This window comes from Gopherus evgoodei, chromosome 20, assembly GCF_007399415.2.
Source record: "Gopherus evgoodei ecotype Sinaloan lineage chromosome 20, rGopEvg1_v1.p, whole genome shotgun sequence".
Lineage (NCBI taxonomy): Eukaryota > Metazoa > Chordata > Testudines > Testudinidae > Gopherus > Gopherus evgoodei.
The window spans coordinates 3,946,344-4,227,253 of NC_044341.1; the positions used below are offsets into that span (position 1 = coordinate 3,946,344).

At 52.6% G+C, this 280,910-nt stretch overlaps 8 protein-coding genes across 21 annotated transcripts; 5 read left to right on the forward strand and 3 right to left on the reverse strand.

Moving 5' to 3' along the window:
- The first annotated feature begins 866 nt into the window (after positions 1 to 866).
- Positions 867 to 17,348, forward strand: SFPQ (splicing factor proline and glutamine rich). Of its 9 annotated transcripts, none has more exons than XM_030539417.1 (13): positions 867 to 1,583; positions 2,036 to 2,224; positions 2,322 to 2,623; positions 2,787 to 2,882; positions 4,219 to 4,415; positions 4,993 to 5,077; positions 5,491 to 5,608; positions 5,835 to 5,883; positions 5,958 to 6,088; positions 8,961 to 15,671; positions 16,178 to 16,253; positions 16,422 to 16,697; positions 17,244 to 17,348. In XM_030539417.1, exons 1-10 carry the CDS (start codon positions 951 to 953, stop codon positions 9,096 to 9,098), a joined length of 1,938 nt encoding a protein of 645 aa, XP_030395277.1. In that variant the 5' UTR covers positions 867 to 950; the 3' UTR covers positions 9,099 to 15,671; positions 16,178 to 16,253; positions 16,422 to 16,697; positions 17,244 to 17,348. The 9 variants fall into 9 exon arrangements, with proteins under 9 accessions (XP_030395277.1, XP_030395276.1, XP_030395279.1 ...); XM_030539416.1 differs by having other exon boundaries at positions 8,961 to 12,361; positions 15,624 to 15,671; positions 16,422 to 17,348; XM_030539419.1 differs by having other exon boundaries at positions 8,961 to 12,361; positions 15,624 to 15,671; positions 16,181 to 16,253; positions 16,422 to 17,348.
- A 9,915-nt stretch (positions 17,349 to 27,263) lies between these two features.
- On the forward strand, positions 27,264 to 35,551 carry TMEM35B (transmembrane protein 35B). The gene is made up of 3 exons (XM_030539139.1): positions 27,264 to 27,418; positions 31,297 to 31,477; positions 33,891 to 35,551. The coding sequence occupies exons 1-3, from the start codon at positions 27,311 to 27,313 to the stop codon at positions 34,019 to 34,021; spliced, it is 420 nt and encodes a 139-aa protein (XP_030394999.1). The 5' UTR covers positions 27,264 to 27,310; the 3' UTR covers positions 34,022 to 35,551.
- A 6,586-nt stretch (positions 35,552 to 42,137) lies between these two features.
- Positions 42,138 to 51,923, forward strand: LOC115637773 (G-protein coupled receptor 183-like). The gene is made up of 2 exons (XM_030539367.1): positions 42,138 to 42,271; positions 50,903 to 51,923. Exon 2 carries the CDS (start codon positions 50,913 to 50,915, stop codon positions 51,921 to 51,923), a length of 1,011 nt encoding a protein of 336 aa, XP_030395227.1. The 5' UTR covers positions 42,138 to 42,271; positions 50,903 to 50,912.
- A 24,526-nt stretch (positions 51,924 to 76,449) lies between these two features.
- On the forward strand, positions 76,450 to 204,788 carry DLGAP3 (DLG associated protein 3). Of its 3 annotated transcripts, XR_003997338.1 has the most exons (12): positions 76,450 to 76,513; positions 177,089 to 178,160; positions 189,686 to 189,891; positions 191,826 to 191,940; positions 194,141 to 194,375; positions 195,434 to 195,774; positions 196,375 to 196,460; positions 198,571 to 198,998; positions 199,362 to 199,453; positions 199,807 to 199,950; positions 202,929 to 204,076; positions 204,601 to 204,788. XR_003997338.1 is itself a non-coding variant. In XM_030539283.1 (11 exons), the coding sequence occupies exons 2-11, from the start codon at positions 177,147 to 177,149 to the stop codon at positions 203,145 to 203,147; spliced, it is 2,880 nt and encodes a 959-aa protein (XP_030395143.1). In that variant the 5' UTR covers positions 76,450 to 76,513; positions 177,089 to 177,146; the 3' UTR covers positions 203,148 to 204,788. The 3 variants fall into 3 exon arrangements, 2 of the variants coding, with proteins under 2 accessions (XP_030395143.1, XP_030395144.1); XM_030539283.1 differs by having other exon boundaries at positions 202,929 to 204,788; XM_030539284.1 differs by having other exon boundaries at positions 191,874 to 191,940; positions 202,929 to 204,788.
- A 4,423-nt stretch (positions 204,789 to 209,211) lies between these two features.
- On the forward strand, positions 209,212 to 212,207 carry SMIM12 (small integral membrane protein 12). 4 transcript variants are annotated; one of them, XR_003997329.1, is made up of 3 exons: positions 209,337 to 209,478; positions 210,912 to 211,774; positions 211,809 to 212,207. XR_003997329.1 is itself a non-coding variant. In XM_030539198.1 (2 exons), exon 2 carries the CDS (start codon positions 210,943 to 210,945, stop codon positions 211,219 to 211,221), a length of 279 nt encoding a protein of 92 aa, XP_030395058.1. In that variant the 5' UTR covers positions 209,212 to 209,285; positions 210,912 to 210,942; the 3' UTR covers positions 211,222 to 212,207. The 4 variants fall into 4 exon arrangements, 3 of the variants coding, with proteins under 3 accessions (XP_030395058.1, XP_030395057.1, XP_030395059.1); XM_030539198.1 differs by lacking the exon at positions 209,337 to 209,478 and adding an exon at positions 209,212 to 209,285 and having other exon boundaries at positions 210,912 to 212,207; XM_030539197.1 differs by having other exon boundaries at positions 210,912 to 212,207.
- A 19,158-nt stretch (positions 212,208 to 231,365) lies between these two features.
- Positions 231,366 to 237,210, reverse strand: GJA4 (gap junction protein alpha 4). Its single transcript, XM_030539357.1, has 2 exons — positions 237,089 to 237,210; positions 231,366 to 234,562 (listed from the first exon to the last, which is right to left on the reverse strand). The coding sequence occupies exon 2, from the start codon at positions 234,542 to 234,544 to the stop codon at positions 233,540 to 233,542; it is 1,005 nt and encodes a 334-aa protein (XP_030395217.1). The 5' UTR covers positions 234,545 to 234,562; positions 237,089 to 237,210; the 3' UTR covers positions 231,366 to 233,539.
- A 5,871-nt stretch (positions 237,211 to 243,081) lies between these two features.
- On the reverse strand, positions 243,082 to 257,199 carry GJB3 (gap junction protein beta 3). The gene is made up of 2 exons (XM_030539351.1): positions 257,025 to 257,199; positions 243,082 to 247,417 (listed from the first exon to the last, which is right to left on the reverse strand). The coding sequence occupies exon 2, from the start codon at positions 247,384 to 247,386 to the stop codon at positions 246,577 to 246,579; it is 810 nt and encodes a 269-aa protein (XP_030395211.1). The 5' UTR covers positions 247,387 to 247,417; positions 257,025 to 257,199; the 3' UTR covers positions 243,082 to 246,576.
- Positions 257,200 to 278,259: 21,060 nt separating this feature from the next.
- LOC115637774 (gap junction beta-4 protein-like) lies at positions 278,260 to 279,163 on the reverse strand. The gene is given in 2 exon segments (XM_030539369.1): positions 278,260 to 278,995; positions 278,997 to 279,163. Coding segments are annotated over 2 exon segments (900 nt in total). The 5' UTR covers positions 279,161 to 279,163.
- Positions 279,164 to 280,910: the final 1,747 nt, after the last annotated feature.

Sequence of the window (280,910 nt, forward strand, 5' to 3'; positions counted from 1 at the left end):
TTAAATTAAAATGCAGAGCCCTCCCCCCCGACCGGTGGCCAGCACCCGGGCAGTGTGAGTGCCACTGAAAATCAGCTTGCATGCCGAAGCGTAGGTTGCCTACCCCGATCTAGTTTAACATATTCAATAGTGGCTTCTGATTTTGTGGTACACAGACACCACTGACTTCAGCTGGAGCTGGGGATATTCAGCCTCTCTGAAAATCAGTCTAAAGTGGGGACCAAGAAATGGACGAATCCCAATGATAAGTTGCTTTCGAAGGCAGCAGTGACTCTGTCACAGAATAAAGAGAATCCCACTATTCTGAGTGCCAGACCAGTGCTTTATAACCACAAGAACAGTCTTCCTCTTGTAGCAATCACGGGCCTCCTTTCTGTTTTGTGTGTGTGTGTTAATTAGCCATTGACACAGCCAGAAAGCAGCCCTGCTCCTCCAGACCACACGGTCTGCGAGCCTGGCAGCCCAGGGTCATGCGCACCACGTGGCGCAGCCTGCATGGCGGACAGCTGAGCCATTGGTTACATTGTGGCAGTTGACAAACTCGTCGTCTTCCCTGCAGAGCCAGTAGTAGAGTGACTCCGCTGCCATCCAATCGTTATACGCATTGGCTAATAACCGACCAGCCTGCCCGTCAAATTGTCCAATCAGCACACAACAGTATAACGGATCATACCGTCGGGTAGTCGGAGGTCAAACGGACCAATCAGCAAAGAATAGATTTCCTACCAACGGGAGAAAAGATGTGGCACAAGAGGTGCGGCCTATTGGCTATTAGAGCTATCAGTCTTTGCAAACTCGGCTCTCTATTGGTTACTCGAAGATGGAGGGTGGCTTCCGGGGGAGGAGAAGGTATATAAGGGGCGGACAAAGGCGCCGGCGAGGCCGTTTGACGTAGCCGCCATTTTGTGCGCAGGGCTCTGAGCCTGAGGAGAAGAGAGCAGAGCCGCACCATGTCCCGGGATCGGTTCCGTAGCCGAGGCGGTGGCGGTTTCCACCGGCGCGGAGGCGGTGGCGGAGGCCGGGGAGGCCCCAACCATGATTTCCGGTCTCCACCGCCCGGCATGGGTCTTGGCCAGAACCGCGGCCCCTTGGGGGGCGGCCCGCCTGGCGGGGGCCCTAAGCCCGAACCCCCGAAGCCGCCCGTCTCGACCGCCACGCCGCCCGCTTCGTCCGCTTCCGCCACTGCCACTACCTCGGGCCCCTCCGGCAGCCAGGCCGGCTCCGGGCCCCCCGCGGGGCCTCCACCGGCTGCGGGACAGCAACAGCCGCAGGCCCAGGCTGCCACCGCTGCCGCTCCCCCTTCCACCCCGCCCGTCCCTGGGGGACAGGCGCAGCCGAAGCCGAGCCCCACCCCTGCCGTCGGCCCCAAGAAAGGTCAGGGCCAGTCTCCGGGCGGGGGGCCCAAGGGCCCGGGCGGCCCCCAGCAGGGCCCCGGCGGCCCGCACCCCAAGGGGGGGCAGGGACACCGCGGCGGCCCGGGCGGCGAGCAGCGCGGGCGCGGTCAGGGCCAACAGCACCAAGGGCAGGGCCTCAACGTGCAGCAGGGCCCGGCCGGAGGCAGCGGCGAGAAGACCACGGACGAGGTGAGTCCCTTCCCCTCCCCCGCAGCTACAAGATGGCGGCGGCCGCGCTCGGACTGCCCGCGCGCCCGACGCCATCTTGAAGCGCGGCGGGGATGTGCGGAGGGGCCTGTCGGGGGTGGCCGTACGGCCTGGGGCCGCGAGGAGGGGAGAGGAGACCCCCCTGCAGGGAGGGGAGCGGCTGTGGGCCCAACTGAACGGGGCTTTTCCCTACCCAGACGGCCCGCCCTTGCCTAAACCGGGAGGTGGCCTCCTGACAGACCGCGTCGGTCCAAGTTGGTCACTAACCCCAGTCCCAGCAACAGGGCGAGCTGAGGTACCCGTGGTCGTGTGATTGGCGGGCGGAGCATGCACCCTGATGAAGAGGGTGGCGTCTATTTAAGCGGCTCTGATTGAAGGCTTGTGACTGGTATAAAAGCATCGCCTCATTGACCTGGTCTCTGTTTTTTTGGTAGGGCTTTAAAGCAAATCTGTCTCTTCTGAGGCGACCTGGAGAGAAGACTTACACCCAGCGTTGCCGTCTGTTTGTGGGGAACTTGCCTGCTGATATTACAGATGAAGAGTTCAAAAGATTATTTGCTAAATATGGGGAGCCCGGAGAGGTTTTTATCAACAAGGGGAAGGGATTTGGATTCATTAAATTGGTGGGTTCTCATACTGTAGCCATTTAAATCTGTTGTTCAGCTAAATTATAGCAACACAGTTGTTTTGTTGAAACTGGGTCTCATTAAATTTTTCCAGGAATCCAGAGCACTGGCTGAAATTGCAAAGGCAGAACTTGATGATATTCCTATGAGAGGCCGACAGCTTCGAGTTCGTTTTGCCACACATGCTGCCGCTCTTTCTGTGCGTAACCTTTCACCCTATGTGTCCAATGAGTTATTGGAGGAAGCTTTTTCACAGTTTGGTCCGGTTGAAAGAGCTGTTGTGATTGTAGATGATCGTGGCAGATCAACAGGAAAAGGCATTGTTGAATTTGCATCTAAGCCAGCTGCAAGGAAAGCGTTTGAACGGTGCACGGAAGGAGTATTCTTGTTGACAACGTAAGCTGTTTGACTATATAGAAATGTATTTTATTTAAACATGGCAGTTGGAGATAAACATTTAGTCTCTTACTGTCATTTAAGTGATAATTGTTATAAACAGATTTTCTTCTAAAAGCTAAAATTAGCATTCATATTGAAAAAAAAATCATTTTTTGTTTAGTACTCCTAGACCAGTTATTGTGGAACCACTTGAACAACTGGATGATGAAGATGGTCTTCCAGAAAAGCTTGCTCAGAAGAATCCAATGTATCAAAAGTAGGGGCACTCTTTTTTTTTCCTCCATGTAGAGATAAGGCATATTGTTCTCAAATATACTACAGTACATGTTATTTACAATATATGATAGTTTAGCATATGTATTTTATGATAAAACAAACTTTGTATTTATGGATAGTCTAAGCACTATACCCAGATGTACAGGCACTTTTTTCTTAACCTGTGTATTATATAACTTTTTTAAACATTAGTTTTAATAAAATTTTTGCTGTGAAGCCAGCATTGAATTTGACAGCCTCTCATAGGTTTTTTCTTTCTATCCACTAAAAGGATGTCAACTTAAAAATCACCCTTCTGTATTAAAATTACTTACTGTACTATTTTTACAAGGAAAACAACAAATATTTTTCTTTGCTTGCTTTGTGCACTTCATAACACTTTGGCAGTTTTCACACAGCAACAGGGAAGAAGGAAATTAAAAAATTGCAAAACCACAAACATTGGAGGGGCAGTTATAGTATTTGGTGCTGGGTAAAATGTTCAGATGTACCCAAATCATCATTGAAAATGGGACTTCTAAACTACTTCGGAATTTTTTTGTTAATTTAAAAAAGAAAAATTCAGGTTGATGCAACTTTAGTGAAATGTTTTAATAATAATAGTTTGAAGCCAAAACACTTTCAGAAAAGTATAAAGAAAAATGGTCTTTCAGAAAATTGCAGCGATGGCGTGGATATCATTTGATTTTTCAGTGAGCTGTGGGTGTAAACACCCTTTCTCAGTCCAGCTACGAAGTTACTTTTCCTCATGGGCAGAGACCTTGGTTTAACTGTTAGGCATAATTTTTTCTAATTCTAATATAAAAAACATGTTTTGGACCTAGCTGACAATGTGTTCCTCCTTTGGTCATTGATTCCTTGAAAGAAATTAGTACTGCTGTTGTTGGGGGTATGTCTATACTACCTGCCGGATCGGAAGGCAGCGATCAGTCCAGTGGGGATCCATTTATCGCGTTTAGTTTAGATGTGATAAATCGAATCCCGAGCACTCTCCTGTCAACTCCGTACTCCACTGCTGCGAGAGGCGCAGGCAGTGTCCGCAGAGGGAGCAGTTGGCTCACTGCAGTGAAGACTCCATGGAATTCTCTAGATTCTTCTGAACATCTGGCCTGTAGCAGAATATATAGTGTCAGCAGCAGCAGCAGTGTTTTAAGTCTTTAAAACTCTTATTGTTAAGCATAATTCAAACATTTATTGAAAATATTGCGACTTAAGAAGAAACTAGTTAATTTTGAACTGAGTATTCAAATGAACCTGTTACACAACTCCTGTCTTTTAAATTCATTATTAGCGAATATTTTCTATTCCATTTGTAGGGAAAGAGAAACTCCACCCCGCTTTGCTCAGCATGGCAGTTTTGAATTTGAATATTCCCAGAGGTGGAAATCCTTAGATGAAATGGAAAAACAGCAAAGAGATCAGGTGGAGAAAAACATGAAAGATGCCAAAGACAAACTTGAAAGTGAAATGGAAGATGCCTATCATGAACATCAGGCAAACCTCTTGCGTCAAGGTGATTGGCACTAATTCTTCTGTTGCCATTTGTTTTCTAGTTGTGTGTGCTATCTATACAAATAGTCCTATTATATGGATGTTTGTGTTTTAGGTTTTCATGAACTGATTCATAGTAAACAGCCAGGTGGAGCTTGAGAATTGTTTTTAAAAAGTAGCTTGCAACTTAAATTACATCTTGCTTCCTGCTTGCTGTAAATTTTATTTTGCATAAAAATAAGGGAGCCTAAAAACTGGTTTTGTGTATTTGATTTACATAGTTATTGTGGCTCTGCGAGACTGGGAATTCTGGTTGCTCAGTAGGAAGCTGTGAGGAGAAAAAGCTTCCCACAAAGTTTTGTGTTTTTCACGTTTTTTTCTGAGCATAACTCAAATTCTGTTTGAAACCGTTCCCTTTTAAATTAGTTGGCCAATGACCTGTAATTGATGAGAAAAGCAGTTATGTTTCAGTATCAGTTGTATGCTGTGTAGAGCTTAAATGGGACTAGGGCAAGTGGTTGAAGTGAGGTAACACTTTGTGAGAATAAAAACTGGGAAAAAGTATGCACAAAGGGGATATTGACAGACTATTTTTTCAGATCTTATGAGGCGTCAAGAAGAATTGAGGCGTATGGAGGAACTTCATAATCAAGAAATGCAGAAACGCAAGGAAATTCAGCTAAGGTAGGTCTGGGTTTGATAAACAAGATTGTCACTAAACTAAATTACAGCAACAATGTTCTTTGTGCAAATGACAGTTGTACATGTGCGAATACAATTTCAAGTTGAGGTTTGCATGTTAAAGCTAGCTTAGCATTTTTACAAAGGTATCAGTTTTTACTTGAACATCTTGAAATTTGATTCATGTAATATTTCTCAGTGGTTTCCTTTAGCAACTACTGTTAGCATCACATGGTTAATCTTTTGTAGCTCTCTGAAGTTGAATTCACTTAACCTTTTCATCCACCAATCAATCACCCAACACATGCTGTAAGATGCTAACTCTTCTTGTTGCTCATGTTGGTTATTACATATTAATTACATATTAAAGGTGTAAATATTGTGCTTTTGAGGTACAATAACACACAAATTATCAGGCAGGAGGAAGAACGTCGTAGACGGGAAGAAGAAATGATGATTCGCCAGCGTGAGATGGAAGAACAGATGAGAAGACAAAGGGAAGAGAATTACAGTAGAATGGGTTACATGGATCCGGTAAGTATAAACAAAATAAAACCTCGTGTTTTTATGAATAATTAAAATGATTTGAGGTGCTGCTGGGATTTTCTTAGTTTCAAAAAGTAGTTCAAAATAACTAATGCTCATATAGTTCTGGTAGGTGAATGGATATTGTTAAATGGCACACCTGCTTCATGAAATGCAGGCCTTCAAAGGGGGGACAGAATTGATTACTCATTCTGATCTATTTTTGCCTTTGCAGAGAGAGAGAGACATGAGAATGGGTGGTGCCAGCACAATGAACATGGGAGGTAAAGGATTGTTAAATATCTTTACATGGTTAACATATAACTTGTCAGAACATGATTATATTTTTCTTTCTTAGATCCCTATGGTGCAGCAGCTCAGAAATTCCCACCTATGGGTGGCGGTGGCAGTGGCAGCGGCATAGGTTATGAAGCCAGTCCTGGTGTTGGCCAACCAGCCATGAGTGGTTCTATGATGGGAAGTGACATGGTAATGTATCCTGTGGTGGCTTTACTTTAGTATGGGGGAAATTAAGGCAGGAAATTCTGAACTCTACCGATTTTTGAATGGTAGATGGTTTAAATCTTGGGTACTGACTGCTTTTTTTCAGTCAGTGTATGTAATAGCAATATTAAGGACTAGTCTGGCAGTATGTACAATAATAGCTCAGATCTTATGAGTATGGTCATTTAGACAGAAGTTGTCTGTAAACACATTCAAATGTGCTATTAAGCATATTTGCTGTTAACCCTGTTAGTGGCTGGGTTTTGAGTACCTGCATTATATTTAGGCTTGGAAGGATTTTTCATGAATTTTGATGTTTCAAAATACTGGATTGATTTCCAACAGCTTTTGCTCTAACATGAAACAAGTTTAAGCCTTAATCACATCTTGATAAGTATCTCAGAAATTAATTTACAACAAATTGACACAGGAGAGCTTGCACCTTGTCAATTCTATCTAAAAACTGTTTCATAATTGTATCAAGTGTCTGCAAGTGTTACTGTGGTTCTACTCTTGATCTCCAAAGCGTAATTACTGAGGCCAGTTAAAATCTGGTCCTTCCAAGCCTAATTACAAAATCAGTGCACCCTCGCATTGATACAGTGCAAAATGCAAATTTGTGCTCACATGTATGTTTATGCAACAGTTTACTTATCACTCAACTTGTGAATAATCAGATGGCAAACAGTATACCATATGCTGTGTGCTAATGTTGGCCATAATATCAAAAGAGCAGAAATGCAGTTGTTAGCTTTAGGCATGTTTAAATATTCCCAGTACTCCTTGACCTTAGTCATTTTGTGACTCCTATCTGACAAAGGAATAATGATAGCCTGTTCTAACTTCTTGTTTCCCACTTGTTGGGCATGACTGTAGATTCAGGTTCTTAATCTACTGCAAAACTCTCATTTAGAGGTATGTTTCCAAACAATACTATTTTTGGTGCACACTAAATGTGTGCATGGGGTTGGAGTCTGCTTGGTGCTATCCCACTGGAGCAATACTGACAGCAATGCTTTAATAGGATGGAAGTCTCTTCTGGGTCAAGTGGTTGATGATAGTGTGCTTCCACCCTCCCTGTTGAGGGTACACACCCTCTGGCACAAAATGCAGAGAATCTTTTTCTGGGTGGGTTTAAGGTTAGACTGTACTCAGGCCTCTGGCTTTATATGGTGTGCTACCACAGTAGCTTGCCAGGTATCTTCTTTTTATGGAAACCATATCTATGGTATCTAACTTTGCAAAGCATTGATCCAGTAGATGATGCTGCCGGCATTAATGCATCTATAATCTACTGATAACATTTTTAAGCAATTCATAAGCATCTAGTGAACAGTTAGGTAGTCTGTGGTGAACATTGTGTACATTTTTTTCTTCATTCTAAAAGTCTTGGTACGGGTGCATGTTGAACTTGTATAATATTTAAACAACTTGATACCATCAAAACATGTTGCTCTTAAGGTGATTTAACTGCCTAAAGTTCCCTAGGACATGGCTCTGTTTATGCCACTGCTGTCCCTGTTATTAAACTTAAGAGTTGCAATTAGATTTTAGCTGGTGTATAAACTTTATAAAGAAGACATGAATTATGGAGAAGCTAGAAACTCCTTATTTTCTGAAAATCCTTCCTCAGAAAGACTGAAGCTAACTTTCAAATAATTCTATGCCAGTAACTCGAGAAAAGTCTGAATTTAACCCATGGTCTATATTTACAGACTTAGTTTAGTAAACTGAAATTATTATTCTTTTAGGGGGTAGTGAAACTTTTGTTTGAAATGGAAGTTGAAAGCTATCTTTGACTTCACAGTATTGATGTAACTTTTAGAGATCTGCTGCCAGCCACACCTACTTATCTGGTAGCTTGGTAGAAATATGTGCAGCTACATGCATTAGTAAAGATATTTGAAGTCTCTGCTTTATTGCAGTCTAATTCAGCGCTTACAACTCTGATGGGAGACAGTCCATGAAGTCTTTCAATAATCGTAAAGTCTTAGTGGACTTTCCAAAAGCTTGTGGTGAAGCTGGGAAGGGAGGGGGGCTTTAATGGGTGCACCTAGTGAAATGCACAAAGGGGAAACCTGAAACGCTATGATTAAAATGTAGTTCTGTGAACCCATTTTTACATTTGGTTATATAGCAGTAGACCTGAAAATGTGAGAATAAATGAAGGTCTTTTCATCAAGCAATTGTGTTGGTTAGGTAAATCACTGCTTATTAGTCTTTCACATTTTTCGTTCTTGTAATCCAGTAGCATTGTATTACAGTTGTTTGTTTTACTACTTAAGGCTTCTGCAGTTTAGTCAGCAGATGTAGTCTTAAACCCATCTTGAAAAGCACATGGTCTCTAATGCAGCACATGCCATTAACTGGTGAGTAGGCATCCTCCTTACAATGACATTTTATTAATGTCAACTCATACTTCAGTGAACTGAATCTGCCTTTTTTGGCTAGGCTTATTTGGAAATAACTTATTGACATAAACAAAACTTGTACTGAACTAAAGGTGAGAGTTTGCAAGCTATGTGTGTAAACTTGGTTGAAAATTGCCAGAGCTCATTTTGGAAAGGGTGTAAATTCACATCTGCACTAATGCTTACATTTCTAGCACTGCAGGGAGTATCTGTTCTTGTAACAGATATATGAGAATGCATCAAGTTGGGAACATACCTCAAGGCATGTATTACAATAAACTAATTTTTAAATTACCCTTTTTTCCTTTCTATGTTCCCGGTACCTGTGGATCGGCTCAATGGTGATTGTATCGACGAACCTTGACTACGGAACCTTCTAAAAATATATTCTTAACACACATGGACATCAACTACATAATAATGAACTGTTAATACTGTTCCAATAGCGTGCTGAACGCTTTGGGCAGGGAGGTGCGGGGCCTGTGGGTGGCCAGGGTCCTAGAGGAATGGGGCCTGGAACACCAGCAGGATATGGTAGAGGGAGAGAAGAATATGAAGGCCCAAACAAAAAGCCCCGATTTTAGATGTGACCAGTAGTTTCATTCCAGTTTGTTTTTGTCTGCCTTGTTTAGACACCAACTTTTAAATTCTTGCATTTTAGTAAGAAAGCTACATTTTTATGGATGTTAGAAACTAGTGACCTAATATTTGTAAGTGGTCTGTTTGGACGAGTAAAATTTAATTATGTAATGCAGTGTTTCAAAAAAAAATTTAGCTGTTTTTTTTATGTATAACATCCCTAGCTTGATGGCAGTGTACCAATTTTTTTTACTGTGCTTCAAATAAATAGAATACTAAATGTAGTAACTATTCTGATCATAAACTCGCCATTCGTGATTCTAAATGAGGCTAAATGCCATATCTTTCAACATAAAACAAATGAGTCTTGGATTTAGAGGTCTGATTTAGACCAGGATGCGGAAAAGTAGCTTAAGGGTGAGGCTTCCTCCCATTATGCCACAAGCTTTACGTTTGGGTCAAATAGTTGTAGACCGATACTTGATCTTCCAATGGGTACAGATTTTCAGAGCATTCCTTATACTGCAATAAGGAAATAAATGGAAATTTTGCAAGTGTTGTAAGATGCAGTAATAGAAACTAAACAGCAAATGATGCTGTCATGTAATGAGTTTTAGATTTTAACAATGGAGGGTGGGATGGTGGCAGACACTTATCTCTTTGGCATCCACTGCTTGAAATCTTCTAAAGAAGTTGAAAAGGTCACTTTTTAAAATAAAGCCACAGAATGGCTTGGATTAACTGGCTTCTCAAATAAAGGGCTGTAAACGTGACAAATGTTTGTTTTATACGTAAGCTATCTACCTGAGATGCAGGATTGGCTGGGTTCAGTATTTAATACCTAACTGAAATTGCTTGGCAAGAAGACCAGGGAGTATTACTTGAGTAAAACAAGGAGACTTTTTTTTTAATTTGTACTCTGTAACTTGCTTATGTCCTTATGCTAACTGGGTGGACTAACTCTTACAGTTCAGAAATCAACTAGGATTAATTTTCAGGGGTCTTTAAAAACTGAAATCTTCTTTCATAGACCTTGTAGTACTTAAATCCTAAAATGCATCATGTTAAATTCAGATAAATAAATAGCCTCTTGCACTGTAGCAGGGTTCTCAGCTTTTTTTGAGTCATGTCCAGTCTTAGCATTTCTTTTTACTTGGAGCTTCTGCTGTCCATGTGCCAAGTCACAGTGCCACTTAAGTTTGGCTCAGCTCACCGCACCTTCTGGTTGAGAACCCCTGTTCTGATATTGTCAGATACCTTAATGCTGATGTTTGGCAGGCAAGAGTAGGACTAAACCTGGAGTTCAGTAGCTAATGCTATATAGTACAAATAAAACTTCCTCTTAAGATTCTGACAGAGGAGATGGTTTCATGAATTTACAGTTTGCTGTCCACTTAATTAAAACCCTTAAGAATGCAAGGTATTCTGGACTCTGATATTAATGTAGTTACTTCATTACTGTGATTGTAGCTGACATGCTGGGAGCATGGCTTCCCAGTGTAAAATGCCTTGGTATTAAGACACAGGATACATCAACCTGCTTGTGCAAAGTTGGCAAACTTATTTGGTTTGGTTGTATTTTTACCTGACTCCCAAAATGTTGAGCATTCTGTGAATAGTTTTAATTGTTAGAAGGTTTTTCCACTGTTTGTGCTAAGCATTGGCTAATCCTAAATTCTGTATGGATAAAAGTTTGTGTTTAGTTTTCATTACCTTGGAATACAAACAGTCCGTCCTCAGAAGTGAGCACTGTTTAAATGCTGACTGTTAAACTTCAAATGTAATACTGGCAAGCTGTGAAATGTTGATAACCAGGTGTGTGACTAAATGTTAAGTGTCTAAATAGAGACTCAGCCAGTTTGGCAAATCTGTTCCTATTTTCCCAGAACTTTTTAAGAGGGTAGATGACACTTTACCTCTATTAATTGAAATGTAGGAAATCTTGGATCAGCAGTTCTTAAACTGAAGATCAAGTTTCTGGGATCTTTTGTATAGGATTCTTAGTTTAAAATCAGCAGTCGAATTACAACTTGTATGAATATTATAGTAGGGACTCAATGCAAATGCTTTCAAAAGGGTGTTTGTGGACACCCACAGAGGGTGAAAGTGTCTGAGATGGGAAACTCTGACAGTAAACATTAAATTAATTTTTTCAGTTTATTTTTCAGATTACATGTCATTCTTTATTAAAGAGATGCTGGCACATATCCTAAAATACTTTCTTTTGTAGTACTGTAACTCTGAAGAGTGAAGGATGCTGATGTCCTAATCATTACCTTCCAGAGGCTTTCTTTTTAGAACCCCTAATTTGTATGTAAGCTGTTGCTGGGTCTTAAAAATAGACTGTTTGCTAAACTGTGTTTAGCAAACATATACTGAATGATTCAGCAGTTTCTACAACTTCTGAAATAGTTTTATTAAACAGTGTACCCTGTGTTATAGCTGCATAAACAGACTTTTTAAAACAGAATCAAGTCCTGCTTTGAGTTGCATACAGTAGCTTCTGGCCAATTTGATTTCAGAACCTTTTAAAGTTACAATCTTAAAAGCTGACAGACAAATGTCAGAATTTTAAAATTTTATACCCAGTTATTAAGTTGGTGGGAGGTGTTAAGGAAGTTGTCATGTTCCTTTAGTTTTTCCCCATGGTTCTGTGGTTTTGGAGTATTCACAAAGTTAGGTGATTTACATAACTGAAGTAAAGGGTTTTCAAATCCATTAAGAAAAGTCCTTGGTCTGGCAGGCCCATTTCCAGATGGTCGAGACCATGTAGAACTTTTTTGTATTGGATTTGGAGAAAATACTGGCTTTTGCAATTTAGTCTGCTTTAATTAAATTGAGCCCATTTAAACTTTTAATCTCTGCAGCATATAGAAATGGGTATACTTTCGCATATTTTCACACTTCCTTAAAAATGAATACAGAGCATATCTACAGTACTATGTAGATTCATCATACCACCTAATAGAAATACAGCTTATGAGAAACTGAAACTGCTTTTGTGAGATTCTGTGGTATTTTTATGGTAGAAAAATTCTTGGCTTCTCCTTGGCGGCAACCACTTACTGTGGCAGCAAGTTTTTGCTGGAGTTTTTGAGACTGCAATTTTACACTCTTAAAAGTAGTGGCCTGCTACATAACTGCACTTAGCCAGCATTTCTGCAGTTCATAACTGTGAGGAACGTAGTACCACAAATGGCAATGGACATTAGGACCCGGATGTAGTATTCCTGCTTGCTCCGAGATTCTCATTGCCGACTGCGTACAGGTAGGTAACAAGCAATATAATATAACTTGGTGACTTTCTGTGTAACCTTGTTCTGTGGGTATTCTGACATCACACTTCCGACTATGAAATTACAGTGCAGCACTCTTCATACTTGTATGTTTAGCTTGCATCAAAGTTGCGTGGCTTTCGGTTTTAAGCTGTATCTTTTTCAGCAGCAATAAGCAACTTATTGCGATTCTTAGATAAGTATCACAGACCCGATTCCTTTGTACATATGACTTGGCTTGTGTGGATTTTCTTAAGTACGTTGTAATGAAGATATTCTTAGGTGAGCTCTGTGGGGAAGAGGGAATGTGATTTTAGAATCTTTTAACTAGTCAACTAGGTGCAGTTTGCACCTAGAAAACCTGTCACTTGTATTAACTTTCTGTAGTTGCAAAATATCCCATCTGCAGTGCATCCCCTTGTAGAATCTTGGCTATTTAGAAAATATATTAATCTTTGCTCTAGCCTTCAATGAACTAGGTGATAAAGATGTAAAGCTCACTGTAGTGAGCTTTAAGACTTGGGTGTAAGTACTACTTAGGTCATAAATTGGGTTCAAATATCTCCATTAGCTTTCAGGGTTTATCAACTTAAGATATGTTTGTTTTAATTTTTAGGTGGCAGTGATCATGATATATGTTCAATTAAAGGCAACTGAATATGCTGGGAATCTATAGATTCCTGTCTTTAAATACTCATCTTGGTAGTGAATGTACTGATCAAAGTAGCTTAATTTTTCATCAAAATATCTTTCAAGTGTGTGCTAATTCTAAATTCTTCACTGCTAGAAATACCAGGTATGGTGTTTCAAAAGGTTACATACCTAAATGTTTCCAAACTTCCTAATGTGTTGACCTTCAGCTCCTATCTGCTTTGTTGTGCTAGTTAGCTGTAATGCCAGAGTCTGAATGTCATACATTTCCTTATTTCATCCCCTGATCTGGTTCCTGGCAATGCATAAGAAACCTTTTTCAGCGGTATTGCAAGGGTTTTTCTACTTGAGATGCAAAGTTTTACTTTGCATACTTGTTTCTGGTGTACATTTTTGTCAAATTTGGACATTATACTTCTGTATTGTATCTTCCAAGAAGGAATCTTACTCATTGATGAGCGGTTTATAAACTAGATAGGCTTGCCCTCTGCTGTTTGTATTCCTGTTCTTTAGAAAAATCAAAGTAATTTCTGCACTTCATAACTCAGACAGTAACAGCTCTTTAGTTACATTGAATGTGTAGCTGAACTTCAGCTATTCAACCTGTGACACCATTCGTCTCTAAGCCAGTTTGGCTGTTGCCATTGACTTTAGAGCTTTTCTATGAATAAAAATCAGTAATGAAATTAATGGCAGTATGTTTGCTGTGAAATAGCAAGAATTGGATTATTTGGTATCTCTAAACAGTCAGGTCTGTTCAGTTTTGCCAGTGTGCTGAGTATTTACTAGACACGTGACTTGCCTTCAGGAATATCATGGAGGGCTTATATGGACACATCTACCTTCTTCTGCATACTTGGAATGGTAATAGGCTCTTGACACTTTGGAGCAAAGCAATGGGGTTCAGACTAGCTTTGAGTTGTCTGCAGTAACGGAACTTGGTGCAGTAGGTCTCTGAAACAAGTAGGCATGTCTGTTTTAAGCAAACAACTTGTAATAAGTGGGTATGAGAAATAACAGTACACTGAAGTGCTTGCATTGTGTTTCATCTTGGTTTTATCTTTTTCTCTATGAATTATACTTTTCCCAAAAGTTTATCTGAAGCTCGGAAGTGTGGTGCCAGAATACATATGCGTACCTGTTAGATCAGATACTGGTGTTGTCAGGGGAGAGCACAGCACAGTGTAGCATATGGGGGCTTTTACTGTAACATAAAGCGTACCAAGTCTTGCTTGCAGTTTCCCCAATAGCAAAACATTAAACAGTAAATACTGAGGCCTGTGAGTAGTTTTAGGACTTGAGCGGTATTGGGGTTGCATGTCTGTTAATCATTGCCAGCTGCAGTGACATGATCAGGAAGGCCTGTGTGTTGTAACATGTTAAATGAGGCTAAGCATGTTAGAGAAATTGCATAAATAGTATGCTGGTTTGGACTGTTGGCTTCTTCCACTACTAGCAAGGTGGGAATCAACTGATCAGCTTCTGATTTCTCTCCATATCAGCTAGTGGGGTTTTTTAAATGGCTGCCTACTGGAAAAGAAAAAAATGGGAGGATTGGCCTTCTCCCCTGTCTGTCATTGCTGCTAGATAATGATTGACAAGTTAGGACTTGATTGTGCAATCCCACAGTGGGCTGTGAATACCCCATCTATAAATGTTGCTTTTGAACACCAGTACTGAAGAACTAACTGGGGAAAAAGGGGGTGGCTACAAGTGCATAATCTGGAGTGTTAAAGAGATGCACAAAGATATAGTATCCCTTATGCATGGTGTTTGGTGCTACAGCATAGAAAACAGTGTGCATACTACATTTTTTGTCGACTTATAATTCAGTCTCAACACTACCAAGAAGTGGGTTTGATATTAAATTTGGGTGTCTCATCCACTTGGCTGGCTAAGTAGCATTGTGAAGGCAGTGTGCTTTGCCTCCAATAATAGTGTGCACAGAACTTTGTACAGACTTGTCCCTAGTTGCTGAGGAGTAGATGATCTTCAGCCCCTTGCAGTTTGCCCTCAACATAGCTATAGTGAAAGGCTTAATATGCAGAGAGGGAGAAGCTGTGATGTAGAACAAAGGTAATTAAATGCATGACAAACTCTAGTGTCTTCCTTTGGATTGCAATGCACTTGTGGGATTCTTGGGCTGGGCACAGCTAATTTCAGGGACACTTTGCTTCATCCATATGGAGCATATATTACTACAGATAAGCCAAATTGGTTAAATAACCAGTATAGTTTCACAGTTACATATCTCCACATAAGGGATAGTATACCTCTGACTGCAATCAAACTTCATTGTACTCAGACTGGTGAAGCTAGCAGTTATGGCTTGGTGTTCAGAGTAGGTGCAGTTCTTCACTCAATCATCTGCATATTCTTTTACTTTCTTACAAGTGTTTAGACTAGCCTACTTTTGCCCCTTATACTACTACCACCTAGTATTTTGGAATAATTTGTAAATTCCCTCATAACTAATCAGTCCATTTATCTTGTAAACTTTTACTTTTAATTTAAAGGGTAGAATTTTGTAATGCGTTAGAACTTTGTTTTCAGAAACTTTCTAATCTGTGTATTTTTATAGTAACTTCAATTGTTATCCTTTAGGTGAAGATGATGCAAGCTGAGTGAAATCAACGTGCTCATCCATGTGAAGTAAGCATATCTGTTAATCTTTAAAAAAAAAAAAAAAAAGTTTAGACACTGGTCTAAAGGAATGTGGAGTAGTGCTGGTGGTGGTTCTTGTTTCTAGTAGCTAAATTGAGTTAAAAAGCTAAACTTTCATTTTTGTGTCAGCAGTGGCGATAGTTGCCACAGGCAGCCCATTATAACAGCGAATAGTGGAGAATGGAGGTAGTTCTCAAACAATCTTGTTATGTTTTACCCTCTGAATAAGTTTTTTGGGAATCCCTGCCATACAGTTAACATGCTTTTTACACCTCCAGATAAGTAGTTACAATTGTGCACACTGTCGTTTTTGGTTGGTCATGTTGTACTTTAAACTCCAAATTCCTCTTAATTCCATGGCCTCTACTTTGCTGAGATGCTGCACCTCATAAAAGGAATGGCCAAACTGAGAGTCACCAAATAAGTGACTTAGATTTGGGGGTATAAAATCATTTTATGGAAGACATCAACTTACGTAGTTTTTCCTCGTACAGCAGTAGAGCCTGAGCACAATCCAGAATGTGACTTGATGTCCGGTGATGTGGAGTAGTCAGACTGCGAAATGAATGGGTGAGTATTAGATTAATCTTTGGATACTGAATTTGTAAGAAGAAATTACCCCAAGTGTACTTAGCAGTTTCCACCTGAAATTTGACCTGATCTTAATTATAGATTCTTAAGATCAGAAGTCATTCTTTAATGGATTTTATATAAAACTTTTTAATCTTTCTTTTGTAGAACCAAGATAAGCATTGTTTGAGGCTTTCCGGCTCTGCAGCATCAATAAACCCTGCTCACTGAACTCTACAGATGCTCAGACACAAAACAAGGAAGCTAACATGTTAATTTCAAGCACCATAAGAAAAGCATGGTGCATTAGGAGGAGAGAGGTTTAGGGCAGATAGCGTAATACTTGATTAAAACAATTACATAAATTAAACTTGATACAAAAATATTGGTTTTGCTTTTCATCTTCAAAACATTTTACAGTTGAACTTCACAGCACCCCGTAAGGTAGGTGAATCAATATTATACCTGTTTTATATGTGGGGAAGCAAGCAGACCGGAGGTAGTATGCAGGGACTATAAGAAGGAATCTGTAGAGCTGGAATTAAACTAGATTTTTTTTCCCACCATTTGACCAGACTTCAGTCTAAAACACTTACAAAATATGATGGCAGTATTTAAAACCACAGACCTGGGGGAAACTTGCTAAATATTTTCTTTTGCACTCTTGATGGTTGTATACATCTGATCTATCCTTTTAGGCAGTTTGAACAGAATGAACACTTAGAATTTGAAACCAGTGACGTAAAGATTCCTAAGAGTTGATCCTAATACTATGTAGTCCAATTCAGAACTGCTTCTATGTCCCTTTTTCTATGCTATTCACTTAATCCCAGATGTAACCTGAAAGCGCTTATATTGCTAAAGAATGTTTGTTCCAGATGCATGATTTGTGTTCATTCAATGTTTCTTTTTTTAAAGTGACCTATGTATGATGATTACTGGTAACATCTGTAGATTTTTGGGGCTAACTTTGTGTTTTTGCATTCACAGGAAGAAGCAGTGTTTGAAGTCCAGAACCCAGTGGAGAGGAGCCAGGGACTTAAGTGGCAATGTTTTTTTCTTTCAATAAAATACTCAATTGCTGTACAAATAACATTCGTTTTCTTAAGTTTCTTACTCATTTAGTTGAACATATTTTATGTACTTTGGATATCACTGCTAAAAATGAGATGGGGATGGAGCGTAAAGATAGAATCTGTGAACCTCCCCTAAACATCCAAACATCAGTGTGTGGGGAACACTGAAGACACTTGTCTTTTGAGCTTGACTAAGCATTTGCATGGTTAGTGTCTTTCGGTACTGTGCTGCATCTACTGTGCTGAACAAGACAAACCCAAGACCCTAATGAAGCATAGAAATAGGCAGCTGCATGAGCTGGGATGGGAGCTTGCCTATCATGCTTACAAAACTAGAAGCCTGATTCTGAAAGTTCTTACTAGACAAAGCATCTTGTTCCAAAGTGTGCTTCCTTACAGAGATCAGGTTCTTAATCAGACCAACTGCTTCTCCAGCAGTAGATCTCAAAATTGCAGTTACTCATTAGCCAGAGTCAGCATCTACTACAAAGGTAAGGTTAGTTGTGTAGCAAGCACGAATTCTACAGCTGTTCAATCCTTTGTTTCCGTATGAATAGGGATTTAAGTCTAGCAAAGAAGGCCATCATTTTCTCCAAGGAAAGAGTCTAGCTAGCAGCTAAGTTTATGCTCTCATGATGACAAATCACAAAGGGATGTATGGCTTCATTGCAGATGAAGCTTCACCTGGATTGGTCTGTCTAGGTCCTTAAGGTGGTTTGGTTGGATATTCAGTTTATCACTGGTAGTCATCTTGTGCCATCAAACCTTTTTGCGCCCATGTGATTGCAGACTGTAGCAGCAGTCCTTGGTGAACACACTTGTGAATTTCCAGTCTAATATTCTATGCCAAGAAAGCTGCCACAACTAAACCAGTGCTGGATGGAAGGTGGTTGCTGTGTTTAGGTTTGAATATCCATATTTCTGATTTTGTCCTGCCACGTAATATGGAGCAGCTGAAGAAGTTGATGCTCTGCCAATAGCCATTATGTGTATATTCCAGCTTATTTTTTCCCCATGTGTAACCAACCTTCAGATAAAAGATCAATCGTGGGTTTCTACAATGCTGTAGAAAATTTCTTGAAACAGGTGGATTAGAATGGAAGGGTGGTAGCAGGAGAAACAGCCTTTTGCTTCATTGCTACATGGGTCAAACTGAACAGCAGTCTGACAAGCCATGGAAATTTGAGTAGGAAACCTGCTGTCAGCCCTGTGGAGGCCAGCCTAAGTTTTAAAAATGGAGTTAGTGTCTTAAATGTCCTGGGAACATTTTTGGCAGTCCTTGGGGTGTTACTTGTCAGGGGAAGAGAGTACTGGATTGGAGCATGTATATAATTGTGGGAAGTGTAACCATGCTGTAAGTGAACAATCAGCCATATGTACATTACAGGTGCTTCAAGTGTAATACCAATGACGTCTGTTTGGGTTTTTGGTTTCTTAACCTCACTCCCAAAAGTAGATCATCAGCAAGTGGAACAACAAGTGGTATTGCTGATTGAGCTTCCAATTGTGGGCTTAGTCATCCTTAATGAACGGCCCTGTTAAGTATGGTTAGCGGTACCTGCTCAACAGGCCCAGAGCTGGGGGCTGCAGGCCAGTAGTGAGGTATAGTGGCAAAGCAGCAGTGGGAGTCCAGCCCCACAACTCACAATGCTGAGCTTGCCATCAGGCTTTTCTGCATCGTACTGAGCTATTTCCAGTTACCCATACAATTGTTCAGATACAGGACAATCTGTCCAGGAAAGGGGGGATTTCAGTCAGATATTTGGCATCTCATAAGTCATTGCTCTTTCGTTCAAGCAACTACAAAAAAAGCATGTTTCAGCTGCAGAGGGATGTCTAAGTTGCATTTTCTGTGTGTTAACCATTTATCTGGCAAGATTGTAGGCAAGTCCTCATGTTACATACTCAAGCTAACTTCCCTTTAGGTTTGGGTGGTAATTAGGTCCCATTTTACTCATCACTTAATGAATATTACATAGTTCAACTGAATTATTCATGTTAGTTTAGACCTGAGCTAAAACAGAAGGGGGCAGGTGCTCAGGGAAAGAGGCTTAGAGAACTCTTCCAGCATGCATCTGATGAAGTGGGTATTCACCCACGAAAGCTCATGCTCCAAAACGTCTGTTAATCTATAAGGTGCTACAGGATTCTTTGCTGCTCTTCCAGCACTAGCTCTCACCACTGCCTTTGGGAAGTTACTTAGTGAAATGAATGAACGTGGCAGAACATTACACTTAGCAGTGCCAAAAATATCCTTGGGACTGAGCAGCCCACTTGTTCTGGACTTGCAAGCAAGGAAAGGTACTCCTGCTCACCACACTCTCTCTGAATCCCCCATGAATCCTGCTCTTCCAGACGCTGAGTATGTGGCTTTGTTGCCCCAGCTATCTCACAGATACTCTAGCCTTCATCAGCAGCAGAGCAGTTGGAAATTTCACTTCGAGAGCAGGTGAGTCCTCTACCAACTGTGTGTTGGTGTGTACCATTTTCTTAAATACTTGTGAGATCTCTTTACTGTGCCTGATTAAATCATAAAAATTAAAGTAGGGGGAGAATAGGTTGTACCTTGTCTGGTTGGCTAATGCAGAACTGTGGTTTTCCCACCTCCTTCAGACAAATACCCCATTCTGTAGTGATCTCTTAGCTTTGGGGGGTCATAGTGGATCACAAGCTTAATATGAGTGAAGTGAAACACTTGCGCAAAAAAAAAAAAAAGACCAATGCTAGGTTGTACTAGCAGGAGTGTGGTAAGCAAGACATGAGCAGTAATTCTTCTGCTCTACTTGGCTGATTAGGCCTCAGCTGGAGTGTTGTGTCCAGTTCTGGGCACCACATTTCAAGAAGGATGTGAACAAATTGGAGAGAGGGTAGAGAAGAGCAACAAAAATGATTAAAGGTCTAGAAAATATGACTTTTAAGGGAAGATTTTAAAAAATCGAGGTTGTTTAATCTGGAGCAGAGAAGATGGAAGGATATAACCGGTTTCAAGTACATAAAAGGTTGTTACAGGAAGGAGGGAGAAAAATTATTCTTGTTAACCTCTGAGGACAGGACAAAAAGCAATGGGCTTAAATTGCAGCAAGAGCAGTTTAGGTTGGACATTAGGGAAAACTTCCTGTCAGGGTAGTTAAGCACTGGAATAAATTGCCTAGGGAGGTTGTAGAATTTCCATCATTGGAGATTTTTAAGGACAGGTTGGACAAAAACCACAGGGTATTGGGCTCAGTGGACTATTGGTCTGACCCATATGGCCATTTTTTGTGTGTGGGGATCAGAAATGGGGTTACAAATGTGGAGGGACTGGGAGGATGCAGTGAGGTGGGAGTGGAACTGCCAAAAGCCTGAGAAAACTAGCTCAAACAGCCAGAGGAGCAGGTAATGCTGGGGGAAGATGTCGGGGGGTGGGAGTGGGGAAAGTGTGCAAAAGGATGGAAAGGGGGACAGAGCCATGAGTTGCTGCAAAGAAGTGGGCTAGGGGCTTAGGCAGTGCTTGGAAGAGAGGAGCAGTGGCTGAGGTAGATGCGAAAGGGGGGGAATAAGGCCAGGGGGTTAAGAATTAGCTGAGTTTGAATACAGTGCTGCTCCTTGCGGCAGGGCACAGCATTTCTGCAATCATGGAATAATAGCCCGAGTGTCTCCCTGCAAGGTGTAGATTCCATATCATCCGCAGCAATCCTCTCTCTGGCTGTGTGGCCAATTACGCCATATGGGCGAAGAAGCCATTACAGCTTCCCTACTTTAAAGGGAGTCCAGACTGGAGACTGTAAATATCACCCCTGCCCCCTCCACCCCAAAAGCTTTGAATGGAATGAATTGTCTTTGACTCCAGGGCACATTATTGTCCTTTTATGCAGGTGAATGAATTAACCTGCTTGTAACAAAGCCCAGCTTGCCTGCAGCAAACGCCTAGCTCCTCTGGCCTTTGTCAAAGGTATCCAAAGCAATGGGCTGTCAGCCTCAGGGTGTGTCAGAGAGCTCCCTAAGGCTCATGACATACTCCCCCTCACGCCCCGCTATATATTAGGGCAGCGTTTCTCAACCTGGGGTCTGTGGGCCCCCTGGATCAACTCTTCTCCCTCTGGTGACACAGCGGGGCTGTCTGCCCTGGTCCCACACTGCTCCTGGAAGCAGCTGGAATGTCCTGGGGGGGCAGGGGTGTCTCTGCCCACTGCCCCTGCCCCAAGCACCAACTCTGCAGCTCCCATTGGCTGAGACCCCCCCAGGTTCCCCCACCTAGCAGCCGCTGCTAGAGAGATGTCGGTCGCTTTTAGGAGCTGCCCAAGGTAAGTGCTGCCTGGCTGGAGCCCACACCTCTCATCCCCTCCTACACCTCAGCCCAGAGCCCACACCCAAACTCCCTACCAGAGCCTGCACCTCTCACCCCCTCCAGCACCCCACCTCCCTCCCAGAACCCACATCCCACACCCCTGCCTGCCTGCCCCCAAACTCCCTTCCAGAGCCCCAGACTACACTGCATTGTACCCCCAGGAGGGATGGAAGAGCTTGAGAAACCACTGCTCAAAATCACCAGTTCTCAGACTTTGGGTTCTGGTGTCCCACATCTCAGCTGCATAAGTACTTGGCATGTCACCTTCATGGTTGCAAGCAGTCTAGTCATCATGGATTCTTGTTCTGCCACCAGCCTGATTTTGGCAGCATGCCACCGCTGTCTGAGACCCACCCAGAACAGGAAGGAGCCCTCTGAATCTGGTGTGGGCAGTGAACTCACTCCCAGGGCTGCACTTGGCCCACTCTCAGGACTCCAAGGAGCCTGGATGGCTGTTCCTTGCTGGAAATGGAAATGACACCTCCCATCATTCCCTGCTGCCCCTTCCTGTCCTGGGATGATAAAGAAGAAATTCTGGTCCAATAATTCCTAGGCTCAGATTCTGGCATGATGATAATGGACCCCAGCACAGACCTGCAGACATGCTGCAATAGCAGAGCAAAGCAGTGCCTGTGTTTAAGTGCTACAACCCCAGTTACATCCTCCCCCCTGAACGGGAGCAGTAATTTGCCTAGAATTCCGTTTCCTGAATGGGCTGTTATGAGGCAGGGGACATCATGCTGTACTGGGGGGTTGGGACACCTGGGTTCCATGTCCAGCTTTGCCACTGATCTGCTGTGTCATTTCACCTCTTTGTGCCTATAGCGATGCTGACCCAACCTTTATAAATCACCTTGTTGTGGCAGAAGCAGGATAGCAGCTCCCGACTTCTCCCTTGTGCTCCTCTTGCTAGGCAGAGCATTTCTGAGAGGGGCAGCAGTGGTTGGAACCCGGCCCCTGCTGAAGGCAGCTCATGCAAGGACCCTGACATTTCAAAGGGAAGAACCCCACGCTAGCACAGCCAACCCTGGAGTGGGAGTCATCCCTGACCTGCTCACCCAAGGGCCAGCAGCAGAGAGGGCAAAGGGGTTTGCAGCTCCAGACTATGCAGACAGGGTGAAGGGAAAATGGGCTCCAGGCTTCCAAATTGGCAGGCAGCTGGGCCCTGACGGAGTCTTTCAAAGGACTTCAATGCACATTGGATTTGGGTCTTTGGCTCTGGATTTGAACTCTTGCTCTCCTGTGTCTGCTCCCTGAGCTAACCCCTGGTCTTGTATTTAAAGCAGGTGCAAAGCTTTCCTCACCAAAAGAGAACGCTCTGCTCTGCAAGGCCTCCTAAAGAACAAGTTACCCTTCCTAAGACCTCTCCCAGGGCCAATCTACTCCACAGGTAGCAGAGCGCAAGATGGTGGCATTTCCAGCCTGAGGGAGAGGACAGGAACCCATCGAGGGCTGAGGAAACAACAGGCCTACGTGCACTTCTCCAGTCCCATCCGACCAGCTGTCAAGACATCTCCCAGCAAGTCGAAGCCTAATGGGAACAAGCTCCCAGCAGGAGCAGTGGCCCAGAGGAATATGCAGCCAGCAGCACCGAAACCCTTTCCTGGTGCTACAGCGCAGAGTTTGCTGGAGTGTGGGCTCACTTGCCTGCCATTGGCCTGGGGGGATCTGCCTTTGCTGCCCCAGATCAGAAAATCCAGAGCAGAGATCCACGTCTATATACCCAGAGGGGAAGACAACACAGGCTGTGAATCGCTGGGGGAAGATATGGACAGTAAGCTGAGTTCATTGAGCTTGCAAGATGAGAAGTGAATTAGTTCACTGGGAATTTAGTGTCTGACCTTGAATGCACTAGCAACACAGTCTCAGGTGTGGTTCTGCTGCATCCCTAGCATGTAACAATGGATTCTCTTCCATTAAAAATCTGATGCTTGGTGGGGGAGAACCATCTTGTGAGATCCTTTTCTCTAGGGTGTTTAAGACAGAGGGAAGGATTCCTGGCTTGTCTTTCTTGCCCCACTGCTGTGTGTCTTTGGACAAGTCACTTAACCTCTCTGCGTCTCAGTCTCTCTACAATAGGGATAACGCTGACCTGCTGTGGGGTTTGATTCAGTAATACTTGTAAACTGCAAACAAAAGTTGCTGAAAGAAGTGTTGGAAAAAATCCCCCAGTATCCTCCAATAATGGTCCAAAATGCCACGTCAGCATCACTCCAGCGTTAATTGCTCAGTGCATCCCCCACTCTCTACTGCCACATTTCTGATCTCGTGCTATCGAAGTCATTGGATTTACAGGGGTGTGGTAACCTAAAAATTCCCAGGCTGGATCAGACCCCTGGTCTACCTAGCCCAGTGTCCTGTCTGAGAGTGGCCAACACCATGTGCTTTAGAGGAAGGTGGAAGAACCGTCCTCTCCCCCCAGACAGGTGTGGAATAATCTGCCCCTGTGAAAGCCTCATCCTGATCGCTGATAGAGAGTGGCTTAAGTCCTGATTTTTAGAGCACAACCCAAAGTCAGTGCAAACTGGGCGCACTCAGATGCTTTGAAAAGCAAGCTCTGTGCCTCCCAAGAAGAGATGGGGTATGCAGAGAGCATCTTTAAGATGTGCTGGAATGTAAAGCTGTTGGGGTAAATCATAACCTAGGAGGTTATGCCCTCTGTAATCTCCGTTTTTAAATGCCTGGGGGATGAATTCAGGCCGAGCATAACCCCACCAAGGCTGGGGCTGTTACAGCAGCAAGGTATTTGATCCTTATGGCACTTGAAATGGGCATCTTATGTTCTTGGATGAGGGGGAATTAAATGGTTCTTGCAGCATTTTAAAAATTTAAAACCAGGCCTGTTTTGCATACTAAGCAGTCCCAGCAAGACAGAATTTGAATCAAAATTACCAGGAGTTTCCAGAACACATGAAAGGATTAGGGTGAAACCTCTTCTCTATTTAAACACAAGCAGATTCTTTTTCATCTGAAGTAAAATGATTTCCTCAGGCTGGCTTCTCCTTATGCTCTCCTGCTTTAACAAGAGTCTTGAGAGGACAGTTTAATGTTTCATGCAGTGACATGCAAGGTATTAAGGACACAAAATCCCGTCCTGGAAGAAGGGAACGAGGTTGTCTGATGCAGGAATCTATTATTCAGAAAGGATTTTTAAAAAGGCTTTCACAGAAAACCCCACTTGAATTCTGCCCTTGTCTCTGCCACATTTCCAGTTGTTGATTAGTTTGCAGTCCAGAATAGTTCAGGATACTGCAGACTAGCCTGGAGGTGCCCTGTCTGATCAGCTCTCCAACATCTGAGGGGTTGGGGAAGGAAAATACGACAGACAGAACTGGGCTGTGTTTGTTCCATTCCATTCCACAGTCCCACCTGCTAAACTTTTCAAAGGAAGGACCGATGGCAAAAAACTGACTTTGGTTTGACCCAAATAAATACAGCACTAGAGCAAAGATTGCTTTAGCCTCCGGAAGGTAACTGCAAAGACTTATGCACATGCTCAACTCTACTTATGCATATAGGCCCACTGAAGCAAGTCTGTAAAGGCCACGTGCATGCCCTGAAGTGGCCCTCTTGTCTCCAGAAGCCCACTATAGTAAGATGAGGCCCTGAAACATAAATCCTTGTATCATAGGCCCGGTATGAGGCCTAAGGCCTGAACTAAAGTAATAGTCACGACTTTGCTAACATAAAGCAAAGTTAAGCTGTGAGCCAGAGGCAGGCCCTGCTCACAGAAGTTGGCAAGAAGAAGGCTGCTCATTGAATGAATATATGTGCCAGGATGGCACCAGAACATCCCGGTACGAACACATCCCACAGAGATAACGAGGAACTAGCTCACCCATCCTAAAGACAGGGTCAAAAGGACAATATGATGGATAGGCTTGTTTGTTTGAACCAACGTGCACCAGGAGAGAAGCAGCACCCTAAAACGCAGAGGGGTTCAACCTCAATGCGTCAGGACTGATGTGTAACTTGTTTGTACCTGTGTGTAAGAATGCATCCCTGGGGCAGTGGAGAGCCCTGCCGCTGACTGAGCCAATCCATTGTCAGGGGGCGCATATTCGTAGTATGTCCTGTAGAGTCTTTGGAGAACGATTACTGTGCTTCGTTTGGTAATAACCCTGGCCGGATGCCTTCGTACTTTATCGGAGTCTGTGGTTATTGGGGATTCTCTCGGGGTCTGCTGTGCCAGGGATCTGCAGAACCGGGGCAGCACACATAGGGAACACGCATACAGCCGACAGTTATCAACACTGAGCAGAGCAGAGCACCACGCCGGTGGCATCTGACGACACCCTGGTTGGTTGGTTGGTTGGTTTTTTAAATGGAAGTTCCCAGCTGTTCAGGTTGTCTTGAAAACATGGACCCACAGCTCAGCAGATGCAGTGATGCCTTTCTGCATTTACACAACAGGAAGAGGGCGTGCCCCATGCATCAAAGATAATGCTATAAATGGCCACATTGTTAACTCTTTCACTGCTTACCAGAGCATGTAGGGGGATCAGCTGGTGAGGACAGAGATGGCTTGTCTATACTTAAAAGGCTGTGCTGCTGTGTCGCGTCAGTGAAGACATTGCCTACGCCCCTGGGAGGGCGTCTCCCATCCACACTGCCTATGCCTCTGGGAGGCCTCCCCAGGAGGCCGTGCAGTAGCTGTGTTGACAGGAGAAGCTCTCCTTTGACGTAGTGTTGCTGCCTACACCAGCAGTGAGGTTGGCGTAACTGCATCGCTCAGAGCGACGTCAGCCTGACAAGTTGCCAGTGTGGGGCAATGTACATGGTAACTGTCAGGGTTGTGGGGCTCACTGCAACTATCCCCCCTTCCTGGTTTCTCAGCGTCAGGCCTTTTGCTTCTGCACATCCCAGCGGTGGACACTAGGCTCTTGGCTACTGTACCCTGAGCTCAACTGTTCTGACACCGCAGGCCTAGCTGGGTTTGAGCACCTGCCATTCTGCCTATCGGGAGTCCATGCCCAGTGCGATGCAGTGATCAGCCAGCCACCTCACCACCAACTCCAATGAGATGAATTAATTAAGATGGGGAATTAATTAGTCTCGTTAGAGTTGGTATGGCAACACCCCTTTTTTCATGTTCTCGGTGTGTATATATATTGTCCTGCTGTATTTTCCACTGCACGCATCCCATGAAGTGGGCTTCAGCCCACCAAAGCTTATGCCCAAAGACATTGGTTAGTCTCTAGGGTGCCACAAGGACTCCTCCCTCCTTCCTGCTGATACAGACTAACCCGCTGTTACCCTGAGACCTGTCTAGGGTGACCAGATGTGCCGATTTTTCAGAGACAGTCCTGATATTTGAGGCATTTTCTTATACTGGCTCCTATTACCTTCTACCCCTTGTCCTGATTTTTCACACTTGCTGTCTGGTCACCCAAGACCCGTCAGCCTGGCCAGTGGCTTAAGCTCTCCCTGTCTCATGGCCCGTCTGCCCAGCAGAGACCCCCAGCCCGGGGCTCTGACGCTACGGGGGACTGGGGGCCCTAGCCAGCCCCCGGCCGCCTGGGAAGCCCTGGCAGGGCGGAGCTTGGCTGCAGGAGACACGTGCCCGCCGGGACCAGCCGCCTTTTCCAGCCGAGCTGCGGGGCGGGGAGCAGCCGCCGGAGCCGCGCCCCAGCCCGGGCGGTGTCTGCCCGGCCATGGCGCTCGTCTTCCCCGCCGTGCGGGTGCTGCTCGGCCTCTTCTTCCTGCTCACCGGGGCGGTGAAGCTGACGGAGCGGATCTCGGCCGAGCTCTACCAGCAGCTGGTGAGTGCGGCCCCGGGCTTTGCAGCAGGCTGCGGCGGGGCGGCGGGCTCGGATCCGGGCTGTGCGCGGCGCCGGGGCGGGGGTGCGCCAGGCTCTCGCTAGCAGCGGGTCGGGGCCGGGCTGGGAGCTGGGCTCGTTGGCGGGAAGCGAGCTTGGCAAGCGGGGCTCGCCGCCCTGCAGCCTCCGAGCGGCTCCCCGGGGGTCTAACCCCGGTCCCTGGGGCGGGGCGGGGCGGGGGCGGCCGGCGAGCTCCGACCCCATGACCGCTCCCTGGCTCCGGCTGGGATCTGGGCAGCTCGCCTGGCGAGTCTCCCCCTCCCGCCGCAAGGGAGGCTCTGGGGTATTGCCACTTTCCCCTTTCTCATTGCCACCGTGCGGCCCCCCCTGCACCCCCGGACTGTGGGGCGGTCCCCCCTTTCTCATTGCCACCGTGCGGCCCCCCCTGCACCCCCGGACTGTGGGGCGGTCCCCCCTTTCTCATTGCCACCGTGCGGCCCCCCCTGCACCCCCGGACTGTGGGGCGGCCCCCCCTTTCTCATTGCCACCGTGCGGCCCCCCCTGCACCCCCGGACTGTGGGGCGGTCCCCCCCTTTCTCATTGCCACCGTGCGGCCCCCCCGCACCCCTGGATTGTGGGGCGGTCCCCCCTTTCTCATTACCACCGTGCGGCCCCCCCTGCACCCCCGGATTGTGGGGCGGCCCCCTCTTTCTCATTGCCACCGTGCAGCCCCCCCTGCACCCCGGGACTGTGGGGCGGCCCCCCCTTTCTCATTGCCACCGTGCGGCCCCCCTGCACCCCTGGATTGTGGGGCGGTCCCCCCTTTCTCATTGCCACCGTGCGGCCCCCCTGCACCCCCGGATTGTGGGGCGGCCCCCCGTTTCTCATTGCCACCGTGCGGCCCCCCCCGCACCCCTGGATTGTGGGGCGGTCCCCCTTTCTCATTGCCACCGTGCGGCCCCCCCTGCACCCCCGGACTGTGGGGCGGTCCCCCCCTTTCTCATTGCCACCGTGCGGCCCCCCTGCACCCCCGGATTGTGGGGCGGTCCCCCCTTTCTCATTGCCACCGTGCGGCCCCGCCTCCACCCCGGACTGTGGGGCGGTCCCCCCCTTTCTCATTGCCACCATGCGGCCCCCCTTGCACCCCCGGACTGTGGGGCGGTCCCCCCTTTCTCATTGCCACCGTGCGGCTCCCCTTGCACCCCCAGACTGTGGGGCGGTCCCCCCTTGCACCCCCGGACTGTGGGGCGGTTCCCCCCCTTTCCCATTGCCACCGTGTGGCTCCCCTGCACCCCCGGACTGTGGGGCAGTCCCCCCTGCACCCCTGGATTGTGGGGCGGTCCCTCCCCCCCCAGTTGTAAGTGCTGGGAGGGTGGTTGACCTCTGCAAATGAAAGTTCATCGTAGGTGCAGGCCAAGGGCTCTTCCCAGAATTGTGATTGGTGCTTTGTGTTCTGGGAGAGCAGCACCCCATTGTGCTGGGGGCTGGAGTAGGATCAGAGCCACAGGGGGAAACAAATATTTACTACCCAGCGGTGGCACAACTTACAAACATATATCAAGAGATCAAAACCTCAGCTTAACATTGCTCTGCCTGAAGGCTTGTTACCTTTCCTAGTTACACATTAACCCCGGGGTTGGCAGAACTGGCAGGGGTTGGAGAAATTATCTTTGTTTTCCCACCAGTTTGTTTCTTTGTATGTCTAACAGCATTTTGCCTGTAGTCACTTGCCGTGTCCCCTGTCTGGTCAGTGAGTTCTCCCTGTTGGTTGTGTGGCTTTCTCACAGCAGCAGGGGAAAGCGACCCCTGCCCCAAACCCAACCCAATGGTATTTACAAACCCACATCTGGTCAGGGACTCGGGCTGGAGGTGACATCTGAAAGGGCTGTAACTGGCTTGAGGTGGGGTGATCCAGTGGCTAGAACACTGGGCTGGGGGGCCTACGAACTGGGTTCCATTTCTCACCTCTGTCACTGGGGTCAGATTTTCCAAAACTGCTCAGCACCAGCAGTGAGAGTTGGGGCGGGCACACAGATGTTCAGAGGAGCTCTGATCACGGGCTACATGTTGGATGCCGAGCAATCTGGAAAATCTAGCACCGTCCATGGATTCCGGGCAACTGTGTTCAGCCCACCCAGTAGACACGGGGATCAGTTATAAACCCCAACTTGGAAAGTGCTGGGGCTACGATGAACTGATTCTGCGTTACTTTCCATGTAAACGTTGTTGAGCCCCAACCTGTGCAGTTATCGAGAGAGGAAGTGCTCTCCAGTGTCACTTAGGCATGGACTGTCCAGAGATCAGCGGGTTGGATGCTGAGCATAGAAAATCTGACCCCAGATGTGGGTGCTGAGCACTTGAAAATGGGGGGCCTGATTCTACTCTCAAATCCACCGATGTCAATGAAAACTAACTCCATGGAGTGACGCTGGTTTTGCACCTGTGCAGGGGAATGCAGGATCTGGCTCACAGCCCTTAATATCTGTTGCTAGCAGTGTGGGATTGTTATGGCAATTTTTCAGGAACTGCCAATGTTGCTCTCCAGCGCCCTGCCAAGAGGCCTTGCAGAAATTAACTGACAAGATAAGAAGTTAAATAATCTGCCTGTGAACTTTCCCTGATGTAACACACAAATAAATGAACTTCGATTTAAGCTGAGGCCAAGAGGGAATAAAGGAGCAAAGAGCAGAGGTTTCCAGTGCTCTGTGGCTCAGAAGCAATATTGCCAGCTGGCAAAAACTATCATGAGAGGAGAGTTTTAGTACTGGAATGTCACCTAGAGCTGCAGGGGAATAAACGGTCCGTGTCAGCGCAGCAAGGTGTTCTCTGCCACCTTGAAACATTCCACCTGAAACCTCACCTGAAGCCTTCACGATGATGATCTGTTAGGGTTGCGGCACTCTGGATGCACTGGCATTGCCTTCTGGCATAGTAACATTTCGTCCTTATGTAGCCCTTTCCACCCAAAGAGCAGGTAGCTGCCCACAATGGGAACGATCATTAGCCCCATTCTATAGACAGGGGTAGTAATTTGCCCAAGGTGACCCACAGATTTTGTGTCAGAGCTAGGGGGAGAACCCAGGAGTCCTGGCTGCCTAAGCCACCCACTCAGTGCAGTGTAAGAACCCATATAATTAACATGCCCTAGGGTGGGTTGTGGGAAGGATTCTTAACTACCCCCCCCGTTGCCCCCCAGAAAGAACATTGAGCCAGTCCAAAAGCAGCCTGGAGGTGCAGGTTGGAGTTGGGCACCATGGAGTTCCAAGCGTAATGCTGCTAGGCTGGGACCCTCTTTCTCAGGCACAGAGGGGACACCCCAGGGTTGAATTGGCTGTTGGATTGAAAGCTCCGGCTGCTTGTTTCACAGCTTGGCTGGGCGCTGAGCACTTCAGAGAGCCTGGCCGGAGGTATTGGGAAAAGAGGTTGGGCTGGCAGCCTGGGAAAGTGGGATCCTACGGGATGGGAAGGTGCCGGCCAGAGGGTGGGCGGAAGGGGGGATTTGAGGCAGGATGAGAATTTGCTACACTGCAGGGCAGTTTTTTGGTGCTTACCCAATAAATAACAAGTCCCTTGTAGGCTTGGGGCCTGGTTTCGGGCAGTGCTGCGCTCCTGCTGCTCCTCTGACTGCCCTTGGGGGCACCTAGCACTACTGCAGACAGGCCTTTTACTTGGGAGCCCCCCAGCTGCCTTTCTAGACATGAAAGCAAGGGGCACCCTGCACCTTTCCTAGCCCCCCGTGGGCTCCAGGCCGCCCATCTCCTCTCTGCAAAGGACCATGCACCGTGACTGAGCCCCTGCCATGCCACAGGCTCAAATGCCCCATTCCCGGGAGGGGAACCGCTGCGGCCCCAAACCCACTGACGCTCCCTTCCCCATTCCAGAAGTCCCAGTTTGTGCAGTTTGCCGATGTCTTCCCCCTGAAGGAGTTTGGCTACAAGCCGGAGCCGGGGCAGTATCTGCTGGTGGTCGGCTGGATTGAGGTGGTGGCTGGGGTGCTGCTGGCCTTTGGGCCCCAGCTCCTGCAGGAGATCAGCAACTTCGTGCTCACCATCGTCATGATCGGTAGGTGTTGGCCGCTGGGCTTGTTACTGAGAGTTCCCTGGCCCTGCTACCTTCCCTCGCACCAGGGAGTCCTGGCTTTCGCTGCAGGAGCCCCAGAATTGATCTTTTCTCCTCTGTGGTGATGCCATCCCGTCCTCCGGAGCCCCCAGCTCTCTGGGCAAGGGGCTAGCATACTCTTTGGAGCAGTCTCTCGTGATTGATGCTCCCCCCTTCCCCAGGGGCTGGATGCAGGGTCCCCACGCTATCCCCAGCCCCTGGGGCACCTCGAATGGCAGGCTCTGCCCACCTGAACCCTGCTCTGTGCCTGTGTGTGGCTAACGTAACCCGTGGAAAGATGCCCAGTGTCCTGAGACAGGAAAGGTCAGTCAGGTCTCTGCTCTCAGCAGGTGCATTGCTTCCTGCAGGAAGTTCCCCAGGGGCTTGGCCTGGCTGCAGGAACTGGGGTTCCACCAATTACTTCTGCCCCGATATTCAGCCTAGGTTTTCTACTCCCTCCTATTCACACCTGTCAGCCATCTCTCAAGCCTCCCCTGGCTCTTAATCATCACTGTCCAAGTTCAGCCAATCGAGCTCTTTATGGTCCGTCATTTAAATCCTCTCCAGCCCCCGATGGGTATAAATCCTCGCCAACTGCCTCCCTTCTCGTGCCCAGCTCCAAAGCTCCTCAGAGCGGCTCTGGAACAGTTCGGTGTTAATGGGGGTGTTGCAGTGAAAGGTGGGCAGCAGTCTGCACCATGCCAGCAACCAGAGGGTTAAAGGCAAGTGCCCTTGACGCGGGCAGCGATTCTTCAGGGTGAAAGGCTGCAATTTCCATCTCTTGTTCCCGGCAGGATTCACCTTGCCGGGGGAGCTGGCTGGTAACAATCTTCTCAAATGGCGTGTCAGTTACAGGCCAGAAAATCACTGTCTGCTGGAATCATGAGGCTGCACATGTTAAACTGGGGACCCTTGGCTTGCAACGACAGAGCTGACCTTAAGTAACCCGGCCCTGCAAGCTCCTGGGGCTAGCGGCCATTCATCAGGTTCAAATCTAGCATGCTCTGCACTGGTTAATAACTTCTCCCTGTCTGCCAGGCCCCGGGCTGTGCAGGTCAGATGGTGCCTCCTCCGTCCTGTCACAGAATGATGGACGTTGGATTCCTTTCGGGCCCCATCTAGCCCAGCCCTGTGGCCAGCACTGAGAGCTCCGTGCAGGGAATTTACTGCTGCTGCTCTGACCAGATCCGTGGCCCGGTTAATTGGAAGAGAGAGTGGAAAGCTGTTTAGAGTTGTGTGTATCCCTTTGGCCCTGACTCCATGCTGTGGTGCTCACAGGGGTGCGGTCTGGTATGGGGAGGGGCAATGGGGGCTTTACGTCCCCTCAGGGGATTCTGGGACCTGATCTGCCCCCTCCAGCATAAATTAGAGCATCCCCAGAGGCTGCTCTAAATTTACTGCCCCCTATGGACAGCTCCACCGCCCCAGAACAGCAACCCCAATTCCCTCCTCAGCATGACCCTGGGGCCTGCAGGGTGAGCCCAACAGGGACGTTGAGCAGGCACCATTCCACCCAATGGGGGGCCCCTCTCTATGCTGGGGATACTCCCCAGGGGCTGGATAAACTGGCTGTGCAGTGGCTGAGCTGCTGTTAGTCTGCAGCAGGGCACAGTGTCGGGACCGCCTAGGGGAGCGTTATCTGCACCGGCTGCGGAGTCCCCATGCTCTCTAGTCTAGCCAAGGACGTTTCCAGAGCTGCTGCAGAAGTTTGTGTGGTTGGTGATGGGGCGGGACCTGCTGGCTGCAAGCGTTTGCCATTGCTAGCTGCCATCAAGCCACTGAGCGAGGCCAGGGAGCCACAGTGTCAGAGTAGGAGCAGAGCCTGGGAACGTGTCCCCTTTCCACTCCCAGCGTCCTTGTCCTTAGGCAGCCGGGGGGAGCGTTCCATGCTGTTCTCCGTGGGGAGCTGTGGTGGCTTCTCTCATGTTTGTTTGGTGCCACGGCGGAGCTTGTGCAGAGAATGGTCTGTTGGCGTCAAAGTGAGCTGTAGGGCGGCTAATGCCGAGACCCGTAGAGATAAATCTCTGGCAGAGGAACATGAGCCCTGTGAAACCTGGGTCTGCCCAAACTCAGGGCCTGGTCAGCATCTGTGGGGTTCAAATACTATCCCCTAAAGAAAACCCTCTGCACCTGACCCGGGGTGCTGCACCCTGCCTGAGTCTGCAGAGTGCCTGAGACAATAGCTCCTAGAGGTGTGAATTGCCCCCATCCATCTCATGGGGTATGTTGACTCTGAAGTGTAATGACAACGGTTCAAAGCCATGGAGCCACCTTTTGGAGTCAGGTGCTTTGGACTGCTAGTGAAGGGGTGGATCTGACCTTTCATTGGTCCCTCTCTTGACTCTTCCCCAGCGTGTTTTCTTCTCTATCTCCCCAGGTGCCATCTACACCCTGCTGGTGCTGAAGGAGCCGTTGGCCATGTGTGCTCCGGCTACAATCTGCCTGGGCCTCCTGCTGCTGCTCAACATACGAGGAAGGGGGGGCAGGGCCAAGTCCAAGTTTGAGTGACTGGAATGAAATGGGGGGCGGGGGCACTGGATTGGCAGGAAATGATGTCCTACCCCCAACAAAGTGGTGCAATGACATGGCTTCCTGCCAATGAACTTGCCACTTACGCGCAGAACAAACTCACAAATCCTGGGGAGGGGCCAGCAGGCCCTGCTGGCAGAACTGGGCCCCAGTGCTGGCTAATCCGGGGACCTGCTGCAGTTGTGTGCAGTGTGGGGAGCAGCTGCCGGTCTGAGAGCTTTGCACAGAGGCTGGGAAGTTTCTCTTTCTGCCCTGGCTTTGAGGGCAGCTTGTCCTGACCTGCCAGGTGGGGGAGGGTAATTGGAACTGGGCTGTGGTGCGTTGTGCTGGGACCTCATGGGGTGGTGGGGGAGCTCTGGAGTGTGCCCCAAATGGGTAACAGCTGTGTGAGTTCCCACAATGGGTCACCCTCCAGTGTGACCTGGGGTGAGTCGGGGTGTGTGTGTGCGTGCGTGTGTGTCAAGCTCCCATGGTCTAGCAACCCCTTCACCTCTCTGCCAGCCAGTGCTGGGGGGACAGTCCCCCTGGGAACTGAGCTGAGACCAGAAAACTCATCTCATGTCCAGACAGTTCCTGGCTGGATTTGAACCACTGACATCCCATCACTGATCCCAATCCAGGCCTTGTGGGAATCTTTGCGGCTCCCATTCCTTGGGAGCCGCAGACAGCTTGGATTTTCAGTGGAAATAGCTGAGGTGAACACAACCTTTGTTTCCTGGGGGCCCCACCCTTCCCCGCTGGCCAGGGAGCGTGGTGTGTAAGGACTCTGTGCAGTGGGAATGAAGGAGGAACCTTCCAACTCTGCAACGTCTTTGCTGCTCAGAGCCAGTGGAGATGCAGCGTGGCCCTCCGAGGCGATGCCAGAAGGCTGCGGATCTTGCATCGGGTTCTCCAGGGTGGATGTTGTGAGGTCTCTCCACTCTGATGTATGTGATTCCAGCACAGGATCCTCCTCCATTCAGGTCAGCCCCAAAGCTGCACTGGGGTTCCGCCATTGCCAGCGAGACATCCTGCCCCCTGCGTTCTCCAGGCCTTCTGGGCCAAACCCCACAGGGCTGCTCCCCGAACTTGGACATTTGCTCTGCAGTCTCAGTTCTCCCCACATGCTCTTCTCGCCCAAGGAGCCAGCTTGCGTTGATTCCTTCAGGCTGCAAGGCTCCAGGGCTGATTCCCAGCGTCTGTCCACATTGCTTTTCCCTTCTCCTTGCTGCTCACCCAGCATCTCCAATGTGAGCCCACGTCTCCTCAGTCCTAGGACCAGCCAACCTGGCAGGCACAGGGCAGGGACCTCATGGTGTGAGCCGCCTGGCATTGCGCTGGATGTGCCACCAGCCTGGGATGCTCTGCCGGGGGTCAGGGGCTGCCCACTTTGCTCTGTCGCTAAGAATCGTATCGTGGTGCCAGGGCCCCGTGGAGCTGTCTGGCCAGACCTCAGGGAAGGAGGTGGTGCTGACTGCTCTGGACGGGGACCACGTAGCGCTGACTTTTAAATAAAACCTCTATTTCCAACGGGCTGCCTCTTGTTCTGCCCCCAATCTGGGCCTCAGCATCAGCGGCTGCTGCAAATGGGTGAGTCGCTGCCATGGGCTGCACTATCCTCGCTGCTGAGGAATTGGAAAGGGACCGGGGGCTGGGTGTGTGTGTGACAACCCGATCCTCAGCCCTTGGAGGGCAGGGCATGCGGTGGAGGAAATGGGCCTCTTGGGAGACTCCCCTGCCATGCCGTGGATGGGCGATGCCTGCCTGCTGATCCAGCTGGGGCCAGGGGAGGGTGCAGGTGGGGTGTGAGCACAGGGTGGGGCTGGGGGAAGGGGGCCGCTGGGCGGAGCTTGCCCATGGAGGGGCCATCCAATAGCTTGACCCTCCCCCCTTCCCCTAGAAGGGGGGCTGAGCTCTGAGTCACACCTGGCGGGAAGCAGCAGTGAGTCCCAGAGGTCAGAGCTGGGGAAAGCCCCAGTGTGAAGCTGTGGCCAGAATGATGGTGAAGGTTCATGAATGGTCACAGGGGCCTGTTCTATGGAACTGTTTAAGAATAGACGTTGGAAGGAGACAGGCCGCCTGGTGCCTTGAGGATGAGGTCTCCTGCAGCCCCTGCCGGGGGGCTCTCGCAGGGCAGAACGGGGCTCCTAGCCCCTAGGTTGCTTGAAAAATGCATCTGCAGCAGGGACTGGTTTGGGGACAACTGCTTCCTGCATGAGCTTGGTCTGACGTGCGAGGGCACGTGTGTGAGCTGCTGGCGTCCCCCCCCGCTGCGCTCGCAGGATCACAGGGCAGGTGCTGGCAATTTGGGGGGGAGTGAGGAGGGACAAACCCCTGCCTTGCTCCCTCCTCTGCACCCCCCACCCAGCAGCACTTAGCTTCTCCTGCCCTGACAGCCCCCTGAGCCCGGCTGCGAGGGATTCTGGCTGTGACAGGTGGAGCCATAGCTTGGGGGGTGGGGGGAAGGACAGTTCATGCTGCAGCTGCTGGGCTGGGGTGGCTCTCTGGGAGCCCAGGCCCCGGGGGGCGCCTGAGGCTCAGGGCTTCCTGCTGGCCCCCCACCCATGCCCCTCACCCCTCCATCACTTGTCACATTCCCAGCATTTTTCCCCAGCCCCTCTGACTCCTCTTACAGGAGCAGGATTCACTTTCCTTCCTCTTCTGGCGAGTCTGGTGTTTGCCAGGTGTCCAGCAGGATGGCTCCAGGGGTGCATACCCTCAGTGTGGGGCAGAGATGGGCCAGGCTTCCCATTCTGCCCTGCTTGGGGGCTCAGAGCAAGGCTTGGTCTCTCTGCTGAAGCCTTGCTGGCGGACCCAGTGGCCAAGGGCTGCGTATCCCCAAGGACCAAGCTCCCTGCTTGGCCCTATCGGGGCAGGGTAGTGGCACGTTGGCAGGTGGGTCTTGGGGGGGCAAGGGGCAGGGCCTGCTTTTGCAGGGCCCCACGTCTTCCTAGACCCAGGCAAGAGCCTTTCCATCAGCTAGCACAGCCCAGGGAGCAGTTTGCAGTGCAGACGAGATCCCCGAGGAGCAGAAGATCAGAGAGAAATCAGCCTGTGGGTGGATGGCAAGTGAGGCACGGTCACCGCGGGGGCGGGAGCCAGGCAGCAAGCTGGAGCCTCTGAGATATGTGCTGCACCAACTGTCACAGGGCCAGGGCGAGAGAGCCCCAGAGGACCCTGGGGCCTGATTCTGAGGTGAGGGATGTGTGTGTGAGAGAGAGACATGCCCACAGCCCTGTCAGACTGAGAATATGGGCCCTGGTTCTCCATTGCCCTGCTTGGGTGTGGAAAGCAAGTCAGAATAGTGGCACTCACTTTGCACTAGTGCAGGGTTACTTAAACTTCATTGCACCGCAACCTCCTGCTGACAACAACAGTTACCACACAGCCCCGGGAAGGGGGAAAAGCCCCACCTCCCTGTGGGGTGCCAGAGCTCGAGAGCGTTAGCCCTGGGCAGTGGGGCTCGGACTCTGGCTTCAGCCCCAAGCCACAGCAAGTCTAACACCAGCCCTGGTGACCCCATTAAAATGGGGTCCTGACCCACTTTGGGGTCCCAGTTTGAGAACTGCTGCACTAGTGGAAACAGCAACACCAGGAGCAGGGCAGTGGAGAATCGAGCCTAGAGGATTTACCAGGCAAGCTCAGACAGCGTATGTCTAGCTAACATCCAAGACCTCAAGAGGAGGAGGAAATCCTTGCAGTGCGCCTGATTCCCTGAATGGGATGGATTCCTTCCTGACCCCTACGGCGTACACTGTGGAGCCTGGCAGTTCATTACCACCATCATCCTACCTTGCAGAGATACAAAGATGGGCCGAATCCTGTCCACCTACTGAACACCTGAAATGCCTGCTGGAGTCAGTGGGATTGAGAGAGCTCAGGATCTGATCTTTGGTGATCCAGCCTCAGCATTTGCCTCAGAGAATTCCTGCAGCAAGGAATTCCACAGCTTGATTATGTGCAGCATGAGAAAGCGCTGGCTTCGTTTTGAAAATAAAGAAGAGCCATCTATGCGTCATCCTGATGCTAATCTGTGTGAGTTGCCAGCACATCAGAGCCCAGTGAGCTACTTGGCAAACTGCTTCGTGGTCTGATTTTTCACTGACGATCAAAAGGAATTATTTACCCCCTTCCCAAGCCTGAGACGAGTATCCGTAACGGGGGCCAGAAGGAGACCATAGGAAACAGTCTCAGGGGCATACGTGCTGGAACTAAGGCTGCGGAGGGGGCTGCCGCACCGCCTGGCTTGAAGTGGTTTCCATTATATACAGTTTGGTTCAACGGCTCTCAGCACCCTCACTATACGCATTGTTCCAGCCCCCCTGCTCGGGGGCTCAGATCAGTGCCTCTGACCCTCTTGCTTTTTGTTTCTGAGAACAGAGAATTAATTTTGGGAAAGTCGTGGGCAGGACAACCTCTGAGAACCAGGTCATCTCACCCATTGCATCCGCCCCCACCTAGTCGAAATGGAGCTGAGTGGGCTCTGAGACCGGGGGAACACATGAGGGGACACACTCGACAGGCCTGCTGAGGTATTTATTCTGGAATCCCTTGGGGTATTGCAGCCAGGCATCTGAACCCCAGAGAGCAGCACTAGGCCCCAGCTCTGGACATTTTGCTGCTGCTGAAATCCCCGGCTAACCCCAGCCTCAGAGGACAAACAGGCATTGGGAGGATGACGCATCAGTGAACAGGGAGGGCTTTTCTTGGTGTGTTTCTACTAGCAGTGATTACTCAGTTGCTGAGTGGATGGGAAGGAAGGTCCTTGTTGCACATAGTCTCCCTGACTCAGCAAAGAGACCCCCAGTGTCTGGTGCTCATCACAGAGGGGGCAGGAGTCTCCCATTGGCAGAGGTTCCATTCTCCCAACTCCCAGGGAGGGTGGCAGGGATGCTTGGAGATTGGACCATTGGAAGAAATGGAAATCCTACTGAACTAGTTCTGGCCAGTACAACATAGTGTGTGTTACGCTGTCACTTCTCCTTATGTCTGCAAAGAAACCCCCCACAAAATGTGGCCAATACAGTGCTGTGAGCCTGAGTCTGAAACTCCAAGAGGGATGTGAACATCGATCACCATGGTGTGTTGACTCTGAAACCTAATGAAATATGCTGGTGTTTGTTTACATTTGTCATTGTGGAGCCTTTTAATCAAGAAGTCTGTGACTCACTGTTTGTGGGCGGAGCTTGGTGGTGTGGGCGGAGCCTGAATAGAGACTAGCTACTTTTCCCTCTGCAGCCTGACCTCCGCTGAATTGGAGGTCCTGGGGATCAGTAAGTTGTTTACTCTTATGCTTCCCACTCACAAACGCAGAGCAGGAGCCCCGGTATTGGGTCCATGATCATACACTGGCACAGTGTCCATCTGTGTGGTTTCTGGGTGCACACATCCATAGCTGGGAAGGGGCCCACAGGTTCCAAAAGGAAACCATCTAAGAATGTATTCCTTCCCTTCCAGCCAAGGTTCTCCGAGCACATTATAAGCAGTAACTAACTAACTCGTGCAAAGCTTGTTGCTCAGATAGGAGGAAACTGAAGCACCAAGAAGGGAAAGTCACGCACCCTAGGTCACACTGCGAGTTTCGGAACAAAACCCAGGTCTCCTGAAGCCCCAGTGCTGGAGCCTGTGACGGAGCACAGACCAATCTAGTGCTGCGCACCTGTCTGGCAGCACCTCCCAGGAGTGCATGTTAATTCTGAATGTGACTTTGAAATGAACAAGGAGCAAAACCTGAAAGGAACAGAAACTCGAGCATTGTTCTCCCTTCACCACTCGTTTGGCACAGCTGGTGAGTTGTGGAAACTTGACCACATGGAGTTGTCATGCTTCCCCATCCATCTCTCGGGCTGCATTGCACCAAATACATGCTCGTTCCTGCCCCGCGGGCTCCCTCTGCAAGTCTCTGCAGGAGCCCAGGTCTCAGGGGTTCCTGCTAATGTTTCCCTTGGCTCAGAGCCCAGGGGGTTCAAACCCCTCAGGCCATGATCCTTGCTCCCCCTCATTCCCGTGGGATACGCGTAATTCAGCTAACGTGATTGTTAAAGGTGTAAATGGGTGTAGTGAGTAGAAACATAAGAACGACTGTACTGGGTCAGACCAAAGGTCCATCTAGTCCAGTATCCTGTCTTCTGACAGTGGCCAGTGCCAGGTGCCCCAGAGGGAATGAACAGAACAGGGAATCATCAAGTGATCCATCCCCTGTCGCCCATTCCCAGCTTCTGGCAAACAGAGGTCAGGGACACCATCCCTGCCCTATCTTCCATGAACTTAGAGTCTAGTTCTTTTTTGAACCCTGTTACAGTCTTGACCTTCACAACAGGAGCAGGATGGGGATTTTACCTGTGTGTACGGCATTGATGAGACCAATACTGCCTCCAGTCCTGGGCTCCATGTTTTAAAAGGGATATTGAAAAATTGGCAAAGGGGCAGAGAAGAGCCACAAAAGTTATTTGGGGGCTGTAGAAAATCCCCTGCAATGAGAGATTTAAAGAGCTCTGTCTGGTTTATCAAAAAGGAGCTCACAAGGTGACTTGATTACTGTGTACACATAACTTCCCAGGGAGAAAATACCAGCTCTGAGAGGGCTCTGATCTAGCAGAGAAGGTGAAACAAGAACTGATGGCTGGAGCCAGATGTGTGGAACAGAAGGTGCATGTTTTTAGCTGTTGGAAAGTGCTATCAGAGGAAGTGTTGACCTCTCCATCTCTTGATGGTCCAGCCTGGCTGCCTTTTGGGAAGAGGCTTTAGGCCAACACAAGTTCCTGGGCTCAGGACAGGGGTAACTGGGTGAGGGGCCATGGTCTGCTATGCGGGGGGGGGGGGGGCAGACAAGCTGATCTGAAGGTCTCTCTTGGCCTTTGTATCTAGGAATCCCCATGGGAATCACTCATTTTGTAGAATCCTAGAACGTCAGGGTTGGAAGGGACCTCAGGAGGTATCTAGTCCAACCCCTTGCTCAAAGGAGGACCAATCCCCAGACAGATTTTTACCCCAGTTCCCTAAACGGCCCCTTCAGGGATTGAACTCACAACCCTGGGTTTAGCAGGCCAATGCTCAAACCACTGAGCTATTGCTCCCCCCTCCCAAGGTGAGCGTTGTCCTGTTGGAGTCTGGGGTTGAGGTCAGGCCCAGTCCCATGCAAGCACTGCCGCAGGTCCAGCCAGAGGTGCTAACCCTAGCGCAGCTGGGCAAAGACACGATGCATGTAATTTGCAGTCATGCATCTCGCCTGAGTAGTTGGCCATCAACAGGTGTAGCCAGTACTGGTGCTGGGGGATCAAATTCTCATCTGTGGTGGTGGGTGCTGTTCTGTATCCCAGTTATGGTTAGTGAGAGAAAGGGGGCCAGGACACCTGAGTTCTGTGTTCAACTCTCCTACTGCATATGGGTGAGTCACTGCCCCACTCCGTGCCTCAGTTTCCCCACTGGTAAACGGGGCTAGTGACACCCAGCTCTTGGCAGGGGTGGGGGAGTGGCAAGTGTTAATTTCCCCAAATTCTGTCCCTCTTTTCGATCCCCGATCCTGCAGCGAGTGCTCTGTGGTTAGTCCTGAGCCCCACTGCAGTCCATGCCAGCACAGACCCTGGCTTGCGCCCTCAGCTGGCACATTGCTCAGTCAATCTGGCCCGGAGAGCAGGGAATGAAAAGGCCCATTATCCCTGCCGGTCACACAGGGCTGATTTATCCCAGCCGGCACCAGGCTTTCCTGCTGGGCTAAGCACTATGGGCTGGCGTGGGCGGGGGGGCTGGCTCAGGGGAACAGGAACCCCCTTCACCTCTGCACCGAATGACCCCTGGTGCTTTGTGCCCTGGACTCTCTGCCTTAGCTGTTAGGTCTCATTGTTCCCACCTGCAGCCCACTCGGTGCAGAGGTGCGTGACGTGGGTCAGGCGCAGATGTGGGACCATGGCTGAGCTGTCTGGGAGCCAGGGCTGTGTCCTCACAGCCTCACTTGCAGTGCTGCTGGCCTCCTCAGGCTTGGGGAAGACTTCGAAGGGTGTTGCCTCTCGGAGCCCCTTTTACAAACAAGCACAGGTGCCGTGCCCTGCCTGGCCTCCAGCTGCTGCCCCATCCCCTGCGACACCGGGCGGATTAACCCTTGACAGAGAGACGGCGCTCGGGGGCTGCGGAGATCAGACGTGCCACGCAGCCTGACTCGGCTCCTTAAAGCCTCCCAGAGAGCTGGCTCAGCCAGACAGCGAAGTGCAGCAGGGACGGGAACGCTGCCGACCCACCAGCCAGCCTCACAAGGTAAGACACCAGCTCGGAGCAGCCTTGCAACCCAGGAACCTGAGCTTCCCACTGGCAACCCCTGCAGTGCCATCTCATTGCAGGGGAGTGCTCAGAACTAGCCAGTTCTTTGGATGGGGCTCTCAGAAGAAGGGGGTGACTTGCTGGGGTAGGGCCCAGAGCCAGTTTCCCCTCCTCTTCCAAGAGGAGCGACTGGCTGGGGGTGGGGGCGTTAGCAGGGCAGGCTGCTTTCCCTTGCTTGAAAAAACATTTGGCTGCCCCTCCATAGCTGCTCTGGTTTCTACACCAGCTGTAGAGCATGGAATGGCCTGGAATGGTGGAGCCCTGTTATTCACAGCGATGGGAAAATCCTAGAGATTACTGGGCTCCTTCTGCGATGGGGGCCGGGCCTGCCATTCAGCTGTGACAAACTGCTGCAGAACCCAGCGGGGTAGCGTTGTGTAAGAGTGAGCTTTTGAATTTGTATCTTGGGTGCAGTGGGTGTGTGAAGCGTCTCTCTCTCCTTGGCCTGTTACTTTGCTGCTCTGTGCCTCAGTTTCCCCATCCATTCAAGAGGGGTATGGCTGTATCACCTTTGTAGAGAGCTTTGAGAGCTACTGCTATTGAGCACAATATAAGAGCCAGGGTGCGTTCTGAGGATCCATATTCCAAGCTAAGTGCCACTACTGCTTAGTAATAAACAGTCTAATGAGAGAGCTTACGAGGGCCAAATCTTTTTTTGTTATCGAACTCATTGCTCTGCCAGGGGGCTTGGAGAAAGAGTCTAACACAAGCTGTGTCATCGTGACATTTAAAAGCACCAGGTTTCTGCAGGCTCTCCACACACCTGTGGGGCTAGGTCCCCCTCAGCCCGTGCCGATCTGTTCCAAACTCATCCCCGCCTGTGAGTGCCGAGCTCCCAGAAATCCAGTGAAAATCAGGGCCACCCAGCAGGTCTCCTATACGAGTAACCAGGCCTGACCCTGCTTAGCTTCTGAGATGAGACAAAATTGCGCATATTCAGGGTCTGGGGGAAGATCCTCTGCTGTTGTCCGTGGAAGTTAGGAGCCTAAAAACCTCTGAGGATCAGGGCCTTGGTGAGTAAATACTGACACTTAACGGGTGTGTGCGGGGGGGGGGGGGTGATTTTCATGCTGGTCAATGTGAAAGAGTCATGGCAGCCTGAACTCTGCGGTGGCCTGAAGATCCCTTCTCTGTAGCACAGAACGTTTCTGTGGCTGGGATGAAAAGCTGAGCTCAGGTGGTTTGAGTCTCTTGAGACAATCTGCAGCCTTTTGTGGCTGTTTGTCAGCTGAGGGGGTCTGGCAGCATCTTGGCCTCCCAGCATGAGGCTGAAATGACTCACATCAAAAAAAGCCACAGGCACAAGTAACATCAGCTTCCCTGTGACAATGCCGGGGGAGGGATCGCTCTGTAGTTTGAGCACTGGCCTGCTAAACCCAAGGGTGTGAGTTCAGTCCTTGAGGGGGCCATTTAGGGAACTGGGGTAAAAATCTGTCTGAGGATTGGTCCTGCTTTGAGCAGGGGGTTGGACTAGGTGACCTCCTGAGGTCCCTTCCAACCCTGATATTCTATGATGTGACAGCCAGTCCATGGCAAGCAAGCAGGATGTGTCTGGGCTGGGGAAGCCTGCCCCTCTCCCTCCCCAACTCACACTCTTATCTGCCCTTTTGAAGGAGGGCTGCTGCAGATCAAGTCAGGCGGGCAGAGTCAGCAGGTAAGGACCAAACCAATGTTCTTACCACTCAGTCTCTGGGGGGGCTCTTCGCTGCATCTCTGGGGCCTTTCCCTGCTGCCTGTGGGCCCAGCCACAGTGTGTGTGTGTCTGTCTGCACGGCCCCCACCCTGTAGAGCCAGCTCCTGCAGGGTTTAGATGCATCGGAGATGGCGTGGCTAGGGGGGCTCTGTAGCACCCCAAAGTACCATGCCAGGCAGGGACTCGGCTGGACATGGCAATTCTATCTCCTGGTTGTCTTGGCTCTGGGGAGGAGCAGGGCGTACACACCTATTTGGTCCCTGCACATTCAGAGCTGGTAAATGTTCCAGACCAGCAGATGGAGGCCCTCTGAATAGCCGCAGAGCGGGGACAGTGTGAGCAGCAGCTTCCTGCACTACTGCCCCAGGAGGGCCTCCGCTAGCCAGTCGTTCGGTGCACTTGGCCTCTTTGCTGAGACTGCTAACGAGGGGCCCAGCTAGTGTCCAGTGAATCGGTGTTTCAAAAGTGTGCAGTGGGAGGAGACAGGAAACCTTTCTGGGTGTCAGTAAGTCCTAGAGCTGTGCAAGCTTGAGGCAGGGTCACAGGGGCAGTGATTCAACCTCAAGCTTCAGGGCTCAAACTGATCGCCTGCAGGGGTCAGGAGGGAATGTCCGACCCCCTGGTCTCAGCACTGAACAAGTGGCTGAGTGCCTTTGCTGGAAGCTGGCCCCTCTCTGGGGCAGGGCAGTAGCTGCTGATCCGATCTGAGATGCTCGTTCCTTCCCAGTGGGAATGTAGCCTGTTGTTGGTTCCCCATGTGGGAGGGGAGCGTGTGGCTAGCAGCAGTGCAGGGCCAGTGTGCACAGCCGATGAACCTGTGATTGCCAGGCAGAGAGCAGCCAGTAACCTGGCTCGGCCGAGGGGTAGCCACACTGCCAGACTGGAGCAGGACGCAGGCAGGGACATTCCAACGGGCGCACGTATGCGGCTCTGGCAGGAGTGCTAAGCCCCTGTAGCTGTGAGCTGGAGCCAGGGCAGCATCTCTGGGGGATCTTCTCTCTGTGGCTTAGACCCTGCTGCCCTGGAGGCAGCTGTGCCTCTGACTCACCACGGCTTGGTAAATCCCCCAGGAAATCCTCTCTGTGACAGCCCGGAGGGCCCTGGGGTGGGGCTCGGGATGAGGGATTCAGGAGGGGGTTTGGGGTAGGGTAGAGGATTGGGGTGTGGGAGTGAGAGTTGCGGGGTGGGGCTGGGGATGAGAGGTTCAGGAGGAGGTTCGGGGTGGGGAAGAGGGTTGAAGTGTGAGGGGATGAGGGCTCTGGCTGGGGCCAGGGATGAAGATTTTGGGGTGGGGGACTCACGGCTAGGGCAGAGGGTTGGGGTGTGGGGGGATGAGGGGTTTGGGGTGTGGGAGGGGCTCAGGGCTAGGGCAGAGGGTTGGGTGAGGGGTGTGGGGTGGGCCCAGGGATGAGGGGTTCAGGAGGGGGTGAGGGGTGGGGCAGAGGGTTGGGATGTGGGGGAGGTGAGGGCTCTGGCTGGGGGTGTGGGCTTTGGCGGGGTAGGGCCTAGGATGAGGAGTTTGAGGTGCAGGCAGGCTGCCCCAGGGCTGGGGCCAGAGAGGATGACCCCCCAGCCCCTTTTCCCTGGCAGTAGAGAGCTCCAGGGGAGAGGCCCCCCTCCCACTCGGCAGCACACTCACCCCACACCGCGGTTACTGCATGTGCTCCTAGGACCCCTCTCTGGTTCAGGGGGTTACACTTCCCCCGGAGCAAGAAATCCTCGTTCAAAGACCAGAGTGACACGAGTTCAGCGGGAAAACCAAGAACCAACAAATGTTGCCCACCCTCATCTCCGGAGAGGTACTGTGGGGGGGGGGGGACTTCATGCTGCACCCCGGGAGAAGCCCATGCGGGAGGGGCAGTGAGAAGTCCTGCTGGCCATGGGGCACTGCACCCAGGGAGGCAGAGGGGAAGCAGCTGGCTCAGTGGGACGGGGGAGGAGAAGTGGTGAAGTTGTTTGCAGCGAGGACCCAGGAAGACAGCCTGAGTTTCTCCCACAAAATGGAGATGGGGAGGAGGAAACGTGGGGGGAGGGGGTGTCGGAGTGCCCTGGCTACAGCCACACAGAAGGGAAACTGGCAAAAGAAAAGCAAAGCAGAGGAGAGGAGGGGACAGAAAAAGCCCAAAGCAGCCACCTGGAGCCATAGGAGCGACTCCATGGGTGCTCCGGGGCTGAAATACCCACTGGCAGCTCCCTGCCCTGCCCCACTCACCTCTGCTGCCGTGTCCTGTTCCCCCCGCCCCAGTGCTTGTGCCGCGAAACAGCTGTTAGGTGCTGCAAGTGCTGGGGGGGGGGGAATGCGGTGTGCTTGGGGAAGAGGCAGGGCCGTGGCAATTTGAGGAGGGATCCAATAGGGGCAGGGAGGGGGGTGGAGACAGGGTAGGGGTGGGAGGGGTGCAAGCACCCACCAGTGCCAAGGAAAGTTGGCACCTGTGCCTGGGGCTTCCTGAGCTGCTGCAGTCCCCCATTCACTCCGCTGCACCTCCACCCAAATGCCTCAGCCTGCTGCTGGCACCGCTCCCTTGGGCAGCCGCCCGCTGCCCAGGGCACAGGCAGGAGTGCTCCTGGGGAGGTGTGCGGGGCTGGGGGAGAGACCCGGCCCCAAACCCCTCGGGGTTCTCCTTTGGCCCAGGGAATGGCCGAGGCTGCTACTGAAGCTTGCTGCACAGATCTATGTGGCAGCTGGAAATACCTGCAGTGGAGCAAAGGCCCATCTGTCCTTTCCACCTCTAGCCATGCAACCAGGCCTGGTATTTCTAATTTATGGCCACTGGCCATGGCCTCTCAGCCACAAGGCCTCTCCTGGGCCAGGTCATGGGGCAGGAAAAGTACTGACATTGGCTGAGTGGCTGCCTGTTGCCTGCTCGTGGAGCAGAGAGCCATTGCTGGACAAGGCTTCTCCATTGGGCTGCTGTCCCAGAGGGTTTCCCTGGATTGAAAGGGATGGAGAAGTTGAACAGCATGGAGAATGCGCGGCCTGGCTGCTCGTGAGAACCACAGTGCTGAGCCTCCTGGCCATGCTCCTACTGAGCAAGGCACTGCGGAGTCGCCTCCTGAATGGTCCAGGCAAAGGGCTGAGGCTGGGGGGTGCTGCAGAAAGTGTGTGTGTTGGGAGCAGGGATTTCAGTCAGTGACTGATGCCCTGCCCCCTTGCAGGAGTGAAGGGGTTGGTTTGTCGGGATGGTGCTGACCTCAGTCCCAGCCCCTGTGTCCGCTTGGCCCAGACCAGCTGGCCTTTGGATCCCATGCCTGGGAAAGAAAAACTCAAAGTCCTCATTGCTGCCACTGGTGCCTTCCTCAGAATCTGCTGCCAATGAAACCTGGTGCTGATTTCCCATGGGATAATGGCTCTGGCTGGGTTGTGAAGGTGCAGAGCTTGGCCTGCTCTGTTTGGGGCCCAGATCCTATGGGGATGGGTGCATTGCATGGTGACTAGGCAGTCAGATGTGCATAGTTAGAGTGAGGGATGGCTGGATGGACAGGAGCATGGATCCAGAGAGAGACAATCCCTTCCTCCTTAACCCACACGACTTTCTGGCGCGCTGACCGTCTGCCTTCGGGCGAGCAGCAGGAAGCACTGCACTCACTTGGTTGAGATGTTAACGGCCAATCTGTCTGGCTGGCTGTCAGGTGCCGGGCTGTGGTTTGAGGTTAGGGTTCTCTGGTGATTCCCCGACTGCCGCATGGCTGCTGACAGTGCTTGATGAGCAAGAGTCACGCAGAGAATGGTGACAGGTTTCAGATTGGTAGCTGGGTTAGTCTGTATCAGCAAAAGGAACAAAGAGTCCTTGTGGCACCTTAGAGACTAACAAATGTATTTGGGTTTAAGCTTTTGTGGGCTAGAGCCCACTTCATCAGATTCATGCAGTGGAAAATACAGGAGGAAGATATATATATACACAGAGAACATGAAAAAATGAGTGTTGCCATATCAGCTATAAAGAGACTAATCAATTAAGGTGGGATATTCTCAGCAGCAGAAAAAAACCGTTTGTAGTAAAATCAGGATGGCCCATTTCAAACCCTTGACAAGGTGTCAACAGTTTGAAATGGGCCATCCTGATTATCACTGTTCTGCAGAGAGCCGCTGGGTTAAGGGCCAGGTTCTTCCTCTGGTTCAAACAGGGCTGGGCTGCCTAGTTCACATGGAGTGCTGAGCATCAGTGTCATTTAACTTCTATAATTGGGGTTTGTGCTCCAGTCAGGCCAATGAGGCCGCGCGTCTGTGTGCGGGCGAGTTCCCTGCCTGCCCATAGGGGCACCATTTCAGACTTTTCGGGGGGAGGAGGGACATAACTTTAACCATGATTCCAGGAGCTACTCAGGCAACTGAAAACACTTGTTTTTTGGCAGATAACTTATCTGACAGGAGCATTGTATCTAATTCCTATAGCAAGAAAGAAAAGGTAATAAATATTAGATCCATTCAGCTCTAATACTAATGTGTTCTGACATCTCGTAGCAAGTCACTTATCGAACACTGGTGCAGTTTCAATTGTAATGTCTAGTCGGACTCAGGTACTCTTACTGAACTCGGAAGAGACCATCATGATCATCTGCTCTGACCTCCAGCACATCACAGGCCACAGAGCCTCCCTGACCCCCTCCTGTAACAGAACTCAAACCTCTGGCTGAGTTACTGACATCCTCAGTCATGGTTTAAAGACTTCAAGTTATAGAGGATTCATCACTGACACTAGTTTAAACCTGCAAGTGACCCATGCCCCATGCTGCAGAGGAAAGCACCCCCCCCCGACCATGGTCTGCGCCAATTTGACCCAGGGGAAAATTCCTTCCTGACCCCAAATATTATGGTCAGTTAGATCCTGAGCATGTGGGCAAGACCCACCATGCAGATATCTGGGAAGAATTCTCTGTAGTAACGCAGATCCCACCCCAGTTAGGGTCCTTCTCCAGCATTGGGGATTTTTGCTCCAGGCAGTTGCCGATGGGCCACGTGCCATTGTAGGCAGTCCTGTCATACCATCCCCTCTAGAAATGTACCAAGCTCAGTCTTGAAGCCAGTTAGGGTTTTTTTCCCTCACTGCTCCCCTTGGGAGCCTGCTCCAGAACTTCACTCCTCTACTGGTTAGAGACCTTCACCTAACTTCAAGCCTAAACTTGTTGATGGCCAGTTCATATCCATTTGTTCTGGGGTCCACATTGGTACTTAATTTAAATAATTCCTCTCCCTCCCTGGTATTTATCCCTCTGATGTATTTATAGAGAGCAATCATATCTCCTCTCAGCCTTCTTTTGGTTAGGCTAAACAAGCCAAGCTCTTTGAGTCTCCTAAGGTAGGTTTTCCATTCCTCAGATCATCCTAGTAGCCCTTGAATTCATCTTTCTCAAACATGGGAGATCAGAACTGCACACAGTGTTCCAGATGAGGTCTCAACAGTGCCTTGTATAATGGTACTAACACTTCCCTGTCTCTACTGGAAATACCATGTCTGAAACACCCCAGGACTGCATTAGCCTTTTCTACAGTTTCATCAAATTGATGGTTCATATTCATCCTCTGAGTACCAAATACACCCAGGTCTTTTTCCTCCTCTGTCACTTCCAACTGATAGGTCCCCCAGCTTATAGCAAAAATTCTTGTTGTTAGTCCCTAAGTACATGACCTTGCACTTTTCCCTATTAAATATCATCCCATTTCTATTACTCCCTTTTACAAGGTCATCCAGCTCTTCTTGTACGATATTCCGATCCTCCTCGGTATTGGCAATACCTCCCAACTTTGTGTCATCTGCATATTTTATTGGCACACGCCCACTTTTTATACCAAGATCAGTAATAAAAATGTTTAATAAGATTGGTCCCAAGACTGGTCCCTGAAGAACTCAACCGGTAACTGCCCTCTAGCCTGACAGTTCACCTTGCAGTATGACCTGTTGTAATCTTCCCTTTAACCAGTTCCTTACCCACCTTTCAGTTCTCATATGAATCCCCATCCTATCCAATTTAACTAATTAATTTCTCACGTGGAACTGCATCATACGCTTTACTGAAATCCAGGTAGATTATATCTACTGCATTTCTTTTGTCTAAAAAGTCAGTTCTCTCCTCAAAGAAAGACATGAGTAACTTTTGTTACCGCCTCTTGAATACAACAATTGAAACAATTGTAGAAAAATCTACAATTATTTTCTATCATTTAGGCTACTTTTCCCATTTCCCCAAGCTTGGAACAGATCATTACACTTTAGGAAACATCCTAACAGCCCTTTCCTATCTTAATTACCTGTTAATCACCCTGTTTATAAACAAAATTCTAAGTCCCGGATCCTGCCTCAGGGTGCAAGCTGGGAGCAGCTCATCACCTGTCTCCTCTGCAGAACTCATTGCACTGCACACTCAGGATGCCTGACTGAGGCATGCAGTATGGAGGGGCAAAGCTCTCCATGACCCCCCAGACTCCACCTGTGGCTGCTGTGCTCATGTTTGCTGCAATAGGCTTTGTTCTGAGTTCAGTGCCTAGCTGCTACCTGGATGGATAGAGGAGTGTGTGTGGAGACGGCTAGATAGAGGGGCTGTATGGAGAGAGGAGAGGGTGGCTGGATGGCTGACTGGAGGGGTGTGGATGGAGAGATAGCTCGAGGGGTATTTATGGAGCTGGCTGGCTGGATAGATCAATAGAGGGGATGGATAGGTGGAGGCATGGGAATAGGGATAGATGGAACTTCTCTGGAGTTTGAGGGGGTCAGGCTGGCTCCTCCTACCCAGCAAGGGGTGCTGCGGCCAGGTTGACCACACAGCTTTACGAGGGGCTCCTAATCAGTATCATTCCCCTGCCTGGCTCAGGACTCTGACCCCCTTTTAGGCACACAGACCACACCTCCCCTCTAACCCTGCCCCCTCTTGTCTTCCAGTGGTGCCGAGATGAGCAATTGGACGGCCAGGCTGGAGGTGATGGAGGCACCCCTGGGCCCTGCCCATGGGGAGTGTGAGCCGAGTGACCCGGTGCAGTTTGTGCTGGTGCCCCTGGTGTACTGCCTGGTGCTCTGTGTGGGGCTGCCTGGCAACCTGGTGGCCCTGCTGGCCTTTCTGCAGAGTGGCCAGGTGAGGAAGGCCATCCGCATCTACCTCATCAACCTCACGCTGGCCGACATCCTCTTCAACCTCACCCTGCCCCTCTGGATTCCCTACTACCTGGCGGGGGGGCACTGGGCCCTCTCGGACGCCACCTGCCGTCTGGCCGGCACGGCCTACTACACAGCCACCTACAGCGCCATCGCCTTCATGACCCTCATCAGCTTCGATCGCTACTGCACCGTCCGGGTGGTCAGGCTGGACCTGGCTCTGAACCGGCGCCACAGGGCTGTGGCAGCTTGCGTGCTGGTCTGGCTGCTGTGCTTGGGCTGTGCCATCCCCTCTCTGGCAGCCCCGCAGACCTGGCCGGGCTCTCGGGGCACCAAGTGCTTTGAGCAGACTGCGTGGCACAGGAACTACGCGTACGCCATGGTGGGCTTCTTCGTGGCCTCCTTCCTGGTGGTGTTGGGTGCCTATGCCTCCATCATGAGGTCGCTCTCGGCCACTGCCTCCCCGGGCAGCCACCGCCGGCTGGCCCGGGCCATGGTGCTGGGCATGCTGCTGGTGTTCGTGGTCTGCATGGCCCCCTATCACCTCACCCTGGCCCCCTGGGTGGCCAGCCGGAGGCAGAGCCCTGGCTGCAGCCCACCCTCCACGCTGGATGTCCTGCACACCCTGAGCGTGGCCCTGCTGAGCCTCAACAGCTGCATCGACCCGCTGATCTACTGCTTCGCCATCAAGCGCTTCCGGGCTGATCTGTGGAGGACGGCGCGCAAGGTCGTCCGGTGCCTCCCGCTGCCCCCCTCCCCGCTGGAGAGGTCCATACCCAACGTCCGGTCCTCCTCCTTCACCTCCTCCTAGCGAGGTTGCTGGGAGAATGGCTCATGGCTTAGCTTGGCTCCCTCTCCAGGGCACTGGTCCACCCTGGCACCAGCCTCCACTGTCTTGGCTTCGTTGTGAGAATCTGAACTCTCCACCAGAGCTCTTCCAGTTGGATGTGGAAGGTCGCCTGGTAACTGCATCTCCATGGCCTGATGGGTGGGTGACCAAATGCCCGGTGTGAGCTGGAGAGCCGCTCCCTGACAGCATGCCCCGTGGCAGGAGGTTGGCAGGAATGGCTTTGCTGGCGAGTCTGAGCCAACCTGCCCAGATGCACCTGGCCCACCTGGATCTCACTTGCTGCCACCCTTAGGCGATCCAGCCCCCAGTGCTCCTCTGGGACACAGGCCTCCCAGGGCTTCGGCTGGATCTGAAGATTCAGGGGACGTGGACGGTGGCACGTCTCCCTTCTCAGCAGTGCTCGCCTTTGTTGCCTTCATGCTGCTGCCAGGGAGAGAGGCTTCTCCAGGGCTGCTCCTGCCTGTTTTGGAACTCCTTCTTTGCTCAGCACGGGTGCAGAGCTGGCCTCCATCTCTGCCTCTGCTCCTCCGGCGGGTTAAACCCTCCTTGTCCCCTACCATCGCTGCTCAGGGCATGTCACACCTGTCAGCCCCATTGCAGTGTTTCCAACCTCTGGGCTGGATCGTGGGGAATTGAGTAATAGCAGCTCCTGGCCGTCCTGATGGGGACGTGCCCCAGAGGGTTATTACAGGCTGTGAGTTGGTGGGAGGAAAGCTTGGCTTTGAACCTGGTGTAACGTCCACAGCCAGGCCCCCCCTCTAGCAGGGGCAGGACGGAGGGTCCCGCCTGCTTGGAGACAAGGCTGCTTGGAAACCGGCCACGTGAATTTGTGCATAAACTGTGTTTTCTCCTCAAAGTTCTTTACGTCTCCTTGCTTGGTGCAGCCGGAACGGAGCACTGCAGCCGGCGCCCAGCAGGGACGGGTCATCGTCAGGCTGGGGTCTGCTCTCCCCAAGGGCCTGTTGACATGGGATCTGTCATAGGGTGACACTGGCCCTTTAAGAGGGAAGAGGCCTGTGCACCTGTGACTGGTCACTTGACCCTCACTTAGGCTTAGTTAGGGCCCTAGAGGGGTGCAGACTGGGTGAGCTGGGGGGGAGCTAGAGGGTCAGGGCTGCCTGGCACAAGCAAGAGGAGGAGCAACTGAGAGGTGCTGGGAGAGTCGGGGTGCTGCAGGGAGGGATTGCCCAGGGACCAGCAGGAGCCCGGCCACTGGCCTTCCTGAGCCGTGAGCCAGTGCTGGGGGACTGGGGGGCTGTGGTCACTCTCAAGTGGCTGGCCGGGCGAGTGGGAGCCTGCACTGAGGGTGGAAAGGCACTGGGGACCGAGTGCTGATGGGCTCCCAGGCGGGTCACCTGGAAGTCATGGTTCTGGAAAGGGGAGTGGAAAACCAGCATGCACTGGTGTGTTTTACTGGGGGAACTGGGAGAGGGGTTTTCTCATGAGGGGTCCATGGACTCGTGCACGTGTACATGAATAAATTCTGCCCAGAGGTGGCATCATTTGTATCAGACAGTGAGAGAGACTGTGCTCTTTTTGGTGTGGCTGGGCTGAGGGGAAATTGAGGCACATGCACCTCAGGTTGGGTGCCTTATTACAGGGTCACTGTAAGGTCCCTTCAAAGCATCTTCCCCCAGCAGAAAGCCAAACAGCTAGTGCCGGGGCCCCGTGGGGCACCATCGTATGCAGTCCTCTGTGGTGACCAGGGCCAGCTATCTGTAGCGCACTCTCTAGTAGCAGTTCCCCACACTTACGGGAAGGAGGCACAACTGCTCCAAGGGGGCAGATCCAGAGTCGTGAGTGGGTAGTCACCCAGGAGCTTTGCTGTACTGATGGGGAGGCGCTTACCTGTGGGGGAGGCTATGGATGAATGGCTACTAACTGGCTCTGCGTCTGCACACCTGTGTCTAATAATTGCTGGGTGTTTGACCCCATCCTCTGATTATTTGATACCAAATGAGGCTATTTGGGAACTTAATTTCACTCCCCAGCCCCAATGCAGCGAGCCCCCCTGAGCAGCAGGGTCTCCCCAGCCCCAGGCTTCGGCCTGGCGCCATGTACACTGGAACCTCCCAGTGTCCCATCCCGTCTGCACCGGGTGGATGTTGAAGATCCTTGTGGCACATCTCGTCAGAGCAGGCAGGGTTGACGGGGGTTTCCCTCCCCCGGGGCCTGCAGCGTTCTTGTATGCCGGGCTGCTGCCTTCTGCCCCAGAGGTGGCCACATTGCAGTGCATGGCATGTGCACGCAGTCGGTGAGGTGCTTTGGGAGCCTTGCGGATGAAAGGGGGCTGAGGGCACTGCTTGGTGTTAGCTTGGTGAACGCATGGTGCCATCTGCAGCAGGTCCATTGCAGGGGAGCAGAGGTATGGAGCCAGGGGGCTGCACGCACCGAGACAGCACATGACGCTATCGTCTGTCACCCTGCAGCACTGCTGGCATATGCAGGGCTGGCGCTGGCTCTGGCTCAGAGCTGCATGGATAATTGTTGGTAGGACCGACAGCAACGACCGTGGGCCTCATTTCTGCAGGCTGTTTGGCGGGGCCTTGCTGCCAGGCTCTCCGGCTTCGCAGCCCAGCCCATCCTGCCAACCCCCCTCGTTTGAGTGACAACAAGCCCAGGCGAGATGCCCAGGCCTACGCCAGGCATCTCCGGAGCTGCGGTTCCCAGCTAGGTCCTTGCTTGCCTCACCTGGGAGCAGGTAGCCTCTGTGGTGTGGCTCTCTTGAGTGCCTAAGCTTGTGCCTCTGGCAAGGGAGCGCAGTGCTGCTGCCGAGAGACTGGCCAAAGTTTCTGCTGTTGCCTGTGGACAGCCATTCTCAGCCTTGGGTTCTGGGTAGGCGGGTGCTGCTTGCTGGGATGCTGGGGAGAGAGGGGCCGCCAGCCTCGAGTCTGCTGTAGCCGAACTAGGTGCATTTTGGTCACCGGCGTGTTTCAAAGCAAAACTAGTAGCCAGCCTGGCTGTGTCAGGAAGGAGGCAGCTTGTGCGAGAGGCAGGGCTGAGAGACGCTGCAGCCCCATGAGCTGGGCAGGGAGGGACCTCGAGAAGTCAGCAAGTCCAGCCCCCTGCGCTGAGGCAGCACCAAGTAAACCCAGACCGGCCCTGACAGGGGTTTGTCCAACTTGTTCTCAGAGATCTCCGGTGGGGATCCCACGACCTCCCTTGCAAGCCTGGTCCGGAGCTTAGCTACCCTGGTAATTAGGAAGCTTTTCCAAGACTTGAATCCCAAATCTCCTTTGCTGCAGATTATGCCCATTCCTTCTTGCCCTACCTGCAGTGGACAGAGAGAACAATTGATCGCTCTCCTCTATAATGGCCCTTAACATATCTGAAGACTCTGATCAGATCCCTGAGCTGTCTGGTTTTGCCAAGTCTAAATGTGCCCAGTTTTTTTAACCTTTCCTCAGAGGTCAGGTTTTTCAAACATTTTAATCATTTTTGAGGCTCTCCTCTGGACTTTCCAATTTGTCCCTAACTTTCCTAAAGTGTCCTGCCCAGTGCTGGATGCAGTACTCCAGCTGAGGCCTTCCCAGTCCTGAGTAGAGCAGGACAGTGACCTTCCATGTCTTACACCTGACACTCCTGGTTAATACACCCCAGAATGACATTGGCCTTTTTTGCAACTGCCTCACATTGTCAACTTCTATTCAATTTATGAACCACTATAAGCCCCAGGTCCTTTCCAGCAGCACTACCACCTAACTAGCTAGTCCCCTTTTTGTAGTTGTGTATTTGATTTTTTTCCTTCCGAAGTGAAGTACTTCGCACTTGTCTTCATTGAACTTCATCTTGTTGATTTCAGACCAGTTCTCCAATTTGTCAGTGTTGTTTTGAATTCTAATCCTGTCCTCCAAAGTGCTTGCAGCCCCTCCCAGTTTAGTGTCATCTGCAGATTTGATGAGATTTTGTGTCTGTGCTTTTGCATGTGTTCATGCCTGTGTGTGTGTATGCGTGTGGGTAATGTGATTTTGCATGATTGTGTGTGCAGTGTGCATGTGTCTATTGTGTGCAATTGTGTATACATGCTTCTCTATGATGCATATAACTGCACACGTCCCTGTGCATCTAGGATCTATGCAGTGCATGGGCGTGTTCTTGAATTTTGTGCACATCCCCAGTGTGTGTCTATGCTGTGTGCATTTGCACAATCATGGATTCATAGATTGTAAAGCCCAAGGGGAGCACTGTGATCCTCTGTTCTGCCCTCCTGTCTAACGCAGACCCAGAGCTGAATTAACTCCTGGTGGAACTGATGCAGATCTTTTAGAAAAAATATTCCTGTCTTGATTTAAAAGTTGCCTGTGATGAAGATTCCACCACAATTCTTGGAAGTTGTTCCGATGGGGAATGACCCTCACTGTTAAAAATGTACACTTTCTTTCCACTCTGAGTTTGTTCTAGCCTCAACTTCCAGCCATTGGGTCTGTGTGTGCATGTCTTCCGTGTGCCTAATTGCACATGTGTGTGTCTTCATGCACATCTATGCTGTGTGCAACTGCCCAGGGGTGCGTGGGTGTGTGGGTGTCATGCTGTGTGCAAACAAATGGGCCCGTGTGTGTTTGTGTGTGCGTGCACTCCCATGTGCGTGAGAGTCAGAGCTGTGGTTTCTTTGCCTACAAGCTGACTGTTAGAATCTGTTTCTCCAGGTCTGAATTGTCATGCAACAGCTTCCTTCTCTCCCACACTGAGTCACAGCTGGCTAGCAAGGTCCAGATGCACCATCCTGCCCCTGTGAATGAGCTTGTCTACAGCCCTTAGAGCAGGCAGCGACCCTGCTACTCTTTTGGGGTTGGCACCGCACAGCCCCTGTGGAGGTTCCCACCGTCGGTGATATCACCGGCCGGTGATGTGTGGATCCCTGCACTAGGGTGACCAGACAGCAAGTGTGAAAAATCGGGACAGGAGGTGGAGGGTAATAGGTGCCTATATAAGACAAAGCCCCAAATATTAGGACTGTCCCTATAAAATCGGGATCTCTGGTCACCCTACCCTGCAGCCCCAGCTTGGAACCTGTTTAACCCAAGCCTTGGAATCTACTCCACAGTAGCAATGCCAGTTGCCACCCCAGGGCATGTGGTCCCCATGGGGCACTACGAACACACCAGGAGTCAGCATCTAAGGAGCTCCTTCTCCCTCCTGGGCTCCAGCAGGGGCTGAGGCTGGAGGGGCCATTGTTTGCAAAGCCCCCAGAGGAGAGGACACCTGCACAGTGACCCCCTGTGCTGAGCTAGGAGAGGCCCCGATGGGCCATGGCCGGAGCCATTTGACTGTACTGTGCCATGCCTGAGACACCTGATTCCACTGGGCAGGGTGCAGTGGGGAAGCGAAGTGGGAGAGACCCCTTTCAGAGGCACGAAGGAGGGGAATTTTCTCTGCCCCGCCTGCTCCTGTGCTGGTACCTCTGGCTGCCAGGAGGAGAAGTGTTGATGCAGGGCAGCAGGTGCAGACCCACTGAGCCCAGTGAGTCATGGGGCTTGGTGCAGAGTTGGTGTGTGTGGGGGGCAGGATGAAAGAGGGGGAGCCAAGCTGCTGGGGGCAAGAACAATAGAGTCCCTCCAGCCTCCATCATTCAGGCTGTCGCCTGTGGAGAGGTTAGCACTGGCTAGGGCAGAGGGTGAGGCGCCAGGAGCAGTGGAAGGATGCCAGTTCCCCCTCCTTGCTCTCTCTTGCTATTGCAACGCAGAGATCCCCTAGGAAGGGCGGCATCTCTTTAAGAGGGTCAGCTCCCTTCTGTAGCCACCCGTGGCAGTCCCTGCAGCAGGGGCAACAATCCAGGCTATGCACAGAAATAAGACGCCCCAACATTGGGCAACCACAAGGAGTCTGACTCATGCCAGTCTGGTGTTTTTCCTTAAAGGCCCAGCTCCCGGAGTCATGTGAACATCTCAGCATTCAAAGTTTCTAGCTCGGATGATTGTAGAGAAGCTGGAGAAAAGGCTCAGACATCAGAAGGCAAAGCACTGCACATGGACTGTAATTCCTTTAAAACTCCTGCTTCTGGGGGGCCTGGCTGCAGGTTTCTGACCGCCTGCGGCTGGCGGTGCTGTTGTAGAGGTGACCTTGAGCCCGGGAGAAGGCAGGCAGGGAGCGGCTGGCAGCGAGGACTGTTCTACACCTGTGCTCCCCCAGAGGGCAGCAGCTCACATGCACAGACAGGTTTAGAGTTCGTTAATAACTCACTCCCGGAGCCAAGGCGCACAGCGAGGGGAGCCCAGCCGAGGTGCGTGGCCAGGGTGCCAGTCCCCTGCTGCTGGAGCTGGAGGCCACCACCGTCCTCAGCCCATGCCAACCCCACCGGACCAGCTTCACCAGCCCAGCCAGGAGGGGGTGCTGTCCCCTACCCGCCGCTCACGGCTCCTGCAGTCCAGGATGACTCCACCACCCATGGCGGCTGCAAAGGCAGAGCTGGGTGCCCCAGGAAGAAATTCAGCGGAGCAGCCTGGGCCCAGCTGCTCCCGGCAGCAGGATGGCGCTGGATGCGCTCAGGGATTCTGCTCACCAGGCTGAAGGCGAGAGGCTGGGCGAGGGATTGATAGTGGCTGGTCTCGGAGTTCCAGTCACAGCACGCTGGATCGGTGCTGCGCTCGGAGCCTGCGTCCCACCCCCAGCGCTGAGTGACGTCGCTGGAGAGTCAAGTGATGAACCACAGGCGGGGAGGGAGAACCAGAGACAGAGAGAAGGGCACTGATCACTGCTGAGGCCAGGAGTCCTGACTCTTAGGCCTCTGGCTCCAATTGCTCTAACCACCAGATACCCCCACCTCTCCCAGAGCAGGAATAGAACCCATGCGTCCTGACTGCCAGCTGCCCCCCACTCCAACCCACCCCCAACGCAGGAATAGAATCCGGATGTCCTGACCACCAGCCCCCCACTCCAACCCACTCCCAAAGCAAGAATAGGACCCAGGTGTCCTGACCACCAGCCCCTCACCCCCCTGCTCTAACCAATTCCCAGAGCTGGAAGGGAACCCAGGTGTCCTGAGCCCCAGGCCCTCACCCCCACCCCTGCTCTAACTCACCCCCGGAGCAGGAATAGAATCCGGGTGTCCTGACCACCAGCCCCCCACTCCAACCCACCCCCAAAACAGGAATAGAATCTGGGTGTCCTGACCACCAGTCCCCTACTCCAACCCACCCCCAAAGCAGCAATAGAACCCAGGTGTCCTGACCACCAGCCCCCCACTCCAACTCACCCCCAAAACAGCAATAGAACCCGGGTGTCCTGACCACCAGCCCCTCACCCCCCTGCTCTAACCAATTCCCAGAGCTGGAGGGGAACCCAGATGTCCTGAGCCCCAGGCCCTCACCCTCACCCCCGCTCTAACTCACCCCCAGAGCAGGAATAGAATCCGGGTGTCCTGACCACCAGCCCCCCACTCCAACCCACCCCCAAAGCAGCAATAGAACCTGGGTGTCCTGACCACCAGCCCCTCACCCCCCTGCTCTAACCAATTCCCAGAGCTGGAAGGGAACCCAGATGTCCTGAGCCCCAGGCCCTCACCCTCACCCCCGCTCTAACTCACCCCCAGAGCAGGAATAGAATCCGGGTGTCCTGACCACCAGCCCCCCACTCCAACCCACCCCCAAAGCAGCAATAGAACCCAGGTGTCCTGACCACCAGCCCCTCACCCCCCTGCTCTAACCAATTCCCAGAGCTGGAAGGGAACCCAGGTGTCCTGAGCCCCAGGCCCTCACCCCCACCCTCACCCCCGCTCTAACTCACCCCCAGAGCAGGAATAGATGCCAGGCATCCTGACCACCAGCCCCCTGGCTCTAACCCACTCCCAGTAAGAAGAGGGCCCAGGAGCCCTGGTTCCCAGTGTAACCAGTAGACACCTCTCCAGTGCCAGAGCTGGATGCCAGGTGAAGCCAGGCCTGTTTCCTCCCAGAGGGTGAGACCCTGGTGCTCCTCAGGTGCTGTGTTAGCCCTGCTGAATGCCTGTTTGCACTCGGGAGAGCCAGCTGCTCCCCATATCCCACGTCATGGGCTTCTCCAGATAGCCTGCTGGGGGAGGCTCTCCCGCTCTCTGTAGGTGGCTGGCTGTGTCACTTCTCTCTGCACCTCTGTCCATCACAGCCCCTGGGGCTGCCACAAGGAGTCGTGGGAGCCTTGAGGCCGTCGTCAGCACTAGGAGCCCCGGAGAGTCCCCTTAGCTGCAGTGACGTATGCCAGCCCCGAGGGGGTGACACAGTCACCCACATGAGTCAGTCTCACGTGCTGCCCATGGGAGGGCCTTATGCCAGATTCTTGCACACCTTCGCTCACACCCACTCACACTCACTCACGCTGGCTTTCACCTCCCCTGTGTTCTGCCTGCACCGATGGCCCCGGGTTCAGCTGTCACTTGGAAGGGAGTGTGCCCCCTGCTGGCCCCCAGGGCACCCCCTGTCGTACTCCACTCCTGGGCTGGGGAGCAGGGGCCACAGCCAGCCCCCTCCACATAACCCTCCACAGGGGGAAACTGAGGCAAAGTGACTCACCTCCCTGGCTGACCTTGGAGCAGCACTGACAGAAGCCCAAGGGAGGGTGCTGCTTGACCCAGCCCCAGGAAAGGTGTTCTGAGGAGGGCAGGAGCATGCACTGGTATAACGGCGTCCATGCTAGGAGATTTCAAATGGTTTTGTTTCACTTTCAAATAGATACAGTTAAAAAGGTACAAAAACGGTGTATAGACAGGATCTTGGATTGCGAGTTGTTCAGGGCAGGGTCTCTCCCTCACTGTGTCTGTACAGCGCCTGGTGTGACAGGCCGCTGATCTCAGTCAGGATCTGTGCAACGCCTGGTGCAGCAGGGCCACTGATCTCAGCTAGGGACTCTAGACGCTACCCTAGCATAAATAACAACATTGCAAAAAGTGCCCAGGGAGTTTTTAGGGATCAGATCCTCAAAGGTCTTTAGGCATCTAACTCCTCTTGAAATCTTGAAATCAACCTAAATACCTCTGAGGATCTGGGGGATGTGAAAAGGCGACCACCTTGTTTTTCCATAGGAACTTCGGCCTGGCTGTGTGAAAGGAGCTTGGTGGCAGTGTGGGAGAAGGAGCTGGCACTTTGACAATCCTGCCTCATTTCTTGTGCCTCCTTAACCTCGACTCTGAAGCACCATTTGAAATGCAGGCACTAATTAGACAATTAGAGTAACGGGTGGCTTTCTGCGGAGCCCAGCACCAGCAAATGAGCAGCGGGGACCCAGCACAGGTCCCCAGAGTGCTCTCGCCTTCATCTCAGGCCCTCATCCGCCCCTTCATTTGCAAACCTGCCCCCATCCCCTCCTCTCTCAGAGCGTGTGTGTGCCCTTTGATTCTAGAGGAAGGGGGCTGTCTTTGGAGGGCTTAGTTAATTGAGCTTTGGAATGAATTAAAAGAAATAACAAAGGAAAGAAAAGTGGAGCTGCCTGGAGTTCTCTGTCACCTTTCACCATATGTCCCCCTTCGTCTGTCATCACCACAGGCACCCTGCTGCCCAACTCTAGCCATCCGTCCTTAGATAGACAGGGAGGGGTTTGAAGGACACATCACTGTCTGTCTAAGGAACTTATCTGGCCCCTGTCATCACAATATTTAAGCCCCTCATAGCCTTTAATATATTAATCCTCAGACCCCCGTAAGACAGTGTTGGGCTCTTTTCGCTCTTGTACAGATGGGAAACTGAGGCACAGAGAGGCTAAATGACTTGCCCAAGGTCACGCACTGAGCCTGTGGCAGAGTAGCAAGTTGAATCCAGGATCTCCCAAGTTGTCAAACCAAAGGACTCTGACTAGTGAGGTCGGCTCTGTCTGGCTGACTGCTTCCCACCTGAAGGCCCTGACGTCAGGGGAGATGTTCATGGCTTCATTGATTTCAATGCCAAATGGGAACATCTGCTCTGAACTCCTGCAGAGCACAGGCCAGAGACCCTCTGCTGGTGGATCCTGCCTCGAGCTCGGAACTTGTAGCTGAGCTGGACCGTAGCTTCTAGTTGCAGGTGAGTGGAGGGAGTTTTTATGGGGGCCTCCTTCATCTCCTGTTTTTTCAGTTTAGTGCGTTCCCATTGCTATTTTCCCTCTTGCTTTCCACTGACATGCAGGAGTCACCCTCACCCCTTCCCCTCAATTGCCGCTGGATGCTGTTGAAACAGCTGTTATGCCTTCCCCCAGAGGTGGCCGCATTTCAACAATACTGGGAAGTTAGGAGCAACGCCCTTGCACCGCACGATGGGCCTTTTGAGACTCACTGTGTCAGATGAATGCGTGTTAACGCTGCCTTCATTAATAAGCGTCACGACTTATTTTGCCCGCCTCGTGGAGGATTTCGTTCTGGCATTTAAAAAACCACCAAACCTCTTGCTTCATTTGAGGTTTGAGTGGAAAGTGATGATTATTTTTAATACAACAGAGGAAGGCTAATAAAAAAAGCAAGAGCATTGAATGAAACAAGTCCCTTTTGGCCTAGCAGGGACATAGATGTACCCATAACCCAGCGCTGCCCTAGCTAGTGCTGCATGCACCAAATCAGCCATCTCCCCAGTGACCCGGTAGCCCCCTTCGCTGCTAGCACTGGCTCTCCCAGCCCCCCTCCTCTGTGGCTGGGGTTCTAGTGGCAGGTGGGTTTGTTCTGGGACTAGAGGGAGATCCCTCGCATTCCCAGGTTGGGGGGAAATTGGGCTGGTTCAATGCGGGTTTATACCTGTCCCATCTCTCTGATCTGTCCAGGCTCCACGAATTGATTTGGGCGGCGTCCTGTCTATCGAGTGTGAGGTGCAGCTATTGCAAAGGTTGCTGAGCTGCAGCATTGCTAATGCCTGCTAAATATTTCAGCCAGCGCCGAGAAATGAGCTGGTGGGGGAAGGGCTGGCGCTGCACTGGCCCGTGATCCTCTCCCCACCCCCCACGGCGCAGTATGCACTGCAGGGGATGATCCCACCATGGGAACGGGAATTTGCACTCAGTCTGGCCTGGGTCTGAAGCTGTTTTAGCTAAGTGCAGCAAACACATAGGCCTGGGGTCTGTTTTCCTCAGCTCGGGAGCCATATCCCACCGCAGCTTCCCATCCCAGCTGGGGAAGGATAATTGCCTGATGCAGCTATGCAGCAGGATGCCCTGTTTGCTCACTGGTGCTAGGCACAGCACCAGGAGTTCACAGGCTCTGGGAAATCCTCTGAAGTCCTTGGCTGCTAATTAGAGGGTCCCTGAACTGGAACCTGGAGTACAGGGTGGGCCCGGGTTCCCCTACCAGCCACTGGGGAAGTAGCACAGTCAGGGCAGTGGATTTGAAGATCTCTTGGGAGAGTATCTGATGCCCTGGAAGGGGGAAAACGCACTGAGCTGGCTAGAGGGCCAAGCCATGGAGATCGAGCACCCCGAGCTGCAGAGAGAGAGGCTGTGGGGTGTGCAAATGAGCGACAAAAAGGAATGTTGGACCTGGAAGGAGCAAATTCCCAGAGCAGCCAGGAGGAGGCGCCCTAGTGGTGAGTGAATCCTGTGATGCTCCCCATATTATGGCATGGCCACAACCATGTAGCCAGGGCCCTGGGGTTCATGTCTGTAACATGCGGTGCCCCCCAGGATGCACCATCAACTGGTAATGAGGTTTGAACAAGGCTGCCGAGAAGCAGCTCACGTAGCTGCCTTGATAGCATATTAATTTTTAAATGCACATATGAAAATTGAATTCTAATGTATGTAACTTCTCGACGACACTTCGGTCCCCTCCTTGGTAACCGGTGCCCCTCCTTGGTAACCGGGACTCCTCCAGCGACAATTGCTATGCTGGGAAGCAGTGGAGACAGGAAAGCAGCTGGGGGTTTGTAATCTGGTTCCTGCCCAAAGCTTCATGCAGGCGGACACCAGCATTGCTAACCTCAGGCACTCAAAAACAAGGAGTCACCCCTCCCCACACACAGGGCCTGCGCTTCCATTTAGGTGATCTAGGCGGTTGCCTAGGGTGCTAGGATTTGGGGGGGGTGTGGCTTTTTGCCACCCTCGGTGGCAATTTGGCGGCGGGGGGTCCTTCCACGCTCCGGGTCTTCTGCAGCAATTCTGCGGCGCGTCTTTCACTCGCTCCGGGACCCGCCGCCAAAGTTTCCCAAAGATTGGGAGCCAGGGAAGGACCCCCCCACCGCAGAATTGCCACCAACGCTCAGAAGCACAGAAGGACCCCCGCCTAGGGTGCCAGAATCCCTGGCGCTGCTCCTGCCCACACACACAAATCAGGAGATCAGCTTAAACATCAGGAGGTTTTACAAACCAAAAGCTTTTTTGGATTATTTTTAAATTCACCTTTAAAAAAAACACCTTTATTCCAGGACCACGTTTTCCTGTTTTTCTCTTCCCCCAAGGACTAGAAAACGAAAGCTGGGAATCTCATGAAATCCCATGACTCCAGGAGCTGGGGCTTTTTGAAGAATGCCCAATAACTGGAGACTCACCAAAAAATCCCCAGAGTTGGCAGCGCCGTGGGCATAATATAAATCACAAGCTAAATAAAGGTGCAGCCCTGCATGGTGGCTCCAGTGTTTGGTGCTCAGTAAAACAAACCTCTATGTTGCTATGCTTTGGCTGGGACACACCCAGTTCTCCCTCCTCGCCTTCCATCCCTTCTTTTCAGCAGAGGCAGACTTTCCTAATTCTAAGATGTGCATCAGGCAGGGGGTGAAGCTACACTGGCCCTTTAAGCTCATCCATTTGACTCAGAGCTAAGCTCCCCACACTAGGCTGAGCTGTTCCCACTAGTGGTATTATAACACAATGCTGCTCGCAGCCAATGGCGCAGATCTTTGCAATGTCATCATCCCTCTTCTTCCTCATGTGCTTGGATTAGCAGGGGAACAACTCACATTTAAATAGCCATCATTAGGTTTCAGAGTTACCATCTGGTTGAGTCAAAAAAAGGGGGGTTAATCATTGTTTCAGGGTGCCTGCTGTCAGGTGGATGTCCCTGTGTTTCAGGCTGCTGCTCTCTTTACACCAGGGTGTAGTCTGAAGGTTCTTGGCTACCGTAATGTCATGAGATAGGGAGCAGCTCAGGACTGGCGCTTGTGCTGTGGTGATTCTATGCCCCTGCAAAGTCCCAAGGGCAGAAATACAAGTGAGGGCTCTTCTGTCTGATGCCAGGATGCTACACTAGCGCCCTGCATCCCTCTGTCCCTGCCTCTGCCCCTCCAGCTCTTTCCTGCTTCCCGTGTGTAGAGATGATGCAGGTACGGTGACCAGATAGCAAATATGAAAAATTGGGATGGAGGTGGGGGGTAATAGGCACCTGTATAAGAAAAAGACCCCAAAATCGGGACTGTCCCTATAAAATCAGGACATCTGGTCACCCTAGATGTAGGGTAGAGGCGGGTGTGGCCCCAGAGGCGTGGCTGGGGGTGTATTTCTCTGGGTGTTGTCCTGGCTGGTTTCCAAGGGGAGGAGCTGGCTGGTGACTCTGCAGCTGGCCGTGTGGCGGTCGCCTGTTGGCTGGCAGCATCCCACCTCTCCGGGGAAAGTAACCCCCAGCGATGGCCCATGGGCACCCTACACAGTCATGCTGCGCATCACTGCGGGCTCTGCTGAGCCCAAAAAACCTCCCTGACTTCTCGGCAGCTCGCCTTCCACTCCTGCACAGTATTCATGCTAACAGTCTTGCTGTCAGCCCAAGTGATGTGCCCTTGATTAAGCAGCTCAGGCGGGCTAGCTAGGGAACCAGTCCTAGTGGGGGAGGGGAAACTAAGGCAAGGGGAGGGGAGCTGGCAAGCCTGGGTCACAGAGCAGGTTGGCATCAGCACAGGAAATAAAACCCAGGTCTCCTGAGCCCCAGCCCAGTGCCCTATCCATGAGGCCACGCGGCCTGGAATAGGAGCTGCAGCTTCTTTCCCTCGGTGCCTTTGGGGTGGGTACAGCTGTGAGCTTATCCCCTTGCTCCATGGTATCTGTGACTCTTGCCCCCAGATTATGAGTTCAACTCCCAGCCCAAAGCTTTGGCTCTGCTGCCGCTGAGTTCAGTGCAGAGCAGGCTGTCGTATCGACCCGTCTCTTGGATATTACGGGGTGTGTTCTGGGTGCCAGGACTCCTGGGTTCCACTCCTGACTCAGACACTGACTTGGCAAGGTCACTTCATCTCCATACCTCAGTTTCCCTGCCTTTAAGCCAGGAAGAAAGTGTTCCAGCGTCTCTGTAATAATCACTGATGTCTGTAAAAGTGCTTTGTGATGGAAAATAGGTGGAGACTATTGTTTAAATGACTCATCTGCACCACACACTCCATGGGCCTGATTCTCTGTTGCTCTGACCCTTGTGCCTCATTTAAACTGGTGCCGACCAGGCGTGAACGACTTTGCCCTATTGTAACTGGCTGCGCAGAACACAAGGCAGTGGGGAATCCAGCTCAACTGCATGTGTTCTGTTACGGGCAGGGAGGACAGCGCCCAGGGCCAGGCTCTGGCTGGTACCAGGACAAGCAGTTTACCCGGCAGTGTGTGGTCAGAAGGCACATGGACGCCCTGATGAGCTAGGAGGGTTGGATACAGCTTTCCTTCCGCCCACACTCCTTTGCCAAGGCAGCCCCAGGTCTCTGCGGGGACCTGGTTCTGCCAGGCAGCTTGTGTGTAAAGATTTATTTAACAGGTTTAAATATTTAGCAGTAAATAAATATTAAAGGCTGAGGCGTGTAATCAGAGAGTGCTGCTCCCAGGCTGGGAGGGGATGAGTCTGTTTCCTGGCAGACTGGGCAAAGTGGGCGGGGGGGGACGGGACTGAGCCTTTAAAGTAACCCGGGGTGGAGTTGGGGTGTGTGTGTGTGTGGGAAGCTTGCATAGGGAGGGGAGGGAAGAGAAGACAGAGCCAAGGAAGGAAGAGGAGGGATGGGGGAGTCAGTTATGGGGCCTGATCTAACTCCTAGTGACTTCATGGAACATGTCTGGCAGCTGTTGCTACAGGAGGTGCTGCCAGCTCTGCCTCGAAGAGGACAATGCTCCCCAGCATCCTTCCTGGGAAGCAACACGGAGAGTGAAAATTAAAGCCCAGTAGGTGAATGGTAGCAAACTTCAAGGTTGCTTGGTTGGTCTGTCGGTCCTTCCAGAGTCCAGGTGCACCTAGCGCATCACACAGTCAACAAGGGAAAGGGGAGCAAACTCCCCTGGAAATAGACAGGGGATGTGTGGGGTGAGGCCTGGCTTCCCCCACTGCCTCACTTGGGCGAGTTCCTGCTCCTTTGGGCCTCAGTTTCCCTGTCTGTCAAGATGGGGATAATGACTTGTTCCTTTGTAAGTGCACTGAGGGCTCTGGGCAATGAGTACTACTCCAAACTGCCAACATGGAGCAGTCGGTGAATTGGTCCTGACTCTGCCATTGTTTGGCCTCTGGGTGAGAAACCACTGGAGACGCTCCCGGTGCTGGCTGGAGTGTCATCTCCCTGCAAAGAATTGCAGCTCGTGGCTTGGCAGGGAGAATAGCCCCGAGCCGGTAAGAAATCACAGTGCTGGTGAGCTGTGTTTGCTTGCAGAGCCCCATGGGTGTATATCTCCTGGCCTCCTGGGCAGCCTTTGCTGTAAATTACCTGCCGCTGTCCTGTGGTTAACAATGCATGAAAACGCAGGGATACGTTTTCTTAAAAACAAGCTCCAGGAAGCCTGTCCAGGCCTTGTGCCAGCTAGGGTACCTTATGCCCTGCTGCGTGCTCCGCTGCAACTGCCCCACTCCGCTAAAGAGGGGTTAAAAGCACCCCTGGAGAGGGCTGCAGCTAAGACAAGCTGGGCTGATTGGGGAAGTGGCCACAGCTGTGGCCAGCTCAATCAGGGCCCTTATAAGAGGGTTGGGGCCGAGGAGCTGGAGGAGTCTCTCTAACAGTGGAGAGAGAAGGACCTAGCTGGAGCTGGAGCTGGAGCTGGAGCTGGAGCTGGAGCTGGAGCTGGAGCTGGAGCTGGAGCTGGAGCTGGAGCTGGAGCTGGAGCTGGAGCTGGAGCTCTCCAGCCAGGCAGTTCCCCTGGCTGCAGGCCTTGTGCAAGCCCTTAAGAAGGTACCGAGGCTGCAGAGCTGCAGTCTGGGGTTAGGTAGAGGCAGCTGGTCCAAATCTCCTTGCCAATAATGAGTGGTTATGACAGACTGCAGTTTGCCCCAGTGAGCAGGGGCTAGATGACAACTGGCAGCACCCATGGAGGCAAGGTGGGTATAGAGGGTTGGGAGTTCCCCTGGGAGGGGAGACCCACACTGTGAGTTACTGCTGGGGGCAGGACCCTGAGGTAGAGGGCACCAGGGTCTGAGAGGGACACAGGGGCCTGAAGCAGGTGAGCAGCCAGCCCAGGGCATGCCACATCTTAGACAAGAGCTAATTCCCAAGAAGACCAGCAGGAGGCGCTGTCCTGGTGAGTTATCACCTTTCTACACTCTCTCCCTTCAGCTGGGCTTTGCATGGGATGTCAGGAAACTAACCCCCTGGTGCAGGCAGACTCCTTCCTCACCCCTGCATAGGTCAGGCAGCACTCAAGCAGAACTGCCCCTATCACAGGTTAGCAGGAGGGTCTGAACCTGGGACTTTCAGCCCCACAGCACAGACCTCTGCCATGGGAGCTAAAGGAGTAACCCTCTCAGCAGCAGTAGTAGGCTATTATCCTGTAGTGGACCAGCTGCTAGATGGGGATGTAACATACATTTTGCCCCTGTATGACATACACTTGGGCCTGGGTTACACATGGAGGCACAGAGAGGGGAAGTAACTCATACAGCAGCCAGGGAGCAGAGCCAGAAATAGAAACCAGGTGTCCTGATTCTCTCAGCTACCACTGCTCTAACCACTAGACCCCCCTCTACTCCCAGCACCAGAAGTAGAACCCCGGCATCCTGACTCACAACCACCCCCGCTCTAACCGCTAAACCTCACTGCTTCTCTCCTGTGAACTTCCTCCACCCTGATGATTTTAGTGCCCAGGATTACTGGGTAGGGGTGTAGCTGGGAATGAAGCATAATACAATAGCTGTGGGCTTCTCATTCTCGTTGGGGGGGCCTAAAGGAAGGAGAGGCAGGGCAGCATGGGGGCTGTCACCTGAGTGCTGAAGCACATGTTTCCTGGTCATTTATTTGCTTGCTGAGATTAGCAGGTTGTGATTAGATGCCCAGGGGAAGTCTCTCATCACAGACCCTGCCAGCTCCTTCTCCAGCCGGCTCCTACTCTCTGGCTTCTCTGCCTGTTCCCTAGTGGCTGATATTTCACTTCACCTGCAAAGCAAGTCTCCTTTCTGATCAAACCAGCTGGCACGGCCCACAGCCAGGAGATAGGTCACCCTGCTGTGCTGCTGCAAAGACTCAGGACTAGCCTGCCTTTTCCCCTTCTTGTACAGATGGGGAAACTGAGGCCCCGGGCAGGAAAGCTGCTTGCTCAGCGCTGTGTCAGAACTGGGGTTGTAAGTCAGGAATTCCTGACTCCCACGCCTTTGCTCAGACTATCTCCTTTGTGGTTAGCAGAGGTAAGCATGCCGATGGACATCCAGCTTCTACCCCATCTTGCTGCATGGCTGTGAATGAGTCACTTCCCCCTCAGTGTCCCCAGCTGTGAAATGGGGACAGGAAAACGTATTTACCTACTCTACCTCTAGGGGGCAGGAGAGTGGGGTTGGCTGAACTCCCCTTCTTAATGCTCTTTGAGATCCCCAATCAAAGCTGCCCTGGATGTGCCTGGTGCTGGTGAGTGTTTTGTTTTGCTTTAGGAGGCAGAGTGGAAAAGACAGGTAGTGGTGGTGACAGATACAGGGCGTGGGGGCAGTTCCCAGCAGCAGGGTGCTCTTGGGCAGGAGGGGGCTGGCTCGCTCTTAGCCTGTCTGTAAGGGCGAGAGCCCACAGAGCCCATAGTGGTGGGCTCAGCCCTTAGGGGTGGAGGTGGCACCGCAGCCTGACTGGGTCAGAGCGGAGAGGCTGGGCTGAATTTGTTGGTTCTGCTGGGTCATGGTAGGTGTATTGCAATTGGAATCTGATTTATCATTTCAAGCTCTGCTGCCTGGGGAAGGTCAGGCAGCCACGTGGCAGTGCCAGCCTCTGGGCCCTGCCTGCCTTGTCTGCACTGGGTGTGGCACTTGGCATGTGAGCACATGGAGAGAAGGGGCACTGCCAGGCACCTGCTGTTGCTCTGAAGGGGGAGGGATGCCAAAGCAGGTGGGCAAAGGCAATGGCTTTCATATTCCCTGGGCTTGTGGGCTAGCACCGACTGGGCAGGGTATGCCCACGAGCCACACTCTCTGGCCCCTGTGCTGCACCAGTGCCACAGCCCTGCCATCTGGGCACCATCCTACCCTGCCTGGCACTGCTTCCCAAGGAAGTGGATTATCGGAGATTTCAAAAAGACTTCTGGGAGAAAGTCCTTTCGAAGCGGCCAAGCTCCCATAATCCTTGGGGGAACCCCTCTGTCACAGCCTGGGTCCTGCAGCAGCTCGTGGCGAGGAAGGGGGCGCTGGTGATCCAGGGGCTTTGAAGGTTGGGATGCCCTGTGGAGAGGCTAGCTCAGTACAGACCTGCAGGATGGTGGTCTCTGGCTGGAGCCTGGGCCAGGAGCACCATGTGCTGGGGCTGAGGTACCCCCGAGCCCTGGGACAAGCAGCAGGGGCTCAGCCTGAGGTAGGACACTGCCTGCTACCATGGACAGAGCTGGCTCTGTGGCGGTCAGAGCTGAGAAGAGGCTACCCTGCTGGGTCCCATCGGGCTAGGGTGCCAGTGGGGGTGGTGGAGTCCACGTGGGAGGTTCGGGGGGCAGTTACACTGGGTGTTGCAGGGTCAAATGAGGAAGTTGGCCATGATGCCAGGGGTCTCTGAGGGGTTTGAACAGCTGGAGCCATTGCTGGAAGCTCCAGCCAGGCCCCCTCCCTTCCCTTGTGCTGAGCGCCCTGCAAAGGACGAGCTTGGACCTGGTTCTGGTTTGGCTGTAGCAAGTTGCTGACCTGTTCCAGGAATGGCTCCAGCTGACCAGGCATGGCTCAGGGCTGGGATCCCAGCTGGGTCATGGGCTCCCTCCATGGCCTCCCCCAAGTCACTGAGGGCCTGCGTGTCACCCACAGGGCAGGCCAGGCTTCCCAAATCAGCTGATGTATTGGGTGCTCAGCTTTCTGCCTCAGGAAGAGGGGGTGACTCTCCACCCAGGGGGTATGGGGTGTGTGTGTGTGATCTAACAGCTGGGAGGGGTCTGAGTCTCTGCAGGGCAGTTCTGGAAGCCCCCTTGCTGGATTCATTTGAACCCCACCAGGGCAGAGCCCTGGAGAACCCCGTGTAGGAGGCAGACCCGTCCTGCACTGCCTGCGGAGATGCCCAAGAGGAGGCCTAATGGGTCTCTTCCGTTGCTAATTTCTGTGATTGTCTCCAAGGGAGAACATGTCGCAGTGCCAGCCCTGGGGGCTGGAGAATTTGTCTTCATCAGACGGGCGACCTCATCAGTCTTCTGGAATAATGGATGAGGAGCCGGGGCCCTGGACTACACCAGGCTGTAAGTTTCAGTTAGCACAAGAGCTGATGATTCAGGACTATGTTGGTGTAATTTCCAGGTGCGCAGGCTGCGCAGGGTGCAGGAGTGGGCCAGGCAGAGCCCCAGGGAATTCCTCCCCATCCCTCTTTGCAGAAAGCCTCTGGCACAGGCTCCATTGCTTTGCCCTCCCACTGACCCCCTCAGAGGGTCATGATGGTGGATTCTTGCCCAGGCCCCAGTGGTCCAGCTCTTTAGCCACTATGGGTAGGGCTGGGGGTGGGTGGTGGGCTCAGCCCTCCAGCCTTTCACCTCTGCAGATGTAAATTGCAAGCTTAAATTAGGTAAAAGGAGTTTTCTGCTCAGCCTAATCCACGCTTCTCCCGACTCCCTCCCCAGCCCCTGTACACCAGAGACCCCCGGGCTGGAGCCCAGAGCCCTTGGCATTGCATGGTGAGAGGCAATGCTGGAGAACTACAGGTGCTGGTTGAGGGAGCAAGGGGCATCCCGTGCTGCAGCCCAACCGAGGGGTGCTGGAGTCTGCAGTGCCGGCCCTCCCTCGCTGTCTGCGGCCCCAGCCTCCTCCCAGAGAGGGGCTGTTTTTCTTTCTCTATTACAGCAGTGACCTCCGCAGCCAAGAGAAATCATTCCAGGAACCAGCTGGCCTCCTTCCTCCCTTGCCCCAGCCTCTGTGTGCATAGGGCTCCGGCAGTTAGCCAAGTGCCTCAAGGGGGAACTTCTCCCTGGACCCTAAGTGCAGGCAGAGGAGAGCCACCTGCCCCTGCTCATCACCTCTTGCCAGCACTGGGGATCCAGCCTGCAGCCCAGGCAGTTGTTGCCAGTGCTGGTTACAAGCACCCCTGTGAGATCAGGCCCTGCTATGCAGCACAGCCACAAGGAGCGGGTGATCCAAGGATTATCCGTGATGGGGAACTGAGGCCCCAGCTCACACAGGAAGTCTGTGGCAGAGCTGGGAATTGAATCCTGATCTCTTGACCCCAGGCTGGTGAGCACAAGGCCGTCCCTTGTCTCTATGGGCATTAGAGCCTTTAAAACCTCCTATGGCCAAATAGGAGAGAGGGAGCCTGGTCTAGCGGTTAAGGACTCAGGACTCCTGTGTTTCAGCTCTGATGACTGGTTGTGTGACCTGGGGCAACCCCCCAACCTCCCTGATCTCGGTGGAGCAGCACCAGCCCTGGTGTTTGGCGTGGAGGCCCAACCCAGCAGTGCAAGAGTTAAGACCCGAGAGGCAGTGACCCTCCCCTAGGGTAGTGGGTCAGGGGGATGTGCCCTGGCTTGGGTGTTAGGGAAGGGGCTGTGGCTGCTTGGGGTGCAGTTTGTGCACTGGGCTCTGCTGACTGGGGGGAGGTCTCAGGCCACTCTGTGAATTACAGGAGCGATCCAGCTCGAGAGTACAGGGGAAATGGGAGAGTACAGGGGCTCATGTGCTGCCCTCCCGCCTGCTCTGCTTCCCTGGGTGACTGCCAGGGCCACGTGCGCTGTGCTGGAGTGGAGCGGAGCGGCAGATGCAGGGAAAATGCAGAGGGACACTAACAGGAGGCTGGAATGGCCCCAGGGTGGCCATGCTGGTTTTCCCTTTTGGTCAGTTTGCAAAGTCCACATCATCTTGTCTCTGTGTTAATCCTTCCTCCAAACCACTGGCAACCCACCAATAACACACACGCGTGGCTGGTGCTCTCGAGCCATCCTATAATAACCAGCTTGCCCAGTACATATAAGTGGCCCTAATAACCAGCTTGCCCAGTACATATAAGTGGCCCTAAAGTAACAAACCCATAGACACAGCACTCATGAAGTGACCCTACAATAACAACCGCTGTGCAAAGCAACCTCTCCATGAACACACTGAGCTGTGCAGCGATTACCAGTGACCCTAGAACAACAAACCATTGTGCATAAAACACACAAGTGACCCTACAGTAAACCACCGTGTGTGTGGCAAAGGGCAAAAAACCAAAGGCAAAGGCAGCCGATTACAGGATTAATCTTCTGCATGGTTTATTCTTAATGCTAGCAAGTGAAAGGAGAAATGATGTGAACAGTTCCTAGCTGAGACCCTATTAAAGTCATCTAGCCGCCACTGACTAGAGAGGGATTTTCTTTGGCTTACCCTGGGGGAACAGAGTCTGCACAGTTCACCCTATTATTATAGCAATAATAGGTCTTCAGTGCTCTGAGAGCAACCCAGTAAGACAGGAAAAATCCAAGCGAAGGGCATGCACTGATCCCTGCGCGTTTCCTCTCCTGGGCACACAGGGAGGCGTTAACCAGTTTATTATTGTATTGCACTTCTAACTGGTGCTGGCCGTAATTATTATTATTAGTGAATTATGCTGCACATTGTAGGGGTTTGACGTGTGAAGGGCAGAAAGGAATCTCCTTGCCATGCCGCGGGCTCTGCACTGATCTGGGAGAAGGCAGAATGAATAGTTATTGCACAACGCAATGGCAGGGCCAATTACACTCCTCGCTCCTGGGCTAGTCCCAGATCGTTTTCTCAAGGGCTCCGAGAGACCGGAGTTACAGGTTAGACTCAGCAGGCTGCAGAGATTTCCCAGGCGAGGGTTAGTTATTGCTCCCCTCCTAGCATGAGCCAGGAGCAGTGTGACAGCAAACCACAGCTGCTGTACCAGGGACTGGCGCCGGGAGAACCTGCAGGCTCCATAGCACATAACACTGAGCTACAGAGGTAAGGCTGGCAGGTGGCAGTACCTGGCCTACTGTTACGATCACCTCTAGAGGGAGGTAGGCGCCAACTCACCATGCCAGCATCTCGACTGGCCTCTTTTAGCCAAGGAGTGAAATAACCCATGACTGTGTTGCAGCTAAGGTGACCAACCCTCCAAGATGGCCCTGGAGATCTCCAGGAGTTAAAGATGAACCTTTCGCTAAAGATGATGTCATGTGAGGAAACCTCCAGGAATATGTCCAGCCCAAACTGGCAACTTTAGTTACAGCTTTCCGGTGAAAATGCAGTGAAGCCGCATCGTGCAGCATCACTCTGCACAGGTGGGGAGTGTCGGCTAGGGGAGATTGGAGACTACCTCTCTTCGCTGCCTTGGGGAGATGGCTCCCAAATGCCTGAATGAAGGTCCTGGATCGCAGACAGTGAGATGGGGTGAGCTGGGAGCAGGGTCCAAGGGAAGGTGGCTCATTGTAGTGAGGGTGACGTGTCACAGGTATCCATGTGAAATTCCCCTCTCAAATACACAGACACAATTACATGCATCCTCATACAAGCACTCACTCATTCACACATGTGTGCACACACGCACATACTCAGAGACAGTCACACCCACACTCGTGCACATTCATGCACACTTGCATACAACTGCACAGGCACATTTCCCCATACACTTGTGTACGCGCACACCCCTGCACACGTGGATGGTGGTGTGAGCACTCACCCCCCCATCCTGCCACCACACACGTGCAAACACTCAGGTACCTCCACACACTTGTGCACATGCATGCTGCTTTCAATGCTGTCCTGGGGGAAGGTCTTCCCCAGCAAAGGGTGCCTGGTGAGCAGAATGCAGGAGGCAGCGCAGGCCTTGGTACAGCTAGGGTGACCTGATGTCCCGATTTTATAGGGACAGTTCCAATTTTTGGGCTTTTTCTTATATAGGCTCCTATTACCCCCCACCCACAGTCCTGATTTTTCACACTTGCTGTCTGGTCACCCTACGGTGCACCCACCTGGAGGGAATCTCTTTGTGGGGCAGATTCAGCCCTGCTGGGGCCATGCTCCCAAAGGACAAGCCCAACAACCAGCACCTTCCTGGCTCATGACTGCTTCATTCCAATGGGGGTAAGGCCAACTCCCCCCTCCCCCCTTTGAACACTGTTGCCTTTGCTGTCCTGGGCCCATAACCACAACCCCAGAGAGGCCTCCTTTGCACCAGGCTGTACCCCTAGCGACTGCCTGTTACAGCCAGATTCCAGTCACCGGTGAGATGAATTTGGGAGCCTCAGCCTTGTTCCTGGCAGAAGGTTTTCCATCTCACCCCGCCCCCCAGCTGGGGATGATGGGAGGGGGGAGCAGGAGTGGGATGGGGGTCATCAGCAGAGCTGCGGGGAGGGTAGAGCTGTGGCTCAGGAGGACGAGCTACTGACAGCCCGGGGGGGGGGGTTGTGGGTCAGGACTGAGCTAATTAAAAATGGGCAAAACTTTAGAGCCCTCCAGGAGGGCCAGGAGCTCACTCCGCTTCCCTACAATGGCAGGAGACCTGGCAAACTCAGGACACCCCCGAGCTAGGCCGGAGTGCAAGCAGCTCTCAGGGGCGGTCACCCGGGCCCCCTCCTGCACCTGCTGCTCCTGCCCGTCACGCCTCCCGCGGAAATAGCTCGTTAGCTGGGTGGGGGGAGCAGAGAGCCCGTGTCTCTCCAGCTGCCCCCGCGCGCAGGCCCGGCCCGGCCCGGCCCACGGGCTTCCCCGGCGAGCTCGGGGAGATCCCCCAGGCCAGCCGGAGCCGGAGCCGGGGGCGCGGGGCTCGCACCGGGCTCGGATCTCGCTCGCGTTCTGCACGGTGATCTCTTCCCTGTGGCAAAGCGGCTGGCGTGTAAGGAAGCGAAAAGGGGCTTTGTCCCCGCTCCGAACAAGCGAGCCCGGGCCCGCCTCCCCGCTGCGAGCAGGGTCCCCGGGGCGCGCCGGCGGGGGGTCCCCCCTTGCCTGGCCTAGCCGGGCTGCGGGCGGGGGGGGCACCGGGAGGCACCATCTTCTCTGCAAAGCCCTAAGGGACGGCGCAGTCCGGGCTGCCCCGGGGGGAGGCTTTTGTCTGTGTCTTGGCCGCGCCCCCTCCCCCTGGTTCCTGGGGAAATCCACCTCCGCATCTTCCCCCGCGCCGCTCCCCTCCCTCCCTCCCCGGGTGTCGGTCCGTCGTGTCTTCACGATTAACCCCCTAGATCCGCAGTGCGGGGCCGGAGAGGAACCCGGGGTCTCCGGACCCCTCCCGCTGCCCCTTCCGCACCCGGCCCCGCGCAGGCTCGCGGGGGAGATTGGTCCCGATTGATTCTCCGGGGCGGGGGCGCGGAGGGAGTCGGGGGGGGGGGATCCTCAGCAGGAAGCAGAGGAGGAGGAGGCGTGAAGGAAGCCGGAGCTCAGGATGTAGCCCTGCGAGGAGCGGCTCCCCGGCACGGTAAGAGGACCGGGGGGGGGGGGTTGCTGGCTGACGAGGGGGGGTTGCCGGCTGCGTTGCCATCCGCCCCCCCTGGGGGGAGGGGGCACAAGGCTGCAGCTGGATCCGGATCCTGGCGAGCGAGCCCAGGCTGGGGTCTAGTGCGCGCAATCGATCAACAGTTAGTCGCCTGCTTTGCAAGGGCTCGTCCCTGCCGGGGGGGGGGAACGGACTTTGCGCCCCCACTTTCCCTGGGCGAAGCGGGGGGGCCCGGGCACCAGCTGCGGCTCCGCAGCTCGCTCCTGCTGGGGCGGAATCTCGCCAGGCTCCCGGCGGAGGTCGCTGGTGGGTCCCCCCGCCTGGGCCGCAAACGAGCCGGCTGGGTGCGAGGGGCGAGCGAAGCCGGGCACGGCTCGCCCCCGGGGCTGGTTCGAGGTGCAGACGCCCTGCAAGCGGCGGGGGGCGGGGAGTTGCTGTAAGGGAGAAAGCGACTTGGGGGCGTTCTTCATGGATGGGGGGCATGTGTCTCCCCGAGCCGCAGAAACTTGCGAGGCTCAGTCATCTGCCTGCTGGGGGGGGGGAAGTGAGACCCCCGGCCCGGAGATTTAAACCGAGGGAACAGGGCAGCCCCCCGCAGCTAGAACCCCCCCTAAGTCTGCGGGGTTTCCTGGTGTGGGGGTATCTCCCCCCGCCCCTGCAGATGTGTTAGTGCTGGGCTGGGGTTCCCAGTCCGGTCCCCTGAGAATTCCCCCAGGCAGCCTCCGGCTGCACCAGCGATTTTAAATAGCCAGCAAATCCTCCAGGTGGCTGCCTGATCCTGGGGGTGCTGAGCCCCTTTTGGATTGGCGAGGGGTGCCCTGCGAAGTATCTCCAGACTTGGAAGCATGCAGAATGAGAAGCCCTTGTGGAAAATGTGGGCCCGTGCCTCAGTTTCCCCATCTGTAAAATGGGGGTGGTGACACTGCTCTGCCCCGTGGGCGGTGCGGCTAAATGAATACATTTGTGCAGTGCTCAGAGTCACTCTGATGGAGGGTGACACAGAAGCACTGAGCTTGGACCCCATCAGTTTTCCCAGAGGAGGTCCCCAACGTAAGGCTCAGATCCTGTGAGCTGCTATGCACGGGGTGTGCGCTGTGCTCAACTGTGCTGAGCAGCAGGCAGGATCAGGCTGCTGTGATGCGGAGGGTGAGGGCAGGAACTCCCGAGCTCCTGGGTTTTATGGGCTGGATTTGGTTCTTTGCTGGTTTTATTTTTTTAATGGCTACTTTGATCGATAGTAAATGCTGCTGCTTGGACAGGTCTTCCCCCTGCCCAGCAATCTGCTTGTGGAGTCACAGAAAAGGTGCTGTTCCCGATCCTGAAGAGAACACCACACTCTGCATGCCGGATAGGGGCTGCCTTGTAAAGAGCGGATGCGGTGGGCCTGATTTCCTCTCCCTTTACAGCGGGGTAGCTCTGCTGACTCCAGTGGAGTCATTGCTGAGTCACATAGAGCAGAATCAGGCCCTGGGCTCCCAGCTGTTGTTTGAAAGCAGAGGGGGTTGGGTTTGGGCCTCATTCTCTTCCTTAAATCCAACAATCTCCCCACCAGGAGCCTGGTGATGGGCAGTAGCATAGCTCAGTCTCTGATCCCAGCCTCTTGGATGTGGATTCCTCCTTTGTTGGCTTAAATTGGAGCAGGATGAGACCCTAAATGTAGATTCAAATGGTAGAGTGATGTAATGACCGCCAGCCTGGGCCATCCGCTGGGTTTGAATCAGGGACCTCTGGCACTGCAGTGCAGACCTCCTTTAGGTGAGCCACAGGAGTAACTCCATTAGCTACCAGCAGAAGTAGGGTTGTTATCCCATAGTAGGCAGGCCAGCTGGAAGGGAGATGGGATACAAGTACACACCAAAGGCAGGCATGGAGATTTGGCGTAAGGGAAACCTTCCTCCCTTCAGAATGTGATGATGAGGGTTAGACGTGTTCTCATGGCGCTGTCTTGTGGGCATCCATGCCTGGACAGCTCCCTGGCATCTGTTTGTTGATGGCCCTCTGGTGGGCAGTGCTGTTCCTTTCTTGGGAATTCTATGGGGCAGAGGCTGACAGACATTGTGAAGCGGCTTGGGGTATTTTGCTGGCACTAACATGTTTAGCCAATCATGGGAAGATTTAATTCCCATGTTGGGTTCATTCTCAGAATCAACCTCAGGCTGCCTAGCGCGGAGTGATCTGAAGGGACACCCATCCATCCCCAGCATGCCTGCTTGTGCTGTCAGTCGCCCTGTGAAGGTCTGGATTTGCCGTGTCCCAAGCACTGTTCTTGCTGGCTGCAAAACCCCCAATAAGGTTGCAGGTGACTGGTCTTTCTTAGCAGTAGCATTGGAGACCTCAGCGTGGCGGGGGTGAGGTTGTCACTTATTGTAGGTCCTGTGTCTCTGTAAGTTACTAGAGCCTAGTCTCTGTAGTGCTAGGATTGGGTAGTGCCCATTTAAATAGTTTGGGAGTTCTCTAGTTGGCCTCCCTGTCTTCTGTTACGGTCTTGCCTAGAATTTCGTATGAAGGCTGCAAGGCACCAGATGTGTCTGGGATTTGTATAACCTGGGTATGATGTGTACAGCAGCTGGAGTGGCGGGGGTGAGGAGGGACCCTGCTGGTGGCAGACCCACCTGAGGACATCTGCTGCCCCCAATAGGTCCCTCCAGGGTGTGTTTCAAAGCGCGACTGGGAATGGCTGCAGGCTACGTGAGGCCCGTGAACCTGAGCCTGTAGACCCGGCTCTGAGACTTGCTGCCCACAGGTTTTTTGCAGTGTAAATGTTCTCTCAAGGGTTACATCCATTGGCAGGTTTATGGCTGGCATCTAGACTCTAAGCATGAGGCTCAGAACTGATGGGATGAAAATACAGCTGGGCGGATGGTCATTTATAATGCCAAGCCCCCATAACATGGCTCTGGCACCCAAGAGAGGGCTGGATTCTGCCAGGGTGAATCTGGAATGATTCCGGAACAGTTACTGTCATGTAAATAAGAGCAGGAGCTCGCTGGTAACGTTTAGTTTCCCTTAGGAAAGAGACGTCATTTCCTGTCTCTCTCGCTCTCCTTTTCATCCCAACCAAGTGCTTTTAAGAGCTCTCGTGTAAACATTTCCATGTGTTCCCCAGTTGCCGGAGTCCTCGAGGACACTCCTCTGTAGGCGGCTGAGGGATCTCTCCTTTGACTGAGGGATGGGATCTTGCCATGAGGAGCAGCACACGATAGCATCACCAGTGCACTTAGCGGAGAGGTTGGCAGAAGATCAGCCCTTTCAGTGCATTTATCAAAGTGCCCGCAGCTCCCGTTTCAGCAGGAGTGTAAACACAAGAAATAAACAACCACTAACGTAGCCACAGAGCCATTTGAGTACCTGGAATGGGAAGCTGGCACGGGGCTGGTGCTGCTCCTGTGGGGAGATTGCACAGAGCTGGTCAACCTCAGGGTAGAGCTTGGTTGTGTAGACTCTCTGTGAACTGCATCTTGTAATACTTAATGCCCTTGGTTAGCCCCAGCTTGGAGATTTCTGTACAGACAAGTTCTGAGCTTTGAGCAGGGCCCCAGTGAAGCATGACCATCTCACAGCTGCTTGGTGACCTGCATGTGACTTAGCCCACACCCTAGAAATAGTCTCAGCTCATAGAGTTTAAAGCCAGAAGGGACCATTGGCTCATTTCATCGGTCTTCCTGTATATCAGAGGCCGTTAGCTTTCATCCACTTGAGCCCAATAATCTGCATTTGACTAAAACATTTCAGTCTTTGGGAGGCCAAATGGGGGTGTGCCTCAGGCAGAGAACAGGACAGACCCCGGTGCCATGTAGATCAGGGGTGGGCAAACTATGGGCCAGAGCTTTTAATCTGGCCCTTGAGCTCCATTGCCCTGCTCCGGCCAGGGAACGGGGTTGGGACCTTGCCCCACTCCGGTGCCCCGACCCTGCTCCCTGTCTGGTGCGCTGAGTGGGGTAAGTGCTGGGGTGGGCCTGCCCTGGATGATAAATGGGTGGGCCATGGTCTACCCATGGCTACGCCCCTGGTGCAGCGTGTCTTTTCTGATTTAAAACAACACCTTGCTGTCACAGCTCTTCATTCATGGCCCACCATACCCAGATGTGGCCCTCAGGCCAAGAAGTTTGCCCACCCATGATCTAGATCATCCCTAGAAGGCAGCCATCCTTCTGATTCCAGTGTGGCAATAAAGCAGCTGCTGTAGACTGACCAGTTCAGGAGAAAGAGTGGGTTCCACTGGGGCGGTGGTGGACTGGAGTTAGGAAGGGAGTTTGCAGCACTGAAAGTGGTCTCAAATCTAGCGTTAGTTGGCGGCTGTCCAGTTGGTAAAACCACCCCTAGAACCTGTTTCCTTGTTGCTGACAGAGATCAAGGTCTGGATGGACCATGGGGACCCTACCCCAGCTTTATGGGGGGTCTTTCCCATTGGGGGCTGAGGCTCATTGTTGGAACACTGGCATGTGGGAAGCTTGCCCTGCTGCTGCACCAACTCTGCGGATAATCGAAGGACTTAAATCACCACTTACGATCTTTCATCAGCACTAAACTCCCAGATGCACTGCTCTGCAGGTAGATAAGGCATGGCCATTAGCTAGCACGTGGGTCATTGCCAGGGCTGTGAATGCAAGTGATCCAGTGTACTGGGATATTAATTAATAGTTGCTATTAGGGGTGAGAGGATATCTGGGGGATAAAAGGTTTTGCTGTAAAAGGAGGCTAAGTTTGGGACTGTGTTACATATGCTGGGAACATGAGTGTTACATATGCTGGGAACATGAGTCTCATACCTCAAGATCCATCTGTGATGGAAGGGGGTCATTAGAAGTAACGCCCTTCCTCTCCAGGGGTTTTATCATGGTCTAGCCCCATGATATGAAGGGTAGAAGTGGAGAATCTTAGACCTAAGGCTGAGTCTAAAAGTCCTACTCTGTCTGATGGTACCGCTGTGCTGTTCTGCAGCAGAGAGCCTGCCCCTCTCCCCCCCCCAACAAAATACAAATTCCTAATGTTTCACTGTCTGCCTTTTGCATAGTTTTTGTCTGGGTCTAAACATTTCCTAGTGCTTGTGTCCAGAATTTTTATTTGGACCCATCAAGAGTTTTGTGGGGGGATATGGGATGGAATATCACTGGCACAGAAAAACATCCCGTTTCAAGTCTTTTGGGTCCAAATATTGCACTTACAGCTAAGATCTATAATGAGCTGCACTGAATCCTGGATCTGAACAGCCAGGAACTTTGGATCCAGATCTAAATTTTGCACTTGGCTTTGATTTGCAGCATAAACTGGAACAGCTGGCCACTTTGGATCCATATCCAGATTTTGCACATGGCCCTTTTCACTCTAATAATAAGCGGAACAAAAAACCTGGATCTTACCTACCCTGATTCTTTTATATTTTGGATCTGGAGCCAAGTGTTGCTCTTGGCCCTTATTACCATAATACCTGAACCAAAGCCCTGGAGCCAAACAAAATGAGGAATTTAGACACAGTTCCAGACTGTGTGACCATCAGTCTCCACACAACAGGTTTCCTCCCAAAAGCTCTCAAACCCAATGAGGACTGAATATTAGGCCAAAAAAGTTATTAACTGAACAGGCTTCTGCTGTATCACGGAGAGCATGGAGATTCCCATTGCAGTCCTGGGTGCTTGCTCCAGGACTTTGGCAATGAATAATTAAAGTTACGTTTCCTGGAAGGATACTGAGCGCTAAGAATACTCCCCTGATTTCTCTCTCATTTCAGAAATGCCCAGCAGCTAGACTGAGCTTGTTTTTAGGCCCTATACTCTTTGGGTCAGATTCCCCCCTTGGTATAAATTGGCAAAGCTCCATTGAAATCAAGAATAGTCAGCTGGTTTCTCATCTTCATAACCTGTCTCACCATGATATAGTGGTTTCTTCCTTCCTACAATGTGCAGCTGGGTTAATCGTCAAACAGTGGGCTGATGCACTGCGAAAAGGCCATAGAATTGCTCCTTGAAAGGCGGGCTAGGGAGCTTGCGTACATGGGGACAATTCCCTTCTGCAAGCTGCATGGCAAATAGGAATGAATGTCAAGTGGCGCAATCTTCTCTGGAGCGCCTGGGGAAGGTTTTCCCACTTACACCAGGGAGGTGCATAAACAGATGACCTTGCCCCCTTTCATCCTGATGGTGAACTGTCCCCGGGGGGCTCTCCACGAGCTGGGTGTGCAGTGGGCACCTGTGCAGAGTGGAAAGGACACAGTGGCCCCTCGGATGCAGGCTTGTTGGTCTGTTTCCAGGGTGAAGTAACTCAGTTTTAAAAATACCGTCACTATTAAAATTGCAAGTGTCCCATCCCCCACAAGGGAAAGGACCCCAGAACCTGGGCGTTTTATTGAGCCAAATTAGGAATTAAACGGTGATGAAGCTGGAACCAAAACCCAGCTTAGGGGTGGGAGAGTTACACTCTTACCTGGATGGGGAATGACCTGGACCCAGCTGGAGAATTAAGCTGTTGCCTACGTCTGGATGGGCTGCCTTAAAAAGCTGATGCGTTTCATGGTGAAGGCGATGGTCGGGTCTCTGTCCCTGGCATCTCGCTGGGCGTGTGTGTAAAGCGCTGGAGAGCTAGGTTCAGTTCCCAGCTCTGCCAGACTCCCTGGGTGACCTGGGCCAGGTCACTTCCCCTCGCTGTGCTTATCTCCCTGCCTGTGAATTGTTTTCCCGTGCGGCGCTTGTGCCAGATTTCGCCATCACTTCCTAGCCCCCTGTGAGCAACATGGCCGTCCTACGCTTGTCCTGATGCAAACTTGCTACCATCCTGCCTCATTTGGCCTGTTCATAGAATATGCAAAATACTGTGGCTTGCTAGGATGTTGTGGCTGTGTCTCTGCTGCTCCCTGAGGGGCACTTGCGTTTGGCTGGACTGGGGCTCAGGAGATCTGGGTTCTATTCCTGGCTTTGCCACTGACCTGTGTGAGACCTTGGGCAAGTCGCTGCAGCTCTCAATGCATCTGTTTCCCCTCCCATCTTTTCTAGTTCGTTGGTAACTCTCTGAGGCAGGGACTGTCCTGCAAGGTGTGTCTGCAGCGCCTGGCACAGTGTGGCCCTGATCCCAGTTGGGACCCTTAGGGCATGTCTGTGCTGCACACTAAGTCTGGGCTCTGAGTCAGGTTTGAGCCCAAGTGCCCCTATCATCCACACACACATCAGTTTGCCTGGAGTCAGCCAGCTCTCAGGAGCCAGGTCCTCAGACCCTGCTGAGGGGATGGGTCACAGCCACTTGGGTCCAAGCCCTGTCACTTTGCAGTGTGGATGCAGGTCACACTGCAGACCCGACTCAGAAGGTGTGCGCAGTGCAGCATGGGCGCGTTAGCAAGGCTCTGACAGCCAGGTGTGCAATGCGGTGTGGCTGCTCAAACGTGGGCTTGGCAACAATGAACTGTCCACAAGGCCTAGGCTTTGCATGCAGTGTAGACGTACCCATAGGCACTGCCACCATATGAACAATAAATCAGAGTGAATCTTCCTTCCGCAGAAGCACATGCTCTTCCTACTTGAATGAAAAGAAAATCCCCATTAGCTCTGAGCAGTGAAGGGGCACAGCTGGGTACTGACGCCATCCATGAGAGGGCAGTGGGGTGCGCACACGCACACGCACACGCACACGCACACGCACACGCACACGCACACGCACACGCACACGCACACGCACACGCACACACGCACGCACACACACACACACACACACACACACACACACACACAGTGTCTCTCTCTTTCTTTAACACCAAGGCTGAGAGATTTGACAATACCGATGAGTCACCTTAGTTGAAAGGCTGCCTGGCTGCTGTGGTTGGGAATCCTTGAGATCCACATGTAAAAATCTGTGCAGCTGAAATAGACTTAAGTCTCTAGTTCGTGGCTTCCTCCCACAGTTTCCTAGGGATTCCTCTGCTGCCGGTGTCCCTTAGGACAGCTCAGGCTCAGTGCTGGCAGCCAGGGCCAGGAGCTGAGGCAGGCTTAGGGCCCTGTTGCAGGCCCTGTTGCAAAGTCTTGGCCACGTCGAGCTTGTAGGTAGCCCTGCTTTTTAAGTAGGGAGGGGCTAGCCTCAGAGGTATGGGTGCAGCCCCTGGGTGACCTGTCCTTTGCAAGGTGGGATGGAATGCTGCACCTCCATGTCACCTCTGTCTTCCTCCACCCCTGGCACTCCTCCTTTTCCCCTGCCTTCTCTCCTGCCCCCTCTCTCATGTCACATGGTCTTCCCCCCACTCCATTTCTCTTCTCCCTCCCCTGTTCACCTGCTCTGCAATCTGTCCTATCTGCACCCTCTCCCAGAAGATGAGCTCTTCCCCCAGAGTGCAATACAATGGACAAGAAAGCACAGGCTCCCACTCAGCTCCGCACACCCCCTTCTGCTCGGAGGGAGCCAAGAAGCAACGCGCGAGCGAGTGAACACAGGGCAGGAAATCTGCGCTTTCTCCCATCTCCTTTCCCAGCTGCTCCTCTTCTGTCAGCAACACTAGCTCCTGGGGATCTCGGCTGTCACCAGCCTCCTTTGAAGCAGAATGTAACTGACGGATTGTTTCGCTGCATTTTGGTGTGCGGATCACTGTTCTGGTTAGGGTGACCTGGCACTTGGAGGGAGATAGTACAGCGAGGGGAAAGAAACGACGTAATCATTCTCAGGCCAGTACTGTGTGTATGTGTGGGGGTGGGGGGTGTCTGATCAAACTACATGGTCTGGCAGGTATGTCGGCTCAGTGGGGTACGTGGAGAGGCATGTGATGGGAGAGAAAATGCAGATGGGACTAAGGCAAATTAATTTGTACAGTTACACAGTTTTATAAAGACAGGCAAGGTCTCCCACAGCACAGCTAAAAGGCAGAGTATCTGTGGATGAACTTTGGCATTTTTCTATTTAACCCCCCCTAAAACCATCTATAAATCCTAATTAGACTTGTCACATTTTTATTCCCGCCCCCCCCCCCCCCCGAAGGCTGGAATTAGAACAAGTAATGGCGTGATTTCTAATCAGCCGCAGAATTCCTATTTCCCCTGGCTCTGGTACAGTTCAGAGAGACATGTCTCAGGGCCTTTTCGGCTGGTGCTGCCCGAGCAAAGAGGGCTGCTTTGCAATTCTCTCTCTTCAAACCTGGCTTACCGCACGCCTACGCTTCACAGCTCCAGAAAATTAATATCCCTGCACCTCCGGCAATAATCCTGGGGAAATCCTAAACAAAGCGGTGAGGGGCAGTCAAGCACTCACAAGCAACACTACAGTAAGAGGGAAGGGGAGTCAGGTTGGGGGTCCATTCCTAGCTGTCACTGACTTACTCTGACCCCTTGGTGAGTTCTATAGGAGTGTGATATTAAGAGGTGCTGAAACCAGTGGGAGCTGCCGCTGCTCGGGACCTCTGGAAATCAGGCCACCTGGGCCTCAGCTTTTCCCTCTTGACAAGGCTAGAAGGATACCAGGGCAGTGCAAGGCGCACTGATGCCTGTCAGTCTTGTTAAGCAGCTCCGCTGAGGGCTGCTATAGAGGTACAAACTTTATTGGTAGGGTGTGATTATGGATCATTCGTAGCTGTTGAGTTGCACTTGAAAAAGCATTTACAGGTGGGTGCCCAGGGTCATCTGGCATGCAGGTCGATGCGCACGCATGGACAGATACACTGACAAATGGCTTCAGTGGTGGATGGCTCTTTTTTCTGACACAACCCCATAATGTGTGCCTTGGCACCCAGGTGACTGGTGCAGCATCGTAAATGCAATCCAGGAAGCCTGTGTTTGAGGTAACATTAATAACTGCTGGCATTGCTCTGTATGGGCAGCCGTGTGAACTGCCTGTGCTTTGTGAAGGTGCCTGGTTGAGCATGTTAAGGGAGGGCCAACCTGTCACGGCTACCACAGGATAAATGTTAAAGGACAATAAGGGTAATAGACCCACTTAAGCCCTTTGCACGGGAAGGAATTTAACTCTGTCAGTGTAAATCCACTTTAGCTGGGGTGATCCTTGCTGCATTGTCAGCAGCGGGGATTGGGTCTGGGACCTCTGGATTGAAACACGTGAGACTTTTCTGCCTGAGCTTAAAGATCTGGCTCTGTTAGCCAAAGACTGTAGCAGCCCACCAACCTCTCTATTGACTGTATCTCAGTTCTGGGCAAATACACCCGTATTTCCCTTCTGTTGTCCTGCAAGCGTCCTCCTCCACTCTAGGCTCCTTGGCTGCCACCTTTCTTGCCCAGACTCCGGTTGCTCTCCCTCCTGACCAGTGTGTGTTTTTCCAGGCTGCACGGTTCCCTGCCAACATTATCCGTGAAGAATAAGAGACCAACCCTGTCCCAAACAGCTTGCAAAGCATCTGTGTTTTGCCTTCTCTTCAAAGGCATCTGAGCAACATAACTGCCAGCAGTTATGTTTCAGCACAGCTCTTTCTAAGCAAGCACATTTATTCTCAAGGCAAAAGCATTACAGAAAAAACACTAAAAGAACCTACTTCCATGTCAGTCATCTTACCAGCTATTACCTCTAGCAGGGGTTCTGGTAGGAGTCAGTCCTTCAAACCCCACCAAGAGGCTTTTTTGTGGTTACACCTTTATAACAGCCCTAGCTCTGAGTGTGTAATCAGCTGACAATGGGTCTCTGCTTAGGGCGTGGCTTCAGTTTTTTTGACTAACTGGAGGATGAATTTGCATTCATCCCTAGAAATTTCCCAGGAAATACTGTCCCAAAATATCATTTGGGTCTGCTGCATTGTTCAATACAATCCTTTCATCATCCAGGCCCACAACAATACAGAACCTGTGCATTTAATAGAGTGGACTCCAAAGACACTTAAACTTCATTCGATAAGGTTTTTTTCAAGGGTATTACAGGAAATTACCTCCGTGTCCCAGACTGCGCACGGCTAGAGGAGGGGAGAGTGCTGCATTGAGTGGGTGTGGCTTACACATCCACTTGAAGAATTTGGGCCAATATGAAAGCAAGTCTTGCTAGGTGTATCTTTGCTCTAAGCAGGCACTTCTGGACACGTCACACTGACATTCTGTTTTTTTTCTGATTCTCTGGGACACCCTGCTGCTCTGCTCTCATCCATTCAGAGTCAGACCTTCATAGACGGAGGACTTTGCACTGGACTCAGCTCAAGATCTGGGGTTTCAATTGGCATCATTGCTGTTAGTAGTACGGTAGCGCTTGGGGAGCCCTGACTGAGACACCCCTGGAATAAGAGGTAGTCCCTGTGCCAAACAGTTTACAAGCTAAATAGCCAAGACAGAGTGGAGGGGAAACTGAGGCACAGAGAGTGAAACGACTTGCCCAAGATCACACAGAAGGTCAGTGGCAGGGCTGGGATTAGATCCTGGGTCTTCTGAATCTCAGATTGCGACTCTGTCCACTAGCCTATGCTGCCTCTCTCACCTGGAAGTGGAGGCAAGCTTTTTTCCCAACCTAAAGCCAGGTTCCTAGAGCCTCATTTAGGCACCTAAAATAAGTGGCCTTGTTTTGTTTTTGTTTTTTCCAAACTGCTGAGTGCCTGAATCTCCCACCAGCTCCCATGGAATTAGTGGTGAGCACGTCCCCTTTTCCAGAGGTGCCGAGGTCGAGAATTCAGGCTCTACCATCAGGCAGCCAGCTGTGAATAGCGCCGGGTTCCTTTTGCTGCAGCAGAAGCGCTCGTCTCTTAGCAGGTCTGTCTGCCTTGCAGCTGGCCGGCTAAGTGGGCTCCTGTGTACTTGAATCACCGAACAACTGCCACCCACAGCGTTTCTACCAAGGTTCAAGGAGATTAGTGTGGATCCCTCTGATGGGGCAGCAGCCAATGCGAGCGCTGCCCAGCTTCTCACTGTTAACTAATGCCCAGTCTGCCACTGAAGGGAGCGGCTGGGTAAGTGGCAGAGCGGAGGTATTAGGGAAATCCAGGGCTATTGTGTTTACTGAATTAGCTTGAGAGTGTTCACGGGCCCTGTGCATGGAAAGTGGCTGCAGAGTCAGCTTCCTCCTCTGCCTCTGAGCAGCTGTGAACAAAGAAATGGGCTGTTCAGTGGTGGGATCCGTGTGTGTGTGTGTGTGGGGGGGCTCTGCAGTCCCCCCCTCGCTCTGTGGGGGTGTGATCCACGTCTCTTTCTGATTCTGGGATTTGTGGCTTTATCAGCTCCAAGGGTTCGAGAATCATGAGTGAGGCCCCCAGAATCATGAGATTTTTAAGCAAGGCATAATATTGGGGTTCTGTTTATTTGCCTTCTGGGGTCGTAGTGAGAACCAGAAGAGATGGAAAAGTACGTAAGCTGGGATTCTCATGGCACCGTGTGACTCCAGCAGCTGGGGCTTTAAGAAACGCATCAAAGATGGCAAGCCGGAGAGCTGGCAGCCCTGGATTTGTGTAGGGGTCTCCCTCGCTGTAATTTTTTGACCAATCACAGCCAGGATGCTATTAACCCTGTTCACACAGGGCTGTCACCTGTCCATCTTTGTAGTGCCAGACCAAGGGTCTACTTGGTCTGGTGTCCTGCCTCTGGTGCACTTGGTGCTTCCAAGCACTGCAACCTCCTGTACACCCAACAGTGCAATGCATCCCCATGAGAGCAGGTGGGAAGAATGGCTGGTGATCAGCCTGTGCCATGCAGCAGCAGGACGGGGAGCCTGGTGTAATGACAGAGGCTCTGCTTAGCCACGTGGAAGAGAGGTGGTTTCTGATACTGCAGCGTGGCGGAAGCCAGAGGTTGGGGATGGATGGGAACTCTGCCAAGCGGCCTCCTTCCCTTTCCAGTCACCTGGTTGTTCAGGGAAGGCAGTGGCACCCTGGCAGAGGGGTAACACCTGTAGCTCCAGCGGCGAGGTTGGACTGTAGGAGAAAACAAAGCTAAGCAAGGAGGTGCTGAGAAGAGGCTCCTGGAGCACCATCTGATAGAGGGAAGACATTTGGAGCAAGAGCTGTAGGAGAGAGAGTGCTGTGAACTCCTGTGCATTCCCATTTGTGCATCACTGCCCTCTACCGGATGGAATCAGAACTGCTCTGTTATGCGTCATGGGCCCTGTACTGTTCAGAGATTCCCCTTCAGCTCAAGAGGTGGGGAGAGTGCTTTTGGAGCAGGAGGAGCTGAGTTCTGGTCTCCCTGCGCACGGGTGCTGGCTGTGTTCTGACTCTGGAGGAGGGTAGAAGCCAGGTAGCAATGGAAGAAGCTGTGTGGCTGAATGGAGCACTGCCTGCTGACGGTGGCTGCGAGTGCTGTGGAATAAAGCCTGTAGAATCAAGATACAGATTTCAGTCCCCCAGTTTGTTGGGGAGTTGGGTTGGGAGATGCTCAGGAGTGTGATTGCAGAAAGAAAGGACTCTGGCTTGGAGTCCCCAACCCATAAAAAAGGAGGTAGCTTTTAACAAAGGGGGCAGCTGGGTGTCCCATCTACAAAGGATCTTAAAATAACCCCCCTCCCCTGGGCTGCTCCCTGCGTGGCGCCGGAGGAGAACCCTTAGCTAGCTTATGAAATTCCAAATGTCAGGAGGGAGCCTGTGGGGCTGGAGCCGATGCCTTGCCAGTGAGCCACTGACTTAATTCATGGGCTGGGAGGGTGGGGGGAAGGGGAGCCTGAGGATCTGCTGTGTTGTAGCACAAATTTCAATATTCCACTGTAACGTATTTAAAATATACAGGCTTGTAAATTACAGCTCCCTGGGAAACTTGTCCAGCTGTGCCATGTTGGGTCTGTGTCCGTCCATCTGTCTGTCTGACAATACATGTGGGTATAAAATCTAGGCAGTGTGGTATAGGGAACTGATCAGAACTGGGTGGCAATTGGCTCTGAATGTCTCCATTTGGAAGTTACTGTGAGTATGTAGACTTGTGAATGTAGCTATGAATAGAGATTTCTCCATCTGGGAGCTGCTCTTGCCTGAAAGCTCTTGTAAGAGCAGGAGTCTGTGGTATCTTGCAGTGATGGGGCTCCCAACCCCTGGTGCTTTGAGGTGTTACGGGCTGGTTCTCTAAGCTTCCCCTCCATCAAAGGGAGGTTGTTTTGTCTCTTCCCCTGACCCTTTCCATAGAACGGGCTGGGGTATAGCCCTTGAAAACCATGGCTCTCTGGGCATTGATGGAAGGCAGGAGCATTGGCAAGGGAAAGGTTATTTTGAGGATAAGGCATTGGACTGCGACCCAGGAGATCTGGGGTCAATGCCCAGTTCTGCCCCAGACACGCTCTACGACCAATGGCAAGTCACTCAATCTCTCTTCCTCCTTCCCCACCTGTACAGTGGAGATAATATTCCTTCCCTGGCCTGTCTGGTCGGTGAAGATTATAAACTGTCTGCCCAGCATGCAGCCCAAGGGGGCCCTGATCTCTGCTGGGGCCTTGAAGTGCTGTTGTGATACAAACAATACGTCACAAGCCCTGCATGTGCAGCGAGTGGGAGTGAAGTCCCGAATGAGGTCATCATTTTGCGCCTCCAGATCCAACTTCATTTTTTTAAATGTGAAAGGTGGTGGGGCATTTCCAGGTAAGCTGACAGGCTAGTCAAACCCATTAGTCTGAAGGTGTTAATGTCTCTGTGTCTTTGTTCTGGAGGAAAATCCTGCATGTCTCTGAGCTGGCAATCCCAAACTCTGTGCTCCAGAGATGCATGTCAGGCTCTCCCTAATGCAGCTTATTAAAAGATTTGACAAGTGCCAGGGTGACACATACAGAAAACCATCTCCTTGAGGCTGTGATCTGGGGTCTGTTTCCAATTAAGTGTCTTCACCCCAGAGGACTGGCAGATGAAGTCCCTGGAATGGCCTCAGAGTTTGCACTTGGAGTGTTTGCATCCTTGGTGGCACAGCCCTGAATTACTTAAGGAGATTTATGGCTCTCACTTGTAATGGTGCTTCATTGACTCGCCTCTGTGGCATTATTGAGTGTATATGAGATCATCAGGTTCCTTTGGGACAGGGTCTGGATTTCGGTGGGGATGGACAGGGGCTTGGGGGATGGTCCATGCTTTGTGTTGATCTGGGCACCTGGGTGCCAGGTAGCTGCTGATGTATTGTGAAGGTGATCGGAAAAGAGCAGCGTGGGATGGTGAAAAGGGGCTGGAGGAGGAGAGATGCAGGGGGCTGAGACTAAGGAGGGCCACGAGAAGCAGTTTTGGCCGCTGTCGAGGATGGAGAGGATGGGGCACTGGGATCTGAGGGGTTTACTAGAGGTAAGCGGGACAGGATCGTGCGGCTCTGGGAAAGGCGGAAGCCCCATCACTGCGGTCACTGAGAGTGAGATCGTGGGGAGAGCAGCCCCTGGGGGACAGCCATTGTTGAGCGTCCAGCGGCGGGAGCATCCCGTGGGGTTGAGCACAGTGTGAGGATGTAGATGGACAGACAGACTGTATCCCTGGGAAGGGGGATGGGCGAGCTGTTCCACCAGATCTCTCTCAGCCGAGCGCTACGATTGCAGGAGGGGCAGAGGGTTTCTTGGCTCCAAAATTTAAGGGAGCAATGAAATCGCCCACCTGATTTTTGCTGCTGTTGGGCTTGGGGACCAGAGAAGAATTAGTGTGAAGAGGGATCCCCTCACTCATTTGGGTTTGCTTTTTGGGCTTATAGGTTGGCTGTGGGGTGAGAGGGTAGGATCCAATCTCTAAAGCTCCTGCTCTTCCTTTGCCCGCTGTGTGCTGCGAATGCTTCCCCTGTGACTGTCCCTCATGTTACACGTTCCTCAGAGCTCCCCTTGTGTTGAACCTTTCTCGATGCTCGCTGGGAAGGATAAGAGGCATGTCTGTGCAGCGTGGGGCCAGGGCACTGACTCCGATCGCTGCTGAGTGGGAGCTGGTGGGCTCAGTGCCGGGTATGCAGCCTCGCCTGGTAAATCATTAAATCGCTCTCCCCTTCCTTTGGAATGTGAGGTGGCTATGGAGCGAGAGGCCAGCCTGGTCACAGCTCAGCGGTGGAATCAGGGCCATCACCCCATGTATTTTGAGGAGGGTGTGGTGTTAGATACAGAGATGGTCTTGTGGTAAAGGTACAAGGTTGGAAGTTTGGGATATCAGGGGTCCGTTACTGGCTCTACCATTGTGCTGTGTGCTTGGGCAAGTCACTTACCTAACCTTTATGCCTCAGTTTACCCAATGGTGATTGCCTACTGGCAATGCTCTTCTGGGGTTTAACTTGGTGTGGCCAAGCCATACTCCTTATCCTGGGCTAAATGGGGACACAATTTGGGCCTAAATGTGTTGTAAATCTCTCTAGAAGTGCCACATATATTTAGACACAGACAGATGCACAAGCAAACAAATCTGTAGATGCACATGTGCCCACTTGCCCAGGCCTGTGTAACTATACTGGAACCACTCACTAGCAGACCCAGAGTACAAAGAGCCAAGTGAGAGGCAGTCCAGGTGGCGCTGATAAGCTACCAAGGAGTCCTGTGATGTTAATTCCATCCGCCCCTCTCTGATATTCTCCTGCTTTCCCTTTGCCTGGGTTAAATTATTTAACAGACCCCGGTCTGGCAGGAAGGGCTGCAGGCAGATGTGGGCACGAAACGAGAATTAAATTAGAAAGGATTCCTGCTCCTTCTTCTCTCTTCTGCACCCCTCTACACCAAGTCCCTTCCAGCCAGAGGACGGGCCAGGTAATGGGAATTGGGAGCGCGAGTGGGTTTAGTTGGGGGTCATTTCCTGTTTCTCAGATTTATTGCAGCCATTGCATGGGGCCATGTAAATGAGTACATCTTGGAATAAAGAATGCAGGCCATGCTTAGAGTCCACCAGCCTGTATCTTGGGGAGCAGGGATTCTGAAAAAGATTTAGGGGTCATGTTCCGCTGATTATCCATCGTGCACTCCCCTGGTGATGCTGTGGCTCGGTGGTGTAATGCGATGGTAGATGTAGAAACAGGACTCTTGCGTGGGGGTGGAGAGGTTCTTTTGACCGGGGCTGGAATGCTGCGTACCATAGTGCTGCCCTTCGTTCAGGAGGGATGTAACTAGATTGGAGAGGGGTCAGACATGAGTTATGAGAATGATTGAAGGGTTTGAAAACCTGCCTTATAGCGATAGACTCGGAGCTCAACCGGGCGGGTTGAGGAGTGGCTTGATTAGTCTGTGAGCAGCTACGTGGGGAATAAATATTTAGTAACGGGCTCTTCAGTCTAGCAGCGAAAGGTCTAATACCATCCAATGGCTGCAGGTTGAAGCTTGATGAATTCAGACTGGAAATAAGGTGTAAATATTTTAATGCTGAGAGTAATCAACCGTTGGAACAATTCCCCCGGCGTTGTGGGGTCTCCATCACTGACAGCTGTTAAATCGCAGGATAGAAGCTCGGCTCTATTTTGGGCCTGTGTGACGTGGGAGGTCAGACGAGAAGATCTTGGAATCTATGAATTTCCCCCCTTTAAAGGTCAGGCTGTCAATGATCAATTTAGGCTCCCAGGATCCTATGGCAGGTTGGTTTTAAGGCCCCGTGACCCATCAGGGCATAAGCCAGCCTGAAATTGATTTCGGGGGTAGGAGGTGGAGCGTTAAGAAGAAATGGCTCCTCTGTGCAGGCTGTCCAATCATTGTCCATGCAGGGTTTCTAGCACCTTCCTCTGAAGCAGCTGGCACTGGGCTCCCAGACCAGATGGAGCCCTGATCTGGCTCGTCTGCTCCGTAGTCCTGGGAGTCCTCGCTTCTGCAAGGGGATCTGTAGTTCCCAGCAGGATTAATAAGAATGGCCATACTGGGTCAAACCAAAGGTCCATCTAGCCCAGTATCCTGTCTTCTGACAGCGGCCAATGCCAGGTGCCCCAGAGGGAATGAACAGAACAAGGAATCATGAAGTGATCCATCCTGTCACCCATTCCCAGCTTCTGGCAAACAGAGGCCAGGGACACCAACCCTGCTCATCCTGGTTCATAGCTATTGATGGACCTATCCTCCATGAACTTATCTAGTTCTTTTTTGAATCCTGTTATTGCCTTGGTCTTCACAACATCCTCTGGCAAGGAGTCCCACAGGTTGACTGTGCGGCATGTGAAGAAATACTTCCTTTTGTCTGTTTTAAACCTGCTGCCTATTAATTTCATTTGGTAACCCCTAGTTCATGTGTTATGAAAAGGAGTAAATAACACTTCCTTATTCACTTTCTCCACACCAGTCATGATTTTATATTCTTATGTCCTTATATTCATATGTGCTGTCGGTCATGGGAAGCATTGCTGGCAGTTCAGGCTGCTGTTGCCTCCTGACCTGGCGAGTCTGCACGAGTTTTATTTTATTTTATTAAAAGGAAAGGTCTTGGCATTTCTTAACAAAATACATTTTTTTTCAGTGCTCCCGGCTCCTCTTTTCCCCTGGGTTGGTGAGAATATTAACCTGGGCTGGGCTCGCTGGGTTAGGGAAAGCAAGCAACATCTGCCTGGGTATGGGACTGTGGTAGGTGTTCCTGTGTGATCAGCATGGTTGTTTGTGTGTGTGTCTGTTAGCGTGTGTGCCTGTCTCCATTTCTGTGTGTGTGTGTGTGTGCGTGCATGGAATTGTTTGCGTGTCTGTGTGGCCATGAGTGCAAGCACACATCCATTTCTCTGTGTGTACCCACACGCGCATGCCGTGTTAGTGGTGTATGTGTGTGTCTGAGTGGCATTGTGTGCGATTGTGCACACAAGTCCATTTGTGTGTGTGTGCATGTGCACTGTGTTTGTGGTGTATGTGCACGTGCCTGGGATGGTGTATGTCTCTGAGTTTGTGCGTGTGCTCCAGTATACACAGGGCTGTGTGTGAATTTCCCTGCAGTGATGGGTGAATGTTTGATTGTGAGAGTTTTGGCTTTGTGGGGGTGTGAAGATGTGTGTGATTCCATGTGAGAGTCTGTGCATGTGCAGTGTGTAGGTGTGACAGTATTGAGAGTGGGTGTGATTCTGTGTGAATATCTGTCTTTTTGGGTGGGTGTGTCTACCTCAGTGAGGTTGTGTGGAGAAGTATCTGCTAGAGCTGGGTGATGAAGATCTCAGATTGGGGATGCGGGAACCGTTCAGGTAGCTTGTCCCCTTTGATCCTGTCTCGTGTTCTGCATTAGGCCCTGTGGGATTCCCCTCCCCCCATGCAGCCAGAGGTCTGTCCTCCCGCTGTCGCTGTCCAGTGGATAAATTGGCGCTGCCTGTCGTTTGCATTGCACAGCTGCTCAGCTTCACTCTCGGCACGGAAAGCCCAGGGGGATTCCACAGGAAGAAAGCTAATTCTCTCTCCTTGTACCGAGCGGAGACGATCAACTTTATGGCTCAGTGGCAAATTCAGAGTGAGTTGAGACCCGCCGGTGTGCTAGCTTAGGGAGCCTGGAAGGCAGCATGCAGGCCTGGGCGAGCAGTGTACCACAGGAGTCTGTGGATGTAGGGCTGTGGGAACGCAGGCCTCTATTTATCCACAGGGAGGGTGTCTCACTGGGTAGCTGCAGAGCACACTCAGTGCCCCTTGCCAGTGGGCCTCAAGCCCAAGCTGGAAGGACCCTTTTCCCAGGGGCATCCTGTCTCCATGGCACAGGCAGTCATCAGCCCCACTGCCGTCTGTCATGCCGTGGACACCTGGCCAACAGGATGTTGACTTATTCTATCAAGCCCATTACATGCGGGGACCCCTGGTCGCTATTGATCTAGGCTGGATTTGAACCAGTGACTCGGCTGTGCAGGGCCTGTATTAATCCCTGTGCCAGCCAGCCTATGGCAGGATTTGGTCTTAACCCTTTCATGCCCAGCCCCTGAGAGCGAAGAGCACCCTTTCCCAGTAGTGCTCCATCTTCTCTTGTGCACAAGCTCAAGTGTTTGTCACTGGCTGTGCCAGGGCCAGTCTCCAGCTGGCAGGTCCAAATGGAAGGATCCTCCTGTGAGTATGCACCTTGTGCCACATCACCACCCGTGTGGCGCACCGATGCAGCCTGGGACCTCTCGTGAAGCGATGCGCTTGGGTTGGCAGGAGGATGGGGAACCCATTGATCATTAAACCCACAACACGTCCCCTTGGTAGGACTTTGGCCCAGAGAAGGCTCCAAACCTGAGTCTTAGGGCCAAGTTGGCTGATGAGCTGAGGAGGAGGTGAGGTTGAGGACAGCAGTGAAGCATCAGGGAGGGGCTGATGGGCAGCAGTGGGGTTTCCTTCTAGAATCAAAATCTGACCCAAAAAATAAGCGGCGGGCAGCAGTGTCCAGTTCACGGCACTGTGTGTAAAAGTGTAATTTTGGGTGTGCGAGAGAAGGAAATGGCTTTGGAGAGAAACACGCCCAAATGGGAGCGTGCACAAACAAAGCGGTGCACGTGTGGAGAAAGAAAATGGCTATTTTTAGAAACACCACCAGTTTTTTGAGGGTGCGCAATTGTAAAAGTGGAGGGAAATGTCTGTTGTTCGCAGCACAGTCAATGGTGCACAAGGGTGAGCTGGCGTGTGCTTGTGTATGAGGAGGAGGGGAATGGCTCATGCTGGGAACACGTTCTGAGGTGCGTGCGGCCTTCATGGGTCTGCCTCCTGCCTTGGCGAATGGCTCCTAATGTGATGTCTCTGTGCAGTGAGCAGATTTTCCTTCCTTGCCCTTGGCAGCATGGGGCAGATGGGCCATGCTCCGCTCAGCAGCATTGCGAGCTAATGAGGGCTGCATGGATGCACACCCCACTAGGAGGAGGGGGGCCTTGTTCATAAACTCTCAGCCTGATGGGGCTCCCGAAACAGCAAAGCAAGGCCCTCATGTTACCTAGTGGTCAGCGCCTGTCACAGGTCTCCAGTCCAAGTAGGCTATCGGTCTGTTATCACACTAGCTGTGGAGCCTGGCTCCTTAGCTCAAAGTGTAGAGACTCATGCAGCCAGCTCTGGAGGTCTCTGGTTTGATCCCTTGTGTTGATCAAGATGGCAGTCATCACGCTTTCAGTCTATAGGGTTTAGTGATAGACTGTTTGGTGTCCCCTGGCTCCCATCGCTCATATCTGATTGGCTCACCTGCATGAATAGATTTGCCTCTCTCCATCAGGAGGAAAGTCAGTAGCCTTGATGTCCCCATTTTGCAGATGGTGACACTGAGGCACAGGGGTGGAAGCAACTGCCCAAAGTCACCCACTTCTGGTAGTGCTGGGAATTGAACCCAGGTGTCCAGAGCCCCAGTCAGTGCCTCAGCCACAAGGCAGCCCTTCCTCTTGTAAAATGAGAGTGACCCACACATTGTGCCCTGCTTCCATTGAGAAGCATCCGTGTGCCTACCTCTAGCAGAGGATTTGAAGCCATGGTTCTTCATTGCACCTTCTAGGGGACTTTCAAGCTGTGCACACCTCTCCCTGGAGTAGAACGGGCACCTTTACACCTTCACCAGCATGGACCGTGTGGGTGTGCATGTGGGGGCTGCATTGCCAGGGGGAGTGCTGTTCGGGGCTGGGGCTAGGGCCAGGGAGTGTGGGGTGAGACATGCACATGAGCATGGGGGCTTTGGATCGTGCTTTTAGCGATCAGCCTACTCCATGACTGGCGGCTGGGGAGCCTGAGAACTGTCCAGGGTGCTGAACAGAGAGTCCTGCTTGCAAGTCTGTCTTGTTGGGAGAGACAAGGTGGAGGAGGCAATCTCTCTTAATGGCCAGTTTCTCCTTGGTTGCAGCAAGTGATCCAAACCCCCCTGAAGTCCATTGCAAGACTGCCCTTGGCTTCAGGCTTTAACTCCTGGTGCTGGGCCTTTCTCCTGAGCACCTTTCATCTGGGCTCTCAAAGCATTTTGCAGCCATTCATTAAGCCTCTTCCATGGTGCAGATAATGATGATTGTCCCCCTTTTACAGCTGGATAGATCAAGGTACAAAGAAGTTGAGATCTGCCCGAGATCTCACAGGGGAATCGTTGGCCAAACCAGGGTAAAGAACCCTGGAGTTCTGACACCCTGTCCCCTGCTCCAGTCCCATTTCAGATGTTTCTCCAGCAAGCTACACACGAGAGAGGGCAGCGAGGACCCAAGGAGAGCTAAGGATGCTTAGCTCTACCCCTCCTTGCACACCCTTAGCTGGAGGTCCCTTTGTGGCTACAGGGGGTGGCATGCGAGATTCCGTTGCTCATGGCCCTGCCAGCTGTGCGCAGCAAGTAATGTACCCCACTCCTCCAATTGCCATCTCACCGCAGCTTAAGCCCGTAGATGTGCTGCAGCTCCAGGCAGGGTTGACAGGGAGGGCAGCTAACCTTTCAAACATGCCAACATCAAGCAGCCTGTCTGCCTGGCCATATGTATTAATGTGTCCGGCTCAGGTCTGTGCTGTTAATTACCTGATTCGACGGGGCTGACAGGGAGAAGGAGCAACACAGCGTGACTCACCACAGAGCGTGAGTCGCATAAGTGTGAGAGGCAGCATAGAGACTGATCAGTAGGAGACAAAAATATTGATGGGCAGGTGGAGAAACTGCCAGTTGGCATGACCCTCAGTTGCCTTCCTGGGGGGCCCATTACCAGGGAAGCCTGCCCCTCTTACAGGATGGGCTGCTTCAGTGCCCAGAACAGAGGGGCAACCGAGGAAGAAGATGGGCTCAGATGTGTGGGTGAAAAGGAGCAGAGCAGTGGACAGATAGAGTAGGGAGCAGGGGCTCTGTAGGGGGCTGTGGAAGAAGACGGACTCAGATGCGTGGGTGAAGAATTCGGGGTTGTCCAGAGACGAACCGGGGTCTTCGTTCTGTTTGGTGGGTTGGTGCTGCAGTTCCGTCTCCAGTCTGAAGGAGCTGGTGTGTCTACGCTAGGGTTCGGCATTGGTGTAACCACATCACTGCGACTTTGCCCAATGCAGAGAGGATTTGAAGAAGGTGAGGGATGGCAAAGACCTGAGCAAGGAGACTGGAGAGATGGGTGGGTGAATCTGATTTGCAGAGGTGCTAAAAACTGCATGGCCCAGAGGGATCCCAGCTCTTCCTGCCCTCCTCCCCCATTTTGCTAGTGTTAATCTCAGACTCTGTGGCAGGCCCAGGCAATGATTTCCAGGAAAGCCCTGGAAAGTCACCTGCTCACCTACCTCCATCCAAACACTTGCCCCCTCCCTGGGAGAGCCATGTCAACTTCACACTGTCTTGTTTTATCTGATCTTTGCAGATTCCTGGCAATGAAATGTCAACCATGCAAACGAGGCTGCAGGAGAGTGTCAGATCATAGGACCACGCTCCTCCTTGGAGTGCAATCAAATATGCAAATAGGATCCTAGGGGGTTTGCGGGGTATTAATAGTTGTGAACACGGCTGTGCGAACTCAAGTCACTTTCTTTGAAAGGACACAGCTAAGGTGGGGAAGTAGAAAGTCAGAGAGGAGCTGTGGCCATTGCTTTGTACATGCCGTGTGTGTGGGACCCCAGCAGGGTGCATATGTCGTGTGTCCCATTACTGCTGCCTTACAGTGAACATGCAGACTGTAGACATACAAGGGCCTTTGTTTGGAGACCAGCTGGTTTCTGACCTTTCAACCCCCAGGTTTGTTCTCTAGAGCCAGAGTTGGGGGACACCCCAGGGTGCTGAAGCCATGATCCTAGCATCCTGAATCTGGAAGTAGTGCTGATGGGTATTTCATTGGCATTGTATCTTCTTTCCTTGGTGAAGCACCAGCATCATTTTGTTGATTTAGTTGGGGATTGGTCCTGCTTTGAGCAAGGAGTTGGACTAGGTGACCTCCTGAGGTCCCTTCCAACCCTGATATTATGTGATTGATCATAGCAAATGTCAGCAGCAGTCATGGGAGCAGAACTTCTCAGCCATGGGCTGCTGCTTAGCCTGTGCGAGGAGCTAGAGCGTGTTTTTGGGTATCCTAGAAAAATGGTGGGTGTAGAAATTGAAGAAACAAAGGACCCCCCTCCCCGTAAGAGCCAGATTTTCCAAAATTTAAGGGCTGAGATTGTAACCCGAGGGATTTGCATTTAAAATGAATAGGGATTAGGGTTCCAAATTGCATTTTACTTACGCAGTTGTGTCCCTACACTCTTTGAAAATGTGGCCTTATCATTTGATATTAACTATTCCACCCCCTGCCCCAGACTCTGATTATTTAAAATGACGCTTGGTTAGAATTCACGAGCCCAGTGTACAACGTCCGTTGCAGCATTTGGGCATGCTGGGCATCTAAAATGGGGTCTTGGGCTCCCCCGGAGTTGGAAATTGTGGCCCCCCAGTCACAACAGAAAGTACAAGCACCGAGTTGCTCAGCTGTTATCCTTGTGCTTCAGCCTTTTCCTCAGAGCTGCGAACGCGTGTGGCACAGGGGAAGGGAGTAACGGAGCCTTGCGGAGCGTCGCTGGGATGCAGCATGACTGCAGCCCTGCTAATGAAGGTCAAAAGCTTAATTCTCCCACCGCCTTTGTTTTTAATAGGAATCTTTTAACCAATTATCACTGCAAAAAAACCCTGCGTGTGGGGGGGAAACACTAGCTCTTTGCTGGAGAGCGATAACCTAGTGACACATGGATTGCACAGACTTGGCTTCCATCGCTCTGCTTTGCTCTGCTGCTTGTAGCAAGCTCTAATCTGACAGACCCCAACAATTCATTTGGAGAAAGGGGTCTTGGGGCTGATGGGGGAGTGCAACTTCCCTCTGATCTTTCCTTTCTTCTCCTCCCCTCCCTCCTCCTGTCCTGTTTTCCTTCTATCTCTTTCGCTGCCTCTCCAATGAGCTTTCCTAGAAACACAATGCCGGTTAACAGTGAGAGAATTAAATGCCCCTCACCCCCGGCTTGGCAGGCATTCAGCAGAAGGAGGAGACATGGAGCCCATACGGCTGTTGAGTGGCCCTTTAGCATTGCCATGTGGGGCCTCTCCAAGCACTTTATCCCCTTCCACCACAAGGGCTACAGCTTTGGGAATTCTCAGACAGTCTTGATTTCACCCCAGAGTCTTTTGCGCTGTTTGTGTGTTTTATTTCTGGACACAATGCATGAGGGGAGAGGCCAGCTGGGCCCTAACCCTGAGAAACAGGCTAACAGCCTGGACCAAAGCTCATTGAAGTCAGCGGAAACGCTCTCATTGATTGCGGCTCAGGCCCTGTGGGAAGCTCTGAATGCGAACTGCACTATGCCCCTGCTATAGAATAGCTCCACCCCCAGGGAAAGCCTATGTCACCACCCCTCCAAGTTCTTGTATGCAGTGCCCTCCCTGGGCTCCCCCACAACAGCTCCCCAGGGCTCTGGTTCTCTCCTGCTTACACTAGGGTGTAAATCAAGAGTTGCACTGGTGTCGGTAACAAAGGCATCAGGCTCTTGCATTTTCTTTCTGTGGATGTCAAAGGGTAACTTTTCCCCCACCCCCCGGTAGCTTGTCTGAGGGTCCAGAGGTCTCCAGTTTGAAACAAGAAGTGGAACTGAAAGACCAGCTGCAGGAGCTCATGCTCTGTGACGGACACAGAAGCCTCCATGTCTGGTCCTGCCTCAGTGTTTGCAGACAGGCACATTTTGATTTTTCATTTGGAAATGACTTTTCCAAATGAAAGGAATTGTTTTTAGATTGAAAACATCTTGAAAAAGTTTTTTTAAAAAGGTCAGAATTGGAACAAAATGTCAATTTTAGTGAAACAAAACGTTCTGAGAAGAGAAATTTCTCAGAGGTTTGTTTTGCAGGATTTTTTTTTTTGGTTCCATTTCAGAAGAGAGAGAAATTTTGAAATTGTGGCATTTCCTCTGAAATGGAATATCTGGTGCCCAGCCAGATCTATAAACAGAATCCTTCTGTCTGCAGGTTTCTAGGCCTCACTCATTTTACAAGCATTAACATTACTTGACTTTTTTTAAGTTTAGAATAAGGCTGGAGACAACAGTAACTAATTATTCAAACTCTGAAACTGGGATAATTAGCCTAATTACCAGTCTCAGGTGATGTCTTATTCTATCTGATAACAGACCGAGGAAGGCAAAAATTAATGAACCCATCAGCCTGACTTTTGTAGATTTGATCCCAGCTTTACACAAAGTTTAGGATGCTACCAAGGTATATTTAGCATGTGTCAGTTCCACTTAAATTATTTTTTAGGGGTGAAATTCACCAAAAATATTATGCACCATGTGATCACTCAAAATCAGACTTCAGTGAGACTAAAACGAAGCCTGGGTTTTGTGCGGGCTCTTCCATTTCACCCTATAAACTTAAGTATTCTGGGTCCAGATTTTTCAAAGGGCTTCCTGTGCTGATGAGCATACTTGTGCAAAACAACTGTGTTTGTGCGTGCAAGTGGGGTAAGTGATGTGCACAGTGGCTGCACGATTGGCTGACTGGCATGTGCCAGCACCTGCTGTGGCTTCTGATGTAGGGATTGTTACGATTCGGAGAGACCGGCTTGCACATGTTGAGGGAACAAATTAGACAAATGCATCCATTAAAGCTAAAGGCAAAGGTGCTGTGCAGGGCACATTGAGACTTCAGTGTTCAACTGCCACCCCTTCCAAAGGGAACCTAACTGTCTTTTTGTGTCTGTAAAAATCTTTCCCTAGCCTCCCCCGTCATCCCCAGGGCAGGCGCAGAGATCTGGGCCGCCGCTGGAGGATACGGTAATGATTTTAAATGTGGCGCAGGCTTTTAGTTGGGCTGAGCTGCGCAGGTTAGATGGAAGGGAGAACTGACTGTAGGGGGGAGGAGGGAGGCTGTGAATGGGGCGGGAAGGAGCATTGCATGAAATAAACCCTGGGGCAATAAGAGCATGTTGCAGTCAAGGTGAGGAGCTGTGCCTTGAAGGTTACTATGGCAATGGTGGCATTCAGTGTGCGGAGAACTTTCCGGTTGGCAGGCAGGGTGCCCCCCCCCACTGTTGTGTGTTTGCTGTTTAGTGGGGGGGGCTCCCTACTGACAGCAGAGCAGAGGGGCTGGGGCAGCGCTGCTGGGGGCCAATGTGCCACGTGCTGGAGGGCCGGGTTCCATGGAGGGCCCATGCCGTCAGCCCTGGGGAGCAGGATCAGGACTGGGCACGGAGCTGGGCCCTTGGAAATCCTCTCGTTGCAGGGGCTGGCATCTGCGGGGTGCAGCCAGGCCTGGGTCCAGATGCTGCACCTGCAAGGCGCCTCCAGTCCCCTCCACGTGCAAGATGGAAGGCTGAAGACATTGCTCAGGAGCCTCCAAGCAGGAGCAGAGTTATTCCAGGGTGGTTGGTGTCAGGGGAGGGTGGTAGAGATAGGAGGGACGTGTCGGGCAGAACAGTTCAGAGAGTGCAAGGCTTCCAAGGGAAGGGCTGGGGTAGTTGGCACTACACAAGTCTGAGCCCTGTGCCGGCTTATGGGAAAAAGGCCCAGTGAGCTCAGATTATCACCTTCCGCCTCCACTCTCTCTTCTACACCCACTCACACTGATCCAGATGCAGCTGGATCCACCAGCTCTGCTCAGGGCCTGTGGCTTCTTGTCAGAGGGTGGAACGCGAACACCACTGCGGGCATCGCTCTTGGGCTGGTCTCTCTCTTGGAGCACCAAGCCGGTGCTTGGCGTGACCCTGTCTTTGCCAGTGAGGGATCCCCGTTGTTACAGCTGTATGGTCAGGCAGCATAAAACACCAGGCTCTGTACTGTCAGGGCTGAGGTTCAGGCAGGCTGTGTGGCCCAGTGAGTAGGGCTCTAGACCGGGACTTAGGAGACCTGGCTTCTCTGGTGCTCTGCAACCTTGGGCAAGTTAGTTCCTGTGTCTATGCTCAGTTTGCCCTCCTGACCCTTATCTGTTTAGACTGGAAGCTGTTCAGGGTAGTAGCTGTCTTTTGTGTGGCACTTAACCCCATGGGGCCAAGGTGTCTATTAGCAACTTTAGGAGCTGCAGATAAGAGGCAGGAGGGATAGCTCAGTGGTTTGAGCATTGGCCGGCTAAACCCACGGTTGTGAGTTCAATCCTTGAGGGGGCCATTTAGGGATCTGGGGCAAAAATCTGCCTGGGGAGTGGTCCTGCTTTGGACTAGATGACCTCCTGAGGTCCCTTCCATCCCTGGTATTCTATAATATTCCATAACAAGCAGAGCTCCATGCAGCAGGCTCATGGACCGCAGCTCCTATATTTTGCCTTCCCAATATCAATTGTTCCCCAACCACTGTTTTGAAGAGCTCCAGCTCCTCCGGGCCTTGCAGCATGGACTTGGAACTTGCCAGGGTCAGAGTCCTGGGTCAGGGAGATGCCTTTTGTTGTCTCCAGGAAAATCCATTCAGATTTGGCCTAGCTGTGAGACTCTGATAGTCCACATTTGCAGCCTGCATGTGACTTGTTTCCATCTTATCCCAAGAGGCGATGATTTTGGGGCTGAAATGGGCTGTGTCCCCTCCCCCTTTGGTTTTTCCTTTCCCATCCCTTTCCCTGTGTCGTAGCCGGCTTGTTCCTCCAGGTTCTGCCACTAGTGCTCATGGCCCAGGATATCTGCCAATGAGGGGTTGGAGAGTGGATTACAGGCAGTTTGGGTTATTTCAATAGGAAGAATATACACTGAGCACACCCACGCTGACTGCCCCCTGCCTGCATAGCCACACTCCGTGTACACCCACCTTCCCACCACTGCAGATACATGTGTGCCACACACTGCACTTGTATTGTCTTGCACACACAGTCACACACATACTATGTTGTGTGTACATGGATCCTTGGACACTGCACTTATATGACCATTGCTTCTTTTGCTCACATATGCACAGCCTGCATTCTCACATAAGCCTTCTGCGTGTGCACACACCATATGTTCACTGCTCCATGTACACACCACATGCATGAGGTTTGACTCCCAGCTATACAAATACACATGTCGTGCACAATTGCTCTCACTTGTACACACTCTATATACATGCCATATACAACACACGTGTATACATACACATGCACACACTCACTGAGCACATATATACCACACAATTGTACACACATGTGCACTAACACCTTACACACATGCATATAGCAGTCTCCCATGTAAACAGATGTACATGCACATACACAACCTATGCGCAAGCATGTACATATCATACACACATGCAACCCCCTACAAGCATGCACTTATAACATACATGTTGTAGCACTCCTACCCCCATACCCGACACCTAGCTACATGCACTGTAACACCCTTACACATATGCTCACTGATGACCTCTCGGGCCAGCTGCATCGACAGGGCCCCATACTGTGGGACTCGCAGACACAGCGAGACTTGTATCTGCTGTGGTGCAGGCAGGCTTGGCGGGGCCTAAATGTTTTAGAGACTTCTCTGAGCTTTTTGAGTTTTAATGAGGGAAACCCTATAAAAAGCAGCATTTGTCCTAAATGTCTAACACTGCATGAAAACCTCTCCAAGAAAGGTGAGTCCCCACCTTGTAGAACAACTACTCTCGTCTCAATATTTGATGGCCTTGCCTGGTTGCTGGTCCCGCCTTGGCTAATGTGGCTTCGAAAGCCTGGTTGAAGCAGTTGAGAATTTCATCTCACTGCATGTAACTGCAGCCGCATGATACATTTCCCTGCTCGAAAGGGGGAGTGTTCAGCAGAGCCAGGATGAAGGAGGGTGGTGGGAAGGAAGGGCAGGAGAAGGCTTTAGATAAATTTTCATGCGTTTGCAATCATTTCCCCAATTTTTACAGCTTACCTCAGCGGCTTATCAGCCTCCAATCTCATTAAATCATGCAAATTGAAGCATCTGATATTTTATGGAGATTAAGCTGTGTGCACAGACTCTGTAATTATCAGGAAGGCTGTATTTACAGCACCTTGTTGCTAGTAAACAAAAATAACTTCAGATCAGAGCGTTTGTACAGGGAAATAAACCTGCCTATAGAACTCTGGCGAGATTGGCGAAGGGGCTAAGCAGCAGTGTGTGCGAGGGAGCGCTGGATGGAAGTTTGCCTTCCCTGCTGGGCGGATCAGCCTTTAGAAAGCAAAGGGACAGGGGAGATTTCAGGGATGCTGGACAGGAGGGGGCAATTCCACGTTGTGCACCAGTTTGTGGAGTCCAGATCCAAGGGGTCAGGTGAGACACGGCCTATGGGCAGCAAATATTTTACTGTGGAGCTGCAGCCTACTGGTCCCATCGTGCCATGCTGCATCTTGGTCCAAGCAGAGGTGAGGCCCGTGGAAGCTACTGATCTCAGGATGCAGTGCTCCATCTTGATCCAGCTGTACCTTCTCCTGGCATTTCCATGTTCGTTTACGGACAGAAGGGCTACCTGTATCAAATCAGGACTCCTGTATGGCTCAGATTCCCAGGCTCCCCCTACCCCTGGGAGAGTGCTGAGCTTGCTATCATTCTGTATACCCAGGTCGGGAGCACCACACGTTGGGGAGGAAAATGATGGATGTTAACGTCCTTGGCCAAGTGCAAATTGGCCACTGTGTTTGACCTATGGGCGAGCTCTTCCAATTGACAGCACCTGCTTTCAGGATCTCCAACTCTGTGCATGCACTCTGGATGCCGAGGGCCAGATCCTCTGCAGGTGTAATACAGGTAGTTTCATTGAAGTCTTAGAGCTATGCTGATTTACACCAGATGAGGATCAGGCCCCAGTCTCCATTGATGGAAGGCTGGTATTTATTCATGCAAACATTTGAATAACTATTTTATTTTCTCTACCTGGGTATTTTCTCACAAAGTTGAAAGCTCTGCAATTTACAGTTAACCTTGTTTTATTGCTGGTTCCAGTAGCTACAGTGAGTTTATTGCAATGTTAGGGGCCAAATCCTTATGCTGATTTACACCAGCTCTCTCCATTCCAGTCAATGGAGCTCTGATTTACATCAACTTAGGATCAGACCTTTGGTATTTCATAGACTATAAGTAGATCGTTGGGGTCAGATCCTGAGCTGGTGTAAATCAGCCTAGCTGCCTTGACCTCAGGAGAATGATGCTAGCTGAGTTTTGGTCCTTCGTGTCACTGATGTGTTTGCTGTGCTGTATAGTTAATGGAAACTCAGTACAATTATTTAAAAATCTTCTTTTGTTCTGAGTTTTCACTGCTGTGAATTTGTGGGTTGCAAGTTTGATTTCTTTCCCCAGTAGTTCCTTGTAGTTTTACACCTACAATTTTGCCCCTGGAATGAATTGCAGAGGCAGGTCTTTGTAGCCAGGTGCCTGACCTCCTGGTAATGCTGACAAATCGCCTGGCATTTAGACATCTGAGTCCTGGCTGGGGCCATGAGTTATTGCGGGCGCAGAAATGCAAGAAAAACGATTGATAAACGTACAGGATCTCGCCTCCAGAAGCAGAGGCTGCACTGGGCAGGGGAGGCAGTGTGGCCCTAGTGGCTGGAGCCGGACTGGGCCTCAGGAAACCTGAATTATATTCCCAGCTCTGCTACTGGTTTCCTGGGTGATGTTGGGCAAGTCACATCCCTGCTCCATGCCTGTTTTGTTTCCCCGTCTGTTTGAAAAACGGGGCTAATGATTCTGACCTTCTTTGTAAAGTGCTTTAAGATCTGTGGGTGAAAAGTGCTAAAATAAGAGCTGGGTGTTGTCAGTAACTGCAAATCTGGCCTTAAGTTCATGTAATATAAATAACCATCATAATTAGCATCATCGTATGTAGCAGTCTTTTCCTCCATAATATCAGATCAAAGGCATATCTGTATCATTAGCCTCACTTTACAGATGGGGAAACTGAGGCAGACTGAAGGGGAGTGACTTGCCCATGGTAACACAGTGAGTCAGTGGCAGTGCTGGGGCTAGGTCTCCAGTGTTCTGGTCCCCCTCTGCTATTGGAGTGTCCAGGTGCCACGGTGGTTGGGGTGATGGAAATTACATTGTCTTGCTAGCACTGCGGGCCAGACCCTCAGCTGATGCAAATCCGCGTGGCTGCATTGACTCGTGTGGGGCTCCCACTGATGAGCTAGTGCTGTCTTAGTGGGTTCCCAGGCTGGATTTCTGCCTCATACACCATATTCCACCCCCTGCTCCCTCTAATGTCGGATATCTTCTTTATTACGGGCATTGGGATGGCATTGTCCTCTGCCCTGCAATGTAATCGGCATGCATGACAATGCCGAGCTATTTTTGAGCAGCTGCAGTGTTCAGGATAATGGGCTGCATGCCTTTTCCCTGCTTTAGAAGGAGACATTATTATTGACTCCTTTATCTACCAAATCCACAAGGTGAAATGCTCGAGGAAACACTCAGTGCAAAGTGGTTTAATCTCATTTGCAGCTTCCCCATCCTGGCAGGCAGCTGCCTAGAGCTAGGACTGGGAAGGACCCCATGGGGTGGATGTTGTTCAGCACCAGTTTACTCAGGGCACCAGAAACCATAGAGCTGGCACTAGCTCCTCCTGCTGGTGTGGGAGTGGGAACATGGGAGCCTAGAAAGAGTGGAGAGAGGAATATTTTGCGTTTTTGTGGTACTCCAGCATAGCTGCTTGTGTGTGCATGGGCCCATGCATACCCACATAAAAGGACATATATACATGCCCACAAATGCACATGCTACTGGTACACACGCACATACAATGGGACATTGATGCATTCTCACCCCTGTGCGTGTGCACACAAGGTATAAGTGTGCACACATGCATGCCCACACAAGCATGCTTGTGTGTGCACGTACATACACACATGCCCGCGCGCGCGCACACAGAGCATTGGTGTCATAACAACACTTGGCTCTTTTCTGTTGCACTCTGTCTGATAGTGCTTTGCAAACATTCCTACCCTGAGCTGCCCAGCTCTCTACAGAAGCAGGGAAGTAGCAATATCTGCCCTTTACAGGTGAGGAGACAGATGCACAAATGCAGTATTCCCCACCCCAAATATTCCAAATGAAAGTGACTAACCCACCCAGAATCACATGATTGGCTTAAAAAAGCAGATTTTACAGCATAATCAACATGGGGCTCGTTTTCTTTGCCTTCTGCCCCCTGAACTTCTAGGGCACCCTCATCTCATGTTTCCAAGCTTTTATGCACAGCCAGCAGGGCTAGAAACTTTGGGGGTTTAAAGAAATGAAAGCTGAGATTCTCCTGCTGTCACTTGATGCGCATGCGCACACACACACACGTGTGTGCATGTAACAAAAACACCAAATACTGAGAGACTTGTGATAAAATTGTGAGAGTTGGCAGCACTGCCTGAGCATGCAGCCCCTTGCATTTCTCCAGGCAGGCTGGCTCCGTGTCCATATATGGCTTTATTTAATGTGCTGTGTAGAGGTGGCTGTGGGTGGTAGTTGTACCTGAAGGGGGATGTGAGATGGAGTGGTGCGGTTGTGTGCGTTTGGAGTGGTTGACCTTTGCTCCCTCTCCTCCTTTAATCTGTTGAACTGTTATTCCCTGTAATGCCTCTGACGGTGTCAGAGAGGGGAGGGTGCCCAGGCAGCAGTAGCAGGGTGGTAAGGTGGCTGGGGTGGAGATGCGATGAAGTAGTACATGGTTATGGTAGCACGCAGCTGAGATCAGGGCCCCACTGGGAGGGGGTCTGCACACGCAGAGTGAAAGACAGACTCCCAAGGCAGACAAGCAGTGTGTGTGTGTGTGTGTGTGTGTGTGTGTGTGTGAACTGAGGCACACAAAGGGAAGGTGACTTGCCCAAGGGTCATGCAGCACAGCTGGGAATAGAACATAGCTCTTCTGCGTCCCAGTCCTTGGCTCTACCCGCTAGACTCCATTGCCTGTCAATTGAAATTGTATCACCAAGTTTAAAGCTGACAGGCCAGACCCCCCGCTAGTGTAAATCAGCCCCATTGATGTCAGGGGAGCTCGGCTGCTTTATGCCAGCTGAGAAGCTGGCCCACTGTGTTATTTTTAACTGGTCACCTTTTCACCAGACATGAGGCTGAAATGGCAGCAGCTGCTGAATCTCTCCACTCCCCGCCTCCTCAGGAGCCAGGGATGGAGAGCAGGGGAAGGGTCCTGCCGGGCCTCCCCCTCCTCCTTTTCCTGGAAGAAGAAGGCAGCTGGGGGCTCCTCTGTGGCTATGGCAGAGAGCGATATCCGGGTGGAAGAAGGAGAGCAAGAAAGAGAAAATCCATCTCAGGCAGAAATTGGCTCTGGCTGGGTTCGCTGGGCTGATTCCTTTGCTCTTCTGAGAAGCAGTAAAATGTAAATGACAGGAACTGGAGCTCGTTACCAGGAACAGTGCAGGCGCTTGCTTTGAGGAGCCTCCTGCGGCTGCCAGTGAATCCTGTGCTGCAGCCTGAGGCTGTGGGAGTAGCTCTGTGAAGGGGAGTGTGTGTGCAGGGGGGAAGGCACCAGAGGGACCCCTTTGCCCCTGGATCTCGCCCCTGCTCTTTCGGCCTGGCTTTGTGGCTCAGGGATAGGTTGTAGATTGGAAGGGTTTGGGTTTAAGCAGCTGAGGTACTGGGCATGGCAGGCAGAGAACTGCCACCATGGGCCTATAATGGCAACATTAGGGAGCCAGAATAGGAGAGAAAAGAAACAAGTCGAGGTTAGGGTGACCGTCTGGGACTGGGGTCAGTTCCCAGCTCTGCTGCGGATTCCCTGTGTGACTTGGACAGATCACTGAGGCCTAGTTGACACTAGCCATCTAGACAGGCCTAGCTCTGCTGCGCACGTCCCGAGGGCGGTGGTTAAAATGATCTAATCCCCTGTGTGGACGCGGCGAGGCCGATTAGCGACATTGACAGAAGCCCTCTGCCGTTGGTGCTGCGGCAGCACCTCTAGTGCAGATGTGGCCTTGGCTGAGGCACAGAGAGATCATCATGTGGGGAGACGAACCATGGGGCCGTGAGGGTCAATCTGTTCAGGATTGTGAGAGGCTCAGCTGCTGTGGGTCTGGGTGCTGGAGAAGCACCTGGCGTAGCTGGAATGCTCCTGCTCCCATTGAAGTCAGGGTGTTTTGTTTTTTTTTTTGTTTGTTTTTTTGCCTGAGCAGGGTCATTCATGCAAACCCCACTCCCCAAATATTTCCTCCACTGTCTCCTGCTGTCCCCACCCGCCTGGCATCCAGGCCAACCATACGGTTAGACCAGTGAGACTCAGACTGAGGCTCTGGAGCCACAAGTGGCTCTTCACTGGGTCTTCTGCAGCTCTTTGCAGTACGTGTGATTTAATTATTAACAAAAACACCAAATATTAACCAATCAGGATCTTTACTAGGTTATTAACCAATTGTAGAATACGTGGCCAGTCATTTTGCTGTGAGAATATCGATAAGAAATGCACCAATGAATTGGCCTGACCGTGGCTCTTTTGGGGACTGTTGATCGTTACTTGGCGCCAGAACCACTGAGGTCTGAGTATTGCTGAGTTAGATGATGCCCGCGTGGCCCTGGGTCTCCAGGCTGGCTCCTGCTGAAGGCAGTGAAAGGTCTGCAGGCTCAGGGCTCCCAGACTGCGGCCCGAACCAGCTGGCAGTTGGTTCCTGGGTTCCCGGGGAAAGGCTGCAATTGGCTTGGCCCCAGCGGTGTGTCTGCCATACAGCTCTGGAGTGTCTGCTGTGATTCCTTTCAAGTGGAATTTCCTGGGCTGCCCTCTCCCCATCCCTCCCTTGTGTGCGTTGGAGGAGAAGAGGCTCCCAGCTGAAGTCACACAGATAAAGGACTTACAAGGAACCATGTTCTGAAAACGCTCCATCCAGCTCCACAGAGTCCCTGTGTCTAGATTATAGCACCTGCTTGGAGTGGGCAAGCAATTAGATTCCCATCCAGAGAGCAACATGAGTGCAATCCTTTATCTCTGCCTCTGCACCCGTCTCCTTCTCTTCTCCTTGTCATGGGAAGCTTACGAGTAACTCAGTCAATGAGACCCCGACGTGCTCCATGACTCCCCAAGCCAGAGGACTGCTAAAGCCAGCTCTGCTGGACCCAGAACAGTGCTATAGCAACACAGCCGCAGACGCGGATTAAGATGCAGGGAGGATAGAGGGAGAGTGAGGAAGAGGTTTTTTTTCCCCTTTGTGCTGCCTCAGTGCAGTGTGGTGGGTGCCTGGAGGTCGGGATTGGGGGGTATAAGTCTTCTGGGAGCTCAGGGTTGGAGTGGCAGGGTGAGGCTGTGGGTTTATGTGGGGAGCCCAGGACTGGAATAACAGGGGAGGAGGGTATGCAGGTCAGGATTGGGGGCATCAGTTAAACTGTGTGTGTGTGTGTGGGTGGGTGGCTCACAACTGGGATATCGCGGTGGGCTGCAGGTTAGGACTGAGGTGCATTGGCAGAGCTGGGGGTTTAGGGGCTGGGGCTGCAATGACAGGGATGCGTGCTGGGGGTCTGTATTGAGGTGCCTCAGCTGAGCTGTGTCCTGGGGGAGCTTGTATCTGCACATAATCACTGCAAGCAACCCCCCGTAGTGTAATGACACAAACGCAGATTGCTGGGGAAATAGGAAGATGCAGGAGACTCCATGTCACCTACTCTGGGCAGGGACTGAGAGAGACACCACTCGGGGATGGGAAATATCTCATTTTTGCCTCCTGAGGAGGCAGAGGGACACCACTCGAAATGAAAGAGGAGAAATAGACCCCACATACCTGAGAAAATGAAGCCTGCCAGGGAAGAGCAGGAGTGGCCACTTCCAGCGGGGGCCCAGTCGCTGGGAAATAAAGAGGATCTGACCCGCTCTGAGGCCAATCCGGGTCTAATCCTGGGGCAAACGGAGCAGGTGTCAGTTTGTCATTAGATCTGCTAAGTCAAAGGGGAAAACGGCTGGCGGAGGCTGCAGAGATGAAAGGCTGGATGGAACCAGGCATTTGGCCAGGAGCTGGGACCATCTCGTACATTGACCCATGCTTATGCTATGGTAGGGAGATGCTCCAGGGTGCCAGCTGAAGGGCAGGGGTGGCACTGGGGAGGCATGCACAGCAGGAGAGGGGGCTCATCTGTTTGATATGTTTAATAACCAGGGGAGCCAGTGAGTCAATAATCCAGGACTGCTGGGGGTGGGGAAGGCATCAAGCGCAGGATGGCCTGGGGGGGGGGTTGTTGCTGGTATCTTTCTAATCCCCCCCCACAATATGATGTGCTTAACTGCTCGCCCTCCCCTCTGTGCTTTTCCAGCAGGCCGGGGATGCAGGCGGGTTGCTGTCCGCCCACCCAGTGCCCGGGGCAGAGTTGTGGCTGTCCCCGGAAGTGCCCTGCCAGCACTAGCTGTGGGGACCCGTTGGCAGGGCCACATTACCCAGTCAGAGCCATTCCTGGGGCTCACGGCAGGCCTGACCTGGGGAGGACAGAGGGCTGTGACAGGGCGCTGTCTAGGGTGGTGATTGGAGACACCTGCTTGGAGCATGGCTCTTTCTCGCTCTCTGGCGGGGGTGGGTGGCTTCTTGGTACCAAGTTAGGCCTTCAGACTTTGGCTGGGCAGTGCTGTCTGGGGGCACTAGCCCAGCTACAGGGACACAGGCCCCGGCAGGCCAGGAGGTCGCTGTTCTGAGCTCAGACGGGCATCTTGGCGCTTGCAGTTGGTACCACGTGTAGGAATGGGGTGGCTGGATGCAATCTGCCTCATGCGAGCAGACACCCCATACCTGGTGGGTGAAAGGCTCAGGACAAAGGTATGTTGGGGTCCCTGCTCTGCAGCCCGGGGCCCTTTGCATGTGCTGCACTGTAACAGCCTAGCAAGGCTTCAGCAGCATTGCAGCGTCGGTTTGTTTTAGCGGCCACGGCGGGGGGGGGGAGTTTGGAAGCATGAATCACCTACATCCAAAAGGATCAAGCAACCCAGTGGCTCCCTGGTGGCTGTGCAGCAGGCGTGGGTTAGTGAGAGTGTCTGCTGGAGTGGAAGAAGGTGTCTTTCCTAGGCCATGTCTACATCTAAAATTTTGCAGCGCTGGTTGTTACAGCTGTATTAGTACAGCTGTATAGGGCCAGCGCTGCAGAGTGGCCACACTTACAGCAACCAGCGCTGCAAGTGGTGTTAGATGTGGCCACACTGCAGCGCTGTTGGGCGGCTTCAAGGGGGGTTCCGGGAACGCGAGAGCAAACCGGGGAAGAAGACCAGCTTCGCCGCGGTTTGCTCTCGCGTTCCCGGAGCCACCCTGCAAACCGCAGGGAAGGAGACCTGCTTGCTCAGGGTTCCGGGAACGAGAGAGCAAACCGCGGCGAAGCTGGTCTCCTTCCCCGGTTTGCTCTCTCGTTCCCGGAACCCTGAGCAAGCAGGTAAGGAGAACCGCTTGCTCGGCGGTTCGGGGAACGAGAGAGCAAACCGGGAAAGGAGACCAGCTTTGCCGCGGTTTGCTCTCTCGTTCCCGGAGCCACCCTGCAAACCGCAGGGAAGGAGAACCGCTTGCTCGGCAGTTCGGGGAACGAGAGAGCAAACCGGGAAAGGAGACCAGCTTCGCCGCGGTTTGCTCTCGCGTTCCCGGAGCCACCCTGCAAACCGCAGGGAAGGAGACCTGCTTTCTCGGGGTTCCGGGAACGAGAGAGCAAACCGCGGCGAAGCTGGTCTCCTTTCCCGGTTTGCTCTCTCGTTCCCCGAACCGCCGAGCAAGCGGTTCTCCTTCCCTGCGGTTTGCAGGGTGGCTCCGGGAACGAGAGAGCAAACCGCGGCAAAGCTGGTCTCCTTTCCCGGTTTGCTCTCTCGTTCCCCGAACCGCCGAGCAAGCGGTTCTCCTTACCTGCTTGCTCGGGGTTCCGGGAACGAGAGAGCAAACCGGGAAAGGAGATCAGCTTGATTACCAGAGGCTTCCTCCTTCCACGGAGGTCAAGAAAAGCGCTGGTAAGTGTTTACATTGGATTACCAGCGCTGGATCACCAGCGCTGGATCCTCTACACCCGAGACAAAACGGGAGTACGGCCAGCGCTGCAAACAGGGAGTTGCAGCGCTGGTGGTGCCCTGCAGATGTGTACACCTTCAAAGTTGCAGCGCTGTAACTCCCTCACCAGCGCTGCAACTTTCTGATGTAGACAAGCCCCTAATGGTTGCTCCATACCTTGCTCTGAGCCCCTCTCACTCCCGCCTCTTGCGTTAGTCATTAGAAAACCATGCAGTGGGGAGCGGAGCAGAGTTTCTTCCAGGTCAGATCTAGTATTATTTCCTTAGAGCTTGTTGGTTGTGCTACCCCTCCGGGGGCTGGGCCAGGGAATATTACATATTGGCAAAGGTTACAACTCCCCACTATCCATCGCACGGTCTCCACAAAGCCACTATCCTCATCAGCAGGAGAGCCAGAGTCGCTCACTGCTAGGTCTTGGTCCACGTGTCCTTTCAAACGCAGGAGGATGTGCAGCGTGGAGAACCCAACGGTGCTGCAGATCTGGGCTCTGCAGCCTGGGTGAGCTGAGCTGATTGGCACTCTGTGCGAAAGAGGGCGCCAGGTCTGGAATGGCAGGACAAACAGCACCAGGAGAACTGGAGAGGGAGAAGCTAACCCTAGTCTGGCTGCAGGCTGTGACGGAGGGGCACCCGCAGAGCTGTGTGTGGGGATCCCAGGATTGGACTAGCAAGGGCGGCTGTGGGTCAGAACGGAGAGGCATCGGCAGAGCTCAGTACGTGGGGAGCCAAGGCCTGGGGTGGTGGGTGCGTGTGTAGGGGAAGGGTGTGAAGATCAAGTCTGAGACATTGGACTGTGCGTTTGGGGTAATAATTCGTGTGTCCTGGCCTGTTCCCGCTAGAGCTGCGGGGGACGAGCCTTAATATAAATATCTCTTTGCTCGGCACATGACCTACTTTCCAGACAAGAACGCGAGCCTCTCCCTCCTCCATTCATCTTACTCCTGCCTCCCCTTTCCCCTCCCTGTGCATGGAGCCCGTGTCCTGTGGGATGCAGCAGCCTCATCTCTTTCCCATTCAAACAGCTGTTACAGAGCCAAGGTGCTAGCTGCTCCTGGGATCTCCGGCCTCCTGCTCCTGGGCTGCCGTCTGCAGCAGGGGCAGGCCTGGAGTGACCGGACCCCACAAGCCATCTGCCTCTGCATAGGGACACCTGGCTGGGCGGGAACTGGACTAGTGTATGCACAAGGCACGTGCTGTTATTTAGGATCGAGTGTGGTGGGGAGGGGGAAGGAGTGTTCCAAACAGGCCTCTACTTCTCGACCGGGTGCAGGCAGCATCGTCTGTGGGTCTGGCAGGGAGGCCCCCTGGCTGGTGCTATGGGGCTGCTGGTGACCTTTCCCTACCTTCTGGGGATGGACCATTTCCTCCTGGGACAGGGAGGGATGGGAGCGCTGGAGGGGATCTGGACCAGCCAGACCTCGGCTTTGGTGGAGGCCTCTGTAGAGCATCACCTGTCTGGGGGCAGGGGATGCAGAGGGCCGGGAAGCTGCCTTTCCCAGAGAGGGTTGTATTGGCACCTGCCTGTGCTGCCCACCAGTCCCACTGTACAGCCCGTGAAGGAGCAGAACTGGCTGCAGACTCTGCCTGCGTGTCTCCGGGGCATATGTGGGGGGGAGGTGGGAGACAGTACAGGGTGCAGATGGGGAGTGTGCGAAGGGAAGGGGGCCACTGGGTACAGACAAAAGGAAGCAGAGAAGGGTGATCCCACTGACTCCAAACTGGGGAGTGGGTTTGTCTCTGCAGGGGCCCTGCCTTTCTGCTCCCTGAGCCTTCCTCTGGAAGCTGGGCCACTGCCCCTCGCCATGGGGCTGCTGCAGGAGCCACGCGATGCAGTGACCCTCTCCCGCTGTCTGCGAGGTGCATGGGTCCTCCTCCCCCGATGGAGGCCGGTCAGCTGTGTGAAGAGGCCATGCCCTCCTGCCAGGTCCCGGCAGGCATCCTCTTGTCTGGCAGGTCTCCTCACTCCACCTCCCTCTTCAAAGCCCGCTCATGTGGTAGCATCAGGAAGGGCGGCTGGGTCCGCGGGGCCAGGTCGTTTGCGGTGCAGCCCAGTGCACTGAAGAGGTTAATGAACAAATAACGGGGAGAAGTTGCTCGTGGAAGAGAAATGGAGCTCCTCCCCCGCATGCAGCCCTGGCATCGGTGCCAGCTGGCTGCATTTCCCACTGGCTCAGCCGTTCAGTCTTTGCTCAGAGCCAGCAACCGATTTGGACAAACGAGCTTCATAAATAAAAACACTTGGAAAGACCTGTCTAGGAACCAAAGTGGCAGGCACCTTCCTCAAGGGCTGGCTGGAAAGTGAGGGCCACGTGGGCCCATGCCAGGGAGAAAGGCGGTGGTATGGAGCTGGCAAGGCCTGGCCAAGGGGCGGTGAATGATGACGCTTGTGATGCTGTGCCAAGGTGTCAATCAGCAGTGACTCTGCTGGGCCAATGGAGTGATGCTGGGGTAGGTGAGAGGAGAATCAGGCCTCATGGGTGCTTAGAAAGGGGTGGGCCCAAGGGGGTTGGGACAGGGATTTGGAGCTGAGTGATTATTAAGAGAAGGGAAGAGGTGAATGGCCCTTGGTGTGGGATGTTTCAAAGCAGGCTGGACAAAGTCCTGTCCTCACCAGTGGGCTGTACTCTTAGGGCTTTGCGGCAATAGCATCCCCACTCCAGCAAGCCCACAAGCCCTTGGAGACTGTCCTGTCAAGGAAAGATGCTCTGGCAAGGTTTTTGGCTCAGTCTTTGAGCCGGGAGCTGGGCTCGGAGTGGCTGACAGCTGATCCTAGCTCAGCCTCCATACATTGCCACCTCTCCTGGCCAAATTCACCCCAGGGCTGTCTCCACTGGCTTTCTTGTGTTACACCAGTGGGAAACTTTGCCTGATGATTTGATCCCAGAAGGACAAAGCCCAAAGAGGGGCAACAAGCCAAGAACTGGAGTGAATGTTCAGGCTTAGGAGCTGCTGGGATCTGTCACTCCAATTCCCAAAACCAGGGTGGCTGCAGCTGTGGAGAGATGGGGAGCCCCAGGAGCATGAGTCTGGTTGCAAGAGGTCACTTGAGACCTGAGATTTCTTTCTGCCCCGCCTTGCAAACACTCCCCTGCTTGCTCAGCACAGAGGAGCAGTTGCCTAGACGCTCAGAGGGTTTTTTCATCTCCCTGGAAGCTGCTTTCCTTCAGCCCACCCTGAAATCACCCAGTCTCTCCCCTATTGTCCACCCACCTCACGGCAGCCTCCCCCTGCCTGGGATCATGATGGCTCTGGGAAATAAATCCTTTCACGGGGAAGGAGATGAAAACTGAGCAGAGGAGGAAGCAAAATATTTGCTCAAATCTCATTAGGTGGATTCCTGTCCCCGAGACCCAGCTGCGTGTATTCAGGAGTCTTCTGATGTGTAATGAGTGAGAGATGTGTCAGAGGAAAGCCAGGAAGGGGAACCTCCAGCAATTGTAATTAGCTGGCTCTGCTTAGCCAGGCTCCGCTAATGGTGTTCATGCCCCAAAATAAAAAGACTTTGAGGCTTTGATTTGTGGGACTCGTGCTGTATATTTCATTAGAGTGATGACCTCAATGGAAGCCCTGGATTGCAATACAGATTGGGATGATCTGAGGGGTGGGAGGAAGGTGAGTAAAAGAGGGTGTGGGGTGACACCCCCATTTTGATTGGAACACACACTTCTCAACCCACCCTCCCCCCTGCCATGTATTTCAGCCAAGAGCTTAAAAGACTGATGAATAATTGGGGTGGGAGGGAGAATGAGTAATGGGGCATAGTGTGCTGCCTTTCATACCCCGATCCTGCCAGGTGCTGAGCACCCTTCTGAGCCCCCGGATTGCTGAGGGCACTCACCTTCCAGCCTGTCATAGTGAAGCTAAAATTAAATATTCAATTTTTATTGTCAATCTGTAAATCCTATAAACCTCTTTCTCTCTAAACTGTTGTAGCGGGAATATCACTTGTGTAATCTCTGCCGAGGGCTTTCCCGCCCGCCCCGGTTCTGTGATTAGTGTTTCTTACCTTGCAGCCACACCTCCTCCGACTCCTTGCTCGCTGGTTTTGCAGCTGCCATCTGACTGGGAAGGGTTGGGAGCAGAAGGCACATAAGAACTGCCATACTGGGTCAGACCAAAAGTCCATCTAGCCCAGTATCCTGTCTGCTGACAGTGGCCAATGCCAGGTGCCCCAGAGGGAGTGAACCTAACACACAACGATCAAGTGATCTCTCTCCTGCCATCCATCTCCACCCTCTGACAAACAGAGGCTAGGGACACCATTCCTTACCCATCCTGGCTAATAGCCATTAATGGACTTAACCTCTATGAATTTATCTAGTTCTCTTTTAAACCCTGTTATAGTCCTAGCCTTCACAACCTCCTCAGGCAAGGAGTTCCACAGGTTGACTGGGCGCTGTGTGAAGAAGAACTTCCTTTTATTTATTTTAAACCTGCTGCCCATTAATTTCATTTGGTGCCCCCTAGTTCTTATGGGAACAAGTAAATAACTTTTCCTTATTCACTTTCTCCACACCACTCATGATTGTATAGACTTCTCTCATATCCCCCCTTAGTTTCCTCTCTTTGAAGCTGAAAAGTCCTAGCCTCTTTAATTTCTCCTCATATGGGACCTGTTCCAAACCCCTAATCATTTTAGTTGCCCTTCTCTGAAACTTTTCTAGTGCCAGTATATCTTTTTTTTGAGATGAGGAGACCACATCTGTACGCAGTATTCAAGATGTGGGTGTACCATGGATTTATATGAGGGCAATAGGGATTCTCTGTCTTATTCTCTATCCCTTTTTTAATGATTCCCAACATCCTGTTTGCTTTTTTGACTGCCGCTGCACACTGCGTGGACGTCTTCAGAGAACTACCCGCAACGACTCCAAGATCTCTTTCCTGATTAGTTGTAGCTAAATTAGCCCCCATCATATTGTATGTATAGTTGGGGTTATTTTTTCCATTGTGCATTACTTTACATTTATCCACATTAAATTTCTTTTGCCATTTTGTTGCCTAATCACTTAGTTTTATGAGATCTTTTTGAAGTTCTTCACAGTCTGCTTTGGTCTTAACTATCTTGAGCAGTTTAGTATCATCTGCAAACTTAGCCACCTCACTGTTTACCTCTTTCTCCAGATCATTTATGAATAAGTTGAATAGGATTGGTCCTAGGACTGACCCTTGGGGAATACCACTGGTTACCCCTCTCCATTCTGAGAATTTACCATTTATTCCTACCCTTTGTTCCCTGTCTTTTTAACTAGTTTTAGTCCATGAACGGATCTTCCCTCTTATCCCATGACAACTTAATTTATGAAAGAACCTTTGGTGAGGGACCTTGTCAAAGGCTTTCTGGAAATCTAAGTACACTATGTCCACTGGATCCCCCTTGTCTACATGTTTGTTGACCCCTTCAAAAACCTCTACTAGATTAGTAAGACACGATTTCCCTTTACAGGAACCACGTTGACGTTTGCCCAACAATTTATGTTCTTCTGACAATTTTAGTCTTTACTATTGTTTCAACTAATTTGCCTGGTACTGACGTTAGACTTACCGGTCTGTAATTGCCGGGATCACCTCTAGATCCCTTTTTAAATATTGGCGTTACATTAGCTGACTTCCAGTCATTGGGTACAGAAGCTGATTTAAAGGACAGGTTACAAACCATAGTTAATAGTTCCGTAATTTCACAGTTGAGTTCTTTCAGAACTCTTGGGTGAATGCCATCTGGTCCTGGTGACTTGTTAATGTTGAGTTTATCAATTAATTCCAAAACCTCCTCTAGTGACACTTCAATCTGTGATTATTCCTCAGATTTGTCACTTACAAAGAATGGCTCAGGTTTGGGAATCTCCCTAACATCCTCAGCCATGAAGACTGAAGCAAAGAATTCATGTAGTTTCTCTGCAATGGCTTTATCGTCTTTAAGTGCTCCTTTTGTATCTCAATCATCCAGGGGCCCCACTGGTTGTTTAGCAGGCTTCCTGCTTCTGATGTACTTAAAAAACATTTTGTTATTACCTTGTGAGTTTTTGGCTAGTCATTCTTCAAACTCCTTTTTGGCTTTTCTTATTACATTTTTACGCTTAATTTGACAGTGTTTATGCTCCTTTCTATTTACCACACTAGGATTTGATTTCCACTTTTTTAAAGATGCCTTTTTATCTCTCACTGCTTCTTTTACATGGTTGTTAAGCTGCTGTGGCTCTTTTTTAGTTCTTTTACTATGTTTTTTAATTTGGGGTATACATTTAAGTTGGGCCTCTATTATGGTGCCTTTGAAAAGTGTCCTTGCAGCTGGCAGGGATTTCACTCTAGTCACTGTACCTTTTAATTTCTGTTTAACTAACTGTCTCATTTTTGCATAGTTCCCCTTTCTGAAATTAAATGCCACAGTGTTGGGCTGTTGAGATGTTCTTTCCACCACAGGAATGTTAAATGTTATTATGTTATGGTCGCTATTTCCAAGCAGTCCTGTTATAGTTACCTCTTGGACCAGAATCTGCGCTCCCCTCAGGACTAAATCGAGAATTGCCTCTCCCCTCGTGGGTTCCTGTACCAGCTGCTCCAAGAAGCAGGCCTGGGGGCAGGAGTTCAGATCCCAGAGTGGGGTATCAGGAGCTCTGCTGCCTCTCCTTGGAAGGGCTCAGTGGTGGACCCAGCTTGGCGGTGCGAGTGGGTCGTGCTGTCTCATGGCTCTTTGGTGGAATGAATTTGCTGGGTCTCAGTGTGCTTTCCTAGAGGATGGGCATTTGCATTGGAGAAAACAACCGCCCCGCTTGCCTCTTAGCTGGCAATCCCAGCAGACAGGCCTAGGCCGAATAGATGGTGGGATGAGGAGGACAGCAGGAGCCTTTTGTTTCCCTATGCTCTCACAGGTGAGGACAGTGAGAGGAAGGCACCAAATTTGGACTCAAGAGAGCTGGGTTCAAATCCTGCTGCTGCCCAGACTCCCTGTGTGGCCTTGGGCCAAGCCACTTACCCTCTCCGTGCTTCATTTCGCAACCAGTAAAATAGGGTAATAACCCCCACTTTGCCTTGTAAGCTCTGTGGGGCAGGGGCCATCTCTCCCTCTGGGGATGGGCTGTGGTCTGAGCTATGGCTTTGTGGTGCTGTTACGATAATGGGCTTGGCGGAAGCTTGCTCTGGGCTGTGCTTGTTCTGTGGATCTGCAGGGCTCAGTCCAGTGCTGCCTTCGTGAGGATTAAAGGAATAATCCCAGCTGCCTTTAACTGAAATGAGGCTGAGAGCCAGGGCAGCGTGTGGCCAGAAAGGCCAGGATCTGTCCCTACCTTGGCTACGTGTTCGCTCCAAAGAGGTTCTCTTGAGCAGGTTTCCAAAGGCCAGAGGGGTGTAAGTGGTTCCCTCCCCCATGGAAAACTACAAGACTTCTGTCTCTTTCCTGTTTCAAAGCACCTGAAAATAAGACTGTGTCATCTGCCTTCAAACTCAGGACATGTCAGGCTACTGCAACATGAGGTACTGTCCTGGAGCAGAGGCTTTGGGAACTGGATTCAATTTTCCAGATCATACGAGCTGTGATACCTAGAGACAACAGCGTGACCAACAAACTGGCTCTGAGCTACCTGGCTCTGGAGGGCAACTTGGAGCCTTAAAGAAACAGCCTCGCCTCCTATTATTGACTGGCCTTTGGTGCAATGGTCACATCCGAGCCTTGCAAACCCTCCCTGGCTGCATTAGCAGAGCTAGACAGGTGCTGGAACTGCGCTTTGGAAGCACTAGATACGATGGGCCAGATCCCTCAGCTGGGGTCAATTGGCATGAATCTACACACGCATGGAGCAACTGAGGAATCACCAGGCTGCATATGACTAGTGGTCTGTCTAGTACAGTCTCCTGTTCCTGTGGCCAGTATCATCTGCTTCAGATGAAGGTGCAAACCCCAGGTAATGGACAGTTGCACAATAACATGTATGGGGGAAATTTCTTCCTGACCCCAAGCAGTTAGTGGTTGGCTGGTGCCTTGAAGCATGAGAGTTTCTAGCCTCTATAAAATGTATTTGTCCTTCTAAAGCTTGCCTGCCCTTTAGCCCTGCAGGTCCCCTGATCTTCAGGTATCACCCTGACCTCAAAACCATTGCGAGCCCCAGAGAGGAAACGGCAGGTGTAGGGGTGGAGGCTGGGAGACTTACAGCAGGGATTGTTCATTGGCTGTGACTCATTCCACTCATGGTGCTTTTCAGAGCCACTTGGGAAAGTGGCAAATTAGAGAGCAAGAGCCGAGGGACATTTAATGACTCTTAATATTGAGACTGGCTTGCAGGGTGAATGCGCGTTGGCCTGCAACGGCGCAGGAAGAGAAAGGATAGGTGGTGCTGCCGAGTCAGTAGGTGAGTGAAAATGGATGTTTGCGGTGCTTGCCTAAGCCTCAGTCAGCGAGCTGACCCATCTGACGGCTGCTTGGGAAGAGGGGGGCTCATGGAACGCATGGTAGGGCATTTCTCACTCATCTGCCCGCTCCCCGCTTGCCCTCAAGTTGGAGGCAAGTGTTTTAATAGGGGTAGAAATCCCAAGTGAGTCAGTGGTAGAACTGGGGCTAGACCCCAGACGTCCTGACTCAGCTCCCCCATGGCTTTAATAACTAGACTCTCTTCTCTGATCTGACGGGGAGCAAAAGGCAGAAAAAAAATCACAAGGTATTTTCCTCTGATGCAATAAAGTTCGCATTGGCTGAAAGACCAGTTTCTCTCTCTCTCATATCTTATCTTTATTCTATTTTTATCTAATCTTAATTTTATACTCAGATGAAGCTCAGATTAGATTATTTGACATAATCAGAAAGTTGGGCTCCTGAGTTAGGGAACTCAGTTGCCTAAAGCAGGAGTTTAAGGGCTGAAGTGTCACGTGCCGAGATCAAATCTGGAAGAGGGAGTTGGGATTTAGGGAATCGTAAAACAGAAAATGGAGCCTTGAGGGAGTTTGTGTGTCTGAGAGAGAGAGAAATCCATAGGACCAGCTCCTTAGCTGCTATAAATTAGCAGAGCTTCATTAGCTTCAATGGGGGTTACACTCCTTCACACCTCTGCGAATGATCTGGCCCCTGTATTGAATTAGTCTCATAGACTTTAGGTCAGAAGGGACCATCATGATCAATTAGCGTAACCTCCTGCACGTGGCAGGGCACAGAACCTCATCCACCCATTCCTGCAATAGGCCCAGAACCTCTGGCTGAGCTACTGAAGTCCTCAAGTATTGATTTAAAGACTTCAAATTACAGAGAATCCGCCATTTACTCTAGTTCAAACCAGCAAGTGACCCGTGCCTCACACCCAGGGCCTCTGCCAATCTGAATGGGGGAAGATTCCTTCTTAACCTCAGATATGGCGATCAGTTAGATTCTGACCATGTGGGCGAGGTCCACAGCCAGACACCTGGGAAAGAATTCAGTCTAGTTACTCAGAGCTCTCCCCATCTAGTGTCCCATCTCCGGCCGTTGGAGCGATTTGCTAATAGCAGTCGCAGATGCACTGTGTGCCATTGTAGGCAATCTTGTTGTATCATTTCCTCCATAAATTGATCAAACCCGGTCTTGAAAGGAAGATGGGTTTTTTGCCCCCGCTGCTTTGCTTGGAAGGCTGTTCCAGGACTTCACCCCTCTGATGGATAGAAACCTTCCTCGAATTTCAAGCCTAAATTTGTTGATGGCCAGTTTATATAATTTGTTCTTGTGCCAACATTGGCCCTTCATTTCAATAACTCCTCTCTCTGCCTGGTGTTTATCCCACTGGTGTATTTATAGAGCGCGATCATATCTCCCCTCACCCTTCGTTTGGTTAGGCTAAACAAGCCAAGCTCCATTAGTATCCTCTGATCATCCTAGTAGCCTTTCTCTGCACCTGTTCCGGTTTGAATTCATCTAGATCAGAACTGCACCCGGGATTCCAGATGAGGTCTCACGCGTGCCTTGTACAATGGTAATGCCACTTCCCTATCTCTACTGGAAATACTTCCTCTCATTTCTCTTCATTCCCAGGTGGTGTTTGTCTGATTTTTGTATCCATGATGCACAAGCTGCTTTTTATGTAATATTTTAACCCCTCTCAGTGCAATTTTTGAGCCACAAAATGGCCTAGAATCAAATTATTCAGAGCCTGATTTTCAGAAATACTGAGATCTGACTGCCCCCATGGACCTCAGTGGTGTGGAGGAAAGGAGTGTTGTTTACCCCATCACATAACACAAGCACAAGGGGTCACCCGGTGAAAGTAACAGGCAGCAGGTTTAACACAAGCACAGAAAGTACAGCTTCACTGTTAGCCTGTGGAACTCCTTGCCACGGGATGTTGTGAAGGCCAAAACTAACAGAGTTCAGAAAAGAATTAGATAAGTTCCTGGAGCATGGGTCCATCAAAGGCTATTAGCCAAGCTGGTCAGGGATGCAACTCCATGCTCTGGGTGCCCCTAGCCACTGACTGCCAGAAGCTGAGAGTGGACAGCGGGATGGATCACTCAATAACTGCCCTGTTCTGTTCATTCCCTCTGAAGCACCTGGCATCAGCCACTGTCAGAAGACAGGATACTGGGCGAGATGAGCCATTGGTCTGACCCAGTATGGCTAGGTTTATGGTCTTGTGCCTCAGTTTCCCCACTGCTAAAATGGGAAGTGATGCACTGACCTCCTTTGCAGGCTTCCTTGGTGTCCTTGGCTGGAGAGCCCTGGACACTTGCAAAGCATTGCTGTTCTGCGCAGGAGGGAACACACTCACCCATTGCCCATTCTGCTCAGTGAAGCCTCCCTCTTCCCCTGAGCAAGAGGTCAGGACCTTCCTCAGAGGCTCTCCACTTCCGTGCAGTCCTACGGCAGAGTGCCCCCACTGGGTGCTGTTCAGTGGGGTAGTTTCATTGGAGAGGCAGCGGGTGAGCAGACGTGGCTGCTGGATCCCGGAAGGGACTTGTGGAGTTAACCGTTCAGTAAAGTTGAACATGAAAAGGCAATCAGACCTCTTATGTAACTGACGGGGAGGGAGGGGACGCATGAGAGCCTGCAGGGAAGCTGCTGCTGCTGCTCTGTCTATGATCATTTACTTAGAAAAGACAGAACCTGGAGGGAAGTGGGTCCTGCATCCTGAGATGGCTTCATGAAAGACAAGCTGTCCTGTAGCATCCTTCAGAGCTCAGCAGAAGTGTGGGGGGGCTCCCTCTCCTTCTTTGTTTAATGGATTTTTGGACATGATTTTCAGTTCTTATCCTCTGGAGCCTGGATCCCAGTGCCCTCTGGATCAGGTTTGAGCATTGGCCTGCTAAACTCAGGGTTGTGAGTTCAATCCTTGAGGGGGCCACTTAGGAATCTGGGGCAAAAATCTGTCTGGGGATTGGTCCTGCTTTGAGCAGGGGGTTGGACTAGATGACCTCCCGAGGTCCCTTCCAACACTGATATTCTATGACTGGAAAAAGCTAATGTAGTGCCCCCCATCTCCGAGTTTTGTGTATGTGTGAGAGAGAGACCCACCCACACCTGAGTATGCCAGGCTTCCAGCATGTGCACACAGCAGAGCTGATCAGAAAATGGATTTTCCATCTTCTGAAAAATTGGTGAGATTTGGAAAATAAAAATGGTCTCAAATTGGGATGAAATTTCAAACATTTTTGCAAAATGAAACTCTGGAAAAAATGGTCATTTCAGGTCTGTTGAAATGTTTTGATAAATTCAAAAGGTTTGATTTTGACCATTTTAAATTTTGTTTTATATAAAACATTTTGAAACAAAAAGTTAAAACTTTTCCCTCTGAAAATGGCAAAATGGGACATTCAGCTTTTTTTTCCCCCTAAACAAAAATTTTAAAAAAAATCAATACAAGTTTGCAAACATTTCAGTTTGGTCAAAATGGCATTCTTTTTCCTGACAGGAAAACTGTTGTGGTGAAAATTTGTCAGCCAGCTCCAGCGTACATGTATGTGAACGCACACGCCCATGTAAAATCTCCTGGTGACTGTCGTGTAGAGGAGGACTTATTGGTGAGGAAGGGTTAAAAGTCACAGCTATTACTGGCAGCTCAAGCTGTGATTTATTTGGTGAATTATCTCCTTTTCCACCTTGATCACATCTTGCTCTTAAACCCATCATGATCCTAACAGGTTTGTTTGGTGTTTGAAATTTTTTGCCAATTTTTTTTTTCCAAACATGTCTCAGCCGGCGGATGCATCTCAGTCTGTGACTCCTCAATTGACTGGCACTTGGGATTCGCCTCTTAAGCGTCATAACTGGTTAGCTAAAATCACACGGCTTTACTGCTATTCTCTGATTAGGTGGCCTAAGCTTTATAAACTGCTTCCTTGTGGTTTCTTTTGATTTTATTTCCTTGATTTAGATGAGTCTCAGCTGCGGGATTGAAATTGACCATTCACAGTCATGCAGACAAAATAAACGTGAATAAAATCAGGCTGGAAATGAGAAGAAGGTTTCTAAATATGGGAGGAGGGAGGTTCTGGATTGCCCTCCTTATAGCAGGACTAGGAAACACCCAGTTGGCTTTGAGAAGGAGCTTGATAAGTTTATGAATGGAATTCTGTGACAGAGCTGCCTCGATAGCAGAGGACTGGACTCAGTAGGTCCCTATGTCCTGTGTTCCCGACACTGGGTCGTACCAAGGTTCTTGAAGAATGAATGATAATGGGGTGGGCACAGGTTGAATCAGTCACCAGCTTCGAACTTGGTTCTGAGCCGGTTTTGATGCTGTCAGACCAGCTCTGTTCAGCGTGTAGGGTGAAATCCTGGCCCAGCTGGAGTCGGTGGCAAAGCTCCCATGGGCTGCAGTGAAGCTGGCATTTCACCTTTGGAGCTCGGCAAGGGAACTGGGGGACATGAGTAGGGTCTATGGGGATCTGAAGGATGGGAACCCCATGGAAGGAGAGGAATTTGAGGGGTACAGTGTGGTGTGATGGGATGCAATGAAGGAAAGGCATGAAGTCCAACTGGATGAGGAAGAGGCCCCAGCCATGGAGGCCTTTCAAGGCCGTCTTGGCAAGTAGCAGGAGAATTTTCTGTTGGGGGCTGGTCCTGTGTCAGCCAGAAAGAGGCCGCTTGGGACCTACAGGGCTCTTTTCCTTTGTTAAGAGGCCACAAGCTGCTGCCCTTCTCCCTAGCCCATCTATCTTACCTGCAAGTACTAGCTGGCCCCCATTGCTGTAGCGTCTGAGTGCCTCACAGTCTTTAACGAACTTCCCCTACACAGAGGGACGTGCCATTGTTCCTAATTCTACCATGGACACAGAGGCTGTAGGGCACGCCTGCACCAGAAGTTAAGGTATAATTGTCATGCAGGTGGGCGTACCCCTGGTAGCTTTAATTGAGCTAGTGCAGGTAACTGAAGACACGCAGATGCAGTCATTGCTCTCTCCACCTTAGAGCTGGGACACGTGTGCTGCATGTGTGGCATAGACATACCCTAAGCAAGTGACCTAAGATCAGACAGGGTGCAAGGACTCGAACCCAGGTCTCCCAAGTCCTGAGTAAGTGTCTGAACCACTGGATCGTCCTTCCTCTCTGCACGGTTGACTCTCAGGACAGCTCTGAGAGGTAAACTGAGGCTCAGCTAATGTGTCAGACAGGCCTGTTCTCTGGAGCCAGGGGGAAGAACCAAGGTGAGAGAATCCTGGTCAGCAAACAGGGCCGTAACAGCAAGGCCTCGGCTCTACCCGTCTCTTCTCTTTTTCTGCTGTCAGTGAGTTCCTCAGTGGGGTTGCAGCTCCGCCTTCCCTGCTGCAGTGTGTGCTGCTTCTGGCATCCCCACGTGTGCCCATCTGCTCCGGAGTTCAGGTTTCCCGCCTTCTCGAGCCTGCCCCTCTGGGGAAGGGAGGCTGAGCTCACTCCTGAGCTGCCAGGGCTTGAATTCCTGATGGCTTCGCAGCAGGAGATGTTGAAAAGCAGTGGAGCAGGCTTCTTGCTATCGTAATTCTGATGATCTTCTTCTCCGGGGGTAATTCTTTCCCTCTTTCTTGCTCTCCTTTCCCTTTACTGGACTCGTGCTAAGAGCCATCAGGCGTTGAAATATTTAGATTTTCACCAGCGTTGCAAATTAAACCCAACAGTTAAAAAAAGTCCTGCTCTTTGCATTGTGCTTATCTTTTGCAAGCTCAGTTGAAATGCAATCCTCTGTGCCCCCCCCACCGCTGCCAGTCCCCCTCCCCAATCTCACAAGGAAACCCGGCCTCCTACCCACGTTGCATAGCCTCTTGGAACCAATACAGTCGGGTTTGTCACTGAGCATCTCTGCCATGGCTGGGAAGAGCCTTGATGGACTAATGGATAAAGTGCTGTTTGTATCCACCCCTTATCCCAGTTCATGCTCCCTGGGAAGCCACGCCCCCTTCCAATATCATTCTGCGATTCTCCTTCAGGTTTGTAGATCAGCCATTCAACAGAAAAGCCGCGGGTACTGGCGGAGATGGGATACTGCCCCAGTCTGGCAATTGCTATGCAGTGCTGACATCTGACCTCCATGGTAAAGTCCTTTGACGTGTGGAAGTGTATCAGGGGTCTTAGTGGAGTGCACACGCCCCTGCAAATGCAGCATCAAGGGGACCTGACATCAAATATTTCATTTTTTTTGAATCTAGAGGATTTCTTTAAGCAACAAGTTGGTTCAGGTTCCCAGGGTGCTGGAAAATGCTGATGGAGCTGGCGAGTGAAATGCCAGGGAGCTCCACAACCACTTGGGATTGCGGCTTATGCTCAGTGTCCGTGGGTAGCTCACAATAGGAGCTTTAAAGTGACACTAGGCTTAAGTCATTCCACCATGTGACTGGAGAGAGATCTGGCTTCCTAAGCAGACATCAGCATCTTTTTTTTTTTTTATTGTAAGAAGTGGGAAGTTGAGCTGCGGACCCAGAGGGCGAGAGGTAAAAGCCGGCATGAGGGAGCAGGGGCAGAGAGACTGAGTCTAAAACTCTGCTTCCCCTGAAATCAACGGATGCTTTGCCCTGGAGTCCAGCATCAATGGACTCAGGTCCACGTGCTAGAACCAGCCGTCGTCGTGCTGGGCATTTACCAAGCGAAGGGTCTCTCAACCGGAGAGGGAAGTGGTTGGGTTTTTGTTTTTGACCAAAATGGAGTGGATGTTTTTATGGATACGGAGAACATTGAGTTAGAATCGTAAGGATGAAAAACCCTCCAGAGTTTTGGATGGGCTATAAACTTTCCTGCTCCAGGATATAAACCAACCTCTTAACACATGGGGGTCAGGAAGAAGCTCTCCCTAGGGGCCGATTATTCCATAATTGCAGCATTTCTTACATCTTCCTCTGAGGCAGCTGGTGCTGGCCACAGTCAGAGACAGGGCACTGGGCTGGATGGACCTCGGGTCTGATCCCTGTGTTCCTAAAGTTAATCTGTAAATATCGTCCTTTAACAGTAATGGAGGTGTAGTCGATGGGAGGACCGTGGGCCAAATCCAGGCTGCCGGTTGCTTTTGATGGACCATGAAATCTTTTTATTTACTTATTATTATCGTTATTATTCTTGTTTTTGTATTATTTTCTCTCGAGTCTGGACCTTGACTATACCTTGACCAAGAAATTTGGACCTTTACAAAAAATAATGGATTACCCTGCGAGTAACTAGTTCTTAGCTTTTCTGGAGCAATTTCCATTGCAGGATCTCAAAGTGCTTTGCAAAGGATGAAAAACTCCAGGCAAAACCCCAGAGGGCACAAACCCTCCAGGAACCAAAAGCAAAGGCAGGTCGGTGTGAAGCCCTGCAAACCACACCCACGAGGGGCTGAGGAAACAGTCCTGCCCCTTGCTTCACTTCTCTCTAACCTGCTGTGCAGTGAAACTATGAAATGGCTGCTAGGACTGATTGTCAGGTGTCGGGGCCCGTGCTTCACACCTTAGCTATCTAGGTAATAAGAAGGGTTAGCAAAGAGAATGGGCCAGATCCCATGGCTGGGGTGTGCCCGCTGGGCCCCCGTTCTCCAGTGACAGACCCCCTGGTGCACCAGGACAAAGAGGGTGTGAAATGCTATCGAGCCAGGAGAGCTTTGGCAGTCCGGAGTAAAGCCCATTGGTGTCCAGAGTGGAGTTAGTTACAGCAGCGTGGGGCATGCTGAGTAATGTCTGTTTATCCTGGCAGCTGCACAAGGTCAGGGTGAGAGACCTCAGAGCTGTAGGTTTCTCTCTGCCCTGCTTCACCCTCCTCCCGCGCCGTTCCCCAGCGAGATCAGGGAGCGATGCTTCATCCCCGCCTGTCATGCTCCCAGCTCCGTTAGCGGCCGGGGTGATGGATGCGTCCCCGTGGGGCTGGCCAGAGAGGAAATGTTTATCAGCCCCGCCAGTGGAGCTGACACCGGTGAAGATCTATGAAAAAGGGAGCTGCATGGGGTGTCTCCAGAGAGATGGAAACGCCGCAATTTCTCGTGGCTGCCCCAGGCCAGATGGCAGCGTGGCTCACAGGGGCTGGTGTGTGTGTGTGTATGTGTGTGTGTCTGACTGAGAGTGGAGCATCGTCTCCAAGCCACAGGGGCAGATGGAGCTATTGGGGCTGCAGCCAGGGCAGAGCAGGTGCTGAGTTTAAGGAAGCATCAGGCCTCAGCCCAGAAGCTGGGAAGCCCAGGGATCAAATGGACCATAGGATCCACTGTAGGGGACAATCTTGAGTCAGCCAGACGCTGGGGTGGGCTTGATGGAGCCTGATCGGCTAGTGCTTTTCTGCCGCTGGCTGTTTCTACTGCCGTCGTGCCTAGGAACCCGGTCTGGGCCCCAGTGTGATAGGTGCTGTACAGACATGTAACATGGCTGCCAGTCCCTGCCCCAGAGCGAGGCAGGGCACATTAGGGTTGGTCACCCAGGCCTGGGAACTGCTGCTCCATGATGGGCTCGTTTCCCATCTCTGCTGGTCTTCAGTGCTGGAGGCTGCAGAAGAAGGTACAACCCCCCTTCCCCTTCTCATTAGAGCATCCAACGGGGCAATACTCCGTCTCTTCCTGATCCTCGGGGCTGGGACTGGCTCGTGCCCGGAGGCGTGAGGCTGTAACTGTTAGCCCCGCCAGATGCCGTTCCTGCCCATAGAAACTGCTGATTGCTCCCAAGCGAGCGGCCTACAGCTCATGAGTTCTTCACAGCAAAAACCCAACCCCGCCTTGATTTTCTGCCAGCCCCTGGAGCTTCTGCCTGGTGTCCCTGCAGATGGGCAGGGGTGAGGACTGAGTCTGCATGGGCTACGTCCTGACTCGAGTCACCCCTATCTCAGCTCCCTGGGGGTGTGTGTGTGTATATGAGGATACAACCGCATCTCCCCTGCTACTGCCTCTCACTTAGGCCCTGCTGCTTTTTCCTCCCCTCAGCCTCCCTCGCCAGGGCTTTGCTTGCTAAATCAATCCCCATCCTGGCTCTGAACTGCCATTTCCTCTCTTGCCCTGGGCAGGCATGAGACACTCCCAAACTGGCCCGCAGTCCCCCAGGAGAATGGTCTTTCTCTCCGGCATTAGCCGCTGGCCCCGAGTTCTCAGGTGCTGTGGGAGGGGTCACTGCAGCAGAGCTGAAAGCAGCTGGGGAGGGTCTGGAGTTGCTGCTTCTGGCAGGGGAGCTGAGTCGCCCCGAGCTTTAACCATCATAATGAGCATTTGGAGGAGGCCTGGCTGGTGCACATGGCATGTGCCTCGAGGATCCCTGCCCGGCTTCCTAGCTGAGAACGAAACTGCAGTGACTCTGCTGCTCTCAGCAGTAAAACTCAGGCAGACGTTGGTGAAATGGAAGATAGCAAGGGGGGCTGTGGGTGAGGAGGAGGAGCTATTGGCGGAGCTGCATAGTGACCCAGGATTGGACTAGTGAGCGGAGTTGGTAGGGCCGTGTGTGAGGAGCCTGGGGGTAGGGTAGCAGGGGTCTGTGGATCGGGAGTGGGGAGCAGCAGAGCTGTGAGACCAGTTGCCAGAGGGGCTCCGTCTTTCATGTTCTTTACAGTGGTTCAGGCTCTTCCCATTTAAAAGGACATTGTGAAACTGTGTGGGTGTGTGTCTATGTGGGTGTATGTCTATGTGGGTGCTGCTGGGGCTTAGTGAGCTGGAAGTCAGCACTCAGGGGGTTCTCTTTCTGACACTGCTTCAGCACCTGGACATTGGGCGAGTCAAGTCCCTGCTCTGTGCCTCAGTTTCCCCATTGTACAATAGAGATGATGCTGTCAAACTGTCTCTGTCATGTGCTTTGGGATTCTTGGGGCTGACCAGAATTATTTCCACCCTATCTATGATGCCGCAGGGCATGGCTTCTTCCTATCTCTCTCTTGTATCCCATTCATTGTCTTTCAACCTTGTCTCGTTCCATCATATTTCTCCTTACCTAGTCCGGAGTTGGCAGATGCCTGGCTGCGAACTTTGAGCTCCATCATTTCTGCACAGGAACGAAGGGGAGGCTAAAATGCTGAGAAATTTGAGTTTGGCTCCTCCACTCCTGCTGGCTGTTGTCAGGATCATTGTCTTCTTGGCCTGATATAAACAGCAGGCAGCTAATTAGTGGGACAGAGGAGAGCTTGCTTTGGCCAGGGAGAGGGGGATGCACGTCCGGGTGCTGCTCGCACAATATGCACAATGAGGGTAATAGCAATAAGGCCGTGTCATAAATATAAAGGAAAGGGTGACAACCTTTATGTAGGCAGTAATATCAACTCCCTCCTGGCCAGAGGTACAGAATCACTTTACTTGAAAGGGGTTAAGAAGCTCAGATAATCTGGTTGGCACCTGATCAAAAGGACCAATAAGGAAAGATGATATTTTCAAATCTGGGTGGGGGTGGGGGTGGGGGGAGAGGTTTTGTTTGTTTGTTCCTTCTCTGGAGAGAGAGAGACACCAAGCAAGTAAACCATCTTCTGAAAAGATACCGAAAATGATACAACTAAAGTTACAGAAATTGTAAGTAAAGGCAAGGAAATGCGTTAGATTATCTTTTGTTTTAGCTTGTGAATTTTCCCTATGCTAAGAGGAAATTTCATTCCTGTTTTGTAACTGGAAAGCAAAGTCAGAGGGGAATCCTCTGTTTTAAATCTTTTTTTTTACCCTGTAAAGTTACCTTCCATCCTGATTTTACAGGTGTGATTCTTGTACTTGTTTTTTAAAACAAATAAAATTCTTCTTTTAAGAATCTGATTGATTTTCAGTGTCCTAAAACCCCAGGGGTTTGGTCTGTGCTCACTTTGTAACCAATTGGTTAGTATATTATTCTCAAGCCTCCCCAGGAAAGGGAATGAAAGGGCTTGGGGGAATATTTTGGGGAAACAGGGACTCCAAGTGGCCCTTTTCCCTGGATTTTTGTTGAAATCACTTAGTGATGGCAGCAATAGCATCCAAGGACAAGGAAAGGATTTGTGCCTTGGGGAAGTTTTAACCTAAGCTGGTAGAAATGATCTTAGGAGGTCTTTCCTGCAGGACCCCACATCTGTACCTCAAAGCTCAGAGTGGGGAGGGAACCCTGACAGGCCGTGTCCTGCCATTGAGCAGCCCGTCTCTGCCTGAATGCTAAAATTTTGTTCGTTCTGCTCGGACCTCTAGGATGCTGACTGACCTCTTCTTTCCTCTCCTCCAGGACAGTAGTCCAGCTGTTGCTCTATAGCAGGGGTAGGGAACCTATGGCACGTGTGCTGAAGGCAGCACGTGAACTGATTTTCAGTGATACTCATGCTGCCCAGGTCCTGGCCACCAGTGCGGGGGGCTTTGCATTTTAATTTAATTTTAAATGAAGCTTCTTAAACCTTTTAAAAGCCTTATTTACTTTACATACAACAATAGTTTAGTTATATATTATAGGCTTATAGAAAGAGACCTTCTAAAAACGTTAAAATGTATTACTGGCACGTGAAACCTTAAATCAGAGTGAATAAATGAAGACTTGGCACAGCATTTCTGAAAGGTTGCCGACCCCTGATCCATAGCTAAACCTGAACTAAGGACCTTGCCCAGAGCCAGGCTGCTCTGGGAAGAGCCTGTGTTAAAGTGCCCCCCAAATTTCAAATCTATGCAAAAGCGAGCACGGGCCTTTAGGAGACCAGGATTTTATTCCTGACTCTTCCACTGACTTTCTGTGAGACGTTGGGCAAGTCACTTAGGTCCATAGAAATTAAGAGTCTTTGAGGATCTGGACCTTACTCTTTGTGTGCCTCAGTTTCCTATCTGCACAATGGGGACAGCGGCAGTGCCCTCCCTCCCAGCGATGTTGTGAGGTGCTGAGGCACTGCGGTGAGGTGAGTCAGATGAGTACCTAGATGGATAGATTGGGCTGCTTGCTGCATTTGGATAGAGTCAGGTGCTGAAGAATGTAATTTACGCGTCATGACAGAATGTTCAATATGAGTTGAGAAATGGGCATTTGTGTTGCTTTGTGTGTGTCTGTATGCGTGTGTCTGTGCCCATGTGTTGTGCGCGGCTTGGCCCAACAACCTTGCTATCAGGGGCCACATTGCCAGAGCATGCGTTTCAAACCAGACTGACAGGCCGGCGCATGGGGGCTCCCGTCTCTCTCTCTCATCTCCCCTTCTCTCTGCAGCTGTCTCCACCAGTGTAGTGTGACTGCACTGTGGGGGGAGAGGCAGTGAGAGCTGACAACCGCAAAACCAGCTGGGCACATGTTGGCAGAGGGTCTGGGGAGAGGACCTGACATGACCCACACTGGGGTGATTTGAGGAGGAGCTCATTGCCCTGCAGCTCCCGTGAAGATCAGTGGGGATGGGGGAAGGGGATGCACTAAACCCAGGCCTGGTCAGTCTCCAGCATGAAAGGCAGAGTTCAACGTGAGGAGGACAGGCTAGGAGGCAGCAGGGCAAGGGAGCTTCCTGGAGATGTGCTGACCTAGAATTGCTGGCGGGGCTGGGGTCTGCTGCCCCTGCACCCTTCATGTCTCTCTGTGAGGGCATCCTGGCCTTGGGGCTCCATCCTGGCTCGTATCCCTGGGGTTCTCTGGGGCTGGCCAGTGGGACCCAGCTCTGGGAGTGGCATGGAGCAGGGAAGGGGATTCTGGACCCTGAGTGATGCTGAATGCTCCCAGCAAAGCCAACGTGGGGCAGGTGAGTCCGGACCCAGGGGTTGGCCCAGTAAGTTTTTGGAACTTCAGTCTGGAGCAGAGGCTCCTGCCACAGGAGCAGAAGGAGAGGGAATCGCCACGGCTGCGAGCACTGTAGAGCCTATGACCCACAGCTGAGCAGTTCTGGTTCCATCCAGCAGTGGCTCACTTGCTCAGTATGCAGAGAGGTTGTGTGACCTACCTGTTGCAGCTGCAGTGTATGTTGCATCTCTGCGAGGAGCGTGTGGGTGGTGTGCAGTGGATCTTTGTCTCTCCGTGCTGCGTCTGCGCATCACCACGGGGGCAGTACCTACCAGGAGCGGTTTAAGTGACCACTTGGCTGTTGGCTGGGTGTGGAGTCTAACAACTAGTGTCTATTTCATACACAGGCTGAGTCAGGGCCGGCTTTAGGAAGTGCGGGGCCCAATTCGAATAGTTTTGAGGGGGCCCTGGCAGGGAAGACAAAACATGTAAAAAAAAAAAACAACACGTGGGGCTTATACTCACCGGGCAGTGCTTTGAGTCTTCGGCGGCACTTTGGCCGTGGGTCCTTCACTTGCTCCAGATCTTCGGCGGCACTGAAGGACCCACTGCGGAAGTGCTGCCAAAGACCCAGAGTGCCGCCAGGTGAGTAAAAATTAAAAAGGCGCCTCTAGCCAGGGAAGGGATTCTCACTGGGTGTGGGGCCCGATTCAGGGGAATTGGTGGAATTGGCCTAAAGCCGGCCCTGGGCTGGGTGCCCTAACAAGGCTATGCTGCAGTTCCTTGAGCCATGTGCATTTTGGTTTAACTGTCACCCGTGTGGCGCAGAGGGACAGAGGCGCTGTTGGGATCTCCGGCAGATCTGTGGGGCCCCAGCTGGTGTGGATGGAGCCAGCAGCCTGATGCACTGCTGTGGGGTGCATAGGGGATTGTGCTTCCTGGCCACTAACACAAAACCCTGAGGATTCAGTTCAGAAACCTGAACTCTGGGTCAGTCCCCTGCCTGGCAGTGCAGTTGCTAGCCCTGGGCTAGTGAGCTGGGCTGCCCAAGAACCTGGGCTCTGGTCGTCCCTGAACACTGGCTGTATTAGTGCTTTGGAAGGACTTCGTCTACCCACGGCTGACTCTGCTTCCCGACTCAGTTAATTCCTGATGGGGCTGGAATCTCCCGATCAGACAAATTCAGACTCCCCGGATGCACCGCTTGCTCTGTGTTGGACCCAACTTGTTAGCCGAGGGGTGTCAGGAGCTGAGAAAGCTTTTATTAAAGATCGGATGAAACACCTCGACAAACCTGGATGAGACGATCTCTTGCTGACCTTGCTGCTAAATAAATGCCACTAGGAAATGGCTGCAATCGCAGGAGAGGCGGGAGCCAGATGCACGGCAGCTGTGCCAGGCTGTGACTGGGAGAATTGGGTACCAATTGAGCCCCCTTTGTAATGAGCAAATAGTTCCTGTGTTTCCCGGGGGCCTGTTTGCTATTTGGCTGTAGCACTTGGAGGAATAATTTTCATATGGTGGGGCCCGATTCTCTTCCGTTACCCCTATGTGTAAATCAGGAGCGATTCCATGGATGTCAGTGAGCTTGATTTGCCTTTCATTTACACTGAAGTGCAAAGCAGGAGTAACGGCACTGAAGCCCTATTGCTACGAGGGTGTGAGGAGGATCAGGCCGATGCGTTTGCCAGGAATTGTTTCCTTTGAGTTTTCATCCCTTTGCTTTTGGACTCTGTGTTGTATGTTAACATGGGACGTCAGTGATTCCTCAGCCTTGGATACCCCCTGCCCCGGGTGTGTATGTGAATATTGCCCATAGCGGATTGTGGTCCCACTGATCAGACCAAACCGAATGAGGCACTTGCATTCACAAAATGTTGAGCAAACCACAGGCAGGGTCCTTGGCTGGTGTGAATCAGCCCAACAGCCAGGCACGTCGATGGAGTTACACCACTTTACGCCAGCTAAGGATCTGGCCGCCCATATTGATTTTGAACTGTAGGAATAACTCTGCCTAGGAGTCCTATATCCATGTTCCCCTACATCCCTTCCTGCTCATTAGACTGTAGGACGTGATTGCTGTTCTCTGCTACAGTTAGCAGGCGAAACAGATGTTTAGAGCATCCATCTGAAGGAATCCGTCCATGGAAATAACCTGCGATGTGATGCTCGTAATTCGTCCTGGTAACAGCGATTCGCTTTGCTCCAGCTGGCACGCAGGGTCAAGGTGGAGAGAAGTGTTTGGCTGGAGGCTGAGTACACGTGGGCCGGGCATCTGGCTAGCTCTCCTGCATGTCCTACATGAGCCGGGACTCCTAGGAGAGGTTTGGATACCGCCCCAGGGCCTCAGCGGCTATAGATGGGTGTCGTCATGCTGGCTATAATGGACCTACTTCCGTTTGCACTGGCTGAGGGTCGGGGCCCAAGTCCACCGAGCTGCTGTCAAGGCTCTGTAGGAAACCTCCATCGTTTGTGACCCTGCCAGCCAGCCCGGGGGCTGAGTCCCCAGAATGTGTCCCCTAATAGCCAGTGATGGCAAAGGCCTGTAACGTTCTGTCTCAGGCCAGCAGCGGGTGTGTTATTGCAGGGTGGGACGTCCCCTGAGGGACAGTTCAGCTTGGGCTGGAGCTCAGACTATCAGATCGAGGGGGTGAGGTGGGCCTGAGCCCCAGCCTGAGCTGCACAGTCCACATGGAGCGGGCTTTACGTTGGGCCAGATCCCCCATTGGCGTAAATCAGCATCGCTCCATTGGAACGAACGGGGCTACACTGATTTATGCTAGCTGAGGACCTGGCCCGTGGGTACCTATCGTAGCGTCCTTCCTTCCTGGCCATCACCGGGATGCGTTGCCGGCACTTGGTGTCAGTTGCACAAGCCACTGGCTCAGGCTCTTGACTCAGCGTAATTGTGGCACCGATAGCACAATTTGCAAGGGGCTTTAATGGAGCTGCTGATTAGACCCTCGCCTCCCTCCCTCCTCATGCTAGGCCGTGTCTCCGAGCCGTGATGAGTCCTGATGAATCCGTGCCTTGCTGGGTAATCAGACAGCGGTGCCTTGACTGAGCTGCACCTGGCTGGCATTTCTTCCTGCTCCCACGCCGCTGCTTTCACGGGGGTGCCGAGAATCCCACCCCAGCAGCAGCCACTGGACGAGTTCTGCCTTGGATGGGGCAGTTCGGACCCCACCTGTTTGAAGCTGATGTCACTCACGCTAGCTCCGTGGGGGGCTCTGTCGCCCCTTAGTGGCTGGTCCATGGCACAGGTTGAGAGGCTGGGGTAGCCCCACCTGATGAACTACGTCCTTTAGGCCAGGGGATGGAAGCTCACGCCTCTGGTGCTGAGGGGCCAGGGTTCAAATCCTCCTGTTGGGCCAGGGAGGAAGAGGGTTGCTCTGGGTAAATTCTGCATGGTGCTGAGAGGCCCGTTGAAGTCAGAGGGTGCTCAGCGCCCTGTAGCATTGGGCTCTTGGTGCTGGTTTTACTGCCCTGATGGAGATCTGCAAAGAATATTCCCCGCCCCGCCAGCCTCCCTGGGAAAACCCTGTGCCACCCACATCTCCCCGGGCTCCAGCTTCAACTGCAAACCCGACTCCAGCCCTTGTTCATCAGAAGAGACGCTGAATGCCACGGGCCGCTCCTGGGAGCCCAGCCCCCATCCCAGCTACACTGGGACAGTGGGAGTGCTGAAAGCCAGCTAAGGAAACTGCAAAGCAGTGTTCCCCAAATTTTGTACCTCGCCTCCCCTCTCCCCCTGTCTGGGGTCAGGAGCAGAGCCCTGGATGTGGGCGGAGGATTCCACAGCCCCCCCACACCCCTAGCTCCTGTGCCTATGCGCTGGGGCCAGCCAATGTGTTTGCCTGGAAATCATGAAGGGTTCCTGGGTTTTGACCTGGGCGCTGGGCGGGACGTGTTTGGAACCGAGTTGGGTCTATTCGAACCTGACGTTAAAGTGACATTTGGGGAGGAGGGGAACAGAAACGAGCCACAGGGAGTGTCAGGGCAAAACAAAAAGGCCAAGCCTGCAAATCAGCTCCACCTGGTTATTATTTTACTGTGGAGGCAATGTGCCATGTGCTGCCCAGACACACAGTGTCCCTAAGAGCTTCCAGTCTGCCTAGACCAGGCAGATGGGGGGCATTATGGCCCCTGTTATGCAGAGGGGGGAACAGAGCGATTAAGAGACTTGCCCAGGGTCCCATTGGGTGGGGTGGGGTCGGTGGCAGAGAGCAGAACTGAGCTCCAAGTCTGAGGGGCAGCTGGCTGCCGAACTTCGCTCCTGTGTGTGGCCAGCAGGTGGCATGTTGTGGCTCTTTGCCCAGGACCTTGGCAGCTGCTTTGGAACCGTTCCTAAAACTCTGGCGCTGTATTCGCACTCGATTCTGTCCCCTTTAGAAGCTTTAATGTTCCATTTATTTCCTGACCAATGTTTGTCCTTTTCTGCCTGGCAAATGTTAATTCTCTTTCCCCCTCCTGTGTGTCTAATGGAGCTGAAAGTCATGGCGAAAAGCAGCATTCGCTGCATCTCGGGCTCTGCTGACCAGAGTTTGCAAGGGACTAAGCTCCCAGCTGCTCCTATTGTTCTCAATGGGAGGCAAAGTGGGGTGGGGCGGTGTTTCTCCATTGTTCTTAAGGGGGCTGTTGGGGGGAATTGCCATTGTTTTTAGTGGGAACTGAGCTCTTTGGACAATCTGGCCATGTGCGTGTCCAGGTCCAATTCGATCTCTGTTGCATGGGTGTGAATCCAAACTAACCATGTGGAAGTGGTGTCACTCTGGATTTACGCTGGTGTGACTGGGATTGAAATCAGGCCGTTTGCCTCTCTGTCTCCACCTCTGCCGTGTTCTCTTCTAGCGCCTTTCACACTGTAACGCCTTTGCCTTGCATGAGGTGACTCCTGATTTGCACCAGCGTGAGTGCAGCATCAGGCCGACTGTCTTTCCCATCCCTCCCCAGCGGCAGAATTGCCTCCGTTGTCACACAGATCTCTCCACCCTATCATATACATCATATACGCTGTACCCGGCTCCCAGACAGGAACTCCAGCGGCTCTGCCAAGACTGTTCCCAGCCTCCGCCCTGGCTTTGTGTGGTGACTTGACAATGCTGCCACTCCCCCGCCCCCGCAGTGGTGTTTGGTTTTGTGGTTCTCCTCCATCTCCCAGGGTGGGCTGCCCTTGGTCCTTCTCTCCCTCTGCCTGGAAGCAGCCGGGCCTGATCCTGCTTTTCTCTTGCCTCGCTTGCTCCAATGGTGTTACTCCTGATACGCACCAAGAGGAGACTCGCATGCAGAGACTGGGAGGACCTGAACACGCTGAAGAGGACGAGTGTATAATTTACAGTGTTGCCTGGCGAGCTGCCTCTCCCCAATGCGACAGCTGTTTTATTGCAGTCATGAATTCTCTGCATCGTAATGACTGTCCAGCATGATAGGGACCCATCGATTTCCTCTTCCTCGCACCCTCTTCTTTTTGTTACCTAAGCAATAATGGTGATAGTATTAGATGGTCCTGCACTGATAGGAGCTTCAATCAGGGTACAGCACGTAACAACTGAGTGCTTTGCAGCCGAGACGGACTCAGGCTCATCTTGCACTGAAAGGCAAAACTCCCTTTGATTTCAATGGAAGCAGCATCATGCCCAGATAGGGACCCAATTGTGCTGGAAGGGGTTCAGGACAGTTTGGATAAGTTTTTTTGCAGCCCAGGAGGAGAACTGCTGGGATAGAAGACAGCCTGTTCTTGCAGTCTTTCCCACCCAGCTCAAGTGAGGGTGAACAGACAGCAAGTGTGAAAAATCGGGACGGGGGTGGGGGGATAATAGGTGCCTATAGAAGAAAGAGCACCAAAAATTGGGACTGTCCCAATAAAATCGGGACATCTGGTCACCTTAAGCGAGACCTCCACCTGCCAGGCTCTGTTCTCCAGCAGTTCCTGACCCAATTCTGCAGCCCCAAGTAGCTGTGATAACGCGGAGGAATGGCCCAAAGCCAGGTGTATTGACTCTCTGATGTTTCCAAAGTTCATCCGCTGCTCAGGGTTGGTCAGACAGGACACACGGCTCTCACTTTAACTAACCGAGTGGATCTCTCCTTTGTTCTCTTGCTGCGTCCCTCACTGCCCCTCATCTTGCATGGAGTCCTGCACGCGTCCAGTGGAAACCCAGCTCCATCCATGTCAGCAGCACTTCCAGTGGCAGGAACACACCCAGGCTGCTCTGCTGTCAGTATTGGAAACATTCCTACCCTGGGAGCTGGAGAACCCCAGGAGCGCCTGTTGCTTTGGCAACTCGCAGGGTTGCTAGTTTAATGTTTGCTTGTGAACTTGGACACTTGCAGGAGGGAGGAGGGAGGATTGACGGGCTGTGAAGGGAGCTGTAGGGAATGTTTACAAGGAAACTGGACTGCATGAAACTCTCCTGATTTCACATTTCTTGATGAACTAGGAAATTAAACCAGTTCTGGTTTGTTTGCACTCCCCAGCTTTGGAAACATTCAGAGTCCGATCAGGATCCACACCAGACTTTGCAGCTTGGCCCATTTGTACTGGTGATCAAACATTGTCTCAAGAAAGCCTGGGGTTGAGATTACATCAAAACCATACAAGCCGCCTGCTGACTTGCATCAGAACCATGAAAGATTCATGCAAACCTTGTGCTGAGGCCAGGTAAACCCACTGAAACCATGCAAATCTAATACCAAAACCAGGCAAAACTTTGTCGACATTGTGCAAAACTTGAGCAGACCTTGTGTCAGACCCATGCAAAACTTGTGCAACCTTTTGCAGCAAAACTCGGGCAAACCCTGTGTCAAAACCATGCAAACTTGGAATCAAAGCCATGTAAACTAGACTCTGCTCAGCGGATGCTCTGAGTTTCATGTTGAGTTTTTAGTTAGAAACAGAGAGAAGGGGAAACTCAGGTTTGGCCAACACCGACTGAACTGACGAAAAGGGGCCAAGGTGGTATAACTGAAGTCAAGGGAGCTGTGCTGGTTTGCACCAGCTGGGGAGCAGAGCAGAAAGAAAGAATGAGCGAGAATCAATGTGGTGAGCAAATAGCAGCTCCCTCGATCTTGCTGAGATGTGCCAGGTGCTGGATGAATCGTGTGGCCTTTTCCTGAGTCATTCCCAAGCCAGACGGAGTGGGTGGGTTAATTAGCCTGGGCTGGGGCTGGAGTCTGTCTTCTGCCTGGAAGACCAGCAACGACTTGGAGACTCTTTAATCTCCGTCCAGCACCAAGCAGCGACACAGGGCGTGTACTTAACTCTTCTCCCTTCCGCACTGCATGTCTCCTAAGCCCTCTTCTTTTAAAGGCCCCCCCAGGACTGACCATGCGAGGCCCTTTCCAAAAGCCCAGTTCTTGGAGTGGGTGATGGGATGGGTGGTTTGGTGCAGAGTTATCTGTGGGTCAGGGAGGATGGGGGAGATGAGGGCAGAGGGTGTTAGCGGAGGGGGATTTGTGTGCGAGAGGCGTGGAGTGGAAGAAGGTGCATGTGGATCTGGGAGTGATGGAGGAGAAGGATGTCTTGGGCTAGGCCTAGATAAGGGAGCAGCTGAGGGTGGCTTGGCTTGGCTTGGAGGAACACCCAAAGGGCTCAGAGTCAGGTGGTCTGAGTTCTGGTCTTGGTTTGGCCACATGCCTTGGGCAAGTTATGTCACCTTCTGCCTCAGTTTCCCCATCTGTAACCTGGGGCTGATAATGCTGCCTCCCTTACTTGACAGACGTGTTGTCACGCCTTGTCTACAGGAGATAATGAGCCTGATTTTAGCTAAAGGCTGGGGCCTTTCTAGAGCTGCAGTGGCTTAATTTAAGGATATGATTTTAAGCCAATTTAGTTAAATCGGCCCAATTTCCTCCTGTAGACAAGGGCTCAGTTGATGACTGTGGTGTGTATTGGTCCTGTAACCTGCTGTAACACTGCAAAGGGAGGGAGCATGTGTGGGGGCAGGCGGGATGTTGCGGAGGGAAGGAGGTTGGGATAGAGAGTGGGTGGTTCCAATTCTTGCGATTTCTGGAACCGTATCATACATCACCTACTCCGGGGGTGGGGTGACGACGGAACCAGGAGCCAGACCCAAAGCCTAGTCCACCCCTGAACAGCCCCAGGGGTTCCCCAGCATCAAACAAAGATGTCACTGCGAGGCTATTGTACATGCTTGGCACTGGATACTAGCACAATGAGTTAGCTAGCAGAAGTGCAGCAAAATGTATGTCTGCAAGCTGCAGGGGCACTATGGGCTGCAGCCACAACCCCTCGGTCTGTGCCCGTGCCAGATCTTATAGCCTACGCAGGGCTGGGGCATGGGGTCGGTACAGGGATGGGAGACCTCCAAGAAGAGTCCGGGTGGGTGGATGGATAGAAGGGCGTGTCTGGGGATGGACGGACGGACCGACTGATCGAAGGGCGTGTCTGGGGATGGACGGACGGACCGACTGATCGAAGGGCGTGTCTGGGGATGGATGGATGGACTGATGGATCGAAGGGCGTGTCTGGGGGTGGATGGACTGATGGGCTGACAGATTGAAGGGCGTGTCTGGGGATGGATGAATGGATAGAAGGGCGTGTCTGGGGATGGATGGCTGGACGGACTGACGGATCAAAGGCGTGTCTGGGGATGGATGGATGGACTGATGGATCGAAGGGCGTGTCTGGGGGTGGATGGACTGATGGGCTGACAGATTGAAGGGCGTGTCTGGGGATGGATGGATGGACTGATGGATCGAAGGGCATGTCTGGGGATGGATGCTGTTGATAACGCTGAGCTCTGAATGAGGCCTGTAGGATTCCTGCTCTATCTAGGCACTGGCATTTTTAGGCATTCCTTCTCTGGGTGTTACAGACCTTCTGTAGCGAAACACCTCCCTATAGTATAGAAGAGCTCAAGAAGGGTTTGCTCCCCCTCATGTTAAGAGTGCACTAATATCCCCTCAGGCAAAGTTGTGTCCTTTCCTCTTTATTGTGGGTTTACAGCTTTGTGCAGAGGATCAGGTGGCCATCGTTCTGGGGCAGCTACTCCCTGATCTTTAGGCTCAGCTGTTGATTGGGGAGTGCTGAGCGAAGAGAGCTGGAGCCAGGGTTGTGGGAATGTGCTGCCCTCTCCGTAGGGCAGGGAAGCTGGTTGCTCTGGTATGTGTGCAGGGTTAGCTGGTATCGCCCTAGGGAGGAATGGGGCGAGGCCACCCCTGACTGGAGGAGCGTGGGGTGCACAGCAAGAAACCCACGTGTGTGTCTTGCAGGCTTCACAAGTCCTTTGGCCTGGCCTCAGCGTCAGACCCTTGAAATCGACATTCTCGGCTTCCTGCGATCTGCTCCGCCTTGCTGAGAGAAGGGGTGTCCCTTCCACCGGGGTGACTCCAGCTCTTGTGAGAGGAGTCTGGCTGGTAGTGCTGGGGTCCAGGCTGTATCCTCAGGATGTGGCGTGTGAGATCCTGTTGAGTGTAGGTGCCCCGAATGCCATCCCAGCCCCTGGTGTCCCCAGCTCTGTTTGGGAGGGCTGATCGGGGAGTTTGGTCTTCACGAGGATCCCGTGATTAAAGCTACTGCTGGACTGCAGCCTTTGTCCCTCTCCTCTTTGCTGAGGTGGCCAATGTGGGAGTTTGCAGTAGCAGCAGCAGAAGCAGCAGCAGCATTTGTGATGTGGACGCTTGGTCCACTAGGGACTTAAACTGTGAGCTTTCTGGGGCAGGGGATTGTACAGCTCCTAGCACACTGGGGTCCTGGTCCATGACTGGAGATCCAGGGTGCTGCCATAGTACGAATAGGAACTGGAGTGGGACCCGGCAGGTGCCAGCAACAGCTTTTGAACTGGGCTGGATGTACCAACCTGGAGGCGAGGGGTCCCTCTGCCAATGCTGGTTCCTAGCTCATCCTGTCCCACTTCTTTCCTCGCTTTTCTGTCTCTGGTTTCTGACTCTCCCCTGCTCCCCCCTGCTTGAATTTCCTGGTGCATGCAGATCCATGTGCGTATGAGCTAAAGACACTTCAAAGCCCATAATGAGCTGCTCTTTATCTTCCTGAGCCTGTTAGGCTGAGCCGAGCCGTCTTCCCGTTGCCTGCTAGGCTGTACGTGATCAGCGTGTGCGCACGCCTTGATCTCGCTGTTCGGCCTTATGATGAATCATTTCCTCTTTACTGCTCCCTGTCCCTTTGTCTGCCTGCCTTTTTCTTCCAAGCCCACTTTTCTGTGGACTCATGAACCTGCAACTCTCCTTTCTTCCCTTATGAAGATCGGGGCTATTCAGACACGCTCCCGGCTGGCAGCTGAGCCATGCGAAAGCCTGGCAGAGCCTTGTTAAAATGAGGAATAGTCAATCGCTTCATCAGTCCCAGCCCGGATTCCTCATTTAACTCAAATCCCAAACCATAGATCTGGGCCAGATCCCATCTCCTGGGCCCTTGTGTAATGTCCCAGGGGGAGAAAATTCCTTTTCTGGGGGAGTGGGAAGGTTGCAGTGGCTGGATGTAGGGTGGGTTTGGCCACAGGGCTCCCCCTTCCCACGTGATAGAATTATTTTACCTCCCTGTCCCTGCACCTTTCCCTCCACCTGGGAAGGGATGGATGTGTCATGGCCCTGTCTGGAGCCCGTCGCCTTCACTGCAGGAGGCGCTAGGTGGGAGAAGATGGATTCTCTCCCCTCGTGGCCTCAGCAGGAATCTGCCTGCCCCAGCATCTCTGGCCCATGGAGCTGAGCGCCCTGTCTCGACTCCTCCCCAAGGGGGTGGTGAAGGGCCTGTGTTGGATTTGACCCCCACTGTGACAGGGGGGATTAAAGGCCTTTCCAATGCAAGTCCCAAAGAGGGACTGCATGGCTCTTCCAGGCAGACAGCTGCGGGAGCGGGTAAAGGGCAGGCCACTGGGTGCCTGGCTAGCCGGAGCTGTGGGAACCTGCAGTGCTCCTCTTTCAAAGCGGCTGGGGAAGGCCCATTCCCGCCGGCACTCCCCGGCTCAGAGGACAGGCTGCCTGCTCAGAATCAGGCTGGGAGAAGCAGCCTCTGGGCTGGCTTCCCCTGCCCCATGCCTGGCTTCACAGTGAGGGGCTTCCCCTCTCCAGGCTGGGAGGATTCCCTTTGGGGAGTCTCTGCAGGCAGCCCTGCGGGGACAGGAAGGGGATGCTGCCCATCATCCCATCCCTTCCTGCCGGGCTGGCTCGGCTCCTCCGTGCTACGGCCCAGCGTCTAGCTGTCAGCACTGTGGCTGCCGAGAGACGACTTCTTCCACGGGCCACCGAGCTGCAGGCCCCATCCAGCCAGTCATGCCTAACTGACATGGACAGTGGCTGCTGGCTGGACAATGAAGATAATCCTAACGTGGCCCATGTCGGCCTGCTGTTCCTTGTGCACTGGGTCTCCTGGGGGGGTTGGAACTTCCCACCCTGCCTGCACGAGGGCTTGGCTGCCAGCTGGCTGGGGGATACCGCTGGGGAAACCTGGGTCCCCCGTGTTCCCATGCATGTGGCACGCAGGCCATTGCCACGCTGCTCACGTGGGACCCGGGCGGGGGTGAAGCTGCAGCTGCCCACAGGGTGTCAGAGCCTCGAGCAGCTGTGATAACCGATCAGCCAGCTCTCTGCCTAGGCAGGCGGAGGAATGAAAGGGCCCAGTCGGACCGTTTTCTGGGCGGTATGGAGAAGTCTCAGTGCCCAGCTGCTTTGAAGGACTGGCTGCCCCCTGATGTTCCTGCCCTTCAGGAGAATCAAGTTCCCTGTTCCTGAGGCCCCTGGCTGTTTCCTCCGGAGTGGCCCTCAGCACGTGGCCGCACCAAGGGAGACTGGCTTTGGGGTTGCATCAATCTCTCTCCATCCTGTATCCGAGAACGGCTCCTCTCTTATCTGACTGCTTGATGCCTGCCAGACCCTCACCCTACAATGTCCCCTTGTCACGGAGTGTGGGGAGTCCAGTCCTGCACCCCTCTTCCTGGGACCCCACCGAGTCCTTCTGGGCTTTCAGGGTGCTTGGATCCTAGCTAGGATACCCTGAATTCCACCCATCCAGCCCCAAGCCCAAACTCAAACTGCTTCCCTCCTGCCACCCCCTTCCTTTGTCCCCTTCCCGGGCAAAGGTGTTGACCTTTCCCCTCCCTTACCTAGCTCAGGTTACAGGCCCTGGCATCGTCCATCCCCTAAAGTCCTCCCCTGCTCTCCCATTCCCCACACACAGTCCCTACTCCATCACATCCCTCCCCCGTCACCATGCGGCTGTGTCTCTTCTCTCTGGAGTCTGCTCTGTTCTGAATTGGCTGCATGATCAGACCAGTCAGAGAACATTTTTCTCAAAGGGGCAGTGATCCCACCTCTGTCACCTCCAAAGCCTGCTTCAGAGCCTCAGGTTTGTGTTCTCCCTTCCTTTTCATTTTTCCTCCTGCAATTTTCTTTTTTCTTAGCACATTACTTGGAAAAATAAAAAAACCAACCCCTGCCTGGCTGTTGCGGGCCAGATGCTCGGCCAGTGTAATTCAGCCATGCGCCCTTGACTTCACTGGAGCTATTCTGCTTTATGCGAGCGGCAGAGCTGGCCCTGTGGCTGCAGTCACTGTGAAGTCCTAGGCAGAATCTCTTCCTTGCCATGTTCCTGAGCTGGCATCTTCAAACGGAGCCTGATGATCTCCTGACGATCTTTCAGAGCTGAGCTCCCTGTTGAGTGGCACCTGTCAGTTGGCTGGATGGGCAGCTGCAGGTGTCTGGGGGCAGCTTGCTGTCTCTGCGCTTCCAATGCCACATCATGGGATCTGATGCCTTTCAAGATCCACCTTCTTCAATCTCCTTGGTTCATGATCCATAGCAATAAAGCCATAATCTGATGCTGGCTCCTCTGCCTGGCTCTTGGGGTGACTGACCTTGGGAGCTGTAGTGACTGGGCGTTCGGTTCATGGGGGATGTGCTGGAAGCTGTTTACAAATGCTGATGCTAGTGGGGACTGAGTGGCTGTGGTTCCCAGGGGCTGCTTCAGGAGATGATAGTGCTCTGTCCTGGTGAAACTGAAGCCCTAAATGTACACCCGTGGAAGGAAAAGAAGTGTCGTCCCTGTGGGGCGGGCTGAAGCTCAGCGTAACATGCCCAAAGTTACGCAGTGAATCAGTTGCAGAATTGGGAATAGGACCCAGGAGTCCAGACTCAGTGCTGTCTTAACCAAAAGTCTCATTGCTTGGGGATTTTGCTTGTATTTTCTTCACCCTGGGGTGCTGCCAGTTAGCTCTGTTGCCTTACTTAAAGTGGGAGCTCTGAATTCCATCCTTCAGGATAAGATGGAGTCCTGCAGAGTCTGTGCACGGGTCCCAAGCACTTTACAGCCTCTGGAAAGGCTGGGTTCTGATCTCGTTTAGGTGATTTCAAAGAGACAAGATGGGTAGTGTGTGCGTGCGCGCGCACGCACGCGTCCCGAGTTACTGAGGATTTGCACTGGTATGTCCAGGATTAGACTCAATTCTTTATCTAGAGGAATCCCTGGAGCCTTAGGGCCTGATTCTGTTGCTCTGCACCTTGTGGTGTTGCTTACACCAGTGCAGAGTGGATCTGAATGAGCCATGCCTGCTTTGCACTAGTGTAAATGGTGCAGGGGGGATGGTGAATGCAGCGGGGCCTGTTGCACAGCTCTGGCATAGTGCAGCGCAAGGCCTGAGTAGCAGGTGATGGAGGAGTCGTCTCCCGTTTACAGGTGCCCAGCTCCAAGGTGGAGGGACCTGCCTGATTCTTCATGATGCCCAGGGATTCCTAGAGGCTTGAGTGTGTGTCACTGTGACACCAGTATTTCCTCGCTCTGCTCTAGGAGTAATTGCTCAGATGGGGACGTGGGGCAACTCCCATCCCTCTCCTGGAATGTTAATGAGTCAAGAAGACTCAGACAAATGGCTCATTAAGAAGCAGTGCTGCATTGCAGGATTTTTCATCCCACCGACCGCTGCATCAGCAGAGAGAGCACCTCTCTCTCCCCAGCCCTGGCGAAGCATCTGTCAGGGAGCCAGGGCCTATGCCAGAATTAACCATGTGCTTAATAAACTACCCCCATGCCCAACGACCCGTCTGCAGAGTCCTCTGGGGGAGAAGTGAGCAAGATGCAGTGGGCATCAGAAAGCAACCCTCAGATCTCGTCTCCTCCCGAGAATTAGATCCGTCACTTTCTCTGGCCCAATAGGATAGAATTGGAGTCGGGGTTCTGACCTCCCCTGTCCCCCACTTGCTGATGGCAGGCTCCGGAGCCAAACTCCGCCACCTGGGTCCAATCCAACGCAAATGTCCGATCTCTTCGGGGGCGGACGCCTGGCTAAGAATTTATGAGCCAGAAAGGCCAATTCTCGAGTGGCGGAGCTGGAATGAAGGGCACAAGGCAAAGACGGATCATTCAGACGCTGCTGCCCTGTAGCTGTGCCTGTCTAGGGATGGAACCTCCCGAATCCATCAACTTGGGCACCTGGGCTTGGCTCCCTGCACCCTGTCAATTTTGAATGGATTCCAAACGCTTCCTTTTATTCTGACAAAATCAAAACCGTGTATGGGGAAGAAGACTTCAGGGTGTGGTGTTTTTTTTTTTAAGCAAACTGATTCTTTTTAACTTTTTTTTCATGGCAAATAATTTCTCTTCTTTTAAGCCAGCCCTGGCTGAAGCCTCTCCCGGCCACTGGGATCCTAACATCCTGCAAACGTGTCTGGAAAGACTCCAGGGCAGAAGGTAGCATGGGAAGTCACAACCTAACTGCCCTTGCTTGCGGATACAGAAGTTCCCACTCCCATCCCTGAGAATAACCTCTTCTAATCCAAAGCCTCCCTTCGCTGTTATTCTCTGTGGACCAGTCACTAGTGGGCTATGCTGGTTTGATCCTCCTCCCTACACATGACTGCCCCGTGGAGCTGTGCGTGGCATGATAGAGAAGCGTTTTATGTGCCAACTGCAGGACTGGAGACAGGACCGGCGGAATGATAAATAGCCAGGCTCAGGCATTTATAGAAGCTGAGTTAATTAGCTGCCTTGATGGACGATACGGCACCTGGAGGGTGAGACTCAGCCAGTGAATGGCAATGAACTCCTCGGCCTGTCTGGGCAGGGTTGGTGCCCTGGGAAGTGGCTTTAGGCTCAAGGGAGAAGGAATCATGGAGCGGGAGGGGGAAGCAATGTTATTGCTGATCCAACAGAAGTGCGACCTCCAGCCAGGTAATAGAGGAGAGAGCGCTCTTAATTAGTGGTGGGGCGTGTCTCCTGTGCTCTCACCCCCCCCCCCCCCCCCGCATTGGGAGCCCAGCAAGGCTGCACGCGTGTGGCTGTGCTGGCTTGTTACAAGTCACTTTCAAGAGGCTTCCAGTCTCCAGTGCCTCTTGTTAACAGGATGTGTGGGGGGTGACGGGGTATGAATAACCAGCCTAGCCCAGGGGTTGTGCCAGTGTCTGAGTGCAAGTGTATTTGGGGGAAGAGCCTCACGTGGGCTGACCCATGTGGCCTAACCAAGTGGCAGTGGCCTTGCTAACAGCCCTGCTGGGGGCAGCATGGTCCTGGAGGGTCTGGTGCTGGGATGTACCTCGGGGATTCCATTCCTAGCTCTGTCACTGACCTGCGGGGTGTCCTTGGGCACGTCCACTCTCTGTGTGCCTCTGTTCCCCTTCTCCCCTTTGTCTCTTGTCTATCCAGCCTGTAAACCCGTCCTGGCAGAGACTTTCACTATGTGTCCTTGCAACACCTAGTGCAATAGGGCCCTGATCTTGTTCGCTCCTCTAATGCAAATCTGCCCCCGCCGCTGGCCTCTGCCTTTTAGCATTTCCTCGCACTCGCTCCCTAGTCTAGCGCCTGCCTCTCTTGCTCTTTCACGCCCTTCTTCTCATCACCATGCGCTCGGAGGGCTCCTTTGCCAGCACAGCCCCTGCACCTCACTCTGAAATTCTGACTTGTTTAGCTTGCATTTGCAATTCCTTGGTAGATATTTTGTCCTTCATGACTTTTAAAATCTTGCCTCATCCCTTACTGATAGCTGCCTTGTGGTTTTTCTGTCCTGCTCCCAAGCAGTGGCCTGTCCGAAGCCCTGTCCTTTTGGTGTAGTGAATAGTAACTGGTTCTGATTTCCTGATTACATTAAATGCATTTGCAGTGATCCTGGCGCCCTGCTAACTCAGTGTGCCCCAGTTTTCTTTCTCACTGGATTTTTATCTGCTTTGGGTCAGAGTTAACCCTTGAAACCTAGCGGGGCTGCCTGGGGTTAAATCTCTGGGAGTTTGGCCAATGGCCATTGACTTCAGAGGCCCCCAGGGGAGTTGCCATGGGTCCGTTCAGCAGAAGCTGCTTGAGAGGAGGGTGTAAGGAGCAGGTATTGGCAGATGGGGGAAAATCTGCCCTCATATTAGATCTCACCCTGGTGGCATCTACTTAGAGGTGGGCTTTAACTCAAGAGCGTGAGGCTTAGGGACGTAGGACACAGGACTAGAGTGGACCACCTAGATCATAGAGTCCAGGCCCCTGCTACTGCAGGCACCTCCGTCCCATAATCCTGTCCCAAATTCGTTAATATCCCTTCCAAATGGCTGTTGGCAGGAACTCTCACAACTCCGATCTTATCTGTGTCAAATTTAGATCTTTTTTTTTTCAGACTTGCTGATTTCTTGGTCTTAATGACATCCTGTGACAATGAGTTCCACAGTCTCACGATATGTTATCCTTCAATCAGTTCTGAATTTGCCACCTCTTTAGTTGCATTGAATGTCCTCTTGCTCTTTTGAGACAGGGAGAACATAAGCTCCTGATCTCCTTCCTCTAGACCATTAATCACATCATCTCAATCTGTTATTACTACCTATGTGCTACCAGATTATACATATTTAACAAAAATAAGATCTCAGAACATTCCCACCCATGTATGTGCATGTTGCTGCTATACAGCTCCATCTGCCACCTTAATAAAACTTGGCACTTTACACATGCAAAGCCCTGTGCAAACATTAACCAGCTAAGCCTCACAGCATCCCTTTGAGGTGTTTGGTATCCTCTCCACTTTACAGATGAGGGAAACCGAGGCACAGAGCAGGGAAGTGAATGTTTAGGCTGGTTCTTTCACTGGAATTTCCATTCAGATGAAACAGCCGTGCTTGGGGAATGTACCACCACAAGAGCTGCAGAGAGTACCAGCTGTGAAGGAGTTAATATGTAAATCTTGAATGGCGCTGGGGGTCTTGAAACCCAGTTGGGTTTCTATAGAAGGGAGAAGAAGGTCTTGTGGCTAAAATGTACAACTATGCGTTAGGACTCCTGGGTTCTATTCCTGACTCTGCCACTGTCTTGCTGTGTGACACTGTGAATAAGCCACTTTAGGCCTTGTGCCTCAATTTCCTCTCTTTAAAAAGGGGATAATTCATTGCCCACCTCTTAGGCATGCTGTGGGGCTTTCTGCAGTATTTGTAGGGGGGTTGGGACCATCTGAGGGAGGGAGGTTCACTGGCCGTTGATTTAAACAGCTTTATTCCTGATCTGTGGCAATGTGAGGGGGAAATCAGGCCAGATGTGCATTGAAAATGCCCAGTCAGAAAGAAGATGTAGGCAGCGCAGCTGTGCAGGTCATTTTGCCTTGGAGTTTTGATACAGCACCTCTGGCTTCAGAGAGGCCGCAGCCCTGTGGGATATCGGCTTGTCTGCTTCACTAAGAGGCTTGGAGATAGAAATGTCTCTTATTCTGTCAGTGCTAGGTTCTGAGTTGGCTCTGGGCCTCTGACATTTGATGTGATTCAGTAATACCAGCCGCAGCAAAACATCTGTCAGGGAAACAGGGAGGGAAAACAATCAGCAAACAGGAACGAGCCATTATGTAGGTCAATGTACCAAGCGATAAGATAACAGTGGGTGTGTGTTTAAAACCTTCAAGGAGCAACACTAAGCAAATTTTCAGGCCACTTTATCCTGCTGAAGGGAGATTTAGAGGAAAATGTTTTATATGAAAGAACCCAAGAATCCCTCCTGCTTCATGCTCGGCGGAGCTGATGGCGAGGCCAGGGAGATGCAGTGCAGAGACGGGGAGTCATTGCTTAACGCAGCTCCACCCTTCGCTGTTGGCTTCTTGGAGCTGCATACTGCATGGCTAATCTCCATGTTTCCCTAGGGGCTTTAGGGCATGTTGGGCTTTCCTCCCCCAGCGCCTGAGGCCAGGATGGTTCAGCGCCCAGTGTTCCCAAATAACTCACCCTAGCAGCAGCTGAGTCTGGCCCAGGCCTCGTGATGCTCAGACACCAGCAGCCAGGCAGCACTTCGACAGGCTCCTTCTCTAGAAGCGCCGTGGTCCTTCTTCCAGTGACTGGCACCAGCTAACCGCTGCCCAGGCTGGTTTTAACATCGAGGCGGGGCAGGGGGACTCGCAGTATGGGAGATGAAGGTTAAAATATGGTGTCTGGAAGAGACCCAGAGGCACGTTGCTGGGCTTTCCAAAGAGGCAGCACTTGAATTAGGGAACAGTCCTCCTCCGTAAGGTTTTTCTGGCACTGCGGTCTAGGGGTTAGAGTAGGAGATGGGGAGACCTGGGTGCTTGTTCTAACTCTCATACGCTGCTGATGGTGCACAAGTCAAGTCTCTCTGTGCCTCAGTTTCCCCATCTGTCACATAGGGGTGATTCTCCAGTCCTCTGGAGTGCGGCATGGGGGATGTTAAAGCTTTGGGAGCTCCAGATGGAAGGCAGCACAGCAACCCAAGTACCATCAGCCGCAGTGGAAAATCAGTTCATAGACTGTCCTGAATATGGGAACAAGGGAAAAACCCCCATGGCCTTGAACTTCTACTTCTCCCCCCTCCCCTTTTTGTGCTCAGTTTCCTTCACCTTCTCCCTTGTAAGTGCTGCTTGTGTAGCCCTAAGGCCTCTCAGAGCTGAGGCCCTACAGAGCCCCCCTTGTCCTCAGGGATCATGGTGACCCTTCTCTCTCATCTCAGGGGAACTGGCATTTCAAGGTCTTCTGAGGCTAGGCCAGCCTTCCCTGTGTTCTCACAGAGGAGCGAGATGCAGCCCCTGGATCTCTTGCAGTGTCCTTGGACAGCTTCCTTCACCCATGTTAAAGGGCTCCATTCATCTGAGGAGAAACAAGGTTTAGGATCATTTCCTTGCAGTGCAGTAAGCGCACAAATAATCTTCTTCAATGAGCTAGAAAATGTTCATCTGTCAGAGGAGCTGCAACTGAATGCCACAGTGCCAGTCCCTGCATCTTCGTGTGTGTCAGCGGGCATGCAGCGGGAGGCTCCGCTTGCCACAGGCCATGTTCCCCAAGCTGGGGGCTGGGCAGCAGAGCCAATTGTGCACCCCCCTGGCTCACCCACCCTGGAGGAGCCAGTGAATGCAGAAGACGCTCGGTGGGGGTTTACATGGGAGCATTTAATAGCCGTGGACAAACAATGTGTGTGTGACACTTGCTTTGCAAGATGCACCCAGCTGCAGATCTGAGTGTGCAAAACGGTCACTTAGGTGTACAGAAGGGGTTAGTTGCACGCCCTTGTGCGGCGTGTGGTCCATGATTGTGCAATGGGGCACTCGTGCATTTTCATGCGCAGAGGGGCTTGCATGGGCATTCCTCCACTTGTGGTTGGAACTCCTAGTTCATCCCCAAGGCCCCCGACCCTGACTGCTTTGCAGTTCTGAAGTCTCTTTTGTTCTTCCCCTTCTCAGGCCTCTCTTAAACTGAGAGCACCTCTGAGGCAAATCTTCCCTCCCAAATCCCTGGGCAATGGAGAGGAAGAATGGCCCAGTGGTTGGGGGACCTCGATTGGTACTTGGGAGACCTGCGTTCAATGCCTTGTTCTGCCAGAGGCTTTCTGTGCGACCTTGGGCAAGTCACTTAAGCTCTCTGGGGCTTGGTACCACCCCTATAAGATGAGGGTAATAGAACTTTCATCTCCCACAGGGGTGAGGAGGATAAACCCATTAAAGGTTGTGAGATGCTCAGTTACTACACTAATGAGGGGCTAGATATTAAACCTACTCTGTGTTGAGAAAGTGCCCATCACATCCTGGGCGTGTCTAGAGTCAGGTTGTGCTGCTCTCATTTTGTGGGTGCAACATTTATTTCCCTGCTCTAAAAACTTGGCTTTAAAAGAGAAAAAATCTGCCTCTTCTCCCCCCTACCCCCAGTCTCCTTAGGGTTTCTGCAGTCAGGAGAAATGGAAGAGGCCAAGAGACTCGCATGCAAACTGGGGCTGGGCCTTGATTGGCCAAAGGGCCCAGGCAGCTGCTGGCCATTCTCCCAGCGAGAGTGAAATGCGACTGTGAAATGAATCACTCGCTCGGCATGTAGACAAAATTAACCCCTGTGTGTGTCATATAATGTCAGTGATCTCTGACCCTGAATGAACAGAACATTGTTCCCCCCTGGAAGTTAGTGCTGCCCAAAGACGCCTGTCTTTCCAGAGGGGTAAAACGAGGGAGAGCTGAAGGTTAAACTGAAGGGCAGCGAGTGACCCGAGGTGGCAGAGGAACCCTGGCACCTGCCTCCCAGCCCTGTGCTTGGAGGTTGAGTGACACATGCCTTATTCAAACGTCCGACTCTAACAAAGTGATGCGCCATATCAGCGATTTGCAGGAATAGCTGGGGAAGGGAGGGATTCTGGTCCTTTCCTTCCACTGCAAGGAAATCCCCTACATGAGTGCCTGATCCACAGCCCACTAGACCCACTGGGGCTCTTTCCGTAGACTTCAGTGGGCTTTGAATCAGGCCCTTTGCTTCTCTTGAAATTTCCCCTCCTCCACAGTAATACATTGGTGCAGCATTTTACACGTTTGTTTGTAAAGTAATTACTTACAGGACTGACAAATTTCTAACTCATTACACAATCACTTTCCTGTGCGAAAGGACTAATGAAATATCCATGACCTGCTTTCAGCTAATTCAAGTTTTAAGAAAATAATTACAGTGTATAAAATTATCTATTAAATTAGGTGATTCTTTACTAAACTCAGGTTTTTTTAGACTGAGTAAATTTTACTAATATATCTAATTTTACTAATAAAATACCACTGTAACTGGTAATAATTAAAATATTTGCTTCCAATAATTCTTTTCACTTATGACTCATTATAAAAAAAAAAGTAAATAGATTAAAAGTGCAGTCAAAATGACCTAGTGGGATTCCATATTTATTTTCTTCTGATGATTGTAGATCAAATTTGCTCAGTTCATGAGTGAAAAGACCATTTTTCTACCTGCTGCTGCTGTAGCATTAAGCCAGTATTGGGAATTGAAGCTGTGAGCTTGTTCTGTCTCTTTCATCACCAGCCATAAAGATCCCACAATGAGAACTCCTTTGATGTTCTCAAGACAGAATGGACTCTGGCATGGTCTCCCATAGCTGTGTATTGTCTCTTCAGGGCACAGGGCTGGGAAAGCTCACTTTTGTTACTATGGTAAGCAGAGACGACTGATTCGGAAATTAATTTTCTATCCAGCTGCAACGGATTGTTCCTTCTGTAATGGGCAGAAATGGATCTGTCCAATAAACTTCAACTTGTTTATACATTACAGAAGTGTTAGGGGGAAAAGAGCCACAGCAACAAACAGCATCGTCTGTTAAATTATAACGTGTTAAAAAATAATCCCCCAGGCCCCATCCTCTGCTAGTGTCAATCAGTGTTGCCCCAGGGAAGTCAATGGAACGGGGTGGATTTCCACCAGCTTAGGATGCGGCTCCAAATGTTGAAATTCTTCACACTAATACTTAGTCTTTCAAATCACGGAGCACCTCCTAAAAACTGGCTACTCTTCGTAACAGGCCCTTCGAGCTAAGTCAGCCGTATTACCCACGTCTTGCAAGTGAGGAAGTTGAGGCACAGTGACTTTTCCATGTGGTAGACCCAGGGCTGGAACCCAGAAGTTTCTGGTGCCTGGCTGGGCCTGCAGACAAGGAGGCCATGCTGCCTTCTAACTCTGCGAGGCTGTTAAAGGGGATGGGGGACCTGAGCAGATGGCCTCACAGATAATGTCTGTGGGGTGCTGGCGTGTTGTGCTATGTTCAGCACCAAGGACAGATCCTCCGGGAAGCCGGGCTCATTAGGGGACCAAGAAGGAAAGCCAGGCTTCTAAGGGTGCTGGAGAGAAGGCAGTTCTGCTAAGGTTTTGGGTCACCGTTAATTGGCAGGTCAGCCTGACGCAGTGCGATTACCGAGCGGGAGAGAGGCAGGGCTGCGGCCATGGGAGGCGGAGGGCAGCTCAGGTTAGCGCTGAGGAGAAGGATGCCTGCGGCCCAGCGACTGAGGGGCTGATTCGCAGTTTGGGGTATGTAAAGTCCCCGCGAGCTCTGCGTTGGCATTCGGGGGCTGTATGTGCCTGCAGGGTGGCGTGGTGGGATCCCGAAGAGGGGGAGGGGTATGGTGGCACATGTCCATGGAAGGAAACCTCTGCCTGTCATGCTTTGCTAGGTCCCAGCACCAGTGTCTCCAATAGGCCGTATAAATATAGAAAAACCCCATGAGGCTCTATAGGGGCTTCCCACTGTGTGTCCTTTTGGGTAGGGCTCCATACGACTTGGGTTCTGACAGCTGGGGCAGAGGGGCTTTTGTGAAAGCCCCCTCCCCCGGGCTTCAAAATAGTCTGTCACCCCCTGCAAGCTCAGCACGGGGGCAGTTCTCTCCCCCAGCAAACTCAGCAGGAAGGTCTATGGCCTTGTACCTGGGAGTCTGTCCCTCCCTCCCCATGAGGATGCCTGCCTAGCTTCCAAGCCCAGTTGTCAGCCCCGGCCAGCTAACTCTGCGTTGCTTGCCTTCCGGGTAGGAAGGGTGGCTTTTCCCTTCCTCTTGTGTGTCTTGGCGCATGTGGGCTTCTCTGTCTTTGTTATATGCTCAGGATTCAGGTTGCTTTGGCTTCTGTGACAAGCCCTTCCCAAGGAAAGTGCCCCCACTCCATTCCCTGCACTTCTCATGCTGTCTGTGCCCGCCATCCCTCCAGAGCAGTGGCACCTTGTCACCCGAGGGAGGAATCTCCCTGGAAGTGTGTGACCGAGATGCCTGGGACCATGAAGCTACGAGCAGTCTAAGAGCTGGGGGGTAAGTGAGACGGGAACCGTTTTCCTTCTCTGCAACACTTCTCCTCAGGCCCACTCCAGGGCCTGCCCACTGGAGAGGGGGTTGTAGCAGACGGTTCGGATGAGCTAATTGAAAACAATCCGGCCAAACACCAGGGCTGGCTGAGAAGTGGTTAGTGTGGAGAGCCAAGTGTGGTAGTGAGCCCTGAGGTCAGAAATGCTCTCGGAGAGAAGTGCCAAAGCACGGCTGAGAACGGACAGCAGGAGACGTTTTAGGGGCTGTGCGGGCATGTGCATAAGTGGAGATCACCAGCAGGAGGTTTTGCTGATAAGGGCTGGGATGAGGAGGGAATGAAAAGGCGAATGAGAACACAGATGTGGCATAAATCAGTAAAAGCGCTTGTTGTATTGATCCTCTCTACTTGCCGATTTCCTCTGGCACCCAAGGACTCTGCACTTTGCCAGCATTAGCTCACAAAGCCTCACTACCCTCTGAGGTAGATCAGGTGTTCGTATAAGGGCTCTTCCCCTATCACTGAAATGCAGCTGTCTCTGGGGTAGAACTTGGCAGATGTTCAGCACCACTGGCTTCCTGCGTAACTTGTAACAACGAAGCATCTCCTGGTGGGTTAGGATGGGGAGTGAAAGAGGGTACCCAATTCCTAGGGAACGGAGGAGGAAGTTGCTGATTAGCTGAGCTGGAGTCGGTCCAGGACATGGGGTGGACACTCATCTCCTGTTAATGCTGCTTTGGGACCTTTAGTGGGGTCAGAAATTGAGTGGTGTCATCTGGGTTTACAGGGCTCCTATCAGGCTCCTGAGTGGTGATTTTATGCAGTGTTGGCCTATGGGCAGGGGGTTAGTGCAGCGATGCCCAAGGTGCAGCAGAGGTGCAGGTGCAGGCAAACCCCTCAACTGCCGGGCGTTACATTCTGGGAGCTCCTGATGAAAAGCGCTATGTAAGAGCCAGGTGTCATTACCCTGCCCTCAGCCGCAGTGAACTCAGCCCTCGGCCTCTGTGGCCAAGGAGACTTTGGCAGGAAACCGGCAAGGCTGGAGACTGACCTGGAAAAGAAACGTGGGTGCTTTGGTGCTGGGGTGGGTAGGTCTGGGGGGACCCAGGCTGCAATGGTAAAAAGTCCCCACAGACCTGGTCAAAAGGCCACAGATGCTGCCACGTTCCTACGGATGGGCCAGCTTTTTGCTCGCCTCCACCACTGGCCATTGCTGGAGGCTCTGAGGAAGGGACCCAGGGCCTTTCCAGCTTAGGGAGCAATCGAGACAGGAGGCCAAGGGAAAGAAGATGGCAGTGCAATCTCCCCATGCCCACAATGCACACGGCCCCTTGCAGTCTGTCCCCTTCCGCCATCATCCCCCCTTGCTCTCCCTGCCCACGGCCTAGTGGTCTCCTCCTGCCAGCTCCCTCCCTCCCCTCATAGCTCCTTTCAGCCATTGTGTATCTCAAGCTTCCCCTCTGATTATCCTAATTCTGCCAACGAGCGCTGGGCTCGGTGATTGGCTGACGGTGACTCCGAGGCCTCCTTGCTTGCTTGCCTTTCAATCCAGGGGCCTCCAGACTCTGCAGAGGACAAATCCCCTCCCCAAGGCGAGTCTAATGGAGTTTGACACTTTTTTCTCTCGCCTCACCAAGCCCTGCTGGTGTCTCACGGTTGTATTGGTTCCTCGGGGGCAGGAGAGGATGGGTGAGCCGGGGGAGGGATGGAGCTTCACGGGTCGGGGACGAAATGGAAACGTTTACTGGGCGTTTGCTGAAGATGGGTGGGTGGGGATGAGAAGAATCTTGTGCTGCCGCTGGTAAGGGAAAGCCCTGGGCAGGGCCACAGCAGGCCCTGAGCCCAGTTTTCCCGGCACTTGTTTCTCCTCGCCTTGACCCGGCGAAATGGAGGCACTGAGCAGGGATATGACTTGCCCAGGGACACAGTGGCAGAGCCAGGAACCGAACCCAGCGGTCCTGCTTTCCCAGCACCGCCTCCCAGCAGCAAATTCTCAAGTTCTCTTAGAGCTTCCTTGTTGATTCACTCTGCTCCTTAAAGCCTGGGTCATAAATCCTCCACTGAACTCCCTGTTGATTTGGCTGCTCAGTCTGAGATAGCAGTGCAGGACTGGGTCCCCTGTGTTTGGAAAGGACAGCTGGGAGCGAAGGGGTGACAGACAATTGAGGGTAGGGTTAGGGCCCTATGGAAACCTTCCCTGGAAGATAGGAGGAGCCAGCCCTGCAGTGCCCGTCTCTGGGATGGGGCCCTGTGATGATGAGATGCCAGCCACACAGGCTGGGGTGGCTTAGGGTCAACTTGGCCTAGTCTCTGAATTTCTGGGTCACACAGACCATGTCGAAGCTGGGAAAACATCCAGGAGCCTTGACTCCTAGTACTGTGCTCTCATTTCTGGACCAAACCCCTGCCCCAGCTGAAAATAGAACCCAGGTGTCCTGGCTAGGCTGTGCTTAAACACTTTAATTAAAGGCGACTTGCAGCCGTGTGGCGATTTAAGGCCTCATAAACTGATTCAGATAAAATAAGCGGGGGTCGGGTTTGAAATTGAATCGATGATGTGGGGGAGCCCGCTCCTCTTTGGGAACCTGCACCACAAAACCACCCCTGGGCCCGTCACTAGCTGGGGCCAAGGACTGAATGGGCTGTGGGAACAGAGCTGGCCAGGGCTGAGCCCCATTGCAGAGGCTTTGTGGAGAAGTTTGCACCTGTCCTGTCTCCAAAGAGAGGCACTGAATTCCCTCAGCAACCTGGACAGAGCGACTGCAGTAAACCTGCCTCTGCAGCAGCTTGGCTGTAGCCGCCACTGTATGCTTTGCTGCCTGCACTGAATTAGCAGCCACCTCATTGGAGGGGCTGCCGGGCAGGTGTCCGCTGCCACCAGTGCACAGACAATGCAGCGAGGAGCCCCGGGCCAGCAGCTGTGCTGCAGCTCTCGAGAGACAGCCCAGGAAGTTGTCTTTGTGCCGTGCAGCTGCTGAGCGGCTCCAGGGCCAGAGGGACGTAAATCAGGGCAGTCTGTGAGACTGCTGTCATTTACCAGACCTGCCAGAGTGCTCCAGCCTCACCCCCTCATCCTGGCATGGGACTGAGGACTGCACAGAAGCGGGGGTAGGGCTACGAATGCTGACCCCGGCTCAGGTGCCAAGGGAACCCTCCCAGGACCATTGCATCCACGAGTGGAATCCAATGCTCAGAAGACATGTTCCAGGGGATGGACTGGGGTCTAGTGGTTAGAGCAGGAAACGGGGAGCCAGGACCCCTGGGTTCTTTTGCCAGCTCTGCCACTGATTCGGTGTCTGTCATTGGGCCAGTCACACTGCCCCCTGTGTCTCTGTTTCTCCCATCTGTAGAAATGGGGGGAAATGATCCTGCTCTGCTTGTCTCTGAAGTGTGTTCTGCAGAGCCACTGGAGTGAGTCAGTGCCCCCCTCTGCTCCCAGAGCAACTGCTTCTCCAGCCTTCCCACTCAAAGGGCAATACATCTATGGAAAGCTGCTGCAGGTGAACTTCTCTGGAAATGCCCTGGAAGATCCTCCTAGCAGCAGCAGCTTATCCCCATTACTCACCCAACTGACCACTCTATACTTCCTGCAAACAGTATTAACAGAACATGCAAAAAAGCCTTGTATGATTATTTGGAGGCTGGGCCTTGCTGCCTGTTGCATTGGCTTTGCAAGCCCCGGCTGCCTGGGTAATAAGAGTAAGAAGGTGCAATTGAATCTCCGACTCTTGACTTAAAGCAGTAATTTCATTAGCTGGTAGCAGTAGTTGGTTGTTACCCTCCAATGGAACAGCCACTGTTAGTGAGACATGGCACACGCTTTGCCAACATGTTACAGCCGTGCAGAGCTGTGCATCCTTTTGCGCTGTTCCCTGGGACTGGTGCCACTGCTGCTTTTATCTCCAACCCACATAGACTTTATGGGGAAGCAGGAGCATGTCAGCCGGGCACTGCTGAGACAAACCGATGAGATTTGGAAGACTGGTTGCGTATCTGACCCCCAGGCCAAACCCTGATCTCAGCTGTAACCAGAGTGTGAATCTGGGCTGGAAATTTGATTTTTCTCTGATAGTTCTGGGTGGACCAGAACCCCACCCTCAAAGGAGTCTGGAGCTCTGCCTCAGTGTCTGCCTCTTCTGGTCCTGGAGAGATGTAGTGTAAATGAAAAGCAGTGGAGGAAAACAAGTTAACCAAACTTTTCCATGAGCCTTGATTCCAAGCCCATTAGTCACTTGAAATCTGTGCTGTTGCTTCATTGCTTTGTTTCCCCTCCCTGCCCCATTGCATCCCCTGGTAGACGTCCCATTGCACACAAGGCGGTCGCTATCTCAGCGCATGTCGCTAGACAGAGCAATCTAGCCAAGTCGTTTGTGAAGAACAGAATCCCCCCCTGCATAGCGCCATAAGGTCTGTGGCCCCCCAGGGAAATTAAAGTTGTCCGTGCTTGGCATATGGGCCATATATTTGCCTGTCCAAGTCCCAGTGCCCTATGGTTACGAGTCTCAGTTTGCATTCTGCCGTGCCCGTTCTGATGGGGAAAAGATGCAGCAGAAGCAAAAGTATGCAACTAACTTTGTGGTGGGGGAATTGCTGATGGGAGCTTCTCCCGGCTTAAGATGCAATAAAGGCAAGAAGTGAGTTATTTGTAATGGTAATTATGCACTTCCAGTTTACCCTAGCACATAATTGTGTGGGCGTCAGGTTCCCAATGGTGGTAATTACCCTGGTGGTAAATGGCACAATATTAAGACGTATTTTTTTTTCCTTTTTCTTCTTTGTTGTTGTAGTAACAAAATTCCATTCTTGTCAACAGCTGACAAGCCAAGATCCTGCTTTTAGTAACACCCATGTCCAGTCTGTGGGCTGGAACCATTTACTGAGGAGTGAATTTCAGCCTGGTCCCCACTTCTCCTTTCCATGTCATTCCCAAGCCATTTGGAATCTTTGTACTAGCCCTCTGCAGCCTCTGGTTTCTCCCATCCCCATCTGTTCTCCTTAGGTTTGAGGTTTGGACCTTTTCCTCAGCTAGGAAGGTTAGAATCTCTTGACCAACCCAGCCCGTTGCTTCTTCTAATCCACTCACCTGTCTCCGACAATGGCCAGATGTTTATATCCTCCTGTAACGCCTAGAGAAATGAGCATTAAGCAGGTCTAACCCAGCAGCCCTTCACCCCATACTCCTCCTTGGGCCAACTTTCCTCCCTTCTGCTCGATTCCCTTTCAGGTGGACTGAACCGGGTGGTAATTTGCCCGAAACCCACCGCACTTTCCTGGACGCTATCGGCAAAGGCGTCATCTTTGCTCTGTCTTCCTCCCCTCTGGATTCATGGATTCTAAGGCAAGAAGGATCATTGTGGTCATCCAGTCTGATCTATATAGTATAGGCCCAAGACCTGCCCTGAACTGATTCCTGCTTGAACCAGAGAATTTCTTTTAGAAAAACTTCCAACCTTGAGTTAAAAGGTGCCAGTGGGGGACGGCCCAGGGCCCACCCTAGTCCCTGGAGAGCTGTTCCAATGGCTATTTACCCTCACTGCACCATATTTCCATCTGAATTTGTAGAGCTTCAACTTTCAACCGTTGGCTCATTAGACCTTGGGCCCTTCAGGCTAGCAGACAATTGTCAAATTGTTGTTCCCTGTGGTAGCTACTTATAATCTGGGATCAACTCACCCCTTAGCCGTATCTTTCTGTTAAATAGATTGAGCTCCTTCAGTCGATTACTCTCAGGCAGGGTTTCTCATCCTCCAATCATTCTTCTGGCTCTTTTCTGAACCGTCTCCAGTTTATCAACATCCTTCCTGAGTGGCGGGCACCAGAACTGGACGCAGGATTCCAGCCACAGTTGAGATATAGAGGTAAAATAACCTCCCAACTCCTACTCAGTATTCCCCTGTTTATGCATCCCAGAATCGTGTTAGCCCATTCGGCCACTGGCAACTCATCTTCAGCTGGTTATATGCCATGACCCCCATGTCCTTTTAGAGTTGCTGCTTCCCAGGATAGAGTCCCCCATCCTGTAGATTGGGCCTACATTCTGTGTCCCTAGCCATATACATTTACATTCAGCCACAGCAAAATGAATATTGGTTGCTTGCGCCCAGTTTACCCAGCAATCTGGGTCCTTCTTGCTACCTCTTCAAAACCTTTCAAGTGAACTGACCTAGATCTGCTCCATGATGAGTTGGAGGAGAAGGCTACGAGACCTGATCACTGGGGTTGTGCTAACACCTAGTTCCCCCCGGCATGGCACAGGGAAACAAACACAGGTGCTGCCTCTCAAGCAGGCTCTCAGATAGTGACCTGACCGGGGCCCTGTTCAGAGTCAAGAACATGCTGATTGAGCATCTCAGCAGCACTTAGCCAGGGTAGGTCAGCGCAGTGTAAGGCATAGGTGAGAAGAGACCTAGTCTGCTCAGTGAACCACAGGCAGCTAGTAGAAGTAGCAGTCACTGACAATGTTCCTGGATTCCAGAGGGTGAAGCAATTGGCCAGGACCTTTCTCCAACCCAACCTTGAAATTAACCTTTCGAGCTTCAGAAAATCTTGTTTAGTTTCCTCATGTGACGAACTGGGAATGTTCTTAATGTTTTCTCTGAATACTCTGTTGGTGCCTCAGTGTCCCCATGGCAGTTCTTAAGTATCTGGCAGAGCAAAGGGCCAGTGCACCTAAATGCCTGGCACTCTGTCTCCTAGCAACTGATGGCCTGGGCCCCTCCTCTGCAAAGGTGCCAGCTGAAGGTGTTGGAGACAAAGGGATCAGGTGACCTCCTGGTCCCGGAAAGGAGCTGAGCAGAGAGGAGGGGCTGGGAGGGGTGGTTAGTCTGGAGCTGGCTGGGGTCCAGGAATGAAGTGCAGATGAGGGGTCTGGCTCACTGCCCCCCAGAATGGACCCGGCTGAGGGGTCCGGTTCGCTGTATCTACAAGCTCTGTTTTAGACCCTGTTCCTGTCATCGAATAAACCTCTGTTTTACTGGCTGGCTTAGAGTCATGTCTGACTGCAAAGTGAGGGTGCAGGACCCTGTGGCTTCCCCAGGACCCTGCTGGGGCAGGCTCGCTGTGGGAAGCACACGGAGGGGCAGAGGATGCTGAATGCTCCAAGGAGAGACCCAGGAGTTGAAGACGTGTGAGCTTTTTGCCCTGAACAAGTCTGCTCCAAGGGAGAGAAGGCTCCCCAAAATCCTAACTGGCTTGGTGGGGAGCAGTTCCAGAGCATTGCCTGGTGACTCCGTGACACCTCATTTCTTCCCCTTGCCTCTGGAATAAATCGGGTTAGCACTCAATAGCTAAGCCTCATAACAGCTCTTGTGGTGGGGGCAAGAAACAAGGGGTCCCCCTCTTTTAGACATCACAAAACTACAGTAGATAAGTGATCAACCCAAAAAGGGGGCTAGCGGCGGAGCTGGGATTAGAACCTACGCCCTCCTGGGTTATGGGCTGTGCTACTCTGGAAATGCCATGTGCAGAATAAGCAGCTGTCTGTGATGAGTTGACCTTGTGGGGTTTCTAGGCCTGCATTGCATAGGTGAAGGGATTCAGAAAAACAACGCAGTTTGCAAGGCTGATCCCAGTCTCTGGAGGTTCCTTCCACCCCTAACTTTCTAGGACTCAGGTGAAGTACCCAAGCTCCAGTTACTAGCCCAGTGTGTCTACTGTGTCACTGGGGTCCCCTCCTCACTTCTTTTTTTAGCTCTGCCCGCATGGATCTCCCAGGCACTCTCACATCATCCATCCAGGCTGCTCCTCTGTCCCAGAGAAGCGCAATGAGACATCCCCTGGCAGATTTGGAAGCAGCTCTCCAGGGCATTCAGCTCAGGGCTGGTCTTGCCTTGGCTTATGCCACTGTCCTGCTTGGAGCTAGGTTTCTCATTCCTTGCTCTCCTGTCCGAATGCGGCTGCTCTCCATCCCCACCAGTGGCAGGCTCCGTATGGCGCCTATGCCTGGGAAGGATGAGCGTGGTGGTGAGTGTTGAGAGGCAGGGCTGGGCTTGACATGCCGGGGAGCGAGGGCAGGAAAGATTGTCATTGGAGGCAGTGGCTGTGCTGCCGGGTGGGAACCTGATCATCACCTTACCAGCGCCGGCGTGTTCTCAGCGACTTCCCATGAGCAGGGTCGGGCTCTGCTCAGAGCACTAGTCCTTGAAATGACCCGTATCTCCCCCCTACCCCAGGTAGGTGCAGCGCAGGGGGCTGATTCTCCAGCTTCACCTTGGCACTGCTCCTCTCCAGATTCTCATGCAGGCCTGTTCTCTGGGGTCTGTGTTACTGTATCCAAAGCCCAAACTCGCTGAGTGTCGCCCTGGCACACCCACCTTCTGCTGGCATTGGACCCTGCTGGCTACAGCGGTATCCTTTGCCCCATCCCAGAAGGGATCCAGCCTGAGACGGGCACAGTAAGGTAGCCCTGGCATCCTGGCCAGTTCTGAAACAATCAGCTCACACTCAAATGCTCTGACATCCCCGCTGACCACTGAGTGCACCAGCCACAGCTGCCTTTTCCGCGCTCCCTCCCTTAAAAAGGGATTCTGCCCCATGGGCAGGGATTCCATCCACCAGGGCGGCCGAACCCCATGGCCCTGTCCAACTGTGGCAGAGTCGGGTTGGGGGGACCCCAGTGGCCCCTGCTGCTCCCTCTCCCTCTGCATGAGGATAAAGGTGCCGGCTGCTTCTCCCTGCCCGCCAGCTGTCTGGATTCATTACAGGCTGGACGAATGTTCTTGCTCAGGGCTCCTTTCCCCTGCCGCTGGCAGCTCTTTATGAGAAAATTATAGAGCTGCCTCGCAAAGGCCGGGCCTTGCTTTGTTTAATTCCCCGGCACAAAAGCCCGTTCGGTGCATAATAACTGGCTCCTCTGCTATTTTGACTCATTCTTAGCAACATATTAGCGATATTTAAAGTGATTTGCTTGGTTCCTTTAGCGCTAGAAGATTATACTTCTGCTCCCCTGCAGCCTTGGCTACCTACTGCCCCATACTCCCAGCTCAGCCAGAGCACTGCAGGAGATCACAATAAATCTGTGGCCTGATTCTTAAGTGTGTGTGATGGGAGCCCAGCTTCCTATTCTCAGTCATTATCCGGATTGCAATAACACCTGGCTGCGGAGCAGGGCCCCGCTGTGCTAGGCTCTGTACAAACACGGAACAGAATAACCGTGCCTTTGCTAAAAGCAGAGAGGAACTCTCCTTCCTTGCCCTGGCTTGGAGGATCCCCCACTCCACCAGCTCTTCTCCTCCGTGAGAGTTCCCCCTCCTCTCTCAATCAGATTTTCACCCCCAAGTTGATCACTGCCCCCAAAGACCTAACCACTGCCCCTGTGCTGCACACACTGGCTATCTACTCTGCTCCAAAAGGACGGGCCCTGACTACTTGAGCTCACAGAGAATCTCCATTAGTTGTCAGCAGTACAGGGCTTATGATGCACATGGGAACAATTGTGATTCCATTCAGCAGAGGGCAGCAGTTTGCTTTAATGGAAACCTCATGTTTTGTGATAAACCTTGACAATAGGAGTCTCCCCTGCTGACGGACCCTTTAAATTCCAACATTTCCCACCTCAGTTCAGTACTCGGGAAAGGCGCCTGGGTGGCCGATTGATATTATCCTCATTCTACAAGCCGCTAAACTGGAGTGAGTCCATGACTTTCCTCGCACAGAGAAAGGACTAGAAGAACGCAGGTATCCTGGCTTCCAGTTTCCTGCTCTAATCACTAGGCTGGGCTGCTTCATTGCTCCTCCTCCCCGAACACTGGAAAGTGGCATCGATCCCTACGGAAGGACGTGAGTGGTCCTAGAGGACAGCCCCACCGATTGGAGCCTTCTTCCTGTTTACAGAACAGGTCCAGCCCTGGTTCCATCTCCAGAGCCCATCTGAAAGCCTGGCCCTGCACCCCAAGGTGGAGGAGGCCAGACCGGGGCAGTCGGGAAACCCTGGTGACCGTTGGATGCTGCAGCTCATGTTTCCGCTGAGTGGGCTGTTCAACGTGCAGCTCTGAAGCTAGTGTCGCTGGGGAAAGGGCGCAGGTGCTTGGAGCAGAGTCCCCATCTGGGAGCTGGTTTGGAGGGGTTGCATCCGGGAGCCCCTCTGAGCCCCATCCAGGCAGGAGCCGTTAATTCTCTGGGTGTGTCTGCACTTCAGCGGGGAGGGGCAGTCCAGGGGGGCAGGCTGGGAGGTTCACTCCCCCACTGGAGACGTCCCCTCTGAGGGTTTCATGGCAGCAGCAGTGAAATCCATCCTTTGATGTCCTGTTGGCTAGCCGCTCGGCTCAGCTGGTCCTAATGAAGACCCAATGCCCTCCTCTGCCTAGCCCAGGCAGCCTCCTGCCCTTCCATGCTCACTACTGCTCTCCAGATGGGAGAGCTTGGATTTTCATCTCAGTCTTTTTCCCCACTGGTTTTTAGCCTGGCTTCAGAGACACTGGAGTCCCCTGGGCTATGATACTCATATGCCATAGCCAGCAGGACTACTGGTCCCTCATCATGCCTTTGGCTGATGCCCAAGAGGAGGGCACAGTCCTCTGTTCTGTGGAAGGTTCCTTCCTGACCCTTGCAGGGATCAGCCTATGCCCTGGAGCATGAGATTTCACTGCCCGTATTGGCCACCTATAATTGCCGGTGCTGTTAAGAAGTCAGAGAACCCAGCCCATGGCCACACTATGGAATCTCCTCTGGGTTTTTTGCTTTGAACTGGAGATAGAGCTGAGCCTTGAATCCAGACACAAATGTCTTAGGAGCCTAGGGAATGAGCCAGAGCTACATGCAAACCATGTTAGTTAGTGGCGCTCTTCGGAGGCCCCCATGTGCTTGGTGCTGTACAGAAGCCTGATGGGAGACAAACCCTCCCCTGAACTACTTACAATCTAAATAGGCCCAGAGGACCCAGGTCACCCAGCAGATCATTGGCAGAGCCCAGCTTTACAGAGCCCTAACCATGCTGCCTCCCTGCTGGCTGAGCTAACGGAGTAACTCCTGTGTCTCTGAGGAGCCGGCTTCTGCCATTGCTGGGAGCTGCTGCAGCTGAGTGCAGATCTGAGCTCCCCGCCAGATCTGGGGGCGGTTCTGGGCCCTGGGCTCCAGTCTGCCTCTGCATGGAGCCGGAGCCTCTCCTGTAATCGTAGCCAAGCAGGGCAACTGGGACAGCACACGGCTCAAAACCTTGCTGCGTAGTGTCTGCTTTCCATGGCATGCTCCTTCCCTGCGGTACAGTGCACCCTCGCTGCTCACTGACGCCGGGTCGGGGGTGTTGGAAGCAGACGTCGTTTTAATAAATAAAGAACTAGAATTCATTAAGGCAAGAGGATGGGCCTGATTCTCCTCTTGCTTTACACCACGTTCACGTCCGTGGGTGTCCTCCGGGCCGATCCTCCTCTCAGAACCCCCTGGTGACCTCCGTGGGGCGACTCGGGAGTGGGTGTGTGAGGAGGCCTGCCGTGTGACATCTCCCTGGGAGGACAGCTGCCTTTTCTTTTAACAGGCGGCAGCTAGGGAGCTTCAGATGCAGCAATTAGGGAGCCTCATTAGAGCAGGAGTCGGATTGGGAGGGAGGGAAGCGGGACCGAATGATCCAGCCTGGAGGATGGAGGAAAGGCTAGTGGAAAAGCTTTTTAGAGGAGCCGTGTTCGCAGGCTGAGAATGAAACAGCCTCCTGTGCTGGTTGTGATCCTGTCCCTCCGGAGGCCTGTTCTGTCACCCCCTGTCATCAAGAGAGCTCTCAGTTGCCAGGAGTCGGAGAGATCTCAGGGCAGTTTTGAGCCACGAGCGTCCCTCTCCTGGCATCGCACCCGCAGCCTTCTCGTTGTTCTGCCAGGCCCCCTCATGGCAAGTGGCAGTTTCTCCCAGAGGCCGAAGGCGGAGCTGAGTCCCTGTAGTGAATCCCTGGCCGGAGAAGTCATGTGAATTGGGGAGTCGTTCAAAGAGAAAATTCAGCACTTGGGAAAGTGAGCGATGTGGCTTTGGCTAGAGCTTGGCATAGCCTGGGCACGTGGGCCCACAGCTCTGTCCAGGCACCTCACTCCTGATCTGCAGCTCTCCCTGCAAACCCAGCCGTGGGCTGCCCACAGCCAGCTCTGCCGATGCACCTCATGTTGGGCCAGACCCTTAGCGGGTGTAAATAGCTGTGGTGGCAGTGGAGCTGGGACGATTTGCATCAGCTGAGCATCCCTCCTCCTGAATTTTGCCTGAAGATCAGGAATTAGTTTTCTGATTCCATTTGCCCACCCCTAGTGTCAAGCCTCACTTGGCTCAGAACCACAGCGTGGCTCTGAATCTCTGTAAACAACTGCAATATGAGCGGGCTCCTCCCTTCATGTTACGCCCTTGTTCTGCATCAGACTCAACTCCCACCACAAGTTACTGCCAATGGGATCTGAACGGCTGAGGAAGGTGGCTGCAGCTGAGCTAACAAGGGAAGACACCGGCTTCCAATCCTCCCCTACTCTTTCTAGGAAAAACCACCTCTTTTGCAATTACCTTTGTCTCAAGTACAGTTTACCTTTCCTAACATGATTTGAAGACAGGTTGCCCTAGGCGCCCTCGCTAAATATGCTAACAAGAGCGCTAATGACGCCTGATAATTAGCCAAGCTACGCTGGAGAATAAGTAATTTCCTCATTTATAGTCATAACAAAGCCAGCCCTCTGATGGGTTCTAATGAGGTAAAAAATACACATGCAATCCCTCATGCAGACCCCATCGTGGGTTTTCACAGTGTCTGGGATGCAGGCTGTTGCCGCATGATGTAAGGAGACCACATGAATCTCACACACTCCAATGCAGAGCTGCGCTCTCTCTCAGCACCTTCAAGGGGAGAACCTGGACCCAAAATGGTGAGGGGGTGGCAGATATTCCGGGCTCACCTCATTCCGCCAACATTGCTGCTTAGCTTTTAAATGCCCCTCTCTGCATTTTCCTTGTTGTCAGCTGTTTTAAGCGCCTTCCCTCTGCTATCTCACTGCAGCTCCATTCATAGAAGTATAGATTTTCAAGCCCGAAGGGATCATTATGAGTATGTAGGCTGACCTCCTGTCTGACCCAAGCCACAGAACCTCACCCAGTAATTCCTGCATCAAGTCTGCAGTGTTGGTGGAGCAACAGCGTATCGCTGGATTTAAAGACTGCAAGTGACGGAGGCTCCACCACATCTCTCGGGAAGTTGGTCCAATGGCTAATTAGCCCTTGGTCTTACTTCTAGGCTGGATTTCTCTGGCTTCTGCTTTTGGCCACTGGGTCTCATTCTGCCTTTGGCTGCCAAATTAAAGAGCCAGCTGCTATCAGCGATCTAGGAACTTGTAGACTATGATCAAGTCACCTGTTAGCTCTTGTCTTGCACACACTAAAGAGATGGCGCATCTCACGTCTGTCGCAGGGAGGCAGGGTTTCTCCTAGCTCTTTTCGGAACCCTCTCTAATTTTGAGTCCCCTTCCAGAAGCGTGAATGTCTGGCCTCCGAGCCAGCTGAGCTGGTGATGGTCCCAGAGTCCGTGTTTCAACCTTGGATGCCCCGCGACCTCTTGGCTCCTCCACTCAGCAACTAGACTCATAGGCGGAGCTGGTCCCCTTTGAAATTAATGTCTTTTAAAATCTCACTCAGAAGCTCTTCATATTAACAAGTCAAATGAGTGAGCGGGTGTAGTGGTCAGAGTGGGCCTGTCCTGCTTGCTTCCGGGAGCCTTCAGCCTCTGGTTAGCTGCTGTTAGGACAGGGAGCAGACTGAGCCGATAGAGAACGGGACTTTGCAGGATTGAAGGGTGTTGGCAGAGCTGTATGGGGAGGCTGGAATAGCAAGAGAAGTTGCAGATCAGGGTGAAGGGGCATTGGCAGAGAGCGTGTGGGAGTCCAGGCGTAAAGTGGGTGAGGCTTGAGGGGCATTGGCAGAGCTGTGTGGGGGGAGCTCTCACTTGAAATAACAGGTGGGGTTGTGGGTCAGCGCTGAAGACCATCAGCAGACCTGGGTGTGGGGCACTTTGCATTTGACTTTTATAGCCACGCAGAACAGCTGAGTCGAGACACTTCCAGCAGCTTTCAAAAGCCATTGTAAAAAAAAATGTTCTTGTGGCATCTGAATTGATTTGTCCGACTCATGCTCTATGGTGGCACCAGGCACTCTGAGCTGTTGAGCGGCACATTCATAAGCTATTGCCACTGCAGTCCAGCTGTCCAGCCCATTCCAGGGGAGGCTGGTGTCTGTCTCTGTCTGTCTGCCGGGAAGCTGTGTTGCCATGTGGCTTTCCTTCCCCTTTAATAGGGGTGGTTTAATGTTTATTAATAATTAAACAATGATTTGTGTTCTATTGGCTCCCACGTGAACCAAGCCCTGAACAATCTGCTAGGGGAATAAGGTGACCTTGTTTCTTTTGTCTCTAGAGATGGCACTTTTATTTTTTCATGAGCTGCTAGAACTAATCATTAAAAAAGGGTGAAGGGGAGAAAAGAAGCTATGAGGTTGGCAAGTTTTACTGAGCCAGTTCCCCTCCCTCAGTTGCTACTGGGAAATATTTCAGGGTGAAGAAGAATACCCCTCCTCTACCCCAGCAGCTCTTGGGTGAAATTCCCAAGATTCATGAGTGCAGAGAGATGAAGTGACTTGTCCAAGGAGCCTGTAGCTGAGCTGAGGGCTGAAACCCCGTTCACTGACTGATCCATAAGACCATATTTCTTCACAGTTTTACTGCTTTGGGAAATTTCTGCCTCCCCTTCTACTTTGCTGGCGGTCCCTAGCCCCACTCCTCCATCTTGCACCGTGCTTCCCTTCTGATCTGGTTGAGTAACTACTGGCTGAATCGTTTCAGGCTGGGTTGGTATTTGGATGGGAGCCCTCCAAGCACTGCTGGATCAGTAGGATCCGTTTGAGCACAGAGCCCTGGTTTGCTATAGTTGGGGAATGGGACGCAAAAGCAAATTGTCCCTGCTTGTGGTCATTACGTTAACCCTATCATTGCATGGGATCTTTAATCTTATGCCCGACCCAGATTCCAATGGGGGTAATTGCATTCTGCTACCTTAAATTCCACTTGTAAGAGGTATTCTCCACCTCTGCTCCTAATGATACTTAGCATATAGAGCACTGTATACGTTCAAAGCACTAGACCTCCATTAACTCCTGTGGAGGAGCATTACTGTTCTTAAGATGAGATGGGGAAACTGAGGCAGACAGGTGGTGAGTCTTGCCCAAGTCCAGCAATAGAATGGGGGGGAGGGGAAGAGGGCTGTTAATTTCCAACCCTCCAGCCCATGCTGCTTCTTAAGAAATTGCACACGCCTAAACTCCTGTGTACTATAGGGAGGCAGTATTTCCTAGTGGCTAGAGCGCTGCCTTGGCAATCAGACCTGAGTTCTATCCCTGTCTCTGCCACTGGCCTGCTGGATCACCTTGCATAAATTACTCTCCCTCCCCCCATGTCTGTTTCCTCATCTGTAAAATGGGGCTCATGATACTTTGGGGATCACGTGCTTTGAGATCTACTGATGAAAATTGCTATATGAAAGCTGGTTAGTATTATTATTAAGCAGATGCTGTGTTCTATTTAACAGACTGTTGTGATTTGAAAAAGCGCTTTGGGATCCTTCTGGTTGAGAGGCAGGGTATAAGAATACGTAGGCACAACACCTTTCATCCCAAGCCCTTTACAAGGTATCCCTACAGGTCCTGCCTTCCACCTCCTGGAAATGCAGCTGCCTCTAGGATGGAACTTGGCAGCTGTTTAAAAGCATTCTGCAACATTACTCATCAATTTAGGACAGGAAGTGAAGAAAGATCCCAAGGAGAATGGCAGGAGGTAGGCTAATGATTCAATTTGGCCAGGACATTGGGGTCAACAACTTCTGCTCTTGGGAAAAGTGCCCTGGGATCCTTAATGGCAACATGGGGTCAAGAGCTTGGTTTTACATCTCAGCCAAAACCCAAACCTAATGAGAGTTACCCAGAGCACCACTACATCGTCCTGTAGTGCCACTGTAGGAGTGCAGTGGTTGGGGCTGAATGGATGGAGAATTATTTTTAGCAGGGGGCATTGGAATCAATATGGATTCAAGAGGGTACAGCGCCCCCTAGTGACTCATCATCATGCCCTATAACACCATGAGGGTCTCCCATACAAGTACTGGTCTGGTCCACCCCTGCCTAGCGTGGGAGAGATGGAAACGTCCCTGCTTAAAGCAGCATCGCTGTAGGCTGCCTAGATTGCTATTAGGACTCTTCTGAGAGACTGAAAAAAGCAGCGTTCTCACTGGTAACCACTGGGTGTGGTATGGGCCAGCTGTTCCCTGCAGCCGTGGGTGTGTCTGAGAACTGGATGCATTGCTGGGGTAACAGCTTAGAGTCAGGTTAGCATGTCGCATAGCCCCAGCCAGTGCCGACTCATGCCAGTCCCTCACCAGTGTATAAGGAAATCTTAAAAAGAAAAGCCATGTGAGAGAAATGCCAGCTTTAATTCCCGGGAGACTGTTCAGTTCATGGCTCAAAGCCCACGAGACAGCCTGTTAGAGGAGTCAGGCTGTTTGGTTGGAGCCTCGTGTTGAATAAAATGCCCTGGGTACAGTTTAACTTTCTTTGCTCAATTTCTTTCTTCTTATTGTTTGCCTGCCGTGAATGGGGAACTGCAGGCGCTTTGATAAATGGACTGATAGGTTCCTGAGGTTTCAAGGTAGCTTCTATAAATACCTCTGTAACCTCCACTAGAACATGGCAGAAGTGCCATTTGGACGGCTTGATTGAAGATCTGCAGGTAGAATGAGGATGGATTGAGATTTCATATCACAGTGGGCCCTCTCTCTCTCCCCTCTGACTCCTTATTTCAGCACATTATAAGCCACGTGAGTAGAGCTGGTTGGAAAAATGCAGAACCATTTACCACCAGCCAGTGCAGTTGGGATTAAATCAAAATGTTCAGGATTAAAATTTCATCTAGGGGGAAAATTGGGGGGTGGAGAATGTTCTGACAATGTTGAAATGTCCCATTTTGACATGTTGGAATGAAACCTTTAGATTTTTCATTTTGAAACGATTTTCATTTTTATTGTTTTTTATTCTGTGTTCTAGTATGTATGATCGTAGAACACTGACCAAAATCACAATGAAATGTTTCAATTGATCCAAAACACATTTAAAAAAAATATTATTTTGTGGAGACCTTTGAAAAGTTTGGGGTTTGCTCTGATTGGGACTGAAGTCACATTTTGAAATATCAAAATCCTTTAGATTAGAAGAACTGCCATACTTGACCAGACCTACTCCATCTAGCCCAGGGTCCTGTCTTCCAGTGCTTCAGTGGGAATAAACAGAATCGGACAATTTATCGAGTGATCTATCTCGCTGTTGTCCTGTCCCAGCTTCTAGCAGTTAGAGGCTTAGGGACACCCAGGGTTGTGTCTCTGACTATCTTGACCTATCCTCTGTAAATTTACCTAATTCTTCTTTGAACCCAGTTAGACTTTTGGCCTCCACAACATCACCTGGCAAGGTTGACTAAGTGTTGTGGGAAGAAATGCTTCCTTTTGTTTGTTTTAAACCTGCTGCCTGTTAATTTCATTGGGTGACCCCTGGTTCTTGTATTACAGGAAGGGGTAAATAACTCTTTCTCTCCACAGCATTCCTGATTTTATAGACCTCTTTCATATCCCCCTCGGTCATCTCTTTTTAATCTCTCCTCATATGGAAGCTATTCTACTCCCCATATCATTCTGGTTGCCTTTCTCTGCACCTTTTCCAATTCTAATCTATCTTTTCTGTGTGAAATGGGACGTCCGTCCTGCGCCTGCTCTGCATGTGAGCACGACTTTGGGCTGGGCTCACAGACCTGCCTTACTTGGGGTTCCCTTTTCAGCACCCATCATTTCACCGTCCTTTCAGACTTGATTGGTGGGTACAGTTGGGTTGTTAGACTCAGAGGGCCAGATCTTTGGCTTGTGTAGATGGGGGCAGCTCCATCGAAGTCAGAGGAGCCGTGCTGATTTGCAGCAGCCGACAAGCAGGCTCGTACATTCTGCTCTCATAGAAATGCAGAGATGGTACAGAGATGCCACGCACAGTTCTCCACATGGGCAGGTTGAAGGTGCAAAGAGAGGTGGGGCTCGGAAACCTGCCCAGGCGCCAGTGGGATGGGAGATGGCTAATGTGTCTATCCTGTCTCCGCAGGGGACCCCGCAGGGATCATCCGGCAGAATGAGGAAGTTCCGTGCAAGGTTCTGACACCATGAAGGGCTATCATGGGGAGCGCAGCCAATCACAGAGCTCCACAGGGCACCCGTGTCACTGCATCCCAGAGGACTGTGACCAGCCCCTGGACTACATCCGCCACGGCCAGGAATCCAGGCAGCCGTACCTCCTCAGCCCCAGTGAGCCTTGTTCTTTGGATCACCGCTACTGCCCCTCTCGGAGTGCTGGAATCCCTGCTGAGTGCACAGGCGGGCCGATGAGCCTGACCGAGCCGCTCTCCGCCAGCAGCAGCAGCACCTTCCCCAGGATGCACCACATGCAGCAGCAGTACGACTCCTGTGACGAATGCATGGCGGCAACCCACCCCTCCAACAAGATCAACCGCCTGCCCCCCAACCTGCTGGACCAGTTTGAGAAGCAGCTGCCGCTGCACCATGACGGCTTCCACACGCTGCAGTACCAGCGGGCCAGCAGCACAGAGCAGCGCAGCGAAAGCCCCAGCCGCATTCGCCACCTGGTCCACTCCGTCCAGAAGCTCTTCGCCAAGTCCCACTCCCTGGAGGCCCCGGCCAAACGGGAGTACAACGGCACCAAGATGGAGGGCCGGGGGGATGGGTACCACCATCACCACCATCACCACCAGTCCCGGCACGGCAAGCGAAGCAAAAGCAAAGACCGCAAGCTGGACTCCCGGCACCGGCCCAAGATGATGGGCTGGTGGAGCTCTGACGACAACCTGGACAGTGACAGCAGCTACCTGGTGTCCGGCCGGCACGCCGTGGACCAGGGCACCCAGTACTGTGTGGATGCTCCTGAAAGTGCCTTCAGAGACTTGACCTTGAAGAGTCTAAAAAGTGGGGGGGAGGGCAAGTGCCTGGCCTGCGCCGGCATGTCCATGTCGCTGGACGGTCAGACGCTGAAGAGGAGTGCCTGGCACACCATGACAGTCAGCCAAGCCCGGGAGGCGTATCCCAGCTCGGGAGGCAGCCAGGAGAAAGCTTTGGTACTGCAGGAGGCAAAAGCCAAAGACAGAGGCTACCATTACCTTCAGGTGAGGGGTGTACTGGGGCGGGGGCTGGCTTGGCTGGGGGTGTGTGTCAAGCCTGCAGGTGTCAGTCGTTGGTTCCCATCCAGCCTGGTTGCAGTGTCTGGAAGTCACTCTGCCCCAGCGCAGAGGGCTCTCATCATCAGCACTGCGTCTCCAAGCCCTGCAGAGAGCTAGCCAGATGCAGCATTGAGAGCAGGTGTCCCTTCTACACCAGGGCTTGCAGCAATGGGAACGCCTGGTAAAAATACCGCAGCGCAGATAAGTCTCTGGATGCTGCTTGATGTTTGTCAGGGGCCTTGCCCCTCTGCCGAGCCAACCCATGGGCTCTTCTTTATGGGCTGGAGATCTGGGGATGAACTTCTTACAAATCCAGTTCCTTTGGCCTGGAGGCCCCCTGCACACGTCTCTCCCCTCCATGCACACAACCCCCCGTGCACACAGGCAGCTTTCGGCAGTGGCGACTTGCAACTCTGCTCCAGCCATGGCCTTAACCCAGGCGTTGTCTCTGAAGTGCCGTGCACAGAAACACGATGCCCCCGGGCCGTGGTCAGTGGCTGCTGTGCCACCCTGTGATGCTCTGATGGGATTCCCAGGGGTGTTGTGGCAGCCGGGGAGCTGTGCGGCGGGGCATGCGGACAGGGCTGGACTCACTGTGCTGGGCTGCGGGCGCAGCAGGGAAGGCAAGTGAGCTGTGGAAAGCCAGAGCATGTCTCTGTGTGGCTGACACCCGGGACTCGGGGCTTCCGGAACCGCAGGGCCAGTGGGCTGCTGCCATCTATGGGCACGAGTCGATCGTAGCACTTGAGCCCGGGAGCGAATGGGGCTGGCGGCGGGGATGGGATGCAGAGAAGCTTGGGGTTGTCAGTCCAAAGGGGATGGTCCTGGCCTCCAGCTCCCTCCTGGGCTGGAACAAGGCAGCCCCAGCTGAGGGTCACCTGCTTCCCAATGATATAACCAGTGAGACTGGAGCCAGGTCCTGTGTCAAACGCCGAACAATGGCCTGAACTATCCGCCCCCCATCCCTATGCAGGGCTGGACCCAACCCCACTCCCACTGCACTCCACCCCCCCATCCCACCCATGCCAACCCCCTGCCCTGCGCACACCCAGTGCCACCCCCCCCCACTTTGGAAGACTTTGCTCTGGGTGTCAATCCTGCCGCTTAGTCTTGGTTTCATTGTGGCCCCACCAACAGCCATGTGGGCAGTGGGCAGTCTCTTTCCTGCCCGCTCTCCAGAATCCAGAGCGCCCGTGCCCTGCTGCGACCCCCTTGGCAGGGGCTTTGGTTTGCCAAGGGGTAGGGGGGCGCTTTTGTCAGGGAAAGGACCACACCCAGCCAGCGCTGGCCTTCTCTGTTTCTCCTCACCCAGCATTCTGGGCCTGTAGGGCTTTCAGTGGTGGGGTGAGGCCGCCTCCTCATTTCCTCTGCCTTGGGCCTGTGGATTGTTCCACATGTGACCATGTGGTGCAAAGGGCAAACGTTCCTGACCTGGCACTGACTTAGGTCATCAGTCCTGGCTTCTCCCCGTTTCAGTGGGGGGAATCTCCCTGTTCTAGACCGTAGGGTATTAAAGGGACCCGAGATGACTGGGTCCCTCCAGGTATCATGTGGTGATGAGATTAGTGTGAGGTCACTGCAGGGTGACGCCATGTGCAAGTCCTGGCATTGTTTCATCCCAGGATGCCGGATGACCATGCGAATCCTCATACCTGGTATGCTCTGGTAGGTGTTGCTGGACCCTGGGAAACTGAGGCATGGAGCGGGAAAGGGACTTGTCCACGGTCACTCAGAGAGACCTGAGGAGGAGCTGCATGTAGCTCAAAAAGCTTCTCTCATGCCCACAGAAGCTGGTCCAAGGAAAGACATTACCTCACCCACCTTCTCTCTCTCTAATATCTGGGGCCAGCATGGCTACAACAGTACAGCATACAGAGCCAGCGGCAGGAACAGAACCAGGAGTCCTGACTGCTGGTCTCCTGATCTGAAGACCAGGCTTCTCTGCTTCCTCTGCAAAGCACACGTTTGTCCAACAAAATGGCAATCACGCCGTTCCCCGGTGAAATGGGTCTGACTTTGGGAAGGTCACTGCCGATCAGGCATGTGCCACCAGCACTCCTGTGGCTTGTCACACCGGGCCTGCGGGGAGACAATTCCAGATGTGTCTTGCCTGCCTCTCCCGCTAACTGGAAGCACAGCTCGCTTCTGCCCCCCCCCCCGCTGAATTATTATTATTATTTATTGATCTGGGCCTGTGGTGAGCTCCAGAGCACTTAGCAGATTCCTAGCCTCTTGCCAGTCCAGTGTCTGTGTCCCCGGCTCCTTCCCAGGCTTTGCTGTCTCTGCAGCTGCAGCTCTCAGGGTAGCTGGTGGCTGGGGGAGGTGGGGGATGGGCTTGTTCTTCTGGCCTTGAGCTGGGGTCAGAAAATGGGAGTTCAACTCCCTCCTCCGCCCTAGACATCCAGTGTGACCGTGGTCGTGTCGCTTAGCCTCTCTGTGCCTCAGTTCCCCTGGTGTGAAAGGGGGGTGATGTTACCTCCATTCTCCCACTTGTGATCTATTCAGATTGTAGGGCAGGGGCTGTCTCTCACTATGGGTCTGTACAGCACCTGGCACACTGGGGCCCTGAGCTTGGTTGCAGCCTCTAAGGAGGGTTGCCAACTTTCTAGTCGCACAGAACCAAATACCCTATCCCTGCCCCTTCCCCGAGGTCCCACCCCACTCAGTACATTTCCCCCCTCTCTCGGTGGCTCACTCTACCCCACCCTCACTCACTTTCACAGGGCTGGGGTAGGGGTTTGGGTTGCAGGAAGGGGTGAGGGCTCTAACTGGGTGTGCAGGCTCCGGTGTGGGGCCAGAAATGAGGGGTTCAGGTGTGGGAGAGGGCTCCGGCTGGGGGTGCAGACTCTGGGGTGGGGCTGGGGATGAGGAATTTGGGGTGCAGGAGGATGCTCTGGGTTTCAGGGAGGCTCAGGGATGGGGCAGGGGGTTGGGGCTAGGGCTTGGGGGCGGCCTTACCTCGGACAGCTCCCGGTCAGCGGCACAGCGGGGGGGGGCTAAGGCAGGCTGCCTGCCTGTCCTAGCACTGCGCTGCGCATGCCCAGGAAGCAGCCAGCAGGCCTGGGCCCTAGGTTGGGGTGGCGGGGGCAGGAGGCTCCATGCGCTGCACTCGCCCGCAGGCACCACCACCCAGCTCCCACTGGCCGCTTCCGGGCGCAGCGTGGTGCCAGCCAGGACAGATGGGGACTAGCCTGCCTAAGCACCACAGCACTGCCGACTGGACTATTAGCGGCCTGATCGGCGGTGCTGACCAGAGCTCCAGGCTCCCTTCTCAACCAGATGTTCCGGTCAAAAACAAGAAACCTGGTCACCCTTCCTCATAGCAGCACTGCAGACCGACAGCACCTAGCAATGCCACTGCCGTTGGAGTGTAGGGCAGGAATCAAGGAATATGGTATCCCACTGACGCCAGCAGGTGATTTTAGGAAGGTGAAAGGGGATTGCAAGGGATGGCCTGGCACTAGGGGAAAAGGGTGATGGGGCCAACCCTCAGTGACCACAAGTGGCCAGCGGCACAGCGCCCCTTAGTGCTGGGGGGCTCCCAGAGACCAGGGGGGAGGCAGAGAAGGTGGGGGTAGGGGGAGACTGAATGAGCTGGCCGAAAAGGGCACAGAGGTTCTCCACCCTTATTCTGAGCGGTGGGATCAACGCTTAGCTTCACCCATGCACCCTGACAGCTGGCAGGCGCTGCCTGCTTTTAATGAGCCCTCGCCTTTCCGAGGAAAGCTCCCCTCCTCCTAACGTGTCCTCCCAAGAGCATATCTCTGCCAAACCACCTCTCCCTCCTCCGGCTCTGGCAGCTGGAGTGGGAGGTCCAGCTTGGGTCCTGCTGCTTTCAAAGGGCTCCTTTGCTATGGCTGGTTCAGAGTCACCCCACCCGGCTTCCTTTAAATGTGAGCCTAGAGCCAGGGCAGATACAGCATGTGGAAGGGCATGTGTCTGCCCATAGAAGGGCGGTCGCTCAGTCTCTCTAGCTAGCTATAGCTCTATGTGGGGGACAGATAGCTTGGTGATGAGCCAGGGCTAGCCCCCCCCACCCCCTGTGTGATGGGCATGTAGCTCCATGGCTGTCTGCTGTCCCCTGAGACTGAGTTCCATCCCTTTGGGTTGAGTGAGATGGGATCCAGGACCTGGCTTGGTTCCCAGCTTTCTGCTCCTCAGCCTGCCCCGTTTCCCTCTCCCTGGTGGCAGAATCGGGTCCAGTGTGCTACAGATGTGTATAGGCTCCTGTCCCAGCTCCCTCACGGAAGCTCCGCTCTTCGGTTCTTCTGCCTCATGCTCCTCTGAGGGATCCCTGGCCTGCCCCAGTTCCTGAGAGCTGCTCAGCGACGAGGCACAAATGGGCAGAGGTGGAGCTGCTTGCTCTGTTCTGGGCTATGGGTGCCCCAAGGCCAGGGTGATGGCCTGGCAACTCGGTGTATGGGACCTTTCAGCGGCTACAAGGAGTTACTAGTGACAGCTTGGCTACAGGGCCACTCCTGGCGCCGTGTGTTTAAAAGGCCGAGATGGCTGGTCTGGCAGAGCCCTGGGAGGATTACAGGTTCAGTCCCTGCACACGGCCTTGTGCTCCCACGGGCCTCCCCAGAGCAGGGTCTGGGTGTGCACCTTTCAGCCCCTGCTGGGGGAAGGAGATGCTCAGCATTGTGTCCCCTCCCCTAGTCGATTGTAGGAGGAGAGCAGAGAGAAGGGGACTTGAGGGCATCGCCAGATGATATCCCCTGGGGATGAGTGTTGAACACTGAGGACAGAAGTTCAAGCCCTGGGTTTCCTATGACCTGCTGATGGCGCTATGGCTGGTGGCATAACACCCCCTAGTGCTGCGCTGGGGAGCTGGCTCCATGCTGCGGCAGAGGGAAGCCCCCGCCCCTCTTGCTGAACCATCGGCAACTCTTCCTGTGTCTGCCTGAGTCTTCCTGCAGCAGGGGCTCAGAGCAGAGCTATCAGTCGCTGGCTGGGTGCTGTGGGGAGTAGCTGTCTGCTTCCCTGCTCACCTGAATCACCCAGCCTGCTCTCCTGATTAACTAATGGGAGGGGTGGTGCTGGGGGTCATTGTGCTTCTGGGAACAGGACTGGCTCTTTGATGGCAGCTCCCCTGTGACTGGGGAAGGGCGAACACTGAGCTTTGTAGGCCCTTGAGGGTCTGTCTACCCTGCACACTGAGCCCGGGCTCTGACCCAGGTTTGACCCACAGCCCCCCTTTCGTCCACACACAAATCAGTCTGACTCGGGTCAGCCAGCACTCGGGACCTGGGTCTTGGGATCCTGCTGGAGGGTGAGTCTGAGTCTGAGACCCACTGAGACTTGGTCCAACTGTCATTTTGCAGTGTGAACACAGCTCAAGCTGCAGCCTAGTCAGAAGGTCTGGGCAGTGCAGTATGGACGTGTTAGCAGGTCTGTGAGACCTGGGTCCTGCAATTGTAAAACCAGGTTCACAACGCCATGTGGACGCTCCGAGTCCCCGGGCTGGGCCCCGGGGACCCCGGTTCACAACGCAGCATGAACGCTCCAAGTCCCCGGGCCGGGCCCCGGGGACCCCGGTTCACAACACCACATGGATGCTCCGAGTCCCCGGGCCGGGCTCTGGGGACCCTAGTTCACAACGCAGCATGAATGCTCCGAGTCCCCGGGCCGGGCCCCGGGGACCCCGGTTCACAATGCAGCCTGGACGCTCCGAGTCCCCGGGCCGGGCTCTGGGGACCCTAGTTCACAACACAGCATGAACACTCCAAGTCCCCGGGCTGGGCCCCGGGGACCCCGGTTCACAACGCCACGTGGACGCTCTGAGTCCCCGGGCCGGGCTCTGGGGACCCCGGTTCACAACACCACATGGATGCTCCGAGTCCCCGGGCCGGGCTCTGGGGACCCTAGTTCACAACGCAGCATGAACGCTCCAAGTCCCCGGGCCGGGCCCCGGGGACCCCGGTTCACAATGCAGCCTGGACGCTCCGAGTCCCCGGGCCGGGCTCTGGGGACCCCGGTTCACAACACCACATGGATGCTCCGAGTCCCCGGGCCGGGCTCTGGGGACCCTAGTTCACAACGCAGCATGAACGCTCCAAGTCCCCGGGCCGGGCTCTGGGGACCCCGGTTCACAACGCCACGTGGACGCTCTGAGTCCCCGGGCCGGGCTCTGGGGACCCCGGTTCACAACACCACATGGATGCTCCGAGTCCCCGGGCCGGGCTCTGGGGACCCTAGTTCACAATGCAGCATGAACGCTCCAAGTCCCCGGGCCGGGCCCCGGGGACCCCGGTTCACAATGCAGCCTGGACGCTCCGAGTCCCCGGGCCGGGCTCTGGGGACCCTAGTTCACAACACAGCATGAACACTCCAAGTCCCCGGGCTGGGCCCCACAGACCCCAGTTCACAATGCAGTGTGGACGCACCCTGAGCGGGCCCTTGTCAGGCACGAGGACTCAGCCGAGTGCGAGCCCAGCTGGAGGCTGCATGTTACTCATCTCTGGACCAGCGCGAGGCTGAATGGCTCTTTCCTGCAGCTTTGTTCCCTGTTGGCTTTGCTCTCCCCAGTCTTCCCACAGTGCCTGGCGGACCAGTGCCTTGATGTTTGCGATTAGAGGAGAGTCGGGCTGTAATAGCCTTGTCCTCCAAAGGCACAAAGCGAAAAGGGTTTTATTTAAAGGGAAGATATTCTGCCAGCGGCTGCAGCCGCCTCCTGAGGTGCCGTGGCTCCCAGCTCTGCACATCCCAGCCCCGGTGCTCCTGCTAATCACAGCCACACAATGAGAAGGAGCCCTGGTCCTTGGCTCTCAGAGGTAGACAAAGCCCCAAAGGCCTGATCAATGAGTTCCCAGCTCTAACGAGGAGAAAACAGAGCAACGGGGGTGGCCAGGAGAGAGGCGGTTTGTGAAAATGCATCTTAATCCTTCTTCACAGCATCCTTTGCTGGATCCCTCTGTCTCCGTATAGGGCCCAGCACCTCACCCAGGTTCATGGGCCCCGTGGCGGGAGGGGAGGGTCACCATTCTCCACCATTCTGTGGAACCCTATAGGGTGCAGAGAGACTCACCCAAGGGCATACACAAAGCTTGTTGTGTCCCAATCTCCTGCATCCCAGTTCGGAGTTTTAGCCACAAATCCATGCTTCTCCTGCGAGCCCCGGAGAATGTGCTCACACACAGAGGGACCTATACATCTAAGGCCTAGGTAGCAGCAGCTCAAGATTTCCACCTGACATCCCACCGCTCTCTGCTAATGTTCTGCAGCCCCTGACTAGAGAGTGCCCAAACTGGGGACAGATTCTGCTCCTTACAGCTCTGTCCAGGCCCTGGCTATCTCCAGCCTTGGATTCCCAGTGCAGCCCTTCAGGAGTCCTCCCCAGGCCTGCTCTGTAGCGTACACCTCACAGACCATTGCAGAGCTCCCTGGCTCCCGAAGTGCAACCCCTAGGGCCTGCATTCCCCAGCTCCAACTCTGCCACTGCACCCCCTCCGCCAGCCTGCTCCCCTGCACACACATGCCTCTTGGACAGCCAGTGTTGCTGTCCCAGAGGTAAAGCAGAAGTCGCCCCCGGCTGAGGCCTTCTAATCTGAAGGGAAAACAGACTCTGCCCTCAGCTCACCCATGGCTCTTGGGCCAGATCCAAGAATCTCCACCTGTGTGCTGTCAGAGGAGCATGATTGAAAAATCAGGCCTGTGGGCATGTGTGTCCCGCGCCCCTCATGGGGCCAGGCTTCCCAGCTCTTAGCTGAGCAACGCTGCTGTTTGTTTCGCACCACTTAGCACAGAAAAATGTAAATGATCTGCCTTCCGAACGAGCCCGTCAGCAACAGGCCTTCCCCTCCTGCCATTGGCCTCCCTCCAGCCTCTCCATGGTAGAGGTGCCTGGTCCGCGCTGTGAACAGGGAGGAGGGCCTGTGTGTGTTGGCACATGTGTGTATGAGATCTCTGGGGCCAGACCCTGTCTGTGTGCTGATCCCTTTCTGCCGCCCTGGGTCTGAGAGGAGGCCTGGGCAGGAGCCAGCCCAGCGCTCTGGGGAATCCCAGCAAGGTTGCCCCATGCTGGTGTCATTCCAAGGGACAGGAGATACTTCCGGCCAAATCTTGTCCCCAGTTATGCTGGTGTAGATCCATAGCAACTCCACTGGCTTTAGCAGAGCTGCTCTGGATTTGCACCCATGAGTCAGCCTTTGCGCAGCACTCTATGCTGCGGTGTAGGAAATGGGTGTCCTTGCTGATCTGTGGGGCCAGGAAGGGCCACATTTGGTGCTCGTGCTGCTATAAATCTGGGGCATCTCCACTGGGCTTCAGTCACTCCAGTTTTGCATAGGAGGGAGCAGAACTCTCCCAAGATGCAATGGGGTGGTGGGTCTCACTCTTCTAGGCCCCAGCGGCTCCCCTGCCACTTAGACATCTGGGTAGAGCAAGAGGTTGGTTGCTGTTCAGCAGCGCCTGGCAGCCTTGGGGATGAGGTGTGCCAAGCAACCTCAGAGGTTGTGCTCAGCTCGGGTTCATTGACCGTGTGTTTTGCCCGTGGGCCCATATATGACTGGGGTAGTCAGGGCATGAAAGTTTCCACCTTCCCATTGGGGCATGGCTCTGTCACAACCAGCATCAATGGCTTCCGGCAGCTGGAGCTGCCCCCTCTTCCCATCGTGGTGGTGAGCTGGGTTTCAGGCAGGGGAGATAGCAGAGAGGTCTGTGGGAAAACGAAATTCCCATGAGCCTCCTTGGACCTGCCTCAGGTTCGATCTCATTGGGCTGAGCGGCTCCAGATGAGAAGGCTCCGGGCAGGGGTTCCCCTCGCTCTGCTGCGGCCCCCAGGAAGGGGAGTCAAATGGCCAGCGCTGGAGCCTGTGCAGGGCTGCTGGCCGGATTCCAGGCTGGTTAGCTCAGCTGTCACTCCCTATCTCTGGCCCCAAATTGCCGCAGCTCACTCATTGGCTGGAATGAGGGGATTCTTCAACATCTGCTCATCAGCTTTTCTGTGGCCCAGCCTTGGGCTACTGATTTCTGCCTGTCTCAGCTGGCAGATGCACCCCTTGTGCTGTCTGCTCCCAGAACGTTGTCTGGGCACCTGTCCCTCTGGCTCTGACCGGAGCAGCCCCCTCCTGAACCCCCTGCAGAAGAAGCCCCCTCCCCAGGAGCACTGGAGGCTCTGAGGTTTTGGCTAAGAAGCCCGAGCAGCAGGAAGCAGAATTCTGCCTCTTGGAAAGAAACAAAGGCAACAGCAGGGCAAGTCACCCCAGGACAGCCCCAGAGCCACCCTTTTCTCTTCTCCTCCCAGAAGGTCTCCATGGATGCACTGACACCCCGAAATGTCCATATTCCCATGTATCCCCAGAACCCAGACCGTCCCAGCACAAAGACATCTTCAGGGCCAGAAACAGCCCCGCAATGAAACGGCTCCAGTGCAATCGGCCATCCCAAACAGCACCAGGCTTCCCCACTGCTCCACGTTCAGCACATCTCACCCACCCATGGAAGAATTAACTAAGCAGGGATGGGCCAAACCAAGTCCCATTTATCCAAAGTCCCCCCACTCCCAATTGTCGGGCTCTGGTCACTATGGCTCCAGGCCAGCCCAGTCTAGGAGGTTTGCACCACGCCCAGCCTCACCCGGCTCCCATTGTCCCCCCTGGATTTTGGGTCAAACCAGCTGCCAGCCCCAATTCCAGCTCCTCGGTCTGTGTGCAAAATGAGATGGTGCCAGGTTCCTCCCCGCCCCTGGCTGGGAGGGTGCAAACACCCCTGTCCCCACCCACCCACAGGCTTTTGCCAGATCCCTTCCCAAGTGGCGGCCATGGGTGTTTAACTCTTTAATGCCTGCATTAGCGCTGCCAGCCGGCTCCTCTGCCTGACTTCCATGTTAAAAGCTAATTAGCCCTTCTCCCTCTTTCTGGGGGGGAAAGAGACTGTGAATGACAACAAAATGATCATTCACCTAGGGTGGGGGAGGGGATGGCCAGGTTCTCCTGGCCCCTTCCCCATTCACTCACCTTCCCAGCCCGGGTTACCCGACTGGGGACATGGCAGGGGAGCGAGAGACGTGGTAAGTGGACCCACTCTCGTTCACGTATTCCTTCTGAGTGGCCAGAAAGGCGCCTCTGTCTGCCTGGGTCTCTGGTGCTTTGTTCTTGTGCTCATCGCCCAGGGCATCCTGTCCCATCTCTGGAACCTGGTAAGGACCCGGGGCGCTGGCGCCCTTGGAACGGTGCCTTGACAGAGGGACTGGCCATGGGTGTGCCGGCCATGGGTGGGATTTGGCTCATGGGAGTTATGAGTATCACATGGGGGAATTCCTCAGCTGAGACGTCTGTGCCAGCTGTGTCCAGCGAGTCTGTGCAAAGGGACAAGGGTCAGGGAGGAGGGTTGGCGGGTGTGGGGGGCTGTGAACAGACTGGGCTGGGCCATGCCAGGGGACTGTGGGGCACCGAGCACTGAGGCTATCAAGGGTAAGGAGAGAAACGAGGCCTCTTTGAGGGCACTGAGCTTGCCCAGGCCAGCTGTCCTTTGCTTGGGAGTTTGGGGCAGGTTCTGACCCCAAACAGCACCCCAGCTATGTAGTGCTGGGACGCCAGTTCCTGTCATTGTGAGCCATGCCTGACAGCTCAGCGAAAGGAACCCCACCCCAGCAGACATGGGGCCCCCAAATTCACTTTCCCTTTGCAAAGGGGAAGGCAGGGTGATGGGAGCTGAGCTGCAGAAGGCTCACAGGGGCGCCCAGAAGATCAGATGCTTCTGCAAGCTCCGGGAACCCCTGAGCAGAGACCAAGCCAGGCTGGAGCAGCCGTCAGAACAGGAAGTTCTGGTTCTAGCAGAGCTGGTATCAGCAGGAGAATGGCCCATTTCACACAATCTCGTCCCTGCTGGAGTGTGGCCTCGCTGGAAAGCAATGGAAGCGGGGAGAGGAGTGAACCAAACTCCGCTGACATGGTTTGGGGCAGAGACGGGCTGAATGAAATCCTGTGATGCCTGGAGCCCTGGACTTTGGAGGTCAGATCGGGTGCCCTGGCCTTTGGGGCCTGGGTCTGAGCTGCAGGCTGCGGGGAGAGATGGGGAAATGGATGTTCCTCTTGTGGACAGTATGGTTTGCTTCTGCCTGGTGTGGTGCTCCCCGTGGCTAATGGGGAGTGTACCCTGCAACGAGCAGGGGAGAGAGGCCCTGTCCGTAATGGCTATAAAGAGGATTATTGTCAAGCTGCTGGACCCAGACAGACTCAGAGGTTCCTTCGGTTCTCTAGCTTCTCTGTCCTAGCATAGCGGCTCCCCAGTGTCCTGCCCTGGACTGTGCAACCATGGGCTGGATGGCTGAGTCTGGCTGGATGGGGGGTCAGATGGGGTCACAGCCCCCCCGATTTCTACCAGGAACCCCCACTGTACACCAGCAGAACCTTCAAATTGTGCCCCTGCCCGCACTATCAACTGTTCCGTGTCATCTCTGTCCCCATGTGTGCACCACTGCCCCAGGCTCCCTGACCCAACCCCTCTCCATGGGGCTCTCCTCACTGCAGGTGCCGCAGGATGAGTGGAGCAGCTACCCAGCGGTGGGGAAGGATGGCGAGATCCCCTGCCGGCGGATGCGGAGCGGCAGCTACATCAAGGCCATGGGGGACGATGACAGCGGTGACTCGGAAGCCAGTGCCAAGGTGTCTCCCAAGGGCTTGTCCCGGCGAGATGGCTACCGCCGCTCCTCCAGTGTAGACCAGGCCAGGACTAAGTAAGAGAGGGCCTGAGGGGCCAGGCCGGCTCTGAACTGCCTCCGGGCATGCAGGCTTGGAGAGGGGCAGGGAGCAGGGAGGTGGGGCTTGAGGAGAGGATTTTGGAGGATGTGGGTGCAGGGTGAGGGAGGGATAGTTGGGGGGAGGATATTGGGGAGGTGGGTGCAGGGTGGAGGAGGGATGGTTGAGGGGGAGGATGTTGGAGTGGTGAGTGAAGAGACTTGGGGGTTGCTTTACTTAGGCTTTAGTGAGAGGTGGATTCCAAGGGTTCTCTGGCAGGGAATTCAGGCTAAAATACAGTTTATTTAGTTTTTTAAATGAAACTCCATAAATCCATGGATTTCAGCAACCTTCCCACGTACCCCACCCCCCTGCAGATTTGTAACTTAAATATCCTAGGCTCAGGTTAGTGCAGGGATCTTTGAGAATGAAACTGACCAACCTTACAAGATTATACTCCCCTGTTGTATTAATTCATTATTATGTGCACTAAGGTAGTGCCCAAAAACCCAGATTGTGACTGCACCCCATTGTGCTAGGTGCTGCACATACCCATCAAAGGAGGAAGTCCCTGCCCTGTAGATCTTTCAGTCTGGGAGCACAGGGCATGGGGGAGAATTTCCAGGCAATGTATCTTTCAGTTTTCTTTGTCCTCCATGAGTGCTGGCGAGTAGATTTTGCACTAGGAAGTGGTCCGTTTTGCAGGGCTGCCATAAACAAGAAATGCAGAGGACCCAGGTTTTCAGAAACGCTTGTTCAAAACATCCACGGGTGTGATTGCGTGGCTCTGCTCGATGTGCGCACAGATGATATCCAGCTTACGTGGACATTTGCATGTGCAACTACTGTAGCTTCATTTGCACATAAGGGCCTGATCCTGTGCTCGGATCAGTGGGCACAGACCTAGTTCAGGAAGGCTCTGTGTGGGTGCAGGGTGCACATGAGGGGATCTGATTGCAGGATCGGGCCTTAGGTGCACAAGTGTCTGGGCATTTTTGTGCATGCAGATCTGTGAAACCAGGACAGTGAGTGAAACCCCAAAGGTTAAAATAAACTGTATTGGGATTCAGAGAAAGTTTGAACTGTTTGTCTTTCTAAGGGTTGGGCCTTGTCTATGCTGGGATTTTAGCCACTGCTGAAAACCCCTGGCTAAGAGGGACACAAACACAGTTTGCACCAACACGGGGATTTCACATTGCTGCAATTTATCTCTGTTGCAGGAATGGGGCAGGGAAAAGAGGAGGGTTACTGGGGTAAACTGCAATAGTGCAAATCATGCTGCAGTGTTTAGACTAGGGGTTTGCACTGGTGAAAACAGTGTTTGTATTAAGAGTTTGCACTAGTGTCAATTATGCTGGACTGGTGCAAATTGTGTTTAAATTCGAGGTTTGCACCATTGCACATTGCACTAGAGTGGTGTAAATCAGGCCTGCAGTAGGAGTTTGCACGGTTGCAGATTGCACTGGGCTGGTGTACATTGTACTGTGTTGAGGGAGGTCACATCAGTCCCTGTGTTGACATGGCTGTAGTGCTCTCAAGCGTTGGTGGCCCAGGTAAGGACACACCTGCTGGTTAACCTGCTCTGCTTCTCTCACTGGCGTTGCCCCTTTGCCAGCCCCATACTGCCACCATGGGTCTGCTGCCTGCCCTGCTTATCGGCACCTCCCTTTGCTGTGGAGGTGCGTGATGTTCTGTGAGCCCAGCCTAACCCAGCAAGGGCTCTGGGAATCCCCTCCTTGCTCCGGGGCTATCTGGGAAGATTGTAGAGGTGGTGATGAGCTCGTGTTGGGATGGCGGGCAGGGACAATGATTTGCCAGGTTCAGGGGGCGGCAGCAGGCAAACAGGAGCCGAGTCACTGGGCTGTTTCCAAATGCTCTGCTTGAACGTGTTGCTTTTGGTCCGAATCCTTTTTCCCCCACTGTCTCTCATTAGGTTTGCAAGTAGGCACTATTCTGATTCATATATCTGTAACTGTCCCAGCTGCTGCACCCCGCCCAGAATGCACCCTCGGGGACAGGGCTACGGACGCTCCTTCACCACCGGCCAGGTAAGGTGGGCAGTGCCCATCGCTGCTCCTGGCTTTTGTGCCCTGACTGCCCTGTGCCCTCAGTTGCTGTAGTTGATATGCTCGGCCCAGGGACAGGGGGCGGATGGTGTTTGGGTGGACTCAGCACCCACCATGGGGCTGGATTTTCCTAAGAGCCCAGCTCCCACTTGGGCTCCTGAATGAGTGGCTGGAGCTGAGGAGAACTCTGCACGCTAGGTGCTGAGTGGAGCCGTCTGGAGCTGGGCATCAGACTCAAGGTTCCCAAGTGGCAGCAGCGTTTGAGACGCGGCTCGGGTCTGGCTGCTCTCCATTGACCCTTCTGTGCCACATGGATTCCTGACCCCAGGCTAGTTCCACCCACCCCTGCATTGCATGTGCTAATCTGCAGCATGGGGATGCTGATTTTTGGGGAGGTGGCAGGCTTCTCTGCATGCACCAGCGATGCTCTGTCCCTTCCCCACAATGGCTCTGCTTCTGCTCCCCATCTGGCCAGCACTGTCCTTTCTCTGCTCATACGGTAACGCAGAGCGCTGTCTGCATGCTACCGGCCTTTCCTCCGCAGCCCTGCCTGGGCCGGCCATGACCCTCCCATTGATGGCAATGCAGAGTGCTCTCATGTCTTCCCAGGGGCTTGACTAGCCACAAGAGCCCCCTGGGTTCAGCTGGCAGCTCTCGTTCTTGGTCCCTCCTATCTGCTCCCAGCGTAGACCATTTATCTGCCCCTCCTTCTGCATGCATGTTAGCCCCAGGGAATGGTGCCCCACTTGCAGCCCGGACAGTGGCCAGGTAAACTGCCCCAGGGGCCCCTCCAAAGCGCTACAATCTTGAGGCCCTTCAGAATTGGTGAGGGGATTTCAGTGTCCGGGGCCCTTTCACTTTCTGGCCTCTCTGCCAAGCTGAGCTCCACATTTTTCACCAGCTGAGGTTTTCTCTCCCACTGATACATCTCGTAGAGGGCATCAAATGAGCACTGGGTGCTAATGACTTTGGAGGACAGTAGTGACTTGAGCTGGATTAAAACTAACGGCCTTGTAATGCAGGGTTCCCCTAGCCCATCTTACCATCTCCCCGAGCCATCCAGCACCAAAGAGGAACCTTAGTGTAGTGCTGTGAGAATTCAGAGTTGGTTTGGATAAGCTTCCCCAAAAGTTCGGAAGCTTCTCTGAACTCTGAACCTCTTGGTTGTGCCAGGCCTGGCTGGTAACATCTAGGGAAGAGCTTGTCTCTCCCATAATCCTGGTGCTGCTTCTCCCAGTGCTGCCCAGACAGACTTCGCCTCCCCTCAAAAATGGGTTTGAACTTTGGGTCACCGTCTCAGTGCCGGGTTTCCCCAGCGAACACCAGGGCCCCCTGCAGTCACTGTGCTAATGCCTGGGCCCGGCACCAGGATTTGGGCAATGATATCTGCCTGCTCTCTCACAAGAGCAGAGGTAGAGAGACCTTCTAGGTGCTCCAGGGACATGCTGCAATGGATGGAAACCTTGACTGGGAGTCGCCTCCCCCCAGTGGGTCACGGCTGGGCTCCAGGCAGCACCTGCAGTGAAATAAAGCTTGGCATGATCAGTCGGACCTTTCCCTCGTGGCAGATTCTCAGAGGAGGTAGCTGCCTGGTACCAAGGCTCAAGAGCTGCAGCAGAGGGGAGAGGCCCTGGCAGTTGACGGGAGCTTGGCAATGGGACTGGCAGACTTTCCTGTCTAGGTCGCTGGGTCAAATCCAGCCAGGGGGACGGGAACAATTGGCATCTTGGCAACCTGTGTGCAGTGAGTTTGGTTGGTCTCGATCGACTTCCCAGTGGACAGATGTCCACCTCAGCAAAGTCAGCGTGTGCCACATTGAGTGGCAGGCTCAGCAGAGGCCAGGCATTGCTTGGGGTGTGGAGACCGAGCGCCCCTCTTGCCCCTGCAGAAGGAGCTCCATTGGGGGCAGGGGCTGGCTCTGCATTGCTGTGCCTAGTGAAGCCCCAGGGTCCCCCGCTGGCTGGAGTCGAAGGGTCTGGGTGACTGGGGAGGGATGGATGCAGGGCCCTCACTGTGCTGGCCATATCAGTCTCACCTCTAGCCCTGGAGCCACCAGCGGGGGCCAGAGCGAGTTGTTCTCTGTAGCCCCTCTGGTATTTCCATGGAGGGTGGTGCTGGGGGTGGGGGCGCTGGACCCTGTCAGAGCTGCCCAGGCCCCTCATCTGCCCCACTCTCCCCTCAGATCAACGAGGAGCTGAACCACCAGTTTGAGGCGGTCTGCGAGTCCGTCTTCGGCGAGGTGGAGTCCCAGGCCGTGGAGGCGCTGGACCTGCCTGGCTGCTTCCGCATGCGGAGCCACAGCTACCTGCGGGCCATCCAGGCAGGCTGCTCCCAGGACGACGACTGCCTCTCGCTCTTCTCCATGTCCGTCCCGCCCAGACCAGCCATCACCAGCAGCATCCTGAAGCCCAGCACCTGTGAGTCCCGGCCCCTGCTCCCCGGGGCCCTTCACTCGTACAGGGACGGGTGGGGAATCCTGCTGGGACTCAGAGGGACCTCACACACCCACCCCAGCCCCTTCCCACAGAGGGACCCCCCGGACCTGCTTCTCCCCCTTCCCACAGAGGGACCTCCTGCCAGCCCCTCCCTCTTCCCACATTGGGCCCCCACACCAGCCCCCCGCTTCCCATGAGGAATCCCCTTAAACCCATAGAGGACCCCCACACCAGCCTCTCCCCTTCCCACATAGGCACCCCCCTGCCAACCCCTTTCCATAGAGGGACTTCCCCCACCTCCCCATAGAGGGACCTGCTCACCTACCTCCCCCTTCCCAGAGATGGCACCCAGTGGGCTCACCACTCCAGCTTCCCACTGCCGCTCTTTTCCGCCATCTTGAACGGCTTTCTGGGATGCCCTCCAAGGGCCAGGCTAAGCTGCCCATAAGCTCATCCGCTGTGAGGCTGCGGGTGCTGCCAGCCGCAGGGCAGCTCTCTCGCCGGCTGGAAACATCAGGCTCACTGAGATGGCATCTCATGTGGCCAGCATGGGGGGAGACTAAGTATGTCCGATTTGGCGTTGCTCCAGCCAGCCAACACCCCTGTCTGTCTGTCCATCAATCCTCTGCATTTATTTCGGGTTTCCCCTTCTCTCTTTTCTCTCTCCCTTTTTCTGTCTGCCTGCCTGTCCTGTGACTTGTGCAGCACAAGAACACACTGATCTTCCCTCTCATTTGAGGGTCATCTGGTCCCTTTGGGTTTAGTGGACAAACTGGCCAAGCAGCCAGTCCAAAAGCAAACGAAACTTTTATGCCCCTTGCCACAAGCTCACAGTTAACTGGCAGGGCGTGCGGGGTGTGCAGCCTTTGGTGGTGCAGCAGCGTAGGGCCAATTGCTCGGCTGGTGTAAATGGGCCCAACTTCAGTAGTGCTAGGCCTGGAAGCCGGAGGAAGAGGCGGAATTGGCCGGTGTTTGCGTTCGGAAATGAGAACGTGTCTCTTTCTCATGTGATGTTTTATCGTGTGCCTCTCCCACAACAGCCTTCAGTTACAGAAAAGCGCCGCTTCCCCTCCCTCCAGGAATCAAAGCCAAGCCCCTGACCTCAGTCACGGCACAGAGCAGCATTCAGTCCACCCACGAGAGCTACCTCCCCAGCGAGGTCTCCCGGAGCCCCTCGTGGTCCAAAGATGCCGCGGCTCGCTGCAACTCCACGGAGAGCTTGGAGAACTCCAAGGTAACAGCCATCTCCTTGGATCTGCCTGCCGTCCAGCCCCGGGGCTCTCCCAAGCCGTCCACACTCATCATCAAGGCCATCCCTGGCCGGGAAGAGCTGAGGAGCTTGGCACGGCAGAGGAAATGGCGCCCGTCCATTGGAGTTCAGGTAAGTGTCGCTCTCCCCTGGCTCCCCGGAGCCTCCCAGTGTTGAACCTCGGCCTAAGCCCATCTAGATTCAGCTGCCAATGCTGAACGGTAGCCCTATGACTCAGGGCTTCCTGGGGACCCCAGCACTGGCACTTCCAGGCTTGGCAAGTGGGGCTCTGTGCAGGGTCCCAAGGCATGGTGGCTCGCCTCCCATTCAGCCATCCCATTTCTTGCCTTCAGCTCCAGACCAAGGTCTCACCACCACGACCTGGCTTTGCAGCCATTGCCAAGACCTGTTGCAAGCGGCATCATATCTGCATGAAATGGTCTTGCCAACAGGCAGTGGCAGCACAAGGTTCCTTCCTGCCATGGCCCCCCACCATACCTCATCCTTGACGAACAGGGCGAGAGGAGGCTCTAGTCTCAGTGGCCCTTCATCTCCGTGCTGGAAGCTCCTGGAGCTGCCTGGCCATTGCTTTTGTCAGTGCTTTGTTTTCCTGGCTTTCCCACTGCTGCACTGCTGCATCCGCTGGCGGAAATTAAAAAGCATGAGTCTATTGCGCCCGAGGCTGTGCAGTGATTCTTCCCCAACATGCTCTCCCTCTGATCACCACCGCAGGTTGAGACTATATCTGATTCCGACACAGAAAACAGGAGCCAGAGGGAATTCCACTCCATCGGGGTGCAAGTGGAGGAAGACAAAAGGTACAGCTGGTTAAATGCAGCTTTTATCGCTCCATCCCTCCAGGAGCAGGGCTTAGCACAGCCGCCGTGCCAGCTTGATTGTATTCACACAATGCCTCCCCCAAACTAAACGTTCCTAACGTGTGCCTCTTCTCCCGAGCATCCCAAGAGCTCGGCAGCTTCTTGTGCTGACTGCTAAGTACAGCTGTGTTTCCTCGTTAGCTCATAAATCAGTGCGCAATGCAGGCAGCAGCTGGGCAAGCTTCCCTGTGCAACATGCCTCATCCCTGACCTGATGTCATCCTAGGGATGGGTAGGTAGGTAGGTCAGTCTCTGGACCATTAAGCTGCTTGGTCGGTCAGCTGTCGTAGAAGGTGCTGATTGTGATGAGCAGGGAGGTTGTGCTGTGGGCACTCGTCCGCTGCAAAATGGATGGAGGCCCAGCAAACTCATGTCACACAGGTCAGCAAGTTGTCACAACTTTTGCTCACTCCTATCACTCCTAATAGATTCACATCTGCACCCAAGAGGCTAGAGGTATCCTGTTAGGGCCCACCCCCCGCCCGAGCCACTCACTTTCTTATCAGCACGTTTGTTACCCTGGGGCCCTGACTGGTTTGCCAGAACACCAGCCGCAAAGCAGTGTGACCTACACGCTGGGCTGGTACTGAGGGATTTGCAGCTGTCTGGATTCTCTCTTGCTGCAGATTTGAGCAGTGACTCTGGGATTGATCCCTGTGGGATGTGTTGTGCCTGCAGATCAGCAGCTTCTTATCTGTCCATGGTTCTGAGCCAGATCTGGGGTTTGGTTCTGATCCAGATCTGGGGTTCAGTTCTGGGGTTTTGGATCTGCCCATCATAGAGGCCCCTGGTTCTGATCCGGAAGTGGAAGTACAGTTCTGTAGGATCTGTCTGAGGCCATCAGTACCTGGACCTGGGGCTGAGCAAGGCTGTGGTGTGAAGTAGCTCTGACTCAGCTGTTCAGGCGAAGAAGCTGAGATGCCAAGTGGAATCCAGTTGAGACCCCCAGAGTTGGCCACCAAAGGGGCCCTTCACGTGCACCACTGGGGTTTGTCCAGCTCTGACCCAAGCCCCTCCTCTCAGACAGACAGCGCCTCAGAAGCTGGGCTATTCTGGACCTGCTTGTTCACCCTCCCTGCCTCCCCACTCCTTCCCGCCCACGGCCGAGTCACTGAAGACAAGGCGTCTGAGAGGAACTTCCCATGTTCCTTCTCTTTGCTTGACAAGGGGCCTGTCCCTCTCCCAGTCCTTCAGCATCCATCCAGGGCCCGTTACCATAGAAACAGACTAGTGCGCGCAAGCAGGAGAGAAGGCATTGAAATGAGGGAACAGGAGGAAGCGGCTGTTAGCGGGCTGTCCCCACGGACAGCCGCGAGCTCAACAGCTTGGGAGCCTCTGCAGCTTCTCTGGAACGGGAGCCAGCGCGGCCCCTCGCTCTGCTCCTGCAAGGGAAGCGGTGTCCGGCTGGGCAGGGTGGGGAGGTCCAGGGTCGCAGTGCAGAGGGGCAGCGCAGTCCCAGTGCGTGAGGTTTACAGTCAGTGAGCTCCGAACTAGGGGTTGCACTCCAACCGGGCAGGTTTCCTTAGACCGTCCCCACTCCCACTACTCCAGCTCCAGGCTCCCACACACAGCTCTGCCGATGCCCTTCCATCCTGACCCACAGCCTCGTTATCCCAGTCCTGGGGCCCCTGCAGCTCTGCCAATACCCTTCCATTCTGACCCACAGCCCCGTTATCCCAGTCCTGGGGCCCCTGCAGCTCTGCCGATACCCTTCCATCCTGACCCACAGCCCCGTTATCCCAGTCCTGGAGCCCCTGCAGCTCTGCCGATGCCCTTCGATCCTGACCCGCAGCCCCGTTATCCCAGTCCTGGGGCCCCTGCAGCTCTGCTGATGCCCTTCGATCCTGACCCGCAGCCCCGTTATCCCAGTCCTGGGGCCCCTGCAGCTCTGCTGATGCCCTTCCATCCTGACCCACAGCTCCCCGTTATTCCAGTCCTGGAGCTCCTGCATCTGTGCTGATGCCCCCTGCTGTGGTTTGAATGCTTTGCAATGCTCCTGCTGTGGAAAGGCGAATCCGTCCCCATAACCCCCTTTACCCCCTGTCCCCAGACGGGCCCGGTTCAGGCGCTCAAACAGCGTGACGGCCGGTGTGCAGGCAGACCTGGAGCTGGAAGGCTTCACGGGCCTGTCGGTGGCCACAGAGGACAAGGCCTTGCAGTTTGGGCGGCCCTTCCACCGGCACTCCTCAGAGCCAGACGCGTCCAGCCGGCAGTACTCGGTGTTCAAGACGGTGCACACACAGGGTCAGTGGGCCTACCGGGAGGACTACCAGATGCAGTATGACACCGTGGAGGTGCCCCGGCGGGACTCCTGGATCAACAGGGGCTCCCGCAGCCTCCCTGACTCTGGCAGGGCCTCTCCCTGCCACCGGGATGGGGAGTGGTTCATTAAGCTACTGCAGACTGAGGTGGAGAAGATGGAAGGCTGGTGCCAGCAGATGGAGCGAGAGGCCGAGGACTATGACCTGCCAGAGGAGAGTGAGTCCAGATGGGGCTGTGAGACTGGATGGGGCTGTGAGACGGGATTCCCCTAGGGCTGGTGGGGCTGGAGTCTTGCTCAGCATCCCCCAGCCTGGGCTATCCCCCAAATGCCTCCTGCAGCACAGTGTCCCAGACGTGTGTTGAGTAACGGGTGTATCCCCTTTGGAACCTGAGCCAGTGGTTGCCCCACACATGGTGCCATCTGGCTCACAAAGGGTTAAGGAGGCTGGGCTTAGTGGCAAGAAATACTTTCCAGGGCTCGTGATGGTGCATCCCTGGAGCTAGAAGGGGATTGGGGGGAGGTAATCAAGCTGCATGTCATTAGCAAATTCCTCACCCATTCTCTATGTGCCTTATCAGTCCTGGAGAAGATCCGGAGCGCCGTGGGCAGCACCCAGCTCCTGATGTCCCAGAAGGTGCAACAGTTTTTCCGACTCTGCCAGCAGAACATGGTGAGCGCCTCCTTCCTTATGAGTTTTCCAGGGATGTGTTCTGTCCGACGGGCAACTGGGCTGAGGCAGCAGCAAGTCCCCGGGGATCTGAAGTGGGGTACATGACACTCTGCACAGCTGGCGATGATTCCATTTGGAGGTGCTACCTGATGGGTTGGAGGCTCAGCCTGACCCTCTTAAGGCTGCATCCAAGGTGCTATAGGGAATAAATGGCCCTTTAAATCCATTAAGGCCCAGACAGCTCAACTCTGCTCCTCATCAGCTTGAGCAGGGAAGTGATGGAAGACCTGGAGTCTTCAGCACCCCATGGTATGTAAGGAGCTAACCCGCCTTGTCTTCTCCCCCTTTGGAAGGACCCTAATGCGTTCCCCATGCCCACCTTCCAAGACCTGGCTGGATTCTGGGACCTCCTGCAGTTGTCCATTGAGGACGTCAGCTTGAAGTTCGCGGAGCTTCAGCAGCTCAAGGCCAATGGATGGAAACTCATCGAGCCCAAGGTAGGAGGATCAGACCATGAGTGCCAATTGGCTGAGAAGTGGGATGGGTGCATCTAGGATGCAGGGGTGGGGTAGCTCTCACTTCACAATGCACAAAGTCAGCTTTTGTTGGCCTCCTGCAGGAGAACAAAGACAGCATATGCCATAATGTTACTATGTGAATCCATGGTGCACTCACATCTTGAATATGGTGCCCAGTTCCGGTCGCCTCATTGCAAAAAGCAGATAGTGGAACCAGAAAAGGCTCAGAGAAGGGCAACAAAGATGATCAAGGATGTGAAATTGCTTCCTTACGAGAGACCAAAAAGATTAGAGTCCTTCAGCTTAGAAAAGAGATGACTAAGGTGGGATATGCTAGAGGTCTATAAAATCATGAACGGCGTGTAAAAAGTGAGTAGAGAAGTGTTTGATCCTTTCACACAATACAAAAATCTGGGGTTACTCGATGAAATTAAGAGGCAGCAGGTTTAAAACAAACATAAGGAAGTACTTTTTCACACAACCCACAACTAACCTGTGGAACTCATTGCCGGAGGATGTTGTGAAGGCCAAAAATATAACTAGATGAAAAAAAAACTGGATAAATTCATGAAGGATCAGTCCATCAGGTGGCTCTTAGCCAAGATGATCAGGGATACAAGCCCATACTTTGGATGACCCTCCACCTCTGATTGCAAGAAGACAGGGGTGGATCACTCCATAATTGCCATGTTTTGTACGCTCCTCCTGAAGCTCTGGTGTGGGCCACTGTTGGGGACAGGATACTGGGCAAGGTAGACCATGGTCTGACTCAATATGACAACTCTTAGGTTGTTACATGTGGGGTATTGTTAGTGGGTGTATTTGTGGTTTGGCAGAAGAGCAGAGGGTTTGTTGGGAGGGAGGGGGCGGGGACATAATCGGATCTATTGTGTATATCGCGTGTGGTTCCCATAGCATTCAAGCACCGTCACGCAAAAAGAATGGAGAGAGAGAGAAGAAATGGGTCTGGCTGGAACCAATGACGCGCTGAAAGGGAGAGCTCTGTCTTGAGGCACTCCAGCAGTTTCCCAGCTCCAGGAGAAACCTGTGGTCCTTGGCATCTCCATTGTGTGTGCGGATTACGGAGTCTAGATCCATCTCTCCTTCAATTGCATCCCTGATGCTGTCCTCAGCCCCTTGTTGTGGGGAGAAGGGGCAGGCCAGGAAACAGATAAACCTTGGGCCCCATTGCCCGTCTCAGTAGAGATTAACCTCCTCTTCTCCGTTCATTGGTTCGTGGGGCTGGGGTGGGGGATGACCACGACCGGGTTACTGCACCAGAGGGACAGAGAGGGGTGAGCTGGTGGGAGCCCTGCCAGCCTGTGAGCGTGGCCAGGACCAGTTAGCAAAGGCCTAGCCCTTCTGTCCTGAACCTACCTGCAGATGGAGCCTTTGTGACCCACGGGGAGCGACTCCGCTCAGGGTAGGTGGAGAGTGCAGATACTGCGCCCAGCTAGCATGGGTGTATACAGCAGCATAGACAGTGAGGCACAGCTTAGGTGAGTAGAGCAGAGTGCCCCCCACACCTGAACCCCTGGGGTCTACACCCTGTCTGGCTCGCTACACAGCTTAAGTGAGTAGAGCAGAGTGCCCCCCACACCTGAACCCCCGGGGCCTACACCCTGTCTGGCTTGCTACAAGCCCAAGCAGTGCCTCGCAAGTCTACCCTGCTATTTTTAGCACTTAGTGTCCCGCTGCCTCCCTGCTGCTGGTGCCTTTCCCTGCAGCGGGCAGCGACACATGTAGTGCCTGTCTGCACACTGCCGTTAAGCGCAGACATAGTGTAAGTGAGCTAAAAATAGTCTGCCCCTTGGCAGAGCCAGTGGGAGCTCAGCGAGAAGTTGCTGCTATGCCTGTCTCATCCTGGCTCGTGTCTCAGGGACTTCCTAGGGAAAAAGTTGGGGAGATGAGAGATCTATGATCACAGCTACCTTCTTCTTTTTCCATGCATACTTCTGCTCGTGAGCTAGCACTGCTGATCAGTGCCAGGCAAAATCAACAGGCATCTTTAGTTACCACTTAAAAAAAAACCAACCCAAACAAATAGAGCCTTTTTCTCTCCTGTGTTTTTCACGTACAGCTACGGCATGTCCTCTGTTTGATGTTATCTTCAAAGGTACAGATATACTCTGTGCACACACGCACAGCACAGGACAAACTAAAGCAATTCCAGTCCAATCACCTCCTGGCAGCCCTGCCATCCATCACACTGATTCAAACCCTGGTGGAATGTTCCCAAGGTCAAGCACAATCACCAGCCTGTGTCACAGGCAGAAGATGCAGCCCTTGTTTGCCTTGTGTGAACGCAGCGCACAAGAAGCATGTACACAGGCCCTGGGCTAGATCCTGTGCTGACATTCAGCCCCAGGGACCGGTGGAATTGAACAGAGTGTCAGTCAGCACAGAATTTGACCCATTTATTCTGTATAGAGATAGGTACACAGCTGGGGGTATACACTCGCTGACACATGCACTCCAATATGGATGCAGACGTATGTACAAACATTGGAATGCGCACACGTATACAGATGTACACAGCTGCATACAGATGTGCAAGTACACATCTGTTTATAGCTGCATATGTACGGATTCTTGCAGGTATGAGAGCACATAAACAGGCACCCACTCAAATGTATGTTCTCTTGCACGGTCTCACTCACAGACAGATGTACACACATAGGAATGTGTGCACACAGATGCACAAACACATACACATTTGGATGTGCCTATACAGACGTGCACACACGTGAATGTGCACGCCCACTGTGCGCACCCTTGCATGGTCTCACACACAATCATACAGCTTTGCATACATCCACTCCCCCCCATGAACACAGACACACACACACATGTGCGCACCCGTCACGTGCAGCCACAGACACACCCTGTGTAACACGGCATGTCCAGCGCTTCCCAGAACTCCCTCTAAGCCCTGCTCTGTCTGTCTATCTGCGCAGGAAGAGAAGAAGGTCCCTCCCCCGATACCAAAGAAGCCGCCACGCTCCAAGGTGCACCCGGTGAAGGAGCGCTCCCTGGACTCCGTCGACCGGCAGAGGCAGGAAGCCAGGAAAAGGCTCCTGGCAGCCAAGAGAGCTGCCTCCTTCCGCCAGAACTCAGCCACCGAGAGCGCAGACAGTATCGAGATCTACATCCCCGAGGCACAGACCAGGCTGTGACCAGAGTCCTGGCTTTTCTACTGCACTGTACAGAGAGTACATAGCTCACTGTGATGGCCGAGGCCCGAGCTACAGGGACCCCCCCAGGGCAGCTCTCGGCCCACTTACAGCTTCTCGACTTATCGTCTACGATTCATGGATCTGACGGTGAATGAACACAAGCCTGGTTCTGTCCTGCCCTCGTGCCCCTCCCCGTGGGGCAGGACTCTGCCCAGCCTTGCCTGCCCAGAAGCCCCTTCCTGGTTTCTCCCCAAGCCCTCTGTCTGCCCTGAAGCCTTTTCTGCCCCCTATCTCCCCTCCTTCTTGCAGCTCCTTCCTGTCCCTTCCCTGCACACTCCCTGGTGGCCACCTGTACCCTCCTTTCAGAGCTCTTTGTACCTTGCTCCTTGCAGGCCCCCTCCTCTTTGTGTCCCCTTCTCCTCTCCTCATGCCCTCCCTCTTCTCCTGCTTTCCCCCTTATATTGGAGAGGGAGGAGCCCCCCCAGCTCAGCTGATGGGGGGGCAGGCACCTCCCCTGCACCTCCGTGTGTCCTTCCCCCATGGTTGCGCCACCTTTAGCTTCTCCCATTTCCTCAATTCAATGCAAACAAAGCGTCTTACGGGGGGAAGCTCCGCTGAGCTCCTGCCAAAGTCACCATTCCCAGCCGCCCGGCGGACCAGCTTCCTTTGATGGCCTGAGGCTTCGGGCCGTGGCGGGCATGAGGGGCAGTCCCTCCACGCACCCCGACCATGGTTCAGTCCCATCCCTGCCTCTTACTTGGGCACCTCGGGGAATCCATGGTCATAGACCTATATACATATAATCGAAGGAATAAAACAAAAACTACACATGACCACAGCTGTGTTCCTGCTGGTGAGACTGGGATCAGATCTTCAGGAAATCCATGACAGCAGCAAAACCAGCCCCCGCTTTCCCTACACGTACATCAGTAAGAATATGCTATGATTTCTCTTCTTTCTTCCTTACTTTCCCTTCCTGCAAGTGAGAATCCTGGGCCTGTGCTGGGGTGCGGCCACTCATCACGGGAGGCTAGGAGGTGGTCAAAACTTGGCTGGTCACTTTATCTTCCATCCCTCTTTGATTTCCCCACCAGCTGCTGGTCTGACCAGATTATCCTGGGAGTGGAATTCGAGGGAGAGGTTGGGGGCCGGGAGAGGTAGTGTCTTTGGAGCAGCATTTGGATTCTGTCTGGCAATGGCAAGGGCTGGCAGAAGCTGAGCTCTCTGGGGTTGGGTTTCCCTGGCTGCTTTCCCCCCTCCTGTTAGACGGACATAGAAACAAGCCTGGCCTTTCAAGTGACCAATCATGCAGGGTATTGCTCCCGAGCCACGTGTAGGGCACTGGTTCTGACCCATCTGCATCTGGTTTAAAGACACGGCTGTCCCCAGGGGCCAGGCCAGAGGAGATGGCAGGGAATGGCAAATGTGCCATTGACAACCTATCTTGCCTTAGGAGGAAGAGGACCTGCTGTTGTGTCTCTGGGATGTTGCTGTGACGGCTCCTTGTGTTGTATTTACGATTGTTAAGGAAGGTGAGGAAAACCCTTGGAGCTGTCACCCGCACAGACGAAGCTCCAGCAGGCGAGGGTACCTGGGGACGACGTTTATGTGGACGAGCTGGTCTGTCTGAATGTCGGGGGGGGGGGGAAGCGCTCAGGGGCCACCTGTGGGGTGAAATGCGGATTTGTTGTTACATGCCATGGCTGTTCTGTATGATGATCCCAGAGGCTCTGTTTCAGAGCTTCTCAACCCAAGGGTAACAAACCCCTGGTGCTGAATGGGGTGGGAGTCTCAGCCAGGTGGGAGTGGGTTCTGGTACGGAAAAGCTGGAGAACGCCTGTGCAATAGCAGCCATGGCAAAGGTGACACTGCGCTCACTGTGCGGCCCCTTGAGCATTGGACTGGGAGATTTTATTCCAGCCAGACTGTGATGGGGCTGGCCATGCCGGCCCTGGCTGCCCAGCCCAACAGTGCAAACCAATGGAAGCGGTAGGCACTCAGGAGCGAGCCATGCCAACACCAGCCAGGCCCACCGCCTTTTGGTCCTTCTCCCTCCATCACAAATGCTCCCCAGCCCCTCTCCCTGCCCCACAGCTCCTTCGCAGCACAGTGCCCTACCGAGCAGAGCAGTGGCCCTTGCTGCTGGCAGCCGGGCTAGGCCACAAAGAGAGTCCAGCAGGGCCAAGGCCTGGAGCCCTTACTAGGTTCAGTCTGAGTAAGGACTGGGGCAGGCCAGCAGGCATTAGCCTTCAGTTTCTATCTGGCCAATAGCGCCCAGGGACAGCAGCTCCTGGTTTCTGCGTGCCAGGAACTGCCCTCCCCGGTCAGTTGCCGTCACTAACGCCAGCTGGGAAAGTGACTTGGAAAAGCAAAGCCAAGGGCAGGTGGAACTGGAGGTTGCCATGGTGGTGGGGCTCTGGCTCGTGGCCTGTTGGTAGTCACCCTGTGCCTCATGCAGTCCTTCACCTTGCCACAAAGCGAGCGTGAAATGCGGCCATTCTGTTCAGTGGCGCCTACCCTCCCGTGCACCGGTGTAAAAGATGGGCCCTGGGACAATGGAGGGTTGGGACCCTGCTCTGTTCAGAGCACCTTAGTGATGATAACCTCCAGCAGCTGCATCGGCTCCCTAACCACCGGCCCCGCTGGAAGGCAGGGTAAGTGTCGCTCTCCTTAGCAGATGGGGAAATGAAGGCACAGGGAGCCCAGGAGCACGACTCCTAAGCTCCTGTCTGTCCCTGTCATTGGAGACAGACCCAAGACATGAATATGGGTCTGCCCTTCCCCAGGCTGAGTTCCTGCTCGTCAGGGTGGGAGGGGCAGATGGGATTCGCATTACAAGAGTCCCCTTCTCCATGGGCGTCCCATGGTACCACATTAGCAGCGCTCTGTCCTCCCGGGTATCATGAGGGATGTCCTCACATTCATGCTACCTTAGACGAGGTGCCCTCTTTCCTGGAGCTGTAAAGGAGATGCCATCCTCCTTCCTGCCATGGTAGCTTTCTTCAGGACCCACTTTAGCACGAAGCCATCACCCCTGACAGCGAGTAGATGAATCGTGCCTGGGGAACCTGTTGTCCACAGCACCCTCCGCACATCGTTACCTACCTGCACACAAGCCAAAGGTTGGGCTGCACACTCCTCATGTTACCCACCATGTGCACCTTCTCCACCAGGCTGAGCGTGCAGAATGGGGTGTGATTTTAGGTGAGGCGGTAGGGAGATAGGGCATGAACAGAGGGGCCCTGTAGTGTGGGTACCCGCCAAGCAGATCGTCCAAGTGTTACCAGGAACCCCTCTGCTGGTTCTCCTGGGTCGCCTTTCCTCTCCTTTTCACTCATTCTGCTCCCAGCCGTACAGAACTCTCCTTCCACCCAAAGCACAGTCTGTTCCACCTGCCCTGATGTCCGTAAGGCTGGGGAGCAGAGAGTTCACCCACTGAGCCAGGTGTCCTGCCCTGGGAAAATGGGCTTGCCAAACCAACCGCTCTGAAAGTTCAAGGGAAAAACTCAGTGCTGCCTTCTCACATTATCCCTCCTTCCAACTGGGGAGCCTCCTGCACTGTGAAACCCTTCAAGGGGACCCCCCCTCTTCTCGCCACCCCATGCTTGTACCAGCTCCTGCTCCCTGCCCACTCAGCTGTCTTGGAGGCGCCCTGATTCAGACATGAAGAGGAGAGGAAAGAGCCCAAGAAGAGTAGCGAAAGGGGCAGCAAGGGAAGGAGCAGAGACACCAGCCATGGCCTAGATGGCCAGATCTCTAGGGCAGGGACTGTCTTTTTCATGAGCGTACAGCTCCTAGCACTGTGGAGGCCCCGATCCCTGACTGGGTCCCTCAAGCGCCACTGTAATAATCGTCAATAGTAAATTTCAGCCCAAGGGGCCGTCCTGCCTGGCGCATGCTAGGATACCTCCCTGTAGCACCTGGGACAGGTAGGAGGTAGAGAGGTGGGAGATTCCACAACCATACTGGCTTGGGCAGGCAGAGGGAGGAAAGCTTAATTCTACCAAGAGCAATGCACCACTCACCCTGGGGCCTTTACTTCCCCCCCTTGGATGGGATCCATACCATGACGTGGTGCTAAAACCTCCCCCAGCCCCTGTTATGTGCCTGTCCAGTTGGGAGGGTTTGAAAGAATCCTATCATGGCCTCAGGTTACTACATTCAAATAGATGTTTAAAGGGAAGGAGGGGGGAACCCAACCAACATATCCTGGAACAGAGAATAATGAAAAAAATACCCAACAGCGTGAGCCCTGGCCCAGCTGGGGGAGGGGAAAGGCAGGAGACTCCTTGCTCAGCATCTAATACTCTCTGAACACTGCTGTTACAGTCCTGGCCAGGAAAGCAACCATCAGCTCAGTTCACCTGTTCTCTGCCTCCGTCCACACTTTAGTTCTTAGCAATGTGCCTGGAAGAGGAAGCCCTTCCACTTGTAAGTTCTGTAAGACAAACAATACTGTACAGTGACTGTGACGTGGTTTCATTTTTATTGTAACAAACTTAGCCGAACTGTAATAAAGACGACTCTTTGATTATTCTGGGCCTGGCACCATTCTCCCAGCCGGTGCTAGTCTCACCTTTGACCCTTCGTGTCCCGGGTCTCACTTTCTTGTCTGGTTTAAGGGAAAGGGAGGCTGAGTCTGGAGTCAGCTCATGATGGGGGGGACATGCTGCTCTGCTCTGGGGGCAGGAGTGAAGTGGCTTGTCAGGACGCTGGGGAAGATGCAGAGCTGACTGCATCTCTCCTGCCCACCTTCCTACGTTGCGAGGGGGCTTGCCTGGAACAGACTTTACGAGCAGAGGGGTCCCTGCAGCAGTTGGGCTGAGCCCTGCATGTTACTGCGGCTGAGACCAGAAGAGGGGGGCTCCTGACAGCATCTGCAGGGAGCAGCTTTACCAGTTGAGCTACAGCAAGTGCCTCCTGCCTGAGCCCCAGGAGTGGTGCGGAGCTCTGGATTGAGAGGGAGTGGCAGAGCTGTGAATTGGGGAACCCAGGGCTGGAACCGCTGGGGGGGCTGTGGGTCAGAACTGAGAGGCTTGGCCCAGCCTGCTCTTTGTCCCCAAGCCATTCAGGTAGTTTTGAGGGACTGTCTCCAACCAGAGGGCTACATCCTTGGGCAAAGCAGCTGTTTGAGTAGCCCTGAGGTTCACCCTTGTCAGCAAACACAGCTCCCGGCGAGTGTGGGAGAGACTCCGTGCTTAGACCACGAGGAGCCATCCGAAGTGACGGAGCGAGGTGAAAGGGCGGGGTGCCAGCGCCGGAGACCACCTTGGCTGGAGTCTGAGCACCGGATCCTCAAGCCAGCTGGCTAGGGTGTCCCACCGCATCCCAGCTCCCTGCAGGAACAATCCCCCCTCTGCCATCTCCCCGGTGCCCGGCCTGGATAGACAGAGACCCACCTTCCCTGTCCCTAAGCAGTGCGGCAAAGTGTCCACAGGCAGAACCTGGCACTGGTGCCTGGCAGAAGGGGGGCCAGGGAGGGGTGCCCCACCCAGGCTCCAGCAGTATCAAGACCCCTGGCACCCAGCCCGGGGCCCAGAGCAATAGGTCTCTATGTCCATTAGGGATGGTCTAGACAGTATTTGGTCCTGCCGTGAGGGCAGGGGACTGGACTCGATGACCTCTCGAGGTCCCTTCCAGTCCTAGAGTCCAGGAATCTCCGTTTGCAGCCTGGCTCCCAGCCCACTGCCTGGTGTTGAATCCCAGCTAGGGTGACCACATGTCCCGATTTTTGGGTCTTTTTCTTATATCGGCTCCGCTTGCCCCCACCCCCTGTCCCGGTTTTTCACATTTGCTGTCTGGTCCCCCCGATCCCAGCCCAGCTCGGCCGGGGCTTCCGCGGGTTTTGAGGGGGCGGAGGGGGGTGATTTGGAGGGAGCGGGGCTCTTTGCCCTGAGCCCCGCAGCCCAGCCGGCTCGGAGCTAGCAGAGCCCGCAGACAGGTCCCGGGGGAGCCCTGCTGGGGTCCGGCTGGAGACCCAGCCCCAGCCCGGCCCTTCCCCGCGCTCCCGGCCCCGGCCCGGCCCCCTGGCGCTGCGGCCGCCAATCGGGCCGCGAGGCTGCGGCGGGGCCTGGCCCGGAAGCCAGCGGCGGGGAGAGGGAGGCGCCGCGGCCGCGCAGAGGGGCGCCCGCCTGGGAGGTGAGAGCGGCCGGGCCCGCCCCCTGCTCCCCCCGGCCCCTGGCCCGGAGCCCCGCGGCCTTTGCTCGCCTGCCTGGTGGGGCGGGAGCTGCCGGGACCCCCCCTGCGGGGCCCTGCGGGAACGAGCCTCCGGCCTCGCCTTCATGCCCCGGGGAGTCGGGGGCACTCGTGGGCCCCGCTCGGCAAGGGCTGAGTGCGTGGGAGAGGGACCCTGCCCGGGGGTGGATCAGGATCGGGGGGCAGGGGCTGAGCTGTGTGCGTGGGGAGCCTGGGGCAGGAATAGTGGGTGGGGGGACGTGGATCAGGATCGGGGGGCAGGGGCTGGGCTGTGTGTGTGGGGAGCCCGGGGCAGGAATAGCGGGTGGGGGGTGTGGATAAGGATTGGGGGGCAGGGGCTGGGCTGTGTGTGTGGGGAGCCCGGGGCAGGAATGGGGGGGGACATGGATCAGGCTTGGGGGGCAGGGGCTGGGCTGTGTGTGTGGGGAGCCCGGGCCAGGAATGAGGTGGGGGGGACATGGATCAGGATTGGGGGGCAGGGGCTGGGCTGTGTGCGTGGGGAGCCTGGGGCAGGAATGAGGGGGGTGGGGATCAGGATCGGGGGGCAGGGGCTGAGCTGTGTGTGTGGGGAGCGTGGGGCAGGAATAGTGGGTGGGGGGACGTGGATCAGGCTTGGGGGGCAGGGGCTGAGCTGTGTGTGTGGGGAGCCCGGAGATGGAATAGTGAGGGGCCCATGGATCAGGATGGGGGGGCAGGGGCTGGAATAGCGGGTGGGGGGGACGTGGATCAGGGTTGGGGGGCAGGGTCTGAGTGTGTGTGGGGAGCCTGGGGCTGGAATAGTGGGGGGCCCATGGATCAGGGTCGGGGGGCATCCCCTGTCGGCAGAGCCTAGTATGCACTGTACAGCCCCTATTACTGCCCCGAGGCCGCCAGAACTAAATTCCTTTCCTCTCCCTGCCCCTGACTAACCAGCCACTGCCTTGGTTATCCTCTTGGGGGAGGCATGAGGATTGGGGTTTGTGTTTATACCGTGGTTTCCAAGCATAACACAAAGCACAGGGCAGGCTCCCAGCAGCTGTTTCCTGGGGGCTGGGAGATGAATGGGGTGTGTGCAGAGGTGCTTTTCTGCCCTTTCTCTTAGGAATTGGGCTCTGCTGGAGCAGGAGACCCTGGGGAGGCTCATTGCCCCTTGCCTTCCCCTAGGCAGCCTAGAAGCTGTCAGGATTGGGGGTAAGGTTGCTGGCATGGAGGTTTCAGCCCATTAACTGCCCTGGAACCCTGCAGCCCGGTTGCCAAGCTACCCCAGGTGGGAGTTGGCGGGGAGACACGGGTAGCTGAGATATCTAGCCACTGGGGGGGGGGGTGTGACTTGCCTGGAGTTCCGGGTTGGGGCTTTGGAGCTGGGTGTATCTGGGCCAAGAGGCAGGGTCAAGTGTGTGTGGTGATTTTGGGGCTCTCCTGGGGTGGAGAGAAGTGCAGCGTGGGTCATGTGGGGAGATGACGATGGTTTGGGATCTTGGAGGTTTGTCTGTGGAGCGGGGAAGGAAGGGGGCGACTCTCCCTTGGGTGGGGGGCTAGGAGGGAGATGGGTCTATGCAGCTGTGACACTGACTCTGCCCCCCTCTCCAGAACACATCTGGCGCTCTCTCCTGGCGACGCCATGTGGCCCTTGCTGTGGATGACTGTGCGGACCTACGCCCCTTATGTCACCTTCCCTGTGGCCTTTGTGGTGGGGGCGGTGGGCTACCACCTGGAGTGGTTCATCCGTGGTGACTCTCCACAGCCGGCCGAGGAGGAGAAGAGCATCTCGGAGCGGCGGGAGGACAGGAAGCTGCAGGAGATTGCGGGCAAGGACCTGACTGAGGTGGTGAGCCTCAAGGAGAAGCTGGAGTTCACCCCCAGGGCCGTGCTGAACAGGAACCGTCCAGAGAAGAGTTAACCAGGCTGCCCAGGCACCTCCAGGGCCCATGGGGGTGTGAACCATAGCAGCCTGGCGTGACTGGTTCCCCCCATTCCTTTGGGTTGGAGCTGAGCACTCAGCCCATCTGGCTGCAGGTCAGGACCCTGGGTCCCTTAGCCGGGCTCCTGGAGACTGTCCCATCTCACCCACGTGTTTTCAATCCCAGTTCACCAATATCTGGCTCGTGCTGGACACCCCCCCCCCCCCGCCCCCGGTGCTTACACTGGCTATCTTGCAAGGTGGCTGCGTGTTGGAGTTTCCCACCCAAAGATGGAGGAGGAGGTGTGGCCAAGGAGGCAGAGCTGGGCAGTTTTGGCCATTGCTGCCTGAGTTCCTGGCGCACCCAGTCGCACAGCTGGGGAGAGGGATGACGCTCCAGAGGCCGAACAGTTCCTGGAGGAGAAAGCTCCACTCCTAGGTTGAACAGGCCCTCGATGCTCAGCCCGCCCTGTCCCGGATCCCTCTGGATCTCCCTTGATTCTGCAGGTTTCCTTTGCATGGAAACAGCCAAGACTTGTGTCCTGTCCAGGTGGTGGAGCGTAGCTGCCTCTGGCCAGAGACCGGAGGTGCTGGAGGGTGTGTCCTGGGAACTGAATTGCATGGGGTCAGGAGTGGGGCAGGAGTTTTGCACATTGCTCGCTTCCCTGTTCCTGGCTTGGATTCCCCCTTGCTTCTCAGGACCCCCAGATTCACCCTCACTATCAGGCACAGCCCCTCCCCAGCTGTGGTGGGTGCCTCTGGTGTCAGACTGGCAGCTGGGGTGGAGCATGAGGGAAGCTGTAATTGCCTGGCAGGCCAGAGACTGGTGGGGGAAGCTGGAAGTCATTTCACCCTCCTGTCCCAGGAGCCCTGGCAATACCTACGCAGGGAGCTCTGGGTGCGTTGCTGTGGGGCTGAGATTTAGGGAATGAAATGACCTTGCAGCTGTGTTGAACGAAGCCAGATTAAACCAGCCTGAGAACTCAGGGCCTCCGTTTTCTTCTTTCCCTCTGAGTGTTTTGGCTCCCAGTTGGTACCGTTCTGCCCCCCTGCCTGACACCCAGCAGCCGAGTGGGACATTCTAGGGAAAGATCTCACCCCAGCTGCGTGAAGCTCATGGGCCCTGCTTGGCTCTGACGCAGCAGGTAGGGTGGCTGCATCTCTTCCCCAGCAGCCCAGGTGGGGAGGGGAATGCTGCCAACAAGGCCCTCGGTGCACAAGCCGTGGCTGGGTTTCCTCGGGGAGGCAGCCTGCCTGGAGCTGAAGGGAGACTCCCCTCTTCTAGAGGGGCCTGGAAATGCAGAGCTGGCTTGTCCCGTCCCCCAATCTCCACCCTGTCCTGCTGGGTCCCAGCCACGCCTCTCTTACACGGGAACTGGACCTGACGCTCCCCGCTAATCCAGAGCAAAGCCCCTGTTACAAATTCTCTGGTAAACCTCCCCCCACCCCTGAATATTCCAAACAAGACAGTGACAAGCCTTTGTGTTTGCTAGTGGCCACTGGGGGGAGGGGACAACTGGTGACCCCCTTAAAGGGGCCCAGTTCTCAGGGGCTGCAAAGGCACAGTGCAGGAGGTGCTGTGGGTGTGTGGTACTTTCTGACAAACAGGTGCCTTAAGGGGTCTTGAGGAAGGCTTGTCCAATGGTCAGAGCACTGGCCTGGGCTGTGGGGGAAGACCTGGGTTCAGCTCCTGCTTGGCCACCTACATCGTGGGTGGGCCCTGGGAAGTCACTTAGTTCTCTTGTGCCTTGGTTCCCCATCTGTAAAAAGGGGCTCAGATCCCTCAGACCGGATCAGTGTGATGGAGAGAAACTAGGCACCCGCAATCAGCTGCCACTTGGAGGCAGAACACCCACAAAGCTTTATCTAGGTCCAAGTCTGTGCCACTTTTAAAGGGAGAGAAACGTATTTCAAGCAACGGGCTCCTTTTCCCTCATTGTAACACGGGTAGCTGGGAAGAGCCGGGCTAGGCCAAGGGCTGAAATGTGCATTAGCAGGAGAAGGCATTAGATCTTCATGGCTGATTGCTGCCCACCCACCCCTTTTTGGGGGGTGGCAAGGGTCAGGTTTGTTTTGTTTTAAAGGGGCTTTTGCAAGATGAGTGCAAATGCTTTCACAAGAGCCTGACCTTTCCTGCAAGCTGCGTAGCGCTGGCCTGTCAGCCTGGGTTCATAGCCATCTGCGTGGCTGTCTTTGGGAGACAGCCAGAAACCTGCCCTGTGCAGAGCTCTGCCTGTCAATCATTGCTACTAAATGATGGGCGGGGAGGGTATGGAAAGGCGCCTCCCCTTCACCCCCCCACCAATCCGAACTAATATTTTCTTGACCCCTCAGGCCCTGACCCTGCGCTGCCATTGACTTCAGTATTTATCCACTTCGTGATCCCTCGTGAACTGGCAGGGGGTGGGCTCAGCACCTCCCTGGGGGCGGAGGGAGGGGAGCTGGCTGGAGCCCCTGGAGAGTAGCCATGCTAGTCAAGAGGAGACAGGGCGAGGGGGTTGGACTGGAGGCCAGTGGCTGGTGTGTGCAGCTCGGGAAGGCGGGGGATCTGGTGCAGGAGCTGGCTGCTGCAGCGAGGCCTCCCCCTGCAGTTGCTCTGTCAAAGCCACTGGATGGGCAGTTTGAATTGAATCCAGGTAAAAAATAAAATAAGAAAAATAATAATTGGAGATATACCAATCTCCTAGAACTGGAAGGGACCTTGAAAGGTCATTGAGTCCAGCCCCCTGCCTTCACTGGCAGGACCAAGTACTGATTTTACCCCAGAGCCCTAAGTGGCCCCCTCAAGGATTGAACTCACAACCCGGGGTTTAACAGGCCAATGTGCAAACCACTGAGCTATCCCTCATCAGCTAGGGTATTGGCCCCTGGGTATGCTCTGCTGTGGGGGCTGGGCCTGTGTCTTGCTGCATGCCCTGGATGGGGCAAGTTCAGACCACCCTCTTCTGGGGCCTTTCGCTTCCCTGCGGGTGGAGATGAATCGGCTGGGGTGATCCCAGCAGCCCCCTGGGGTTCAACTGGGCCATCCTGGTTCTTGGCTGTCAGGGCTGAGCAGGGAGCTGCATGAGGCCAAGAGGAACATTCAGTGAAAGCCTGGCACCTCGGCATTTGCATCGTCCGGGGGCTTGTTTCACTAGCACCTCAGCGTGGAAAAAACCTCTGGTGGTCTCCAGCTGGTGCAGCCCCTGCAGTGCTGGGAGCAGAGCAGCTCTGCAGGCCGGTAGAACCAACTCTCCATGGCGGTGGGAGAGCCTGGCCGAAACAAACCCAAATGCCTGAAATCTACCCACAAGCCCCCTAGCGATTTCCCTGCTGTCTGTGGGCCTGTGCCCCCAAGTGGCAGTGAGGTGCATTGGCACCCGTGCTGCTTCAACGTCGAGGTAGAAAAAGCACAAAACGGGGGGTTCGGGAGGAGCGAGTGGGGTGCTGCCCTCCTTCAGTGTGACCCTGGAACTGCAAACTGACCCCTCTGACCCAGCTCCTGTTGTCTCTGCTGAGCCACTCAGTCCTCCCCAAACTCGCCAGGAAGCTGGGTGGGGGGTGCCGTCCCCTGCGCTGGCATGTGCATAGGAGCAGAGAGGTGGCACTTTTCAGCCAAGGACAGTGCAGTGAACCTCCCGGTCTTATGTGGGCTCTGCAATGTCTGCGCAGAATAGAGACAACTTTCTTTCTTAAGGTCTTAGCTAAAAGGACCCTGCACCAGCCCAAGGCACAGAGCTCAGCTAATGTCACCTGGGAAGGGACCTGACCTCATTTCAAAGGTGCTGAGAGCCTGCAGCTCCCGCTGAAGTCGGTGTGGGGCGGGGTGAGTGCTGAGCATCTCTGGACACTGGTGGGTGGGTGCTGAGTGTTTGCTTGTGGCTCAGGTGTGCATGTGTGTACGTGTACACGTGTATGCAGTCTGGCCCTTTGCTGCGGGTGTGTATAGGTGCAGTTTGCTGAGTGATAGCCAGGAGCTTGGGGAACAGTGTTTCTTTGGAGCCTCATCAATTTCAGTAACTGACGAATTTGACCTTGCTGGATGGTGCAAAGGGAAAGGATGTTTGCAGCTCACAGGGCTCCACACCGTGGCCAGGGAAGCTGCCTGGAATTGAAGTGCAGGGGGATTTGGAGCAAGCGCTCATGATGGGGGACTTCATCCTGTGATTTCCAGACGGTGACTAAGGGCCCCAGTTCTCAGAAGTACATAGGTGCCTAACTCCCAGTGATTGCAAGGGGAGTTAGGCACCTAACGCCTTCGAGGATCTGGGCCGAAGAGCCCAGAGTGCCATCCCTGAGGGGGGCCAGGCTAGGGGCTAGGGGCTGCAGTGATCTCAGCTCTGCCAGGAGAGAGGAAGCAGAGTGAAGCTGACCCTTTGGGAGAGCACCCAGCAAAGGATTCTAGGGAACATTCTCAATCATAATGAGCCTCCTCCTATCCCACTGTAACCCCTTGGATGTCAGTGGCTTTCGCCAGGTGTGAGTTTGGCCCAAATACCCCAGAGGAACACAATGGACCTGAGAGGGAATAACCTCTACACTGGGCTCTAGTCTGACTGTGCCACAGACTCGCCATGGCCCTTGCTCTTTCTGTACCTCGGTTTCCCCATTTACAAAAAGAGCCCATCTCTGCCAGGCATGTGCCGGCTCATAGCTAGTTCATGTCGCTTGAGGCCTTGAATGCCAGGGGCGAGGTAAACTACAACTATTCATTAATTCCACTGTCACTAACAATGCCAGGGCTTGAAATGCCTGAACCATCCCGACTTACCCTGGTGCCCTCAATCCAATCTGACTCTGCGGTGCTGAGTCTCCAGTTGGCACGCTCAGCACTTGGGGGCAGGATCTGGCTGTGATGGGGCTGCTAAAACATTCCTTATTCTTGGGCTTTCCCCCAATTTCCTGGATCCTTCGCTGTCAGCCTTTCCTTCCACTGCTGATGGCGATCAATCCGTTGATGAATCCCTGGTGTCAGCAGCCTGTTCAGCACTTTGTATCGCTACAGCCCTGTTTCCTCGAGCACTCTGGGGTTAATGGTCACTCTTATTTCCCACAGATGTTATGGATGGTAAGAGCTGAATTAGCAGCCAGCTTCGTGCTGGCTCCTTGATCCCCCAGCTGACAGCTTTATTAGCAGCACTTGCTGTTTGTGTTTATCTCCTGCACTTGCTCCCAAGTCAGGCTGTAATAATAACCCTCTGCCCTGCTGTCCTTCCAGCCAGGAATCCCTGACTCCTCACCAGCAAGCACTGCGGAGCCCTCCGGAGTTTATTATCCCCATCGGAACCAAGGTGGAAGGTGAGGGGCTGGGAGCTGGCCCAGATCACCCAGCAGGCCAGCGACAGGAGGTCAGAAGCCTGCACGTTTTCCTTGCCTGGCCCTAGCAGCTTTCTGTGGAGTTGGGAAGGTTCTCCCGGAGCTGGCCAAGCTGCCTCTACCACCCCGTTGGGGCCCTGCTGTGCTAATGGCCTGAGTCCTTGTGCCACAGGATCCCTGCCACCTGGAATCCAGCACCTCAGCAAGGGAGCCTCACCCCCTCGCTGCTGGCCTTGTCTCACCAGGGGCCATTGGCTGCCACACAGTGGTCACTGCCCACTAATGCAGAGCATTCGCGGGGAAACCTATTTTGGCACTTTCAAAAGTGAGTCTTTTGCATCAGGAACCTCACTGATGCAAGCAGGGAGCAGAAGCCATGTCAGGAGCCCAGCACAGCTAGTGGCCAGCTCCTCAGCTGGTGTAAATCAGTGTAACTCCAGCACAGTGGATGAAGCGATGCTGATTTACACCAGGTGAGGATCAGGTCCCATATTCAGATTAAGTAGCTAATTTACCTGGCCCTTTGCAGCATTATGTCTGAGCGCCCTCTTGTAGTTCTCGACCATAGTTTACCAGGCATCTAACCATCTTCACTAGCAGGATCCTGGTAGGTCTGTGATTCCTACAGCTCCCCTGAAACCCGTGGGGAGGGATATGGGTGGCATAATCCATTTCCCTAGCTCCCAAGCCACACCTGCCCCCCTGCTGCAGGGAGTGACTTCTTTAAGAGCTGCACAGTCCTTCTGGTCACCCTTTTGTAGCTGTGTGGCGCCTTGTGAGTTCTCATTTCCCAGCATTGGCAACGTGTTGGCGAAAGGATATAGGAGCCTGGAAGCTAATAGTTTCCTCCATTGTCTTTAACTGTTTGGAAATTGCTTTGCTGGTTCCATTGTGTTGCTTCCAGTAGCCTCCTATTAAACTAGAACAATGCCTTCATCCAGGAAAGTCTTCAAACCCAAGATTCTATTCAATAACTTCACCTCACTGCCCGGGTCCCACCAGTGTTCATTACGTTCTCACATCCCAGGATTCTTAGATTAGTCCACGTTCGGCACACACCCAACACTCATCAACTGTGTTATTCTCTTCCTCTCACCGGAAGCTAGGGACTGTTAGCCTCCTTTTACAGATGGGGAAACTGAGGCACAGAGCTATGAAGTAACTTTCCCAAGGTCACACAGGGAGTCTGTGGCAGAGCTGGGCATTGACCTCGCGAGCTCTCAAGACTCGGTTCTAAGAGTCCCAGTAAATCCCAGCAATGCGCTGCTTGTGAACAATCCACCAGGCAAGGATTATTCCCTGAAATATGCAGCAAATAAAGTATCTGGGGGGCAAGACTATTCATGGTAATTTGTGTTGAATAATCAGGCTTGCTTCATGCAACTTGCCAGCTCTTACACGGGACCATTCAAGGAACAAATCAGCTCCCAGGCTGTTATCATGCAGCTGCATCAACCAGCTGGGCGGTAGCTGACATGCTACAAGAGCCTTTTGGAAGGGGGTCAGAAACCATTTCCAGTAGCAACAGCTTAGACATCTAAGGCCGAAAGCATCATCTGTGCAAAAGGGCAACAAAGCAATGGCAGGAAATTCCAGCTCCCTGGGTGGCTGAAGGAGCACACGCTGTCTGAGTGATTCCCTTCCAGATTCTGGGGGCAGGAGTTCCCAAGGAGGTGAGGTGGAGAGAGGGCTTCCCTGCAGCCGATGCAGAATCTCCAGCTTGGTCCGTTCTGCACGTACATGCACCAGGGAAGCCTATGATTAGGAAGGCCAGAAGGCTAAGTGCCTGGCGTTCCGTGGGCAGAGATGACTTTGTTCTTGCTCAAAGCCGCTGGGCTGAATCAAAATCCCGTAGCTGCAGCAGGGGGATATGTCATGGGGACCTATGAACCAAGCCCCGGTTACCAACCAATGCATGGTGCAGTCCTCAAAGTGTGCACATGAGGGGCCTTCACTGAGGCCTTATCTGCAAGAGGGATTTGACCTGGTTACAAAATCCAGCTCCAGGCAGGCAACAATGCCATTAGCTGCTGTTCACAATTGTGCAGCTAGCCCCATGTGTGTAAGGGAGTGAAGTGCTCCTAGTGCAAGCCAGCTCTTAGAAAGGCTTTGCCCGTCTACTCATGGGGTTTGCACCAGTGCGGACAAAGCCTAAGCACTCGGCCCCTGGAGTGCTGGACAAGTTGCTGTGGTGGATGTGGATCGTAAGGGAGGGTGTGTGTAATTCATTACCCCCCTGTGGCAATAGAAGTGCTGTGGACGTATGGTCTCTCGGATGGGCCGAGGTCTTTACCATTAAAGTCCCCATAGGCGTGTCTCCCAAGCCAAGGAGTGTCAGTCCTGTTGGAGCTTGGCTGAAGCCCGTCCCAGGTAGTGATCCCTAATCTGCCCCCACAGCGTCAGCACCACCGAGGGCTCTTCGTCACCACCTGCCCTGCTGTGTTGTTCTGAGCTGGTTAAACAGTTGCTGTGTTCCAGCCCAGAGGTGGCCCATATCGAACTGCCCCATGCCCTGCAGCACTGCCAGGGCAAGCTGGCCTTCTAGAAGGGGCTTAAACAGGCTGCAGGGTTGTTTAATGGCAGCCTGCTTGCTTTCTGCTATGCCCCCCTCCTGCCTGCCCCTGTGTCCGCCAGCGGCCGGCCCTGGGTGTGCAGCCCCTACATGTGCCCTTATTTGCCGACCTGAATTTGGTGCTGGCTGGGCTGGGACGTGAGCGGCTTGTCGGCTGAGGCATTACCAACACCAGCTCACTGAAGGAGCTGGGGGAGGGGAAGGGGGCTGCTTCTGGGGTCAGGGCAAGGGGTGCAAAAGGCAGAGCTGATGGCACTAGTGTTGGGGGAGCATCCAGCAGGTGTCAGCGGCTCAGGGCTGTGGACTCAGGCCACCTCCCTTCCATTACTGGGGAGGCCAGCGTCCACGAAGCCCCTTTGCTGTCAACTCTGCACAGCCTGGGACTCCCAGCTCCTCATTATCCGGATGAAGGTCGGCCAACCCTCCCCCACCCCCGGCCTCTGTTCCTAGCACAGCCACTTCATCACTGCCAGAGGCCCACGAACAAGCCAGCCATTCTCCCAACCCCAAGGCACCACCAGCAGCAGGTCGGGCTGGAGCCTTAGTTGGCTAACACGCAGCTGGGCAGCTGTGGCATACATCACCCCCAGGCTGGCTAGGGTCACAGCACGCAGCTTGGGGGCAATCCTATGAGTTCATTGCAAGGATATTGGCCTCCTGCAAGACGAGAACACTCCCCTGCCTCCCCGACTGCCAGCCAGAATGCCGCTGAGCTTAACTGACCTTGCACGAGGGCTGCATAGCCCAGCGGGCAGCTTGAGAGTGGTGGCCCAAAGCTCTTTGCAGAGTGAAGGTGCAAATAACAGCTGGGGTGGGGGGGCTGACATGGACGTGACTCAGCAAGGAAAGGGGAAAAGCTGCAATGTGAAAGGAAAAGGAGAGTGGACGCAGTACAGTGCTATGGGGAGGGGCCATAAGACACTTCCCTTCCACCCAGGCCCAGATAGAGCCCCCATCAGGGGCGAGGGTGTCTTGGTGGGGCTTTGCTCTGCAGCTGGCTGTGCGTACGTTGTATGGGGCCAGAACACCAGGGTTCTAGGCTCAGGCCTCATTATGGCCCATTGGCAGCATGAAGAGCCCTGAAGGGGGTGGGGGGGAAAGGACCCCTTGAGAATCCCCCCCTGTACAGGGCGCTGCCTCCCTCCCCTGAGTGTGGTGCTGGTGTAAAAGGTCTGCACTAGCCTCTGGCATATGGGGACGAGCAGAGGTGTGGTTGGCGTGCGTCATAGTATGGTTAGCTGCTTCCCTGGGCCCATGGGACGCTTCATTAGAGCAGCCCCGAGAGTGCTCTAACTTACACTGGGAGCTAGACGCGTCCCTGCATGGCCCAGGCTACCAGGAACACAGACGTGTGGAAAAGTCATCGTTATGCACTTCCCATCCCGAGCCAAGCATGGGCTTGGCGTAACTGCACCCGCTCACCCTGCCACTGTAGCCAGCCCCAGCGAGCGGCTGGTGTTGGGTTGGGTGGTGGCTGGGCAATGCTGCACATCCTGCTGTGGCCTACTGCATGGGAACCTAGGCTGGAAAACTGATGAACACCTAAGCCCCAGAGTCGAACCAGAGCCAGCCAATGAAAACAAAGCAGCCAAGCCCATGGAAATACCCCCTGCCCCAGGGGACCTGGCTGCTGCTTCTCAGGCTCCCTTTCTGCCCTTTTTCCATGAGCTTGTGGGAACCTTTTCTCAGCCTTCTCTCGGGGAGAGCCTCTTCCTGGTGTGGTCCCCACGGCGCTGGAGCTGCTGTCTCCAGCTGAGCCTTCGTCCCCAGCAACCAGGGACAGCAAAAGCATGTGATTGCTGAGAGGAGCCAGTCTGTGTTTACACTGTAATGTGGGCCTGGAGCTGGAGAGGCCGCGTGGGGTGCTGCCCAGAGACACTCCCAATGCCCTGCTCCTCTTTTGGGCCACGGAAAAGCCAATGGCCAGCGCTCGTGCTTCAACCTGGTATAGTTAGCCCAGGTGCAGCCAGCAAAGGCGGCTGAAAAAAATCACTGGGTGAATGAGTGTTAGAGGCTGAACTAAGGGCTTTGCTTCCAGGGGGCATTTAAACCCGTTTAGTTAAACTGGTGCCACGAGCTGTGTGGCTGCTCCGTGTGCCAGTTAAACCGGGTTTATTTTGGAATTGGCGATCAATTGAACTGAAACCCCACCTAAGAGAGAGAGAGAGAGAGAGAGAGAGAGAGAGTGTGTGTGTGTGTGTGTGTGTCCATCCGTCCGTCCGTCCGTCCCCAGGTTTCATTATATCTGTGTAATACAAACCAATGGACTCCTGTGTGGTGGGCTACTTTGCATTCTTGCCCATGCACACAGCCTACAACCCAAGTACCAAGCTCCCTGGCTGGCTGCATCATGGCTAGGGCACCCAGGAGGCCTGGCGACCAGCCCGTTGCTCTACCCACTAGCTCACACACTTCCCTGAGCTAGGAACTGAACCCAGGCATGCGCTTACCCCCTGGGCTAACCCACCGGCCTCCCCAACCCCATGCTCAGCGCCAGAACAGTATGTGTGAGGCCTAATTCACAGGCCCCCCATGGCCGTCCCAGCACCAGGGAGAGACCTCAGGCATCCTCACTCCCAGTCATGCCCCCCCGCCCCAGCCAAGCCGTGAATGCTTAACGGCCCAGCATAGTGTGGGTGCCATTGCATGCTGGGGTGGGGGATGGTTTCAAGGGTGCACTGGAGGTGGGGGTGGCATGTGAGCTGCTGCCCCCCCCCCGCAAGGAGAAGCCGGCACCCCCATGCGGGAAGAAACCTGCGGAAGTGCAGTTGGAGGGGACTGACAATGTCAGGATACAGGAAGTCGTGGACGCTATTGAGAGCACTTCCTCCAGCATCATGGTTCTCACACATCTCAGCATTGTCTCGCACAGCCCCTGTGAGAGGCGCACTCGCTATAACCCCGCTCCCATGGCTGGGCCGAGGTGGGGGAGTGGGGGGATTGTTTGGGGCTTGCGGTGCTGTCTTGTGAATTGCTGGCACCAGGCTCGGGTGACGGGGGGTTGTTACTGCTTGCAGCACAATGGGAGGCCCAGGGACATGGGTGCACCCATGTCTGCAGGGCAGGTGCTGGCGTCTCGACGGAGGCTGCCATTGTAACTGGGACGGGAAAAGGCAGGCTAAGACACTGCCACCTTTAGGGTGTAACTGAGCCAGGAGTTCAGGCTCATGTCAATGGCACAATGCCCTGGCTGGTTATAGGCATTCTGCAAGGACAATGTGGCCTGGTGGTTAGAGCAGGGGATTGGGAGCCAGGCTGCCGGATTTCGTTCCTAGCTCTGAGGGGAGAGTGGGGTCTAGTGGGCAGAGCAGGGCTTGGGTGCCAGGGCGCATGGTGGCCTTAAGCAAGTCACTTAAACCCTTTTGTGCCGCAGGTTAGCATCCTGTTAAAATGGGCACTGACCCACCGGCTGGGAGGCTGTGTTAAGTCGTGCAATAGAGACGCAGCCTTGTCTGCTGAGTCTCCGAGCCAGGCTGGCCAGGGCGCCGTAGTAAAGAAGGGGCGGGTGGTGGTGGTGGGGGGGGGTCACAAGGGCTTTAAAAGTTGTATTTCCTGGCTGCAGCCGGTGCTGTGCCCCACCCCAGGTACATGACATGCAGGCCTGGGTATGCCCAGCCTAGGGTGACCAGACAGCAAATGTGGGGCAGGGGGCGGGGTAATAGGAGCCTATATAAGAAAAAGACCATAAAATCGGGCCAGCTGGTTCCCCTAGCCCAGCCCCCAGCTCTCCCGTGGGGACACACCACCTGCCCCAGCACAGCCCAGCACTGCAGCAATAGAGGAAGAGGAAATGAGCCACTTGGCTTGTTCCAAAACCCAGCGGAGCTGGAGGGAAAGGAAGTCTCCGCTGACCTGCTGCACCTCCCCTCGGGACAGCAACGGCTGGGCTTGGCAAGGCCCCATTTGCAAGTGTCCCTCTCGGGGGCACTGCCTGTATGGCCCGAGACTCCAGGGTGTTTTCCGCCCAGTGCCCAGCAGGCTCACACATGCCATGCCTGCCCCAAGCAGAGCTGACCACCCTTTGGTCCAGCAGCACCCAGGCCCCAGCCTGCTCAGGGCTTCCCAACCAATATAGCATGTCCTGGGGCACTGGCCTGGCACAGCCCCTGGCACAGAGCTGGCATGGGGCAGAGGGGGGCAGAGGGGAGGACGCTGTGTGTGTGTGTGCGCGCGCGCGCGTGCGATAGCTCCAGAGGGGCCTGTGGAAGAGGCACCCGTTCTCCTCCAGCCAGTGAGATTGTTTCAGTTCAAGCCCCCCCCCACTCCCCAGTTTCCACCCCCTCCCCTCCCAGCAGCAGGTCTTGGCTTGCTGCGTCTGTCATCCGTTTCCGGCAAGGGAATCTGCTTTGGGAGCATTTTCTTTTTCTTATCCTGGGAAAGTTTAAAAATAGACACCCACACCCTCTCCCCGGCGCCACTCAGCACAGCCTGCCGCAGGGGATGGGGCCGCCGCGGTGCCTAGTGATCCTGCTCACCGGCCCTCTTGGGTGTGGTCGGCATCCCCTCCCCTGCGGCTCTGGCTCCTGCGTGCTAGGAGCAGGACAGAGAGATGAGCTCAGATGTCACAGAGCAAAGCCACCCTTCACTCACTGGGTCACAGGCCACCCCTAGGGCCCCCTCCCCGCCCGCTGGGACCTAGAGGGGCCAGCCTCCCCCAGAGGGTCTGCTGGGGCAGGGCTGGGGTGGTGGTGGTAATGGAGTGGAGCCTGCAAAGGGTGACACAGACCCAGCCATAGCAGCTGTATGCCTGCCATGACCCCCCCCCAGCCAGGTCATTTATAGGCACTTTGTCCCAGTGGGCTGCTGGTCTATAGATGCCATTGGGCAGTTGGGAATTGGCCCTGTGGCCTCTCTTCTCAGCAGAGCACATACAGCCTAGGCACGACCAGGGGAATGCCCCAAAGCAATCCCACCCACCCTCCACCGGAACAGACTTCAGGGAACCCATGCTCCAAACACCCGTGCCCTGGCGCAGGCCCAGCATGCAGGCAAACCCAGCCTGGCCCAGGCACAAGGATTTGCACGGCCCTTCCTCTGAGAAAGTGCAGGCTGGGGTGTCCCTTGGGCTGCGGAGGAAGTGCTGTGTCCGCTATTGGCTCCAGCCAGCAAGGCCTGCGGGGGGCGGGATGGGGTTGATGACAGTTGCAATGACAGTACGCCCTCCCACCGCCCCTATACAGACTGGTCATTAAACGAGCAACAAATTCATCCCAGCTGCAACTTCATCGCCTTCAACTGACTATAGAGGAACTGGAGTGGGCTGGCCACTCCCCCCCCCCCCCACACACACTCTCGCTCTCTCTTTCTCTCTCCCCCTCCCCTTCTGAGAACTCCCTCCTCCCTGTCAATGGAGTCTTGCATGTTCCCAGCAGCCTTTGCTAACCCTCTGTCCCTTTCACTCTCTAGGAATAACAGCTGCTTACTGTGTCTATCCGCCCCCACCGAGGTCTCTGCTGCCCCTTGCTTCCGTTCCCATGAGGCTAGCTCGCTCTTGTTTAAGTGCTCCCACCCCCTAGGTACAAAATCTGCCCGGAGAATGCGCCTGCGTTTCTTTCTTTGCGCCTCAGCCCTTGTGAATCTCCTGGTGACCACATGTCCCGGGCCTGGGAGTCACTGTGTGTTCCAGGAACTGCAACCGCTGAAATAGCCCTTCTTATCTGTTTATGTAGCTTCAGAAAATAGTCTCCCACTAGTGCTGCTGGGAGCGACAGGGTGGGCATAGGAAATAGTGAGTGCCGAGCGGGTCACACCAGCCTTTTTAGCAAAGGGTGATGGGGAGACCTGGCATGAGTGGGTGGGGGGGGCACTTTTACACACTATAGTTAGACATGAGCCCAGGGGCTGGTTGCTGAGAAATGGAAGGGGTCCCTACGGAAACCACCGATAGACTCTGTGAGGGCTGGAGCAGAGAGTCTTACAGAAATGTATCGGGGGTCCTAGAGCCATGCCGCTAGAACCGAACGGAGTGCGAGTCCCTCGCTAAAGTCTGGAGCAATTGTCTCTAGGCTGGGTCACAACAGAGCTAGGAAAATGATCGGTCACTGGGACTCTGCCATAAAGGCCAGGAGGAGGAGGAGATTATGACGTGGCGTTGGCTAGAGGCGCTGCACAGCCACATAGTAAGAGCCGGTCCTGCCCTGAAGCGCTAACAGTCTGGGCAAGACCAACACAGATTGCGAGAAAGGCAGTACGGTATCCTTAGCTCCTTTGCGCAGCTGGGGCCCTGAGGAGCAGCCAGACTCAGCCAGGTGCCTGTGGCAGAGCAGGGCAGGCTCCGCTCAGAGCTTTAACCGCATGCCCATATGTGGTGTGGGGGAGTTCACATGTATTTCCATACATGATGCCCGTGTGTTTGGCATGGGAGCACTGAGTCCAAGGCCATTGGGGCAGCAGCCCTGCCCAACGCGAGAACCAATGCCATGGAGTGCGTTTCGAGACATAGAGCGGGGGAGTGTATGTGTCTTGTTTCCCGCTTTCACTAAAACCCTCCTGCTCGGTGACTGTTCAGTCACTGTATTATGGCAGTGCCAGGTGCGGTACAAACCGGGCAAAGAGAGAGTCCCTGCCCCAAGAATTTACCCGTGAGGCTGGGAGACCACAGGAGGCTACAGCAACAAACACTCCCCTGTTCCAGTCAGTTTATGCTAGGTGTAAAAGGGGCCCTCAAACCCCAAGTCCAGCCTGATGAGGTGGCCCCTGGCACCGGCCCTGTGCCCGGCATCCATAAGGTGCCCTCCCAGGAGGCCCCTGTAATGACTGGCACAGGGTGTGTTCAGCTACAGGTTAGTGGAGCTCTCAGGCTGCTCTGTAACCCAGGGAGGCTGCCGTAACTTAGACAGGCCCCAGGGCTGGCTGCGTTAGCGCAGGGAATCACGCCAGGCTCCGGAGCAGCCAAGGCTGGGGATGGTGTAAAGCCACCTTAGCCCCCCCACCCCCGACTTCCCATGGGCTGCAAGTTTGGGGCAGCACAGACTGTTACCTACAGCGCTTTACAGGCCTTGGGATGTAGGTAGCGCAGGATCATTCGTCTGACTTTGCAGATGGGGAAATCGAGGCACAGAGCAGTGCAGTTCCTGGCCCAAGGCTAGTGCAATGCTAAGAATAGCTCCTAGCTCTCCTGAGTCCCAGCCACACGATTGTAAACACTGAACCATGCTCCTGCCCAGCTCAGTGCCAGGGCTTTTTCTTAGGTTACAGCATCTGAGCTGAAGTGTCTGCACATCCCTGGTCCAGGCTGTGCTTTATTTGGTGTTGTTCTGTGGGTGTTATCAAGAAGCTGTTTCCTGAGCTCTGAAAAGAACGGGCGGGATTGACTGGCCAGGCCTGCCCCACGCTATCACACAAAGGCAGTGGCAGCCCTGCCGCCAACTTTGTATTGCAGGAAAAGTGGGACAATCCAGTTTGCAAACGCCAAGGACAAAAACATAACACGACAATAGACCCTGTTACCAGAGACAACATGAGTGTATCAGCCAAACCTGGGCCAGACTTCTCAAATGAGCACCATGTACAGCACCAAATCCTTAGGGATGCCTGGGGAATCAATCACATTGCTCCTTTTCTGCACAGGACAGTCCTGCTGATGATTAGTTGCCCTTTGACCCCATCTTAGAAAAATTATTCAGTTAAGCTCCACCGTTAATATGACCTTTACTGTGATTAATTAAAGCCCTAGTGATGATGATGATGAATAATAGAACCGGGCTGAAACAGAAGCACAGAACTTTTCGAGCCCTCTTTTTCTTGACATCACAGTAGCAAGACTTAGCCACTGTCTCTCTGAGTGGCTCAAGGCACTTTAAGTATCATTATCCCCATTTTACAGATGGGGAAACAGCGGCACAGCCTGGGGCAGACAGGCATTGAACTGTTCTATGGCCATTTGGAAGAGGCAAGAAAGGCTCCCTTAGAGCCAAGCTGGTGCCTTCAAGAATTCCTCCTAAAAAGCATCTACTGCCCCTCGCTGGCAGACACTTCTGCACATTCTGGTGCAGTTGTGTGGGCCACACGGCCGAGGAAACCATGAAAGGGCTGACGTCCCCCCAGCCAGAATGCTAGCAGGGCAGAGATGGAGGGATAATGCGGTTTTCCGGCCAATGCAGAGCTCTCAGCTATATGCAGTGGTGTGAATGGGTTGTTCCACTCATTGCATTGCCTATGGGTCTCAGCCTGAAAGCACTTACTACCAAGCAGCGTGCTCACATCCCACAGGAGGTGGTAGGGGGCTGGGCTGGGCGTCAGGCTCTGTTACCAAACTGCTGTGTGATGTTCAGCGTCCTCCCTCCTGTTTCCCCATTTCCATTGCACTCTCTTTGGGGCAGGGACTCTTTCTTACTATGTGTCTGTACAGCACCCAGCACACTGGGGTGCCGTGCTCCTCTAAATCACAGCACGGCAGCAGGCTTATCAACCCAGCCCCAGTGCTGCCATGGTACCAACCAGCTCCGCTCCCGGCCCAGTTCAGCGGTACCACGGGTCAGCTCACTGCCCTCGGCCCTACTCTCCCCTTGGCTACTGCACAGAGGGAGCAGAGGCCTCAGTACTGAAGCGTATTATCTCCCCGCCAGGCCTCTGCAGAGGGGGGAGTAAGTGGTTCCTTTCCATCCATCACCCTTATCAGCTGCAACCTTTTATTTGCACAAGGGCGGCCTGCCCTCCTTCTAGGGAAACAGGCCATGTTTATGTCCCTCCAGGCACATGGACAGAAGCAGGGCCGGGTTGTCTCCTCGGCTCCCAAGCCTGCCCTGGCTGGCCCCTGGAAATGGCTCGCTGTGAAAATTAACTCCTCTCTGTTGTTCTTGGAGTGCAATGAAGGCAGCTTCCCACAGCTGTGCGAGCCCCCAGCCGGCACTTCGGGTCACTAGGGCAGCCAGGGCCAGCCTCATCATAACATGAAACAATAGCACGCCTAGCCGCTTTATTATTCCAGCTCACCTCCCAGCCAGCGCTGGTACCGGGAGCTCAGGGTCTAGGGCAGGGGTGGCGGCAGGTTCCAGACAAGGGGGCTTGCGGCTGTCTTGTTTTTCACCTTGCTAGAGCAGTGGGAAAAGCCTGAAGCCCTGGCGGTGCCAATGAAAATATTCACTCCAGGCCAGGAGAGGGAGCAAAAACAGAGAGCAACACAAATAAATAGCAGACTAAGCACTCGGGCTGCTGCTGGCCAGGGGTGGCAGAGGCATCTGTACAGTTACCTTTCACACAGGCATTTCCTCTTCCTTCAGCACACTCAGGGCTCCTCTCTTTGGAGAGCCAAGTCTGGGTGTGTGTTATCATCAGTATTATGATAGCACCTAGGGGAAACTGAGGCACCGCATGGGGAAGTTTTCCACATGTTTACAACACAGTCAGTAGACAGGATAGAAATTCTCTCCTCATCCCGGACTGGCTGCAGTGGGAATCCCTCCCAGAAAGTATCTGCTTCTCCTCTCTGACAGACATTTCTGCATATCCGTGTGTGTCATGCATGATGATACCTCACAGTAGCACCCTGTGAAGGATGCAGGCCTAACTGGTGTCTGTCTCGCACTCGTGTAACTCTAGGGATGCTTAGGGAGAGTGTAGTAGGCTATTTTCCATTTTACAGGTAGGGAACTGAGGCCTAGAGAGACTAAGTGACTCAGCTGAGGTCCAACAGGGAGTTTGTAGCAGAGCTGGGACTGAACTCAGCTCTCCCAAGTCACAAGACTGGCACCTGAAACACACGACTAGCCCCCCTCTCTTTGGAAGGGCAAAAGCACCAGCAGCCCCCCATCCCCTCTTCTGCCATCCCTACTAATAGCCCATATATTGCACTCCTGCTTCATGCAGCCGCACGCCTGAAGCACACAAGGTAGAGAAGCATTAACTCCATCTAGCAGATGGAGAAACTGAGGCACAGAGACGTGGTCCAGGTCAAATGGCACATCTGTGGCAGAACTAGAAAGAAAACCCAGAAAAACCAGGTCTTCTGCAGCCCAGCCCCAGGCCCTGATCACTAGAGTCACCCACCACCCTTACAACAGCTGTGAGGTTCATAGAGGAAAGAGTGTCACAGGCTCTTAACTAGGAAGCCCAGCAGGAGAGCGCTAGGATGAGAATGAAAAAGGCAACCTTCCTAATAGAGGAAGGGCTCTGCTGCACTTACTGCAGTGATACACGGCTGTTAACGCAAGGGAGGGAGAGGAAACCTCATAACTCAGCAGCTGCTGTGCTGGTTCTGTCGGGCTAACAGGAGGGCAAGCTGGAGTCTGTTTGCACCCCCTGCATCAAGAGAGCTGTTTACTACAGTTTCCAAGTAAGCAACAAGGCCGTACCAGTGTCACGCAGGGCATCAGCATTTGTGTTAGTGGCAATAACACACAAGAAAGGACCCAGAGCTCGACTCTCAGCTCGCCCAGTGGAACAGGCAGGGCTGGCAGGCAGTGGGAGAGAAGAGAGACACTTCTGCCTGTATCCTAAGCACATTCGATGTGAAGCCAAGCAGGTAAACACAGGTGCCTAGTGCCATTTTGACAGGCACAGGGCAGCTCTGGCCTCACTCTATTTCCTTCCACAGCTGCCTGCAGTGCTACTGTTCCCATGTGCTCATCCAGCACACGGATTCAGTACGCAGCTGGAATGGGGGGAAAATGCATGTTGCAGAGTTATTTTTGAAACCCTTTTTACACAGCAGTTTGCCAGAGAGAATGGCCTGTTCTGGTGTATTTTAAGCCCTGCGGTTATAGAAGCAGAAAACAATACAGGAGTTTCAGCTTATCTAGAGCCCATTTCCACCTATTATGCGAGAACGGGTGAGCACAGGGCGCGAATTGCACTTCATCGCTGTACCTTGGAGAGCACATGAACAATACAAGAGACGCAAGGATGGTGAGGTGGCCCACCCCCCAGGCCAGTCCCCTGCTAAATAGCCCGAGGACAATCTCTACCCAAAAGTCTGAACTATTAGTCAGAGTTCCTCCCCAGCCAGGAATATAGTCACCCTAACATTCATAAACCCCCAAGGCCAGAGGGACCATTGTAATCATCTCGTTTGACTCCTTGTATAGCACTGGCCCGAGAACATCTCCAGATAACTCCCAGAGCAGATCTCTTAGAAAAACATCCAACCATCAGGGATGGAGAATCTGCCCTCACCTTTGGTGAGTTGGTCCCGTAGTTAACTACTCAGCATTAAACATGTGCACCGTATCCGTCTGAGGTTGTCTAGCTTCAGCTTCAGACATGGAATAATGGGCTCTGCCATCCAGCGGAGAAAAGCACACCATGATCCAGTTTTTTTCTCCCCATGTAGGTACTGTAACCAAGTCACCCTTTAACCTTCTCTTGGTTAAGCGAAAGATTCAAAGAGCTCAGCCACCAAGGTCAGGTTTCTAATCCTTTAATCATTCCCATGGCACTTCTCTGAACCCTTTCCAATCCATTGACATCCTTTCTGAATGGGGGGTACTAGTTCTCCACACAGCACACCAGCAGGGGCCACACCCGTGCCAAAAAGAAAGAGGAAATAACCTGGCTGCTGCTATTGAGAGGCCCCTGCTAATAGGTCACAGCATCACCCTGGGAGCTCACGTTCAGCTGGTTGTCCACCACAACCCTCACATCTCTCAGGTCCCTGCTTGCCAGGCTGGAGATCCTCAGCCTGGGAGTAGGGCCTCCTCCTTTGTTCTTTGATGTACACATTTAGCCCTATGAAACACACAAAGGGCAGTGATCTGCCCTCTTCATTAGTTACCCCCCCGCTCAGTTTTTGGGGCACATGCAAACTTTACCAGTGATAAGATTAAGGGGTGGGGGGAAGAGACTGATTTCAGTGACTAAGGGCTACGTCATGAGACAGCTTGTGAGGAAGGGCTGAAGAAAGGGTGTTCAGCCCTGCTATTGGGGGAATTAAGGCAGTGAGCTATAGCTCTGGTACACTCCTATGGAAGGAACGAAGGCTAGTCCCCTTCTTTATACATCTGGTCAGCACCTGGCGCTGCACTTCAAACAAGCTCATTTCAGCCCACGTCATGAATGATGTCAGCAGTCTGAGCAGCTCGCCACAATTATTAGAGCCCAGATTAATTTATAGCGTCAGGCTAAACCTCCATTCAAAGTGCACCGCTGATAGCTGCAAAGAGGGCAAGCCTCATCCAGCAGCTTTTCACAGGAAAAACCTGGGAGCATTAGCCTGAGAACCATGGGACTACTAGACGTGTTAGACTAGATGCTGTGAGAAAGCACCACACACACACACACACAGCAGAAGGTATTTTATGTCAAAGTTTTATTTGACAAAAATGCAACATTAAGTCTGCCAGAAAGAGCTGAAGAGCAACTTCCATCTGCTACTCTCAGCCTGGAACGTGTACACATTGGGGAGATAAGAATACAGACCGAGCAGGCAGCTGCAGTGCTTTGGCTTACATTAAAAATGGAACAAACAATCAGAAGGACATAAGGCGAGACTCTCTTGGTTTCACAGCTTTGGGATTTTTCAGGCACATTTCACTGGAGCCTGCTCTCTTGAGGAGGGATGGCAGGTTTCCCTCAGCCCACCACCCTCCCACACCCCAGTAGGAGAGGACATTTGTGCAAACAAACGAAGTCACTTTATTTTTTTCCTACCTCTTTTTGAAATTTTTTTTTTGAGTGATTTTGGTGCTCATGAAAGTGAAATAATCAACAGCCTAAACAGGGCACACGAGCACTCTGCCATGCAGCTCTATTCCTCAAACCCTGCCCCGTGCCAGCTCCTCCCGTATCAGATCTCTGCTGGGCAGGAGGGGCCAGCTCTAGGGACTGCTGCAACCAGTCCCTAACTAAGAGGCTGAGGAAAGGGAACCTAGGAAGAGAGTGGCCAGCCTTAAGCTCCCATCAATGGTTCTAGGTCTCTGAATGGAGCAATTCACTTACCCACAACATCCCCGCTCCCCTCCAGCCTGGCCGCATCTGTGGGCAGCCCCATTCCAGCAGAGGCCCAGTGCTCAAACCCCACAAGTGAAGGCCCCTCATTCCCAGAAGAGCTGAACGCAGTGGGATCCCTGTAAAGCGGCTGGGAAGTGAATACTCACACTTTGCACTAGCCAACCAACAGCTTAACAGAGCCAGTGGCAAATATTGGGCTTTGAAGCTGCAGTTCTACAGTCAGACAAGCAGGTTAAAAAATAATAATAATAATTAACCAATGGAAACCGGTGCCTCAGAAATGAGGCCATCTGGGGCAGAGGACCAGGGCTATTACTGCAGCTACCCATGGGGATCCCTTACACGTACAAACACATGAACAGCAAGTTACTCTGAATGTACATGAGGACAGAGTTTATAACTTTGCTCTGGGGCAACTGAACTCAGGGCAGTAGGCGTTAAGTCCTGTGATATGGCCTTTCCTTAGTGCATCGGGGTTTCCTCACCCTGGGCTGGCACCTCAGCTTGGATGGATAAGCTACTGAGTCATGCAACTCCGTGTGGCAAGATCTAGATGTTGAGATTATTTTGGGAGGTGACCCAGAAGGAGGAGAGATGTCTGGCACTCGAGTGCCCCCAACCCCACATTAATTCTTACAGCAAGCTGCCCTATGGAATTTCTAGGCTGAAGGCAAACTCTTACAGCTGCTAAAATCGCCGAGGCAAACAGACTTTCCCCGCTCCCTCCTTTAGAAGGATAATTATTTACCTAGGCTGGGCCAGATTAACTCCACCAGTTCGGAATTAAAGATCTTGGCTAGAGAGATTTAGAGTTCAGGTTACAAAGCACAGCTCTGATCAGAGACGATGGAAACCATTGAGCAGGGAAGGGGACTCCCTTAGTTATAGCAAGGCTATTTCCCCATGTATTACCCCAAAAACGCAGTAGCTGGTCCACCCCAAGGCAAAGAACTGTGGATTTGAATGCAAGCCGCATAATATTCCAGGCAGCTTTCCACTGAAGATGCTTCTGTAGCTGAAGAAGGGATTTTGTTTGGTTTCCATGTCTACACAGTTTAAAAAAAGAAAGCACCAGCTCTCCTGGGACTGCAGCTGAAGAAAGGTGAACATATTGGTATCATGTGACATTGGTTACTTAGGGTCTTTTGTACAAAGGCACCAGAGAATAACCCTCCCCAAGGGAGCCTGAGTACATCTCGCCAGCAGAATGGTAGGAAGGATCCTCGCACCCTGTAAACATCAGTCAGCCGGCTACAATGCAGCATGCCATTGAGCGACATGCACGTCTTATGGCACAGCCAGTCTGCTGAGAAGTGCACGCACCCAAGAGCACATCTACAGCACCCACACTTTAAATACACAGACACACAATGGACAGTGGAGAGCAGGAGGTGCCTGCCAGTCAACCAAAGTGGGTCTCCAATAGGAGCTTTGGAGTTTGGTTTTGTTTTTAAAGCCTCTATAGCAAACAGGTCCTATGGCCAAGATGCCCAAGAACCTGAGTATCCCATTGTTCAACGGGGAAAGGATACCCCCGAGACACAGCAGCCTGGTTTCAATGCTGTCCTAGACGTACTGTTTCTTGGAAGCAGAGCTGCCAGGCCGGCTGGTCTGCCTCTCCTGCAGGGGCTGGGCTCCTGGGGCGTAGGACTCAGGGGAGGGCTTGTTACCACTGCGCAGTGCCAGGTTCTCCTCGGTGTTGAAGTTGGCCCAGTTCTGCTCGCTCGACAGCTTGTTGTAGGCCAGGTAGGGGGGGGAGTGGCTCTCGCTCAGAGGGATGTAGTGACACTGCTTGCTGTCTGGGAAGGAGTCTATGTCCACAGCTGGGCTGGGGGAGGAAGAGGCCTCCCTCATGCTGCTGAGCAGATTCTTGCAGCAGAGGTGGAAGAGCTCCAGGAGGTTGAGGCCCAGGGAGATCAGGCCCACCACCATCATGAAGATGATGAAGATGGTCTTCTCAGTGGGGCGGGAGACGAAGCAGTCCACCTTGTGGGGGCAGGGGGCCCTCTCGCACACGAAGACGGGTGGCATGAAGAAACCATACAGGTACCACTGGCCTAAGAGGAAGCCGGCCTCGAAGATGCTCTTGCAGATCACGCTGACGACGTAGGTCCACATCAGGGAGCCGCGGATCTTGATGCGGCCGTCCTCTGCCACGCAGATCTTGGAGATCTTCTTCTGCACCGCTGACAGAGCCTGCTCCACTTTTAAGTCTTTGATCTGCACTGCCCGGAGCTCGCTTTCCCGCTGCTTCAGTTTCTCCTCCCGCCCCGAGAGGTAGATGACGTGGCCCAGGTAGATCAAGGTAGGGGTGCTGACGAATAGAAACTGCAGCACCCAGTAGCGGATGTGGGAGATGGGGAAGGCCTTGTCGTAGCACACGTTGACACAGCCCGGCTGCTTGGTGTTGCACAGGAAATCCGACTGCTCGTCCCCCCATACCGATTCCCCGGCCAGGCCTAGGATAAGGATCCTGAAGATGAACAGCACTGTCAGCCAGATCTTCCCAATCACTGTTGAGTGCTCCTGGACCTGGTCCAGCAGCTTCTCCAGGAAACCCCAGTCCCCCATCTTCTAGATGGTCTTGTGCTATTGATGGCAGAGAGATAACAAAAGTTAAGTCAATCTGACAGTTGGACTTTTCAGCCCTTGTTTCCACGAAAGCCAGAGGTAGGAGACACACGGAGCTTCCCAGGTTGTCACATGGCCTAGCAGCACTCCCCACTACCCTGCTCCATGGCTAGTGTTTCATTCATCTAGGAACCCAGACAATGGCCAGATGGACACCACAGCCTGAGCCGAGAGGCTGGGTTTTACCCAGCTCAGCATGCAGTTCTTAGGTTCTACAGAGCTAAGATTAATGTCACGTGTGGTATCGCTTTGAGGACCAGGTAGCGCAGCAGGAGGGGAAGGACTCAGACGGGCAGCTCATGTTGGGTGCCCACTGGCTGTTGGGGGTCAGGCTTAGGGTTGCCAGCTTTCTAATTGCACAAAACTGAACGCCCCTTCCCTAAGGCCCCACCCCTTCTTGCTCCATCCCCCCTCCCTCCATTGCAGACTTTCACCAGGCTGGGGCAGGGAGTTGGGGTGCAGGGCGGGGTGAGGACTCCAGCTGGGGGTGCAGGCTCTGGGGTGGGGCCAAGGATGAGGGGTTTGGGGTGCAGGAGGGGGCTCCAGGCTGGGGATTGAGGGCATGTGGGCTCTGGGAGGGAGTTTGGCTGCAGGAGGGGACTCTGGGCTGGGGCAGGGGTGCAGGAGGGGTTCAGGGTCCTGTTTACTGCAGCTCCTACATTGCTGCAGCCCTATGGCGCATGGGCAGCGCCGCACGCTGCCCTCATGCCCGCAGCTCCCATTGGCTGTGGTTCCTGCCTTAGCCCCACCCACCGGACTTTTAGCTGCCCGATCGGCAGTGCTGACTGCAGCCACCAGGGTCCCTTTTTGACTGGGCGGCTTGGTCACAAACTGGACACCTGGCAACCCTAGGTGGGCTTCAGTGGAGCAGAAGACATTTTGTCCCAGCTGAAGCCCGGGCAGGAGTTTGCTATATTGGCTTAGTCAGCCCATTGGCACATAGGGAGAGCTGCTTCTTCCTGAGAGCCCTGGGCTAGTTACTGAAGCTCATCACTGGGGAGTTAAGCAGGCTACCAGCTCTGCCAAAATACTACGGCTGCAGCAAGAAGAGAGCTGCCCCCCACCCCAAATATCCAGCAAAGAAAGCTACACTAGCCAGACAGCATTAGCCACTGAAGCAAGGGGTGTGTGTGTGTGTGTGGGGGGGGGGGAACAGGACACCTGTCCCCTCACCTGGCAATTGCAGGGTGCTGCTAAGCCTAGTTAGGTGACTAGCAAGTGCAGCTGTACCAAGGGTGCATCAGAAAGCAGCACCTTACAGCTGGGGGCAGGTGACTTTTAATTAAAGGTGCAGGACCCAGTTAAGGGCAACCCTCAGCTTCCTGGCCAGCTGCCAGCACTGCCCCTTAGTGCTGCAAAGCGGGGTGCCCCTGAAACTTAGGGGCTTAGCACAGCCTCCCTCCCACCAGCCCTTGGCAACAGCTCCAGCCAAAGGGTGTCCAGCCGAGACACCACCGAGGCAGGACATAAACTGTAGCTGTCCCATGGCTTCTTGGGAGAGCTGGGTTAGTGCCAAGGAATCCCAGTACCCAATGGGCCATCTACCCCAGAGACAGGGCACCAGCCAGCACCTGGGTGCTGGAGGTTAGAGACGGACCAGTCCCCCCTGCAGCTAAGCTGGAGGCTAGGCACAGACAGCTGTGCCCCCCATGTGTGCCTCTCTTTACCTAGCTCCTCAGTAAGGCTGTTGAGAGATATAAAAACACTGGGGCTTAAGTAGCTCTCCTGGACAGGAGCCCAGCCTCCAGGCAGCACCTCTGCTCCGGGAAGAGTAGGATGAGAAAGCTCCAGGTGCTTTATCCTTCTCCCCAGGGTCACAGCAGCAGACAAAGCAGATCCCCCACCGCAACACACTTTACCACTTTCTTACCCTTTGGGGAGCAGAGTTTAGTCACTCAAAGCCCAGCTCAGCAGAAACAGACCCTGATGTTAATCCCCCAGGAACATCAAAGGAGCAACAGAGAGATGAGGCATTTCAGCCCCAGTGCAGCAGCAATTAGCTGCCCAAAGGGGAGAGTCACTCACTTTCCAAGGGCACTTCAGAGCTAAGCACAGCAGCCACCCCCTCGGGACAGGGACTCCTGCCTCCCTGCAGCACCACACCCCTAGCCTAGAAAGCTCATTTGTAAGGAACACCTACCAATTAACCAATCAAGGGCTCTGTTGGCTCTTTAAAGCAAGGACTCACCGTGGGGGTAGGTTGATGGGGTCAGATGCAGTCATAAAGGGGTTAAACTGAGTTAGCCTGGTGTGAAGCCAAGGGCTAATGCATGCACGACCTGGGCTCCCAGGTACATGCAGTGGGCTAGGACACAGACCCCCTTTGCATTCCCCCATCCCCTTCCCTGCAGCAACCGTCTGGTTTGCAGCCTCTGTCCCCAGTCTCAGCCCCTTGGCCAGCCCAGCCATCCCTGACCACCCCAACACCATTGGCTTGCTTGGGAAAGGGACCCAGCAGCCAGCTGGAGTCTGGTGTTTACTCACCCAAGCCAGGCACAGCTGTGTGACCTCAGCCCCAGCTCCCTGCTGGCCCAGGCTGGGAATCAAATATGCTGCCCCAGGTGGGGCAAAGGGGTTACAACCTGTGGCTCTTTACACCGGAGGCTGCTGCTCCCACCAAATCCCTGAGACTGTTAGAGAGAAGGAGGAAACTGACCCTGGGTAGAGTTACACAGGGGGCGGGCAGAGAAGCTGCAGGAAACGGGGGGTTGGTAAAATTGCTAGTTCGGCTGCAGAGCCCTCCTTTAAAGGGGTAGCTGCTTTGGCAGGTGTGTGGCTGGGGGCGCGACTTTATTCTTTTCCTGGCTGCTGGTTCCATATGAAATGGCAGCACTATTGGGGGAAGAGCACAACAGCGGGAGTGGGGAGCGGCCGCGGGGAAGTGGGGGAGAGCGGCCCTGCTGAGCTCCCTCCTCTTTCACAGGGAGTCGCAGGCGAGGACGGGGCAGCCTGGAAATAGGAAATGGAGGAAAACAAGCCAGACAAGTCTGAAATAATAATACTATCAGGCCAGGTCAGGGCCTCCCCCGCGGAGCCAAAACCAACACAGGGACGATCCCAGGCCAGGGGCCTGAGCTGTGAGAGTCCGGTGACAACCAGGCCTCTGGGGGGGCATCTCCAGTTTCGGGGCTGTCTTCCCCCGAAGCCAGGGAAGGCTCTGGCATGTGAACCAATGCGCTGGTGCACAAGTTACTTTGCTTGGGGGCTACGGGAGCTGGAATTCAGTAGGAGCTGGATGGCCCCGCTCAGATGCTTTGCCGAGGGTCCGTCTCCCCTCATCTAGCTCCCCCTTGCCCTAAGGGGTAAGGCCCTGGCCCAAGGAGCTCACACAAGGCTCTGCTTGCAGGGCTGAGCTTGCAGGGTAAGTGCCTAGCAGGGGGGTGACGTTGAACAGCTCTCTCTGGGCTGCTGCTGGGGCTGGCCGACACATGCAAGGGTTTAGGACGCTCTGAGTTCAGGAGCAGGTCAGCTGGGCCCAAGCCACCATAAAGGGCCTGATCCTTCCACCTTGTCCTCACTGAGCAGCACTTACCTGGGAAGCCCCATTGGTTTCAGCAGGGACTAGTCACCTGGCTGAGGGCTGTGTGACAGCAGTGAGGGGTGCAGACTCAATCGCACGCTCAGGGAGGTAGGAGAGGAGGTGACTGGCTCCAAGCAAAGGGCCGAGCGAGAGAGCTCCGTGCGGAGGGGATGGAGGGGTGGCTGCAGCCAAAGGGGAGGGGGGCACTTGCGGGTTCCATGGCAGAGGGGCACGAGGTTGATTATTGCAGGGGAACTGGCCCAGAGGTGGTTAGTGAAGGAAGACGGGGCTGAGGGCCAGGGGTACAGGATTATGACTCCCTGCTAGGCTGACCATGAGCAGAGGTGGTAAAGCCCTGACCACACTAGGTGCCCTGGGGTTTAAAAAGAGGTTAATTAAAACCAGCTTGATAACTCCTTTGAGGATGAGCTGTAGGATTTCACTAATCTAGATAGGGCCGTTCTCTCTGCCGCACTCCAAACTCTCTCATGCACACGGGGGATGCTCTGGAACTGCTCCCTACAAAGCCAGTCAGGACTCTGGTGAAGTCTCCTCTCTGTGAGCAGACTGTCTTCAGGGCAAGCTCACATGGCTTCCACCTTCCTGGGTCTGACCTTGGAGCATTCAGCATCCTCTGCCCCTCCATACACTTCCCCCAGCGTGTCCGCCCAGGCGGTGTCCTGAGGAAGTCACAGGGTCCTGCACCCCAACATTGCAGTCAGACATGACTCTCAGCCAGTCAGTAAAACAGAGCTTTATTCGATGACAGGAACATGGTCTGAAACAGAGCTTGTAGGTACAGAGAACAGGACCCCTCAGCTGGGTCCATCTTGGGGGACAGTGAGCCAGACAACCCCGTCTGCCTTCACTCCTCGTCCCCAGCCAGCTCCAAATTGAAACCCCGCTCCAGCCCCTCCTTCTCTGGGCTTTGTTCCTTTCCCGGGCCAGGTGGTCACCTGACCTCTTTGTTCTCCCACACTTTTAGCATCCCCTTGCAGGGGGAAGGGCCCTGGCCATTAGTTGCCAGGAGATAGCGTGTTGGCCAGAAACTGAGGCACCCACACAGTATTCAGAGGAAACATTAAGAACAGTCCCACTTTGTCACACACGCGCGCCCACCTCGTGGGGCAGCATTCTACACCCATGTTACACTCTTTGCAGATGGGTACTTGACAGCACATGGAGTGAGGCGAGGCACAGCCAAGCCCATAATCTTGCTCTTTGGCTATAACCTGCCCTGCACACACATTTGGTACCCATGTAACGTGTCGGTTTAAGGGGGTGATTCCCCCCAGTACAATTGTATTGGTAAAAACCTTAGTTCTGTGGACAAAGGTACCAGTATAAAGGTGCTTCCACCAGTATATTTCTGTACCCCAGGGCTGGGTTTACAATGCTCCAGTGGCTCCATGTTCTGAAGGGCTGGGCCCATGCTCCGCTTGCACTGCACTCCGAGACCCTGCTGGCTCCCCCTGACCACCAGTTGCCGGCTGGCCGAGGGCTCCTCTCCACCCCCTGACCCCACCTCATGCTCCTCTCTAGCCCCTGGCCGGAACCCAGGGCACCTCTGGCTCTGGGCAGTCTCTGCTTCCCACCACCTGTGGGGCCCCACCTGTATCCCTGGAGCTGAGCCTCCTGGGACTGGTGCAGAAGCCTGGCCAGTCTCAGCCAGGTAGGGTGGGGGGGTACAGTGTGAAGGGTTTGGCTGGGGCCCTCCAGGCAAGTGCATCTTGAGGGACCCTGGCCAGGGCAGGTCCTGGCCTGGCTGATTGCACCACTCCTGAGGGACCAGAGCGATTCCCAGCTCTGGGACCGGCTCTGGCTGCGCTGCTAGCTCAGCCTGGCAGAGACAGTCGCCTCCCAGCAAGGCCGGTGAATGTGGCCAGCAGGCAGGGCTTGGGGGAGTGGGTCTGGGAGGGGGGGAGGATCTGTGTGTTGGGGCACTAGGGAGTGGGGGTTCTGTGGGGGTGCTGGGCAATTGTGGTGGGGCTGTGGGCAGGGGTGGTGGTGTGCAGGGCACTGTGCATTTGAGGGTGGGTCTGGGAGGGGTGCTGGGCAGGGGGTGCTGCGTGGCACGACATGGGCCCACCCCCGAAGGGAAGGGGCAGGCTGGCAGCACAGGGTCAGGTAGGCCACTGTATGTCTGGCAATTCTGGTTTATAAACAGTGCCCTCGCACTGGGCAGAGCAGGGCCACCCCTGCCATGCCCCATTGCCTCTGGCTGGCCCCTCGCTCTGGGGACTGATCTCCCCGTGCCATACTCCACTCCCTCCATGGGGGCCCATAACTATGTTTGATGCCAGGCTCACAAAAGGTTAATCCAGCCCTGGTCCCCTCTGGGCTGCTGCATTCCTAATTGCCCAGGCATTTTGCACGTAAGGGAGCAGCACCACCCTTTGGACAGAAGGAGAAAGGCACGAGTAAGAGGAATATTCTACACTGCAGCCTGCAGGGTTTTAAAAGAATGAAAAGTCTTTTCCCCTCTAGTTTATTCTCATCCACCCACATAAGCCACCATCCTTCCCCCTCTCCTCGCTCTCTGCCCTCCCCCAAACAGGGGTGATGCTTTAGGGCTGCTATTTTCCAACCTGAGTCCTTAAAGTTCAGCTCCTAAATCCGTATTTAGGCTACTAGATGAAAGTGGCCTTATTCCCAGAGGTACAAGAGGCCACAGCTCCCCGGCTCAGCGGTAGTGGTGGTGAGCTCCTTCAGGCTATGTGGCTACTCTCAGCAATTTTTCACTAGCCAGGTGCCTCCGTTTTCCTGCACTGCTTCTTGAACTCCTTTTTGGGCAAACTGATTGGATTCTGAGAGGAAAGACTCTGAGGTCTCAGGCCTGTCTCCAAGGTACGGGCACTGCCCGTGCGGGCAGCTGTCTGAAATGTGGGTGATTTCCAGCAGATTGGGTTCAAAGCATCTCTTCCTATAAGGTACTTATCCAGCCCCATTCATCATAGTCTCTGAGCACCTCATGCTCTATAATGTGTTTATCCTCATAATGCCCCATGAAGTAAGGAAGTGCTGTTATCCCCATTGTATAGATGGGGAAACTGAGGCACAAAGTGACACCCCCTTTCCCCCAAGATCATGCCGGGGGTCTGTGGCAGGGAAGGGAAATGCACCCCGGCCAACACCTTAATGGCTGGGCCATTCCCTCTCTCCCCACTGAGATCTAGGTTTATTTCCATTTCCAATAGCACCTGTGTCCCAGTGCATCTTAGGTTCCTTAGACACTTTTGAAAATGTCCCCCAGGATCTCTCTGGGCCTCAGTTTCTATCTGTACAATGGACGTGACAGCCCTGGCCTGCCTCGCTGGGGGTGGTTTCAAAGATTAGAAGGTGCTCAGATACCAGGGCCAGGGGGGTCACATAGCTACGTGAGACAGATGTAGCAATTAGGCAGGCTATTGGTCTGGTTTTAAGCTGAATGATCCTGCTTTTCTAAATTTCTTCCCCGTCTGGTACTGAGACAAACTCAGACATGGTTTTGTCCTGTATCGGACTGGGAAGGAGGGGGCACCAATTTAAAGAGTGTGCGACGTCATGATGGCATCCCCCGAAGCGTGATCTTGCCCGCCATTCTGGAGATGAGGGGCGTGGCAAGTCTCATAGCGTGCCTGCCCACCTCCCAGGTTTCCAGTAAGACCTTTCCCCCAGGGCTGGAGGTCTCTGGATTGCCTCTCTAGTACATCTGCCAGAATGTCTGTGCCATGACAATGCTGGCTAGGTTTTCTAGGGGGGCTGGCATCTCCCGAGGCCAGAGGGGATAGAATGACAGAGACTAGCAGGGAAATTGTATGCAGCTAAAGTCCAAGGAGTCTAGGATTTATCTCCCTCCTTGTCTTAGAACCTAAGCCAAAGCCCAGGGCAGTTTTCCCATTGACTTCAGTGGGTGTTGAATCAGCTCCTGAAGCAGCGATAGGTGCTACAGGTGCGGCCAGGTAGAAAGGAATTGCTGAACTGTCAGTACATTTGGGAGCCACTTTCCCTGACCTCAGCAGAGCGTTAGCACCTGGGATGGGGCCATGAAATGGTTAACAGAAAAACCTCCTGGGAGATGGTGCCCAGCAAGCCAGTCGGAGTTTGACGCCCCAGCTGGAGTGAGTGTTGAAAGGCTTTTTACACAGAGCCGGGCTGTATAAGAATAGATTAAATGGAAATCATCTCTATTTATTGTAATATTTATCAAGGGTTAGTGAATAATTGATGCTGATCCCTTCTTGATTTCCTGGGGGGATAGAGCCTGGTTCTATTTAATTAAAGTTTAACAACAGCGGCGAAGTGGCAGGCTGCAAAGTGGGCAGTGCAAGTCCCGGCGATGGGCATGGGCTGATGGAACACCAGGGCTGAGCATCAGTGGGCCAGGGCAAGGCCACACCTAGGGTCCCACTTCATGGTTCGGGCCCAACTCTGCTATGGGCTGAGCTGGGCCCTTAAAGGCAAACAGGTGAACTTGTTGGCTTGGGCTTATGCATCCATCCATCCCCATCTGCGCCTCCGTCTGTCTCTGCACTTACCCTTCTCTCTCTCCCTCTGTCCCAGCCTACGTATCTCAGCCATCCATCTCTTCACTAACCAGAGGCAGAAGAGTTTTCCTTTCACCATGTCAGAGACAATCCCCTCTCTTCTCCAGATTTGGTAGCCATTCTCCATGGCAATGCTCCTAACCATACCTGACCACAGTTGCACTGATCCTCTTCAAGCTGCAAGGGGGTAAAGCGATACTGTGCTGGTGACCCCCCTTGGTCTCCATTTCAATCCTGGGGCACTTTGTGTTTAGCAAACTTCAATCAACGTCACTGTCCATGGGCAATCTGGAGCAAGGATAGCATGGTCCAGTGGTCAGGACCTCAGGAAATCTGGGTTCTCTTCCTGACTTTGCCACTGACTTGTTGGGTGATCTCGTGCAAGTCGCTTCCCCGCTCCGTGCCTCAGCTTCCCATTTCACCCTTTGTCTATTTAGACTGTAAGCTCTTTGGGACAGGGACTATCTTTTATGGTGTGTACGTACAGTCGCTAGCAGAATAAGCCCCTAATAATGGGAGCACCGTATACATCCCTGAGAGAAAACAGGCATGTAACTATAGATAAACAATGCAGTGTTTATTTGGCCATTCCATTATCTGGTTGATTACACACATCAAATGTTTCTTTTGCTGCCGGGGATGGGACACGCGTCCCCCAGCCCAGCAGGACAGCTGTAAAATACTAAATACAAGACATGTTGCTGTGAAGCGCTTTTTGGAGCATCCCAGACAGCAGGAGTAGGGGACGGGGCACACGAACTAAGTTGACTGGGGTTTGAGAAATCAAAACCTGCCGGGATGGATCCTCCGCTGGCGGAAACGGGCTATGCCGGTTCATACCAGCTTCGGAGCTCGTCCCAACGTGACTTTGACCCAGCAAAGATGTTTGACAAATGGCTGCTGAATGTTTCTTGTCTATAACTTTTTCTGAGCTGTGCATTGCCTGAGAGAGAACTCCCTGGGCTCTGCAGCCAATTGGCAAAATGGAGCGATGGCTGGCCTGCTAAGCGCTTAAAACTTACACTGGGCTAGCGATGTTGGGCAGGGGTGTGAAAAAATCCCACACCCTATGGGTATGTCCACACTACAGCCGCCCAGCTATGGTGCTACAGAGACAGAAGGGGTTTTTCTGTCAATGTCATTAATCCACCCTCGGAGCGGTGGTAGCTTTGTGGATGGAAGAATTCTTCCGTCAACTTCGCCGTGTCTACACTGGGGGTTTCACAGCCCTGAGCAACACAGCTAGGGCAATTTGAGTATAGCCCAGATGCTAGAGACAAAGCCATGCTCACAACCCCCCTAGTGCAGATGCAGCAGAGAAGAAGGCGTCTGTCGCCATAGGGAGGTGGTGCTTTTACACAGGCAGAAAAACTCCAGTTGGAGTACGCTGCGTCTACACTAGAGGGCAATGCTGGCATAGCTATGCAGGCGCTGTAGTGTAGCTATAGCCCGTCAGTGGCTACCTGGCATTCATTTTCAGGGGTGGAGGATGGGGAAGTTATTAATATCAGCGGCCGGCCAGCTGCTGAGCTAATGAGAAAAAAAACAGCATTTCTAAAGAGGCTGCACCTCTGAATCTCTTTTAATCTCGTCCTCTCAAATAATAATAAAATAAAATAATTTCATGGCAGCAAAATGTTTTCCTGGGATTTCTAAAGGAGCCGTGTGGCCATTAGGGCACAATAGTACGAGCAAACAGACTGACCTTCTCCACGCAGATCCTTCAAGGATGACATTGGTCCTTATGGCCTGATATTGACCAATCAGTAAATAACAGCCTGGCAATCGACAGTTTAAGGTCCCGACAGATGCCAATGTTTGCCTTTATGACCCCATGAATTCGTGCCAGCAGAATCCGAGACACTCGTTACTTACCCGTTACATTTCCTAAACAAAAAAGTGCCGGTTTGAGGGTCAAAATGACTTTTTGTTTCGAAATTTAAGTTAAATTATGTAAAAATAATTTAAGTAAAAAAAAGTATAAAAAAGGTCAACATCAAAACAAAAAGTCTGGAACTTATCAAAAGGAAATCTCTGATTCGACTAGATAGGAAATACTTTTTGGATTCTCAGTTCATGAACATTTTTATAATTTTGACTTTTTGTCCTGATTCAAGATAGGATTTTTTTTTTTTAAATCTAAAAAATTCTTGTGGGACGGGAGAATGTTTCCCACCCAACACTGCTGCTTGTTAATATACACAAACGTGCATCATTCATAGAGTTTGCTTTGAGAGGGTCTGGACACCTCCCTGGAGGTGCAGTTGCTCAGGACTCTATTTCAGTCAGAAACATATTGACAAAGTAATTAAAAAATCCAAAGAACAAGAACTTCCTGCAAATATCCACACACTCAGATTCCTCATATCTTATGGGCATATGTCTTGTCCTAGTCAATGATGCAACATCAGTTACCTGGAAGCATGGGTATGGATTTCCAACCATGGTTAACAAGAAACTCACTGGGACAGAGTCATCTTTGGTACATTTTGATTGACACTTCAATTGGATTTGACTGGAGTTACCTCAGGGATGAATTTGACATGTTTAATTTGAATTTTACATCCGAATCCTGTTTTCAGCCAGGAATGGGAGAACTCATTTGGTTTCAGCCAGAAGCTACTCGGTAACGAGGGTTTACAGAGTTTGGACAAAGCTTGAATATTAGAATATAAAATAACTTAAATGAAAAATTGTGAGACCAGAGTCTCAGCTGGTGGAAATCGGCCTAGCTCCATTTACGTCATCTGAGGATTTGGCCCAGAACAGGTCACAAACCCTGAAACTCCACTGGGCTGTTGCGCTGCTTCTTGAAAATATACAAAACTCTTTCCCCTGCAGAGTCACTGTTACTCCTGCCATTCAGTTCAGAACGGGGAAGCTGGGTCATGGAACCACTGTTCTAGCTACTGCATCTGCTGCTTTCTCGAGCACAGGCCAGTGCATTAACTCAAAGTTTTGATCCAAGATGTTTTACTGACTAAACTCCCAGGCAAAGTTTAATGCCCTCCCTAGGCACCCGAAGACACAACCAGGGGGCTTCTTTGCTCTCTGATCTGAGTGCTTTTGGAGACAGGTTGAAGTTTCTGAGATAGAAGCAAACTACAGAGACTCTCCCAAGAGACACACCCACAATCCCACTCTGTGCCCATGACTTTATTCCCACACAATTGCTAGACCCCATGGACTTGGTTCTTTGGCAAGGTCACGGTTCATGGGAAAGGCAAGGATTTGCTCACTGCTTCAGTATCAGAATAAAGCCCTTTCCATCAATGTCCTGGTTAATGAACCATCTGCTAAGGTACCGAGTCCAAGTGCCTCTCTACGCAATGTGATGGAGTCTGCACAGGGAGCTGGTGTTTTGGGTGTGGCAGCTGCGAGTCTAGCAGAGGGGGAAGAGAATAGGAGACAAATATTGTCCTTGGCAACTTTACATTAGTCATTTCTCCTAAGACTTAAAAGCCAGCCATCTCCTCCCCTTCCCCTGTGGCCTGTCTGAGCACGTAGGAGGGAAGCTCCAACCTGCAGGATTGCACGGACTGGCTTGATAGCATGTAAATAATGAAAAGCATAGACTTTTGGATTCACACATCCTCCTTGGCTAGGCAAACCACCCACCTGTGCCCTGCATGTTAATAGCAGCTGCAGCAACTTACTGCCAGGGTCTTGTCCTTTCTGCCCGGCCCCAACAAAATGATGGCAGCAGCCCACAGTCTGATGAACATCCCTGCATGCAAAACTCAGTCAGCCATGCAGAACAGGGAGAGCTCCTGCCTTGGCGATGTGCCTCCTCTCCCGCACTTTGTCACAGCCATCGAGGTCCCATTGAAATACTCCAGTAAAATTTGTGGCATGGCAGACAGCCATCTTGGAAGTCAGTTGTCTCTGGCCAACATGAGGGCTTTTCCCTCCCCCAACACGCCCTGTCAGATCAGAGTCAAGTTGGGAGCGGAGGCCCGGAGGGCGTCCAAAGGCTTGTTCTTGGCCTTGCCATCCTGCTGCTCCAGCTTGAGGTGGCACTGGCAGGTGGAAGCCTTGTTGTAGCTGACCAAGTGCTTGGTGGAGTTCTTCTTCCATTTGTGCAGGCTCCGGACGGCCCGTTTGAAGATGAGGTAGAAGATCTCGCAGACGGTGAGAACAATGCAGATGGCAGAGGCCCCCACCATGAAGTAGGTGAAGACCTTTTTTTCGGTGGGCCGGGCAATGTAGCAGTCCACGATGTTGGGGCAGGGGTCCAGGTTGGCGCACTTGACCAGGCGCGGCAGGTCAAAGCCATCCCACATCTTGTGGAGGATGTAGAGGAAGCTGATCTCAATGGTCAGCTTGAAGAAGAGGGTCAGCAGGTAGGTCCACCATAGCCCACCGTGTTTCTTGCCCGTGTTGCGATAGAGCTTGGGGCAGTCCTCACCGTTCTTCTCCCGGTTCTTCCTCTCCCGGTCTTCCCGGTAGGCCACGTGCATGATCACCAGCAGGGAGGGGCAGGTGACAAAGATGAGCTGCAGGGCCCAGAGGCGGATGTGGGAGATGGGGAAGAAGTGGTCATAGCAGACGTTGGTGCAGCCGGGCTGCTTGGTGTTGCAGTCAAAGTCCTTCTGCTCGTCCCCCCACACACGCTCCGCCGCCACCACGTAGACCAGCACCCGGAAGACGAAGACCACGGAGAGCCAGATGCGCCCGAAGGCCGTGGAGTATTTGTTCACCCCGCTCAGCAGGCCCTGCAGCGTCTTCCAGTCCATGGTGATGGGCGTCAGGGGAAGCGAGACTCACCTAAGTCAGAGAAAAGCAAGAGAAATAGCAGGTGAAGGGAACGCAATGGGGAATATCAGATGGCCAGATCCCCAGCTGATATAAATCAATGCAGCTCAGCTGAAATAAGCAGAGCTTCACTGATGTACCCCAGCTGGGAGCTGGCCCAAGCAGTTTTGCTCAGACACCCTCTGGTTTTGAAAGAACTCAAATTTCAATACCTTGATCCTCACACCAGGCTGCCCTGTCCTTGGAGCAAATATACCAGGGAGCACCCCTTTAAGAAAGGATCTGTAATTTCAACCCCTTCAAGCAGAAAAGTGCCCAGCAGGAGGGCAAAGGTATGGGGAGCAGAGCTCTGGCTGGGGAAATTCATCCATCTGCAGAAGGCCCCTCCCCTGGGTTTCAGAGCCCAGGCTTCTGCCTGAGCAGGAACGTCTGCACTGCTATTTTTAGCCCCAAAGCCCGAGCCCCCCCCGACCATTGCCCCAAGCTCTGAGACTCGCTGTCACAGGTTTGGGTTTTCTGTGGTGTGTAGATGTACCCCGAAGCCCTCGGGGCAGAACACTGGCTGGGGGTGGGATTTAGCCAGCAGAGTCATTGTGATAGCCTGCTGCACGGGGTGAATTGCAACCACTGGGAGTGTAGTTTCTCCCCCTTGACTGATGTGGCTGCAGAGGCTCTGGTGACAGGAGAACCAGTGGCTCGGAGTCCAGCAGCTCCAGAATGGGCCCGTGTGGCTGCCCTGCTCCAGACCTGCTTCCAGGGCATCTCTTTGTGGAATCTGGAAACCAGTCAACATGCTCCACCCCGCAGCTGGGAGCAGGAATGAGGCTGAGGCTTTGCTGAGTGCCATTAGCTCAAACAAAGCAGGGGCCTTGCACCTGGGAGAGGAGAGAGAGACTTCTATTGGCTCATGGGTTTTACGAGGCCAGAGATGAAGTAGATCATAGATCTGGCACCCAATACAGTCTTCCTCCCTCCTTTCCTCCCTCTTGGTACAGACAGATCATCAGTCCAATCCAGACCCAGTTCCCTAGTGACCAAGGCTGGGATTTCCAAAGGGATTTAGGCTTCCAACTCTCCTTGCAATTCAATAGGATTTGGGTGTCTAATTCCTTAGGCCACTTTGCAAATCTCAGCTACCAAAGTCAACCTGGGGCTGGGGATAACATAAACCAGGTCAGAGCAAAGGGGAGCCATCCCACCTGAAACCAGGCTACCTCTAGGTCAGCTGGCGGCATTAACCCATGCAGTGCTGGACATTTTCATTTAACCTGCTGAGTCACAGCTCTTTTGGGGAGTGACTCATCGGCATTGCTCATGGCCTTGACAAAGGCTTATTAGTAAGAGATGATGAATTGGGCAAGGAACCTACCTGCGAAGCAAAGCACTGGACAATGAGCTACCTGATTTTTGTGCTCATTTACGCTGATGTAAATCAGGGATGACTTTACTGAAGTCAGCCGGTAAAAGTGAGTGGAGGATCAGGCCCTGAGATTCAGACCTAGGGCAGGACTCCTGTGTTTCAATGCACAGAACACCGTGGAGGTAGATTTCAGCAAAAGAAATGCAAAACCCCAAAGGCAAGCTTTTGGGGGAGTATGGAGCATATTCCCCAATATACAAGCTATGCAGGGTCAGCATTCCCCTTACCCCACTAAGAGAACAAAGCAGGAGCCACATGAAACTGATTGCCAGAAACAAAAACTTGGTGAAATATTTTGCAGGTTGGGTATGAAACAACTAATTTATATAATAGGCGTTTATTCCCATCAATTAACATCTGGAAACAAGAGGAGGGGATAATAGTCTAGAGGGTCAGAAACGTATTAACCTTTTGCTGATATTGGGGTGCGGATCTTGCAGCATGTACTAATGTGTGACCTTTCCCAGAAGAGCCAGATCCAAGGTCTTTTGGTTCTGTTTGTACAGCCTCCAGCACAATGAAGTCCTGGTCCTTGACTAGGTACCATGGTAACATACATAAATAGTAACAATGCTAATAAAGGTGACTGATCACTACAGAGCAGGTGTGAGAATCAAAATACCCCCCAGCGTGGAAGCAGAGTTGGTCGAAAAACGTCCACTGATTTTTTTAAAACAAAAAAATTGGCTTTTCTGGGGAAATTAATACTTGTGTGACAAATGTCCCTTTCTTTCAAGTTTTTGATGAAATGAATAGAAAATTTCTATTTAAAATCTAAATCAAATGAAAAATTTTGATCTGAAATGGAGCGGTACATTTTTGTTTCAATTCATTTAATCACAAAGCTCCTGAAAAATATTGAATGAAATGAAAGATTTTCATTTTCTCGGAATTTTTTTTTGACGGAAAATCCCATTTTTGATCGTCCCTATAGGGACACAGACCCACATGGCCAGTGAGAAGTCCTATCTCCTTGCAGCTATTCCCATGAGATCATTAACAGATCAGAGCTTGGTTTTGGGTCCCTTCGGAAAGCTGGCAAAACACCCCAATGACTCATGGCAAAATTACCATTTGCTGGAGGGCCAATGGCACTTCCTGTGTATTACCATCTTGAGCACTGACTCATCAAATTCCTGCTTCGCCCCCACAAAAGCTACCCCAGGTGGCACTGGCTGACGTCTATAATGCTTAACCCTGCAGAAATATGTTCTTAATGATCCAATTGGTTTTGGTTGGAGAAAACAAGATGGTTATTACATCAAAGTGCCTGTGTGACTAGGTGTTTATTTAGGGCACTTCCTTTAGGACTAGTAAAAAACATTTGTCCTGTGGTGTTAATCTAGGCTGGGAGACAAAACAAATTATTAGCCAAGTAACATTTGCAGATGAATCACGGCTTAGGGTGCTGTCTGGCGGAACACTAATGCAATTGACTAGTAAGGAACTCTGTTATGGGAACAGAGACAAGGAGCCGGGTGTTCGCTCCTTCCCCCAGTAGCTGCCCTGTGGCTAATCGGGGTGGCTCCTGCCCTGCAGTGCAATCACGCCAAACACTGTCACCTCTTCATGGACTGGCTCAGGGCCCAACCCAGGCCTAAATCAGTGCCTTGCCCAGTGCCTAAATGGCCACTGAATAGGAATTGCAGCAGCTCCATAGCACTAGCCATCAGTGCCCTGGCCTTTTCCTTCTGCACCAGATCCCGCTCCCCAGTCTCATCTAGGAAGCCCTGGTGCACTTCATTGCAATCTACAACCCCTCCCTTATAGATTCTGCTCCTAGGCTTGCTCTGTACACCCCTCTGCTCCCTCTGTCTCCTCACACTCTTGGCCGTCTCTCATGCTGCCCCTTGTGCAAGGAACAGGCTCCTGTGCTCCACGTGCCAGGCACCGGCCCACCCCCTTTAACACATATCTACTTCAAAGCCTCTCTTTGCTGAATTCTTTGGCACTGATGTCTCTGCACTGTCCCATTCCTAAATGATTGCCTCATATCTCCTAATGGCCTGGGTTAGCCCCTCTGCACAGGGACATAGTGTGCAAAGCACCCCTAGATAAATAATAATCATCCCTAATTGTAGCTGCTGTAGCCCACACTTTTTAGGATGATGCATAAAGCACAGCAACATGCTGGCTCCTGGCCCAAGCAAAGAGGCTGAGTAATGGTGCTAGATCGATCCCCATTACTGCCCTGGTTGGGGTGGGAGTAGAGTGACCAGACAGCAAATGTGAAAAATCAGGACAGGGTGGTGGGTAATAGGACCCTATATAAGAAAAAGACTCAAAAATCAGGATTGTCCCTATAAAATCGGTACATCTGGTCACCCTAGGTGGGAGGCACATGGACAATGCTAAGGAGAAGGTCTCTGAAAGATCCTGTGGAAAAGTTTGTAGGTCCAAATCCTAATCCAATGTGATTATCTTAATTTAATAACGAGAACTTGTTCAGCATATGGATTCCGCCCCCCCCCGTGTCATTTTGAGACCCCTCCCCCACCCAAAGATATTGTCCAAATCCTGAGATATTTCAATTTTGGAATGCTGCTGTGGTGCCTCATGGGAATTGTAGTTTTGCTGCCTCATGTCCCTGTTCACCTTGATAGACCACGCTCCCTGATTGGACTACATCTGCCATAATACCTCTTGGGAGGGGGCAGTGATTCATGGCAGTTGATTGGCTGCAGTGCACTATGGGAGATAAAGTTCAGCTGGGGAGCCCAGCCTGTAGAGGGGAATGGGAGCAGGAGGCACTGGAACTATAACTCCCAAGAGGCACGGCAGCAGCCTTCAAAATTGAAATATTGTAGTTTTCTGGCCATTCAGTGTTTTGACTGAAGAAAAAAAAAGTCTACAGAGAGCAGACATTTTTCATGAAAAACTGGTTTAATCGGAACCCCAATTTTCCATCAAAAATAATTTAGATGGAAAATGTATGACCAGCCTTAGGAACTCTTTGGCTGCTCCTCCTGGGATTCCCTGGCACAATCGGTTTGCAAATCTCTGAATCAGAAAGCACTACACTAACTCCATCTCTCCCTTTACAGTCAGCTCCTTCCCATATCCCACCGCCTTGCCTTTAAAGCCCCCCAAAATCTCCAAAGTCCTGACTGCTCTGCCTGGCCATAAAAGTCCTCATGGCACCGTACTTACCAGCAGGGCTGCGGAGGGGCTTTATCCCAGGAGTATTTGCTGCAGAAGCCCCTTTTCCCAGTGTGGGGTGCTTTGTCTGCTGCCCTCTGCCCCCGAGGCAGCTGCCTGGATGCAGTTTGTGATTCTGTGGGACGAAGGAGGCTAAGACCATCCTTCCTTTCGGGATACTCTTCCCAGAAGACAATACACTGCCCAGGCAGGGAGTGAGCAGAGACCCCCGGGAGACAGCACTGGTGGAGTCATCAGTGGATTCATTTACAGTTCTGCCGGGGCTCACTCCTGGGACTTTAGGGCTATGCCCCCCACCAACTTTGGAACCAACTGCCCCCTTACAATCCATCTCGGATTTTACCTGCACGCCGGCTGACGATGCTTTATTAACCAGTCTAGTTAGTTTCAGATGGCTGGCCAGCCCGGGAGCTAAATGCCTTCCAAACTACAACAATGAATCTCCCTGTCATCTGGGCCACAGATAGGGTGGGTTCCCTTGCAGCCTTAACCCTGCACGCCCTGCCTGCTGTAGGTGCAAGTCGGAGGTATAGGAAAGATCATTTTGTGGGTGGTTTAATTCCCGTCAAGTTTTTAATATTGTTCTCTTGTTACAATGTCAAAGAAAAGACACACTTGGGTCTAGGTGGCTGTAGAACAGTTTTTAGGTCTAAGGGCCAGGCTAGGGCACTGGACTGGAACTCAGGAGAGCTGGGTTCGATTCCTGGCTCTGCCTTTGGCCTGTTGGGTGAGTCTTGGCAAGTCACTACCCCTCTCTGTGCCTCAGTTTCCCTATCTGTAAAATGGGGATAATGACGCTGACCGCCTTTGTGAAGTGCTGTAAGATCCCCTGATGAAATTGCTATACCAGAGCTAGGTGGTGTTATATTCTCAGCTACACCAACGGGATATCTATACAGCTCAGCCGATTTCGGAAGCACCCTAAATTACACTAGTATAAATGAGAGCAGAATTTGATCCTACAGAGTGTTTCTTTCTTAGTGTCTAATAGCTGTTCCCTACATTTTCACACTGGACTAGTAATCTGGGGAGCCCCACTGATTGAGTGCTCAACACAAGACACACTAAAGTGGCTGATTGTCAGGCAGTGCGTGCGCAGTACAGCTGGTTAGGAAACAGTGAAGGAACCATTTCTGTCCTGGAAAATGCTGAGTCAGCACACCCCACACTTTCTCCGGGCAAGGGTCGGTTCTGACAAATTTTCTTTACTTGAAAGATTTTTTGGGAGAGAAAAAACAGCTTTGAAATTGTCAAAACACTTCATTTCCCTGTCTTCAAAATGAAAAAATCTGGTTTAGTTCAAAGCAACTTTTCATTTCAAAATTTAAGCTAAATTATAATAAAGAAATTAGCTAAAAACAGCTCAAAATCTAAATGAAGAAATTCTCCAAATGAAATGTTTCCGTTGACCTGATCTGGGATTTTTTCCTCCCCGTTTGTGATCATTTTTGCAATTTTGACTTTCCATCCCAATTTGCGACAGGAACATGTTTCAGTGTTGTGAAAATGTTCACCAGACACGAAAATCATTCCAGTGGTGTGCTCAGCGCTTTCTGAACATCACAACCCTTTAACGCCTCTCAAGCGGGACACGCAAAAGCAGTACTCACTTTTGAGCATGCAGGCCCATGTCACTGAATCAGAGCTGTTCACTGCAATGACAAAAGGCAAGTAGTTTTCTGCTGTGATTATAGCTGGCGGGGGGGAAGAAATGCATTTATAGGAGAGTCAGCTGGAGTCTATTGTGCTTCTTATTTCATCAAGACAATTGTCAGCTAGATTTTGATCGCAGAGCCTTTTTCTGGTGGTGGCAGTGTTAGAGGTAGAAAGGATACAGCTGCATTTTCAAAACCCTTCCTTGACTTTACGGAATGGGAAGTTAGCAAAATGACCTTTACAAGTGTAAAGGTGTCTCCTTGGAGATGGGATTCTTTGCGAAAGCATCAAGAGAGTAGCCCCATGTTAATTTTTATGCAGTCACTGTGCAGTTGGTCAGCAAAAAACCCATGCATCACTGAAGCAGGCTAGCGAGGGACTTAAGTGGCACAGAGACCTTTTACTGGCCCTCTGGACTGGGATGAGTTTCACCCTCTGAAAATAGCAGCGGGCAAATAATCACAGAGAGGGCCTGGAAACCTCAGCAGAGATCTTCTGCATTTCATTTTGAATTTCCAAGGAGGGTTTTGTGATGTTTACCTTGCTTTGTTCAAATTACAGGACCATTTTTGAGATAACATGCTTCCAGCTGTCCTGAAAAATTGTACAGTTTTTGAGCATACACCTCTGTATTTTCCAAATTTTCATTTGGATAATTATTTTTTTTAATACTGAAACCTGCAAAAGGTCAACTGCTCAAAATCTTTCCCTGCAAAATTGGCTATTTACAAAAATGATAATGTTGCCAGTTGTGGAATGTGCTGGAATAAAACTCCAAAGCCACAGTTGCCCCAAATTCATGAGCAAATGTGCCATAACCAGAACAGAGACAACCAATGGCTTCTGCGCTTCAATCCCTATCCTGAGGTAGCAGCAAGTTCTGTAACCAAAAGCCTTGATTGCTCTTTAGACGTCTAATCACTGGGTGTTTGCACTATTCATGCGGAAAGAATGTGCCCACGGTGATGAAATGCATTGTGGGAAGGAATAAAGGTTGTCTGGACTGGACAAGCCAGTTCTGGGCGATATCAGGCGTATTTTATAGAAGACACAAAGGCCTTGATTGAAAGCCCATTGGAATGGCTCCCATTGACTTCAATGGGCTTTGGATCAGAGCCAAAAAAGAGCATTCAGTTTAAGCCATTGTAAAGTAAAGGAAGTTAGTGAATGTGAGAGCTGGCTGAATGGTAGAAGGACTGAGTCACAAATATTTGTGAATCAAAGTTTGGTTCAGTTTGGTTCTTGGGGTCAAATTATTTGGTATCTGCAAGACTCCATTTGTGTGTGAAATTGTCCACACAAAAAATCCCATGTTTTATGAGTTCTAGCAGGAATGTTTATTTGTTTGGGAATTTGAACTGGAAATTCACTAGGTTGTTTAATTATATTGGGAAGCACAAAGAGGATCATGGCTCATTAGTGCTGGACACAGAATAATTCTTGTCCTCAAAAGTTCTTGGTTCTCCAGAGCTGGATTCAGCCAGTGCTAAATCCCATTCTTAGCTTCAAGCACCATGCGAGCAGGCCCTCTGAAATCAATGGGACTACGTATCTGATTAAACTGGGCCCACAAGGGGAATGACATCATTTGACTTAGGAGACCAAACACACCACACACAACAAAGAGGGAAGATTCAAAGAGAACAATTTACTAATGGCCCGTGGGCTGTAAACAGTTCATCAAGGCTCTTTAGAGCCTGCCCACCCTTCCCAGGAGGCAGGGGGTCCTAACCAAGGTCCTGACCTTGCAATGGGACCTAGGGACATGCCAGCATGGAGATTGGCCCCAAAATGTGTAACTAATATTAGTAGTTCCTAGGTAACAACTTATCTGTGCTCCCAGCATGGCTAAAGCCTGGTTTCGCTGCAAAGCAGTGTTGTGTCTTTGTGCTTTACACAACATTACAAACATAAGAAAAACACATGGATACAGCTGGTCTCCAAAGAACCCTCTTGACGCTACAGACAAACCTACAAGGCTAAATATAGACCTTGCTACTCTGTTACGTTCTCGTGGCTTCTGCAACGGAAGACAGAAAGACCTATTAGAAGGCCCACAAACTATTCAGTGGGACACTGCTTGTGGGCATGGGACCTTATCCACGTCTCCAGGATTTAGAACATTTCAGGGACATGACTGAAGCGCCATTGCCATGACACAATGGAGTCTTGCTGTAAGCATGTTGGGGGACAGGAATGCTGTGCCTGGATACCCTGACTCACATCACTGTAAGGCACAAATGGACGGAGTCTCCTTCAATGGATTGATACCATGAGGCTGAAGGCTTTTCTGCTTCCTACTGACAGCAAGGAGACCCACCCATCCCTCCGGTACAGAAATTGCCCATGCAAATGGAGGCCTGAGGGTTGTTTGCTTCTGTGCAGTGTCCAGATGACAGTTACAGGTGGAGTGAGAGGTGAGGACCGGCCCATATGCAAAGAGAGATGGGGCTGGGTGGAGAACACTGCCTAGTGGGGGGATGCTGGGGCATTATAGGGAATTAGAGGCAGTTCAGAGCAAGTTGGTGCCCTCCAGTGGCAAAGACATTTTGGTTTCCAGGAGAATCTTTATGAGCCAGGGATAATAACCATCAGTTCCTGGGCTTGGATAATTTAGCAGCATCAAAAGAGGGGCATAAACCTCACCAGATAGAGGACAATGCCCCCCACACCTTCCAGCATTGAGACACAGAGGCTTTCTGAAAATAACAGCCTGATTGGAAGCCAACTGACTTTGGATTGGGCCCTAACTCTACATCCTAGCAACATTTCTGAGAGACACTCTCATGTCCCCTTCTTTCTCTCTGATTATTGGACAGTTCAGCACATCACTCTGGAGATAGGAGCCTTTCACACACATTATGTTGCACCTTCTAGTGATCCGGGATGGGTTATTTATTTTTTATAGCTCACACAATATATATCTTGCATGAAGCAATCAGCAATATGAAAAACCCCAGTCTCGTTTCCCCTTCCACTTCCCCCAGACTCTTGCATTCTCTTCTGTTCTCCAGATCTAAAACTCAGCTGCCTGGCTGATTAAAATGACTTAAAGGAAAATGTGAAATAAATACAGAGATCCTTCACAGCTGTGTATAACTCTATTTCAAAAGGGAGGGGGAAATTGTTTACTTTGTCTTTAACAGTTGGACATTGTTTGCAAAATATGACAAATAGTTGAAAACAGGAATAGATTTACTCAGAATGTGTTCATCTGCCTAGTGAAAATACTCCACCAAGGGGTATATTTCCTTCCAGACAGAGCTGAGAGTATCATTTACTGATCTACTCAGGTCAGCACCATTTCCTAGTGCTATTCTTTGGCACTCAGCTTAGAGTCCCATATTCAATACTCCTGTGAAACTGAAGATAAATTGCACTCACCTGCACAGCCCTCTGTCTGTCCCAATACTTCCTGCTTAACGAAAAAGCCGTCAGATCCCCCAAAGCAGCCCTGTTTAAGGTCTATGCCATTGAACGGCCTCCCCTGCAGAAGGGAGACAGGGAGAGAACGGCAGCATGAGGTCTCCAGCTCATCTCCATGCAACAACCTCCCTTATTTTCTGCCCAGCACGGAAGGTGTGGCCCTGCAGGAAGTGTGCAAAGGGAAGAGAATTCATCTCAGGCTGGTGAACCAGCATAAGAAGCCAGGGGGAGCAAGGGCAAGGCCCAACTTTCCCAGCCGGAGCTTCATCTGGAGCCAGGACGGCTGTGCAGCTGGGGAGCAGGGAATGAGTTTACATCAAGCAAAAGGTCGTAACACCCCTACTCCAGGGACAGAGCCCTCACTTGACACCGACATGTGCCAAATCGGCAGAGTGTTCTCGGCCCCACGGCCCGGATTCTGCCCAGCGCAGCCCAGCTTGCTGGGCTTAGCCACACATCCAGTGAGACAAGTAGGATGGAGGGCTTGATCTGGCACCAAGGCAGCCAGGTTGCTCCGGCTTCAGAGCAGGGGGGCCCTAGGAAGGGAGCCCAGAGCTCAGCTCCTTCAACTGCCAGATGAGGATTGCCCTTCAGCCCACGTCTCCTTGGACCCACTCCTCTGCCATCTGTGCGCTGGAGTGGGGGGAGCAGGGGATGGGCCAAGAAGCTGGGGACTTACCACTGCTCCATGCGGTGGGGGGCTGTGCCCAGCAATTCACTTCAATTGCACTAGTGCACAACTGTTCTATGCACGGTGCTGCATGCGGCCCACAGCCGGGCAGGGACAAAGCCTGCCTGGGAGGGTAACATAACTCGCTGCCTTAGGTCAGATCTCCCCTTAGCATCAGGCCCCAGAAGCTATAGAGCCCGCCTCTCACTGACAGCCAAGGGAGTTCTGCTGCGTGCAATGGACAGGCTTCCTGCTTTCCACACAGGAGCTCTGATCCCCACTGACGACTGCGGCATCCGCGCGTGGCTGTGTCTACACTGCGAGCTAGGGCTGTAATTGCCCTGCTTGTGTGCCCAGACTTGAGCGAGCCCGAGTATAAATAGCTGTGGCCGCCGCAATAGAAGCACGACGGGGCTGTGCTGAGTACAAACCCATGGGTGTGCACTCGGCCCAGCTCGGCCGTATCCCTGCTGTGGCTGCCCTGCTATTTACACTGGCACTAGCGTGCTGAGAGCGAGCATACGCACATGTGTGTGAGCAGGGGACTCACACCCCGAGCTTGCAGCTCGGATGTAGCCTGTGTGCAGCTACAGTTCATCGCAAATCCAGAGGAGGCCTCAGCTGGGAGGGAAGCTGCAGTTCCTGGTAGAGTTACCGCATACGACTTGTCCAGGCCCCGGAGCGCTCCTGCCCAAAGCAACCAGCCACGTGTCTGCCACTCAGCGCGAACCTGCGGAGCACCTGAAAGCAGCTGCTGTGCAAGGAGGCAGCCTGACTGCACAGTGGGCTTGGCCACGCTAGGGTGATCAGATGTCCCAATTTTATAGAGACAGTCCCAATATTTGGGGCTTTGTCTTATACAAGGTCCTATTACCCCCTACGCCGTCCCGATTTTTTGCACTAGCTGTATGGTCATCCTAGGCCATGCCCCCCAGTATTAAATCTCTACAGCCCAATATGGTTCCAACTCATGCTACCAGAGCGACACCTCTTCCCCTTGGCCGATGCCCCACGGCTAACTGCCCCTAGCGTCCAGCATCAGGAGGCCTTTTCGGTGGGGAGCCCTTGGCTCTGGAAATTTCTTCTTCCTTGGGCCCAGGGGCGTTGCCCCGTAGGCATCATGGCGTCTCTGTGAGCAGGCTTCTGCTATAGGCGTGGGGCAGTGGTTTGCTTTGGGTGAGCCTAGTTTTCATTATGGGCTGTGTCTTGTTTTACGCCCGTGTCCCAGATCTTTTTGTGGATGCGTTTTAAATGCTGAAGAATAAAGGCGGGAAGAATTCTTGTCGCTGGATTGGCTAGGGCAGATTCTGATCCCAGGGTGCCCAGGTATCCCTCTTCGGGAGGCTGGATTTCGGAGGATACTCAGTCCCAGGAGTAAGAGTCTTTCTGTGAACCACCTCAGCTTGGGAGCCACAAATTCCATGCATTAATATCTTACACACAGAGATGGGCTAGAACCAGCACTCTGGCCCTAAGCACATCTGCACATTGGCTCTTGACCCAGATTCAAATAAGCCTGTTCGTTGGGGAGGTTTAAAGCTGGATTCAGATCCCACCTCTAACGATAACTAGTGATTCTGGCAGTGGAACTAATTTTATAAGAGCCAGTGAGCACCTTTGTGGAAATGACTGGAAGGGAATGGAATGGCCCATTTTAGTGGACAGCTGTAGCCAATCAGCATCTCTCTCAACATCCACGAGCTTCTAAACGCATCCTGGCAGAAGGGTCTTGAGGAAACAAAAGTAACAGCTCAAGGAAGATGTTGGTACCATTAGTTTCAACAGGAGCCAATGCTACTCAGTACTATGCAGGGTTGTTGATGATTCTTTAGCTATGGAGATCTGAGATCTTAACCACAACAATGCATGGGATTTCCTGCTTTTGTTTTTGCACAACCCATCCAGCACTAAGCAATTATTGTCGGAAGCGTGGCTGCTGTTTAGGAAACCTAACACTGAAACATTGTCAGCTAGGAAACCCTCCAAGTCCCTTAGGCAACCCATGTGTCTCTGCAGCCATAGCTCCAGGTGTGGTGATCCTATCAGCTCTGACACGGTAGGCTGGGATGGTGAATGCAGGTAAAATGATGGTGCTGACTCACTACTGGCTGGTTTCATCATTCACCTTGGACTTGTGGTGTTCAGAATGCTCCGGGGTGCAAAGCAGTGAAGAACCCTTTGCCACTGTCCACCCCAGCCTGATTTAAAGAGAGATCTTTCATGTAGGGAATCTGATGCCTTTACTGGTCTTCTCACTAGAGCTGGGCGCAGAGCTGATTTTTCGATTCAGTGACTGTTTCGAAAAAAATTGAAACAAAAATTCCATGAGGATCGAAACTAATCTGAAGTCTTCCAGAATTTTCAGTGAATTGAAAATGCACCAATGCCTGGGCTAAAGGGGGCAGCTGTAGTACCACCTGCACCAAATACATTCAGCCTGTTCTAGTCTTCACTGGTCATTTCCTCCTTAAATGACGTTCCCATCTCCAATCACAATGCAATGTCTCCTTTTCCTTAAATTAAACAAAGCAATTCCCTCCCCCAAACCCACAACATGCTGAGTAAATGTACGTGAGATGGGGGGACACTGTTCCCTCCACCAGATCTTTGCCATTTCATTTCAGGCACCTTTCCACGAATGCTGGAAAATAGCCACTTTGGGTGTGGGGGCTAAAAATGGAAAATGGAAATGGCTTCTCTATCATTTAAACAGGGGCCATTTCTGAGCAGAACCAATTCCTTCCCCCCACCTCCTTGGAGACAATATAGTCAGCCTGGGGTCATGCACACCCAATGCCAGTGCTCAATGGTGCTGGGGGAAGCAAATGGCACACACACATTTTAGGAATCTGGATTCAGCAGAGACAATGGAAGAGGCTCGTCTCTGGAACTGCAGGACTTCCAATATCACCGTGAGTCCTTGCTGTTTGCAGCTAGATGAGCAGAGGTCCCATCCAGGTCTCAGTGAGGTCAATAAAAAGGTTCCCCTTTGCTTCAATAGGAGTTGGACCTGATCCCAGATGAACCTTAAGAGAGTGACCCAGTTCTAACGAGCATCTGTTATGCCAGGGCCTAGATACCCTCCATCACATTATGACACTGCATCCGAGGGCATGCTTCTCAGCCGCTAGCTTTGTGTGTGGATGACATGGCTTTGCATGCACATCGGATGGTTGTGAGTGGCCATGTGTGTGGTGGCGAGGGTGTGCATGGTGTAGTTGTGTGCGTGTGGTAGTGGCAGTGTGTGTGGCATGGATGTATGTATGAGTGTGTGCCGGGCTGTTGTCCAATACCCCACCTGCCATTTTTTTGCAGGAAGAATTTTTATTCACAGACAGATGATGTCTCCATCCTGCCACCCCCTTAAAAAAAAAATCAGATCTCATGAAGCATCTTGAGTTCCTCTCCAGGAAGAAACAACTTCCTTATGCACAGGGCTGATTCATTTCTGAGTGGGGCGGCACTCAGCTTGGAGCTTCTCAAGTGTGTGATACCGGCTCCTCTCTTTGCACTGGATCAGTGAGTGGCGTGCATGTCTGAACAGACACAGGTTGGGGGTGGAGTTCCCTCGCCCTTTACCTGTGTGTTTACCTTGACACTCAGAAATACCCGTCAAAGAAGCAGGAGAGGCGCCTCCCACACGCACGCAGGATTCCTTGTTCCAACATGCAGTGGGGGCAAGCCTCTCGTTAGACACAGGGTGTTTTCACTGGTTTTCCCTCACCTCAGGCCACCTCTTGCTGCACTTTGAAGGCGAGTCTTCTCACTTCAGCTTGGCTTTCTTTTTTGGCCATGCTGCAGACATTGACCGAACTGGGGATATTTTGTGTGTGCACGCCACGGGTGTAGTTGTGGAAGGGGGAGCAGGAAGGGCATTGCCCCCCTAAACTGCAAGCCTGGGGCAGGCACAGAATTTGCCCCCTCCTACATGTGCGCACCAGGTTCTTCAGAGCATTTTTGTTGCAGGGCTGGCAGGAATGTTCCGTGGGGGAGTGGAGGAAAGGAGCTACCTGAATGGGTGCCAGGTGTTATCAGGGTTCTGCTGGGACTCGCGCTTAAGGGTCAGGTAAAGAGGAACATGCAGATGAGAGAAGAAGGGAGAGACAATGGCAGATTCCTGAGAGCTGGGTAGTAGAATAATTGAGTAGAGACGGACAAAGGGACCCAACCCTGAACTTAGCACCTGGCCATGCTCAGACACAAACACAACACCCAGGTCTCATCCAATGCCCCCAAATTGCAAGAAAACATACGGGGCCCTATTCTCCAGACAGAAACACCTGGCCTATGATAACTTCTCTGGTACATTTCATGAAGGGCCCCAAAGCACTTTGCAAGTGGAGTACATAGAGGGATCATTCCTTTGCCACCTCTAAAATGCATCCAGCACAGGGTTGGGCACCGCCATCATTCTGAACCATCAGCTCTACACTAGGAAAGAAAGTGATGAAGAAAACGGTGTCCACTTGAACACGCATGGGGAAATAGGTCAGTCAAACATGTCTGCCCAGATTAGAATTGGGCCAGGACCCTGGCATTTCCATCCCTGGTCTTAACAAAACCAGCATGGGATCTTTGACGTCACAACTGGTCAGGGGCTAGATTTTATCCCTGCTCCAAACCCCCCAGTGTCCCTACCCACTCAGAAGCAAGAATTTGGCTTTATGGTCTACCCAGTGTTGGCTCAATGCTTTTAGTCTCCCAGTGGTGTGGAAACCAAGATCTCACAGACTCCTGAAATGCCTCTGAAGACGTGAGTGATGCCAGCTCCCCAGGGAATCTCACTGACCATCTTTTCTGAATCTCCTTCCTTTCCTTGGTGGAACAAGGGCTTCTCCTCCCTTTAGTTTATATGCCTGGATCTTGCCCTTGCTTTGCAGCTCACAAAAACATTTGGAGCTATGGAAAAAAAGCTCTTGGTGCCAATCAGCATATGAAGGGGGAACATCCGCCTCAGTGCTGGTGTGGCTGGGGAGGAGAAGGTCACTGGTGCAGGCACAAAGCAGGGGCATGCACAGCAGAACCTGCTCTCCTAACCAGCTTAGCCCCACCTCTCTTGGCTTTGGAGCGGGGCTAGCCAGTGGGGGAGATTCATTTCCCATGCGGAGCAGGAGAAGTGGTTTTGAGGTCTAAGGGTCTGACCCTCTGCTGGGGTAGATCAACATAGCTCTGTTGCCTTCAGTGCAGCTACCTCTGTTTGCATCAGCTGAAGATCTGTCCCCAAGAGTTTCAATGCAAGAGTCCCGATTCTGCTCTCCCTTAATAGCGGTGTGAGCCAAGAGGAACCACACTGCCTGAGGTACAGTGCTGTGAGGTCAGAATGAGGCTCAGAGCCTGTGCATTCCTACCTATCCTTTCAATCACAGCTTAGAGTGCACTCAAGATGTAAACCATTAAACTTCAAAGTACAGGGTGGCAGGGCAGGGCGTGGACGGAGTGAGAAGTAGCATTGAGCAAGCTGCCCAAGGAGTGGGTGAAGGAGGGGAAGAGTCCAGAGATGGGGAAAAGCTTCATTGGCAGAAGAAATACAATGAAAAGAGAGAAAAGGAAATATTGCAAGACTCATGAGAGGCGCAAAATGGCATCAGCAAAGGACGTACCCTTTACCTCTGGGGCTGGTACCTCTGGGTCCTGCAGGTTGTTTTCCCATTGGAGGAAAAATCAGTAATGTGGTATCTGAGTATATTCTTAGCACACCTTTTTTTTAATCTATAGTGTATTGCACCAGTCCTAGAACATGGTGGTCACAAACAGCATGCAGCAAGTCCGGTCTTTCAGAAACCTTTGCCCAACACCAATGACTGGTTCCCACGGACCAATTCTTCCCCAAGAATTGACTCCAGTTAGAGCAATTAAAGGCAGAAAGCAAACTCCCTCACTCTTTGCAACTGCTCTCCCCAAAAAGAACATCCCATCAAAACTAACAACAATACAGCATGTTCTCCAAGACTGAACAGTGTTCAGATGCTCGGGAAAAGTGCTGGTAAACTACATGCCACAGCATTGTCTGGTTCCTAGATTAGTCAAAGGAACTACAACCGGATTCAGCTTGGAACTTTTTGACATTCTCTTGTCACTAACCCAACCACACAGTAAAGAAACCAGAGCAGCAAAAGTGCATTGGCCGGAAATTGCCAATACCTTGGTGTGAGGGATCCTAACTGTACCCTTCACACTGCAACTAATTGCCTGTAACATTCTCTGGCAGTGTGGGCGCGCCAGGTGACTCATGGCGAGTGATCAGGACTTAACAAAACTGTGCTGGCAAAAGAGAATGCTTGAAAGGAAAGTCAATTTCTAAAATCTGTTATCCAGAGCAAAGCTGGGACCCAGCCCAAATGCTGCATCTCAGCCCCACTGGAAACTTTGGGGGTTGATTGGACCTGGGCCTGTCACTGAGGCATAAAAGCCCATGTTTCTGCTTCCAGCTTGGGAGCTGTGATCCTGAGAAAGCTGTTAGAAAAAGGAAATTCGGTGCCCCGCCTTCTCCCTCTCCCCTCATCTGGAGCAATGACAGCTCTGTCCCGTGCTACCTTGGAGGTAGTACAGACCGTGCAATGGGTAGAGCACTACACCTCGACTTAGGGGACCTATGTTTGATCCTTAGTTCTGCTGCTAACCTGTTCTGCGATACTGGGTGTGACGAAGTGGAGCTGTTCTTAATGTTTCCTCTGAATACTGTGTGGGAGCCTCACTTCTGGCCCACACGCTGTCTCCTGGCAACTAATGGCCCAGGCCCTTCCCCCCTGCAAGGGAATTTTAAAGGTGTTGGAGAACAAAGAGGTCAGGTGACCACCTGGCCCGGGAAAGAGAGAAAGGCCAGAAAGGAGGGGCTGGAGGGGGTTCCATTTGGGAGCTGGCTGGGGACGGGAAGTGAGGGCAGAGCGGGTTGTCTGGCTCGCTGGGCTTCAGAATGGACGTGGCTGAGGAGTCCCATTCTCTGCACCTACAAGCTCTGTTTTAGACTGTGTTCCTGTGATCTAATAAACCTCTGTGTTACTGGCTGGCTGAGAGTCACGGTGAATTGCAGGAAGTGGGGGGTGCAGGGCCCTGACTCCCCCACACTCCGTGACACTGGGCAAGCCAAGTCCTAGGGAGATTGTAAGCTTTCTGGGGCAGGCATTGTCCTTAACCATGTGAATATACAGTGCCCAGCAGAAGCACAATCTCTGGTGGGAGCTCTGCATGAAGTGAAGTCTGCATGGATGCTGGTGTGAAGATGTGCAAAAGGGAAGGAAAAGCTGAGTGCCGTTTCCCCAGTAAAATCAATGCTCTAACCAGGGTAGCTATTTCTGACCATATTTACTCCTGTATGCTGAGCTCCATAATCAACTTTTGCATTCCACAGGGAAAGGCCTATGGGCCAGTTTCTATCCAGTGTGACTCCAGAGCAACATAGTTAGCTTTTACAGACTTGCTCCAGATTTACACTTGTGTAATTAAAGTTTGACTTTAAAAATGGTTTTGTGTGTATTTAAATTCATTGTTCCTGCAACAGACAACCACATATTCATTTCAGATGAACTCCTACAAATTCAGGGGCTAGATCCTCAGCTGGTGTAAACTGAACTCAGTTACACTGATTTACACCAGCTGAGGATCTGGCCCCAGATGTTTATTCATTGTTCATGTAGCTGATTGTTACATGTTTTGCACATTTAGATCTGTGTTTGAAACAGGCAGTAGAACTCTAGAAGCCCGAAGACTGCTTGGAGAAATATAACAAAGGTAACATCTGAAATCACAAAAGTTGCTCCCTCCCCTTCTAATCCTACTTCTTGAGAAAACAAGGGGAAAATATTGCATCTTATTCAGTCCAACTGGTGGCCAGATACAGGAATAGATCTAACCACTTGTTAGAGTTTGCTTTCATCTGGATGGACACACACACTGTACTGGCGGAGAATGATCTAAAACTCCACAGACCAGATTCTGATTTCATTTCCACTGGTGGAAGCTGAGAGGCAACTTCGCCGATTTCCATTGAAACAGAAGTCTCTGTAAATCTCACACATCTCCTCTGGGGAAACACGTTCTCCCTCCTGCCCCAACCCATCTGCTGGTTTGGGAGAATGAGTGAGATGGCTTGACAGAAATTACCTGGATTGTATCCCACCAGAAACGGGGTCTTGCAATGCTGAACTTTTTACCTGGCAACGTGTGTGTGTGTGAGAGATTTATAGTTGGAGAGCAATCTCTCCATGGGTGTGGAGGAGTTGTTTTTGTACATTCCTTTTGACCATAGCAGAGAAACCAGGAATTTCAGTGATTTTTGAGAGAGGCGGCACAGCATTTTTACCCATGAGCAAGAATTAAGTGCTGAGATGAGATTAAACTGGGGCTGTGTCCTTAGACGTGAAAGAGACACGTGTGGTGCTGGACTGAGAAATACCCAGCTGAAATAACAGGTTTTATTCCTCATTGGAGCAGTAATTACCTCCATTGCTTTCCCCCTCCAGTAATAAAACTCTCCAGTCTCATTCTGCTTTGATCCAGGCTACCTGGAGAAAGAACACGAGGAGCAGGAAAAGCCAGGCCGCTGAGCGGGTGGCAACAGTCACTCCTGTGACAGCTCAGCACTTGCGAAGACCCAGCTGCTGATTCACAACCGAGACAGGAAAGGGAAAGAAACCACAGTGCTTCCCTGTTCCTTACCAGCAGAGAGTTCTCAATGGCTCGGCTCAGCAGCATTGCTTCTGGGAGAAAGTTGGTGCCTTCGGGGAACTGGAATATCTGGCAGTGTCACTCCAGGGGTCACCTCCACGTCTTTCAGTGCTGAGTCAAGTCGTTACCTCATCGGATCCCTGCCCTCTTCTCAGAGGCGCTGCGAGTCATTGAACCGAACTGTAAACCCTGCGTATAATGGAAACCACTTCAAGCCAAGGGGTAAGATAGCACCTCTGCATCCCTAGTTCCAGCCTCTGTGCACCTTCTGGAACAGAGCAGTGAAAGGGAAACACCTAGTGAGGATTTCATTCTTGGACACATTCCTCCATAGCCGAGCCAGCTGATAAGAGCAGGCCAGGTTCTTCACAGGGGTAACGCAATGTAGCGACCCTCATGTTCAGTGGATCTGTGCTGATTTACAGCCGCTGAGGATCTGGCCCAGCTGATTGTTCCGGTTTCCCATGTGAACTGGGGATGGGTCTAAGCTGTGAAATTTGGCCTGGAACATTCCCAAAGATGGCGGGGTTCAGTTTGGGTCTGGGGTTCCTGCTCAGGCTCTTTGCTAATGATAGCACCAAACGCCTCAGGCCTCCCATACAGACCCTTCCTTCAACGTCTCTCCTCGATCTTCCTCCCATACCCCTAGGCAGAGTCCCCTCCACTATAGACTCCTCAGCCTCCCATTTCACAACCCTGCTTCGGGAGAACGTGGATTCCCTCACTGACTCACTGCCAAGGGTTCAGACACCCGCTCAGGCTTCAGGTGTTTATATCCCCACTCAGCCTGAGGTTTGCCCATCACTGGCTTTTACTGTGCATGTCTTTGGGGCATAAAGAAAGAAATCTGGTAAAAGAACATACGGAATCATCATCCCCCTTTATCAGGAACTGGAGCCTGTGGAGGGGAAGTACGCCCCTAAATCCACACAGTGAATTGGTGGCAGAGCCAGGAACAGAACCCAGGCATCCTGACTCCCAGCCTTCCCCGATGCTCTAACCTGGGGTGGCCAGCCTGAGCCTGAGAAAGAGTCAGAATTTACCAATGTACATTGCCAGAGAGCCACAGTAATATGTCAGCAGCCCCCCATCAGCTCCCCTGCCCCACTCCCAGTGCCTGCACCAACCAGCAGCCCCACCAATCAGCGGTGCCTATACAAGAAGATGCATATTAACTTCTAAGAGCTGCCTGTGGCTCCGGACCCCCAGGTTGGCCAACCCTGGTCTAACCCCTCAACCCATGGAAATCCAGTGGGGCATCCTGCAAAAGTTTCCCCGTGTTGGCAGTGCCTGGGTCACCAATGTATGTGCACCACCCCAGCTGGTCTGTTACAGATAATCCCCATTAGCCCATGGCTGACTGGGGTTGGGTTCTTCCCCTCCACACCACCAAAGGTGAATGGCTGGGCATGTCTGTGTGTCTGTGGGAATGAGAGCTGGCAGATTCCTTAATTTAATCAGCTCTTTAAATGACTCAACCAAGCCCTGTCTGACTTTTTGCATTACACCCTCTTGAAGGTAGGAACTGGTGAAACTCCACATTTAATCTCTCAAACAGGTTAGGCCAGGGCAGTTGAACAGCAGAGAGTTAAGCTCTTTGTTCAGCATCAACAGGCCAGAACAAATCAATATACCTGACCATTGATGAAAGGACATTTCTAAAAAACATACATTCAGTCCAATGGTTTATACCACGTTCATGTACCTGCATGATACCACATCCATCTAACCTCCGCACGTCTCCTTAGATTCATTCACAGAAAGTACAAGGAGAGGAAGGAAGGGTGGTAATAGGAACTGCCATAAAGAACCAGACCAGGATCCCTCTTATCCAGTCTCCTTTCTAAGGCAGTGACCAGCCCCAGCTGCTTCAGAGAAAAGTGCAAGAAACTCTCCAGTTACTGGATAACCTGCCCTCCGCAAAAGTTACTGCTTGACCCCTCATGCATTCAAGGCTAGTTTATGAAGTAAGAGGTTAGATCTGGTCCAAACCTCTTGGCTTTTTGATTCATCTTCACTGTTCTAATGCCGCATGTTCTCATAATCCACACAAACGTCCAGTTTTGTTTTGAAGCCTGCTAAGCACTTAGTGTCCCTGCTTTCTTGTAGCAATGAGTTCCATGGGCTGTTTCCTTTTTTTCTGTGCTGAATTTACTGTTTTTTAGTTTCGGGGAATAGTCAGTAACCCTCCTCCCCAGATCTCACAGGAACGGGCCCAAGTCCTGCCACTGCTTTGGACTCACCTGGTGCTTATGAACCAGATCCAGGTCTCATTACAGCCAGGGGAATGTCCCATGGTTTGCCAGTGGAGCCTCAGTTTTCACGGGAGGAAACTCATCTTACAATGCCTTACAGGGGTCTGGTCTTCAGAGAGGGAGATCCGTCACTTTTAGGAAGCCATGTCCCTTTAAGGCGCCTCAGATTGGGCCCCCTCATCACTGTAGGATCTAAGCACCTCAGAGTCTTTAATGCTTTCATCCTCAGTGCACCTCTGAGGCAGGGCAGTGCGGTTATCCCCATTTTACAGATGGGCAAACCCACTAGGCCATCCTTCCTCGCTAATCACTTGGGAAAACCTGGTCCCCACTGAGCATGACTGTTTGCAGGTACAAAGCTCAGGCAATGGGTAGGGTATGGAACCAGAATGCAGGAGATCTGGGTTCAGTTATTGTGTCTGCCACAGCCTCCCTACATATTCTTGGGCAAGCCATTTGATCTGCCCTGGGAATCGGTTCCCCAGCTGTAAAACAAGGATAGGAGTCTGTGAAGCTCAACTCCATCGGCAATCGGGAGATGCTCAGATACGGTAATGAAATCTAGCTCCCATTTAGTGCTTTTCAGCAGTAGATCTACAAGTGCTTCACAAAGGACGGCTCTGTAGTTATCCCCATTTTAGATATGGGGGAACTGAGGCACAGAGACTTGCCCAAGGGCAACCAACATGCCAGTGGCAGAGCCAGAACTAGCACCCAGGTCTCCTGAGGGCCATCCCAGCACTCTGTCCACTAAGCAGTGAGAGCCAGAGAAGTAGATAAAGGAAGGGCTCCTTGCATGAGCCAGTATTGCACGTTCTCTTTGCACTTCAGCAGTCCCATCCCTCTGTCCAGACTCCTGTGCCAGTGACTGTGAAACTAATGTCCTTCCCATGATTCATTATTCACGTTAAATGTCACACTCAGGGAAATCCACGCGCTCCCTTTAATGCAGAAACCATGAGCACTGGGGACAGCCGAGGGGCCTCACACTGCCCCGTCTAACATCCAAACAGCTCCCGGGACACGGCGAGAACATTTATTTTAATAACATTAAAAATAAATGTAACACATTGTAGGGGCTGGGATTCCATGTGACTCCCATATTAATGCCCTGGGAATAATAAATACCAACCGGGGCCTGCACCTCCATGACTTTTGGCTCCCTCCCACTGGATCTCTCATCACCTAGTGAAGTTTACAAATCTCTCTGCCCAAGGGAAGAGGGTGCCCATCCTGCTAATTGGACGGGAAAGAACAAGGACTCAGTGCTTGCATGCAAGTGCTGTTACTGTTTTCAGCTTGTTGCTAGGGTGTAATATCTGTAAATAAATGTGGATACATTATGAGCTTCCTCCATTCTTGGAAACCCTTTCGGCAACCTGAGTGAACCACTGTGAACAGAAAAAACTTTGTCCTAGTTAGCCCAGTGGAACTCCTTGTGACAAGCTAGCACTGAGGCCAAGAGCCTGGGAGGATTCAAAAAGGGATTGGGGCATGTCTGTGGATAACCAGATCCAGAGTTCTACCAGTGAGGGTTAAAAGATACTGAGAGTTTTAGCCAGGATCTAAACTGTCCTGCTTCAAAGCATAGGCCAACCTCTAACTACTGCAGTGGTCCCCAAACTAGTCAGGGTCATGCCCCCCCCTCTTGCCCCACCTTCAGCCCCGCCCTGACAGTGGGGCTGCGGCTCAGGGGTTGGGGGGTGGGGATGTGGACAGTGGTAAGGGGGCCGAGACTGGGGCCACAGCGGGGGTGGGTCTGGTCTGGGACCAGGAACGGCCAGTGGCTGAGCCTGGGCAGGGACAAGGAGCCAGGGCCACAGCTGGGTTGGAGCGGGGCTGGGGCCGCAGCTGGGTGTTGCTCCCTCTCTGCCCACTGAAGGGGCTGGCCCAGGCCCACCGCATCCCCAAATGTTTCTCTGCACCCCCCTGTGGCAGTGCACCCCACAGTTTGGGGACGACTGATCTAGTGAGAGTTAGAAAAAAAATCTTTGGGGGGCAAGTTATCCCATAACTACGGACTGCAAGGATTCTTTGGAGCAGCTGGTGCTGACCGCTCTCAGAGACAGGATACTAGCCTAGACTGACCTGATCTGTTGTTATCATTCGTATCACGGAAGCGTCTAGATGCTGCAGCTGAGATTAGGGTCCGTCATGCTGGGCACTGTATATACTCCAAGTGAGAGACAGTCCCTGCCCCAAAGAGCTTTCCATCTAAATAGACCAGACAAACAGAGCATGAGAGGGGAAACAGAGGCACAGAGAGGGGAAGAGAATTGCCCATGATCACACAGCACGTCGGTGACACAGCAAGGAAATTTAGTTTCTATTCCCAACTCCTAGGACACCTCTTCACTGGCAACATTAAAATGCTGCCGCGGCTTGTGTGGTTGTGGCGCAGTGCTGGGAGGGAGCTCTCCCAGCTCTCTAAACAACCCACTTCCACGAGCGGTGCAGCTCCCAGTGCTGGTGCACTGTCTACACTGGTGCTTTACAGCGCTGAAACTTGCAGTGCTCAAGGGGGTGTTTTTTCACACCCCTGAGCGAGAAAGTTGTAGCGCTGTAAAGTGCCAGTGTAGACTAGCCCCTAGCTTATCCACTAGGCAGCACTGCCTCTCAGTTAAGGCACTTCCAATGTTCCTAGTCATCTCTGGATTTCAGTGGACGGCTGATGGGCTCCACAACTTTTCGCTAAATGCATTTCCTCCCATCCCCCTTCTTTTCTTTTACCAAATTGTTGGAGTCCCATTACCCACCGCATGGCCTTAGTTTTCCCCCAGCCAACTGAAACCAGAATACACAGAGATTAAATTACAGGCACATTCTTTCCCATTATTAAGGACGCAGCCAAGCTTTCCCTATTCTGGGGTGTGCCCAACACAGATGCTTTATCTGAACATAATGGTGTAGAACTTCAATCTAAACCATGCAGCAGATATGTGTTCGTTCCCTCGCGCTGGGATAACATTGACTGCAACACTCATAGGTATTAATGCAGCTGTGACAGTAAACTGGAAAAATGCCATTGTCACTTTTAATTTGCAACTAAATCCGCATGGTCTTTTTGGTTTTCAGGCTCTATCTTTACAGGACGAGCAGGTCCAGTATTAAAGGGCTCTTTAAACTAGCAAACAAAGGCAGAGCTAAATCCAGTGGCTGGAAAATGGAGACCAACATTCAAACTGGGAATAAGAGAGACATTTTTCAGAGAGGGTAATTACCCATTGGGACTGCTGACCTGTGGGTGTGGTGGACTCTCTGCCACTCGGAGTCGTTAAATCAGTACTGGATGCCCTCCTAAAATATATGCTCAAATTCAAGCACAAATGGTTGGATTAGATGCAGGCGTTACTGCGTGGAATTCTCTGGCCTGTGTGCTGGAGGATGTCAGACGAAAGGATCAAATGGCCCTTTCTGGCCTGGAAGTTTGTAATTTATAAACAGTTTGAACACTTGTGGCTGGACTGGGTACACTGGACTTGTGAACATCAGGTCATTCAGTCCTACCATGAGGGTTGCCAACTCTCTAGGTCTGGCCTGGAGTCTCCTGGAATCAGCATCAATTTCCCGGTCACTATTGAAAACAATCCAGGAGATTTTAATAGGATATTTTAAGAATATGACATTATGTCATGCTGGGGGAAAAAAAACCTCCCGGAATAACTTCAGTCAGAGTTGGCAACCCTACCTACCACTGATTTTTAGACTAGTCAACCCTATATACAGACCAGTGCATACAGGACCTAGTTTACTTTTAACCAAGTTGGAACGGCACTGAAGGCCAAGTCTCTTGTTACCAGCCCTTCCTCACCAACTCAGCTATAGTCATAATATCAGTGAATTCTTAGCCACATCAGCATGCTGTAATGGAGAACTAGGCATCTTAATATTGGTTCATTTCCACCCAGGAGGGACAAAAGAACTGGAGCACTGGTTTATGAAGCTTTACGTGGGGTAGCCAGGTTGAGCCTGGGAGATCAGCAGGCTTTAGACAGTGAAATTCTTGGCAAGATTTAGGAAGTGAAGGAGCATTGGTCTGCAGCCAGCAAATAAAGAATTACAAAATAACTACTGGAGAAGACAAACAAAAGGGAGACAAATAGCAAGCCATGACGCCAGGGAGCAAACTAAAAACAATACCCATGGGGAAAAGGCAAGTGAGAGAGGACGGACTGTTCTATAATCAGAACGCAGGATTCTCCTCTCTGATCCGCATGGCGTGCCCCTGAGCTGAGCATGGCCTCCTCTGCAAGGGACTCGGGATTCTTGTTCCACCAGCAAAACTACTGATCTCAACGGACATTCTAAGCACCTGCACCGGCCACGCTGCAGAGTTGTGTCTCTGGGGGACAGGGTGGGCGAGTAAAGAGTTGCCCATAGTTTCTCACAGAGCTGCAGTGGTGACATGACCACTGCAGCCCAGCTGATGAAACCAGGACTAGTGCAAAGCAGACACCATTCAGTGTGCCGTAGGGAACAATCCTGCGTTGGTAGGGAGCTGGTTTGGGTGTCCTAATGAGACTTTTCCACCTCTAAGTTCTAGTAGTCTCTGGTGGTTGAGAACTAGCCAGTGTACTCCAACGCACCTGCCCCCAGCTTTTCCAGCTGGTGGGATCTTGTAGCCCATAAAGGAAAAGCCCTGTTAGATCACAGAAGCATCCCTGCACAAATCCCCTGACAGAGGATGTACCAGTATCAGATATTGAACTGCTACAAACCTGGATGTTAGCCAAGAAGGAGAGAGCGAATGTCTCATGGGGGCACCCTGGAAAAACAACCACCCCAAACAATTCATCTGGAAGCTTTGCTACAGTGCAAACAATGCAACAACCCGTCCTCCCTCCCTTCAGTGGAGATCAACAAAGGCACTGGGAACGGAGCCCACAGGGGAACATGGTGGTGTGTACATTTCTCTGGCTGTACAAACTGGATGTTCAGAAATGCTCCTTGGGGCAAGTGCTGAAATTCTCACTCACCAGCAGGACTTCAGTAAAAGACATGACTGAGTAAGAAGCAGGTCAGTTCTTGAGGCTTGACACTGGCGCAGAGAAGAAAACCAAGCCCCTTGTGTCTGTGGGAACAGATGAGGCAGAGAAAGTACTGAACAAATCATATTTTGGGAACACAACAACATCTGGTGCCATGGTGCTAGGGGCTGTACAAACACATAGAAAACAACAGTCCATGCCCCGAGGTGCTCACAGTCTAAGAGTAGTGTGAGCGGCTGCTCTGTCTCCCTCAACCCAGGAAGGACCAACTCCACAAACAGCGTTAATTCAGGCCCTTCATTTGCTAACTGTAAGATTCACAAAGTAATCCCAAAACAAAGCTATTCCCCTGACCAAAGCAGGCTGCAGGTAGCCAGAGGCCTTTCACCCCAGCCCTAAGCCAAGCACTCACCTGCTTCCCACTGCTCCCCTCAAACTGAGCCGCTTGCTGGCTTTTATCATCACTTGATCGCTTTCAGTTGGGAGGCTGCTGATCAGTCACAGACGAGGCAGGGTGACGGGTCCCTTAAAGGGCCAGCTGGCCTGTGACAAGAAGACGCAACCGGTAGATGAGGCAAGTGAAGGTAACAAAACTAATAGTACAGGGAGCGGAAGCAAGAGGGGTTTTACAGATTAAGGGTGAAATTCTGGGGCCGAGATTATCAAGCGACTAGCGGTTTTGAGTGCTTGTAGTCCATACAGCTAGTTTAGCCTTTTATTATATTCAGCAGTAATGCAAGGAACGTACAGGCCTGCATCCTGTAGCCATTAGCTTAAGCAAGTTAGCATAAGGATAGCCAAGCCTAGAAGGCTTATGACCTCTGCCATAATGAATGACCTGACCATTACCCCTTGGATCTGGGAGAACTAGGGACAGTTTGCTCAATACCAAAAGTTGGAACCTAATCGTACCTGGCAACTGGGATGATTTAGTTGGGGATTGGCCCTGCTTTGAGCAGGAGGTTGGACTAGGTGACCTCCTGAGGTCCCTTCCAACCCTGCTATTCTATGATTCTAACTGCAGGAAACTGAAGTGATCCTGGGTGTGGGTATTTTAGGACAATCATTGGCACATCTAACCATCAATTTGTTTGAGCAATAGGTGATGTAGATCAGTGGTTCTCAAACTAGGGCTGCCACTTGTTCAGGAAAAGCCCCCTGGTGGGCCGGGCCGGTTTGTTTACCTGCCGTGTCCGCAGGTTCAGCTGATTGTGGCTCCCACTGGCTGCGGTTCTCCGCTCCAGGCCAATGGAGGGTGTGGGAAGGGCGGCCAGCATGTCCCTCTGCCCACACCACTTCCTGCAGCCCACATTGGCCTAGAGCAGTGAACCGCGGCCAGTGGGAGCTGCAATCAGCCGAACCCGTGGATGTAGCAGGTAAACAAACTGGCTCAGTCCGCCAGGGGCTTTCCCTGAATAAGTGGCAGCCCTAGTTTGAGAACCACTGATGTAGATGATAATGAATTAAATGGCATTAATATGTTAACCTATAGGATAAGTGCACCCAGTATTATGAGGATGAGGATGTTAGAGCCGGACGTGGAAGGCTGGGCATTAGAATGAATATTCATGGTCACACTCAGGCCCTATAATAGGCCTAACCACCACATGGAGGGGGTTAGCTTCCCATCATTTGACCCGTCAGCTTTATTGTTAAGTACCACCAGTCTTGGGCATGGGGAGCCTGGACCATTAGACTCATTTGGCATGTCAGAGGCAGGGCTGGTCCTTTGTCTCTCACCGCCAGGCCCTCAAGAAAAGGTCTTAAGTTTACAAGTCTAAGAACATATGCAAGGGATGATACCACAGATATCTCCCATATCCCCCATTATTCCTATCCGTTTATGTGGGTTGGCGCTTTCCTGTCTCTATTATCGGTTTGAATGAAAACCACCAAGGCTTTGCTTTGCCCTCAGTGGGAGGCTGTACACCCTGAGGATCCCTACAAGATATTGAACTTGTTGGTTTTAGTTCTGTGTAGCCTCATTCTGGGACAAGAACCCCATTATCCCCAGCTCATTAATCAGGATCAACCCGCAATCAGTACAATTATGATTAACCATTAAAGAGTGTCAGGCAACAGTGCCCAAGTTGAGAGACCTTACAAGGTCCTGAGGTTCAGAAAGTGCTGAGCATCCATCCTCTGAAAATCAGGCCCTTTAAGAGTGTCTTAAATTGGGCATGCAAAACAACTAGTCAGATCTGAAAACCTCGGCCTGGGTCTCTTATCCTGCCTGTCAAGGCCCTATTGCCCTGTCCCTCCTACGAAAAGTTATGTGCGGGACTAGCTGTAGAATATGCATCAGAGATCAGATCCTCAGCCAGGAGAAATTCACAAGAGATGAGCAAAAACAACCCAACTTTAACATCACTATCATTCATCCGTGCTTTGGCAACGACTTCACTGTACTTCTGATTTACAACTGCTGCTTGTAAGTGTGAACTGCTGTTACCCTGACTCACAACGGGCTGCAGCTTGCAGGCGTTTCGGTGCCTATGGAAAGAGATATTTCACATACCAGTCATTTGCTGTTTACAGAAACGGCTGTTCTGAGCATGTTTTTCTTTTGCAGGCATTGCCCGAATACAGACAGGTTCACGCATGTTGGAAATAGAAGGGAAGCTCCAAGGAACAACAAATAAATCAGTTTGTCTTAATTTCCCAGCATAAAGGCAAACTTCAGACTGCTCTGAGGTAAGACAAGACACCCAACATGGTGGTGGGCCACAGCCAGGCAGAGATTCAGTGCTCAGCAAAGGGCAGAGTTTGCTCAGTTAGAATCAGAGCCAGTCAACATTTTCCAAACACAAAGTTTTTTAATTAAAAGCCCTTTAAAAACATTTCACAAAACACAGCTGCCTTCTTAGACATTTTTCACCTTTTTAATTGAAACTGTTGGCGATATTTTGCTCTTACCGAAAACCTGATGTGGCAGTAAATAAAGAATTTCAATAACCATTTTGACAGTGCTGTCAGTAACACTGGAGGTGAAAAAAATTCACGCAGATTTAAAAACCCAACAACTCCCAACAAACCCAACGGTCCGTTTCAAACCCCGTGAAATGGAAACGTCAGAATGATTTAAACCAAATACAACAACTCTCCCGCCCAATCTCCTAAAGTTACAGTAAAGCTGATTTAGGGAGTGACTTGTGTCAGCTGATATTTAAATACGCTGTCTTAAGGAGATTTCATTTCCAGGTGATGCTCAGCTGCATTGTATATACTGAGCATCTGTTAGACATGGGCTAGCACGTTAGCAATGTTTCCGTGATATTAGCTTGAATAAGAACATGCAGACTGAGATTTTCAAAGCTGCCTAAGGGACTTGGAGACCCAGTTTCCGTTAGAGGAAGGATGACCCAATGGCTAGGGAAGCAGCCTAGAACCTGACAAACCAGGATTCAAGTCTCTGCTCTGCTACAGCTTTTGCTGTGGGACCTTGGGCAAGTCCCTTAGGGCCAGATCCTCAAAGGGCCTTAGCCTCTCTGTGCCTCAGTTGCCCATCTGTACAATGGGGATAACAGAACTGCCCTGCCTCCCAGGCCTATTGTGAGTATAAATACACTACAAAGATTGTGAGAGGCTGAGATGCTAAGGGTCAGATAAGAACCTAAGGTGGCAAATCCAGCTCTGCTGATTCTCCTTCCATGACTGTTCTAGCAGGAACGCCTATGGAAAGAATGTCTTAGCGCTTATGGGCCAGATCCTCGACTGGTTTCAATTGTCCCTTGAAGCCAATGGAGCTACGCTGATTATCACCAGCTGAGGATTTGGCTACTTGGAGAAAGCAAATTTCAGACTCAGAAACATGAACACGGCTCCCTGGAAAACTGATCACACACTCCACCCAGGGGACAAGCTGAGCAACGTGACATGATCTTGCCATCCAATCACCTTTACGCTGCATTGCTGGGGTGTCAGTCTCATGCTCTTCATGCAATTAACGTCCTACCTTTGTCCAACTAGGTCCCATCTCCACCTACCAGCTCTCCCTATCCCCATCTCCCTCCGTATCTTTGCACCAGGGTCAGTGCATGAAGTAACTTCCAATCCATGGCTAGGCCAAGGCATACAGAGAATCTCACACAGCCTATGAGAGGCAGCAACCATCTGGCAGGTGCTGTGTTGAAAGTTGCATAAAACAGATTTGGTCTCTGGGCCCCACCCAGTGCCCCATTGAAGACAGTGGAAGGTGTCACAGATCTGGTTGATCTCCCCCAGCTGGACACTTCCCAGACAGCTGTGAAGTGGATTCAAAAGCTGAATCCCATATGCCCTTAGCTTGCTGAGGATGGCAGAGGTTACACACTGTTTCTGGCTGTGGATCTTATGCCTGACACCCCTTTGAGCACTGAGGCCCTGCAGTCCAAATCCTAGGTCCTGAGACTAATGCCATCTACACCGTGCCTCCCAGCAGCTCTTGCATGTTCCCAGAATGCCCCGCAGGGTTACAGGGATGCAGAAGCAAATGGACACAGGCATAGCAAAAGGTTTGTAACTCAGAACCTCAGCACAAGAGAGCACATATCATTTAGAGAACAACCCCCCTCCTGGGCACAGGACTGAAAACCCTTAGAGAAATGATTCTAATAAGCCTTTGATTGCTTTGTTGGTCACTCTACAGGGAATGAAGCTGGTGAGAAGTTTGCACTGGCAGCTGGAGTCTGTGCAAGAGATAGTGAATGCACGGAGATGAGGTAGGAGCCTCTTTTCCCTTCACTAGCAGCAGCCTCTCCGCTATATAAAGAGAGGGACCTGAATGGAGCCTGCCCTGAGGATGATGTACTAAGACTCTGGTTCTTCGGCTGTGCACAGTGATGGCAACCTGTGGGCTTGCTCAGCAGCTCCCTACCCTGGCGCCAGGTGGCGAGTTCCCAGCACTGCTTGGCGACCAGGTAGGTCATCTCGCAGAGACCGAGAAGGATGCACAGGATGGCAGTGGCCACCATGAAGTAGGTGAAGAGTTTCTTCTCGGTGGGCCTAGCGATGAAGCAGTCGACTGTGTTGGGGCAGGGGGCCTCAGGGCACCGCACCACGCAGGGCAGGTTGAAATTGGCGTAGAGCCGGTGGAAGATGCAGAGGAAAGTCATGTCCACAGCAACTTTGAAGACAAGGCTGAGCAGGTAGGTCCACCACAGCCCTCCCCGCTTCTTGCCGAGGTCAGGGTAGAGCCGGCGGCAGTTCTTTCCCTCCGCCTCCTGGCTCTTCCTCTGCTTGGCCTCCCGGTAGGCCACATGCATGACCACCAGCAGGGTGGGGCAGGTGACCAGGATGAGCTGCAGGGCCCAGAGGCGGATGTGGGAGACAGGGAAGAAGTGGTCATAACAGACGTTGGAGCAGCTGGGCTGACGCGTTACACTAAAAATCCCTCTGGTCGTCGCTCCACACCTGGTCAGCCGCCACCATGTAGACCAGGAAGCGGAAGACAAAGACCACGGAGAGCCAGATGCGCCCGAAGGCCGTGGAGTACTTGTTCACCCCGCTCAGAAGCTCCTGGAGCCAGGACCAATTCATCCTCTCGTTTGGGGTTAGCAAAGCAGGAGCTGGAATGGAGACAACCAAGCTGCAGTGAGTGGAACGGGCTACATGAGGGCTAGACTGCAGCAAGCACTGCGTGCCTGCGCACAGGAGTAAGAACACCCCTGTGGGGGCTACACATCCCTGGGGTCTCTTCGGGCCTTGGTGCCAGCCCCTACTCTCTTGGCCAGCAGTGGAGACAGTCCAGGATGGAGACCAACAGTAAATTCCTGCCCCTCACCCTGAGCAAGGGAGGGACAGGGGTGAACTGTGTCTCACAGGTGGGTTTCTGTGTTAGGATTCCCTCCCCGGCTGTTCTTGGGGTGCTGCTGCTAATGCACATGCCTTGCTCAGGGCTGCGTCTGAAGGAACAATGTACCCTGGATTTGACATAAGCCCCGTTACCACTGCTCTCGCCTCCCCGCCACTGCAGAGTAACGCCAGCGTTCTCATATGGCCTGCACTGATCGGAGCCACGCACCTTGCTGGAGATATAGCCCATGGCCTGAGGAAAGCAACTGAGGGTCTTTAATGGGACCAGCATGCAGACCACAGCCCTCTTGTACTCTAGAATGAAATTCAATCCCGTGCAGCACCACGCTCAGGCCCTATTTAAGCCCTCATGTGTGCTGACCTCTGCCTATAACCTCTGCTTAAGACAACAGAGCCCTGCATGGGACTCGAGTGGTGGCTAGTCCTTTTGCTGGCTCATTGTACCGGGCTGGATTTCACCCTTAGCCCACATGCCTGTGCTTGTTTTCCCCAGCATGCATTTCACACGGCCTGCTAGTATCAGTTGCCTCCTGCCAACCCGCACTGTCTTCCACAAGGCCATGCTGAGCAAAATGGGTGCAGCTATCTGAAGAAAAGAACATACACCACCAGGAGCATTGCCTCCGGGAGTGACAGCACAATGCATAGCAGGGACTTAATGGGAGCTGACAGTTTCACACCAGGAGGCCACAGGGATGAAGTTCCCTCCCTTCCAAATTCTCTTAAAGAGATGCAAAGTTTTCAGAAAGTACCTTTCTCTCCGTGTGGGTTTCAAAGGCCCAGAGTTTCCAAAGGGACTAGTGATTTCAGGTGATCCAATGTCAGACACATTAAAGAGACTTGCCTTTCAGAAATCTAAGTGAAAATCTGGCCTCTTTAAGGCACCTAAAGTCAGACACCCCCTTCCCTCCCCAAAAAGGAAGTTCCTTAAATGACTAGCGGTTTAGGAAAATCTTGGCCCAAGATAACAATGAAAACCCAATAATAAACTGAATATTACATTCAACGTTAATGTTACTGATGAGTGCGCTTGCCATGGAATTATTGTTCATTATTCATTCCAGAAGACATTCAGGTACGGCTTGAGGTCCTCAGGAATTACAGTGCAGCCCGAGTCGCTGCAGAACACAACATATTACTGCAGTAAACCAGATCAGGGTTTGCCATTTAGTGCTGTTGTTTTATCTATTTTTGTTTATTAACGAGTTGTGGATGTTGTGTTAATGTGCTTCCATGTGGCTCTGTTCATAAATTCTCCAGTCCACTGGGTCACTTACTTCGCTAGTTGTTGGCCTGACCCTGTCAACCTTTACTCACTTGAGCAGGCCTTGCTGAGACGAATAGTGCCACTGATTAGTCAAGAGATTCCACGGGGGAGGAAGAGTTTGCAGGAAGAGTCTTAGGGCTGGTCCAGAGTGGGGGGGGGAAATCGATCTTAGATACGCAACTTCAGCTACGTGAATAACGTAGCTGA

Coding starts and splice junctions, on each gene's coding strand:
- SFPQ (XM_030539414.1), top strand. CDS start 951: ATGTCCCGGGATCGGTTCCGTAGCCGAGGCGGTGGCGGTTTCCACCGG. Junction 2,624..2,786: donor GGAGTATTCTTGTTGACAAC/GTAAGCTGTTTG, acceptor TTTTTTGTTTAG/TACTCCTAGACCAGTTATTG. Junction 4,416..4,992: donor GGCAAACCTCTTGCGTCAAG/GTGATTGGCACT, acceptor CTATTTTTTCAG/ATCTTATGAGGCGTCAAGAA.
- TMEM35B (XM_030539139.1), top strand. CDS start 27,311: ATGGCGCTCGTCTTCCCCGCCGTGCGGGTGCTGCTCGGCCTCTTCTTC. Junction 27,419..31,296: donor CCGAGCTCTACCAGCAGCTG/GTGAGTGCGGCC, acceptor TCCCCATTCCAG/AAGTCCCAGTTTGTGCAGTT. Junction 31,478..33,890: donor GCTCACCATCGTCATGATCG/GTAGGTGTTGGC, acceptor CTATCTCCCCAG/GTGCCATCTACACCCTGCTG.
- LOC115637773 (XM_030539367.1), top strand. CDS start 50,913: ATGAGCAATTGGACGGCCAGGCTGGAGGTGATGGAGGCACCCCTGGGC.
- DLGAP3 (XM_030539283.1), top strand. CDS start 177,147: ATGAAGGGCTATCATGGGGAGCGCAGCCAATCACAGAGCTCCACAGGG. Junction 191,941..194,140: donor GCTCCTTCACCACCGGCCAG/GTAAGGTGGGCA, acceptor CTCTCCCCTCAG/ATCAACGAGGAGCTGAACCA. Junction 195,775..196,374: donor GCCCGTCCATTGGAGTTCAG/GTAAGTGTCGCT, acceptor TCACCACCGCAG/GTTGAGACTATATCTGATTC.
- SMIM12 (XM_030539197.1), top strand. CDS start 209,429: ATGCCCCGGGGAGTCGGGGGCACTCGTGGGCCCCGCTCGGCAAGGGCT. Junction 209,479..210,911: donor CCCCGCTCGGCAAGGGCTGA/GTGCGTGGGAGA, acceptor CCCCCTCTCCAG/AACACATCTGGCGCTCTCTC.
- GJA4 (XM_030539357.1), bottom strand. CDS start 234,544: ATGGGGGACTGGGGTTTCCTGGAGAAGCTGCTGGACCAGGTCCAGGAG.
- GJB3 (XM_030539351.1), bottom strand. CDS start 247,386: ATGGACTGGAAGACGCTGCAGGGCCTGCTGAGCGGGGTGAACAAATAC.